This window comes from Somniosus microcephalus, chromosome 11, assembly GCF_052327205.1.
Source record: "Somniosus microcephalus isolate GS21.2 chromosome 11, FLI_Smic_1.0, whole genome shotgun sequence".
In the NCBI taxonomy this organism is placed as follows: domain Eukaryota; kingdom Metazoa; phylum Chordata; class Chondrichthyes; order Squaliformes; family Somniosidae; genus Somniosus; species Somniosus microcephalus.
The window spans coordinates 60,447,247-60,735,604 of NC_140997.1; the positions used below are offsets into that span (position 1 = coordinate 60,447,247).

A 288,358-nucleotide genomic window follows, 5' to 3' on the forward strand; every position below is an offset into this window, starting at 1 on the left:
GATTTAAGGTAGTCATGGAAAAGGACAAGGATGGACCGGAAATAAAGGTTCTAAATTGGGGGAAGGCCGATTTTAATATGATAAGGCAGGATCTGGCCAATGTGGTCTGGGATCAGCTACTTGAAGGAAAATCCACATCGGAGCAATGGGGGTCTTTCAGAAAGGAAATTGAGAGAGTACAATGGCAACATGTTCCCGTAAAGGTCAAGGGTGGGACCAACAAGCCCAGGGAACCTTGGATGTCAAGGGATATACGAGAATGGATTAGGAAAAAAAGGGGGGCTTTTGGCAGATACAAAGGACTAAAGACAGAGGAAGCCCTAGAGGAGTATAAAAAGTGCAAGGGGATACTTAAAAAAGAAATTAGGAGAGCGAGGAGGGGCCATGAAATAACACTGGCGAGCAAAATAAAGGAAAATCCTAAGGTGTTTTATAAGTATATTAAGGGCAAGAGGATAACTAGGGAAAGAGTAGGGCCCATTAGGGACCAAAGTGGCAAGCTGTGTGTAGAGACAGAGGATGTAGGTGGGGTTTTAAATGAATTTTTTGCATCTGTGTTCACTATGGAGAAGGACGATGTGGACATAGAAATCGGGCAGGGGGACTGTGATGTACTTGAACATACTAGCATCGAGAGGGAGGAGGTACTAGCGGTTTTAGCAGGCTTAAAAGTGGATAAATTCCCAGGCCCGGATGAGGTGTATACCAGGCTACTATGTGAGGCAAAGGAGGAGATTGCAGGGGCTCTGACACAAATTTTCAGAACCTCTCTGGCCACAGGGGATGTGCCAGAGGACTGGTGAACAGCTAACGTAGTACCATTATTCAAGAAGGGTAGTAGGGATAAACCAGGGAATTACAGGCCAGTGAGCCTAACATCAGTGGTAGGGAAATTATTGAAAACAATTCTGAGGGAAAGAATTAGTCTCCACTTGGAGAGGCAAGGATTAATTAGGGATAGCCAGCATGGCTTTGTCAAGGGAAGATCATGTCTGACCAATTTGATTAAATTTTTCGAGGGGGTGACTAGGTGTGTGGATGAGGGTAGTGCAGTGGATGTGGTTTACATGGATTTCAGTAAGGCTTTTGATAAAGTCCCACATAGGAGACTGGTCAGGAAGGTAAGAGCCCATCGGATCCAGGGTGCCTTGGCACATTGGATCCAAAACTGGCTTAGTGGCAGAAGGCAGAGGGTGATGGTGGAAGGTTGTTTTTGTGACTGGAAGCCTGTGTCCAGTGGGGTACTGCAGGGATCGGTGCTGGGTCCCTTGCTGTTTGTGGTCTACATTAATGATTTGGATGTGAATGTAAAAGGTATGATCAGTAAGTTCGCAGATGACACGAAAATTGGTGGGGTGGTAAATAGCGAGGAGGGAAGCCTCAGGCTACAGGACGATATAGATGGGTTGGTCAGATGGGCGGAACAGTGGCAAATGGAATTTAACCCTGAAAAGTGTGAGGTGATGCATTTTGGACGGACTAACACGGCAAGGGAATGCACAATGAATGGTAAGACCCTAGGAAAGACAAAGGATCAGAGGGACCTTGGTGTGCATGTACATAGATCCCTGAAGGCAGCAGAACAGGTGGATAAGGTGGTTAAAAAGGCATATGGGATACTTGCCTTCATTAGCCGAGGCATAGAATATAAGAGCAGGGAGGTTATGATGGAGCTGTACAAAACGCTGGTAAGGCCACAGCTGGAGTACTGTGTGCAGTTCTGGTCGCCACACTATAGGAAGGATGTGATTGCTTTGGAGAGGGTGCAGAGGAGATTTACCAGGATGTTACCTGGGCTGGAGCGCTTCAGCTATGAAGAAAGACTGGACAGGCTGGGGTTGTTTTCCTTGGAGCAGAGAAGGCTGAGGGGGGACCTGATTGAGGTATACAAAATTATGAGGGGCATAGATATGGTAGATAGAAAGGAACTTTTCCCCTTAGTAGAGGGGTCAATAACAAGGGGGCATAGTTTCAAGGTAAGGGGCAGGAGGTTTAGAGGGGATTTGAGGAAAAACTTTTTCACCCAGAGGGTGGTTGGAATCTGGAACTCACTGCCTGAAAGGATGGTAGAGGCAGGAACCCTCACAACATTCAAGAAGCATTTGGATGAGCACTTGAAATGCCATAGCATACAAGGCTACGGACCAAATGCTGGAAAATGGGATTAGATTAGACAGGGCTTAATGGCCGGCGCGGACGCGATGGGCCGAATGGCCTCTTTCTGTGCTGTATAACTCTATGGGGGAGAAATTCGGTTGTTAGCGCCACCGATTAATGTCTAAAGAGGCCGAGAAGTGGGGCGCTAGCCAATTTCCGGGCGGGCGCAAGGCGCCTAGCGCCTCGCCCCATATTGAGCATGCATTTAGCGCCGGCGCTAAATCTTAGCGCCCGCTCATGGGCGCAGGCTGATTATGACGTCATTTGAGTGTGCAACACCTTTTAGGCGCCCCGGACCGGAAATTCAGTGGCACCCCCCTCTGTAGTGCCTGGCGCTAATAGTGACAGCTTACCTGGACCTTACCAAGTCACTCTCGGGCTGGAGGAGCGTTATTTAAAGGGGACTGGTGTGGTTTAAAAGCGGCAGCCATTTTTGGAGCACAACTTCCTCGAGAGCTACAAAGAGTTGCTGAGCTGCACACTGAGAGCCATTTGACCACTGAGAGCCATTTGACCACTGAGCCAGCGCAGACAGACGATCTTCAGCCTTCTGACCATCACCTTGCTGTTGGTGAGCCTTGACAACGGGGAACCTTCTGTAAAGTATGTACCTTTAAGGGGAGAACTACTTTTTACAGCTCCTGTATACTGTAGTACCGGCAGTGACCACACCTGTATATAAACCTTGAGTAGGGATCTGTAGTTAGTTCTAGAGTAACCCTCATCCAGTAAACACCTGTTGATTGTTCCCTGCAGTCTCTTGTCTAATTATTGAAGGACACAACATCAAGATACACGGATCTAACATTGGCGACGAGCAGATTCGAACCTACCTGCAACTCTGCATCACCTCCCAGGGATTCGCTCCTGGAGAACAGTGGAAGAAGGCCGAGTCCAGAAGCACGGGCGTCGACCACGGGAAACCCACCAGTCATCCAGCGGAGATTTGAGCATCGCAGGGGAGGCTGTCGAGAGCCAGACTTGACTTTCCAGTCACGGTGGTCCAGCGAAACGGGCTGGCAACAGGTACTGCGCAGACCCTTCCCGGACAGCAGCGGCTAGAGCCGACCGACGGCACAGAAAAAGGGCCGAGCAGCGTCAACGGGAGAGAGAGGCGCGCAGGTAAACGCGCAGAGCGCAGCCGGTGTTCAAGGGCCGAGCAGCGTCAACGGGAGAGAGAGGTGCGCAGGAAAATGCGCAGAGCGCAGCCAGTGTTCAAGGGCCGAGCAGCGTCAGCGGGGAAGAAAGGAAAGCGCGGGAGATGCCATTTTAAGCCGCAGCGGGGAAGAAAGGAAAGCGCGGGAGATGCCATTTTAAACCAGTCTAACCACACCCAAAAATGCCGAAGAGTGGCAGTATCACAGCGTTCGACAATGAAGTCGAAGATTGGGCGACATATGTCGAACGCATAGAAGTATACTGCAAGGCGAATGAAGTGCCAGATGACAAGAAAGCACTGGTATTGTTGAATTCAATGGGTGCAAAAACGTATGGCTTACTACGAAACCTAGTAACCCCAGAGAAGCCAGTAGAAAAGGATTTTGAAAACATAGTGTCAATCCTACAGGACCACTTAAACCCCACACCGCTGCTGATAGCAGAAATTTTAAGTTTCACAAAAGGAACCAGCATAAAGATGAAAGTAATGCTGAGTATTTAACGGAACTGCACAAGCTATCGAAACACTGCCAGTTTGGAACGGGACTAGCAGATACTTTAAGGGACAAGTTTGTGTGTGGGCTTCAAAGTGAAGGTACCCAGAAACGGCTTCTATCAGAAAAGGATCTTACGCTGGACAAGGCTTTCAGCATTGCAGTATCACACGAAGCAGCAGCACGGGGCACGGCAGAGATACAACGAAGACCACAAGAATATGGCACAAAGGAAATGTCATACGGAACAGTGAAGTGCTATCGCTGCGGCAGAACAACACACGACCATAAGGATTGCTGGTTCAAGGACAAAGTGTGCAGACAGTGTGGAAAGGTAGGACACATAGCAAGAGTCTGCAGGTCGGGAAAGAACACCAGCAGCAAGAAATCTCCACAGGAGAAGTACAAGAAGGTACATAAGGTGACGGAGAGTAGTGCAGACGAACAGAAGAGTGATACAGACTCTGGAAGCAAGGAGCTGGGTTGTCTGAAACTACATAATGTGATCAAAACGGAGGATCACCAAACTATCTGGGTCACGCTCAAGATAGCAGGAGTCCAAGTGAAAATGGAATTGAACACAGGATCAGCCCTAACAGTCGTAAATTGAAGGGACTACAAGCGGCTATTCTCACATATACCCTTGAGCGATACAAAGATTGTCTTGAAGACGTACACGGGGCAAAAAGTCTACCCCAAAGGAAAAATAAGGGTGAACGTTATATATAACGGCAAGGAAACACCAAAAATGGACCTATATGTATTGCCAGATGGAGGACCACCACTGCTAGGACGTGAATGGATCCGGAAGATACAGCTAGATTGGCATTCCATACAAGCACTGACTGTAGATGCCAAAAAGGATGATGACGTCACACCTGGACGACTGTCAAAAATGCTAACTGATGCACAAGAAGTGTTCCAGCAGGGACTCGGAACACTAAAAGGCATAACATTGATGATCAAAATAGAGGAAAATGCAAGCCCAAAGTTTTTTAAGGCCAGACCGGTACCTTATGCGATCCGCCCAGCCGTCGAAGCAGAGCTGGAAGGTTTGGAACATTCAGGAGTACTGTCCAAAGTGGACTGGAGCGAGTGGGCTACACCCATCGTTCCTGTAATGAAGACGTCGTTGAGTAATACGCCTGGGGAACCAAAGAAGGTTCGCATCTGTGAGGACTTTAAGGTGACAGTGAACCCAGTCCTTCACACTGTACAATATCCGCTTCTGCGGATTGAAGATATTTTCGCCTCGCTATCTGGATGGAAACGCTTCACTAAGATTGATCTGACCCAGGCGTACCTGCAAATGGAGGTGGAAGAAGCCTCGAAACAGTACCTCACGATCAACACTCATAAAGGTCTCTACCAATACAACTGGCTGGTGTTCGGGGTAACATCAGCTCCGGCTATTTGGCAAAGGGCAATGGATCAAGTCCTGCAAGGGATTCCAGGGACCCAGTGTTATTTGGACGACATCCTGGTCACGGGCGAAAATGACAGTGATCACCTCGCCAACCTGGAGCAGGTGCTCACTAGATTAAAGGAATATGGGCTCCGAGCTAATCGCCACAAATGCGAGTTTTTCCAGAAGCAGATCTCATATTGTGGCCATGTTATTGATAAAGAGGGGTTACCTAAGTCCCCTGAAAAGATTGAGGCGGTAGTCAAGGCTCCAGCACCGGAAAATGTGTCACAACTGAGGTCGTTCCTCGGGCTGGTGAACTACTACCATAAGTTCTTGCCGAATTTGTCTACCGTACTACACCCACTGAACACCCTACTGCAAACGGGGGTACCATGGAAGTGGAGTGACGAATGTAAACGAGCTTTCCAGAAGAGCAAAGCATTGATCACATCAAAAGAGGTGTTGGCTCATTTCAACCCAGCACTACCAATTCGGTTGGCGTGTGATGCATCACCCAATGGCATTGGAGCGGTGCTGTCGCACAAATTCCCGGACGGCTCAGAGAGGCCAGTAGCCTTTGCGTCTCGGTCACTAACCTCAGCCGAGCGTAACTACGCCCAGATTGACAGGGAGGCCCTCAGCCTAGTGTGGGGAGTGAAAAAGTTCAATCACTATCTGCACGGGCAGAAGTTCACCTTGCTGACTGACCACCAACCACTTGTCTCCATCTTTAACCCAAAGAAGGGCGTTCCGGTGATGACTGCGCAACGGCTACAAAGATGGTCCCTTTTTCTAGGGGCACACCAATATGAAATCGAGTATAAGGGCACGAAACAGCATGGAAACGCTGATGGGCTATCACGCCTGCCACTGCCTACTGCGGAGGAAGCACCAGCAGTGGATCCTGTCGAAATATTTCAGTCGACTATAATTGAACGCTTGCCAGTAACTAACGCTGGTATAGAGAAGGAGACCTGAAATGACCCGACACTGTCTCGGGTATATGAGTTGACGGTGAAGGGATGGCCAGCACATGGCGACTCACTGTTGCCAGCATTCTCATCCAGAAGAGAACAGCTGTCAGTATGCCAGGGGACCTTGATGTGTGGATCCCGAGTGGTAATTCCGCCCAAGTTAAGGGAGAGAGTGCTCAATGAGCTTCACGAAGGCCATCTGGGAGGGGTAAAAATGAAAAGCCTTGCTAGGGCTTATGTGTGGTGGCCGGGGATCGATCAGCAAATCGAGGACCTGACAAAGAGCTGCTCAGGATGCCAGAAGGTCCAAAATGCACCACCACATGCCCCTCTACACCCATGGGAGTGGCCCTCATCTCCATGGCAACGGGTGCATATTGATTTTGCTGGTCCATTCATGGACTCAATGTTTTTAATAGCCGTGGATGCGCACTCGAAATGGCCTGAGGTGATCAAAATGTCCTCCACCACCACGGAGAAAACTATTGCAGTCCTACGGACCATTTTTGCCAGGAACGGCTTGCCAGAGCAGATTTGCTCTGATAACGGACCACAGTTTGTGTCCGAAGAGTTTCGAAGATTTATGAAAAGGAATGGGGTAAGGCATTACACATCCGCCCCATATCATCCAGCCACAAATGGATTAGCTGAGAGGTTCGTACAAACCTTTAAAAAAGCAGTAAAGGCCATGTGCAATGATGACATTCCACTGCAGCATAAGGTGGACAATTTCCTGTTAGCCTACAGAAATGCGACACATGCAGTCACCAACCAGGCCCCAGCCATGATGTTCTTTAACCGAAGGTTGAGATCTCGTCTGGATTTGCTCAGACCAAATGTACGAAGAGATGTTGAGAATAAGCAATTCCAGCACATCAATGAGAAGCTGACAAGGAGCTTCAATGTAGGGCAACCAGTCTTGGCCCACGACTACCGAACAGAGAAATGGCAACCAGGAACGATATGCACACGGCAGGGGCCACTGATGTACACAGTGGATGTTGGGGAGAACATTGTGAGACGCCATGTCGACCAGATTCTAGAGTCACAGGAACGAGTCAACCCCATGTCTCGCCCATACGTACCTGGTGATGAACCCGACATACAGGTAGCATCTACCCCAGAAACAGTAGCATCGGAAGTGGATGAACCAACCGACGACAGGGGGCCAGAATCGCCTCCGCACCAAGAGCAAGACACTCGGGAAAGGCGCTATCCAGAAAGGACCAGGAAGCTTCCCCAAAGACTGAATTTATAAATAGACTATTTTCAGTTAATGTTGCATGTTAAAAGTGTTAATTGTAATTAATTTGATATTTAATTGTTAAATGAGTGTTATGGTACTGTTAATCTAAAAGGGGAGGAATTGTAATGTATGTACCTTTAAGGGGAGAACTACTTTTTACAGCTCCTGTATACTGTAGTACCGGCAGTGACCACACCTATATATAAACCCTGAGTAGGGATCTGTACAGTTAGTTCTAGAGTAACCCTCATCCAGTAAACACCTGTTGATTGTTCCCTGCAGTCTCTTGTCTAATTATTGAAGGACACAACATCAAGATACACGGATCTAACACCTTCCTGTGGGCATTTATTATGGGGGCTGCATTGGAGGGGAACGTCCTGCTGCTGAATCATCTGGAAAGGGCACTGAGACGCTGGGAGAGGGGGGCGGGCATGGCCAGACGGAGGAGGGCCAACAGACGTCGCCACAGCAGACATTATGCTGGCAGGGTTTTCCGACAGCAATTTTCCTACATGAACATGCCGGAGGAGCAGTGTGTCAGAAGGCTGCGATTTAGAAAGGAGGTGGTGACTGAGCTGTGCCAGCTGCTTCAGCCAAATCTGCAGCCTCAGATAAGGTGCAGGACATCTCTGTCGGTGGCTGAGAAGATGCCTGCTGGCCTGAACTTCTACGCGAGCGGCTCTTCTCAGGCTGCGCGTCAGAGGCTGATCAGAAGTAGCTTCTAGGCTCCTCTCACGGAATGCTTGCTGCCATTCCAAGAACAGGAATGGAACCGGTCTGATACCCCCAAGCCTGTGAAGGGCAAGATGCATGTAAATAGCAGGCATGGCCATTGTAAATGAAGAAAGTGTTTCATTACACAAAATGTGGTTCCTTCAAACATGAGAAAGCTATGGCAACAGAAAGCAAAACGAATACACTGACACATACCCAACTCTCACACCTGGGAGACTGTCCAAAACATAAATCACATTCCGACCATCTTCCTTGGCCTTGATTCCACTGCGCCAACCAAAGCATCCAATGCCCCATCAGTGAGGCGTTCCGCCCTCTGCCTCACCCTTTCCATGTCTTGCTAGGCTGGTGCGCCACAGGTAGGCTCCCACCGCTTTGAAGGTCTACAAGGCAGTGAGTGTGTCTGGTGATGCCAATTGACCTGCCCCTTTAAGAGCTGGCCGGCGCCAGTGTGTTTCAGGGAAAGTGATTATTGACAGCACCCTCGCTGCGCCCCGCCGCCGCGAAATTGGGTTGCGCCGCCGGGTTAGCGCCTTAGGAGTAGCGTGCAGCACCTGATTTAGCGCCGCAATCACCTTTTCGGGCGCTGCAACCCAATATCGCGCTAGGTGGCGCTAAATTGCGCCTGGCGCTAAACTTTGCGCATCGCCAGGACTAGCGCCCCAAACGCGGCTATACCGAATTTCTAGGCCTATGAGACTAAAAGGATACTTAAACTGAAATGGACAAGACGTAACTTTCTGTGGTGAGTTTAGTTTGCATCAGTGCACAAATACATCAACTTCACGCCACTTAATGCATTTCAATGATGAGGCAGACAGCCGTTTTCGCGAAGGCACATCTCGGACTTTTAGATTTCCTCGTTTAACTACGCATCTGCCCTTGCCTGAAGTTGCTGTAGCATATGCACATGAATAATGGCAAGTGCCATTAGCCTTGTTGTTATTTTGACAGCAAATTATGGCCCAATGTTTGCACTATAATGGAAAAAAATAAGTAATCTCAATTGATTGATGTTTGTAACAAAATGGATGCCAAGCATTTTCGCAGAAACAGTCATCTTGAAACAAAGTTTGCCATTTTTTACTTGGGGTAGTTGTGAAAGAGCCATAAGTTATTTTTGGCATGATGGTGTCACAAGTCATTCATGTGATTTTATGCAATTGTATTGGCCCAGATTTTGTGGTAGGAATAACGATGAGTTGATCAGCACTCACCGTTATTAAGGAGTAAATCGGACTGCAAATTCCGGCGTCCACACGTGAAAATCATAATGTTGCCGTCCAAGTTGCCCTGCTCCTCCAGAAAGAAGCTTCATTACACCAGTATCTCACCGAGAGACTCGGCATTGCACCAGCGTGAAGTTGAGGTACTTACTTGATAGATACCTACTAAACTCACCAGAAAAAGTTAGGGCTTCTTCATTCAAGTGTGTTAAATCCGTGAATCTTGATGTATGGTGTCCTTCAAGAAATAGACAGAGACTGCAGAGGAACAGTCAACAGGTGTTTACTGGATGAGGGTTACTCTAAAACTAACAATACAGATCCCTACTCAGGGTTTTTATACAGGTGTGGTCACTGCCGGTACTACAGTATACAGGAGCTGTAAAAAGTAGTTCTCCCCTTAAAGGTACATACACTACAAAGTGTAAGTGAATTTTTAATGGCAAGATAAGTCTTAATTACTGCCAAACAGTCTCTCTGGTGCTGAAAATTAAATTTTACAAGCATGGAGTCTCATTTCTTCATATTTTAATTACTGTTGGAAATTTTAAAAAAATTAAAAAAGGCAATTTTTTAAATGTTTCTTTCTGTCTTTTTTTTATCTGTCTTAATCCCATCTTTCTTTCTCTCTCTTTATTGTGCTTTTGGTACCTGATTTGACATTGAATTGAATATTCTAACTTACACTTCCTGGCTGAGACTCTGCGTGCCTCAGTAAGGATTCTTCAGTCTGGGTGGTTAAGGAGATACACAGTTCCTTGCCCTGTTCACACAGGTCCCAAAAGCCCTGTAGAGGGCGCTGCGCGATTTTTGATTTCTAATAAACTCAACATCCAGTGCAAAAGCCCAGAGAAAGACTGTGGGCAAGTGTAATAAATGGTTAGCGCCGTTCATTCGCCCCGACCCCAAAATCCAGGCCAATATGTTTTTAAACAAAAAAAAAGTTTACCAGTCCCTTTTTTTCTTGTAGAGTGTCTCTTTCCAATCAGCAGGTTTCCTGGTGAGCTTGGAATAGGATTACATGGTGTCCACCAGTTTGCTTGAAACCTTCTATGTGTACTGAAGGGCATGGCTTGCCTCATCAACAATGAGAATGATGTCACTGTACAATACCCGCATGCAGTTTTGTTTTAGTGATGTCCTCCCCTGGTGTGGGGGTGGGGGGTGAGTGGGGGAGTGACTTGCGGAGACATTTATCCTGATGTCCTCAGGCTAGCCCAATGTCGTTCTATTTGCCCAAGTAAAATAGAGCCAATCAGCAGGTTTAGAAACATAGAAAAATAGGAGCAGGTTTAGAGATAGGAGAAGTAAAAAGGGCGAATAGAACAGATTTAGTAATGGCTTGTAAAAAAAATTAGAAATTTGTTAATGTATCTGCATTAGCAACATACAACTATGGCCTCCTGTGCATCTCATCCTCCTTTCACAACAACATTAACATGCATTTATATAGCACCTTTAATGTTGAAAAACATCCTAGGGCACTTCACGGAGGCGTAATCAGACAAAAATGGATGCCAAGACAAAAAAGGGGATATTAGTAGGGATGACCAAAAGCTTGGTCAAAGAATTGTGGTTTAAGGACGGCTTTAAAGGAGACAGAGCTGGAGAGGCGGATAGGTTTATGGAGAGAATTCCATAGAGTGGGGCCTAGACAACTGAAAGCAGGGCCATCGACGGTGGAGTGAAGGAAGGGGGAGATGCAGAAGATGCCAGAGCTAATGGAACGGAATGTTTCAGGGGGTGGGGGGTGGGGGGAGGTGGAGGTTGGGAGGATTCACTGTTGGATGAGGTTACAAAGATAGGGAGGAGCAAGGTTATGAAGGGATTTACACACGAGGATGAGAATTTTAAATGAGGTGTTGGGGGACCGGGAACCACTGTAGGCCAGCAAGAATAGAGATGATAGGTGAGCAAGACTTGGTGCACAGATGCTGCCTGAGTGTTGGCAGCATTTTCTGTTTTTGTTTCAGATTTCCAGCATCTGCAGTACTTTGTTTCTTGTTTTAACACTTTCATGTACTTTGGAGTACTTTGGCAGTAGAACTATGGGATCAAGTGTGTATGAGCAGGGGGCTGATTTCAATCTTCATGATAAAAATGTCCATGAACTCCTCACATTTGTTGGAGGTGAGAGTGGGAGAGGAGAGTTTAAGGTAACAGTTGATAGTGGAGAAAAGCCAGATCTGGTAATGGATGGTTGAGCCAGTTGTGCGCCAGATATGCTCAACTCTGTGCACCTTGGGCTTGAGGGAGCGAAGAGGGGTGTCATACCAAGGGGATTAACCAGAATAGGAGAGAGTAAATGATTTGTTGGGGACAAGGGCATCAAATGTGGACATGAGAGAATGTTTAAACAGCTCGACGCCTACAGAAGTAATCTGGCGAATGGAGGGCCAAAGGCTAGGCAGTTAGGATTTAGAAAATGCTGTTGTAAGTGGTTGTGAAGTTCTATATTGTTTAATAACCAAGTTGGGGGTTTAAATTCAACAGTGTTTTGCCCGTTTACTTGGGCAAAAAATTAAGATTGTAGAGCCAAATTTCGGGTAGCGGTCTCTCGTGCCCGATCTCTCCTGGAAGTGAAACAGTTGCCAAATTGGAAGTGGGCAACTCCCAGGTGTGCAGGGCATCCACCTGAATCAGCCGTTAGGCGCCCTGCATCTGCAAATCTGGGTCCTAACTCTGGTTCCATGACCCTGATCGAAATTGATCATTAACAGGGCCGAGCTTGTAAAAGGACCATTGTTTCAGGAGCCAAGGAGGAGCAGGAGTGTGAACCCTTGACTCTCTCTAATTTCTTCCGATCTCCCCCCACTTGTCCCACTCCCTCCAAGCAATATCTCATCCACAAAAGCTACCTCTTGCAAAATTTGCTTCCTTGTATAACTTCCTTGCTTTTGTACTTTATGCCTCTGTTTCTAAAGTCAAGGATCCTGTATGCTTTTTTAACAGATTTCTCAACGTGTCCTGTCACCTTCAAAGATTTATGTATGTACATCCCCAGGTCTCTTTGGTCCTGCACCCTCTTTAAAATTGTACCATTTAGTTTCTTTGTCTATCCTCATTCTTCCTACCAAAATGCAGCACTTCACACTTCTCGACATTAAATTGTATCTGCCATGTATCTGCCCATTTCACATGTCCTCCTGAGGAAAAGGATTTTGAATTTAGTGTTTTGAAGAACAGGGAGCTAATGGACTGAGATGATGGGTGAGTGGGATTTAGTACCAAATGGAATATCTTTTTTACCATTGTAAATAAACTTCTGTCCCATCTATTTTACTACTTATTGATATTATATCACAATACTATTACAAGAAAAAGTCAAAGCAGATCAGAGTATGTACAAGCAACAACAGTAAAGAACCGTCTAGTGTAGTTATATATATTTTTAATAGCTCGAAATTTGCAGTCCCGATGACGGCGTACGCTCAGCTTCCGAACTGCCTACACCCCTGGGATCCGTGGGCCTTTACGCAGGCGTATGCCCGCAGGCCCAGGATCCGAGCTCTCCGTAGCTTTGGAGCCAGGAGGTAAGTTTGGAAATATTTTGCGGGTCGGCGGCATACTCCGGAGGTATGCCTCCAACCGCAAATTCAGGGCCAATGAGTTTACAGTGGTATCATAGAAGCAACAACATGAAGTGCCATGTACCGTTCAGATGTGAGTGCCTCTGAGTTCTAATGGTGCCGTATCACACAGTGGGCAAGCACCTCACCAAAAGAAGGGGTGGAAGGCTGGAAGGAGAATCATCCCTAAACCACTCATGTGCCACCTAGTGGCTAGTCTAGAGCAACATTGCCAGAAATTTGGGAGCAAGCCAAACCACCCAGCTGCCATTGCAGTTGCAGTTTAAATTGTATCAACTATATTACACTATTTAAAATGGATGCCAACATCTTTTATGCTGGAATTGGGGAAACACAGAGAATAAGACCCAGTCCAACACACGCTACCTCGTAGATTGTAAATATTAGGAGAATCAAGCAAGTTTTTCCAATTGTGTCAGTTTAAAGAAAAACTTGTGTGAAATGATTTTGATCTGCAATACTCATCTGCCTGCAGTTTGTAATAATTCCGTTTCAAGCATAGCTATTTTAGGCAGACAAGCCTTGAATTAGTCACGATTCAACATTACTGTTGTTCATTAAAACATAACACTGATAAAGTACTACTGCTAGTAGCTAAAGCTTTTTTAATATTTTAATTTCAGTTTAAACAACTATGTGTTGACCACAAGTCATCTTAATAATTCTAGGATACTGTGTTTTATAATTATGACAGAAGGAACAAATGGAGGGGGAAGAGAAGGCGCTTCTCTTTCATTTGCACAGAAAAATGTTTGGTGTACTTTTATTAAAGCTGATTTTATTTAAAATTTGAATTTAAATGTTGACAAAATGTTAATCAAATATTAATGATCACTATTACAAAATGCAAAGTATTGATCACCAGTGATCCAATAAGGTATTAGATCACTTTAATAGAGGAGGAGGCTCCGTGAACGGGATGTTCAATGACGGCGGAGCCCAGCACGTGAGTGCAAAAGACAAGGTTGAAGCGTTCACACCCAGCTTCAGCCAGAAGTGCCGAGTGGATGATCCACCTTGGCCTCCACCTGAGGTCCCCACCATCACAGAAGCCAGTCTTCAGCCAATTCGACTCACTCCACGTGATTTCAAGAAACAGCTGAGCGCACTGGATACAGCAAAGGCTGTGGGCGTCAACAACATCCCGGCTGTCGTGCTGTAGACTTGGGCTCCAGAACTAGCCGCGCCCCTAGCCAAGCTGTTCAAGTAAAGCTACAACACTGGCATTTCCCAGAGAAAGTGGAAAATTGCCCCAGTATGTCCTGTCCACAAAAAGCAGGACAAAGTCAATCCAGCCAATTACCACCCCATCAATCTACACTCAATCATCAGCAAAGTGATAGAAGGTGTCATTGACAGTACTATCAAGCAGCACTTACCAATAACCTGCTCACCAATGCTCTGTTTGGGTTCCATCAGGACCACTCGGCTCCAGAGGTCATTACAGCTTTGGTTGAAACAGGGACAAAAGAGCTGAATTCCAGAGGTGAGGTGAGAGTGACAACCCTTGACATTAAGGAAGCATTTGACTGAGTGTGGCACCAAGAAGCCCTAGTAAAATTGAAGTCAATGGGAATTAGGGGGAAAACTCTCCACTGGCTGGAGTCATACCTAGCACAAAGGAAGGTGGTTGTGGTTGTTGGAGGGCAATCATCTCAGCCCCAGGGTATTGCTGCAGGAGTTCCTCAGGGCAGTGTCCTAGGCCCAACCATCTTCAGCTGCTTCATCAATGACCTTCCCTTCATAAGGTCAGAGTGGGGATGTTTGCTGATGATTGCACAGTTTTCAGTCCCATTTGCAATTCCTCAGAAAATGAAGCAGTCCGTGCTTGCATGTAGCAAGACTTGGACAACGTCCAGGCTTGGGCTGATAAGTTTCCCTCCACACAAGTGGCAAGCAGTGACCATCTCCAACAAGAGAAAGCCTAATCACCTCTCCTTCACAGTCAATGGCATTACCATCGTTGAATCCTCCATCATTAACATCCTGGGGGTCACCATTGACCAGAAACTTAAATGGACCAGCCACATAAATATAGTGGCTACAAGAGCAGGTCAGAGGCTGGGTATTCTGCGGCGAGTGGCTTACCTCGTGACTCCTCAAAGCTTTTCTACCATCTACAAGGCACAAGTCAGGAGTGTGATGGAATACTCTCCACTTGCCTGGATGAGTGCAGCTCCAACAACACTCAAAAAGCTTGAAACCATCCAAGGCAAAGAAGCCAGCTTGATTGGCACCCTATCCACCACCTTAAACATTCACTCCCTCCACCTCTGGCGTACCATGGCTGCAGTGTGTACCATCTACAAGATGCACTGCAGCAACTCACCAAGGGTTCTTCGGCAGCACTTCCCAAACCCGCGACCTCTTCCACCTAGAAGGACAAGAGCAGCAGACGCATGGAAACACTACCACCTCCAAGTTCCTCCCCAAGTCACACACCATCCCGACTTGGAAATATATCGCCATCCCTTCATCATCGCTGGGTCAAAATCCTGGAACTCGCTCCCTAACAGCACTGCGGGAGTACCTTCACCTCACGGACTGCAGCGGTTCAAGAAGGCGGCTCACCACCACCTTCTCAAGGGCAATTAGGGATGTGTAATAAATGCTGGCCTTGCCAACGACACCCACATCCCATGAACAAATTTAAAAAAATTAATGTCTCTTAAAGTTTCCCCACCACCAACATTAGGCTGAATGGCATGTAGATGCCAAGGTTTTCCGCTCCCCTTTTTTGAGCAGTGTGTAACATTTGCAATCTTCCAGTCCTCTGGCACCACTCCCATATCTAAGGAGAATTGGAAGAGTGTGGTCAGAGCCTCCATAATTTTCACCCTTACTTCCCTCAGCAACCTAGGATGCATCCCATCCGGACTGGGTGACTTTTTACTTTGAGCACTGCCAACCTTTTGAGTGCTTCTTTATCAATTTTTATCCTATCCAATTTCTCTACTACCTCCTCTTTACTCTGGCATTGGCAACATCCCCTTCTTTAGTGAAGACAGATGCAAAGTACTTTTGAGTTCCTTTTATGTTATCCGCTAATCGATTTTCACACACTCTCTTTGTCCCTCTTATTTCCTTTTTCATTCTCCCCCCTGTATTTTTTGTATTCAGCTTGGTTCTTTACTGAATTATGAACTTGACATTTATCATAAGCTTCCTTTTTCTATTTAATTTTAATCTCTATATTTTTTGTCATCTAGCTTTGGATGCGCTTCCTTTCCCCCTCGTGGGAATGTGTCTAGTCTGTACCCGAACTACCTCCTCTTTGAAGGCCTCCTATTGCTCATTTACTGTTTTACCTGCCAATCTTTGATTCCAATCCACCGATCTCTTTTCAACTCACTGAAATTAACCCTCCTCCAAATTGACTATTTTCACATTTGATTTTTCCTTGTCCTTTTTCATAACTACTCTAAACCTAATGATATTATGGTCACTGTTTCCCAAATGCTCTCCCACTGAAACATGTTCCACTTGCCCCACTTGACTCCCCAGAGCTAGATCCAGCACTGCTTCCTTCCTCGTTGGGCTGTATACTGATCAGGAAAGTTCTCTCATACACCTTTCAGGATTTCCTCCTTCTCTTTGCCCTTTACACTGTTATTTTCCCAGTCTATATTAGGATAATTGAAGCCCCCCGTTATCACTACTCTAAAGTTCTTGTATCTTTCTGCAATTTGCCTGCAAATTTGTTCCTCTAGCTCCTTCCACTATTTGGTGGTCTATAGTATATACCCAGCAGTGTAATAGCTGCTGTATTGTTCCTTAATTCGAACCAAATAGATTCATTTTGAACCCTCAAGTACATCATCCCTTTCTAGTGTTGTAACAGTATCTTTGATCAATATTGCATCTCCTTTTTTGTCCTTCCCTCTCTTTCCTGAATACATTGTAGCCAGGAATATTAAGCGCCCATTCCTCCACTTGTTTGAGCCAGGTCTCCGTTATTGCCACTATATTATAATATAATGTGGCTACTTATGCTTGCAGCTCACCAACCTATTTACCAAGCTCCGTGCATTAACGCACATGCACTGTAAACCCATCTTAGTCTGTCTCGCATTTCCCTACTGTCTGATCCCTCCTAGTTCTGAACTACTCTTTATTTTAATGCGGTTTGTCTCTCCCACTCCTCTGTGCACCTTGTATCTCCTCGTTAACGCTTCATCCTGGTGCCCCTTCCCATGCCCAATTAGTTTAAACCCTCCTCTACGGCACTAGTTAACCTCGCTGCGAGGGCATTGGTCACAGTTCTGTTGAGGTGCAACCCATCCATTTTGTACAGGTACCTCCTGCCCCAGAAAAATGTCCCAATGCCCCAGGAATCTGAAACCCTCCCTCATGCACCATTTCTCCAGCCACGTATTAACCTGTTTTATCTTACTGCTCCTATACTCACGAACACGTGGCATATTTAAGGTCCTGCCCTTTAACTTCCACCCTAGCTCCTGAAACTCTGTAGGACCTTAACCCTTTTCTTAACTATGTCATTGGTTTCAACATGGGCCACAACTTTTAGCTGTTCCCCTCACCCCCACACCCATTCAGTGATGTCCTTTACTCTGCCACCAGGGAGGCAACACACCATGCAAGACTCATGTTGACTCCTGTCTATCCCCCTGACTATAGAATCCCCTATGACAGCTGCATTTCTACACTTTGCTGTGCCTTCCTGTGCAGTCTTTTGCCCCATGGTGCCGTGGATAAGCTCTAGACTGTGCTCCTCTGAGGTGTCGTCATCCTCACCGGTATTCAGCACTGAAAACTGGTTTGAGAGTACCACACTCCTGGAGGATGCCTGCACTGCCTGCCTCTTCCTACCCTTTCAGATGGCCACTAACTTACTATTCTCCTGAACTCTCTGTAGCTGCAGTGTGACCACTTCCTGAAACATGCGTTCCAGGAAATTCTCATTCTCCCGTATGCCCTGCAATGACTCCAGCCACTCCTCAAGCTCAGAAACTCTGAGCTTGAGTTTGGGCAACTGGAGACATTTTCTGCACATGTGATTATCCAGGACGCATGACGTGCAGGCAACGGGTCTCAGCTGTTCCATCATTTTTCTTAAAAGTCTATCTACTTACATTATGGCCCGTAATTTGCGGTCAGTGGTGAAGCAAAGGTGCTTGCTGCTGACCTCAAAGAAAGCTGCCCATAGAGATCTCTCAATCTCTGTGGCGAAAACCTGAGGTTTCTCAACCTGTAATTGATTGTAGCACTGTGAGTAGGGGATTCCTATGGTGATGCTGCAGTGACATCAACAAGCTGTCTAAGCAACCAATCACATTGAAGAATTCTCACAAACAGCAAACCAGGAAATAAAAAGTAGCCTTTATCCTTGCTTTTTAAAAATGTTACAGAGAGTGAAATAAAGATTGTGACTTTCACATGGGAATAAGGTAGATGCTGAAATATCATGAACAAACTTTAATTCTTTTTTAAATTGTAATTTTGTTCATAATGGAGAAATGTGACATTCCACAAATAAGAAAATTAATTTTACAAGGCCAGAATGGTTGTTTACCAGTCAATATGCTGTTTATACCCCAGTTACACCTATTCCAACAAGGTCTAACATTTAATGGGATATTTAACAGCGATATTAGCACGGAAATGCTCAAGTTTTCGTCAGTTCCACTGATTTCACTGATCGCTGGCTATGGGAGGCTGGGGTGGGGGGAGTCCACAGTGTCGGAGCAGCAAATAATTGACCAGAAATTCAGGATTTGCGTGTTTAGATGTACAGGCGCTTAACCCTGAAGTTACGGTCAGTTTCAGAGGGGTAATGATGGCGAGCGCTGACAGTTTATTGTCATTACTCACCGGGCCTGTATGTTATATAGATGTTTTTAGTTTAGTATCCTGTAACTCCTATTTATTATTTATGTACACCAGATTTTTATTTATTGCAATTTGAATCCCTTTAATGTTGGTATCCTCTACTTTGTTCATTTAAATTTTATCCTCTTAGATCTAATCAATTATTCTGATTATTTATATATTTACTTATTACTTAGCACTTCCCCCTCTGCGCTGAATTCCCTCTCTCGCCAACTTCCCGTTGTTTAACAGCTTCATCCAGCTCTCACATCGCTCTGTGCTTAAAGCCTGCGCATCACTGGGTGAAAAGTGCACCTGGGGGAAGGGAGAAGAGTTTGGTAACCATGGACATCTATTAATGGATCCGTTTGACAATAACTCGGGTTAAGTAAAGCAGTAACCGGTTGGATCAGCTCCACAAAACCACCTGAAGGCGTCTTGCGCCGGGCAGTATCTGCATGACTCGGTTTGGAGCTTAGACACCCGGGTCACCTGTGACTGGACTGTGACCATTAACAAGGAGAGTTCTGACGACCTGAAACGTTGTTAACTCTCTCTCTCGCCACAGATGCCGCCCAGTGTTTCCAGCGAGTCCGCTGTCTTGCTGAAGATCAGAAGATGATGTGGAAAGTTCTGCTCTCCAAAGCCAGGCGTTTTCCCTGGCTCTCCAATGTCGCTCTTTACAGCTGTATATTCGCGGCGGGGGATCTGGCCCAGCAGAACCTTTTAAAGAAAGAAAAAGTCAACTTTAAACAGACGAGAAATGTCGCCGTTCTGGCACTAATTTTTCACGGAAATTTCACCTACCTGTGGTTGAAGGTTATGGAGACCGTGTTCCCCGGGGCAACAGCGGGCACGATCCTGCGGAAGGTGGTGTGTGACCAGCTGGTGGTGTCTCCCACCGGCATCAGTGCCTTTTACATAGGTAGGTGGCATCAGCCCAGGCACCATCAGCAGTGCCTCGGGTATGGGCAGATAGTACCCAGCCTGGGAGAGGGTCCCGGACACAAGCTGTGTGAAAGTGACTAGATGGACACGGCCGTTTTCCACCAGACTTTGAATGGGCCATTTAATCCGGAATGAAGCTAAAATTGAGTACTAAAAAAAACCTGCATTTATATCGCGCGCCTTTCACGACCACCCGACGTCTCAAAGCGCTTTACAGCCAATGAAGCACTTTTGGAGTGTAGTCACTGTTGTAATGTGGAAAACGCTGCAGCCAATTTGCGCACAGCAAGCTCCCACGCACAGCAATGTGATAATGACCAGATCATCTGTTTTTTTGTTACATTGGTTGAGGGATAAATATTGGCCTGGACACCGGGAGAACGCCTCTTCTCTTTGAAATAGTGCCATGGGATCTTTGACATCCACCTGAGAGAGCAAACGGAGCCTCGGTTTAACGTCTCATCCGAAAGATGGGACCTCCTACAGTGCAGCACTCCCTCAGCACTGCCCTGGAGTGTATATGTATCTGTATATGTGTCTGTATCTGTTAACCGGACCATCTAAGTTAGCGTTTGTATTGAAAGTGTAAATGACTGTGGAAAACTTTCTGATAGAAATGGTTCCGCTCAATGTGCTAATGTTCCTTAACTTTCTAACACCGAAATCTCTAAAGTAAAACTGGAGCCTCTAAGCAGCAGATTAGTGAAAGCACATAATCCTTTCGGGGCAGTATGTCTTTCCCCTTCTTGTTCCAAGTACTGTCATAATTTTGGATGAAAACGGCCAGTAAAGCCAATACTTTAACCAATATTTATATTGCAGCATTGGAGTTTGGATATAGTAAGAGGGGAAATGCAAAGGAACCTCCTACTTACTTACTGACTGTAGTGAAGAACCCCAGCATTTAGTTTTTAAAAGAGTTTCACTTTACTCAGCATTTTGTCCCTTTATGAAATAGGAACAGAAAGCTGATCTTGTAAATCATTTAATTGGCTGTTAATATTAATACCAGAGGTAGAGCAGTCAACACAAATACACGCGAGCACAAATGGAGCCAAAGATCACTATGGTAACTGAGGCGAGAGCCAAGGTTAGGTAACTGGGTGCGCCAGTGTAACACAGAACATAATGGGCAACATTTCCAAAGTAATGTAGGAGGATACTACATTCTGTCTGTGGAGTTGTTCTTTATTCTTGTCCAACTACAATTTTGTTTAGGTATGAGTGCACTGGAAGGGAAGCAAGATATTTTTACAGTCTGGAAAGAAAAATTCTGGAACACCTATAAGGTAAGAAAAAAAAACCTGAAGGTTACCCTTGGTATATTTGTCGGTTAAACGGAACCCCACAAGTATCTTTTCCTTACTCTTCAAGTGCTGTTGCTATATAGTTTGGCTGAAAATTGAGGCCACTAGTAAGGCCAGTACGTAAATAAAATTAGAGTACAAGGCCAAAGTGGAGTTGCTTCAAAAAAAAACTGATGTTACTTTGGTTCAATTTGGATATCAAATAAATTTTAGCTTCACGCATCACTTTTATGACATTTTCCTACTTGCCACTTTACTAATTGACTGTACTTTTCCTCTTTCCTGAAGCCTCCCCATGTCACATGCCAGTGCCACCATGTGGGACAATGCATAGGCGACCTGTTTCTAGTCAACTACCAATACCAATTACAATTTTGCAATTCTAACAGGAGTGACTGGTCAATTCCTGTTTCCCTTCCCTCCCTGCAGGGAGTCACAGCTGAGGTTTGGAATTCGCTGTGTGGTGAATCAAAAATGGAAGATGTTTCAATTCATTCGGAAACATATTGTACTGCAGTATGATAAGACTGTCAAATACTGCAAGATAGTTTCTGTCTTATTTATTGCTTTAAATGCCATATTCTTCAGTCTCCGCATTAACATTTCATCAGAAGCAATCTCCTGCGACTCTTTCCCACTGTCTCACCTGGTTTTAAAGTGAGAAATGGTTCCAAAACAACATAGGGCCAATTTTACAAATGCGCGCTACGAATGGGGAACCCAACCTGCTGGTTGCACAATCAGAAAATTGCGGGTGCATTGTCCATGATTTTGCCTCTTTTAATTTTAAAACTGTCCATTCATAAAATCACCCCTTTTGAGTTGAATGGGACTTGGAATTAAGGAATCAGAGGAGGCATAGTCATTTTCAAAAAGGACTGTCTATCAGTTGCCATTAATCCAAGTCTACTGGTAAAATCAGAAAATGGATTCACTACAGATATAAACTGCCATTTATTAATTCATATATCAACCTGTGTTTTGTTTTTAGGCGGCTGTGATATATTGGCCTTTGGTACAGGTACGTTTTTGTTGCAACCAAAGTGTTTGATATTCATTTTCCATTTTTCTCCTAATTTATATAGTTGTGGTGAATTTATGTCTCCTCACAGATAACCAACTATAGACTGGTACCTGTATTCTTCAGGATGGCCTATGTTGGCTGCTGCGGTTTTGTGTGGATCATTTTTGTCTCCCATTTACGGCAGCATGGAGATGGCCCTGCAGGATAGAAATCTGAATTATTTAATATAGACGAGAATCCACAGTCTAAGAATAGTTAGGATAATTCTTAAAAACATTTTTTCCTGAAATAAATGGGCTGATATTCTGCCTCACACCAGTGTTAATGCCGATTTGTTACCATGTGTAAACTGACAGTTTAGGTGTAATCATGCTTTTGGGTGTTAGTTACACCAGTTCACAAGTCCCAACAAGTGTTTAACAGGGAATTAAGGGCTTTACATTGATGGACTAAAACAGCAGCTAACCAATTATTCAAGCACAGATCTAATTAGCTTTAGCCATGCTGGAATTTCTAAATAGTTATGTAACATATTCATTTTATAATCAAAAGTCACACTTGGGCCATACTGGTGGAGTAAAGCATTCCTGACAAGGGAGCAAATATTTGCACTAATCACAGCAACTATTATTATTTCACATGAGGAACAGGATGAAAGGGATGACAGGAGGAATCCTTTGAGAGAGGATCTATGGGACCAAATGTTCTATCTAGACTTAAGAGTGCAGCTTTCTGTGCTGCCTTTGTTGGAGGTATGTGCAATGGTGAAAAATGTTCACCGAGTTCATCTGTGATTCCAATTGCTTTAGCTGCAGTTATACAGATGACATCAGCCATTAACCTTCAGGCTATCGGCTTATTCCAAATATTAGGAGGGGATTTCTGAGGATTAAACAGGATATCACATCTACCTATATTCAAGAGGTGATGGATAGGAACAGAGGAACAGGAGTAGGCCATTCAGCCCCTCAAGCCTGTTCCACCATTCAGTGAGATCATGGCTGATCTTCGATCTAACTCCATATACCCGCCTTTGGCCAATATCCCTTAATACCTTTGGTTAACAAAAAGCTATCAATCTCAGATTTAAAATTAACAATTGATCTAGCATCAATTGCCATTTGTGGAAGAGAGTTCCAAACTTCTACCACCCTTTGTGTGTAGAAGTGTTTCCTAATTTCACTCCTGAAAGGTCTGGCTCTAATTTTTAGACTATACCCCCTAGTCCTAGAATCCCCAACCAGCGGAAATAGTTTCTCTCTATCTACCCTATATGTTCCCCTTAATATCCTGAAAACTTCAATCAGATCACCCCTTAACCTTTTAAGTTGTAGGGAATACAACCCTAATTTGTGTAATCTCTCCTCGTAACTTAACCCTTGAAGTCCGGGTACCATTCTGGTAAACCTACGCTGCACTCCCTCCAAGGCCAATATGTCTTTCCTAAGGTGTGGTGCCCAGAACTGCTCACAGAACGCCAGGTGTGGTCTAACCAGGGTTTTGTACAGCTGCAGCATAACTTCTACCTCCTTGTACTCTAGTTCCCTAGCTATAAAGGCCAGCATTCCATTAGCCTTTTTGATTATTTCCTGCACCTGTTCATTACATTTTAATGATCTATGTACCTGCACCCCCAAGTCTCTTTGGACATCCACTGTTTTTAGCTTTTCACCATTTAGAAAATGCCTTGTTCTGTCCTTTTTAGGTCCAAAGTAGATGAGCTCACATTTGCTTTCATTGAAATCCATTTGCCACAGTTTTGCCCATTCACGTAATCTATCAATATCCCTTTGTAATTTTATGCCTTCATCTACACTGTTTACAATGCCACCTATCTTTGTGTCATTGGCAAATTTGGATATATGACTTTCTATGCCATCATCTAAGTCATTAATAAATATTGTGAATGCAGGACACCACTAGTCACATCCTGTCAATTTGAATACCTACCCATTATCCCTACTCTCTGTCTCCTGTCGCTCAGCCAATTTCCTAACCAGGTACCAAATGCCTTCTGGAAGTCCATATAAATAACCATAGACATTCCCCTGTCCACTACTTTAGTCACCTCTTCAAAAAATTCAATCAGGTTTGTCAGGCATGACCTACCTTTCACAAATCCATGCTTGCTGTCTCTGATCAACTGAAATTTTTTGAGGTGTTTAGTCACCCGATCCTTCATTATAAACTCTAGCAATTTCCTGACAACGGTTGTTAGGCTAACTGGTCTATAATTCCCTGGTTTCCCTTTCTCGCCATTCTTAAATAGCGGAGTGACAGGCGCAATTTTCTTATCTAAAGGGACGGTTCTTGAATCTAGAGAACTTTGGAAGATTATTGTTAGGGCATCTACAATGTGCTCACCTACTTCCTTTAAACCCTGGGATGGAAACCATCTGGTCCTGGGGATTTGTCACTCTTTAGTGCCATTATATTCTTCATTACTGTTGCACTGTTCCAGAAGGGTGAAAGCCGAATACATTTCTGCAAATATGCAAAGAAAGAGTCAGAGAGAGACAGCAATGCATTTATGCCATTGCCAGCCTGAATGTTGTTAATCGTATTCATATAGCAATAAAGTCACTATCACCATGGCCGCGATTTCACCATCAGAGGTGGGATCGCGGTGGGAGAGGTCGTTGGCAGGCCTCAGTCCCGCTCCCAGCTCCAGCTGCTCTGCGAAAAGGATTTTACGTTAATTGGGCTTTTTAAACCCGCCCTGCGCATTACCTGGCTCAATTACAAGGTGCAGGTCTGGTGACGTCACCTGATGACGCATTTGTTGCCGGTATATTTAAAGGGGCCATGTCCCCATTTGCTTTCAATTCTGATTTAATGCTCTTGAGTGCTGGTTCAGGCAACAATGACTGCAGATAGACAAAGGGCTGTGCCACGTTTCAATGATGACTCCCTCCATGTTCTTGTGGAGGGAGTCAGAGGATGCAGGGAGGTTCTATTCCCTGGGGTTGGAAGGAGGAGACCTCCTCAGCAGACAAAGGCAGCTGGCTGCAAATAGCTGAGGAGGTCACTACAAGGTGTGTGTTTGTTTGCACCTGGGTGCAATGTAGAAAGAGGTTTAATGATCTTCTGCGTTCAGGAAAATTGAGTATAAAAGCACACTTACCTTCATTCTGCTGTGCCTGTTATCACATCCCCATCACTCTGCATTGCCAACCCTACTCCTGCACATCCTTACCCCAACATCCCTTGGCACTATGCTACCGTACTTTTAAATAGATGGTCATTGATGGAGGATAGATGGGCATCTATTGAGGAGAGAAACCAAAGGTTCATGGACGTCCTTGTTATGAGGAATGTCAGTATAGACATGGATCCTCATGGCCCCACTGATGTGCAGCAAGGTGCTTTCCATCTACTTGCTAGCAGAGAAATGCGGGTGGCCCATGAGAGGGATGATGGTGGGAGGGGACATGGATGTGGGGGCTCCTCTCCAAGCGATCAAATTTCTCCCCCCTTGCCAACCCCTCAGTCAGAGCCCCAGATGCCTCCCCAGACAGTGATGGCTGAGTCTGCCCCTGCACAGCCACAGGAGGAGCAGACTTTGGCAGGGCCATCACAGACTCCAAAACCCAGAGGACGACCACCAAAGGCATCTAAGCAGGCGCAGTAGGGAAGTGAGCAGGCTGCCTCTACATCTGCTGAAGCCACAGGGGTAGCACCACGTAGAAGCACGCGTAAAAGAAAGATCCGACATAAATAGTCACAAGGGTAGTCACTTGGGTGATTTGCTATAAATGAATGTTAAGTTTCTGTTCTTTTACTTTGTTGTAATAAATTAATTTTTTCTGAATGTTTGCATTCATTGCCATATGTGTGCTCACAATTGCAAGTGGCAGAGTGAAGGGTAAGGACGCTTTTTATGTCCAGCAATGGCGGTGACAGTGCAAGGAATGCACAGTTCATTGTAGAGATGCTCTATGGTGTTGAAGTGGGGTGATGCTAACCTTCATGCGCATGTGGCAGCCACATGTCTGTGCTGCATAAAGTTAGATGAATCTGGCATTGATTCTGGCATCATGGGCAGCAATGTGCTCGCATTCTGATCGCATTGGAACAGCCGCCTCCTCCAGGTGTTCCTCATGCTGAACCTCATTCTGCTCCTCCTCCTCCTCTGAAGAGGCTGTGCGCTCTGTGCCTTGTGCCTCATGCAAAGCTAATCCTCGCGGCAGTGCCATGTTGTGCAGGGCACAGCAGACAACGACGATTCTTGAGACCCTGGCTGGTGCGTACTGAAGGGCTCCACCACATCTGTCCAAGCATCTGAACCGCATTTTGAGCAACCCTATTGTTTGCTCTATGAGACTTCTGGTGGAAATTTGGCTTTGATTATCACGCTCCTCAGACTTGTTTGATGACCTCCTCAAAGGTGCCATTAGCGACGTCTTCAGGAGATAGCCCTTGTCTCCAAGGAGCCAGCCAGAAAGTCCATTTGGTGGTGCGAAGAGCTGAGGGACAGTGGACTGGCGCAGGATGTAAGAGTCATGGCAGCTGCCAGGGAACTTGGCGCACACATGCATGATGCTCTTCCTATGGTTGCACACCAGCTGCATGTTAAGGGAGTGTAAGCCCTTGCGGTTGACAAATACTGCTGGGTTCTGATGGGGTGCCCTGATGGCCACATGTGCAGTTGATGATGCCCTGCACCCGTGGGAAGCCAGCCAGATTGACAAAGCTGAGCGCCCGCTTGGTAACACTGACTTCATCAGTGGAAAAGTGGATGTAATTGGCGGACTTGTCAAAGAAGGCATCGGTGACCTGCGTGATGCACCTGTGGCCGGCCAATTGTGAGATGCTGCTAACGTCTGTTGCAGATCCCTGGAAGGAGCCTGATGCAAAGAAGTTGAGGGCGGTGGTGACTTTGACAGCCACTGGTAAGGAGTGTCCACCCGCTCCTCTGGGCTGCAGGTCTTGATCGAGCATTGTGCAAATGTCTGTGTCTACCTGCCATGATAGTCTCAGCCTCCTTTGGCACTGCTGCTCAGTCATGTTAAGAAAGCTCATTCTCTGCCTGTAAACACGGTGCAGCCCTGCGCTGATGCCCTCTGCCCTGTGTAGCAGTAGGTGGTTGAGGAGAAGGTTGGGGCTCATTGGTGGTGCTGCTGGTGTGCCTGGTTCTGCTGCTGCTGCGGCTGATCGTGATCAGATTCTGAGGACAAGGGTGAGCGAGTATAAATCGTTCCCATTCTGCTGTTATATATGGCAGGTGAGGATGAGGTGTTAGAAGCAATCTGTCAATGGGGAGAGAGGTTATTCCAAGGGGGTGACAGTGGATATAGAGTTTACACCACACACGTACAGCCTCAATAAAGATCAAATGTGTCTTCCAAGTCCTGAAATCAGCAACTTCTGACATTAGAAAGTGAACAGATGTGAAATGTTAGCTTTTATACTACATTTGCAGCCGTGAACTATTCAGCTCGATTGAACTCCCGACCTACTTACCTGACGTGATCTCCGAACGACATGAACCTTGTTAAAAATGTGCTAAAATAGAGATAGGCTGGTAAAATAGTTGTTACCAAGCATTTAACAAGCATTTAACCATCTTAAATGCCTCCCCCGCCGCTTGGTGTCGGGTCTGTTCTGCAATCACAGACCCGACACTTTGGAAATTTACATGGAGGTAGGTTGGGAGTGGGCTCCCAACCCGTTGTCAATCATTTCAATTTTGACAGCGGACCTGCCTCCAAACCCGCCCTCTGAGCTCCGGCAAAATCGCGGCCCATATGTTGGTTACAAGAGCATCTTTTCTCTCAATGTTTATGTGGTCTACAATGCTCAGAAAAAGATCCTACAGTCCAGATGAATGTAAAATTTTCAAGGTTAACAAATGGCTCCTTCATTCTTAGCCAGTCAGGTATATATATCTAAGCTGTCTGAATGGAATAACTGACTGCAATGTTCGCTTTTGGGGTATTACATTCTGAAAGCATAGCCTGTGACTGCAATACACAAGTCAATAACACTAGCAGGACATAGTCATAATCAAGTGCAGTATGATCATACATAGCGCAGACGTTCAGTGTTTTCAACAGCAATTTTGATTGCCTTCATCACTCAAGGAGAACTTTACATTATAAGGCAGCGTATGTCTTCATATTTTTTGCCGTGTGCTGCAATGCTGCACAACCTGGTCATTCATGTGGATATTCACTGATGAACTGACCCGTGCCATGACACTGGAAGAACTCCAGCAGCGTGTGCCAGCAGAGAAAGAAGCAGTTTTGGCACCGGAGATTCCAAGAAACCGTGGGAGAATTTTAACCCCCCACGGGGGTGGGAGAAGGGCAGAGAGAGGTTAAAATTATAAAAATGTGAATAACGACCCCAACCCACCTCCAACTTCCAGTTTTAACGGAGACGGTTTGGGGATGGGCGACTAACCCGCTCTCAAGAGGTGGGTCAGTAATTTAAATATTTTAATGAGGCTGTGTGCCTCAAATTGTACCAGGTTAATTGGCTGCAGGCCGGGTTTTCCAGGGCTCGGGAAACCTGGCAGTTGGAAGGAGGTGAGAACAGCCAGATCCAGCAGGTAAGTGCCTTTCCAGCACTGCTTGTGGACCAAGGGGAGTGGGAGTTCTTCCCCCCAGCCCCTCAAGCTAACCTGCCACCCTCCCCATGAACTACCTCCCTCCCCGTGACCTAAAGCCGCCCCCCAATTGAAGCCTGACTTGCGATCTCTTCCCACCCCACCCTGCCACGATCTCTCCCTCCCTCCTACCCTCCTCTCCACTCCATGGCTGCGGCCTTGTGCCGCAGGCCTACCTGCCCAACAACCTGCCAGGAAACGAAGACAAAAACATTCACATTAGGCCCTGCCATTAAATTCAGCAGGACCTCTATGTTACCCGCATTTCCTGTTTACAACTAAGAGTATCATCAGATTCCAACTCAAGCTGTAATAAGGATCCACCTGTGTACAGATTGGGAAAATGGATGTACTGCACAGATGGAAGGCCTTAATAAATTTCATACTGTGTTGCCTCACTAATAATGGTAAGGCAGAATACATGTATGGTATTCATGCTGAATTCCTAAAAGCTGCTCTGGGCAAGAGGCTGAGAAATGGTCTTGAAGACCACCGTCAGCAATTTGCAACTCATCTTGACTCAGGCGAAACCCACTTACTTTCCTTTTATCAACTTTCATAATACTTATCATTTAGTTCCTCACATGGTCCTCATGAAGAAGCTGAAAGCTATGCGAGTACATGGTTAAATCAACTGCATCACAAAACATTTTTTAAAAATGCTAATCTAAAGCACTTCGAGCAAAGTTACTTTGAAAAAAATAAAAGAACGACTTGCCTTTATATAGCGCCTTTCACGACCACCGGACGTCTCAAAGCGCTTTACAGCCAAAGAAGTATTATTTGGAGTGTAGTCACTGTTGTAATGTGGGAAACACGGCAGCCAATTTGCGCACAGCAAGCTCCCACAAACAGCAATGTGATAATGACAAAATAATCTGTTTTTGTTATGTTGATTGAGGGATAAATATTAGCCAGCACACAGGGGATAACTTCCCTTCTCTAAAATTGTGCCATGGGATCTTTTATGTCCACCTGATAGAGCCTCGGTTTAACATCACATCCGACAGTGCAGCACTCCCTCAGCACTGCACTGAAGTGTCCACCTAGATTTATGTGCTTAAGTCCCTGGAGTGGGATTTGAACCCACAACCATTTCTGACTCAGAGGCAAGAGTGCTACCCACTGAGCCACAGCTGACACTTGAGTAAGAAAACAAGAAAGATCAGCTCTTTTGTATTTTGAATCACTGGATGTTTAAAGAAAATTGCTTTATTACTTGGCGCTTTGCTTGCTGATTTTGTAGGCACCACCTTTAAAAGAACCTTGAACTGACAAATTTCCACATCATGAGAACCTTTGGAGGAGCACATCTATAAAATAAAATCTTTGCACTTTCGACCCCCAAAATCCCCATTCCAAAGAATATGAATGACATGGACATTCCTCTACATAAGCATTAAACATAGAAACATAGAAGATAGGAGCAGGAGTAGGCCATTCGGCCCCTTGAACCTGCTCCGCCATTCAATGCGATCATGGCTGATCATCCAATTTCAGTACCCGGCCCCTGCTTTCTTCCCATGCCCCTTAATCCCTTTAGCCTTAAGAAATATATCCAACTCCTTCTTGAATATATTTAATGAATTGGCCTCTACTGCCTTCTGTGGTAGAGAATTCCACAGGTTCACCACTCTCTGGGTGAAGAAATTCCTCCTCATCTCTGTCCTAAATGGCTTACCCCTTATCCTTAGACTGTGACCCCTGGTTCTGGACTCCCCGACCATCGGGAACATCCTTCCTGCATCTAGTCTGTCCAGTCCTGTCAGAATTTTATAAGTTTCAATGAGATCCCCTCTCATTCTTCTAAACTCCAGCGAGTACAAGTACAACCGTCCCAATGTCTCCTCATACGTCATTCCTGCCATCCCAGGTATCAGCCTGGTGAATCTTCGCTGAACTCCTTCCATGGCAAGAACATCCTTCCTCAGATAAGGCGACCAAAACTGCACACAATACTCAAGATGTGGTGTCACCAAGGCCCTGTACAACTGCAGCAAGACATCCTTGTTCCTGTACTCAAACCCTCTCGCTACGAAGGCCAACATACCATTTGCCTTCTTAACCACCTGCTGCACCTGCATGCTTACCTTCAGCGACTGGGGCACAAGGACACCCAGGTCTCGTTGCACTTCCCCTTCTCCCAATCTATTGCCATTCAGATAATAATCTGCCTTCCTGTTTTAGCCACCAAAGTGGATAACCTCACATTTATCCATGTTATATTGCATCTGCCATGCTTTTGCCCAGTCACCCAACCTGTCCAAATCATCGTGGAGTTTCTCGGCATCCTCCTCACAGCACACACGCCCACCCAGCTTTGTGTCGTCTGCAAATTTGGAGATATTACATCTAGCTCCCTTGTCTAGATCATTAATATACATTGTGAATAGCTGGGGTCCAAGGACCAATCCCTGCGGTACCCCACTAGTCACTGCCTGCCACTCGGAAAAAGACCCGTTTATTCCAACTCTTTGCTTTCTGTCTGCCAACCAGTTCTCTATCCAAGTCAATACCTTGCCCCCAATCCCATGTGCCTTAACTTTACACGCTAATCTCTTATGCGGGACCTTATTGAAAGCCTTCTGAAAGTCCAAATACACCACATCCACTGGTTCTCCCTTATCTATTTTACCAGTTACATCCTCAAAAAATTCCAGTAGATTAGTCAAGCACGATTTACCTTTTGTAAATCCATGTTGACTTTGTCCAATCCTGTCACTGTTTTCCAAGTGCTCTGCTATTACATCTTTTATAATGGACTCTAGCATTTTCCCCACTACCGATGTCAGGCTTACCGGTCTGTAATTCCCCGTTTTCTCTCTACCAGCTTTTTTGAATAGTGGGGTAACATTAGCTACCCTCCAATCCATGGGTACTGTTCCAGATTCCATCGACTGTTGGAAGATGATCAGCAGTGCATCTACTATTTCTAGGGCCACTTCCTTAAGTACCCTAGGATGTAGATTATCAGGCCCTGGGGATTTATTGGCCTTCAATCCCGTCAATTTCCCAACACCATTTCCCTACAAATACTGATTTCATTCAATTCCTCCCTCCCATTAGACCCTATGTTCCCCGACATCTCTGGGAGGTTATTTATGTCCTCCTTTGTGAAGACAGAACGAAAGTATGTATTTAATTGGTCTGCCATTTCTTTGTTCCCCATTATAAATTCCCCTGATTCTGACTGCAAGGGACCTACACTTGACTTCACCAATCTTTTTCTTTTCACATATCTTTAGAAGCTTTTACAGTCAGTTTTTATGTTCCCTGAAAGCTTACTCTTATATTCTATTTCCCCCCTATTAATTAATCCCTTTGTCCTCCTTTGCTGAATCCGAAACTGCTCCCAATCCTCAGGTTTGCTGCTTTTTCTGGCCAATTTATATGTCCTCTCCTTGGATCTTATGCTATCCCTAATTTCCCTTGTTAGCCACGGTTGAGTCACCTTTTTTGTTTTATTTTTATGCCAAACAGGGATGAACAAATTCTGTAGTTCATCCATGCAATCTTTAAATGTTTGCCATTGCCTATCCACCTTCAACCCTTTAAGTAACGCTCCCCAATCCATCCTAGCCAACTCGTGCCTCATACCATCGTAGTTTCCTTTATTTAAATTCAGTATTCTCCTCACTGTTCACAATACTTCCAAGTTTTGTGTCATCTGAAAATTTTGAAATTGTGCCCTGTACTTCCACGTCCAAGTCATTAATATATATCAAGAGAAGCATTGGTCCTAGTACCGACCCCTGGGGCACACCATTGTATACCTTCCTCCAGTCCGAAAAACAACGGTTCACCACTACTCTCTGTTTTCTGTCACTTAGCCAATTTCGTATCCATGCTGCCACTGTCCCTTTTATTCCATGGGCTTCAACTTTGCTGGCAAGCCTATTATGTGGCACTTTATCAAACGCCTTTTGGAAGTCCATAAACAGAGCAACAACCCTCTCTGTTGCCTCATCAAAAAACTCGATCAAGTTAAGTAAACACGATTTGCCTTTAACAAATCCGTGCTGGCTTTCCTTAATGAATCCACACCTATCCAAGTGACTGTTAACTTTGTCCCCGATTATCGTTTCTAAAAGCTTCCCCATTATTGAGGTTAAACTGACTTGCCTGTAGATGCTGGATTTGTCCTTACAACCTTTTTTGAACAAGAGTGTAACATTTGCAATTCTCCACTCCTCTGACACCACCCCCATATCCAAGGAGGATTGGAAGATTATGGCGAGTACCTCCTTAACCTCCTTCAGCATCCTAGGATGCATCCCATCTGGTCCTGGTGACTTGTCTACTTAAGTACAGCCAGCCTTTCTAGTACCTCCTTTTTATCAATTTTTATTTCATCCAGTATCTCCACTACCTCCTCTTTCACTATGACTTTGGCAGTATCTTCTTCCCTGATGAAGACAGATGCAAAGTTCTCATTTAGTACCTCAGCCATGCCCTCTGCCTCCATGCATAGGTCTCCTTTTTGGTCCCTAATCGCCCCCACCACCCCTCTTACTACCCATTTATTATTTATATGCCTATAGAAGACTTTTGAATTCCCTTTTATGTTAGCTGCCAATCTATTCTCATGCCCTCTCTTTGCCCCTCTTATTTTCTTTTTCACTTCCCCTCTTAATTTTCAATATTCAGCCTGATTCTCACTTGTATTCTCAACCTGACATCTGTCATACACGCTCTTTTTCTGCTTCATCTTACTCTATCTCTTTTGTCATTGAGGGAGCTCTAGCTTTAGTTGCCCTACCTTTCCCCGTCGTGGGAATGTACCTCGACTGTACCCGAACTATCTCCTCTTTAAAGGCAGCCCATTGTTCAATTACAGTTTTGCCTGCCAATCTTTGATTCTAATTTACCTGGGCCAGATCTGTTCTCAACTCACTGAAATTTGCCTTCCTACAATTAAGTATTTTTACTGTAGATTGCAACCTGTCCTTTTCCATAGTTAATCTAAACCTTATGATACTATGATCACTGTTTTCTAAATGTTTCCCTACTGACACTTGCTCCACTTGACCTATCTCATTCACGAGAATCAGATCCAGCAATGCCTCCTTCCTTGTTGGGCCGGAAACGTACTGATCAAAAAAGTTTTCCTGAACAAACTTCAGAAATTCTTCTCCCTCTCTGCCCTTTACACTATTACTATCCCAGTTTATATTAAGATAATTGAAGTCCCCCATTATCACTACTCTATAGTTCTTGCACCTCTCTGTAATTTCCCTGCAAATTTGCTCATCTATATCTTTCCCACTAGTTGGTGACCTATAGAATACATTTAGTAGTGTAATGGCACCTCTATTATTTCTTAACTCTAACCAAATAGATTCTGCCCTTGACCCTTCCAGGACATCCTCTCTCTCCAGCACTGTAATATTCTCCTTAATCAATACTGCCACACCACCTCCTTTCTTTCCTTCCTTATCTTTCCTGAACACCTTGGGCTGGATTTTACTTACCGAGACGAGTTGGGGGCGGGAATGCTGCCTTCCGGGTTCTAGTCCCGCCCCTAGCGATGTCTGATGAACAGATGCTATTTTGCCCTGATTGGCCTTGTTAAGCCCACCCTGCAGGCTTGCCGGCCAAATTAAGGGAAAGCCGGTGTCAGATGACGTCAGTTGATGACGCTTCATCTGTCGGTTTTCTTAAAGGCATATGCACCACACTTGTTTGACAGATGAATTGTCAGTGTTTGACAGCATTGAGGTGCTGTCAAACACTGACAATCACTGTACACAGGTGAGCCCTTGCACCAAGGCTCTCCAATTACTCTCACCTTAGGATAAAACAGATGGCAGCTGCAGCTGAGATTGCAGAAGCCATCTGTCACTTCTCCCGATGAGATGAGGCTACACAAAAACTTCACAGCTTGTCACCTGCAGAAACATCTAACCACATTAAAAATTACTTTCACAACAGTTCCTTACCTCTGATACTAACCATTGTCCCATTACATCCTTCACACCACTTCTGCAGCTGTCAGCCAAACACCAACATAACGACAGACCCACAGCATGCCTCACTTACCCCGGCAGGGTTCCCCGATGTCGGGAAGCCCGCAGCAGCAGTCAAAAAATTGGGAAAAGTGGCTGTAATCCTCTTCCCATCGCTAGGAGTCGGGTCCCTGTGCAAATCGGGGACCCGACTCCCAGGAAAATTGGTTGGAGGCAGGTTGGGAGCGGGTTCGGGACCCGCTCCCATTCTTTTTGACTTTCCCAGCTGTCCCGCCTCCAAACCTGCCTCCTCAGGGCTGGTAAAATCCAGCCCCTTATATCCAGGAATATTTAAAACCCAATCCTGCACTTTTTGAGCCAGATCACCATTATTGCCATGACATGATATTCCCATGTGGCTATTTGCACCTGCAGCTCACCAACCTTATTTACCACACTTAGTGCATTTACACACATGCACTATAAACCTGTCTTAGACCTTCTTGTATTCTCTCTTAATCTGACCCCACCTAATACCATACTATTTCTTACTCTAGTCTCTTGTTCCTATTCTTGCACTCCTATGTTCACATTAGAGGCTGGATTCTAGTAACTACACCTGCAAGATTCTGTGCACTAATGACACATCGTGAGCGGGCGTTACCAAGCGCAGCATTTTAGGAACAACTCCTTAAAGCAGCTTCTCTGATTCTGTCAGCGTTCACCTATTGTCAGGCACTCATTCTGACCTCAAACACTTCTAATGAAATAGAGGTGTTTTTGTCTCAGCCCTCTGTGAAAATCATAGGCCGCGATTTCCCCTACCTCGGCGGGTTCGGTGCGGCCGGGGTCGGTGGCAGATTCTGACCCCACTCCAGCCCACTCTGTGAGATGATTTTCCCCTGATTGGGCTTGTTAAGCCGACCCAGCGCGTTTCCCAGCCAACTGAAGGAAGCAGGTCTGATGACGTCATTTGATGATGCGTCATCAGCCGGTTTCCTTAAAGGGACCATGCGCAAATTGATTTTGACATTTGTGTTGTCAGTGCTCTGCAGCATTGAGGTGCTGCAAACACTGACAAGCACTGCACAAAGGTGCATGGCTGCACCCAGGCTCTCCCATGACTCCCTCCATATGCTTATGGAGGGAATCACAGCACGCAGGGAGGTTCTCTTCCCTTCCAATGGGCGGAAGGGACCTCCCCAGGAGACCAACACAGCCTGGTTGCACATTGCTCAGGAGGACACAAGCAGGGATGTCTTCAGGAGGACCAGGCTGCAGTGGCATAAACCTTTCAATGATCTCAGTAGATCACGAAACATAACTGCAAAGCCACCCTCAACCTCATCCTGCTGTGCCACTCATCACATCCCCATCACTCTGCTTTCGCTACCCTACTCCTGCACATCCTTACTGACACCAACTTACCTTGCACCTCCACCCATCCCTCTTTATCTACATTATCACATCCCCATCTCACTAGCCACCCCTCACACTCACCCTCATTCTAGTCTAATCACACCAACTAACAACACACAAGGGCAGGCACTTATGTGTTTTAGCCAATGTTCATGTGAAGTTTCTGTTAATGAGCTGTCAAACATTGAAATCTTTATTTTCCACACTGTGCGTTCTTGGACAGATTTGCGTGAACCTTTGGAAGTGGCTTAGTGAGTTGCAGTGAATGGTGAGACATAACGGTACCTCCTGCAATGGTGATGAGTGTGAAAGGAATGGCTGGGGCATTGTAGGGATGCTTTATGGTGTTGGCTTGAGGTGGTACCAACCTGATGCCTCATGTGGCAGCCAGAGTGTACAGCATCAAGTGAAGTAAATCTGGCCATGGTGAGGTCATTCCTGGCGTCCCAGGCAACAATTTCGTCGGGTGCTGATGCCCTGTGTCCTGTGCAGTATCAGTTGATTGCGGAGAAGGTTGGTGTTGTTGTTGGTGCTGCTGGAGTGCCTGGTGCTGCTGGTGTTGGGGCTGATCGTGGTGGGATTCTGAGGGCCAAGGTGAGATAGTTTCAAGGGCACCGATGCTGATGGAATAGATGGAAGGTGAGGTTGAGATGACAGAAGCGATCTGTCAATGGTGAGAGACGTTGTTCCAATGAGGTGACACTGGATACAGAGTTTGCTCCAAACACTTGCAACCTGCATAAAGCTCAATCTGTCTTCCAAATGCATTAAGCAACAGCTTCTGAGCTTGGAAAGTGGACACCTGTGAGATGGGAGCTTTTATCGCACATTTGCAGCTGTCAAATAAAGAGGTCATTTCATGGTGACACAAATCCCAACCTGCTTATCTGATGTGATCCCCGAGCAGCATGGAATCTGTGGGCGACCTTGTAAAATGTTATGGTGAGCTCAAAATTCTCGTTAACAGGCTGCCTCTCCCCGCCGCTTGATCTCTGGTCTGTTCAGCACTGACAGACCTGATATCTGGGAAACTAGCGTGGCAGTGGGTTCACAGCAGGTTCCCTATCCACTGTCAAAAACATTTTTTCCTACCTGGCCTGCCACCAAACGCGCCTGCTGACCCCCTGAAAAATTCTCCCCTTAGTAACTTCCTCCAGTGACTTTTCTCCAGCACTGCGGTAAGAAGCTAAACATTTTTCAGGCATTTAACCATCAGTCGCTTTCAATAAAAACAGAAAATGCTGGAAATGCTCAGCAGTTCGGACAGCATCTGTGGAGAAAGAAACAGAGTTAACATTTCAGGTCGATGACCTTTCGTCAGAACTGGAAAAAGTTTGAGATGTAACAGATTTTAAACAAGTGCAGGGGCATGGACAGTGGGGTAGGGGAGGAAAGAACAAAAGGGAAGCTCTGCGATAGGATGAAGACAAGAGTGATTAAATGACAAAAATATGATGATACAACGCAAAGGTCTTCTTCAAGGTTTAATACCTCTCCTACAGACTTCCCATTAGAAAGCAAGGTTTTTACCAGCATCTGTTGTGTATGTAACCTGTTCCACCTTAAGAGAGCTTAAGCCTGTTCCACCTTAAGAGATGTACTACTTTCTCAGGCTGCTGTAGACGTAATACCGGGGGTGAACACACCGGTATATAAGCACTGTGCAGTAATCTTGTATTCAGTATAGTCCCTACCTCCAACCAGTAAAGACCTATTTTTATTGTTACTCATTAGTCTGTGTCTTAATTAACTAAATAATTCACAGACTTAACACTGGCGACGAGTCAGGTTCTTACCCTGCGGCAGTTATTCCACGGCGGTTGAAGAGAGGTTTCAAACCTCACCACTCACCACCCCACTGGAAGCGACAGGCATTAGGACCCTGAAGCCTCCATCAGCTTGTGAACCGGAGTAGAAGACAGGGCTGGGATAGACAGAGGTACAGGGTGATAGCGATCTGCAGATAAGGGCCGGGCCGCTTTCAAATCGATCGCATCTGCGATAAGGGCGCGAGAGCCGCTTCGAGCGGGAGGCGTTTCAAGCCAGCGATCGCACTCCAGATAAGGGCCGAGAGCCGCTTCGGTTGGGAGCCGCTTCGCGATCAGCGATCGCATAAAAGATAAGGGCCGCACTCGGGCTTACAGACAGCGTCGGGGGACGGGTGAAGACCGCCAAGCGCGGGAAAACCGCCATTTTGTGGGCGGAGGACGACGGCAAGAGCGGGAAGCCGCCATCTTTGATAACAAGTAAAGAAAATAAAATCTGAGAAATTGCAAATCTACAATGCCTAAACACGGGAATATTAGCACCTTTGATAGTGACCTCGAAGATTGGGCCATATATGTTGAAAGAGTAAAAAATTATTGTAAGGCCAATAAAATTCGTGACCAAGATAAAGCTCTAACATTATTAAATTTAATGGGTGCGAAGACATACGGGCAATTGAAACACCTGTTATCACCAGATGAACCGGCGGATAAGGCGTTCGATGAGATTGTTACTGTCCTGAAAGATCATCTAAACCCCACGCCGCTGATGCTAGCGGAACGATTTAAATTTTACGACAGAAGGCAGCTACAGCATGAAAGCAATGCTGAATATTTGCTGGAATTGCGTAAATTAGCGAAATATTGCCAGTTTGGAACGGGACTGACAGATGCACTACGAGACAAATTTGTGTGTGGTTTATTTAAACAGGATACACAAAAGCGACTGCTCGAGGAGAATGAGCTGACGCTTGAGAAGGCGGTCACTATGGCAGCAGCACACAAAGCCGCAGCGAGAGGCACGGCAGTAATGCAGCTACAGTCACCGGAGCTCAGTGCACACAAATTGGGTGTGAGTTCTGTTAAATGTTATCGTTGTGGAAAGACAACGCATGATCAGAACCAGTGTTGGTTTAAAAACCAAGAATGCAGAACATGTGGTAAGCTTGGACATATAGCTAGAGTATGCAGGTCAGGGAAGAAGACCAGCAACAAGAAGTCACCACAAGGGAAATACGCAAAGGTACACAAGGTGGCCGAACAGGAGTCCGATTCAGACGCTAGCAGTAATGAACTGGCTGGCTTAAGCAGTATTGAACTGGCTAGCTTAAGGGTACTCAACGTTGGTAAGGGTGCAGACCTCCAGACAATTTGGGTTACTCTTCAGATAGAAGGAGTCCAAGTAAAAATGGAATTGGACACTGGATCGGCATTGTCGGTCATGAATAAGAAAGATTACAGAAGGTTATTCCAACATATTCCCCTACAGGATACGGAGATTATATTGACAACCTACACGGGGCAGAGAGTGTACCCCATCGGGACAATAAAGGTTGCAGTGGCCAACAAGGGCGAAGGAAGTCAAATAATGGACTTATATGTGCTACCGGAGGGAGGTCCACCACTACTAGGCCGGGAGTGGTTTAGAAACATAAATATGGACTGGCATTCGCTAAAAGCCATAAAGAGTGAGAACTCGGTGCAGATAATCAGCCCAGACTCTAGAACTGATGATGGTAAGACCAACCCATGTGCAAAAGACAAAGTTTCAGCACAGAATTCCACTGAGCAACAACAACATAGTTTAACAGAGAATTCTGAGTCTGTCAAGTCTACTGATATGCACATTTTTGAGGGACACTGGGCTCGAACTCAACTCCATTTCAAACTACAACAGCAATTAGAACAAATGATTCGCCGTTTTGAGCAAGAGATGAATGAAATAAAAAAGTTCTTTGTTACAGAGTGGGAGAATCTGGAAAGGCAACAGAAGCAACTGATGGAGAAAATGGAGCAGGAGCACACCAACCATCTGCGCGAGGAGGCCGAACGAATCAAAGCTGATTCAGGTTCTGAAGGTGCGTGCCATAATCTGGTGTCAGAAGAGTTAACGGTCAGCCAACCCCTTTATATGCTGAGGGACAAGACTCTGAAATGGGAAAAACTTGAACACGAGCTGCGATCTTCAAAGGAAAAGGGTTCGGAGCTCTCAAAAGTCATTGAGATGGCTGATGTGACGACACAGACTGAAACGACTGCAACAGAGCAGCCATTGGATGCCAAAAGTACGCTGACTCACGTCAATGTAGAACAACAGACCGCTGAAACAGCTGCTCCGGTAGAGGGATTGCATAGTCCGATCAATCAATCTCCAAAGGAAGTTGAAGTATTAAAATCACAAATGAGGTCACCAGTAAACGACTTGCTGAAAGCCCAGAAAAAGCTGGATGCAGAGGTACACATGAAGAAGTCTCTTCAGGAAAGATGTCTGGATTTGGAACAAGAGCTGGCTAACGTCCAGCTGGGTATGGAGGAAATAGACGACCCTCTCACTGGTCTAGCTCAGGACGACACCGAATATTACCATGACCTGGTGGACGACACCGAATATTACGATGTCCTGTCCTGCCCAGCTGGTAACTTCGACTCCCAAAGTGCAGAAATCATGGAGGAGCACCAAAAGTCTACGGAACATCGGGAGAAGCTGGCTCTACGACGGAAACAGGAGGAAGAGAAGGAGGAACTGCGCATGCAGCTGGCAGCTGTGGCAGCTGACAATGGAGCCCAGAGAGTCTCCAAGAAGCAGAAAAGGAAAAGTAAAAACAGAAGATGACCCATCTGAACCATTATCACCTCTACCAGATCACACACGTGGTCCCTCCGAACGGAGCCAAATCAGTTCGGAAGTTCAAGCTGTTAAATCCATGAAAGGACTATTGAATGAGTAACGTGAACCGACTACACCACAGAGATTGAATCTGTGAACTGTTTTCCGCAGAGACTGAATTTGTGATATGTTACGTTAAACATGAAGTTATATATGTATATATGTTATTACGTTATGTTAAATGGGGGGATAACTATAAAGCTAAGAAGGGAGGAGTGTTGTGTATGTAACCTGTTCCACCTTAAGAGAGCTTAAGCCTGTTCCACCTTAAGAGATGTACTACTTTCTCAGGCTGCTGTAGACGTAATACCGGGGGTGAACACACCGGTATATAAGCACTGTGCAGTAGTCTTGTATTCAGTATAGTCCCTACCTCCAACCAGTAAAGACCTGTTTTTATTGTTACTCATTAGTCTGTGTCTTAATTAACTAAATAATTCACAGACTTAACAGCATCTGCTATGAGTGGTTATGCAGAAACTCCCCCCTCCTTGTTCTGCATATAGGAAATATGCGTTTCTTATCCTTTCACCCCACTCCTTTTTTGCAAACTGCATCTTGTGTTTCTTTTCTACTTTATTTTTTAAAAATATGTTCCCTCCTTGTTTTTTTTCTGCTGTAGGATCTCTTCCTGGTTATAGTATAAATTTGGCTGTGCAAATGAAAAAAGAGCCTGGACGGTCGGATCGCAGGAAAGAAACTCACTTTGGGAAATTTACCTCCAGAAAACAAGCGACCGTCCAAAACTCCACTCAACAATCGCTGTGTCCCCCCGCCCCGAAAAAAGTCTCCAGGGATTTCAGCGTTCCATTGCCAGATTGCGAGTGAAGCTTTATTTCACTCCGAAATCGCGTCTCTCGCGTTGACAATACTGTGTTCTTTGGTAAAGTACATACGTTTCCTACACTACAACAGTGACTGCACTTCAAAAGTACATTATTGGCTGTAAAGCACTTTGTACGTCCTGAGGACGTGAAAGACGCTATATAAATGCAAGTCTGTCTTTCTGTCCTACTCTGTCTTTCTTTCAGCTGTCTATGAATTATTGCAAGTACATTAACATTACAAAGTATCTGAACACCAATACTTATGCAGTCTTTATAAAATATACAATAAACTTGTAAGCCAGTCAGAACATGATCAAAATCTAGGGAACTATTTTGCTACAATAGCAAGCTGGAATTCAAGCTTGTGAATATGACAGACAAGGCAGAACACCAAGGGCTAGAAATTCAGTTGGTTGCGCCAGCCGTTAGCGCCTTAGGAGGAGTAGATGTTGAGCGCTAGGCGCTTAGCGCCCGGGCGCAGCGCGATCTGCGCCTCGCCCCAACTTCAGTAGACATTTAGCGCCGGCGCAAAGTCTTTGCGCGCGCTCAGCTGCGCGCGCAGATCATGACATCATTTCCTCATGCAACGCCCTTTGTGCGCCCCCAACCGGAACTTCAGTCGCGCCGGCCCATTGTGCGCCTGGCGGCCCTCGCGACTGTTGAGTGGAACGGTGCTCAGCCGATGCGGGCCGCGGGGAGCGCAAATTAAAGGGCACTTCACCTGCACTATAAAAGGCTGTCATTTTGCAGCACTCATTCTTGTGAGACGGATCTTTGGAGAGAGACCAAGGTAGAGAGCTTACTGCTTTGGCCCAACACTAGGACAGGTACTTCTGGCTTCAGGCCACAGCTTTGCAATTGTCTTTGCCTTCATTCATATCTCATTGTTTGCCAGCATATTATGGGGGCTGCAATAGGTGTCAATGCTGGCTTTCACAATTACATCCAAAGGGCTCACAGACGCCGTGAGAGAGTGGCAGCCCTGGCTAGACGGAGAGGGGGCAACAGGCGTCGCCAAGGGAGGCCTTACCCACGCAGGGTCTACCGCCAGCAGTTCTCCTATCTCAACATGTCTGACGACCAGTGTGTTAGGAGGCTGCGATTCCGAAGGGAGGCTGTCACAGAGATCTGCCAGCTGCTTCGGAGAGATCTGCAGCCACAGCTGAGGTGCAGGACGTCTCTGTCGGTGGCAGTGACGGTGACGGTGGCTCTCAACTTCTATGCCACCGGCTCCTTCCAATCCGCTGCTGGGGACATTGCTAACATCTCCCAGTTCGCCGTGCATTGCTGCATCCGCCAGGTGACCAATGCCCTTTTCAGAAGGAGACGTCAGTTCATCTCCTTCCCCATGACCCTGGACAAGCAGCAACAGCGTGCAATGGGATTTGGAAGAATAGCACACTTCCCCATGGTGCAGGGCGCCATTGACTGCACGCATGTGGCTTTGCGGGCACCTGTGGAGAATGCCGAGGATTACCGCAACCGGAAGGGCTACCATTCCCTCAACGTACAGCTGGTGTGTGACCACAGGCAGCTCATCCTAGCTGTCAATGCCCGCTTTCCAGGCAGCAGCCACGATGCCTTCATCCTGCGGCAGACTACTGTGGCTGACATGTTCCAGGCACAGCCTCAGCCATGAGGATGGCTTATCGGGGACAAAGGCTATCCTTTGTGTACCTGGCTCATGACCCCGCTCCGCGCGCCCAGGACCCCTGCTGAAGAGGCATACAATGAGAGCCATCAAGCGACCAGGAACATCATCGAACAAACAATCGGCGTCCTGAAGCAACGGTTCCGCTGCCTGGATCGTTCCGGCGGAGCCCTGCAGTATTCGCCGGAGCGAGTCTCCCATTTCGTGGTCGTTTGCTGCATGCTGCACAACCTGGCTATCCGCAGGACTCAGGCATTGCCACCACAGATTGGAGCACCACCTCAGGAGGAGGAGCAGGAGGAGGAGGACCAGCACAGGAGGGAGGCACAAGGTCCAAGGGCCGCCCGTCGGCGGCTTATTGAACGTAGGTTCTAGGCCCCCTCTCAGGGAATGGCTTGTGCCAATGAAAGAACATGAATGCAGCCGCTCCGCAAGCCCTCAGCCGGTCAAGGCAACAAAAACTTCAAAGTTCAAACATGGACAATCTGATTAAAGAAAATTGTTTATTCCACAAACTCTGTGCCTTTCCCACATGACAAACAGAAACAGAAAAAAACCCCCAAAAACAGTCAGACACATAACTCGCTCCCACAACCTGGAGAGGATTAACAGAACAGTGAAACAAAAAAGACCGTCATCCTCAGCCTTCATAAAAACAAACACAACATCCTCGGCCTTCATAAAAACAAACACAACATCCTCGGCCTACATAAAAACAAACACAACATCCTCGGCCTTCATAAAAACAAACACAACATCCTCGGCCTTCATAAAAACAAACACAACATCCTCGGCCTTCATAAAAACAACACATTTGCCCACACCTTCTACTTTTTGGCCCGCGAGGGCGATGCCTTGCGCATACTTGTGTGGCCCCTGCCCGCCCTGCTGCTCCTCCTCAATTGGAGCCCAGTGGCTGCAGCAAGGCTGGGGGAAGGCTCCTGAGGGGCACATGGCGAGACGGCAGATGCCCTTGGGGGTCGGCCTGCACGAGCTCTGGCCCTCGAGGGGCCGGCTGGTGACTGCTGCAGCTGTGGCTGGGCGGCATCAGTGTGTCCAGCAGCTGGTGGCAGCTGCACTGGTGGAGTGGCAGTGTCGGCTGCAGGAATGGGGGCAAGCTGGCTGATGGCAGGCGCTCGCTGGTCGCCTGATACAGTGGCAGTCGCCCGGGCTAGCACTGCAGCATGCGCAGCAAACTGCTGAAGGACAGCCCGCTGGGCTGCTGCAGGGCGGCGGGTGCCCTGGCGATGCCTGGCTGATGCAGCCAGTGTGGCACCAGTTAGTGCCCGTGCTGCCCTGGTCTGTGACCGCATAAGACCAGCCAGTGACTGGACGGCACGACTGAGCACTTGGGCATTCGCCGACTGTGCTGCCCCGAATTCCTCCACACTCCCAGCCGGTGACTGGACGGCACGAGTGAGCACTTGGGTACTCGCCGACTGTGCTGCCCCGAATTCCTGGAGACTCCTGGCCTGGGCCTGGACGGCATGAGTGAGCACTTGGGAACTCGCCGACTGTGCTGCCCCGAATTCCTCCACACTCCGAGCCAGTGACTGTATGGAGTCAGGCATCCGTGCCACTACCCCCATGAGCTCCATGTGCCTGCGCTCCGAGTTGACCGCCATTTCCTCTAGGAGGCGCACCTCCTCTGCGCTGACCGTCGCAGGACTGGAGGCCGCACTCACCCTCTGGGGAGAAGGCCGCCGAGCTTCCCCACCCCTCCCGCGTTGCTGCAGGCCGCTGGGCCCAGGAACTTCATTCTCCTGCGACCCTTCCCCCAGGCTCCCCTCCAGGGAAGACGTGTCCCCTACATCGCCATGGGCTGCCGCGGCTGAGGGTGCCACTGATGGGCCGGCTACCTCTTCCTCCTCCTCCTCCTCCTCTTCCGAGGGGCTGTCACTGGCAGCTTCAAGGCCCGCCTCCTCACCTGGCGTCTCACCATCTGAAAGCAGGAAGGCACAAGAGTAGCTTTAGAGTGAGGACAGGGCGTCAGCGAGGGAGGCATGAGTGGTGCCATTCACCGCATTGGTCGGACAGTGGCAAAGGATGTTGATCTGATGCGCAAGTGGAACGAGAGAGGTCCAAAAGGTGATGTCCTTACCATTGGTGCCCAGAACAGGGTCGGCATCTCCAGTGGCAACGGGGCCAATCACACGGACTCCCATAATGCGCTCCACGCACTGGTCTAGGTCGGTGAGCTCTTGGTGCTGAGGTCGGCCTCCACCGGTCACAATCTGGCTACGCCTGTTGTTAGCCAGCTTGGCCTGCAAGAGAAAGGACGGCCTCTAAGTACGGTGTGTAGCCCTGATCTTGTCTGCACTGCCTCCCATGGTCGAATAGCTTGGATAGTGTGTAGCCCTGATCTTGTCTGCACTGCCTCCCATGGTCGAATAGCTTGGACAGTGTGTAAAGTGCAGAATGTGCAATTGATGTTCATGCCAGTCCCATAGCTGCTGGATGAGGGCTGGCCATTAGGGCTTTCAGGTCCCTTTGTCCATAATGTGAGGTGCACATGCAAGGATGAGGAGGACACTGGAAAGGGTACTCACCCTGACAATCCGAGTGAGGTCGTTGAACTTTTTCCTGCATTGTACAGGATTCCTGGCAACCACACTGTTGGACGTCACCCTGTTGGAGACCTCCCTCCAGGCTTTGCGGTAGATGCTGGGCACCGGCTTCTTGCCGCTGTCAGGGAACAAAACATGGCGTCTTCGCTCCACTGCGCTAACCAGCAGCCTCAGGTCACCCTCGCTGAAGCGCAGCGCTCTCTCCCGGGCCTTCTGCACCGTCCTGGGCGGTGAAGAGTTGCAGCAGCAGTGCTCAGGCCTAGGTGGAGGGCTGCAGTGTCCAGGGCGTGGCAGCCAAAAAAATCGACCCTTCCCCCTTTAAGAGCTGGCCGGCGCCAGCGTGTCTGCCGTCAATGAAGAAATCACCGCACCTGCGCTGCGCCCGGCCTCGGTGGTATAGCTCAGCACCGCCGGCTTAGCGCCTAAAGATAGTCGTGCATCGCCAGTTTTAGCGCTGCAGCAACCTCTTAGGGCGATGCTACTGAATATCGGCGAAGTGGCCTCGACTTTGCGCCGGGCGCAAACTTCAGCGGCCGCCCGACTTTACCGCCCCAAAAGTGGCTATACTGAATTTCTAGGCCCAAGTCCCAGAGTTTGTATTTTGTTCAAATCTATCAAAATGAGCAATGCCATGCCATTTGTACTTTGCAATAATGTTGGTAACAGCAATATGTAAATAAAGCCTGTAGAAATGGACTTGTAATACTGTAGATTAACATAACAATATTTGAATCTCCTTATAAAACTTTCATATTGAAGTGCTACTTTTGGAAAATTACATTCATAAAACTGAATGCTCTGAAATTTAATGTGGCTAAACAGAAGTACATTTAATGTAAATAAATGATGTAAATGATGTAAATAATGTAAATAAAGTTGTATACATTTTTGATATGAAATCTTTTGTTAATTATGTTTATATGGTGCAGATTTATCTACATGGAATGTACAGGAGCATAAACCTTTTATATATTTATAAAGGATACACACTTAGATACACTCAACGTCCTGAGAGCATTTACCTTCTTGGGGCTGGAACTTGCTGCCCTCTCCTCATTCTCTACACCCAGTGCCGCTGCAACATTTTTCTTGTTCTGCTGCTCTAGTATTCATAGAATCATAGAACCATAGAAATTTACGCCCATTGTGTCTGTGCCGGCCGAAAGAGAGCTATCCAGCCTAATCCCACTTTCCAGCTCTTGGTCCGTAGCCTTGTAGAGTGCCTCGATTTCAAAATTTTCATCCTTGTTTTCAAATCCCTCCATGGCCTCGCCCCTCCCTGTCTCTGTAATCTCCTTCAGCCCCACAACTCCCTCGAGATATTTGCGCTCCTCTAATTCTACCCTCTTGAGCATCCCTGATTATAATCGCTCAACCATTGGTGGCCATGCCTTCTGTTGCCTAGGCCCTAAGCTCTGGAATTCCCTTCCTAAACCTCTCTGCCTCTCTATCTCTCTTTCCTCCTTTAAGACGCTCCTTAAAACCTACCTCTTTGACCAAGCTTTTGGTCATCTGCCCTAATTTATCCTCATGTGGCTTGGTGTCAAATGATTTGTCTTATAATACTCCTGTGCAGCGCCTTGGGACGTTTTACTACGTTAAAGGTGCTATATAAATACAAGTTGTTCTTGTTGTTGTAGGTTATGGCATTTCAAGTGCATATCCAACTACTTTTTAAATGTGATGAGGGTTTGCGCCTCTACCACCCTTTCAGGCAGTGAGTTCCAGACCCTCACCGTCCTCTGGGTAAAAAAAGTTCTCCTCAACTCCCCCCTAATCCTTCTACCAATTACTTTAAATCTATGCCCCCTGGTTATTGACCTCTCTGCTAAGGGAATTAGGTCCTTCCTATCCACTCTATCTAGGCCCCATATAATTTTATACACCTCAATCAAGACTTCCCTCAGCCTCCTCTATTCCAAAGAAAACAACCCCAGCCTATCCAATCTTTCCTCATAACTAAAATTCTCCAGTCCTGGCGACATCCTGGTAAATCTCCTCTGCCCCCTCTCTAGTGCAATCACATCCTTCCTGTAATGTGGTGACCACAACTGCACGCAGTACTCTAGCTGTGGCCTAACTAGTGTTTTATACAGTTCAAGCATAACCTCCCTGCTCTTATATTCTATGCCTCGGCTAATAAAGGAAAGTATCCCGTATGCCTTCTTAGCCACCTTATCTACCTGTCCTGCCACCTTCAGGGATCTGTGGACATGCACACCAAGGTCCCTCTGTTCCTCTACACTTCTCAGTATCCTACCATTTATTGTGTATTCCTTTGCCTTGTTAGTCCTCCCCAAATGCATTGCCTCACACTTCTCCATATTGAATTCCATTTTCCACTTTTCTGCCCAGCTGACCAGTCCATTGATATCTTCCTGCAGTCTACAGCTTTCTTCCTCACTATCAACCACACGGACAATTTTTGTATCATTTGCAAACTTCTTAATCATGCCCCTGCACTGAAGTCTAAATCATTGATATGTACCACAAAAAGCAAGAGACCCAGCACTGAGTCCTGCGGAACCCCCGTCAACCATTACCCTTTGCTTCCTGCCACTGAGCCAATTTTGGATCCAACCTCCCACTTTCCCTTGGATCCCATGGGCTTTTACTTTTCTGACCAGTCTGCCATGTGGGACCATTCAGATTGAATGTTTCTGCCGCAGGGTAAGATTGAATGGGGTAGATTTTCAACTTGCCTCCCGGATGTAAAATGTGGTGTTGTGGATCGGCTGCCCATTATAGACGCTGCCCAGTTTTCATTTCCATTGATATAAATAAAAATAAAAATCAGGCAGTCCCTATAACAGGTGGCTGATCCACAATGCCAGTTTTACACCCAAGCATCAAGTTAAAGATCTACCCCATGTATCTTACAGCCAATATACAATGAGCTAAAAAATAAACGAGCAAACTGTTTAAACCAGCCCGAGAATAAATATCAGTGTACATTCCTGTGTTGGTCTTTTCCACACCTAGCTTGATCTTGACCTACATCTAAATAAACTGGATAGCAGATACGGCGAATCACATTATTAATTTTGGTTCTCTCTTCGCTACCTGACTTATGTAAATATCTGAACCTTTGAAGCACAAACACATTAGGGCCAATTTCACAAAATCATGGTTCTGGCAGGGAGCCTTGCCTGCTGGGAGTGCACATCAGGAAATCGTGGGTGTGCCATGTGTAGGAAAACTGAAATTAGATATTTATCTAATTAAGTAATAATTTATGGGCACACTTCTGTCATGCCACATTTGCAAAACGATTTTGTTACATTTCCCATTCTAAATATAACGTAAAATATCCAGAATCACTGGCCATGTTTTAATTTGCAATATTCTTCAAATAAACTACAGAATTGTACAAAACCTATTATACCCCTTTGTTTTGGTGCAAAAATACTCAAATGTTTCATTTTCAAGGTTAATTTACAGATGGTAGATTATGGTAATAAGCCACATATAGTCCCATTAAAATCAGAATAATTGTTACGTCTGGGAACTGAGTAGATTTTACTTTTATAGGATAAAGGCTACACTTAACGGAAATCAGATGCATGGTTGATACAGGCTGTCCAGATACATACAGGCCTAGAAGTTCAGTTGGCTTTGCGCCCAGTTTTCGCCCAAAGAGGGCTTTTGCGCCAATAGAGGAGTTCGCGCTGATATTCAGCGCTGCGGTAATGGCGGCGGTAGCCGATAGCGCTGCGCCGGCACCGATGACGTCATCGGTGTGCGCAGTGCCCCGGTTCCGCCCCGATGCCGGCCCGAATCCCATATTCAGTTGCCGCCGCCTCCTCCGTGGCGGCCGCTACTTACATCCGGAGACCAGGGCCTTACTGCAGCCTTAGTAGGGCGCATAAAGGTGGAGGTGCGGCCGGCCGCTTTTTCGGCGGCCGCCTGCCCGCACCTCCTTCCCCGGCCTCCTCCACCACCCCCCCCCGCGGCATTGCCAGCTGCTTTCCGCGAGCCCGGCACTTCTCCGTGGTGCCGGGCTCATTTGCCGGCACAATCCAGCGGCGATCTCCCTGTTGCAGGCACCTCCACCTTAAGAGAAGGAGGAGGCCTGCAGTACCGCAGCCTGCCGCACCGCATCGGGTGGCGCAGCGGCGCCTACAGCGCTGAAATTCAGTTTCAGCGCCCCAAGCGGGGGCGGCCACACCCTGGAATAGCGCCCGGATCCGACTTGGGGCGCAAAAACTGAATTTCTGACGGTCGCAAATGGCTCCCCGCCCAGCGCTAACTTTTGGGCGCAAACCAGCTGGTGGGCCCAAACTGAATTTCTAGGCCACAGTCTTTAAGAAATAGAAGAAAGCTGATGCAAAAATCATCAGATTAGAAATGTACATAAATATTTATTCGCAAGCTGGTTTCACGACACCCAGCTGTACCTCACCACCACCTCTCTCGACCCCTCCACTGCCTCTGATGTGTCACACTGGTTGGCTGACATCCAGTACTGGATGAGCAGAAATTTCCTCCAATTAAATATTGGGGAGACCAAAGCCATTGTCTTCGGTCCCCACCACAAATTCCGTTCCCTAGCCACCAACTCCATCCCTTTCCCTGGCCACTCCCTGAGGCTGAACCAGGCTATTGGCAACCTTGGCGTTCTATTTGACCCCGAATTGAACGTCCGAAACCATATCCTTTCCATCACTAAGACCGCCTATTTCCACCTCCTTAACATCACCTGTCTCTGCCCCTGCCTCATCCATGCCTTTGTTACCTCGAGACTCGACTATTCCAATGCTCTCCTGGCACCCTCCATAAATTTGAGCTTATCTAAAACTCTGCTGCCCGTGTCCTAACTTGCACCAAGTCACATTCATCCCTTCACCCCTGTGCTCGCTGACCTACATTGGCTTCCAGTTAAGCAATACCTCAGTTTTTAAATTCTCATCCTTGTTTTCAAATCCCTCCATGGCCTCGTCCCTCCCTATCTCTGTAACTACCTCCAGCCCTACAAGCCTGGAATTCTCTCCCTAAACCTCTCTGCCTCGCAACCTCTCTCCTCCTTTAAGACGCTCCTTAAAACCTACCTCTTCCCTGTCCTAATCTTTCCATATGTGATTTGGTGTCAAATTTTGTTTGATAACACTCCTGTGAAGAGCCTTGGCATGTTTTACAACATTAATGGCGGTATATAAATACAAGTTGTTGTTGTTTAAACAGTCTGCTCTTTTATTTTTCAGTTTACTGTACATTTTCTGTGCAAGAAATGGGTTTAGAATCATAGAATGGTTACAGCATGGAATGAAGCCATTCGGCCCATCGAGCCCGTGCTGGCTCTCTGCAAGAGCACTTCAGCTAGTCCCACTCCCCCATCCTTTCCCTGTAGCCCTGCAAATTTCCTTCCTTCAGATACTTATCCAATTCCCTTTTGAAAGCTGTGATTGAGTCTGCCTCCATCGTCCTTTCAGGCAGTACATTCCAGATCTTAACCGCTCGCTGTGTAAAAAAGCTTTTTCTTATGTCGCCTTTGGTTCTTTTACCAATCGCCTTAAATCTGTATGCTCTGGTTCTCGACCCTTCTGCCAATGGGAACAGTTTCCCTCTATCTACTCTGTCCAGACCCCTCATGATTTTGAACACCTCTATCAAATCTTTCAATCTTCTTTGCTCCAAGGAGAACTACCCCAGCTTCTCCAGTCTTTCAATGTAACTGAAGTCCCTCATTCCTGGAATCATTCTCGTAAATCTTCTCTGCACCCTCTCTAAGCCCTTCACATCCTTCCTAAAGTGTGGTGCCCAGAATTGGACACAATACTCAAGTTGGGGCCGAACCAGTGTTTCATACAGGTTCATCATAATTTCCACACTTTTGTACTCTATACCTCTATTTATGAAGCCCAGGATCCCGTAAGCCATTTGAACTGCTTTCTCAACCTGCCCTGCCACCTTCAATGATTTGTTTGTGCAGCCCCTTCAGGATTGTACCATTTAGTTTATATGTCCTCTCCCCATTCTTTCTACCAAAATGTATCACTTCACACTTTTCTGCGTTAAATTTCATCTGCCACGTGTCCGCCCATTTCACCAGCCTGTTTATGTCTTCCTGAAGTCTATCACTCTCCTCCTCACTGTTCACTATACTTACAAGTTTTGTGTCATCTACAAATTTTGAAATTGTGCCCTGTACACCCATGGTTTGATGGATCAAAACATCATGTCACCATTCTGGCTTTCTTCTGCATTTATGTTTATAGTTTACTTTTGTTGGAAATGCATAGTAAGAGTCACTTCTCCCACTTGGAAAACAGACATTTCAGAGGGGAAAGGTCTGCAGGATTTTGGTATTTATTCATTCTTGGGATGTGGGCATCACCGGCAAGGTCGGCATTTATTGCGCATCCCTAAATGCCCTTGAGAAGGTGTCAGTGGGCCTTCTTGAACCACTGCAGTACATGTGGTGAAGGTATTCCCACAGTGCACATAGGTAGGGAGTTCCATAAGTGAGTTATCATTCTCGACTATTAAGTATCAATACATCTTCAACTTTGAAACTTCTCAAAATGTCACGTACGGTGTTTGAGACTGAGAGCATGCTATGTGCAATACATACATAATGCTGCTGTTTCAAGCATTAAGATCATGCAAGACCCGCTTCAGTGACTTGAGCTCTTAACCTAGGCAGCCCATTCCCTCAGTGCTGCACTAAAGTGTCAGCCTAAGGTTATGTGCTCATCTTTTGGTAAGCCATTAAACTGAGGCCCTCTCAGGTGGATGTAAAAGCTTCTATGGCAGGCACTATTTGAAAAATAGCTGGGGAGTTCATCCAGTATGTTGGTCAACATAATTAAAAACAGATCATCTGCCAATTTATCTTGTTGCTTGTTGCTGTTTGTGAGACCTTGCTGTGTGCAAATTCCTTCATTAAAACAGTGACTATAGTTCAAAAGCAATGCTTTGGCTGTGAAGTGCTTCAGGGGCTCCTGAGGTAATGAAAGAAGCTATATAAATGCAAGTTCTTTCTTTCTTTCATTCATTGCAGCATAAAAAGATATACATAAAACTTCATTACCATTATCCATACTGTATCCCATTGGTGTGAAGAATTACCAGAAGATTTATGAATTGTAATTGTAACTAGTATAAATCAACACAGTGACAAGCAATGAAAACATACATATTACATTTAAGTTTTTTTTATTTTCAGACATAAATAGAACACATTGTGGTCAGCAGTGGGATGTGAGAGCTGTCTTCACTTGTGAGACCACAAACCTCTTGTGACCTTTTTGCTGTTATCCGGTTACCGGCCTCATAGAGGGACATACTTATATCAGTCTGCTGAGGGTGCCTTATCCCATATTTATATTTGTTCTGTTTTGTGTACCAGTAATTTGTTTTAGTATTCTAGAAGTGCGTAATTGGATGTTTAAAACAATTACAGGATGAGGCGTTAAACCGAGGCCCTGTCTGCTCTCTCAGGTAGATGTAAAAGATCCCATGGGACTATTTCATAAAAGAGCAGGGGAGTTCTCCCCGGTGTCCTGGCCAGCATTTATCCCTCAATCAACATCACTAAAACAGATTATCTGGTCATTATCACATTGCTGTTTGTGGGAGCTTGCTGTGCGCAAATTGGCTGCTGTGTTTCCTACATTACAGCAGTGACTACACACCAAAAGTACTTCATTGGCTGTAAAGCGTTTTGGGACGTCCTGAGGTCGTAAAAAGCACTATATAAATGCAAGTCTTTCTTTTTATATAAATAGAAAGAAAAACTTTTTATATATATATATATGTACTAATAAACTTTAACATTTGCTTATACTTCTCTTTTACATTCCCTCACAACTTGCTTTGTCCTTCAACTGGGGATGAGGACACTGAGTTACATCCTTCTCTGTGGTTATATTCTCAATGCAACTTCCGCTTCAGTCAGCAAAAGATATGCTGTAGAGTCTTAGCACTGGTTCTGTCATTTACCCTCATCTGCCAAGACTGAGTTCTCTAACTCGTAATTCAGTGAGGAGAGATGAATCTGAATATTAACTAAAGTTGGATTTAAAACTCGCAATACCTCTCAAATTGCTTTTGCGTGACTGCAGTACTGTTGACTCCCAACGCAGGGGTCTTGCACAGTAATCTCACTAGCAAATATAAACCTATTGACCTGTGTTCAGCTGACAGCACCAGAGACCCACCGTCTCTCAATCTGTCACTGGAATAAGAACCTTGTTCACTGCCCTTGTAAAACTGCACTGAGTTCAGTGCATCAGTATGTTTGCGTCCGGACACAAAATAGTCACATGAGACCAGTTTAACATTAATTTCTTCCAGCAGCAGGACTGGGGGGAGGGTGTTTCATTCGGACTGCCAAGATGATAAAATTGTATGAACATACAAATTTTGCTGTTCTCATGTGCGTCCTTTGGAGAAGGTTGCTTTGGAACATTCACATTTCTGCACAGATTGCAGAAGAGCGGGTTTCTTCTGTTTTCTGTGGATCTGTTTTTGGATCTAGTACAACGCACTTTTCTGCAAACCGGCATTTAGAGAAATGATGTTGCTAAGTAACGCAGTATGGCCTAGAAATTCAGTTGCATCCGCCAGCCGTTAGCGCCATAAGAGGGGTAGATTTCCAGCGCTAGGCACTTAGCGCCCGGGCGCAGGCCGATCTGCGCCTACGCCCAACTTCAGTTGACATTTAGCGCCGGCACAAAGTGTTTGCGCCCGCTCAGCTGCGCACGCAGCTTATGACATCATTTCGTTGTGCAACGCTGTTTGTGCGCCCCAAACCGGAAATTCAGTGGCGCCCGCCCAATGTGGGCGTGGCGCTGTTAAGAACTGTGAAGTGGAACGCAGCAAAGGCCCTGCGGGCCTCGGGGAGCGCTAATTAAAGGGCACTTAGACTGAACTATAAAGGCCAGCCATTTTGCTGCAATGACTTTAGTGCTTTGGATTTCTGGACAGAGGCCAAGGAACAGACCTTCCTGATTTGGGACAACATAGGAGAGGTATTTTTGGCTTCTGGCCAGAGCTTGGAAATTTCACTCATTGTGATTTCACTGTTTGCAAGTTTATTATGGGGGCTGCATGGGGTTCCAACCCTCAGTTCCAGCATTATGTGCGAAGGGCTCGCAGACGCTGTGTGAGAGGGCCAGCCATGCCTAGACGCAGAGGGGCCATCAGGCGTCGGCAACGTAGGCCTTACCCACTCAGGAAATACCGGCAGCAGGTGTCCTATCTCACCATGACTGCCGCGCATTGTGTTAAGAGGCTGCGCTTCAGAAGGGAGGTGGTTGCAGAGATCTGCCAGCTGCTTCACAGAGATCTGCGTCCACAGCTGATGTGCAGGACGTCTCTGTCGGTGGAAGTGAAGGTCACGGTGGCTCTGAACTTTTATGCAAGCGGCTCATTCCAAGCCGCTGCTGGGGACATAGCGAACATTTCCCAGTTCGCCGTGCATCGCTGCTTCCGGCAGGTCACCGATGCCCTTTTCGCAAGGAGACACCAATTCATCTCCTTCCCCATGACCCTAGAGAGGCAGGAGCAGCGTGCAGTCGGATTTGCCAGGATCGCCAACTTCCCCATGGTGCAGGGCGCCATTGACTGCACGCATGTGGCTATGCGGGCACCTATCGACAATGCCGAGGATTACCGCAACTGGAAGGGCTACCATTCCCTCAATGTACAGCTGGTGTGTGACCACAGGCAGCGCATCCTAGCTGTCAATGTCCGCTTTCCAGGAAGCAGCCACGATGCATTTATCCTGCGCCAGACTACTGTGGCTGACATGTTCGAGGCACAGCCTCCACCAAGGGGATGGCTTATTGGGGACAAGGGCTACCCTTTGTGTACATGGCTCATGACCCCGCTCCGCGCGCCCAGGACCCCTGCGGAGGAGGCATACAACGAAAGCCATCAAGCCACAAGGAACATCATAGAGCAAACGATTGGCGTCCTCAAGCAACGGTTCCGCTGCCTGGATCGATCCGGCGGATCTCTACAGTATTCGCCGGATAGAGTCTCCCAGTTCGTCGTCGTTTGCTGCATGCTGCACAACCTGGCTATCCGCAGGACTCAGGCACTGCCACCTCACGTTGGACCACCACCTCAGGAGGACGAGCAGGAGGACCATGAGGAGGAGGAGGAGGAGGAGGAGTACCAGCCCAGGAGGGAGCCACAAGGTCCAAGGGCCGTCCGCCGGCGGCTTATTGAACGACACTTCTAGGCCCCCTGTCAGGGAATGGCTTGTGGCAATGAACGCACCTGAATGCAGCCGCTCCGCAAGCCCTCAGCCGTTTAACGCAACAACCACTTGAAACATGACACCTGGACAAGCTGAATAAATAAAAAGCTTTATTTAACAAACTCAGGGCCCTTCCCACATGAAACAGAAAAACAGACAACACCCCCAAAAAACAGTCAAAAACATATCTCACTCCCACAACCTGGGGAGGAATAACAAAACTTGTCCATCCAATTGGCCTTCATCCTCGGCCTAACCAAGACAAACCCCCCCATACAGAACACAAACACCCCCATATAAAAAAACAGTTGGCAACACACTCTACTTGGTGTGCCGACAGGGCGAGTCCTTGTGCAGGCTTCTCCGGCCCCTGCCCGACCTGTTGCTCCGCCTCAACCTGGGCCCTGTGGGTGTTGCAAGGCTGGGGGAAGGCTCCTGAGGGGCACAATGCGTGACGGCAGATGCCCTTGGGGGTCGGCCTAGACGAGGTCCGGCCCTGGAGGGGCCGGCTGCTGACTGCTGCAGCTGTGGCTGGGCAGCATCAGTCTCTCCAGCAGCTCGTCGCAGCTTGGCTGGGGAAGTGGCAGTGGCGGCTGCAGCAATGGGGGCAAGCTGGCTGATGCCAGGCGCTCGCTGGTCGCCAGAGACACTGGCACTTGGCCGGGCTGGCACTGCAGCAAGTGCAGCAATCTGGTGAAGGCCAGACCGCTGTGCTGCAGCAGGGCGGCGGGTGCCCTGGCGATGCTTCCGTGACACAGCGAGTGTGGCAGAAGTGAGTGCCCGAACTGCCCTGGTCTGTGCCCGCATCAGATCAGCCAGTGTCTGCATGGCACCACTCATGAACTCTCGACTCGCGTCCTGTGCTGCCGCGAGTTGGTCGACACCCCTGGCCTGTGAGTCCCCGAAATCGGCCACACTATGAGCCAGGGACTCAATGGCCTGAGGCAACTGTCCCACAACCCCCATGAACTCGTTGTGGCGCCGCTCCGAGGCCGCGGACATTTCATCAAGGAGGCGCACCTCCTGGGCGAGGACCGTCTCCGGACTGGAGGCCGGACTCTCCCTCTGGGGAGAAGACCGCCGAGCTGCCCGACCCTTCCCGTGTGCCTGGACGCCACTGGGCCCAGCAACTGCCCTCCCCTGCAACACTTCCCCCCTCTGGGGAGAAGGCCGCCGTGCTGCCCGACCCTTCCCGCGTGCCTGGACGCCACTGGGCCCAGGAGCTACACCCCCCTGCAACACTTCCCCCTGGCTCTCCTCCAGGCAAGACGTGTCCCCTCCATTGCCATCCCCTGGCATGGATGAGGGTTCCCCCGATGTGCCGCCTTCCTCTTGGTCCTCGTCGTCCTCCTCTTCCGAGGGACTGGCACTCTCAGCTTCAGGGACCTCCTCCTCACCAGCTGAAAGCAGGAAAGCACAAGAGTAGCTTTAGAGTGAGGACAGGGCATCAGCGAGGGAGGCATGATTGGTGGCATTATGCGCATTGGTCGGACAGTGGCAAAGGATGTAGATCTGAAGCGCAAGGGGAACGAGAGAGGTGCAAACGGTCATGTCCTTACCATTGGGGCCCAGCACAGGGTCGGCATCTCCAATAGCAACGGGGCCAACCACCCGGGCACGCATGAGTCGAGCCACGCGCTCCTCCAGGTCACTGAGCTCCTGGAACTGGGCACGCCCTCCCCCGGTGACAGTCTGGCTCCTCAGATTCTGCGCCAGCTTGGCCTGCAAGAGAAAGGATGGCCTCTAAGTACAGTGTGGTGCCCTGTTGTTGTGTGCACTGCCTCCCATGGTCGAATAGCTTGGCCAGTGTGGTGCCCTGTTGTTGTGTGCACTGCCTCCCATGGTCGAATAGCTTGGCCAGTGTGTGAAGTGCAGAAAGTGCTACTGATGATCATGCCAGTGCCATAGCTGCGGGAGGAGGGCTGGCCATTAGGCCTTTGAGGTCCCTTTGCCCATAATGTGAGGTGCACATGCAAGGATGAGGAGGACACTGGAAAGGGTACTCACCCTGACCAACCGAGTGAGGTCGTTGTACTTCTTGCGGCATTGGTCACCAGTCCTGGGGACATCGCTGTTGGCTGACACCCTCAGGGCGATTTCCCTCCAGGCTCTCCTGTACTGCCTCCTGGGAGCCTTCTTGCCACTGTCTGGGCACAAGATCTCTCTGTTCTTTTCCAACCCCCTAAGCAGCACCCTCAAAGCATGCTCTGAGAAGCGCTGCGCTCGTTCACGGGCCTTCTGCATGGCTTCAGGCGCTATTTGGGTCCACCAGCAGTGTTCAGGCCTAGCTGCAGGGCGCCACTATCCAGGGCGTGGCAGCAGACAAAGTCGACCCTTCCCCCTTTAAGAGCTGGCCGGTGTCAGGGTGTCTACTGTCAATCAAAACATGACCGCACCTGTGCTGCGCCCGGCCTCGGCGTTATCAGTCCGCACCGCCGGCTTAGCGCCTAAAGATAGGAGTGCAACGCCAGTTTCAGCGCTCGCCCAAACTCCTTGGCCAAAGCTACTGAATTTTGGCGAAGTGGCCTCCACTTTCCGGCGGGCGCTAACTTTACCGCCCGCCCGACTTTACCGCCCCAAAAGTGGCTAGACTGAATTTCTAGGCCTATGTTTCGAAGAAACGCTGCACATTCTGTACGTGGAGGACTTAATTAATGTCAGCAACCTGACAACGGTATCTCACACCTTCTATAAGCAATTCTTTTATTAATCATATATGAAGAGGCATTGCACCACTTCCTGGTGAAGGTAAATGCACCATTGCAAAAAGCGTAGATAAAATAACATTAGTGAGACTAGCTATACCACATTAATACTGCTTTACCAGCCCTTGCTCTTTGCATCGTAGATTAGGAAAGAAACCCCGGGCTACAAAGAATGGAGGGATTAGAATCTAATGCTCTGTTTTCATTCTGTGCGGTACAATTAGCCTGTGGCTTTGTAGCACTAATTCCATTTTACAGCAGTACAATGGTGATACAATCTTGCCTGTTGACACAATAAGCCAACAGTAAATTGGAGCACCAGCGTGCCATGTCACAGAATGGGAGGAGGGAGGATGCCGGTTCAAACCCTTACTCTATTCAGTTCCCGATATGAGCTGCAATTCAAATGGAGGAGGTAAACTAAGAGAGAAGTTTATACTGAGCTGCTGACACACACCCGCAATGCCTCACTATGCCTTACAAAGGGAGCCGTTTCAAAAATTCATAACAATTGATTTCTGAAGTTTCAGAGGTCCAGACCATGATCCTGGCTTGAACCCCCAAGTGGTCCCCACATCTGCCCCGGCTCACTTGGTCTCACCAGATGTACCTGTGGCATTCATACACTGGGTCCCAATTAAGTTTAGACTTTCTGCCTCTGGTTCCACCAATGGCATGTATAGGGTGGATGTCTTTGTTCTAGATTAGCTTTATGCACAAGAACAGACTAGCATTTATATAGCGCCTTTCACCCAAACTGTTTTGCAGCAAATTACTTACTTTTGAAGAGTAGTCACTATTACCGCTAGGCTCGACTATTCCAATGCTCTCCATGCTGGTCTTCCTTCTTGCACCCTCCGTAAATTTGACTTAATCCAAAACTCTGCTGCCCATATCCTAACTTGCACCAAGTCCCGTTCACCCATCGCCCCTGTGCTCGCTGACCTATACTGGCTCCCGGTCTGGCAACGCCTCAATTTTAAAATTCTCATCCTTGTTTTCAAATCCCTCCATAGCCTCCTCCCTGCCTATCTCTGTAACCTCCTCCAGTCCTACGAGTCTTCGAGATCTCTGCGCTCCTCCAATTCTGGCCTCTTGCGCATCCCAGATTTTAATTGCTTCAACATGGTCAAGACTTGGCTGACTAATTGCGTAACATAAACGACAGCTTCAGCAAAAATGACAAATCCATTGTAGGAAGAAAAAGTCTTTAAAATATATAAAAGTCTGGCATTTAGTGTGTGTGTCTGTTACACGTGAGTCATATACAAACCATGCATTACCATTACAACTGATTGGCTGAAGTGTCATATTCATATCACAGCTGAAGGCAGGAACACATCAATGAAGAAGTAGAAAGTGGGAATGAAAAATGTCAATCAAGAAGTCCCAAGGAGGTATGAAAACTACCAATCCAAAATCAGCAGCCAGAAAACAACAATGAGTAAAACAACTGCAAGGAGGTTTGGAGAAACAACGAAATCACTCAAAATAGTTTTTGATATTCTTTTGATGGCTATCTTATCTCTTCAGTAACCTGAACCACATAGTACTAAATGGAAGATTTATAATTTAAGAAACACATAAAAAATTACACAATTCATAACAAAATAATTTTACTTACCCATACAATATTTTTTCTGTGTTTGAAATCTCTACAATAACGTTTCTCTCCGGAAGTCTGCCCCTCTTTCAGGCACCTGGGACTTGAGTTCATGGAGCTTCCTATAGTTTTCAGTCAATTATCAGTTGACGTTCAGTCAGGTTGCAGACTGCAGTTCTCAGTGTTATTCTGCACAAGCACCCTGTAGACATAACTCCCAGAATTCAGATTAATGCTGTCTTCCTTCTGAATCTAAAACAAAGCATCACATTTTGAAAAGGGTGGGGTCACAATACACCAACATTGTACAGTATTTATGATTGACAGCAAGACTGGTAATTCGCAGGCTGTCAGAACTTGCTGTTTGTAAGCCATAGTCCTCCCCAACACCTGTACCTCTCCCCCACACCCACACCATTGCACCCCCCCCCCTTGCAAGAGTAGGACCTTTGACTCACCATGAGCAATACCACTAGTCTTTTGTAATCATGGAAATAATTGAGAAAAAGTAGGAGAGTTGTGGTGAAGAAGGAGGGAAGAATAAATAAATAAGCAACTACCACTGAGGGAGGAAGAGTAAATCATTTTTATAAGCAAGTAGCTTTAGGAAAGAATAAAGCCTTAAGCAAGTTTTGTAAAGCAGTAGGTAAATAGTATTACAAATATTAGGGTGCATTTTCCTCTTTTGAACTTGGGCATCAAATAATTGCCTGGATGGAGCACAGAGGAAATTCAGGTGAGGAAGATTGTATGCCCATAACAGAGCCCACCTGTTATTCCAACTGTTACTGGTGTGAGATCCTCTGCTCAATTTTCCTCTATGTGCTCTGTCTGGCTGATTCCTTAATGCTCAAGTGGAAATTCGAAGAAATTCTGCCCCATTATAACTGTGAGGCCTGTATCTTTCAGTATCTGTAAGATGTATAATATTATAAGATGTATAATATTTTTACCTTGTGTCAGTCATACATTACTTCAGTAAATGTACTGTATTACAATGACGATTGATCGCTTCACAGGGCAATGATAACCTACAGATACCACACTCCTCGTCCTGGACTACCTATGAGCTTGCCATGGAAGATCTACCAGTTTAATTTATAACCATTCAGCTACCAATGGTGCACTACAATCTGTGCTCTATGCTAACAAAACCTAACCTCAAACCCTCAGCATTGTCCTTATTATTCGAAACAGCCTTCAGTTCCTGACGGATGCTATGACAGCAAAACAGAACAAACTAAGGGTGTACTCCTGTTAAACCCACTTTCTTTAGAGAACTTGCAGGATTAATTACTTTATAGAGTCAACTGGAGGGAACTCAGCAAGCGTTAAATTAAGATGACCTTACTGTGCTATTTTTTTAAGCCATAACATTTAGAAGCCGAAAATCCATTATCCCGTAACTATGACAGAGCAGGAATCATGCCCTGATGGTGAACTGTGATTCTGACCCTCTCACAGTTTCCAGAGTCACGGTGTGGGCAGGAAATTTAAATTCAACAGGTGGGTGGCAGTGCCAGTATGGGCAAACCTTGGGAGGAAGAGGAAAGACGTGATGCTTGAAAGCCACGTATGGAAGGAGCCGGCAGGACTAGCTTAATAGTGCATAAAACTTTGGTAATTATTTTTCTTGTGTGTTGAAAGAGAACTTCTTGATCTACAGAGGATTGTATATAATGAACTGGATTTCCATCTTACTTATGTCTTCAGTGCTGTGGAATTTCTAGAAGGTTGAAGTGTTCTTCTGCATGTTGATCGTTTATTTTTGTTAAGGAGTTTGTGATCTATCCAAGTGAATTCTTTTACTAATGCAGATTTTCTTTATAATATGTGGTTTTATTATGGATGCAGATTAATCACTATTTTGCTCTGTACGGCTTTATTTAGTAGTAGTGGCAATTATTACGACTTTATATTTTGTTTATTCATTCACGGGATGTAGACGTCGCTGGCAAGCCCATCCCTAATTGCCCTCGAGAAGGTGGCGGTGAGCCTTGAATACAACTGAGTATTCTTGCATTCTTGAATACAACTGAGTGGTTTGCTAGGCCATTTAAGAGTCAACTACATTGCTGTGGGTCTGGAGTCACGTATAGGTCAGACTGGGTAAGGACGTTAGTGAACCAGATGGGTTTTTACAACAATCCGATAGTTTCATGGTCACCATTACTGACACTAGCTTTTTATTCCAGATTTATTTAATTAATTGAATTTAAATTCCCCAGCTGCCTGTGGTGGAATTTGAACTCACATCTCCAGATCATTAGTCCAGGCCTCTGGATTACTAGCCCAGTAACATAACCCCTATGCTACCCCACCCCTCGTTAAGATACTTTCTTAAGATACCATCACTCATTCAGTTACTGCTGTGTGTTTTTTTGTGAGGATAGTTCAAAGGACTTCCTTTACTTGTATTTCCTTTTATTTCTCAGTTTCTAGGTCTCATTTTTTCGAACTGTATGTTCCTTAGCACACATGGGGAGTTGGAACTTGCAATTGCCAAGCTGGGAATATCACACATAAGTAGCTTGGTGTTGTTCCATCTTAGTATATTTGCCATTACAGCCTAGGCATGGAATTTTGTCAACAGTTATTGCTGTGTTTAAAAGGTGGCACATCTTTGAAATTGCTGTGGGCAACTTGTGGAACATTATTTTAATGGAAATTTCAACGGTCAATGCATTGCAAATTTGTCCTATCCTGCCATAGACGTGTGAATTATTTTAATTTTATTTTTAAATAGAATTGTGCAGTAAAACTTGATTATAGGGCTTCTTACTACTGAGGTTTCATTCTTCATGGGGCGTTGCAATCAAATTGTAATGACTGATCTGTGGTGGTTGAGTTTCCTTATATTATTGCCTGGAGAATGAAATGATCAGTGAAGTAGACCCTCATTTCCTTTTCCTATTCTTGTTAGAATGAAAGAAAATAATAATGACCTTCAGTGCAATGTGTTGTGTCCTTCCTATTAGGACAGAATAACCATAATTCTTCTGTTTGTCTGTGTTTATGTACAAATGGAAGTGGTCACTTTCTCAATTGAGTTAAAGCCCTGCAGAATACCAAATAATGCAGGTGACCCCTCTTCAAATCTAGCAAATCCAGAATTTGTGACAGAGTGAGTGATTATTCCTATTAATCAGTTCCAACGTTTAGTCCTGAGGCTCAAATAAATGAAACTTTTTTTGAACCCTTCATCGTAATATTGTTGCCTGGATAGGAATATTGGAACAGGAGTAGGCCATTCAGCACCTCAAGCCTGTTCCGCCATTCAATTAGATCCTGGCTGAGCTGTATCTCAACTCCATCTACTTGCCTTGGTTCCATATCCCTTAATCCCTAACAAATATCTATCAATCTCAGTTTTGAAATTTCCAATTGACCTTGCTTCAACAGCCTTTTGGGGGAGAGAGTTCCAGGTTTCCACTACCTTTTGTGTGATTAATGTGCTTCCTGACATCACTCCTAGCTCTAATTTTAAGGTTATGCCCCCTTGTTCTGGACTCTCCCAGCAGAGGAAATGGCTTCTTTCTATTTACCTGATCAAATCCTTTAATCATCTTAAGCACCTCAATTAGCTAATCCCTTAATCTTCTATACACAGGGGAATGCAAACTGTCCTCATAATTTACCCCTTTTAGCCCCGGTATCATTCTGCTGAATTTTGCTGCACCCTCTCCAAGGCCAATATGTCCTTCCTGAAGTGCGGTGCCCAGAACTGAACGCAATTCCCCAGATGCAGTCTAACTGGAGCTTTATACAACTGTAGCATATCATCCACCCCTTTGTATTTCAGCCCTCTTGAGATAAAGGCTAACATTCTATTAGCCTTTTTAATTATATTTTGCACCTGTCCACTAGCTTTTCATGGACCCCTAAATCTCTCTGCTCTTCCACAGTTCCTAACTTCTCACCATGTAGAAAATACTCTGATCTATCTTTTTTCAGTCCAAAGTAGATGACCTCACATTTCCCCATGTTGAACTCCATCTGCAACTGTTTTGCCCACACTTAATCTATTAATGACCCTTTGAAACTTTCTGCTCCCATCTACACTACTTACTGTGAGATAGAAACTCATAAGCCTTGACTCCTGAAGATTGTTTGCTGAAAACCATACAAAAATGTGATACATAAGAACATAAGACGTAGGAGCAGGAGTAGGTCATTTGGCCCCTCGAGCCTGCTCCGTCATTCAATAAGATCATGGCTGATCTGATCTTGGCCTCAACTCCACTTCCCTGCTTGCTCCCCATAACCCTTGACTCCTTTACCATTCAAAAATCTGTCTATCTCCACCTTAAATATATTCAATGACTCCGCCTCCACAGCTCTCTGGGGAAGAGAATTCCAAAGATTCACGACCCTCTGAGAGAAGAAATTCCTCCTCATTTCCGTTTTAAATGGGTGCCCCCTTATTCTGAAATTATGCCCACTAGTTCTAGATTTCCCCACGAGGGGAAACATCCTCTCTGCATCTACCCAGTCAAGCCCCTTCAGAATCTTATATGTTTCAATAAAATCCTCTCTCATTCTTCTAAACTCCAATGAGTATAGGCCCAACCTGCTCAACCTTTCTTCATAAGACAACCCCTTCATCTCCGGAATCAACCTCGTGAACTTTCTCTGAACCACCTCTAATGCAAGTATATCCCTCCTTAAATAAGGAGACCAAAACTGTACGCAGTACTCCAGGTGTGGTCTCACCAACGCCCTGTACAGTTGTAACAGGACTTCCCTACTTTTATACTCCATTCCCTTTGCAATAAAGGCCAACACTCCATTTGCTTTCCTAATTACTCGCTGTGCCTGCATGCTAACTTTTTGTGATTCATGTACAAGGACCCCCAGATCCCTCTGTACCTCAGCATTTTGTAATCTCTCCCCATTTAAATAATAATTAACTTTTTTTACTTTTCCTACCAAAGTGGATAACCTCGCATTTTCCCACATTATACTCCATCTGCCAGATTCCTGCCCACTCACTTAACCTATCTATAACCCTTTGGAGATTCTTTGCGTCCTCCACACAATTTGCTTTCCCACCTATCTTTGTATCATCTGCAAATTTGGCTACATTACACTCGGTCCCTTCATCCAAGTCATTAATATAGATTGTAAATAGTTGAGGCCCCAGCACTTATCCCTGTGGCATGCCACTAGTTACAGTTTGCCAACCTGAAAATGACCCATTTATCCTGACTCTCTGTTTTCTGTTAGTTAGCCAATCCTCTATCCATACTAATATATTACCCCCAATCCCGTGAGCTCTTATCTTGTGCAGTAACCTTTTATGTGGCACCTTATCGAATGTCTTCTGGAAATCCAAATACACGACATCTACTGGTTCCCCTTTATCCACCCTGCTCGTTACATCCTCAAAGAATGTTTGTGGGTGTAATATAAATCAATAATTATGATTTTTATTGGAAACAACAAAAAAACAAAATCATCTAGTCTTGGGTGAGAAATACACAGTGCAAGTCTTTTGTGTTGTACTGATGCAATTTTTAGTTTTAGTTGTTCTCAGGACGGGGGAAACACTGGTAAGACTGCATTTATTGCCCGTGCCTAGTTACCCTGAGAAGGTGGTGGTAGGCCTCCTCTTTGAACTGCTGTAGTCCTTGTGCTATTGGTGCTCCCATCAAGATGTTAGGTAGGAAATTCCAGGCTTTTGATCCAGCAATGATGAAGGCACACTTTGCACCCTCTGTAAACTTGAGCTCATCCAAACGTCTGCTGCCTGTATCCTAACACGTACCAAGTCCCATTCACCCATCACACCTGCTTACTGACCGACATTGGTAATGCCTCAATTTTAAAATTCTCATCCTTGTTTTCAAATTTCTCTGAGATCTCTGCGCTCCTCCAGTTCTGGCCTCTTGCACATCCTCGATTATAATCGCTCCACCATTGGCCGCTGTGCCTTCAGCTACCTAGGCCCTAAGCTCTGGAATTCCCTCCCTAAAGCTCTCTACTTCTCTACCTCTCTCCTTTAAGACGCTTCATAAAACTTACCTCTTTGACCAAACTTTTGGTCACTTGTCCTAATATCTCCTTATGTGGCTCGGTGTAAAATTTTGTTTTCTAACGCTCCTGTGAAGCGCCTTGGGACGTTTTACTACATGAAAGGCGCTATATAAATGCAAGTTGTTGTTATTGTTGTTGAGAGCCGCCGGAACTGTGGGAGTTGGGAAATTGGGACTCAGGAGGTAGAAGATTGGGACGGGGGTGGGGGAGGTCGGGAGATAGGGACTGCGTGGGGTGGGGGCATCGGGAGATTGGGGTCAGGAGATTGGTACTGGTGGGGGTCGAGAGATTGGGACTGGCGGGATCGGGAGATTGGGACTGGTGGGGCCGGGAGATTGGGACTGGTGGGGATCGGGAGATTGGGACTGGTGGGGATCGGGAGATTGGGATTGGTGGGGTTGGGAGATTGGGACTGGTGGGTTTGGGAGATTGGGACTGATGGGGAGTGGGAGACTGGGACTGGCGGGGTCAGGAGATTGGGACTGGTGGGAATCGGGAGATTGGGACTGGCTGGGGTTGGGAAATTGGGACTGATGGGGATCGGGAGATTGGGACTGGCGGGTTTGGGAGATTGGGACTGATGGGGATCGGGAGATTGGGACTGGCGGGTTTGGGAGATTGGGACTGGCGAGTTTGGGAGATTGGGACTGGTGGGGATCGGGAGATTGGGACTGGCGGGGATTGGGAAATTGGGACTGGTGGGGATCGGGAGATTGGGACTGGTGGGGATCGGGAGATTGGGACTGACGGGGATCGGGAGATTGGGACTGATGGGGATTGGGACTGGCGGGGATCGGGAGATTGGGACTGGCGAGTTTGGGAGATTGGGACTGGCGGGGTCGGGAGATTGGGACTGGCGGGTTTGGGAGATTGGGACTGGCGAGTTTGGGAGATTGGGACTGGCGGGGTCGGGAGGTTGGGACTGGCGGGTTTGGGAGATTGGGACTGGCGGGGATCGGGAGATTGGGACTGGCGGGGATCGGGAGATTGGGACTGGCGGGGTCGGGAGATTGGGACTGGCGAGTTTGGGAGATTGGGACTGGCGAGTTTGGGAGATTGGGACTGGCGGGGATTGGGAAATTGGGACTGGTGGTGATCGGGAGATTGGGACTGGTGGGGATCGGGAAATTGGGACTGGCGGGGTCGGGAGATTGGGACTGGCGGGATCGGGAGATTGGGACTGGTGGGGATCGGGAGATTGGGACTGATGGGGATCGGGAGATTGGGACTGGCAGGGATCGGGAGATTGGGACTGATGGGGATTGGGACTGGCGGGGATCGGGAGATTGGGACTGGCGAGTTTGGGAGATTGGGACTGGCGGGGTCGGGAGATTGGGACTGGCGGGTTTGGGAGATTGGGACTGGCGGGGATCGGGAGATTGGGACTGGCGGGGATCGGGAGATTGGGACTGGCGGGTTTGGGAGATTGGGACTGGTGGGGATCGGGAGATTGGGACTGGTGGGGATCGGGAGATTGGGACTGGCGGGTTTGGGAGATTGGGACTGATGGGGATCGGGAGATTGGGACTGGCGGGTTTGGGAGATTGGGACTGGCGGGGATCGGGAGATTGGGACTGGCGGGTTTGGGAGATTGGGACTGGCGGGTTTGGGAGATTGGGACTGGCGGGGATCGGGAGATTGGGACTGGCGGGGATTGGGAAATTGGGACTGGTGGTGATCGGGAGATTGGGACTGGCGGGGTCGGGAGATTGGGACTGATGGGGATCGGGAGATTGGGACTGATGGGGATCGGGAGATTGGGACTGGTGGGGATCGGGAAATTGGGACTGGTGGTGATCGGGAGATTGGGACTGGTGGGGATCGGGAAATTGGGACTGGCGGGTTTGGGAGATTGGGACTGGTGTGGATCGGGAGATTGGGACTGATGGGGTCGGGAGATTGGGACTGGCGGGGTCGGGAGATTGGGACTGATGGGGTCGGGAGATTGGGACTGGTGGGGATCGGGAGATTGGGACTGATGGGGTCGGGAGATTGGGACTGGTGGGGATCGGGAGATTGGGACTGATGGGGATCGGGAGATTGGGACTGGTGGTGATCGGGAGATTGGGACTGGTGGGGATCGGGAAATTGGGACTGGTGGTGATCGGGAGATTGGGACTGGCGGGTTTGGGAGATTGGGACTGGTGGGGATCGGGAGATTGGGACTGATGGGGTCGGGAGATTGGGACTCACTGGGGTGGATGGGACATTGCAACTTGGAAGAGAGAGAGGGAGATTGCGATTGGTTCCGGGGGGAGGGGGTCGGGTGATTTGGACTGCGACTGCGGGGTAGCGAGAGATTGGGACTGGCATTGGGGGGGATTGGGATACCGGGGCCTAGAGGTTCGTCTCGGGTGGTGGCACAAGACGGTCGGTATCGGATCGGCCGCCCATTACACGCAGCGCCGGATATTCAGTTATATTGACTGCAAGGGAAGTGAATATCAGGCGCTGCGTGTAACGGGCGGCCGATCCGATACCGACCGCTTTGCACTGCCGCCCGAGACAAATTTCTAGACTGGGACTGGGACTGCGGGGGATCCGGAGAATGAGACTGGGACTGGGCGATCGGGAGATTGGGACTGGGACTGGGTGATCAGGAGATTGGGACTGGAGGGGTGTGGAGATCGGGACTGGAACTTGGGGTGGGCGGTTGGGAGATAGGGACTCAGGGCAAGGGGGAGAGAGGAACACTGGGGACAGGCTTGGGTGGGGAGGGGAGAAGAGAGGAATGGGGTGGCATGGTTGGGCATGTTTTTGCAGAGCATTTCCTGCAGAGCCAGGAGCAGCGGCAGCAACATGGTGAGGGGGAGTGGTAAGTCCGACATCACGGGGCAGGGTCGGACATCGTGGGGGAATCGGACAATGGGGGGGCGGACATGAGTTGGGGGGGGTGTCGGAGAATGGAACTGGGACTGAGGGGTGGGGGTTGAGGGACTGGGACTGCGGTGGGTTTCGGAGAATGGGACTGGGAGTGGGAGATTGGGACTGGAACTCGGGGGGTGGTTGGGCGATTGGGAATCAGAGCAGGAGAAGAAAATTGGGGACAGGCTGGAGTGGGGAGGGGAGAAGAGTGGAATGGGGTGGGCGTGTTTTGCAGAGCATTTCCAGGAGCATCGGCAGCAACGTTGTGATAGGGAGCGGTAAGTCTGACATCACGGGGCAGGGTCGGACATCGTTGGGGTCGAACATTGAGGGGTCAGACATCACGGGGGGTCAGATATTGTCGGGGGGTTGGGTGAATTGGACATTGTAGGAGGGTTGGCCCTCCGACATCACGGGGAACCTCCGAGGGTTGGCGGGCAGGGGGGCGGAGTGGGGGTCGCCTGACTGCGGGGTCTGATGGAGGTAAGCTTGTTGGGCCTAAGGGAAGCAGTCCTGCTCCTCCTGGCCCACAAGCAGTGCAATAAAGGCATTTACCTCATGAATCTGCCCCTTCTTGCCTCCTTTTACCTGCAGGGATTCCAGAGGTTAAAAGTGAATATCCAGTTAAAATGTCTCCTTAAAAGATTTTAGTGACCAACCCGTCTCATGAGAGTGGGTTGGCTGACCCCCGACCCGCCTCCATTAATACTGGTAGTGGTGTGAGTTGGAGGCTGGTTGGGGCTGGGTTTGAGAATATTACAATTTTTACCTTTCCATCTGCCCCCAAACCATCCGTCCTTGGGGGTGAAAATTTCCCCCAGCTCTTTCCTGTTGAGAACACTTGATGAGATTATTAAAAATTGGAAAGGTTTTTCTAAAGCATTTGGAACCAATCAGATTTGCTTTTCATTTATAATTACCTAACTGTTATATATAATCATAAAATCTTTCTGCCCCTATTAATTTAGTTTCTTGCAAAGAAATGCAAAGGTTAATAAACAGCAGAGATATTAATTTATACTGACCCACATTTTGTTCAATATTAATGTCCTAGATGCAGAAATAAGTAGCTTTTTTCATTACAACTGAATGTCTGATACCAACCGTTCATGCAGACAGCATTCTCTCTGGCAAAATACTATACTGCAGGATATCACAGTCAAATTGAGAAATCACTTCTAACAAAAACAGTTACACAAGTATGGACTTTTAGAGTTCAAGAATCTTACAGTGATGGAACCTTTATAACAACATACTGTACGTAATTCATTTCTATTTCAGATCTTTTTTTTATTCGCTTATGGGATCTGGGCATCGCCGGCAAGGCCAGCATTTATTGCCCATCCCTAGTTGCCCTTGAGAAGGTGGTGGTGAGCCGCCTTCTTGAACCGCTGCAGTCCGTGTGGTGAAGGTACTCCCACAATGCTGTTAGGTAGGGAGTTCCAGGATTTTGACCCAGCGACAATGAAGGATCGGCGATATACTTCTAAGTCAGGATGGTGTGTGACTTGGAGGGGAACTTGGAAGTGGTGGTATTCCCATGCACCTGCTGCCCTTGTCCTTCTAGGTGGAAGAGGTCGCGGGTTTGGGAGGTGCTGCCGAAGAAGCCTTGGCGAGTTGCTGCAGTGCACCTTGTAGATGGTACACACTGCAGACACAGTATGCCAGTGGTGGAGGGAGTGAATGTTTAAGGTGGTGGATGGGTTGCCAATCAAACGGGCTGCTTTGTCCTGGATGGTGTCGAGCTTCTTGAGTGTTGTTGGAGCTGCACTCATCCAGGCAAGTGGAGAGTATTCCATCACACTCCTTACTTGTGTCTTGTAGATGGTGGAAAGGCTTTGGGGAGTCAGGAGGTGAGACACTCGCCGCAGAATACCCAGCCTCTGACCTGCTCTTGATGCCACAGTATTTATGTGGCTGGTCCAGTTAAGTTTCTGGTCAACGGTGACCCCCAGGATGTTGATGGTGGGGGATTTGGCGATATGATGCCATGAATTTTAAGGGGAGTTGGTTAGACTCTCGCTTGTTGGAGATAGTCAATCCCTGGCACTTCTGTGGCACGAATGATACCTGCCACTTATCAGCCCAAGCCTGAACGTCATCCAGGTCTTGTTGTATGCGGGCATGGACTGGTTCATTGTCTGAGGAGTTGTGAATGGCGCTGAACACTGTGCAGTCATCAGCGAACAACCCCATTTCTGACCTTATGTTGGAAGGAATTTCATTGATGAAGCAGCTGATGATGGTTGGGCCTAGGACACTGCCCTGAGGAACTCCTGCAGCGATGTCCTGGGGTTGTGATGATTGACCTTCAATCACCACAACCATCTTCCTTTGTGCTAGGTATGACTCCAGCCAGTGGAGCATTTGTCCCCCTGATTCCCATTGACTTCAGTTTTACTAGGGCTCCTTGATGCCACATGTTCAAATGCTGCCTTGATGTCAAGGGCAGTCACTCTCACCTCACCTCTGGAATTCAGCTCCTTTGTCCATGTTTGGAACAAGGCTGTAATGAGGTCGGGAGCTGAGTGGTCTTGGCAGAACCCAAACTGAGCATCAGTGAGCAGGTTATTGGTGAGTAAGTGCCGCTTGATAGCACTGTTGATGACACCTTCCATCACTTTGCTGATGATTGAGAGTAAACGGATTGGGCGGTAATTGGCCGGATTGGATTTGTCCTTCTTTTTGTGGACAGGACATACCTGGGCAGTTTTCCACATTGTCGGATAAACGCCAGTGTTGTAGCTGTACTGGAACAGCTTGGCTAGAGGCGCGTCTAGTTCTGGAGCACAAGTCTTCAGCACGATAGCCGGGATGTTGTCGGGGCCCATAGCCTTTGCTGTATCCAGTGTGCTCAGCCATTTCTCGATATCATGTGGAGTGAATCGAATTGGCTGAAGACTGACTTCTGTGATGGTGGAGACCTCGGGAGTAGGCCGATATGGATCTGTGTTTATAATAATCATCAGATAAATTCAAATGTCAATTTGAAACATTAGAACATTTTATAGGTAAAGGTGCACTCTCTGTTCCTGATGGGTCAGTAGATAAATGTATTAGCGGAGTATTAGATAGAATTTACAGCACAGTAACAGGCCATTTGGCCCAACAGGTCCATGCCAGTGTTTATGCTCCACTCAAACCTCCTACCATCATACTTCATCTAAACCTATTAGTATATCCTTATACCCCTTGCTCCCTCATGTAGTTATCTAGCTTCACCTTAAATCCATCTATGCTATTTACCTCAACTACTCCATGTGATAGCAAATTTCCTCTTATTATACATTAGGAAGACCGAAGTCATTGTCTTTGGTCCCCACCACAAACTCCGTTCCCTAGCCACTGACGCCATCCCTCGACCTGGCAGCTGTCTGAAGCTGACCAGACCATTCGCAACCTTGGTGTCATATTTGACCCCGAGTTGAGCTGCTGACCCTATATCCCCTTCATCACAAAGTCTTCCGCCTCCGTAATATCATCTCTCTCCACCCCTGCCTCAACCCAGCTGCTGCTTACACCCTCATCCGCGCTGTTGATACCTCTAGACTTGACTATTCCAAAGCTCTGCTGGCCGACCTCCCATCTTCCACCCTCCATAAACTTGAGCTCATCCAAACCTCTGCTGCCCGTGTCCTAACTTGCACCAAGTCCCGTTCCCCCATCGCACCTGTGCTTGCTGATCTACATTGACTCACGGTCCACCAAACAGTGCGATTTTATCATTCTCATCCTTGTGTTCAAATCTTTCCATAGCCTTGCCCCTCCCTACATCCTCCAGCCCTACAAACCCTCCAAGAACTCTGCAGTCTTCTGACCTCTTGTGCATCTGTCACTTCCTTCACTTCACCATTGGCGGCCATGCCTTCACCAATCTCAGACCAAAGCTCTGGAATTCCCTCCCTAAATCTCTTCATCTCTCCACCTCTAGCTCCTCCTTTAAGACAATCCTTAAAACCTTCTCTTTGACCAAACTTTTAGTCATGTCCTGATAGCTCTTTCTTTGGCTCTGTGTCAATTTTTTGTCTGAATACGCTCCTGCGAAGCTCCTTGGGACGTTTTACTATGTTAAAGGCGCTATATAAATGTAAGTTGTTGTTGTGAATGTGCACATGTCATACTGTGTGTTTTGTGTAGATGCTCACATTTTGTACTGTACATTTTAATCCCTACTGTGAAGTGTTTTGGGATGTTTTTCTCCGTTAAGGGCACTATGTAAGAGATGAGAGAAGCCGGAACTCTTTTCATTGAACAAAGTAGACTACGAGAAGATCTGATAGATGTGTTCAACATTATGAGGAGCTTTGATAAGGTAAATCAGAAAATATCTATTTCCACTGGTAATTAGCTGACATAAATTTAAGATCATCACCAACAGAACAAAGGGAGAACTTATTGTTCATTAGTTTTATTATGAACTAAAAATTAAACAGATTACATGATAAAATTATTTATTTTTCTTTGAAACTGTCATGGTGTAGGAACTGGGGTCCCTAGCCGAAGAATTGAGATCGACTCAGAAAATCAAAATCAATAAAATTTAATGAACAAACGAAGCTGTACAGGAAACTGTAGGATACAATGCAAATAGGTCTGGTCTGCTTGAAAGCCTCTCTGGAACTGCTAGAAGGTTCCGAGCTCAACTGCTAGCAGGTTCCGAGCTCAACTGCTGGCAGGTTCTGAGCTCAACTGCTAGAAGGTTCCGAGCTCTACTGCTAGAAGGTTCCGAGCTCTGACGTCATGATGTCATCACGTTCTTCCCGTCGTTGAGAGATCACGTGACGGACGGCATGACGTCATCACGCGGAGTACAGGAAAGAAGCCCTAGTACAGTTAACATATACATTAAAGGTGCAGCCCCCAGCTGTACTACATTGCTGTAAAAGGAATTATATACAATTGTCCGTAATCCTCTGGTGGTTCCGCCACATGCGCCCCCCCAGAATTGCTTTTAACAGAGAAGGTAAGGCGAGAAGCGGGTCTGACGAGTCTGTTCGACCGACTGCAATACCCCGGCAGCTGGAACGGAGCACTAGAAGATGAACTGGCCGTTGGCTGTGGTTGGGATGATGCCGCAGGCGGAGGAGAAGAAGAGGCCGGCTGTGGTCGACCCGGGGAGGCGGGCACTGGTGACTCGGCGGATGACTGTGGCTGTACTGGACCGGCAATCGACGGTGGACGACCACGACGAGGCGGCTGAGCGGTGACGACTGGTTCGCTCAGATCCAGATGCGCCGGTTTCAACCAGTCGATGGGGATGTGGTTAGGCTTACCGCCGACGTCGACTGTGAAGGACTTGTCACCTGACGAGATGACGCGGAACGGACCTGTGTAAGGTGGTTTGAGCGGGTTTTTGCGAGCATCCTGCCGAATGAACACGTATTCTGCGCTCTTAAGATCCACCGGGACATGGGAGTGCTGCAGGTCATGATGCGACGTAGGCACTGGGATGAAATTCCTAGCCGCTTCCTGGTGGCTGACGAGCTGCTGAGCTGGGGACCAGGGTTCCATGTGAGGGGGAAGAAAATCGCCAGGCACTCTGAGTGGTTGGCCGTAAACCAGCTCTGCTGAAGAAGAATGCAGGTCGTCCTTAGGCGCCGTGCGAAGACCTAGCAGCACCCAAGGGAGCCTGTCCACCCAACTAGGCCCACGGAGACTAGCACGCAGTGCGGCTTTAAGGGACCTGTGGAATCTTTCACACAGACCGTTCACCTGTGGATGGTAGGCGGTGGTATGATGAAGCTTGGTGCCCAAACCTTGAGCTACGGCGTTCCAAAGCTCAGAGGTAAATTGAGGCCCCCGGTCGGAGGAGATGTCAGCCGATACCCCGAACCGATCTACCCACGACGAGATGAAGGCTCTGGAGACGTCTGCCGCTGTGGCGGCAACCAAAGGAATTGCCTCTGGCCACCTGGTGGTACGGTCTACCATGGTGAGGAGGTGAGTGTACCCGCGAGAGGAAGGGAGAGGACCAACCAGGTCTACATGCACATGGTTGAATCGATGCTCCAGAACCGGAAAAGTGGCGACTGGGGCCTTAACATGGCGTTGTATCTTGGACTTCTGGCAACTCACATAGGTATTGGTCCAGTCATGGACGTCGAGATGCATGCCCTTCCAGATGAATTTCTTTGCCATGAGTCGTTGTGACGCTCTCATGCCAGGGTGTGACAACCCGTGGATAGTGTCGAAAATTCTCCTGCGCCATTTGACTGGAACGATTGGACGTGGGACGCCCATCGAGATGTCACACAGGAGTGTGGTCCCTGCGGCCTGGAAACTGACATCAGCCACTTGTAAGCTGGAAGGTGCGGTCCGGTATGCCTGCACTTCAGGGTCTGCCTTCTGTTCTTTTGCCAAACCAACATAGTCAACTCCTAGGTGTACTGTGTGGAGCTGGGCGCGGGAGGGACAATCCACCACCAGGTTGTCTTTGCCCGAGACATGTTGTATGTCGGTTGTAAATTCAGATATGTACGTAAGATGATGTCGTTGCCGTGCCGACCATGGTTCCGCTGTCTTCGCCATCGCAAAAGTAAGTGGCTTGTGGTCTACAAAAGCCGTGAATGGGCGTCCTTCCAGTAAGAAGCGAAAATGGCGGATGGCCAAAAACAATGCCAACAACTCCCTATCAAAAGTACTATACTTGCGTTCGTTCTTCCGCAATTGGCGGCTGAAGAAAGCCAGTGGTTGCCACGTGCCGTCGACCCACTGCTCCTGTACTGCCCCGATGGCATAATCAGATGCGTCGGTGGTAAGGGCAATGGTTGCGCCCGGAAGGGGATGTGCCAACATGGTCGCAGCAGCCAAAGCGTTCTTAGTGTCGAGGAAAACCTGGTCCATCTGGGGTGTCCAATCGATCGGGTCTTTGCCCGATTTACCTCTGAGGGCCTCGTACAAAGGTTGCATCAACAATGCCGCCTTGGGGACGAACCGATGATAAAAATGGACCATTCCCAGAAATTCCTGGAGGGTCCTGACGGTCTGAGGAAGAGGGAACGAGGTGACTGCTTCCACCTTCGTGGCCAGCGGGACGGTGCCTTCTGAGGTGATTCTGTGTCCCAGGAAATCAATGCTGTGCAACCCAAACTGGCACTTGGCTGGGTTGATAATAAGGCCATGTTGGCTGAGATGAGAAAAAAGGGTACGCAAGTGCATAATGTGTTCTTTCGTGCTGTTACTGACAATAAGGATGTCGTCTAGGTAGATGAAGATGAACGGCAGATCACACAACATGGAATCCATGAGACGTTGGAAGGCTTGTGCTGCATTCTTCAGCCCAAACGGCATACGAAGGAACTCAAAGAGCCCGAAAGGTGTGATGACGGCAGTTTTGGGGACATCCTGAGGATGCACGGGCACTTGATGATAGCCTCGGACGAGGTCTACTTTGGAAAAGATGGAATTCCCTGCCAGATGGGCCGAAAAATCCTGAATGTAAGGAATTGGGTACCGATCCGGTGTGGTAGCCTCATTCAGGCGTCTGTAGTCGCCGCATGGTCGCCATCTGCTGCCCGGCTTAGGAACAATGTGTAATGGCGAGGACCAAGGACTATTCAAACGTCGAATAATACCCAGGTGTTCCATTGTATGGAACTCCGCCTTGGCGGCTGCGAGTTTACCAGGTTCCAGCCTTCGAGCTCTCACATAAACGGGGGATCCTGTCGTGGTAATGTGGTGCGCCACACCGTGCCTCGCGACTGAAGAAGAAAATGTGGGCCTGGTGAGCTCAGGGAACTCACTGAGAAGACGAGAGAACTCATTTGGAGATGGGACTGCACAGGCAACTGACCAAGACATCGCGGTGCTTCGGTGGCAGGGGACTGAGTGAAAAGTGGAGGCACTGATTAGCCAGCAGTGTCAGACGTTGACGAGAAACCCGCTTGCGCAGAAGAAATCTGCCCCCAGGATGGCCTGTGAGACTTTTGCCGTGATGAACTCCCAAACAAAACGTTGGCCGCCAAAACTCAACTGGACCCTACGCTTTCCGAATGTGTGAATGGCCGCACCATTGGCTGCCTCGAGGGGGGGACCTTGACCGCTGGATTGAAGATCTAGCTTTGACACTGGTAGGATACTGCACTGGGAGCCAGTATCACAGAGAAAACGTCGCCCTGACAGGGAGTCTGTAATGTATAGGAGTTTCCCTGCGGACCCGACGGCCATCGCAACTCCGGTGCATCCCTTAGGCCTTATTGATCTGCTCAGAAACCGCTGGTTTGAGGTAGGTTTTTTTTTGGTGAGAAACTGCAGGGCGGACGGTAATTTCTGGCCTTCACGCCGAAACGAGCGTGGTATGCACACCAGCCTGCAGGAGGAGGAGTCGGATTCACTCTTGTGGGGGATGGGCACCTCGTGGCTGCACAACATGGTTGTGTGCAGGAGCATATTTTATCCGCCTCTGCAGCGAGTTCAGCATAGTTTTGGCGCCTTGTGGCTGCACAAGATTGTTGTGAGACCGTGAATATTTTATCCGCTTCCACGGCGAGTTCAGCACAATCCGTGATCGCTGAATTGACCAAGGCCGTCGGTACTGGCTCTGGTAGTTGACAGAGAAACAGCTCGCGGAACAGAAAACATTGTGATTCCGAGCCCAAAAGCATGAGCATTTGGCTCATGAGCTCTGAGGGTTTTGAGTCCCCGAGGCCGGGCATGGAGATAAGTCTGCGAGCGCGTTCCGACTTGGACAGACCGAAAATCTGCAGTAAACGTGCTTTTAAAGCTTCGTACTTGCCATCGTTCGGTGGACTCTCGAGGAGGCTGACGACCCGCGAGGCCGTGGCGCTGTCGAGGGCGGAGACCACGTAATAATAACGGGTCGAATCCGCTGCTACTCCCCGGATTGCAAATTGGGCTTCTGCCTGGAAAAACCATGCGGCCGGTTGTTGCTCCCAAAATTGCGGCAGTTTGAGGGTGACGGCGTTCGTGTCCATGACGTAACTTCAACGAAAATTATTCGAAGAAATCGGGGTCACCAATGTAGGAACTGGGGTTCCTAGCCGAAGAATTGAGATTGACCCAGAAAATCAAAAACAATAAAATTTAATGAACAAATGAAGCTGTACCGGAAACTGTAGGATACAATACAAATAGGTCTGGTCTGTTTGAAAGCCTCTCTGGAACTGCTAGAAGGTTCCGAGCTCAACTGCTAGCAGGTTCCGAGCTCAACTGCTAGCAGGTTCCGAGCTCTGCTGCTAGAAGGTTCCGAGCTCTGACGTCATGACGTCATCACGTTCTTCCCGCCGTTGAGAGATCACGTGATGTACGGCATGACGTCATCACGCGGAGTACAGGAAAGAAGCCCTAGTACAGTTAACAGATACATTAAAGGTGCAGCCCCCAGCTGTACTACATTGCTGTAAAAGGAATTATATACAATTGTCTGTAATCCTCTGGTGGTTCTGCCACAATGGCATGTTTACTTTGATGCATTCAGATATGAAGACTAATAAGTTGAAATGTAAGGTTTGGTTGGGATTGGGAGAGTGGAGCACAATTTAATTTTGTTACAATGCCTTGGGGGCCAATACATTTTTAATACAGGCCGGATGGAGTGAAAGTCTCTGGCTGCTGGCTATACGTCAAGGTCCTGTATCTGGTGGTTGTGAGTTCACACCGCAAAACTGCTCACCTTTTGACTCTAATGTTAACTAAATTAGCAGACTCAGAGAAATCATAAGAATAGCTGATGCGAATAAGTGGGGGAAATGTTGCATTTCCCCAGCAATAAAAAGTCTCAACATTGGATGACCCTCGTGCTTTTTGGTTTATTCTTTATCAATAAGCAGCGATGGATGTTTGGCAGTCAGATGCACTTCTCATGTGGCTGTGTTGAGAACTGGCTGACAAGAGTTGCCTTGATGGATGGACCCAGTTCTGCCGCAAGGAGGCTTCCATTGCCTGGGTTTTCATAAATACTCCAGGAACACACAAACCAAAAAAAATATAAGGGTTTATTTGGTAAACATTAGTCGGTAATCCCTGGTCCGGGCACGGTTTATTTTTAAAGAGCTCTTGCTGCCCTGCCAGCTAGACACATGCGTATTTACTCCGGGATCTCCCCCGCCCACCTCACCCCTCCCTTTGCAAAGCGTTGACATCAGCGAGGAGGTGGACCCCAGCGGGCAGCAGCAGCATGGAGTGAGAGCGGAGCATTGACAGAGAGAGGAGAGGAGCCGCAGACAGCCAGCACAACCATGGAGCTGAAGATATCGCCGGCAGCTTCTCTGGATAGCAAGAGAGCGCTGAAAAGCTACGGGGCAGTGGAGGAGACGGAGTGGAGCAGGCTGGCGGCGGGCAAAGGCAAGTACTCAGGAGTCTGCGCTGGGATCTGCCCGGTCAAAGCTTCCCACTAGCATTTCGGTTGAAGCGTTGCTCACAGCTGTGCATTGGTGTAGAAAGATTGCAGGAAATAGACTCGATACAACACATTGGATGTGGCAGCAGGCTGCGATGGCTGTGTACAAAGAATGCGTGTTTTTGAGTGTTCCAGGAGCCTTTTATCGGTTGGCATCTCTGCGCTGCTCCATGCACAAGCCACCGGCAATGTTTGATCGCACCCGCCGCCCGGACCTGGTTCCCAGGGATAGTTACATTGGGGAAAAAATATACAGATTACAGTCCAGGTCTATCCATGCAACGAACAAAGCGTGGGAATGGGGAGTCTTCGGGATAGCTTTTCTCGAGTAGCAAAATGGGCCTTTAAGAAACAAACATTATCTTAGATGCAAATTTGAAATGGTTTTATTGCAATGTAAAAATGCAATTAAAATGCATTTATTTTAATGGGTTATTTTTTGCAACAACAACGTCTTCTGAGTACACGCCCAATGCTTGGTTTAGCCAAAATGTTTGAATTATTTGTGCCGGCTCTTTATTCATACACACAGATACATTCAAACTATAATAATGACAATAAAAACACTATACGAAGATTGCTAAATGCTCTCTTGCATAAACTACAATTGGGGAAATACGGTTTAGGTATGGAGGTCGGCTGATTACGAGTACATACACACAGTGGGAATCCCCCAAGATAGGTGTTTCAAAGCGGAATAGAAATACAATATTTATTGCATTTAAAATGAAATTAAAAAAAACACAAAAAAATACTGGAACTACACCGCGGGTCCCCCAGCATCTGTAAAAAGAAAACACAGGTTAATGTTTCAGGTTTATTTATTTTGACTGCTCCTAAGAACGAAATATGTTCATGTAAGCATGGAAACTGAATTTATACACACAAAAATTCTAATTGTGGAAACATACAAATGACTTTCCAATATCTTAATCACATAATGTAATAATAAATCGGCCAAAGCAATCAGCAGGGTTGAATGAGGAGGAAGCATATTTGAGTCAACAAATATTAACCATTTAAAATGTTGGCAGGCTTCATGAATAACCCATCTGCACAGTAGAATCCCTGAAGGGAATGGTGTGACCTGCAGCACCATGTACAACACACACACAAAACAAAATATGGAACATATTATTATTCAGTGAAGATGTGCAGTTTTAAATATTCATAGAACAATAACACAGGACTTTACTTTAAGGCTACTGGTTTGTATTTAGTAGAACAATGAATTACTATGCATACAATCAAACATTGCACATTTAAAATGGCCAGCTCGAATAATTCCAGATCCTTTTGGAACAGTGGACTGTAGTAAGGAAATACCTGATAACTCGAGAAGAGATCATTTCACATTTGCCCATTGTGTTTATTTATTATGTTAAATGGAATACTGTGTAAGTTTTAATTTTTCAGCCGTGGTTATGTTTTGCATTGCTTACACATGTTACTGTGTGATTGAGAGTTCTACATTAGGTGTTACCAGGCAACTGATTCCTTTGTAACTTTCTCAAAAATCCATCAGAATAAAATTAAGTGTAAAACCTAAAATATAGATTGCAGTAGATCTCTGATAATGTTTTATATTTGCCTAAGATAATTTTATTTACATGTCCCTAGCTATACAGTTCGATTACAATTTTTTTAAAATGTAGCTTTTAAAAGCAGATGTTTCTCATTATTTAGTTCCTTTAAATAGGCTACAGTGTTAGACAATGCTGAATATTGTGACTGGCAGTGATCAATTGTGTTGTACAATCACTCTGGAACAAATGAAAAATTCTAGTTAAGTATTATTTTGGAAAATGATGTGAAAATGTTTCCACACACCTTGTAGGTTTAATATAGTTTTATCTCAGATGAAAAGCCCCTTTTAATATTTTGATTATCAAATGCACATTTTGCTATCTGAATATTTGAACAGGGGACATTCTCAATACCTAAATAAAATTCAATAATCTTTCACGAAACATTTTTAATGTAAATAAGTTGTATATTTATATATAATTGACAACAAATATTCAGTAACATAGCCAAAGAATATACTTATATCATCTGTTTAAATCATTACATGGCTATAGTGTCAGCCATGGCTCAGTGGGTAGCACACTCGCCTCTGAGTCAGAAAATAGTGGGCTCATAGTCCCACTCCCAAGACTTGAGTACAAAAATCTAAGTTAATACACCAGGGGAGTGCTGCACTGTCAGAGGTGCTGTCTTTCAGACGTTAAACCAAGGCCCTGTCTGCTCTCGCAGGTGGATGTAAAAGGTTCCATGTGACTGCACTTCAAAAGTACTCCATTTTCTGTAAAGCACTTTCAGATGTCCTGAGGTGGTTAAATCATTATTATGCTCAACACTGATAACATTTCTGATTCATCTCCAGCAGTGATAATATATATAAGCAAAACTGGAATGTTGTAGAGAGCCACCTTGTGATTTTAATTTTGTGTTTTGAGTCATGTCTATCTTCTGAAGAATTGTTTTCATTGTTCCTAATATGGTCATCAACTTACATTAGGAGCTTCTGATTTATGCTGCCCAGTAAGAAACCATAGTGGATCACAGTACAGAATCATGTGATGAGTCAGGCAAAGTACCATTATTACTACAAAAAGTAGCTGAATGGTCACTTCCAGTACAGCTGTTAAGAAAATATGTTTTCCTGCCTAGATCCTGAACACACAGCTTGCTGTGGAGAAACATATATGTGAGGTACACACTTCTTACTAAGTCAACACTCACCCTTATCCTAATGCATTCATACCAACTAACAACACACAAGGAGGCCACTTGGCATTGCCACCCCACTCAATCATAGTCTCCCTCTAAAGGTGTAACCCATCCATTCCTTACACTCATTCCATCACTTTCACTCAACCTTCTCTTTTCCTTCTTGGAGAGGGGGAGAACTGGCGGTGGCCCTCCATCATTTGCAAACCTTACAACAGCAGAGGACGCTGCTTTAGAAATATCTGGAGTCGCCGAGCAGCTGGAGGTGGGAGATGGAGAGAGGGGGTCATTTCAGCAATCTGGTGACAGAATTACATATCACCAGTGTTCCAGCACTCTTCCAGCCACCATGTCAAGCTCGCGGCTGGCTGATCGGAGATAAGGGCTATCCGCTCTCCACCTGGCACATGACTCCCCTCCGCAACCCCAACACTCCTGCCCAGCACTCATATAATGACAGCCATGCTGCGACCAGGAATGTCATTGAGCAGACCATCGGGGTACTCAAGTGATGGTTCCGCTGCCTTGACCACTCGGGAGGCGCCCTCCAGTACTTGGCTGAGCGGGTATTCCATTTCGTGGTGGTCTGCTGCATGCTCCACAATTGGCCGTCATGAGGGCCCAGCCCTTGCCACCAGGGATTGCGGGACCACCTCAGGAGGAGGATGAGGGAGAGGAGGATGAGGACAAGGAGGAAGAGGAAGACAAGGAGGAAAAAGTGGAGGAGGAGGAACAGAAGCGAGGGAGCAGGCAGCCACTCAGTTGGCTTTCCAGAAGGACGTTCCGTGATCGCCTCATCAGACTGTGGTTCGAATAAATTAAACCCCAGATCCCTGTTGCTCACCATATTCCCATCATTCCATCCCTGTCGCAGGCCATATCCCAGCGCAAAGCTGAAATGAGACACACTACAAAAGAATGCAAACTGAATTAATAAATTTATCAATAATCAGTGAACATATATTTACAACAATATTAATTATTCACCCTTGTGCAATCCCTTAATGCCTGTCATTACTGTGCCTTTGCCTACTCTAGTGCTCCTATGAAGTGTTGGCCCAGTGGCTTCAGCAGGGCTGGTGGAAGACTGCTGAGTGTCCATGTGGGAGACTTCAGATGGCCTTGCAGGATGCTCTCGACCAGCTCTGGACCTGGAAGGCCTGGCTGTAGACTGCACCACCTCAGCATGGGCGGCAGCAGTCTGGGCTGTCTGGATGACAGGCCGCGACAAGGGCAATGGCGGAGTGCCAGTGGTGGGAACAGGAATGCTGTCATCCTGAGAGAGGACAGCAGGTTCCTGCTCCACTGATCCACTGCCCCTCTCCGGGGCAGTACCTCAGCATCCCTAGCAATCTGCTGGAGCACAGATTGCTGGCCTGCTGCGGCACCATGAAAGCCCTGATCGCAGCAGTCAGAGCTTGCGTGGCATCAAGCTGAAACTACATGAGAGCAGTCTGAGATTGGATGCCACCAAGCATAGACTGCATTACAGCACTAAGACGTTGCATCGCTTCCACCTAAGCTGCAATGGAAACTGCCACATCGCCCATCACACGTGGCATGAGGTCTGGGTCACCACGGTCTCTCTGGGAGTCTATCATCCTTGAAAATGATGGGCTCCATGGTGTGCGCAGAGCCTTGTGCAATGTTGGAGGTGGACTCCTCCACGCTCCTTACCATTGCCCAGAGGCTCTCGGGCACCCTTGCCATTGCACCTATCATCTCTGTGTGCATGCCCATCAACCTTCTTCTAAAGGCCTCCCCATCGAGGGCCTCATCTGAGTCCTGTGCAGCAGAACTTGCACGTGAACTCTCCCTCCAGGGAGCTGGCCCCCGAGTTACCCTTTCCCCCAGGCCTTGCTGCAGCCCACTCATCCCCAGTGCCTCACCCTGTGCAGATCCCGCTACTATACTAGCCTCTAAAGAATGCGTAGTACCAGTATCTGAGCTGGTGCCTGCGGGTGAGAGATGCAGTGACACGATGTGTTCTTCCTCCTCTTCTCCCGCCTCGCTCTCTATGGTGACCTCAGGGACAGGCTGCTCTGGTGCTTTCTCATTATCTGAAAGCATAAAGGCACAAGAGTCGGGTTAAGCTGAGGGGAGGGGCGCAGGAAGTGAGAAATGCATGCATACATCATGATTAGCTGGAAAGTGCAAAAGGCTTGTGGGGTGAGGGGGAAGTGGGATGTGAGATGAAGGAGTAGGGATAAACATACCGTCGTTGTCGCCAAAGGGGGTCAACATTGCCGGTGGTCACGGCGCCCACCACCTGGTGCCCAGTAATCTGAAACACTCTTCTGCAGTGCAGACAGTGGTTGGGTGTTGGCTTGTCCCCCGCCTGTGCGCTCCTGCTCCCTCCTGTTGTGAGCCACCTTGGCCTGCAAGGGAAAGGAAAGTGTGTGAGTGTGTGTAGAGCAATGTGTTTGGGTGACGTGCCTGCCATAGTTAAATAGCTGTCATTGTGTGCAAGGTGTGAGATGTGGGTGTGAGTGTTGGTAGGTAGAGATTGTTGGTGGGTGAATGCTGGGGGTGTGGTGCTTTGGGCAGTGAGGTTCAGATGGTATTATGTAGCATTTGTTGAGGCATTGACTCACCTTGACCACCCGAGTGAGGTTGTTAAATTCTTCCTGCACTGTGTATGGGTCCTGGGAACCACAGTGCTGCCCGAGACCTGATGGGCAACCTCCCTTCACATGGCGCGGAAGACTTGCGGCAAGAGCCTCCTGCCACTTGCCAGGTAGAGCACCACTCTCTGTCTCTCCACAGCAGACACCAACTCCTTCAATGCTTGGTCTGAAAATCTGCGGGCTTTCTCCCTGGGGTGTGGATCTGCCATCATGACACCTGCTTGAGTCGCCCGGCTCCTTAGGCTTGGCCTGCTCATGCTTGCTGACACAGGTTCACAGGCAGCAATGCTGAGAATGAAGTTCTGTAGCATGAATGAACCTCCCGTTTAAGAACTGGAAAGATCCTGTGGCAATGATGACTTGCAATTAGACTGCACCTGATATTGGTCCACCCTTTGAGTGTAACGCCAATGAGCTTGGGCTTTAAGGCTTGAATTAGCGCCCCAATCATTTTATTGAACAGTGAGGATGAATTTTGCGTGCAGTCTAAAGCATTAGCGCCTGGCGCTAATTGTCCAGCTGTTCTAATTTTACCGCCCATTCCTGGGCTATAATGGCCCGTAATTTCCGATAGGAGGCTTCCTGCATGCGGATGCCTCTTATCGGAAAAAAATCTACGAACTTACCTGAGGGCTCCCGAGGTCTGGACACTTCCGCTCCTGGGCCTCTCCAAAGTTGAAACGCGCAGGACCCACATATCCCAGAGACGCAGGCGGTTCGCAAGCGTCCCTGGGATCACGTGGGCCAGGCCAGCCGATAGGAGAAGGGAATCTCCTTTCATACTTTTGACAGATAAACCCGTCAAAAGTATGAATGGAGATCACCCCAAAAACACACTGAAACAATAAATACATTTAAAAAAACCATCACGTTTTTAAAATGAGTTTAAATTACATTAAATTAAATATTTCAAACAAAAATTAAATTTTTTGAAAAAATAATTAAAGTTTTTTACAGGGCTAAAAATAAACTTACCTTTTTTAAAAGTATTTTTAAATTATAAATGAGTGAACATTTAAAAAAAAAAAAACTTTTTTCAACTCTTATGCTGGTAAAAGCAGGCCACCCGCAGAGGCCCTTCTCCAGGGCAGGCATCCGATCAGTCAAAAGCATTCTTGACAGATCGGAAATGCCGGTTTTCAGCACATGCGCTTCGCATGTCTGAAACCGGCATTTCCCATGTCCCTACGGGAGTGTACACAGCGCGTACACACCCGTAGGCATCGGAAAATAAGGGCCAATGAATTTCTAGCCCATGTTGTTTTACCATGGGTTTCTGTGGAGTTACATTTTTGAGAGTGTTGATTGCTCTGGTAGTTTTGTATATTAACAGTAATCGTCAGTACAAATATGGCTAACTCTTTTGGCACCAAATAGCAAATATATAATTAGTTTTATAAATTCTCAATTTTTGTGTGCATGCCAAATTAAGACTTTTCCTGAGATTGCATACATTTACATTATTCTAAATTATAGTGCATGGTACCCCGTTGATTGGATTGCATTGTGATGTCTGTTTTAGGTCATTGTTGTGCAATTGTTTGTATGCAGTACAACTTCTTTTGTTGTTTCAACAAATCATGTTTGCAGACTGTATACTTAATCTTATCCTTTCTTTAGATAATCCTTGTTGGCCTACATGGCTTCATGATAGTTCAAAAGAAGATAGAACGTTTGCAGCAAGATTTTAATTGGAGATTAGCATTCATGTCAATTATAGCGGCATCATTTACTCTTAATCCCAGTGCTTCCACATTGGCATAAAAGGTATTCACACAGGGACGTAGTCTGCGTGTTCTGTGTTTATGAGAAATTAATATAAAGTAGTCCTGCACAGTATAAATGGAGCCCACCTTTCACTAATATGCATACGTCTTTCTGTAGTTTTGATCACTTGTGCCATTTATCTATATATATAAAGCGGCTCTTCTGTCTGTCTGTCCCGATGTCTGTCTGTCTGTTCTCTATACGTTTGAAAGTTACAGAGCGTACCGACGCGCGCATCGCCTCAAAAGAAAGCTTGCGATTCCGGACCGGTCATAGGCGTATTTACGTTTCGGCCGGACAAAAACCGCGCCCGCGGTATCCGAAAAACGTTCAGCCTTCCGCTCATTAGCATCTCATTAGCGACCGTGTGACGTCGAGGTCGACCAATCGGACGGCGGGTTCCTTCCTACAGTTGAGTGTCGAGTGACTCGACGATTGACCAATCCTATGCTTCGGTGACCTGACCGGTCGACCAATCGGTGCGTGTGTGGGCGGGCCTTATCCTTCTGATCTGAGGTGAGTGGCCGCCATCTTGATGTTTCACGATTTTTTCCCCACACTTTCAGTGTGTTAGGGAAGTAAGGTAAATATTTGAATTATGTGTTAGGGAATTAATTAACAATTTATTTGAGTTTTATATTGTGTTTAGCAAGCCCCCCCCCTCCTCCTCACCCTCGCGCAGGGGGGACTCGGGGCCTGAAGCTCAAAAAATTTCTCTCTCACTCTCTCTCTTTCTTCCCTCTCTCTCCTTCTCCTCTTCCCTCTCTCTCCTTCTCCTCTTCCCTCTCTCCTCTTCCCTCTCTCTCCTTCTCCTCTTCCCTCTCTGTCTCTCTCTACTTCCCCCTCTCAGGTTTCACGGTGTCGCGGACGGAGCGCGGGCGGGCCGCTCGAAGTTTCCCGCTCGCTAACGGCCGCCAAGCCGCCCTTGCCTGCTCCCCGCGGGCTGCCTCGCGCCGCCCGCACTGACCGCGCATGCGCCGCCCGCACTGACCACGCATGCGCCGCCCGCCCGCAGCGGCCGTCCATCAGCCGCGCCATACGCGGGGGACCTCAGCTCCGGTCCGTCCCGGCCTCAGAACCGGACCTCAGGCGCTAGGCAGGGGCAGGGGCCGGAGAGAGAGACAGAGGGGAGTGGGGGAGGGGAGGGGGTGGGGGAGGGAGGGAGGGAGACAGGGGAGGGAGGGAGACAGGGGAGGGGAGGGAGGGAGACACGGGAGGGGAGGGAGGGAGAGGAGGGGACGGGAGGGAGAGGAGGGGAGGGAGAGAGGGGAGGGGAGGGAGGGATAGGACAGGGAGAGGACATGACAGGGAGAGGGGGGACACACAGGGGCAGGGAGACCAAGCGCCCCAAAATTGCCCTCGCAACGCGGGGCTCCCCAGCTAGTTTGAATATAAATCACTTGAACTGACTTGCTTGTACTGATACCACACAAAGAATGTTCAACTACATATTAATTGACATACATTTTTTTAATAGTTTGAGTTATTGATCAGCATGGTATTTTTTACCCCACCTGTACTAAAATTTCAGCCTAGATTGTGCGTGCAAGTCCTGGAGTGGGACTTGAACCTTCTGACACAGAGGTGGGTGCTCATAACTCAGACCAGCTGACGCTGAGCTCCTAAGCACAGGAATGCAACTTCTGAAATTCCATAGTTGTGGTTTAGAGCAGTGTTAGAAATGTCCCAATTAGTGAAATTAGTAGTTACTGGCTAAGTTTAAACCCTTGACACCTGGGATGAAAGAAGCCTGGATTTTCCTGCAGTGATGAGATCGGCGAAGTACTGTTGCTAACTTTCGCTAGTTTTCTAATTAGAATATGCCGCAGCGAGCACAACAGGGAATCAGGCTCTCAGCGCCGATCTAAGAGCTGAAGTGACGGCATATTCACCACCCGGAGCCATGGGGGAATTTCAGTGAATCGAAGTTTAACTTCTTAAATAAACTTTAATCTACAATCGAGCTATGTATTAAACACTGAGGTTGTGCTGAAATACCCACACGCCCATGACAGAAAGATTAAGAATAAAACAAAAATAAAAACAGAAAATGCTGGAGATACTCAGCAGGTCAGGCAGCATCTGTGGAGAGAGAAACAGAGTTAACGTTTCAGGTCGATGACCCTTTGTCAGAACTGGAAAAAAGCAGGAAATGGAACAGATTTTAAAGCAAGTTTAGGGGCTGGGAAAAGGGGAGGGGATGAAAGAACAAAAGGGAAGGTCTGTGATAGGATAGAAGGCAGGAGAAGTTAAGAGGCATTAAGAGATATTCAAGGCAAAAGGAGATGGTAATGGGACAGGTTAAGAAACAAAGGATGGCTCTAGATGGAGTGTAAATTGCATTGGCAGAATGAAAGACAGCTGCCATGTGGGAGAGAAGAACACAAGGCACAAACAAAAAGTGTGGATGTATATATTATATATATATATTATTATGATAGGGGCTGAGGTTATGATCTGAAATTGTTGAACTCTATGTTGAATCCAGAAGGCTGTAAAGTGCCTAATCGAAAGATGAGGTGCTGTTCCTCGAGCTTACGCTGAGTTTACGTGGAACAATGCAAGAGGCCGAGGACGGTGAGGTCCGAGTGGGAATGGAGCGGTGAATTAAAGTGACAGGCGACCGGAAGCTCGGGGTCCCCCTTACGGACTGAAGGGAGGTGTTCCGCAAAGCGGTCACCCAATCTGCGTTTGGTCTCCCCGATGTAGAGGAGACCACATCGTGGGTGGCGAATACAGTATACTAAATTGCAAGAAGTACAAGTAAATCACTGTTTCACTTGGAAGGGGTGTTTGGGGCCCTGGACAGTGGGAAGGGGGGAGGTATAAGGGCACGTGTTGCATCTCCTGCGCTTGCATGGGAAGGTGCCGGGAGAAGGGGTGTTGGGGGTGATAGAGGAGTGGACTAGGGTGCCGCGGAGGGAGCGGTCCCTATGGTATGCTGAAAGGGGAGGTGAGGGGAAGATGTGTTTGGTGGTGGGATCACGCTGGAGATGGCGGAGGATGACCCGTTGAATGTGGAGGCTGGTGGGGTGAAAGGTGAGGACAAAGGGAACTCTATCGTGGTTCCGGGAGGGCGGGGCAGGGGTGAGGGCAGAAGTGTGGGAGATAGAACGGACACGGTCAAGGGCCATGTCAACCACTGTAGAGGAGAATCCTCGGTTGAGGAAAAAGGAAGACATATCGGAAGCACTGGTATAGAAGGTGGCATCGTCGAATAAAACAGACTCAGCTAAACTAAATAAATGACTAAATAGAGTAAAAACTATCTTGGTTTCTTTTGTGATTTGAGGCAGATGAAATGTTCCCAGGATAGTCACCATCACCATGTTATAGCAACAAATTTTTCTGAGTAAAGCATAATAACACTGTGGAATGTCATTTAATTTTGCCTCAAAATTTGGCATACTGTTCTTAGAGCAATAAGGCACACCGCTGCTAGGCCATCAGTGCTATTGGCCTGGATTTTGTTGTACTAATAACGGTAAGGCTGTCGGCAGGGTAAAACTGACAGCAACTTCTGTTGTCTGCACATGCGCAGTTAGACGTGGAAATCCAGAAGTTGCTGTCAGAGATACCCTGCTCCTCCACAGGGTGCACTGTTGCAGTCTTCGCTGATGGAATCTACACAGAGATCACAGTAATGGTGTGAACTTAGGCAAATTACCCACTATTCTCACACTAAAGACCTATGAGAAACTTAAGCCTTGTTCAATCAGGCGTAACTGAGTTTTTTAACGGCGTAGTAAGTCACAATTACTGCTGAATGACCTCTCTGGCCCTGAAAAATTAATTTTGCTACATTCTCTCAGAAGAAAATTAATGTTGCAGATTTTTTTTTAAATTAATTTTTTTTAGTATAGTTTTTGTGTTTTGCTCTTTTATGTCTTTCACTTACTCTCGTGTGTGTGCTCCAATCTGTATTTTACTTCCTGTACAATGATCTAAATGTAATTTATATTGCCTGTTTTTTACTTCCTTCTTTGCCGTCTGTGAGGATTCTTCAATCTGATTGTTTGAACAGCTTCCCTGCTGATTGTCCTGCTCACAAACGCCACAGATCCCCTGTAGAGGGTGCCAAATTCAAAGAGACGCCAGAAGGCTGGAAATCTGCACCGACAAGCCCACTGAAAGCCCGAGGGTAGCTGTACATGAGGTGAACGGCAGAAGCTGTTCCTTCGCCATCACAGCAAAATCCGGGCCATTATTTCTAAGTCTAAGTGGCCAAATTCCTGTTCTGAGGCACACTGTATCCTGATAGCACCCTGCTGTGAAAACCTGCTTCTCCCTTGTAGGGAACTAGGATGCTATCGAGCACCTCCTGGATAATCTGCCAAGAGTGGGATAGGTGGCGGTCAGCAAGGAAACCATCTAACCCTCCTCTCTGCAGCAGAAGAGCATGACCTGGAAAGGATCTATGTGAGGACTGAAAGAATGCCCTTCATTCAAGGATAGATCGCCTCAAGAGAAAATAACTTATAAACACTCATGCACGGACCACTTTTCATGCATACAAAGTGGTGTGGAGCTGGTTGACAGCAGTATAACCTAGTGCTGCTGTTCCACTGTAAAGCAGGTATCCACACTATAAAGGCAGCATTATAGACTTCAGGTGAATTCAAGTTACATATGAATTGTAGTATCTTAACCTGGAAATACAGCCTTCATTTATAGATAAATTGAGAACCTAATTTATAATGTAACAAAGCAAGAAAATGACTACCTCGATCTAATAGTGATTTATATTACTCAAAACCATTCAGCACCGATTAACAAAAGAAAATGTACTGTTAGCAGCTTATTATATGCTCATTGGTGAAGCTGTTTTGATTTGGTGTCAGTCAACGTTAGTGAACTGGTGGCTCCTGACAGGCACAGTAAAGATTGTTTTGATTGATGAGAATGGTTAGAGCTTGTCATTTTCCCAAATTATATGCTGTGGCTTCACATTGTCTCCTCACTTGCAGATCAGCTTGACATCATCTCAATGGCTGATTTGACCATGACACCGGATGAAATTGAAGTAGAAATGGTACGAATCCAGCGGCTTCGGGAGGTGTTGGTCAGGAGGGAATCAGAGCTCCGATTTATGTAGGTATCTGGACATCTGATTCACTGTAAAACCATGTGAGTAATATGTGTGTTATTTTTCCAGGTAAAATACAACAGTCAGTGCATGATATTGTCGAAGTTAGGTGCATTAACATTGTTATGCAGCACCATCTTATTCAAACTTTATTATATTTAAAGATTTCACATGCTAGGTGACTCGGTGTGTGGATGAGGGTAGTGCAGTTGATGTAGTCTACATGGACTTCAGTAAGGCTTTTGACAAAGTCCCACATGGGAGACTGGTCAAGAAGGTAAGAGCCCATGGGATCCAGGGCAATTTGGCACATTGGATCCAAAATTGGCTTAGTGGCAGGAGCCAGAGGGTGATGGTCGAAGGTTGTTTTTGTGACTGGAAGCCTGTGTCCAGTGGTGTACCACAGGGATCGGTGCTGGGTCCTTTGCTGTTTGTGGTGTACATTAATGATTTAGATATGAATGTAGGAGGTATGATCAGTAAGTTCGCAGATGACACGAAAATTGGTGGAGTGGTAAATAGCGAGGAGGGAAGCCTCAGGCTACAGGACAATATAGACGGGTTGGTGAGATGGGCAAAACAGTGGCAAATGGAATTTAACCTTGAAAAGTGTGAGGTGATGCATTTTGGGAGGACGAACATGGCAAGGGAATACACAATGAATGGTAGGACCCTAGGAAGGACAGAGGATCAGAGGGACCTTGGTGTGTATGTACATATATCCCTGAAGGCAGCAGGACAGGTAGATAAGGTGGTTAAAAAGGCATATGGGATACTTGCCTTCATTCGCTGAGGCATAGAATATAAGAGCAGGGAGGTTATGATGGAGCTGTACAAAACGCTAGTTAGGCCACAGCTGGAATACTGTGTGCAGTTCTGGTCGCCACACTATAGGAAGGATGTGATTGCATTGGAGAGGGTGCAGAGGAGATTCACCAGGATGTTACCTGGGCTGGAGCGCTTGAGCTATGAAGAGAGACTGGACAGGCTGGGGTTGTTTTCCTTAGAGCAGAGAAGGCTGAGGGGCGACCTGATTGAGGTGTACAAAATTATGAGAGGCATAGATATGGTAGATAGAAAGGAACTTTTCCCCTTAGTAAAGGGGTCAATAACCAGGGGGCATAGTTTCAAGGTAAGGGGCAGGAGGTTTAGAGGGGATTTGAGGAAAAACTTTTTCACCCAGAGGGTGGTTGGAATCTGGAACTCACTGCCTGAAAGGATGGTAGAGGCAGGAACCCTCACAACATTCAAGAAGCATTTAGATGAGCACTTGAAACACCATAGCATACAAGGCTACGGACCAAGTGCTGGAAAATGGGATTAGAATAGACAGGGCTTGATGGCTGGCGCGGACACGATGGTCCGAAGGGCCTCTTTCTGTGCTGTATAACTATGACTCTATGACATGCACGGTGTTTGTTGTTTTATATCCACAAAATAACATTTTAAACAGAAATGTAAAAGATAATACAATGGTGCAGTGCATCGGGCATCAAGTTACTGCACCATGGAATGCTACAATATCTACACAGTGATATATTCAGCACTGAGTGGAGTCCAGGCATTTCCCTACAGGGAACTAAGGAAAATTAAGTTAAGTGCTGAATGTGACAAAATGTTCCATTTCTTCACCTAGATAAGCACAAAAAGTTACTTTAAAAAGAAAATTAAAATGCTCAAACAAATAAACAAATCGGAGGTACATGTACTGTTTTAAACACGGTTACTTTGCTTACTGATGCATGCGTACCTCATGTCAAATAATGGCATTCTTCATTCTGGCTCAGCCTGCAGTAAGTGAAGCAGCTACGTTTAACATCTATATATTTGACCCCATGAATAATGAATATGTCCATATATAGTTGTAAATAAGCTTCTTATGTGGCTATCTAGATATTCAGGCTTCGAAAATGCACAGAATTTTGTAATTATGATTGAAAGAAAAGATCAGAACAGCTATGCTGCAGCAGATTTAATGTGGAACCGATGTCGAATTGGACACATAATTGGATCTTACTGGGAGTGGTGTCATCATAAAAAATAGAAGGCTTAAAGCTTCCGTTAAAATGGAGAGGAATTTAATAAGCATGCGTTAAGCATTCGTACGGTAACTTCACTCTTAGACTACTGTTAGAGTGTTTGCTGCATTTATGAATATTTTATTTATTAAAAATGTTCATTGGCAGAAATAACAGCGAGTTAAAGGATGTGGGTATAAAGATTTATGATCTTTGTCAGCTCACAAAAGTAGACGGTTCAGATATTTGCAACGCACATTTTTACAAGTTTCAGGCTTGCCATAGTTATTCTCTTGGGCTACTCACTCCCAGAAGTGGTCTGACATCTTATATTCAGAAGTGTGCCTCTACTGTACAGTATCTAATTATAATCAATAGCATAACCCGGGGCTGTAACAATAGGACAGCTGCATAGTCTGAACTGGATATTGTGTCTTTCAGACATGCCTTCATGTACGCTTCTCTGTTTTTAAGATATACTGAGAAGCACTTTGTAATATGAAGCCAGATACTAATCATTAATAATAAAACCAGAAAATGCTGGAAATACTCAACAGGTCAAGCAGCATCTGTGGAACGAGAAACAGAGTTAACATTTGGGAAAAGTTAGAGATGTACCAGGTTTTAAGCAAGTACAGAGGCCGGGAAAGGGGGGCGGGGAGGAAAGAACAAAAGGGAAGGCCTGTGATAGGGTAGAAGGCAGGAGTGATTTAATTTAAATAATAAAAGGGATGATGGTGCAAGGCAAAAGGTGGTGGTAATTGGACAATAAAAGAAAAAGATGGGTCTGGAGGAGCTGAAACTGACAAAAGCAGAATCATTACCAACAACTGCTGTCTGAAAAAATGGGAGCAGTGGTTCTAGTCTGAAATTGTTGAACTCAGTGTTGAGTCCAGAAGGCTATAAAGTGTGCAATCGAAAGATGAGGTGCTGTTCCTCGAGCTCCTGTTGAGCTTCATTAGAACAGTGTAGGAGGCCAAGGACAGAGAGGTCAGAGTGGGAGTGGGGCGGAGAATCTACCTGGCTTTAACAGGGAGATTGTTTTGGACAATGAGGACAAGATCCAGTAAGTGAATTAGGATCCTGAATAATCAAAGACTTTATTTAGCAGTTTAGACTTTCATTGACATGAAGGCCTAAAAATTCGGTTGATTTGCGCCTCCTGTTAGCGCCCTAAGAGGGCCCTAACGGGGCGCAAAGCAACTAACGCTTGGGCGCAACGCTGCCAACACTTTCCGCTAAATTCAGCAGGAGGTTAGTGGCGGCGGTAACCGTTAGCACGGCACTGCGCCGCCGGCGATGATGCCATCACCGTGCGAAGCGCCCCGCTCGCGCCCCAGCCGCGATCTTCGGTAGAACCACCTGACTTACCGCTGGACGCTATGTCTGACGGGGTCAGGGGGCCTACCTGCGGCGCAAATTAAAGGGGAGGTGCCGGGTGGCCATTTTTGTTGCTGGCCGCCTGCCAGCACCTACCCCCTCTGCCGTCCCCGGCCTCACCTGCAGCCCCCCGCGGAGTGCTGGCTGTGCTCCGTGAGCCTGGCACTTCTCTTGAGTGCCGGGCTCTTTTGCCGGCACTCCGATCCCTGGTGGCACAGCTGGACCCCGGGTCACACTGCGCTAGGCACCTCCCCTTTAATAAGGGGACGAAGGCCTCCAGTACCGCAGCGCGATGTGCCACAGAGCGTGGCGCTGCGGCACATAGCGCCGCGATATTCACTCGCAGTGCCCCAAGAGGGAGGCGGGGTGCTTCCAGTAGCGCCCCGCCTCCCTCTTGGAGCACTACCGGTGAATTTCGGGTGCAGGGGGCGCTAATTTTTTCGGGGCGCTAAAAGTAGCGCCTGGGCGAAGTTAGCACCCCAAAGGGGGCGTGACCCAATTTTTCCCCCTACGAGTATTACACAGTCTAGCACGTGGATGGCGATGAGAAGTATGTGATCAGATAATTTGAGTTTTCCAGGTGATATACTTTTCCATCTAGTGTAAGATTAGTGGAGAAACAGAAGTATAGGACTCAGACTTTTGAGTGCTTGTTGAACATATGAGAAACATCGATATTTTATGTATAATTACTTAATTGGTCTCAAAGGTTTAGTGCTGTGTATATAACCATATGTTGAAAGTCAGGTACAACAGAAGGTGGTGTTTGAGAAATGTGATTACATTGATACACATTCATGGCAGAGACGTTAAACAAATACTTTGTATCTGTCTTCACGGAAGAAGACACAAAAAACATTCTGGAAATAATGGCCTAGAAATTCAGTTGTTAGCGCCAGCCGCTAGCGCCTTAAGAGGGCGAGAAGTGGGGCGCGAAGCGGCTAACGCCCGGGTGCGGCGCAATCTGCGCCTCTCGCGAACTTCAGTCAAGATTTAGCGGCGGCGCAAAACCGCAGCGCCCGCTCAGCTGCGCGCACAGATCCTGATGTCATTTCATGGTGCAACGCCCTTGGTGCGCCCCGAACCGGAACTTCAGTGGCGCCCCCCTTCTTTGCGCCTGGCGCTCCCAGCGACTGGTAGAGGGGAACGGTTCCCAGTCGCTGCAGGGCGCGGGGGGTGCTTTTTAAAGGGGACTCCTCCTGCATTATAAGTGGCAGCGATTTTGTGCCAATCCTTCTGTTTGAGAGACAGATATTTGGAGAGAGACAAAGGGACTGAGCTTTCTGCTTTGACTCAGCGCTCGCACAGGTACTTCTGGCTTCAGGCCAGAGCTTTGCACTTGGATTTAACTTTCAGTGCCATAGCCTAGAGTCGCCACATATAATGGGGGTTGCAATGGGTGGAAACGTTGGCTTTCTGCATTGCATTCAAAGGGCTCAGAGACGCCGTGAGAGAGTGCCAATCATGGCCAGACGGAGAAGGGCCAACAGGCGTCGGCATAGGAGGCCTTACCCACCCAGGGTATACCGCCAACAGTTCTCATATCTGAATATGTCTGAGGAGCAGTGTGTTCGGAGGCTGCGATTCAGAAGGGAGGTGGTCACTGAGATCTGCCACCTGCTTCGCAGAGATCTGCAGCCACAGCTGAGGAGCAGGACGTCTCTGTCGGTGGCAGTGAAGGTGACGGTGGCTCTCAACTTCTGTGCCACCGGCTCCTTCCAATCCGCTACTGGGGACATTGCCAACATCTCCCAGTTCGCGGTACATTGCTGCATCCGCCAGGTGACCAATGCCTTTTTCAGAAGGAGACATCAGTACATCTCCTTCCCCATGACCCTGGACAAGCAGCAAGAGCGTGCAATGGGATTTGGAAGAATAGCGGGCTTCCCCATGGTCCTGGGCGTTGAACTGTTGAACCAGCAATGGTCAGGCCTTGCTTCAAGGCTGCAGTTTGCAGGGCGTTGCAGCCAAACAAATCGACCCTCCCCCTTTAAGAGCTGACCGGCGCCAGCGTGTCTGCCTTCAATCAGCAACTCGCCGCACCTGCGCTGCGCCCGCCCTCGGTGTTAGCGCCTCGGCTCGCCGGCTTAGCGCCTTATGATAGCCGTGCATCGCCTGCTTTAGCGCAGCAGCAACCTCTTGCGGCAATGCAACTCAATTTCGGCGAAGGTGGCGCTAAGTTGCGCCGGGCGCTAAATTTAGCGAACGCCCGGCTGTAGCGCCCCAAACGTAGCGATACTGAATTTCTAGGCCAATGTCTCTGCCATTTCCTTATTCCCCATTAGAATTTCTCCTGTCTCTCTCTGTAAGAGACCCAAGTTTACTTTCGCTAATCTCTTCCTTTTTACATATCTATAGAAGCTTTTACAACCTGTTTTTATGTCTCTCGCTAGTTTACTCTCATATTTTATTTTCTCTCTATCAATTTTTTGGTCCTCATTTGCTGAATTCTAAAATACTTCCCAATCCTCAGGGATACCAAGTGTCTAGTGAGAATGAGGAACTTAAAGAAATTAGTATTAGTAAAGAATTAGTAATGGAGAAATTAATGGGACTAAAAGCCGACAAATCCCCTGAACCTGATGGCCTACATCCTAGAGTTTTAAAAGAGGTGACTACAGAGATAGTGGATGCATTAGTTTTGATCTTCCAGAGTTCCCTAGATTCTAGAATGATCCCCGCAGATTGGAAGGTAGCAAATGTAACCCCGCTATTCAAGAAAGGAAGGAGAGAGAAAACAGATTAAGTGAGTGGGCAAGAACATGGCAAATGGAACATAATGTGGAGTTATCGAGCTGGATTTTCATTGAGGAGGTGGGTAGGAGGCGGGACTACAATTTTCGGGGTTGTAGTCCCGCCTCCATCGAGTTGTAGCCAACCCGCTCGATTTTGACTTGATTGACCTTGTTGAGCCCGCCCAGCGGGCTCAGCAGGCCAATTAAGGGCCACCCAGCAACAGGTGACGTCACAGATTGATATTTCATCTGTCAAGACCTTTTGACAGATGAAATATCAGTGTTTCACAGCTGTTTGAAGCTGTCAAACACTGACAATCTGTACTCCAAGTTAATTCCTTCCTCTCAGGATGATTTAGAGATCTCTCCGGAACAGAAAGCTGAATGCTGCAATTTTTGACAGATTCTGCTTTCTGTGCCGGTGAGATGAGGGACTCCCGAGACCTGAAGGAAGGAAGGTTGTAAAGGTAAGTAAAACTTCTTTAAACACTTTAAACATACCAAACACACTTACCTCTGCACTCATGCACCCATCACTCACCTGAACACCGGACATCTCGACCCCTCCAAGCCCTTCAGCCCGACGGCCCGCCTCGCTAACTTGGCGTGGTTTGGAGCCGTCGGGAATCCCACACTTCAAGAATGAAAATAGGGATTAGGCTAAAAACTGCCTGTTAACTACCTGTTAACAGGCAGTTAATTGGCACTAATCCCCTTCCCACCTCAGGGAGGCGGGTCCCAGTGCGGGTCGGGTACCCGCCTCCTTTGAAACTGGCATGGAGGCGGGTTGGGGGCGGGATGGGTTCATGCCCCCCAATTTCGGGATTTTAATCCCCCACACGCCTCCAATCCCGCCTCCACCCGGCCTAATGAAAATCCTGCCCATCCATTTTGGTAGGAAAAATAGAAAAGCAGAATATTTTGTAAATGGTGAGAGATTGGGAAATGTTGGTGTTCAGAGGGACCTGGGTGTCCTTGTACACGAATTCCTGAAAGTTAACATGCAGATACAGCAAGCAAATAGGAAGGCAAATGGTATGTTAGCCTTTATTACAAAAGGATTGGAGTATAAGAGTAAAGATGGTCTTACTGCAATTATATAGGGCTCTGGTGAGACCAAAGCTAGGGGGTGAAATTGGGTGCCTTTGTACCTCCCGTTAGTACCCCCGGGGTGCTCTGCTTGAGTCTTTTTCCACCCCGCGTGTCTGTTGTACTCTCTCCGTACACATCAAATGATGACTTAGGGCGACTAACTTGAATCTGATCGCGCGGGATCGAGGCATATTAAATTCTTAAGGGGCTTGACAGTGTAGATGCTGGGAGAATGTTTCCCCTGGCTGGGGAGTCTAGAACCAAGGGTCACAGTCTCAGAATAAGGAGTCAACCATTTAGGACTGAGATGAGGAGACATTTCTTCACTCAGAGGGTGGTGAATCTTTAGAATTCTCTACCCCAGAGGGCTGTGGAGGCTCAGTCGTTGAGTATATTCAAGACAGCGAGCGATAGATCTTTGGATAGTAAGGGAATCGAGGGATATGGGGATAGTGCGGGAAAGTGGAGTTGAGGTAGAAAATCAGCCGTGATCTTATTGAATGGCGGAGCAGGCTCGAAGGGCTGAATGGTCTACTCCTGCTCCTATTTCTTATGTTCTTATGTTTAATGCTGTTCAATTCAGGGGTCATCACTTAACCTTTTTGCGCTTGGGGAACGAGAACACCCAGGAGAGCCAGGTATGCTTGTTGTTGTTGTGATGTTACCTGTGGTGATGTTGCAGTGTTTCTTTCTGCCCCTTTTATTCCTGCCAAGTTTCTCCCCTCCTGAAAATATTGATTCCTTGTTGGGGTACAGGTGCCCGCACTCTCCGGTACCTCACCCAAGTGGCCATTCTTCATGTGTAAGCCTAGACAGTGAATGTTGGCAGGCTATTCAACGTTGGAGACATCACAGCCAACCCTGCACCTGTCTTCACCCAGCATCTGCACAGACTTCCAGCTGAGGTTGCTGGATAGCGATCTAGAACAATCTGATTTTCCTTCTCTAACTCAGGAGAGTTGAGACCAATTGCAACACCCCTCTTATCACCCAGCTGAGACCAGCTAATTCAGCATTGAGCGGATTGAACCAGGGACCTTATTCATCTGTATGATTCAGCTACTCACTATCTTAATCAACCGAGCATTTAGGGGGAGACCAGTGAGGGGTTTCATTGTGGTTTGGATTACTGCCCTGTGTGGTTACTACCAAACGGACATTTATTTTCTTTTGCCGAGGACAGTGCTACTTTAATTACCACATTTATTCTGGTTGTTCCTATTTTAGCTACACCATCTTTAAGAAGAACATAACATAAGAAGAATTAGGAGCAGCAGTAGGCCATTCGGCCTCTCGAGCCTGCTCTGTCATTCAATAAGATCATGGCTGATCTTCGACACTAACTCCACTTTCCTACCCGATCCCCATATCCCTTGATTCCCCATGAGTCCAAAAATCTATCTATCTCAGCCTTGAATATACTCAACGACTCAGCATCCACAGCCCTCTGGGGCAGAGAATTCCAAAGAGTGAAGAACCCTCTAAGTGAAGAAATTCCTCATCTCAGTCTTAAAAGGCCGACCCCTTATCCTGAGACTATGCCCCCTGGTTCTAGACTCTCCAGCCAGGAGAAACAATCTCTCAGTGTCTATCCTGCCAGCCCCCCTCAGAATCTTATGTTTCAATGAGATCACCTCTCATTCTTCTATACTCCAGAGAGTATAGGCCCAATCTACTCAATCTTTCCTCATAGGACAACCCTCTCATCCCAGGAATCAATCTAGTGAACCTTTGTTGTACTGCCTCTAAGGCAAGTATATCCTTCCTTAGAAAAGGAGACCAAAACTGTGCACAGTACTCCAGCTGTGGTCTCACCAAAGCCCTGTATAATTGTAGCAAGACTTCCTTACTCTTGTACTCCAATCCCCCTTGTAATAAAGGCCAACATGCCATTTGCCTTCCTAATTGCTTGCTGTACCTGCATGCTGACTCTCTGGGGGGAATTTTTCGAGGAGTCAGTGGGCGCGTTCAGTGGTGGGTCAGGTGGGAAAATATTTATTTTTGACAGCTGGTCGGGACCCCACTGTCAAACTGCCACCATGTGCCTTTCCCAGCTCATGGGTCTGTTGGCACTGAACAGATCCAACATGCAGCGGCGGGGGAGGCCATTAAGGTCATTATGACCTTGTTAGCAGCCCATTACGAACTATTTTCAGCTCACCTTTACATTTTACGAGGTCGCCCATGGGGTCCACGCTGCTCGGGGATCACGTCAGGTAAGCAGGTCGGGAGTTGTATGACCATGGAATCATCTCATTACATGACAGCTGCAAATGTGCTATAAAAGCTCCCATCTCACATCTGTTCACTTTCCAAGCTCAGAAGCTGTTGCTTACGGCATTTGGAAGACAGATTGAGCTTCATGCAGGAGGCAAGTGTTTGGGGTAAACTCTGTATCCAGTGTCACCTCATTGGAACAACCTCTCTCACCATTGACAGATCGCCTCTGTCATCTCAAGTTCACCTGCCATCTATTACATCAGCATCGGTGCCCTTGAAACTATCTTACCTTGGTCCTCAGAATCTCACCACGATCAGCCCCAGCACCAGCAGCACCAGGCACACCAGCAGCACCAACAACAACAGCAACCTTCTCCGCAATCAACTGATGCTGCACAGGACAGAGGGCATCAGCACCCGACCACATTGCTGCTCAGGATGTCAGGGATGGCCTCACCATGGCCAGATTTACTTCACTTGAGGCTATACATCCTGGCTGCCACATGATGCACCAGGTTGGCACCACCCCATACCAGCACCACAAAACATCCCTACAATGCCCAAGCCATTCATTTCACACTCATGACCATTGCGGGAGGTACCGTTATGTCTCACCATTCATTGCAACTCACTAAACCACTTCCAAAGGTTCACATGAATCTGTCCAAGAACGCAAAGTGTTGAAAATAAAGATTTCAATGTTTGACAACACATTAACATGAAAATTGGCTAAAACATACAAGTGCCTGCCCTTGTTTGTTGTTAGTTGGTATGATTGGACTAGGATGAGGGTGGGTGTTAGGGATGGCTAATGAGATGGGGAAGTGATAATGTAGATAAAGAGGGATGGGTGAAGGTGCAAGGTAAGTTGGTGTGAGTAAGGATGTGCAGGAGTAGGGTAGGGAGGCAGAGTAATGGGAATGTGATGAGTGGCACAGCAGGATGAGGTTGAGTGTGGCTTTGCAGTAACGTTTCGTGATCTATTGAGATCATTGAAATGTTTGCTCCACTGCATCCTCCTGATGACATCCCTGCTTGTGTCCTCCTGTGCAATGTGCAACCAGGCTGTGTTGATCTCCTGAGTAGGTCTATTCTGCCCATTGGAAGGGAAGAGAATCTCCCTGCGTGCTGTGACTCACTCCATAAGCATATGGAGGGAGTCATGGGAGAGTCTGGGTGCAGCCTTGCACCTCTGTGCAGTGCTTGTCAATGTTTGCAGCACCTCAATGCTGTAGAACACTGACAGCACAACTGTTAAAATAAATTTGCGCATGGTCCCTTTAAGGAAACCGGCTGATGACGCATCATCAAATGACGTCACCAGACCCGTTTCCTTCAATTGGCTGGGAAATGCGCTGGGCGGGGCTTAACAAGCCCAATCAGGGGAAAATCATTTTGGATAGCGGGCTAGAGCTGGCAGCGAGGCCGGGACCCGCCACCGACCCGCCGAGGTGGGTAAAACCCAGCCCTCTGTGTTTCTTGTACTAGGACACCTAAATCTCTCTGAACACCAACACTTAATAGTTCCTCACCATTTAAAAATATTATTTAATGGTTAGCTCTAAGAAATTCTGTTTATTGTAATTGGCTAGTGTCAATTTGTTTAGGATGGATGCTCATAACAACGGATTGACTTCAAGATGATTAAAATGCACGACCATACAAGATGCAGGAATACACCATGGTTAATTTACGCAACATGGATTAAAGGATATCAATAGTAAGGCTACATTTAATGGAGCCAAGATTAAATTACTCAAACTCACTGTAATTAACTGGTGTATGTAAAAATATATACGTGGCCAAGAGTGGGTTAAGCAATTGCTGTACTTTATCTATACAGATAATGTGCTTCCTGAGATGAATCATTGGGTACAGAACTATTAGAGGCTGATAGGACTTTCAGTGTCTGGTAATAAAACATGATACATTTCCTGAAATATAGAGACAGAGCTGATCACCGTGATTACAAGACTAGATCCATAGTCAATAGGTAGAAAATCTAGGCCAAATTTAGAGGAGTGAAATTCATTATAGCCCAGGAGTGGGCGCTAACTTTGGAAAAGTTTGAGATTTAGTGCCAAGCGCTAATGAATCTCGCTGCACACAAAATTCAGTGTCATCGCTTAAAGACAGGATTGGAGCACTAAATCAAGCGCTAACGGCCTAGCTCAGTAGCGTTACACTCAAAGCATTAACCAATATCAGGTGCAATCTAATCGCAAGTCATCATTCCCACAGGTTCTTTCCAGTTCTTAAAGGGGAGGTTCATTCATGCTGCAGAACTTCATTCTCAGCATTTCTGCCTGTGAACCTGTGTCAGCAAGCAGGAGCAGGCCAAGTCCAAGGAGCTGGACGACTCAACCAACTGTTCTCATGGCATATCCACGCCCCAGGGAGAGAGCCCGCAGATTTTCGGACCAAACATTGGAGGAGTTGGTGTCCACTGTGGAGAGACACCGTGTCACTGCATATCATACCTGGCAAGTGGCAGGAGGTCCTCGCCGCAAGTCTTCCACGCCATGCGAAGGGAGGTTGCCCATCAGGTCTCGGGCAGCACTGTGGTTCCCAGGACCCATACACAGTGCAGGAAGAAATTTAACGACCTCACTTGGGTGGTCAGGGTGAGTCAATGCCTCAACAAATGCTACATACCACCATCTGAACCATGGTCTGCACACACTGGCCAAAGCACCACACCCCCAGCACTCACCCACCAACAATCTCTACCTACCAACACTCACACCCACATCTCACACCTTGCACACAATGACAGCTATTCAACTATGGTAGGCTCACCACCCAAACACATTGTTCCACACTCACTCACATATTTTCCTTTCTCTTGCAGGCCAAGGTGGCTCACAACAGGAGGGAGCAGGAGCGCACAGGTGGGGGACAAGCCAACACCCAACAACTGTCTGCGCTGGAAAATAGAGTGCTACGGATTATTGGGTGCCAGGTGGTGGGCACCGTGGCCACCGGCGACGTTGACCCCCTTGGGGACAACAACAGTATGTTCATCCCTACTCCTTCTTCTCACATCCCACTTTCCCCTCACCCACAAGCCTTTCGCACTTTCCAGTTAATCATGCTGTTTGCATGCATTTCTCCCTCCCTGCCCCCCTCCCCTCCCCTCAGCTTAACCCGACTCTTGTGCCTTTATGCTCTCAGATAATGAGCAAGCAGCTGAGCAGCCTGTCCCTGAGGGCACCGTAGAGAGCGAGGCGGGAGAAGAGGAGGAGGAAGAACACACCGCGTCACTACATGTCTCACCCGCAGACACCAGCTCAGATACTGGCACTACGCGTTCTTTAGAGGCTAGTATAGTTGTGGGATCTACACAGGGTGATGCACCGGGAACGAGCAGGCTGCAGCAAGGCCAGGGGGAAAGGGTAGCTCGGGGGCCAGCTCCCCAGAGGGTGAGTTCGCACGTGAGTTCTGCTGAACAGGACTCAGATGAGGCCCTCGATGGGGAGGCATTTAGATGAAGGGTCATGGGCATGCACACAGAGATGATGGGTGCAATGGCAAGGGTGCCTGAGAGCCTCTCAGCAATGTTAAGGAGTGTGGAGGAGTCCGCCTCCAACATTGCACAAGGCTCTGCGCACATCATGGAGCCCATCATTTCCAGTCTGGAAAGGATGGTCGACTCCCAGAGAGACCGTGGCGACCCAGACCTGATGCCGTGTGTGATGGGCGATCTGGCAGCTTCCATTGCAGCACAGGCGGAAGCGACGCAACGTCTTATAGCTGTAATGCAGTCTATGGTTGGTAGCATCCAAACTCAGACTGCTCTCATGCAGTCTTAGCTTGATGCCACGCAAGCTCTGACTGCTGCCATTGTGGCTGGATCGATCACCGTCGACCGGGGCTTTCACAGTGTCGCAGCAGGCCAGCAATCTGTGCTGCAACAGATTGCTAGAGATGCTGAAGTGCTGCCCCGGGGAAGTGGCAGTGGGTCAGTGGAACAGGAACCTGCTGTCCTCTCACAATGATAGCATTCCTGCTCCCACCACTGGCACTCCGCCATTGCCCTTGTCACTGCCTGCCATTCAGCCAGCCCAGATTGCTGCCGCCCATGCTGAGGTGGTACAGTCTACAGCCGGGCCTTCCAGGCCCAGAGCTGGTCGAGGGCGTCCTGTAAGGCCATCTGAAGTCTCCCACACGGACATTCAGCAGCCTTCCACCAGCAGCCACTGGGCCAACACTTTGTAGGAGCACTAAAGTAGGCAGAGGCACAGTAATGACAGGCACTAAGGGATTGCACAAAGGTGAATAGTTAATATTTATGTTGTAAAGATGTGTTCACTGATTCTTTATAAATGTATTAATTCACTTCGGATAATTTTGTACTTTCTCTCATTTCAGCCGTGTGGTGTGATATGGCCTGCGACAGGGATGGAACGATGGGGATGTGGTGCACAACGGGGATCTGGAGTTGAATTTATTGGAACCGCAGTCTGATGAGGCAGTCACGGACCGCCCTTCCGGAAGTTTGATTGAGTGGCTGCCTCCTCCCTCACATCTGTTCCTCCTCCTCCTCCTCCTTGCCTTCCTCATGCTCCTCATCGTCCTCCTCCTCCGCCTCTCCCTCTTCCTGAAGTGGTCCCACAATCCCTGCTGCGGGTAGCCCTTGTCTCTGACCAGCCAGCCACGAGCTTGATGTGGTGGCTGGAAGAGTGCTGGAGCACCGGTCTGGAGCAGGATGAAGGCATCGTGGCTGCTGCCAGGATAGCGGACATTCACATTTGGGATTCACTGTCTGTGGTCGCACACCAACTGGACATTAAGTAAGTGATGGCCTTTGCGGTTAGGGAAGATCTCAGGATTGTTATGCGGTGCCCGCAAAGCCATGTGGGTGCAGTCAGTGGCGCCCTGCACCATGGGGAACCCCGCTATCCTGGCAAAGCCACGTGCATGCTCGTCCTGCTTCTCTCTGGTGTGGGGAAGGAAATGTAGTCCCTTCTCCTACTGTAGAGAGCCTCTGTGACCTCCCAGATGCAGTGATGGACGGCGAACTGCGAGATGTTACCTATATCTCCTGTTGTAGACTGGAAGGATCCGCTGGTGAAGAAATTGAGCGTGACGGTGACCTTGACTGCCACTGAGAGAACTGTCTTCGCCCTGATCTGAGGCTCGAGGTCTGGTTGCAGGAAGTGGCAGAGCTCTGTGACCACCTCCTTGGTGAAGCGGAGCCTTCTAATACACTGCTCCTCGCTTAATTGAAGGTAGGAGAATTGCTGTTGGAAGACCCTTGGAGGGTAAAGCCTCCTGTTGGGAGCCCTGATGGCCCTCCTCCTCCCTTTGGTCACATGTTCCAATCTTTCTCGCTGCCTGTGCTCCCTCCGCAGTAGATCCTGGAGGGCGAGGTCAGCTGCCAGTACAGCCCCCATTAATATAAGGAAGTGTAGCACTTTGATATTTTGTGAGAATAAATGTAGCTAATTTTTAGAAGCCACAACCTTTGAATAACTGAATTCAACTCTTGAACTATTTCAAACTGACAAGGAAGCACTGAAACACTACTAACCTGAGAGCTGCGACTCATTACTCATGATCCCTTTAAGTAGCGCCCCTGGAACTGGCATCCGCCTGCTTGATGCCTCCTCTCCCTGTTGCTGTCAGGACCAGGCGCTAAGGCAGGGGCCGATACTCAATTTGACAGATTGGGTGACCAGTGAGCGTTGCACGCTCGCTGACGTCACAATCTGCCTGGCGCTGAAGTCCCCGGTGCTAACCTGTAGCGGTGGCGCTACGGGGTGGGGGGGGGGGGAAATTTGGCGTGCGGCACTGAACTCGCCTCACCGCGGCGCTACTGCCTCAGCATCCCATTAGCGCGCCCGCCAGGCGCTAACTGGAGGTGCTAAAGTACCGAATTTCCCCCCCAGAGTCTTTTGATACAGTTCTGAAACTAAGTACAGTACGTAGGCCAACAAGCAGAAAACATTTGTACTCATGAATAGGAGGCTGTTGAAAGAAAATAATTAATCTTGTAATAGTATAGGAACCAGATGGCTGGGCTTATAAAACATTACATTAATCTTCCAAAATGTACAGAAGAGTGTACAGCAGCAGCTGGGCAGAGTTCTAATGTGCTGACTTAGACTAACTTTCAGAGGAGTATACCAGCTTCGAGCAGAATGCCGGTTCTTGCAGCCTCAGTAATGTACAAGGAAAATTCAAATTTTCTTATGTAATTTATTGCTTTAGCTAATCTGTAATACTTGGACTTACAGCTCTCTTCACTAACACTATAATGAGAGTTTTACTGCTGGTGATAAGAGTACAGGAGCTTCAAGATTAAATCCTTGGACTGGCTTAACATGCTAATTCAACAAAGCATGTGGGAATTGGTAATACTATAGACGGCAACTGAGGAATGGGAAAGCGGTCTTCACAAAGGGGACGGAAACTTGGGACGGGGGTGGGGGGTGGTGAGACACAAGTTAAACCAGGCCCGGAAGAATGTAAGAATGCATGGACTGAGAAAGGACCATTCAACTTATCAAACCAATACTTGCAAGCCATGTACAGTTTGCTCTATCACAGCTTTTAACTGAAGTTGTAGCGGTTCGTGTAGATCGCCACTAAATAAGAGAGTTTGACTTCGACGAACTATAAATAAGTTGTTTATTTACAGGAACAGAATAATTACAGCAGGTAAGAGGGCTGACTGTAGGAGCACCGTGGTGTAGGTCTTGTCCCAGCGGGGACTCCACGAGGACTGAGTTCGCAGTCCTGTGGGGAGCGTGATGACATCATCGCGTTTGTGTTGTGACGTCATCACGTTGTTCGCGTTTCCCACGCTTAGGGCATCACGTGATGCGCGTCGTTGCGTCACTGGCTGTTGAGGCCGAAGTCGGGAGGCCGGGCTGTGCCGGTGCTTGCCGCGAGAGCGGAAGATCGCGTCGCTCCCGTCGGCTGGCCGTTGAGGCCGAAGACGCTAGGCCGGGCTGTGCCAGCGCACGCACATCACGTCGTACGTGACGTGACGTCAGCGCGCTAGGGCGCGCCTTAAAGGGGCAATGGCCCCAACAGGTAAGTTAAAAGGGCAACGGCCCCAAAAGGTAAGTTAAAGGGAATTATGTGTCTCAATGTAAGGGACAACCAGTGGTACCGCCACATAGGCCCCCCCAGAATTCGCTTTAACGAAAGTCCAAGGATGAGATGGTCTGACGAGCTGGTGGTCTCGGCAGTCGTGCTGTCTCGGCTTGGTAGGCGAGGTATGAAGATGCTGCTCGTGAGCGGATCCTTACGCGCGTCGTGGCGAATAAAACGTATCCGTCAGGCGAAGGACCGTGGAGACGTGCGAAACAGCAGGCCTTGTCAGAGTGACGGGCAGGTTGGGCGGACGCGGGCGATGTCTCCGTTGGCTGGTGAGCGAAACCGTCGGGAGGCTGGAACGCACAGAACGGTGCGTGCCATAGTGCTACGACGTGAACACAACGGAGGGTGAAGAGTTGCTGCGTTGATCAGTGATCGGTGAGGCCAGCAACTTTCACGTGGCTGATCGCGGCCGCAGGATGCCCGTTGGACCCGTCCTCGATGTGTGCAGCTTCAGTAGACGTTTGCGTTTGTTAAAGGGAAAACTGGAGAAAGGGCGGCAACGGTCCAGGTTGTTGTTGCTTTCAGGAGGGGTTAACTCTGCCTGGAGGGCGGCAACTCTTGTAACAGTTGTAGATTTAGGAGAAAACAGCCGGGAGGGCGGCACGCTTTTGTTCACGCCGAATCGTGTAGTAGGTAACACAACCAGCAAGCTGAAGGGCTGGTGCGTCGTCGGCGGAGAAGGAGTCGTCGGTGTTCACGAGGGATGGGTTCTCATGGTTCGCGAGGGATGGGTCCTCGTGCGCGAGGAGTGCATCCTCGTGTTTTGCGGGGGCGAGTCCTCGTGGTATCCCCGCGGGGCGCGCTCCGATCTTGTGGGCCCGAACATGCTGTACCCCGCGCTTGGAGAGATGTATACTTGCTGTTGCTTTGGATGTAGAGGCGGACGATCTGTGTGGCGGTAGAAGAGTCGAATACAGAGACCGTGAGCATGTGCGTGGTCTGTGCCGCATTGATGTTCTTGGCGAACAGGACTTCTGTCTTCATAAAGCACGAGGGAGACCGTGGCTCCCTGGATTGCGGTAGCGACAGCAGAACGGCTGATGCTTCCATAGCGTGCTTCGTTTGTGAAAGACGTTCACAAACCCACCAATTGTAGCGTTGGTGGATGACGGTTGCCGTTGGTCGTGCTCTACCTCTGTGAAATCGTTCGTGAAAAACGGGCTCACCTCCAAACTGCGCTTCCATTGCGAAGACGTTCGCAAAGACGGGGTCGCTTGTGGTGGAATCGGTGTTAGGCGGTTGCTGTTCCGTGGTTGTTCGTCGGTTGTGCGTTGGTCGTCTTGAGTGAAGACGAGGTTCAGGCGCGCGTTGCTACCGTGAAAATCGTTCACGGATACGGGTTCACCAATTGTAGCGTTGGAATTGATGAGCTCCCGTACTCACGTCGTGGGGTCACCAATGTAGCGGTTCGTGTAGATCGCCACTAAATAAGAGAGTTTGACTTCGACGAACTATAAATAAGTTGTTTATTTACAGGAACAGAATAATTACAGCAGGTAAGATGGCTGACTGTAGGAGCACCGTGGTGTAGGTCTTGTCCCAGCAGGGACTCCACGAGGACTGAGTTCGCAGTCCTGTGGGGAGCGTGATGACGTCATTGCGTTTGTGTTGTGACGTCATCACGTTGTTCGCGTTTCCCGCGCTTAGGGCATCACGTGATGTGCGTTGCTGGCCGTTGAGGCCGAAGTCGGGAGGCCGGTGCTTGCCGCGAGAGCGGAAGATCGCGTCGCTCCCATCGGCTGGCCGTTGAGGCCGAAGACGCTAGGCCGGGCTGTGCCGGTGCATGCACATCACGTCGTACGTGACGTGATGTCAGCGCGCTAGGGCGCGCCTTAAAGGGGCAATGGCCCCAAAAGGTAAGTTAAAAGGGCAACGGCCCCAAAAGGTAAGTTAAAGGGAATTATGTGTCTCAATGTAAGGGACAACCAGTGGTACTGCCACAAAGTAATCAATTATTAGCCTAACTAATAACTTTAACTAATAAGATACAATAGTCAGCTCTGCCCAGTTCCTCTTCTCAAACGTTTGCCCAGCAACACAGGACCAATCATGTTTCAATGGTGTATTTAATCTGTACTCAATATAGCTAACCTGATAAGCTTCAGTCTTGTTCTTAATTATATGCTAAATATATGCTCTGGGGGAAAGGAAAGTTCCTTCTTATCTTTAGCCTCACTTGCGGCTTCTTAATTTTGTGCTTGTTTCCTATAGTTCTGTGCTCACAGTTCAAGTTAAGTAATCGTTCTAAATCTTGTTTATATCCAATGAGAGCAAGTTTATTTCTTTGAGTTTCTCTTCATAACTTAGAGTCTTAAGTCCTGGAATCCTCCTCATCACTATTCTCTAACCTCTCTCCAGTGCATCAATATTCTTTTGAAGATGGATTGCCAAAAACTGCACGCAATAACCTTATTTATGAGTTATATACAGAGTTAAAATAACTTGTTTCAGTTTATAATGAAGTACATTTAATGACTGTTGTAATTCATTTTGACTGAATACTTTCAAATTGTGGTCAACAATCAGACCCAAATTCTTTTCTCCAACCTTTTCTACCCTTGCATGTCTTATATGAGATAGTTACGGAACAAGTTGCCGACTTACTACAAGACCTAAAAGAGAGGGAGAAAAAGAAATCTCCTATCCCGGGTGTATGTAGGAGGAGGAGGTGGAAAGATAAGTGGATCTTGCTGATCTTGCTTGGTAAATTGAATTACTTGTGGTAGGTGTTCATAGTCAAGAACACTATTGCATGCCATTGTCTTTGAATACAAATATAAATTGCTTCAATTTAATGACTATCCCAGGAAAAGTGCTGCAAGCTGTAAAACTAGAGCTCACAGTGGTTACAGAATAAAAGATTGCTTCTGAATAATGATGTATTTCTCCCATGTTAATAGGGACACAAGTACAAAGGTGAAGACATGTTCCTATACTGCTGTTGACTAAGCTTGTTAGCTCAAATTTAGCATTTCTTAGAAAGAAGAGTCAAACTGCTTTCTGAGTAAGCTATTCTATTGAGAATATAAAAGGGTGCTGATCATCAGTGGATCTTTAAAAAAAAAGTTATCTCAGTACAAAGAGTTCTGATCCACTTTAACATCCCATCATTTTTCTGCCTTTTGGTTCTGGATATTTTGTTTAGTACATTCAGATGATGTTATTCATCAAACAGAATTGGACAAATGACTGATCTAAACAGTGCAAGGGAGCTAAATTAATACAACAGGAATAAAGTTGAGTTACTGACATTGGCCAGAGCCATTCTCTGTGCAGTGAAGTTACTGCATGCTTACATTGAACAGCAGAATGGTTGTTTTGGTGTTAGTGCTACTATTAGTATAATTACCACCACTTCGCATATCACAAAGCATCCACCAAAGTGCGCATGGGGTGTGGGAGACAGCACCGTGCAATTGGTGCTTTTGGCCAAAAAATGGACGCAGCAGGCTCCAATTTCTACCTCATTGTATTTAAATATAGCACTTTTGATGAAAACCTATTTCTAAACTAATGAGAAATAATTTGGGATTTAATATAAAAGAATAATGAAGCGGAAGATGGGCATTGATTTAAACAATAATGTTTCGCTGTGAGGAATATATGACTCAACAAATACTGTCTATGGTGATTAAATAGAAAATTAAAAAAAGAGCTCTATCACAACAGCATCTTAATGTTTTTATGTTATAAGGTACCTCATTTCCAATTAATGGACCAGCTATGGGTAGCTAAAGATCATCACTTGTGCTATTAACAATGGGCAATGTGAGAGGGAAAGTGTTGATAGACCACTGCGGCTGAAAGAGAGATGACCCGGATTGGGATCCTCTAATGTAGAAGAATGAAACATGAATTTATTCTTTGATTCTTGATGTTAAAGTCAAGACTCTTCTTGTCATTGCAATTTTCTTGGAATCATTTTTCTGGGCCAGGGATTTGTCTGGATTGAAAGGATGGAGCGTTCTTGAAGTGACTTGAAAATTGTTGTTATTACCTCCTCACTCCTCCATATACTTGGAAACTGTGGGGTGTCTAAGTAGGCGAAATCATATGGTGAAGTGGCTCTATTCTAAGCCAAATATCTTTATTAAGTTTATAAAGCAGTAAGACAGGTGCATATCTGGGGACAGTTAACCCATCCCTGACAAGTTGTAGTCAAAGTGTGAAGGTGAACTCCAGCTCCTCTTTCGATAAGGTGGCTTTTCACTTACCTATTGGCTACTCATATCTGAGATAATAGAAATCCTGATCTTACATTTCATGATAACTCATTTACCAGGTTTAATTGTATGTACTGCATTTCTACTACTGTATAAATAGCCATGTCATCAGTATTTATATATAGTATAATTTATGTTATTGAGTTTAAGATGGAGTTTCCAATCTAAGTCTGCCCATGTTAGGATCACACTAGATACAAAATCACAACATACAGCTACAGAACTAATGATATCACATATCCCCAAACATGTACACATTCTGTCAAAGCTGTGTGAATCCAATCAGTTTTTTGCTACAATTTCTAGTGAACATTAAGAAGCTGATGTTGCACTCCCATACGTTGATGACACAGGTATGCACTGGCCAATGGAAATCCAGGATCTTGCCCTTGTGTCTGTTATGCGCTATTTGCCCTAGACTGGGTTTTCCTATGGGGCTACACAGGAGGCTTGAATTGCTCCATGGTGCATTCATTTTGGGGTGTTGGAGTGGGTGGTGTCCTTGGTGCCTGGGAAATGTTGATTTGTTGCCCCATTGCTGTGCACCCTTAAAAGTTGGAAGTAGTCTTAAAACAGTCCAGCTGGAACTTTTGATAAGATTAGTCCTCTTTTGGTGCAATATTTGGTTTCTTGTCATTATAGCATTGCTTGCTTTTTGGATTGGATGTTTATTTGCTCCCTTTTATACGGTTTCAAAATACTTAACCTGACTGTCCTTGCTTCCCCCTGGACTTTAGCAGTTTCCTGCCTCATCTCACCATAATACACAACAGAAAACAACTGGCATTGATATAGCACCTTTAACTTAGTAAAACGTCATATGTCGCTTAAAAATGCCCAATTTCAAACTTAGTCAGCAACAGGAAGTCACTTTAAGAAGCAGCATCTGCAGATTTCTGCTCTTGTCCATGAAATTCAATCCGCTACGCTCCCAGTGCGTGATGCAAGTCATGCTGGGAGCACACCAGCTGCATTTACGCGAGAGGGCAGCAGAAAACCCAGGGCAGTCCTTTCTATGCATTGGCAATGTGTAACGTGCCAGGCGAAATGCGCCAGTGCCACTGGTGTACCACAAGTCCCGAGGTAAGCAGAATACCATGTTTTAAAACTGCATTTAAAAAAAAAGGATTTATCCCCATTGTTCTCATTTTAACATGGCCTGATGCACACCCTGGATTCCAGCTGACTGAATGATAGGAGTTACCTCCATCTCACCAACTGCTGTGACCAGGCAGCAGGAAGTGTTGGAATCTAACCCAATCTGCCAAATTCCCTTCCGTCTGCTAAATATCTATTGGAATTTCTCCTCTTCTTGTTGATAAGGCCTTTTTTTATTTTGGCATTTTGCAATAAGCAATGGCCTGGCAAAAGAAAAAAATAGTTGCCAAAAGCCCATAAAATATTGTCAAGCTGTCATTTTCACTTTAACTTCTGAATTTACTATTTGTCGAGAATCCAGGTTTGCTAAACACTCTTTGAATATACTGGACCTCCTGAAATAATTAGTAGCTTATTAATAAGGGATAACAAACCCTTGCAGCACAATCTGTGCTAACATCAGCAGAACATAAAGAAGAACCTTGAGTAGTATGGCCAGTCAGCAGGAAGTAATATAAGTTGGTGGTGAAACAGTAAAGCATTCATCTCTTCCCTTCACCAATGTTGCATTGTTTCACCCCACTTTATAGGAATAGTTCAAACTGCAGTTGTGTGTAATGGGTTTGCAAGCTGTCTACTTAGAACACTTATTAGTGACAATAAAAATAGCTCATTTCTTTTTGTTTTTAGTAATAAATGTTAACGCATACAGACTAGACATTAAGGGCTAGATTTTCCAAGCCCTGAGGAGGCGGGCGTGGAGGCGGGACAGCCGGTAAATTCGGAGAAAGTGGAGGCGGATGGCAAACCCGCCCCCCCCCCCCCCACCTTTGTGTCCTTTTGCCAGGAGGCAGGAAGATGTGCAGCTTCGGGTCCCGTCTCCTGGAGGCGGGAAAGGCATTTAATCCTTAAGAAAAAAGGATTAGTACCATTTTACCTTCACAGGTGAAGGCGTCCCGACCTCGGAGAACCCCGCCAGGTTGGAGGAGACGTGGAGGGGGTCGGAGGCATCTGGAAGTAATGGGTGCAAGTGTGGAGTGGTAAGTATGCAAGGTGAGTGATAAGTTTTAAAAACTGTTCACTTACCTTGTTTTCTTCCTATAGCCTTCAGCTGCGGTGGATTGGGGGAGCCGACATCCTCCTTGTCAATTTCACAGAAAGGCTGTTGGAACCTCCGAACCAACAGCCATGTGAAATTTACAAAGTACTGTAGAAAGGTTTGATGAATCCTGCACACAAGAACTCATCAAACTAAAGAGAATGTCAGTGTTTGACAGCTTCACAGAGCTATCAAACACTGACATTTCTTCTTTCAAGAAGTCTTGACAGATAGCACGTCTGACGTTGACGTGCTCTGTCAGTGACTTCCTCCCTAATTGGCTTGCTGAGCCCGCAGGGTGGGCTTACCAAGCTCTATCAGGGAAAAATCCCTCTGGTTGATCAGGCGAGGATGGAGGCGGGACATTGACACAACAAGCAGCAGTCCTGCCTCCAACTCGCCTCCATTCACAAAATCCAGCCCTAACTGTTTGATATTATTGTACCTCATTTGCAACATGACCAGCCTGGCACAGGCTTTGTTTATCTCAAAGAACATTGGCCCAGAATTTGCTGGAGCGTGCCCTATTTGTTAGAATTTTTCCCATCACTTTTCAGCTCGAATTGTCACATGGAGGGAGTAAGAGAAATGTATAAAAATTGGCTGTTTGTAATGAGAATTTGGATTGGTAAAGGCCTAAGATACTGAGCTCAGAACTGCAACACGTTTGAATCCCCAACCAACCATTATTATGTCTGGTTGTAAGTATATGTTTCAGTACTATTACATATACTGTATGTTTAATAAATTTGTGAAATCTGTTATTCACTGTGTAAGAACCTTATTGATTTGAGGAGTAAATTATAAATAATCTCTAAGAACAATGTGCCTGAGAATCACTTTCTGGAGTGGCAAGGACACATGGTAATTAGGGCAACTAATCATTGTGTGTCCCTGGCTACCAGGTCCTAATGAAAACAATTGTGCAGCACCTTACAAAGTTCATCATATTAATTGGACTTTTTTACTGCTTGTTTAATGAAGCGATCAAATTCAGTGAGAATGACAAACAGTTTTAGATTGGATTGGATTTATTAGCTGAATGTAGTTATCTTTTTGGAACAAAATACTTTCAGGTTAAACAGTTTTATAATTACTAGTAGTAAAGTTAATTATACTGGCAACCATATGAATAGATTAATTCTGGGCTAGTAGTAGTACAGATCAAACTGACTACTTCTGCATTTCTGAAATAGTGCTATCAATTAAACAGAGAATTGATAGCAGTATATATATGTGACAAGCAAAGGTTGAGTGACTAACACAAACAGTAAAGCCATGTGTCATATAACATCAGGTTTAAATGTTGCCTAAAGTATTGTTTACGTGACCCCACTGTGACCTCTGTGTGCACCATGGTGATAGTTTTATTATTTAGTCTTTTTTTATTTAAATTACATTTTGAAAGTTCTGTAGCCGCCTTTAGGCCTACTTTTGGTATTTGCTGCATTACCTCAATGTGGGTTAGAATGGGTTTGGAATTTGGTTTTCTACCCTTGTATCTGTACGGGTAAATGATCGTTGAACACCCAGAGTTAGAACTGAGATGAAGTTGACCTTTGAAAGTACTGCAAATTGCAATTAGGAAAAAAAGCCAGTTTTAGCTGTCTGGAATGCGTGGATCGATAGAAGGGGTTACTTGATCTGCCTAAGTGCGAAGAGGCCAACTGGATACTGATCCTCCTGATAAGGGATGTGGTACTGAGCAAGTGATGTAACAGTTGGGAATAATGGGCAGAACAGGTTGCACCAGCCATCATTCCAGGAGGCAATCTTGATAAGCAGCTTGAACAGATTACTGCAGGGAATTCCAAGTAACTGTGGCTTACTGTGACACGTTGGAATGCGACACGCATAGGGTGTACTTTGTACATACTTTATACAGGTAGGATGGTACTTCTTGATGTAGCATAATCTGTAAAAGTGCCATGTATGCGGAACAAGAAGCAAAGGATTTATATTGGAACACTTTTGCAAACTGCCAAGTAGCCAGTTACAGAGTTGACATTAGCTGAAACCCTGTTGTCTGACCATTGGTGCGCGGCATTAGAGAGAAAATAAGTACATCTGAGTAATGGTGTTGCCATGGCAGCCAATTTACACATCTACAAGCTTTAGAATACAGGACCTGCAGCCAAGGTTCATTTTAATTAAGCATTTCAGAAAGAATTCTGCTGTTTTTCTCCTCTGCTCACATTGTAATGCCTGTATGACTTACCACAGATCATAGAAACATAGAAACATAGAAGATAGGAGCAGGAGTAGGCCATTCGGCCCCTCGAGCCTGCTCCGACATTTAATGAGATCATGGCTGATCATCCAAATTCAGTACCCGGTCCCTGCTTTCTCCCCATATCCCTTGATCCCTTTAGCCTTAAGAACTTCAGTGTGCCAGTGCAGCCTTCGGTCACCTGGGGAAGAGAGTGTTTGAAGACCAGGACCTCAAACCCGGCACTAAGCTCATGGTCTACAGAGTAGCAGTGATACCCGCCCTCCTGTATGATGGACTGAAATAAAGAATAGATTTGCCTTTCTAATCTAGGCTTTATTAACTTTAAAATCCTGTAGCACATCTTTCCACACCCAGTCCCAACCAAAGCTAGAAAGAACTGAATTTAAGATGGCCACCACAAATCACATGACATCAACTACCAATGAGATTACAGCATATATCCCAAGGCAGGAAACAAACAACCAATCACAATACTTCTTACTAACATAAAGAATAATCACCACATTCACCCCTCCTTTTAAAATATACTCCAACCTAAATAACCTTTACAATTTATAATTAATTATTTACAACTAAAACTATGCACAGACAAGAATAAAACTATTCAACATGACACAATACTAAGTGACAACAACAAATAGTAACATTGCACATAAGTATTAAGTATCTCTCAACTAAAACAATATAATATAATATTTCAATAATTTTAAAACACCACTATCAATTTAAAAGTCCATTTTCAATCGGTCGACTGGATATCTTGTTCGTGTCGACCTTCTTAACCTTGGTGAAATTCCTTGCCCTCCCACACCAGGAGACACAGAAGTATCTTCTGCAGGAAGGCTATCCATATCCCGATTCTCAACGGTTTCCGGATTAGAAATCCCATCAGGAGGTAAACTGGGACGGTCATAAACATCCATCGAGGGCTGACTAATAGAAGTATAATTATCTGCAATCGGATTGGAAATATTCATAGTATCTGTAACAGCATCCACATTATCTGAATCATGACTATTGTTAATATCCTCAGAAGAGGGCTGGCCACCACAAGGAGCCAAGTCTTTAATTGAAATGGTACTTTCTTTCCCATCTTGGAATCGAGTATGAGCATATTGGGAATTTGCCTCCAACAGCTCCAAATCCTCCACTAAAGGATCATATTTTGACAATCTAACATGGCGTCGAAGCAGCACAGGTCCCTGCATAGTAAGCCATGAAGGTACCGAATATCCCGTAGTAGATCTCCGCGGATAGTTAAAGAGCCTTTCATGGGGGGTCACATTAGTAGCCGTTGAAAGCAATGATCTAATGGAATGCAGGGCATCAGGCAGTACCATTTCCCACTGTGTATTCTTAAGGTTCCGGGATGTCAAAGCCAACATAACTGCCTTCCAGATCACCCCATTGTATCGTTCGCACTGTCCATTACCCTGGGGATTATACGGGGTAGTTCTACTAGTAGAAATTCCCCCGACTCTGAAGGTATTCCTTCAACTGGGAAGACATAAAAGAACTTCCCTGATCCGAATGGATATACGCAGGCATCCCAAAGATAACAAAAAGTTGAGTCAGACATTTGATAACTGTAGCAGCTGATACATCTGCGCAAGGAAAAGCAAAAGGGAACCTTGAAAACTCATCCACAACAGTAAATATATATCGGTTTTGAGTAGTTGAAGGAAGAGGCCCCTTAAAATCGACGCTCAAACGTTCAAAAGGAGAAGTAGCCTTTATAAGATGAGTTCGTTGAGGCTTAAAGAAATTCGGTTTACACCGAGCACAGATAGAACATGATGAAGTCATCCGCTTGACGTCTTCAACTGAAAAGGGCAAATTCTTACTGCGTACGAAGTGTATCATCCTCGTAACCCCAGGATGGCATAAGGCATTGTGAAGATTAATAAGCGTATCTCCGTGAATCACAGACCAATAAGCCCTCGACAGCGCATCAGCAGCAACATTATCCTTCCCCGGACGATAAACTATATCAAAATGGTAACATGCCAACTCAATCCTCCACCTCATTATTTTATCATTCTTAATCTTTCCAAAATGTTTGACATCAAACATAAAGGACACAGACTTTTGATCAGTTACCAACGTAAAATGTCGCCCCGATAAATAATGTCTCCATTTACGCAGTGCTTCTACTATTGCATACGCCTCTTTCTCTATTGAAGAATGCCTTTTTTCACTATTGTTCAAGGTACGTGAGAAAAAGGCCACAGGTCTTCCATTTTGGTTCAGAGTAGCCCCAATTGCAAAATCAGAAGCGTCCGTCTCAATCACAAAAGGAACCTGCTCATCAATAGAATGCACAACTGCTCCAAGGATATCCTTTTTTAAATTATCAAAACACGTCCTGGCCTCCCATGATAGAGGATATGTCGTAACCCGAATAAGAGGCCGGATCTTCTGTGAAAAATTTGCAATCCAATTAGAATAGTAAGAAAACAGTCCAACAACTCGTTGCAAAGCCTTAGAATTAGTAGGACAAGGTAAATCAATCAATGGTCGCAGACGTTCTGGATCTGGTTTAATCTTGTTTCCCAAGATAATGTACCCCAATAGATTTACCTCAGTGGTTGAAAAGATACACTTCTCTTTATTAAAAGTTAAACCAACTTTTTCCGCAGCTTGAAGGAATCTTTTTAAATTAGAATCATGCTCCACCCTTGATTTGCCACACACTGTGATGTCATCTAAGTATGAAAAGGTGTCAGAGAGAGAATTATCACTTATAAAAGCATCCATTGCCCGTTGAAAACAAGCAACACCATTAGTAACACCAAATGGTATTCGGCAAAACTGATACAGTTTTCCACCAGCCTCAAAGGCCGTATATGGTTGATCCTTCTTAACAATAGGAATCTGATGATAAGCACCCTTTAAGTCAATAGTGCTAAAAACCTTATACTGAGATACTTTGTTGATAAGCTCATCAATCTTAGGCAAGGGGTACACATCTAATTGAGTATACCTATTAATAGTTTGGGAATAGTCTATCACCATTCGTTTCTTATGTCTCTCGTTAGTCGTGACAACTACCTGTGCTCGCCAAGGCGAACAACTAGGTTCAATGATTCCTTCCAATAAGAGACGTTGAACTTCAGAATTAATAAATTCTCTATCCTGACTGCTATACCTTCTTGACTTGGTAGCAATTGGCTTACAATCCGGCATCACATTGGAAAAAAGTGATAATGGAGAAATGGATAAAGAGGTTCATCCACAAATAGATAAAGGTGGCTTAGTCCCTCCAAATGAAAGACTAAGAGACTCGTGTAACTGAAGCACATCATGACCAATCAAAATATCCGCACAGAGATTAGGCAAAACAGATAGGCGTATATCAGTATACGTATTACCTAGAAGAATCAATTTCCACAAGGCAACAACCAGCTACTTGTGAAGTGAGAGTCGTCTGAGCCATACACACCTGATACGTAACAGGCAAAATTTTCAAATGCTTCTCCTTCGCAAACTGAAGACTTATAAAACTCTCGGTACTGCCCGTATCTATAAGGGCCTTCACTTCCAACCCATTAACTTGGGCCGTAACTATAGCTTTATTTAGGCCATGAGCAAATGCAGCAGAAATTGATGCAATAAACGCCCTATCTAAAGGCTGAATAGTTACAGAGGAGGTAATTGAACCTGATGATTTACACACACGTGCGTAATGACCTCTCTTGCTGCATTTACTACACACAGCCTCCTGAGCAGGACGCTTCAGACGAGGGTGCCGGACGTTCCCACAAAAATAACACTTCTGAATCCTAGAGGCAACAGCCGCCGAAGTAGAAACTGTTTCAGAATCTAGTAAACCACTCCTATTAAGTCCACATAATTCCTTTTCATCCGGAACTGCCGAAACCACAGTCACAGGCCGATTAAAAAGAGCATAAGAATCTGAACTTCTCTGAGCCACATCCAATGTAGAAGCTTGCTCAAAAGCACTCTTAAGATCCAAAGTCTTATTTTCTAACAACCGCTGACGAATTGATCTAGACAGTAATCCATTAATAAAAGCATCCCGTACCAATTCTTCCTTATATTCTTCAGCCGTCACGGCCTTATAATTACAGTTAACACTAAGGCACCGAAGTGCTTGTAAATAAGTATCCAAAGATTCTCCCACCTGCTGCCTACGGGCAGATAGAAGGTGACGTGCAAATACCTCATTCTTTGGTTTAACAAAAATCTTTTCCAATGTAGAAATAGCCACTTCGTAAGTTTTACAGTCCAAAATATACTTATACACATCCGGAGCAATGTAGTTGATCAGCATATTCAACTTATTTAGAGACTCTTGATCCAACATGCCCAAAAAGTTTTTAAATGTACAATACCAGTGTTTCTATTTATCATCCACTCCAGCAGAATTAGGGTCAGCATTGAATCGTTCTGGTTGAAGATATCGCTCCATTCTGACATAAAGTTAATAAATTGAAATAAAGAATAGATTTGCCTTTCTAATCTAGGCTTTATTAACTTTAAAATCCTGTAGCACATCTTTCCACACCCAATCCCAACCAAAGCTAGAAAGAACTGAATTTAAGATGGCCACCACAAATCACATGACATCAACTACCAATGAGATTACAGCATATATCCCAAGGCAGGAAACAAACAACCAATCACAATACTTCTTACTAACATAAAGAATAATCACCACATGGACCATGTACAGCAGGCACCTCAAAGCACTGGAGAGGTACCACCAATGCTGCCTCCGCAAGATCCTGCAATCCATTTGAGGGATAGGCGCACCAACGTCCGTGTTCTTGCTCAGGCCAACATCCCCAGCATCGAAGCTCTGACCACGCTCGATCAGCTCCGATGGACGGGCCACATCGTCCGCATGCCCAATTTGAGACTCCCAAAACAAGCGTTCTACTTGGAGCTCCGACACGGCAAGAGAGCCCCAGGTGGGCAGAGGAAACGCTTCAAGGACACCCTCAAAGCCTCCTTGAAAAAGTGCAACATCCCACTGACACCTGGGAATCCCTGGTCCAAGACTGCACAAAGTGGAGGAGAAGCATCTGGGAAGGCGCTGTACACCTCAAGTCTCTTCGCTCGGAGCAAGCGGAAGCCAAGCACAAAGAGCGGAAGGAGCGCACGTCAACCCAAGCACCCCACCCACCAGCCCCTTCAACCACCGTCTGCCCCACCTGTGACAGAGACTGTAGGTCCCACATTGGACTCATCAGTCACCTGAGAACTCATTTTAAGTGTGGAAGCAAGTCATCCTCGGTTCCGAGGGACTGCCTAAGAAGAAGAAGAACATACTGAACCCACTCCCCCAATCCCCCCAACCCCCACCACCTCGGCCAGCACAGACAGTCCTGCAATCAACAAAGCAGCCCTTTCACAGACACCCATTGTTCACATTTAAGTCTTGTCTTACCATTCATCATAAGTGAGAAGGCCACTTGGCAGGCAGCAGGCAAACATGGGAAAGACGGGAAAGTGGTGCAAAGAAATAATATTTACGTGGCTCAAAATTTAAACAGAAACTTAACAATGCAACATTGTGTAACACACCTACGTGCATATTCTTGTGCAACTACAAGTCTTTCATCTTCCTTTTTCTGCTACTCCTACGTGGTGCAATCCCTGTGGTTTCAGCAGAGGTAGAGGCAGGCTGCTCAGATCCCTGCTCTGACTGCTGAGATGCTCTTGTCCGACGTCCTTTGGGCTTTGGAGCCCGTGAGGACCCTGCCAAAGGCTGCTCCACCTGCATCTGTGCAGGGGCAGACTTGGCCATCGGGACATGAGGCAGCATGTGGGGCACTGACTGAGGCTGGGGGTGCGGGGGTGGGGGTGGGGGGGGAGCAATGGGTGAGAAGTGGAAGCGCTTTGAGCAGAGTCCCCACTTCCATGTCGCCTTTCTCCATCTTCCCTCTCATGGGCCACCCGCACTTCTCTGCTAGCAATGAGCTGGAGAGCCAAGGCTAGGGCTTCATCAGCCTTATTTAAGGTGGCATTCAGAGTGTGCAAGCCATTGGTGATGGCAAGCATGCACTCATTTGACTGCTGCATTTGATGCTCCGTGCAGGTGGCCACTCTTTCCATGGACAAAGACATTATCGCAAAGGCCTGCGACATCATGCCAGTCATGCTTGAGATGGACTCCTCCAATCTTCTGCAAGCATGCACAGTGTGGCTGGAAAGCCTGCCAGTACCTCACACATTTTTTGCTGCTGCCCCAGAATTATCCTCTTCGTTGACGGCCCTCAAGTTTCAGCATCTGCGTCCAGCTGAGCAGAGCTTGGAGCATCCTGCGCCCTCCGACGAGGACTCTCCACTGCTGTCCTTGACTCCATCATCTGCTCTTGCTCACTTGTGGTTTGTGACACACCAGGTGAAATCCCAACTATCTGTCTTACTGGACCCACCAAAGAGTGAGTATCTGAGCTGGTGCTTGCTCTGCAGGAGTCCTGTGACGGTGCCCCCTCAGAGTGAGTGACCTCCTCTGAGGAGTCACGTCGTCCTCTTGGATCACCTCCTGCGGGATGCTTGATGGCCCTGTGAGAGATTAAAGACATGCATTAGAACTGTCATGGTAAGAATGTTTTAAGTGAACATTACACATGATCATCTTTCACTGACTGCTGACATCAAATCAACATGACTGAGTGTTGTATGCCGTGTGGCTGTGTGATATTTAGTTCTGTCACCAGGTAGCAGGAGGCCCCCATCTTTCCATCTCCGATGGCCAGGCATGCCGATACTCTGCTTATCTCCAGTGCGTCCTCCTCGGCAGCTGTGAGTATTGAGATGGCTGGAGGGCCACCTCTGGTTCTCTTCCTCTCCCTGGTGTTCTGTGCTCTCTTCTGCAATGGAATGTGTTGAAAAGATGGCTGGACAACACTTCTTGAGGGTGACTGAGGGAGAGATGTGACATTGCATTAAGATGATGGTGAGTGTCAGTGGTGGATGGTCAGATGGGGATGTGAATAGGTGCATAGACAGAGAGAGATGGATGCACCTGCAAGGTAAGTTGGTGTGAGGAGTGATGTGCAGGAGTAGGCTTGGGAAGGCAGAGTGAGGGGGTTGACGTGATGAGCACAGCAGGATGTAGTTGAATGTGCCAGTGTACTCACCTTTCCTGCCCTCATTAGGTCATTAAAGTGCTTCCGGCACTGTGTCCAGGAGCGTGGCACCACACTCCTGCTGCTCAACTCCTGAGCTATCTCCAGCCATGCCTTCTTGGTCTCACTGGCAGGCTTCTTCCTCCAGTCAGCAGGGAACAGTATGTCCCTGTGAGCCCTTACACAACGCGGGATCAGCTGTAGGCAGGCAGCTGAAAAGCACGGCGCAGCTTTGGAACGTTGTGACTTCTTCACTCCAGATCGTTGCTCTGTTTCCCCCACCTCCACAATCCTTCAGCTGTCATCTTTGCAGTGTCCCTTTAAATAGTGCAGTTGAAATCGACTCATGCGAGTCGTCATCACGCCCGCTCACGCTAATTGGTCGGGAAACCCGGAAGTCAGATGCAAATGCAATGGCTGGGCTAAAAAGCCACTGCGAGACACGTTGCACTGACTTCCGGGTTTCCCGCGCGCTACCGTCGACCCCCGCCCTCAACCCCCTCTGCACCCAGTGAGTCAAAATGTTAAAATTCCGGCCTATGTTTCTATCCAGCAGGCCCTGCTGGAAGCACATAACTGGATGTTGAGAAAGGACAGGGTGAGGCTTGGCTGTGATGCTCCTGTGGAGAATAGCCTGCTGATGCTCCCTGTTTCGACTCGCATATCAATAGTGGCTACTTGTGAGGTACTGGACAGTGACCAGCACTTATGGAACCATCTTCGAGCAAAACGTCAGGGCCTTCAGGGGAGAAAGGTGTAATGTATATACCTTTTAAGGGGGGAACTATCTTTTACAGCTCATGTATACTGCAGTACCGGCAGTGACCACACCTGTATAAAACACTGAGTAGTAATCTGTACAGATCAGTTCAGTGTGAGCCACGTTGAGTAAACACCTGTTATACCGTTCTCCTGCAGTCTGTGTCTTATTATACACGGACACAACAAAAGGGGGAAGAAAATTGGCAGAAAAGGAGGAAGAAAGAAACTGAATCTGCAGTAGTCTAATTACTCTAATCTCTGCAACTGATCATGTGTCCACAGGATGGTGTGAATTGGTTGGTTACTGACCTGCCCTGTTTTAGACTGCCCCCTCCCTCGGTTCCTTGAACCTAAACAGTAGGGGGGAGAAATTCCCCGAGAGGGCCGTTTGGGGCGCGAAGTGAAAAATGTTTGGAAAGTTAGCGCCAAGTGCTAACCTTTTCAAACATTTGTTAAATTCCCTCTTTTTGCTCCAAGAGGGAAGTGGAACGCTAAATCAAGCTCTCCTCTTGCCCCTTGGAGCGCAAGAGGTGGGCGATGTGCTCAGTAGATTTCTGGGCCACGGGAGCGGGAATGCTGCGTGATCAGCCCGGCTCTCAAGCAGAGTGCTGGGCTGTGCGATCGCGGCAAAGATGGTGCGACCAGTGGCCAAAAAAAAAATTTTTTTTAATCGGAATTTTTTTTGGGGGCCAGCCAGCCACCGCGCCTTTAAGTTGCCTCCCGCGAGCGGCCGACCTCACTGTTTGCGACCCCTGCGGCAGTCGGTAACATCGCCCGGCGCTGCTGTGGGGCGCGAGTGCGAATTTTTCTCCCGAGGCGCTGTGCCCGGAGATGACGTCATGATCTCCGGGCGCAGAATATCGGGGGCGATACCCGGTAGCTCCACCGCTAACCTCCTGCGGAATTTCGTGGGAAGCGCAGTTATCGCCTGGGGGGGGGGGCAAAAAGCTATTTGGGCCCCGTTAGCGCCTCCCACTGGAGCCATTTATTCCACTGCGAAACTCGTGGGGCTGATGATTTAGACATCCCTGGCGGACGCCTAGCACAGGTGCTAGGCTCCTTGAATATGTAAATGAAGGGCCTAAAGCCTATTGAGGACCCCTTTTAGAAATTTGTCTCCGACGAGTGGGGCAGGCTTGCCCCACTCAGGAACTTTCAGTGGCCCCGGTGGCTGCCAACCAAAGGTAGGCTGCGAAAAAGAATGTATTTAAAAAAAAAAGAGCTGTGCCTGTGGAGCCAGAGGAGAACAATGCTCCCCTGACACCACAGGCTCCTCCTGTAGCCTGCTCCAACCTGCCCCCCTCCTGGGACTTACTGCCAGGCTGCTGGCGGCCTGAAATTGAAGTCTTCGGTCACGTGAGCTGCACTGTTCCCTTTCATTTTCTTTGGATGCGTGGCCCATTCAAAATGTGGCGCACACGCGGTTTTTCCCATTTAAAAGCCGGTGAGCCGGCTGCACGGGAGCTCCAGAGCGCTGCACGGCTGCAAGGCCAGGCAGCTTAAAGGGAACAGTGACGAGCTGCCTATAGAGTTGCGACAAGTGCCAAGTATACTCATAAGCCTCGGGCCTCTTGCTTTGGGCTCCTGCTGGTCGTGCAGCGCCGAGTCTGAACCCAAAAGTGGCCATTTTCCCACCCCTTACCCATTAGTATAGGAATAAAAATTCACATTGCAGTTACTGATTGTCATGACTAATAGGAATGAGTGCATTACTGAGAATGAGCTCAAGTGCCTATAATCAACAGTGATGTCAAGTAAATATTCTCATTGGAAATTCAGACCCTGCTCAAGGGATAAGCAATTTACTCTCTTATACGTCCTCATGCCCGTCAGCTGTGCACTCGATTGTACATCATTCCTCAAAGGAGACCAATTGCTGTACTTTAATTACTACCTTGATCAGCTAATGCTTGATTGAACCTAGGACCTTCTGGCCTGTGTGGCTTCGTACTTCACTGTGCAGTGCCTTTACCAACTAAGCTATCAGGGGAGCTTATGATGTATTTCTGTATCCTTTAATACATGAAATAAAATTGAGCTGAATGCGTAATAAACATTAATTGATATGACACGTAAATAACAGATTGAAGAACTGGGGCGATTACATCATCACTGCTAATGAACTGGAGCAGGAGGCTGCAGGAACTCGGAGCCATGGATACGACACCTCCTAAGCAAAGTGCTGTGATGCACGTCCGGAAATACCGAACCTAATTAACACGACAGGCTCGCTGCTCACCTGCATGGTGACTGGGATAGAAACCCAGGCGCTCAACTAATGGTAGTGATGCTTGTCGTGAATTTGTAACAAACTAGTTAGGCTGGGCGCTTACGGGATTTCTGCCGCGATGGAGTGGGAGCAGCACCGAGGACATTCTCGCCTGTCTAAGTGGAGGGTAAAAGCTTGCTCTCTAACGAAGTGCAGTACCGAAATGATGCGGGCACGCTCTTCGATCACTAAGCTAGAGAGATAATGTTAATCACTTCAGCTGAGAACAAACCCTTGAGGGCAACACCATTTCTCATGTGAAATAAAATGAATCCACTAAAGTTCCCATTGCTCTAGGAGGTGATAAGTGTGGAGATAATAAAGCTGCATCAACTGAGGACTGTAGGTTTAAACCTAGGGTTGTATTCCTTAGAATTTAGAAGGTTAAAGGGTGATCAGCTCAAAATTTTCAAGATATTAAGGGGAACAGATAGGGTAGATGGAAAGAAATTATTTCCGCTGGTTGGGCATTTTAGGACTAGGGGGCATAGTCTAAAAATTAGAGCCAGACCTTTCAGTAGTGAAATTAGGAAACATTTCTATACACGAAGTTTGGAACTCTTCCGTAAACGGCAATTGATGCTAGATCAATTGTTAATTTTAAATCGGAGATTGATAGCTTTCTGATAACCAAAGGTATTAAGGGATATGGGCCAAAGGCGGGTATGTGGAGTTAGGCCACAGATCAGCCATGATCTCATTGAATGGCGGAGCAAGCTTGAGGGGCTGAATGGCCTACTCCTGTTCCTCTATTCCTAAATAGTCGCCAAAACAGGACGAGAATACAACTGAGGTTCCATATAACCAGTTAACCAGTTAATTGGGCAGTTAAAGACATGTATCTGTGTATGCTTATCAGAAACACAATTAGAAATCTAATATGAATCTTAAGTGATTTTAATACTCCCTGGCATTTCATGCAGACATAGTATTCTAGTTTAAGAAGGAAAGAACTTGAATTTATACAGCATCTTTCACGGCCTCAGGAAATCCACAAAGTGCTTTACAGCCAAAGAAGTACTTTTGAAATGTCGACACTGTTATAATGTAGGAAGCGCGGCAACCAATTTGCGCACAGCAAGGTCCCACAAACAGTAATGTGATTAATGACCAGATAATCTGTTTTATTGGTGTTGGTTGAGGGATAAATATTGGCCAGGACACCCGGAGAACTCCCCTGATCTTCTTCGAAATAGCACCATGGGATCTTTTACGTCCACCTGAGGGGGCAGACAGGGCCTCTGTTTAACGTCTCATCCAAAAGACGGCACCTCCGACAGTGCAGCGCTCCCTCAGCGCTGCACTGGAGTGTCAGCCTGGATTTTGTGCTCAAGTCTCTTGAGTGGGACTTGAACCCACATCTTTCTGAGGTGAGAGTGCTACCCACTGAGCCACGGCTGGCAGAGGGGGCACCACCCATTCTTTTGGTTGTTCCAGTATGTAAATGTTATAACAGGCTTTGTTAAACTCTTCATTCAGTAAACATTGCTGCATGAAGATAAAAAGACCAAAAAAACTGAAATTGTGAAAAATATATTAAAGTACTTTTCTTGACATGCTAAATTACTCTTTGATTTACCTGTAAATGACTAATAACACTTCTGTAATGTTGAATTGCAGGATGGATGATATTCAGCTGTGCAAAGATATAATGGATCTGAAGCAGGAGCTCCAGAAATTGGTGTCAGTTCCAGGTAATTCCACCCTTTAAACCTCCAACAATATTTCCTTTAGCACTCTGTTTTCCATTGTGGCTGTTTTTAGTTTTCTTTTAACCACTGTATAATCATAAAGAATTGATAGCTTGGAGATAGTGAGTCAAGTCCTGCTGTAAAGAAATCTCCCTGCGGCTCCGGGATTCCCATGTGTATTCTGAGTTGTTGACAGGTAGATATATTAGACTGGTCACTTGTACTTAAGCTGCAGTATACTATTACAAAATGCAGTAGTGTTTTCAGATTGAGTTGCAGTAGCATTTTCCAGTTGTCATTGGAGGATCATTCATTTGAGGAAATTTGTACGAGCATTATCTGTCCACCTGGAATACGACATCAGTGTCCAGTGAGATTCAAGGTGAGGCAGCGAATGAAGTGATAGTGCAGCGACATGTGAGGTGACAACACCATTGCTGCAGCATACACCCAGAGGAAATAACTCCTGAAGCAAATGGAAAAGGGCTAATTGTGTTTTCTTTTAAAAGTGATGACTTACAAGTGCTTATATTTACAAACTCTTATTACGATAGCAAAATACTGCGGATGCTGGAAATCCGAAATAACAACAGAAAATGCTGGAAAAACTCAGCAGGCCAGGCAATATCTGTGGAGAGAGAAATAGAGTCAACGTTTCAATCTGTTTCATTTCCTGACGAAGGGTTTCGACCTGAAACGTTGACCCTATTTCTCTCTCCACGGATGTTGCCTGGCCTGCAGAGTTTTTCCAGCATTTTCTGTTGTTATGTCAGTGCCAAACTGTCGCGGTGCAGTTATGCAGCAACACCAATAATTTACTCTGTCTCAGTCACTACTGCGCAATTCTGTAATGTATGAGTGGGAGGGATTTATGTTTATCCAACATCATAGAACGGGCCAGTGCAAAATCTCAATCTTTGCATGTGTTTGAAGGAGAAATTCAAAACAAAGTCCATTAAGTTCTGATATACAAGAAAGACTTGCATTTCTATAGCGCCTTTCACGACCACTGGATGTCCCAAAGCGCTTTACAGCCAATGAAGTAATTTTGAACTGGAGTCACTGTTGTAATGTGGGCAACGCGGCAGCCAATTTACACACAGCAAGCACCCATAAACAGCAATGTGATAATGACCAGATAATTTGTTTTTAGTGATGTTGGTTGAAGGATAAATATTGGCCAGGACACTGGGGATAACTCCCCTGCTCTTCTTCGAAATAGTCATAGAGTCATAGACTTATACAGCACGGATAGAGGCCCTTCGGCCCATCGTGTCCGCGCCGGCCATCAAGCCCTGTCTGATCTAATCCCATATTCCAGCATTTGGTCCGTAGCCTTGTATGCTATGGCATTTCAAGTGCTCATCCAAATGCTTCTTAAATGTTGAGGGTTCCTGCCTCCACAACCCTTTCAGGCAGTGAGTTCCAGACTCCAACCACCCTCTGGGTGAAAAAGTTCTTTCTCAAATCCCCTCTAAACCTCCCGCCCTTTACCTTGAATCTATGCCCCCTAGTTATTGACCCCTCTACTAAGGGAAAAAGCTCCTCAGCATCCATCCTATCTATGCCCCTCATAATTTTGTACACCTCAATCATGTCCCCCCTCAGCCTCCTCTGCTCCAAGGAAAACAAACCCAATCTGCCCAGTCTCTCTTCATAGCTGAAGTGCTCCAGCCCCGGTAACATCCTGGTGAACCTCCTCTGCACCCTCTCCAACGCGATCACATCCTTCCTGTAGTGTGGCGACCAGAACTGCACACAGTATTCCAGCTGTGGCCTAACCAGTGTTTTATACAGTTCCATCATAACCTCCTTGCTCTTATATTCAATGCCTCGGCTAATGAAGGCAAGTATCCCATATGCCTTTTTTACCACCTTATCCACCTGTTCCGCCACCTTCAGGGATCTGTGTACTTGCACACCCAGATCCCTCTGACCCTCCGTCTTGCCTAGGGTCTTACCATTCATAGTGTATTCCCTTGCCTTGTTAGTCCCCCCAAAGTGCATCACCTCGCACTTTTCCGGGTTAAATTCCATTTGCCACTGTTCCGCCCATCTGACCAACCCATCTATATCGTCCTGCAGACTGAGGCTACCCTCCTCGCTATTTACCACCCTACCAATTTTTGTATCATCCGCGAACTTACTGATCATACCTTTTACATTCATATCCAAGTCATTAATGTAGACCACAAACAGCAAGGGACCCAGCACCGATCCCTGTGGTACCCCACTGGCCACAGGCTTCCAGTCACAAAAACAACCTTCGACCATCACCCTCTGCCTTCTGTCACTAAGCCAGTTTTGTATCCAATGTGCCAAGGCACCCTGGATTCCATGGGCTCTTACCTTCTTGACCAGTCTCCTGTGCGGGACTTTATCGAAGGCCTTACTGAAATCCATATATGCCACATCCACTGCGTTACCCTCATCCACACACCTAGTCACCCCCTCAAAAAATTCAATCAAATTAGTCAGACATGATCTTCCCTTGACAAAGCCATGTTGACTATCCATGATTAATCCTTGCCTCTCCAAGTGGAGACAAATTTTGTCCCTCAGAATTTTTTCCAATAATTTTCCTACCACTGATGTTAGGCTCACTGGCCTGTAGTTCCCCGGTTTTTCCCTACTTCCCTTCTTGAATAATGGTACTACATTAGCGGTTCTCCAGTCCTCTGGCACATCCCCTGTGGCCAGAGAGGTCCTGAATATATGTGTTAGAGCCCCTGCAATCTCTTCCTTTGCCTCACACAGCAGTCTGGGATACATTTCATCCGGGCCTGGGGATTTATCCATTTTTAGGCCAGCTAAAACCGCCAATACCTCCTCCCTCTCGATGTGAATATGTTCGAGCATATCCCCCCGCCCTATTTCTATGTCTACATCGTCCTTCTCCATAGTGAAAACAGATGCAAAAAATTCATTTAGAACCCCTCCTACATCTTCCAGCTCCACACACAGATTGCCACTTTTGTCCCTAATGGGCCCTATTTTTCCCTAGTTATCCTCTTACCCTTAATATACTTATAAAACATCTTAGGATTTTCCTTTATTTTGCTCGCCCGTGTTATTTCATGGCCCCTCCTTGATCTCCTAATTTCTTTTTTAAGTATCCCCCTGCACTTTTTGTACTCCTCTAGGGCTTCCTCCGTCTTTAGCCTTTTGTATCTGCCAAAAGCCCTCCTTTTTTCCTAATCCATTCTCGTATATCCCCTGACATCCAAGGTTCCCTGTGGTTTTTGGAACCACCCTTGACCTTTACGGGAACATGTTGCCATTGTATGATCCCAATCTCCCTTCTGAAAGCCTCCCATTGCTCTGATGCGGATTTTCCTACAAGTAGCTGATCCCAGTCCATTTTGGCCAGATCCTGCCTTATCCTATTAAAATCGGCCTTCCCCCAATTTAGAACCTTTATTTCCGGCCCATCCCTGTCCTTTTCCATGACCACCTTAAATCTTACCATATTATGGTCACTGTCACCAAAGTGCTCACCTACTAGCACTTTTTCCACTTGGCCGGCCACATTCCCTAGAATTAGGTCCAGTACCGCCCCCTCTCTTGTAGGACTTTCTACATGCTGGCTCAAAAAGCTCTCCTGGATGCACTTTAAGAATTCTACACCCTCTGAGCCTTTCACACTCTGACTATCCCAGTTAATATTGGGGAAGTTGAAATCCCCCATTATTATTACCCTATTATTTGCACATTTCTCTGAGATTTGCCTACATATCTGTTCCTCTATCTCCCCCTGACTGTTTGGAGGCCTATAGTACACTCCCAGCAAAGTGCTTGCCCCCTTTTTGTTTTTAAGCTCCACCCATATGGCCTCATTAGAGGAACCTGCTAATATATCATCCCTCCTTACTGCAGTTATTGACTCCTTAATTAATATTGCGACACCCCCTCCTCTTATACCTCCCCCTCTGTCTCGCCTGAAGATTCTGTACCCTGGAATATTGAGCTGCCAGTCTTGCCCCTCCCTCAACCATGTCTCCGTGATAGCAACAATATCATACTCCCATGTGTTTATCAACACCTTCAGTTCATCCACCTTATTTGCAAGACTCCTTGCATTAAAATAGATGCCATCCAGCCTTCCCCTTATATATTTGCCCTGTCTACCAAGCTGACTTGTTTTTTTCTCTATAATTGGCAGCACATCACCCCCTATTTCAGCTCCCCTCTGTATCCCATCCCCCTGCCAAGTTAGTTTAAACCCCCCCAACAGTGCTAGCAAACCTCCCCGCAAGGATATTTGTCCCGCTCTGGTTCAGGTGCAACCCGTCCGACTTGTACAAGTCCCACCTTTCCCAGAAGCAGGCCCAGTGATCCAGGAAAGTAAAACCCTCCCCCCTACACCAACTCTTTAGCCACGCATTCATCTGCTCTATCCTCCCATTCCTATACTCACTAGCACGTGGCACTGGGAGTAATCCAGAGATTACAACCTTTGAGGTCCTGCTCTTTAATCTGTTACCTAGCTCCCTAAATTCTTGATGCAGGACCTCATCCCCCTTCCTACCTATGTCGTTGGTCCCAATGGTACCATGGGATCTTTTACGCCCACCCGAGAGAGCAGACGGGGCCTCGGTTTAATGTCTTCTCCGAAAGGCGGCACCTCCGCCAGTGCAGCACTCCCTCAGCACTGCACTGGAGTGTCGGCCTAGCTTTATGTGCTCAAGTCCCTGGAGTGGGACTTGAACCTACAACCTTCTGACTCACAGGTGAGTGTGCTACCCACTGAGCCACAGCTGATACTTTGCTGGCAAGTTGCACCAGTGGATAAGTCATCCCTACTATTATATTGTTCTTTTTTTTAAAAGAAGTTCCAGCATTCCTATTCATTATATAGAATTGCTGCCTTGTTCTTTTGTGGGCTTTGGGAATAAATTGTGTTTATTGCCTGCTCTTGTGATTTGTAGCAGTGTTGGTGCTGTGAGCTACATAGAAACAATATAGCCTTGATTTTAACTCGGGCAGTAATCGGGACTGCCGGGGCCAAAGCAGCCAGCGATCCATCCGCCCCCACCCCTCCAGTGGGAGGCCCAGGAGATTTTAACTGCTGGGCTTCATTTGAATGCCCCTACAGTGACTCCCGCCCGAAGTCGGCAGGGATAATTTCATTGTCGGTGGGTGGGAGTTGAAATTTGGGGGTGGGGGTGGGGAGCCTGGGTCAGGGGTTGCACAAGTATCCAATAAAAAGTAAAACAAAGTTAACGTACCTAGGTCTCCTGTGGCCAGGATGCTGCTTGCAAAAGCTGGAGGCTGCAAAACTGTACTGGCCTTAGTTGGGCCCGCAGTTAAAATGGCGTGCACATCCCGATGACATCATTGGGATGAGACTTCACCATTTAAATTAGGCCCCCAGCTCCATTAAAGTGGGCAGCCTTCCCATACCTGAATTCAGGCAAGTTAAGATGGAGGGTGAGAAAGTGTTGGGAATGTGGTGCGAATGCCCCGCCCCCGCCATCATAACTCCATGGCCACATCGTTCCTGTCAGGTGAGAGGGAGGTTAAAATCAGGCCAATAATTTCTAGTGTGTCATTCTATGCCACTGTGTGCTTAGTGTGAGCTGCGGTGTTGAATTTATTCCACGGGCAGCACTGCTTATCCAACCAGATAATACCCATTTTCTGTACCCTTCCCTTAGAGTCCATCCGCCTCTTCGGCCACCATCGCAGGCTAAACCAGGCCCTTTGACCCTTCCAATATTTTTATTTTATATGTGTTTGTCTATTTTCGCAAATTCTGTAACACTTGCTAACTTAATAAAATACACTGGAACCTTAATTATCTGCCATAACGGAGGACATCCCAGGCAGATAATTGAAAGTCGTCAATGTACTGAACGCTGTTGATTGCTCTGCCTTTTCCCAGCATTGAGCTCCGTTCCTCCTGCCAACCGGACTGGCTATCAGTCAGCTGATCATCTGGCTCACATCTTCCCCCACACGCCCACCCATTGCTCCAGCTGGCAGACCAGAGAGAGCAACTAGAACTGTTTCCACAACACTCCCACCACAATGCTGATCTTAAAAGGATTGCCGACTTTAATGTCAATCCTCACCATCATGGGAGCATATTTAAACAGATTGTATTGATTTGCAAGTCAGTGGCCTTGCCGAGATCAGCATGGTTGAGGCTACTGATGAGATTGTTGGAGGTGAGGGTGTAATCCCAATGGTGCTCACTTCAGGTTGACGTTTGACTGGCAATGTTGGGTCTGTGGCAGGTCCGACAGTTGGAGTGGCAGGGAACTGTATGGTTGGGGGGGGGGGGGGGGGAGGAGCGGGGGAGAGCTGTGAGCCAGCAGATCAGTTGATTAATAAGCTGTGTAGAACCAGTTGACCTTGCTGGCACTAAAACAAAAAGAGATGGAAGCCCCAACTCCCACCAGTCTCCCATTATCCATGGAGATTCTTCAATAATAACGATTGCGGATAATGGGGCATGGATAATTAAAGTCCCATTATCAGTCAGTAAGTGATTTCAGGCACGGCTTTGCCAACTGGATACATGGGCTGGTACAAGCTCTTGTACAGAAACTCAAACAGTGATTATAAAACAATTCTCACTCAGCTACCCAGAGAGCCACACATGAACCAGAGACCAGGGGGTAACTTTACACCCCACCCAATATTACTGACTGTTGACTTCAATGGAGAGTAAAATCAGTTTCCCGACAGGCGGATTAGGTTAAAATTGCCCCCCATGAACAGGCAAACACCGGAGAACGTGAGAGGAGGGAAATCTGTAATAAAAAGATGTATATACATGAATGTTAGAATCAGAGGCTGTAGAAGCAGTAAGTAATCACAATGTAGTGGGAATATCATAAACATGGCTAAATCCAGAGAATGGAAATGAATATAATGTTCATGGATATTAAGGGGGAGAAATTCGAGTGGTTTGCACCACACGTTAGCGCCACGAGATGGCGCTAAAAACCGTTGAGGGCTCTAACAACACCTGCTGCTGGTTCCAGCGCTGGACGCCATATCGGTCTTGCCGGTAGCGCTGCCGCTGACCTCGATCGCTGGGGACCTCGGCATCACGGAGATCGTGACATCAGTGAGTGTGCAACATTCACTTGACGCCCGATCTCCCAACTTTGTTGCAGCCAATGAACTTAGCGGCTGGAGAAAACAATGACAGGTTGAGGTGGCGCGCAGCAACAGGAAGCTGGCTCCAGCGATGCTATTTAAAGGGATCATCACCAATCACGCAGACCTGACAGGTTTTTGAAGTTTGAGTGGCTGTGTGCTACTTTCTGCTACTGCAAGAGTTTTATTTAATAATTTCAAGGCTCTTTGGTATCAGGGAATGTTGTGAAAGCTCCATAATTATTTCTGAAAAGCTTCAACCTACAACACTTGCTAAAAGTCATGGGGGCAGTACTGGAGGTGGACCTCGCCCTCCGGGATCTACGGCGGAGGCAGCGAGAAAGACGGGAACATGTGTGTAGAGGGAGGAGGAGGGCCATCAGGGCTCTCAATAGGAGGCCTTACCTTCCTAGGTTATTCTGACATCACTTCTACCTTCAATTAAGCCAGGAACAATGTATCACCCAAGGAGATGGTCACAGAACTATGCCAACTCCTGCAACCAGGGCGACCACGGCTTTTCCAGTGGCAGTCAAGGTCACCGTGACCCTCAATTTCTTTGCCTGCGAATCCTTCCAGTCTGCAGCAGGAGACATATCTAACATCTCGCAGTTCGCTGTTCATCGCTGCATCCGGGAGGTCACTGAGGCTCTCTACAGCAGGAGAAGGGACTACATTGGCTTCCTAATCATCAGAGAGAAGCAGGATGAGCGTACATGTGGCTTTGACAAGAAAGTGGGGTTCCCCGTGGTGCAGGGCGTCATTGAGTGCACCCACGTGGCTTTGCGGGCACTGCATAACAATCCTGAGATCTTCCGTAACTGCAAAGGCTACCACTCACTTAATGTGTAGTTGGTGTGCGACCACACACAGCGAATCCTCAACGTCAATGCCTGCTATCCTGCCTTCATCCTGTGCCAGCACTCTTCCAGCCACCATGTCAAGCTCCGGTGGCTGCTCGGAGACAAGGGCTACCCACTCTCCACCTGGCTCATGACTTCCCTCCGCAACCCCAACACTCGTGCCCAGCACTCATATATAATGAGAGCTATGCTGCCACCAGGAACATCATCGAGCAGACCATCGGACTACTGAAACAACGGTTCCGCTGCCTTTACCGCTCGGGAGGAGCTCTCCAATACTTGCCAGAGCGGATGTCCCAATTTGTGGTGGTCTGCTGCATGCTCCACAACTTGGCCATCATAAGGGCACAGCCCTTCCAGCAGGGATTGCGGGACCACCTCAGGAAGAGGACGAGGAGAAAGAGGACGAGGTGGAGAAGGACGAGGAGGAGGAACAGGAGGGACGGCGGAGGCAGCAAGAAAATCGGCCTTCCGACTGGATTTCCATGACCAGCTCATCAGACTGCAATTCAAATGAATGAAACCCCAGATCCCCGTAGCTCATCACATCCCCGTCATACCATCCCAGTCTCACGCCATATCACAGCGTCCTCCTGCGCGCAAAGGTGAAATGAGAGAGACCACAATGTTCCAAACACAATTAATCTATCTATAAACATATCACACACATCACATGAATTCTAATAATTAATGATCCTTGTGCCTGCCATAGTTGAATCGCTGTCATTGTGTGCAAGGTCTGCGATGTGGGTGTGAGTGTTGCTAGGTAGAGATTGTTGGTGGGTGAGTACTGGGGGTGTGGTGCATTGAGCAGTGTGTGAAGCTTGTACAGATGGTGGTATGTAGCATTTGTTGAAGCCGTCACTCACCCTGACCACCCGTGTGAGGTTGTTAAACTTCTTCCTGCACTGGGTATGGGTCCTGTGGTCCACAGTGCTGCCCATGACGTGGTGTGCCACCTCCCTCCACATGAGGAAAATCTTTTTTATACAGCAAGTGGTTATGATCTGGAATGCATTGCCTGAAAGGGTGGTGGAGGCAGACTCAATCGTGGCTTTCAAAAGGGAATTGGATAAGTACCTGAAGGAAAAAAATTTGCAGGGCTACGAGGAAAGGGCGGGGGAGTGGAACTAGCTGAAGTGCTCTTGCAGAGAGCCGACATTAGCTCGACAGGCCGACTGGCCTCCTTCTGTGCTGTAACCATTCTATGATTCGATGATAGTCTTGCAGACTTGTGGCGAGGTTGTCGGGTACAGGATCGCCCACCTCGCAACTGCTAAAAAGACCTCCAAAACTTCATCGGAAAACCTCCGGGCTCTCTCCCTGGGGTGGTGAGTTGCCATCAGGATCTGTAATTAAGTGCTCCTTCTTCTGCTTCTTACGGTTGTTGAGGCAGCTGCACACCCAATAATGCTGAGAACGAGGTGCTGCAGCATCAATGAACCTCCCCTTTAAGTAGCGAAAAAGCCTGTGGCAATCATTACTTGCGTTTAGACTGCCCCCGATAGTGGTCCAGCTTTTCAGTGTAATGCCAGTGAGCTTGAGCTTTTAGACGAGAATCATGACTGCAATCATTTTAATGAGGAGTGAGGATGAATTTTGCGTGCAGCCTAGACGATTTTTAGGTGGGGCTACTTAACCATTTTTAGTCTAAACACTGCCCATTTCTTGGCCAGAACTAATTTCTAGCCCAGAGTGTTTAGAAAAGACAGTGCACAAATTAAGAAGTTGATCCTGTGGGAGGTAGAAATCTACAAAATGAACTACTTTGGGCAGACATTCACCAAAGCTATAAAATCCAAGCTTACATTAGGACTATGCTGTAGAGCACCAGGTCAGCATAAAAAATGGGGCAATTTGCTCTATGAAGAGATCAAAAAGGTATGTGAGAATAAGAAACTTATTTTGTTGGGAGTCGTTAATCAATTTAATATAACTGGGAAATCAGAGTTGGTATTCTCGTGCATGACTGCTTCTTCACCCAATGTGTCCAGGAAGCCACGAGATGCAATGCTCATCTCTATCTGGTATTCGTTAATGATTCAGAAAATGTACAGGAAATGAAAATCATAGCATTCCTGGGGGACAGCAACCACAAAATGATAAAGCTTAACTTGATCTGTACGGTTTACACTGCTGATGTAATCAAAAAACTGAGAATCAGAAACATGGCTAAATCCAGAGAATGGAAATGAGTATCACTTTCAGGGATATAGTGTGTTTAAAAAAGAGCACAAATTAAGAAGTTGATCCTGTGGGAGGTAGAAAACAACAATACTAATCTCTGGATTTAGCCATGTTTCTGAATATCAGATTTCAGAAACGTTCTCTTCAGATATAACACGGGGTCACAGTCGCAGAATAAGGGGTCGGCCATTTAGGACTGAGATGAGGAAAAATGTCTTCACTCAGGAGGGTGGTGAGTCTTTGGAATTCTCTACCCCAGAGAGCTGTAGATGCTCAGTCGTTGAGGGAATCAAGGGATATGGGGATAGTGCAGGAAGGTGGAGTTGAGGTAGAAGATCAGCCATGATCTTATTGAATGGCGGAGCAGACTCGAAGGGCCAAATGGCCTACTCCAGGCTCGAGAGGCCGAATGGCCTACTCCAGGCTCGAGGGGCTGAATGGCCTACTCCAGGCTCGAGGGGCCGAATGGCCTACTCCAGGCTCGAAGGACCGAATGGCCTACTCCAGGCTCGAGGGCCCGAATGGCCTACTCCAGGCTCGAGGGGCCGAATGGCCTACTCCAGGCTCGAGGGGCTGAATGGCCTACTCCAGGCTCGAGGGGCCGAATGGCCTACTCCAGGCTCGAAGGACCGAATGGCCTACTCCAGGCTCGAGGGCCCGAATGGCCTACTCCAGGCTCGAGGGGCCGAATGGCCTACTCCTGCTCTTATTTCTTATGTTCTTATGTTCTTAAGTGTGATCAACATGTGCAATAAGCTTCCAGATAGAGTAATGGAGGCAGAAACCTTGGAATTATTTAAGAAACAATTGGATGGTACAGTGGACGGACACAAGGATACCTCTGGACGGATGAATTAAGATGGGCTAAATGGCTTCCCTCACCTTTAATTATATTGTGACCTTGTGATCAAAAGACCAATCAGTGGTAATAAAGACTGAAAATGCTGCAAACACTCAGCAGGTCAGGCAGCATCTGTGGAGAGAGAAACAGAGTTAAATAAGCAGTAATGTTAGGGGATTGTAATAGGTTTTGACAGTAGAATCATGCTTTAAGTGGTTACCTTCCGGATGCCTATCACTTTGGAACCTTGAAAAAGATAATTTCCAAATATAATGTTTGCTCTTGAAAGTGGTCATGTTGTATAAGAAACGCATTATGTATTCGTGGTGCTGCAATAATTCATGGAAAATGGATAAATTAATGTACTGGGGAATATAATTTGGGAAATCTATAAATAACAAAATGGCTCTGCAGATTTCCAGAGCTCTGTTAAAAGTTTCCACTTAAGGGATTCAAATACTTTAATCAATGTGCAGTCATGGAAATGTTGTGTTGTTTATGTAAAGAATAAATTCATGTCTAAAAAAAGAATAAAAATAAATTGGAAGCACACCAACGCTGATGCAGTGATACCACAGTAAAAGTAACGGGCCTTTCAACGAGTTTGAATAAAAAAACCTTGTATGAGCTGTGTGCTTTATTTATTCAATTTTTTGTGATATTATTGTGAAATGAGATTGTATTTTGCCCTTGTTCTCTAGTGGGTACTTAAAAAAAAATGTTTGAAGTACATTTTTTAATAGCTAGTCTAGTGGACCATTAACCGAGTTGTTTCCATTTCCATTCAGATGAGTGGGTATGACAGATGTAACAGATTGTCCCAAAATACCGACCTAGCACGCTAGCAAAAACGAACTCACAGTTTCAATAAAACTAACACAGCCCCCAAAAAGCTGACACTTCAAGAACGACTCTGATTATAAATTGATGACGTTGAAACAACTAGTTCCACAGGCTATGTAACTTAAACTATAGGCGTACCGAACAGGGATGATCCCCAATTAGGGGCTCTCAGCGAAGAGCAGCCCTCACAAGGAACACTGTTCGGGAAATTGCAGGGTTTTCCGCCCTTTAATTTAAATGGACAAAAAATGAAAGCCTGTAGGCACCTGGGGGGAAAAATTCAGTATCGCCCCGTTTGGGGTGCCATTATTGGCCGTGTGCAAAGTTTAGCACCTGGCGCTAATTATCACCTCCGACATCAAACTTGGCTTTTATCGCCCCTGGAGGTGATTGGAGCGCTAAATCAGGCGCTTCACACCTGTCTTAAGGCGCAAAGGCCACGGAGCAAGGCGCTACCTCAGAGCGCTGGCGAAGCTCATGTGATGTCAGTCAGCAATGGAACACAGACACACTGGCGGTGACCAGTTCTTAAAGGAGAGTTCTGACGAAAGGTCATCGACCTGAAACGTTAACTCTGTTTCTCTCTTCACAGATGCTGCTTGACCTGCTGAGTTTCTTCAGCATTTTCTGTTATCTTAAAGGGGAGGGTTGATTTTGCTCTCCATCCACATCCTGCTCATTGCAGCCTTGAATCTTGGCCTGGAGAGACCTGTACATCAAATCTGCTGGAAAGAACAATGGAGAATTCCAGGGAAAGAGCTCAGAGTGCAACCCCCACATTCTCTTCTAAATCGATACAAGGGCAAATCAAAATGAACCTGCAAAGTGCTGCTCAATACCCAAAACTCCTTCACACAGCGTTGAATCTCTCCAGAAGTCTCCCTCTCTCTCTCAGAATGTGTGGTGCAAAAATGTCACCAACAAAAAAAGGCAGGAAGTGGTCGCCTTTAAATAGCGCTCCCCCAGTCCCTTCCTGATTGCAAAACGTTCCCCTCAACCTGTCGTTGTTAGCGGCAGGCGGTAAGGCAGGGGGCGCCACTCAATATCCGGTCTGGGGCGCTACCGGGGCGTTGCGCACTCGACTGACGTCACGATCTGCCGGCGCAGGAGATCGTGGCGGTAGTGTTTAGCGCCGCAGCAAAATGTCTGGTCAATTTCACGAGCGGCACAAACATCGCCGCGCCTGGGCGCTAGTTGCTTTGCGCCCCATTAGCACCCTCTTAAGGCGCTAACAGGAGGCGCAAACAACTGAATTTTTCCCCCCTGATTTCCTGCTCAGCAGTCCCGGTGAGTGCTGCTCCTCACCAGGAGCGCCAGTTCAGATCATCCCTAACAATCCTTCATTTGTAATGGAGGGGGAAAAAAATCATGTGCGTGAAAGCCTGAAGGGAGAAATCCAAATGTTACGTAGCATTAACAGCACAAAAAAAGGCCATTCGGCCCAACAGGTCTGTGCTGCTGTTTATGTTCCATACGAGCCTCCTCCTACCTTATTTGATCTCACCCTATTGCCATATCCTTCTATTCCTTTCTCCCTCATGTACTTTTCTAGTGTTGTAGGAGTCGCTGGAAATAAACAGACTGTGAGACTTTCATAACAGCAAAGAAAAACACGTGTTAGCTTTATTAACTCTCCGCATGGACTGAGGGACTCGGCCTCGTCGCAGGGCTATGATGTCATCACACAATCGGCAACTCTTAAAGGGACCCTGCCCCGATAACCCAACCAAGTTCCGTACATAACGTGGAGCGATAACAACATTGGCTATACATAGTGAATTGTGTTACTGTCCCTATGTGGTCTCCGCCACAGTGTCCCCTTAAATGCATCTATGCTACTCATCTCAACCACTCCATGTGGTAGTGAGTTCCACATTCTCACCACTCGCTGAGCAAAGATGTTTCTCCTGAAATCCGTAATGGATTTATTAGTGACTATCTTATATTTATGGCCACTAGTTTTGGTCTCCCCCACAAGTGGAAACATCTTTGCTATATCTACCCTATCGAACCCCTTCATATATTTCCTATAAGTAATTAGGAAGGCATAAGCTCTAGGAATAATTCAATCAACCTCTATCACATATATCAAAGCTGCCCTGCTGCTGTTTATCCAATACATTTTTATTCATTACCTGATGTAGGAAGGTTACCATCTAATCACCAGACTCTGCTGTGAAGGTGGGAGATAGCAGCGGTTTGCGTTTGTATGAGGCAATAGAGCGAAATGCTTTTACTAAACCTTTAGTTACTGTTAATAAAAATACAAACCTTTAATAATTCAAGTGTCATTTGTTATGGAGGCACAGTTTTTGGAAAAGCTGTTTGCTGAACCTCTTTTTGAGGCAGGAGGGGAAAATGAGTCAGAAGAGTTCTACATTATTTTCATTGCAATGGCATATTGCACAAATAACACGATGATGATGTTTTAATTCAGTTGACATCATTGCGTTATATGTTTGTAAACAAATGAAACAAGGATTGACAAATGCATTTCCAAGAGGACAGTGGCCCTTTAAGACTGAGGCCTTTCACGGCAGCAAATCTCAGACATCTTATAGTCTAGAACTTGTTCTGTGGATGTACGGTGGTGTTGATGGATTTCACTCCAGTTGGTAGGTGGCATTTTAGCCAGCTCATAATACAGTGCCAGTGTTCACCAGCCATGGGAGCTGGCTATTATTATGGAGGGGTAGGAGGTCTTTATGGTAAGTCGGTGTGGGCTAAACCACTCCAAGCCCTACATTACAACAATGACTATACTTTATACTTTAAAAGTACTTAATTGGCTGTAAGCACTTTGGGACGTCCTGAGGTCTAATGGGGAGTCGCTCGCTTGAGCCAGCCTTTAATCAGAACAGCTACATTCTTGAGGCCATTACATCAACTGCCTAAGGACTGAACTTTGTATTGAAGAAATCATATGGAAGGAATGAATTTCCTGTTTATATAGATGCAAGTTCTTTCCTTCTATCTATGTTGTCATTGGTTACAATGCTATAGGTGACTTCCCTTCCCCATGAATGATAGTACTGTAGAAACGTGGGTTCCTAGCTAAAAGACTGAGTTCGATTCAGGCAATCAAACAAAACGAACTTTAATGAAACAAACAGGTTTTAACAAGAAACTGCAGGATAACATCAAATGTAGGTCAGCTCTCTTCAGAGGCTCCACGAGGACTGCCTAGGGCGGTCCCGGGCTGACGTCATGACGTCATCACGTTCTTCCCGCCAGTGGGGGATCACGTGATGAACGGCGTGATGTCATCACGCTTTAACTGCGCTGTTAAAGTAACCACGCTCTGTAGAGTTAAACAGTATAAATATAGATACAGACTCAGGCTGTAGCTAACATGTTGTTAAAGGAATTATATACAAACGACCTGAGTCCTTTGGTGGCTCCGCCACATGTGCCCCCCAGAATTGTCTTTAACAACCCAAGTGAGACGTCGAGGAGGCCTGACAATTCTGAGGGACAAAATTAGTCTCCACTTGGAGAGGCAAGGATTAATCAGGGATAGTCAACATGGCTTTGTCAAGGGAAGATCATGTCTGACTAATTTGATTGAATTTTTTGAGGGGGTGACTAGGTGTGTGGATGAGGGTAACGCAGTGGATGTGGTATACATGGATTTCAGTAAGGCCTTCGATAAAGTCCCGCACAGGAGACTGGTCAAGAAGGTAAGAGCCCATGGAATCCAGGGTGCCTTGGCACATTGGATACAAAACTGGCTTAGTGGCAGAAGGCAGAGGGTGATGGTCGAAGGTTGTTTTTGTGACTGGAAGCCTGTGGCCAGTGGGGTACCACAGGGATCGGTGCTGGGTCCCTTGCTGTTTGTGGTCTACATTAATGACTTGGATATGAATGTAAAAGGTATGATCAGTAAGTTCGCGGATGATACAAAAATTGGTAGGGTGGTAAATAGCAAGGAGGGTAGCCTCAGTCTGCAGGACGATATAGATGGGTTGGTCAGATGGGCGGAACAGTGGCAAATGGAATTTAACCCGGAAAAGTGCGAGGTGATGCACTTTGGGGGGACTAACAAGGCAAGGGAATACACTATGAATGGTAAGACCCTAGGCAAGACGGAGGGTCAGAGGGACCTGGGTGTGCAAGTACACAGATCCCTGAAGGCGGCGGAACAGGTGGATAAGGTGGTAAAAAAGGTATATGGGATACTTGCCTTCATTAGCCGAGGCATAGAATATAAGAGCAAGGAGGTTATGATGGAGCTGTATAAAACACTGGTTAGGCCACAGCTGGAATACTGTGTGCAGTTCTGGTCGCCACACTACAGGAAGGATGTGAATGCTTTGGAGAGGGTGCAGAGGAGATTCACCAGGATGTTACCAGGGCTGGAGCGCTTCAGCTATGAAGAGAGACTGTGCAGATTGGGTTTGTTTTCCTTGGAGCAGAGGAGGCTGAGGGGGGACATGATTGAGGTGTACAAAATTATGAGGGGCATAGATAGGCTGGATACTGAGGAGCTTTTTCCCTTAGTAGAAGGGTCAATAACTAGGGGGCATAGATTCAAGGTAAAGGGCAGGAGGTTTAGAGGGGATTTGAGAAAGAACTTTTTCACCCAGAGGGTGGTTGGAGTCTGGAACTCACTGCCTGAAAGGGTTGTGGAGGCAGGAACCCTCACAACATTTAAGAAGCATTTGGATGAGCACTTGAAATGCCATAGCATACAAGGCTACGGACCAAATGCTGGAATATGGGATTAGATTAGACAGGGCTTGATGGCCGGCGCGGACACGATGGGCCGAAGGGCCTCTATCCGTGCTGTATAACTCTATGACTCTATGACTCTATACCCTTCCAGACGAATTTCACCGACATGAGCCGTTGTGAAGCCTTCATACCAGGGTGCGACAACCCGTGTATGGCGTCGAACACTTTCCGGCGCCATGCGACTGGCACGATAGGTCGGGGAACGCCCATGGAGACGTCGCAAAGGAGCGTGGTGCCTGTGGCCTGGAAACTGACATCGGCCGCTTGGAAACTAGAGGGGACGGTTCTGTATGATTGGACCTCTGGGTCCGAGGCCTGATCCGCAGCCATGAGGGCGTAGTCAATCCCAAGGTGAACCGCATGGACCGTCGCGCGAGAGAGGCAATCCGCTACCAGGTTGTCTTTACCAGACACATGTTGAATGTCCGTGGTGAATTCAGAAATAAACGTCAGGTAACGTTGTTGACGAGCTGACCACGGTTCGGCGGTCTTGGCCATGGCGAACGTTAGTGGCTTGTGGTCGATAAAAGCCGTGAATGGACGTCCTTCTAATAAGAATCGGAAATGGCGGACGGCTAGGAAAAGGGCCAGCAACTCTCGATCGAAAGTGCTGTATTTTCGTTCATTTTTTCTTTGTTGACGGCTGAAAAACGCCAGCGGTTGCCACGTGCCGTTCACCCACTGCTCCTGTACTGCGCCGATAGCGTAGTCTGACGCGTCGGTGGTAAGGGCGATGGTGGCACCTGGAAGCGGGTGCGCCAGCATGGTGGCATTGGCCAAGGCGCTCTTGGTGTTGACGAACGCCTGGTCCATCTCGGCCGTCCAGATGATTGGATCCTTCCCGGACTTGCCCTTGAGGGCCTCATACAAAGGCTGCATAAGCAGAGCCGCCTTAGGGACGAATCGGTGATAGAAATTGACCATCCCGAGGAACTCTTGCAGAGCCTTGATGGTTGGCGAGCGTGGGAAGGAGGTAACAGCCTCCACCTTCGTCAGTAAGGGGACGGCGCCGTCTGAAGTAATGCGGTGGCCCAAGAAGTCGATCCGCTGCAGGCCGAACTGGCACTTGGCCGGGTTGATGATCAACCCATGCTGACTAAGGCGTGTAAAGAGTGTTCGCAAATGGCCGATGTGCTCTTCCTTGCTAGCACTGGCGACGAGGATGTCGTCGAGGTAGACGAAGATGAAGTGAAGGTCTCGAAGCATGGAATCCATTAAGCGCTGGAAAACCTGTGCCGCGTTCTTCAAACCAAAAGGCATCCGCAGGAACTCAAAAAGACCGAACGGGGTGATGACTGCGGTCTTCGGGACATCTTGCGGTTGCACGGGAACCTGGTGATACCCACGGACGAGGTCGACTTTAGAAAAGATGGAATTTCCCGCCAAGTGGGCCGAGAAATCCTGGATATGCGGGATCGGGTACCGTAGTGGCGTCGTTCAGGCATCGGTAGTCGCCGCAGGGCCACCAGTCGCCGCCCGGTTTCGGAACAATGTGGAGAGGCGAAGACCAGCGACTATTCGACCGGCAAATAATCCCCAGCCGCTCCATCGTGTCGAACTCCGCTTTCGCAGCCGCGAGCTTGCCGGGTTCAAGCCTTCGAGCCCGTGCATAAACCGGAGAGCCAGTGGTGGCGATATGATGTTCCACACCATGCTTGGTGGCCGAGGAGGAGAAAGTGGGCCTGGTCAGCTCCGGAAACTCTCCGAGGAGTCGAGTGAAGTCGTCCGGAGAAAGGAAAGCGCAGGCGCTAGCGCGCGCCACGGTGGTACCGTGGTGGCACGGGATCGAGTGGAAGGTGGCCGCGTTGCTCAACCAGCGGTGCCGGACATCGACGAGGAGGCCGTTGGCACACAGAAAATCCGCCCCCAGGATGGCCTGCGATACTTTGGCCGTGACGAAGTCCCAATGGAAACGCTGACCGCCGAAGCACATTTGAATCCGCTGCTTTCCGAAAGTTCGAATGGCTGTGCCATTAGCCGCCTCGAGGGAAAGGCCGTGTCCCCCAGCTTGAATGTCAAGCTTCGACGCAGGTAGGATGCTGCACTGCGCCCTGGTGTTGCAAAGGAAACGTCATCCCGAGAGGGAGTTGGTGATGAAAAGTAGTTTCCCTGAGGACCCGATGGCCATCGCAGCCGCGGAGCGCCCGTTAGACCCGGTCCTCCTTCGCCAGGAATGCTACAGGAGCTTTGTTTTTTTTTGGGGCGAAAAACTGCAGGGAGAGTGGCAGCGTCGTGCTTTCGCGTCAAAACGGGCGTGGTAGGAGCACCAGCCCGCTGCAAAAGGACCTGGAGCCGCGTCTGCGGGGGATGGGCGTCTCGTGGCGGCGCAGCACTGCTGGGTTACAGTGAAAATCTTATCTGCGTCGGCAGCAAGCTCTGCACAGTCTGTAACCTCGGACATGGCTAGGGCAGCCTGTACCTGCTCCGGCAGCTGGCAGAGGAATAGCTCTTGGAAGAGGAAGCATTCCGGTTTGGCACCCAAGAGCGTGAGCCTTTGGCTCATGAGCTCGGACGGTTTGGAGTCCCCGAGGCCGGGCATAGCGAGGAGCCGGCTAGCGTGTTCTGACTTCGAGAGGCCGAAGACCTGTAGCAACCGCGCCTTTAACGTATCATACTTGGGGTCAGTAGGCGGACTACTGAGAAGGCTGACGATCTGCGAGGCAGTGGCGCTATCGAGGGCGGAGACCACATAGTAATAACGGGTCTGATCCGCAATGATGTTCCGGATGGCGAACTGGGCTTCAGCCTGGATGAACCATGCGGCTGGTTGTTGCTCCCAGAACTGTGGCAGTTTCAGAGTCATGGCGTTCGTATCCATGCTGAAGATCTTCCGCGAAAACCGTTCACGAAAGTCGGGGTCACCAATGTAGGAACGTGGGTTCCTAGCTAAAAGACTGAGTTCGACTCAGGCAATCAAACAAAACGAACATTAATGAAACAAACAGGTTTTAACAAGAAACTGCAGGATAACATCGAATGTAGGTCTGCTCTCTTCAGAGGCTCCACGAGGACTGCCTAGGGCGGTCCTGGGCTGACGTCATCACGTTCTTCCCGCCAGTGGGGGATCACGTGATGAACGGCGTGACATCATCACGTTTTAACCGCGCTGTTAAAGTAACCACACTCTGTACAGTTAAACAGTATAAATACAGATACAGACTCAGGCTGCAGCTTACATGTTGTGAAAGGAATTATATACAAACGATCTGAGTCCTTTGGTGGCTCCGCCACAGTACTGTCCTTTCATTTTAACAGAGAAAGACCAGTAGGTTGTAGATACAACTGCTGCCATTTCTTTCCATAATTAAGCAAGATTGTTTTGGCTGTAATCTTGTTGTTTAATATCCAAAAGCTAAGTAAAACAACATTCTGATGAAGGGTCCCAGACCTGAAACGCTAACTCTGTTTCTCTCTCCACGGATGCTGCCTGGCCTGCTGAGTATTTCCAGCATTTTCTGTTGTTATTTTAAGTAAAACAGCACTTATCTTGTGGTATCTGCTATTGTTGCACTTGGAACAATTGATAGCTCTCATAAGGAAATAAAATGTATTTAATTTAGTCAATTTTATCTGAATAAGCTGGTTTTGTAATTTTTCAAATGTGGTATCACACAGTGCAAATAACTGTTCCAGGAAAGTTGCAGATAGCCATCAGCCCAGCAGAATTGAGGCAGGTAGGACAGTGTCATTGCAACTAATTCCACGCAGGCAAAAATATCAGTACAGGGGCTGAGTAGAAAAAAGTGGCAATCAAATGCTATTTACATTTATTTACGCTTAGTTTCCCAATCGTTTTTCCTTGTATTGCTCTCTGGGGCCCACCCCTTAACACAGAACAATATTGGGGGTGGCTGCTTCCAAACGTCAGGCATCAATGCTTCTCAGCATCTGCCGGGTTAAAGACATTTGATACTATGGGTGTGAAATTGGTCTTAGGCAGTAGCGCACAACGGGCGATAGCGAATCAGCAGCCTGTTTTGCACGCACCCAATTTTTTATGTTGAAGTTAATGCAAAAGAAAACCGAACGGGGTGTGACATGCACTGCTGATTCGCTATCGCGTGCTTTGCAGTAATTCACTTTCTTCTATTTAGGTGGGTAACTCAGTGAGAGACTCTGCAACTCGTCACATGTAGCTCTCGATGACTACTGGAAAAATACATGTTGCCATTAGCGCTTAAGTGTGATTTTAACCCTACCCGCCCAGTGGAAACCGAGCAGGTGGCCACCTAAGATCACTGAGGTTACTCACCTCCAGGATCCCACTGTTCCTTGCTTTAACCTGCTCCACCGAGCAGACGACAAGGATACCTGCCCAAAGCCAACGGGATCCTTCTTTACATATGCATCTCGTGTCCTGATGAGATCATCAGGGTCCAACTGCAATTTTAACTGAGGCCTGAGCGGGGAAACCACCAATGCTTTCTCACCAGGTGAAAGCCAGTCAGGACCCGCCAGGAAGAAGAAGAGGCAGAAAAGGTAAGTGGTTTTTCTATCCTTTGTGGGGCCAGGAGGAGCAGGCGTCCTCCTCCGGGCTCCACAACAAAAGCTTAGGTTTCCTCGACTCCCCCTTCCCGATGCCCCCCCCCCCACCTTCTTCAATGTGAGACCACCGTGAGATGGTCCTGGAAGCCGATTCCGCCACCTACCTTGTGTAGGCAAGGTGTCCTCCGGGCCATGCAATTTTTCGCCACTTTCCGCTTGTTCCGGGCAGGAAGTTGGCCGGCGGGATTTAAATGAGGCCTGTGAGTTAAAATAGCCCAGGCCTAATTTCTGGAGCAGCGGATGAGTCTCTAACTCACACCACCCAAAACCCGCCCAGAGTTAAAATCAGTTAAGTCTGTGACATACCAGTTGTGTGGGCAGTAAAATTAGCAATCATGGCCATAGAAGAAGGTGAATTACTGCATCAGGTTAGAGCAGTCAATTTTAGATTTATATTAATTCCCATCGCAGTAAATTGAAGTCAGCATTAAAGTATAGCATTGAAATGGTCTTAACTTCACTTTGCAATCAATATCCATTACAGAAAAGGAAAAATACAAAGACGACAAGCAAAAAGAGGATGTACTGATCCACAAAATCCAGAAATTAGTAGAGAAAAGGGACTTTCTGGTGGAAGATGCAGAGGTGGAGAGATTAAGGTAAAAATTGGATGTTGCTAACGTCCTTCGTTTATTTATTAAAAAAATTCTATCTGTTTGCTTTCATCCCCTCTTGTGGGACATAGGTTCTGAACTAGTAAAGGAGAGAAAGGAGGTTCAATTCTACTCAACAACATTGTTGATGACATCACTCATTTAATAGTTCAAGAGCATTGGCTAATGGGATCCGCGACTTCAATTGCATAGTACTGGCCATTTTTTGTTGCCAAGTTTAGATGGATTACCAGCATCAGTTGATGTGAAAAGAAAAGCGCTTCTTTGCGATATGAACCATGTTATTCATGTGTACACAGTTCAGGCCACACGCCTTTGCACACCATGCTGGATCATATCACTATGGGAGTTTTATGGTTTTAAGTTCTATTAATCAAATATGTATCACTCATTAAAAAAATGCCTAGTTTGAACATTTCTATCCAAAACAAATATTTGAAGTTTTTCTAGATGTGGTCTAATAAGTACTTTATCTACAACTCGTGTAGGGTTCAGGTGAGGGGAAATGTATAAATCTAAAGAGAAAAGTCAAGGCCATCAAGCAGTGTAGCAATTTGGGTAAAGATAAGCAGAGTGTGACAGGAAGGGACAGAGAGTTTAACGGTAATACTGCATCAGTGAATAAGGTCAAATCAGGGAAAAATTGTAAAAATTTAAAATTAAAGGTGCTTTATCTGAATGCACAAAACATTCGTAACAAGATAGACAAATTAATGGCACAAATAGAGATAAATGGGTTTGATCTAATAGCCATTACAGAGACGTGGGCCTAGAAATTGAGTTGACGCCGCGCCAGGGCTTTAGCGCCGGAAATTTAGCGCCGGCGCTAATTCCCTTGCGCGCGCCAAAAATTCAGTAGCGCCGCGCCCAGACGGCTGCCGGCGCTACTGGCGGGCGTGAGTGCCTCCCAATGGGCGCTGAGTGCCGCATTGCGGCGCTAATCCGGCACTGCGGCACCCGATGCGGTGCGGCAGGCTGGGGAAGTGCAGGCCTCCTCCTCCCGTTAAGGAGGCGCTGCCTTCACCCGATCGCTGGCCGTTTGATTTTTTCAAAAATGAGCCCGGCACCTCGGACAAGTGCCGGGCTTGCAGGCCAGACGCATCTGTTCCGCGGGGGGGGGGTGGAGGAGTCCGGGGAGGGAGGTGCGGGCAGGCGGCCGGCGGGAAAGCGGCCGGCCGCCGCGCGACCTTAATGCGCCGGCGCTAACTTGTGTAAGACTCGGTTGCCAGAGTCTTAGTTGCGGCTGCCACGGGCGAGGCGGCCGCAACTGAATTTCGGCGTTCGGGCGCGTTGCCACGGCAACCAGGACGCTGCGCACACCGATGACGTCATCGGTGCCGGCGCAGCGCAACCGGCTAACGCCGATGGCAGCGCCGAAGTGAATTTCAGAAACGGCTATCATTGCAGCGCTAGGCCCTCTAGCGCCGCAAAATGGGCGCTAACCCTACTGAATTTTCAGCCCGTGGTTGCATGGTGACCAAGGTTGGGAACTAAATATTCCAGGGTACTTGAGGTTTTGAAAAGACAGACAAAATAGAAAAGGAGGGGAGGTGACGAGGGTAGCCCTGATAAGAGAGGATGACATAAAGACAGTAGTAAGGAAGGATCTTGGCTCAGAAGAGCAGGAAGTAGAATCAGTATGGTTTGAGATAGGAAATAACAAGGGGCAGAAAACACTGGTGGGAGTAGTATATAGGTCTCCTAACAGTAACTATACTGTTGGAAAGTATTAATCAAGAAATAAGAGAAGCTTGTAACAAAGATAATACAATAATTGTGGGGGACTTTAATCTTCATATAGGCTGGACAAATCAAATTGGCAAAAGTAGTTTGGAGGACGAATTCAGGCAATGCATTCGAGACAGTTTCCTAGAACAATACGTCATGGTAGCAACTAGATAAGCGGCTATTTTAGATATTGTCTTGTATAATGAGACTGGGTTAATTAGTAATCTCATGCTAAGGGATGCTCTGGGGAAGAGCGAACATATGATAGAATTTCACATGGAGTTTGAGAGTGACGTACTTAAGCACGAAACTAGAGTATTAAACTTAAATAAAGCCAATTACAAAGGTATGAGGGGCGAGTTGGTAGTTTGAGAAATTAGATTAAGAGGTATGATGGTAGATAAGCAATGACAAACATTTTAAAAAATCATAATTCTCAATAAATATACATTCCATTAAGAAATAAAAACTCCAAGGGGAAAGTGATCCATCCGTGGTTAACTAAAGAGGTTAAGGATAGTATTAGATTTAAAGAGGCTTATAATGTTGCCAAGAAGAGTAGTAAGACTGAGGATTGGGAGGGTTTTAGAAACAGCAAAGGATAACCAAAAAATTGATAGAGGGAGCAAATTGAATATGAGAGAGAGACTAGCAAGAAATATAAAAACAGATTGTAAGAGCTTCTACAAGTATATAAAAAGGAAGAGTTAGCGAAAGTAAACATGGGTTGCTTAGAGGCTAAGACAGGAGAAATTATAATGGGGAATAAGGAAATGGCAGAGACGTTAAACAAATATTTTCTATTTGTCTTTACAGTACGCAGCAAACATACCAGAAATAATGGGGAGCCAAGGGTCTAATGGGAGTGAGGAACTTAAAGTAATTAATATTAGTAAAGAAAAAGTACTGGAGAAATTAATGGGACCAAAAGCTGACAAATCCCGTGGACTTGATGCCCAACATCCTAGGGTTCTAAAAGAGGTGGCTGCAGAGATAGTGGATGCATTGGTTGTGATCTTCCAAAATTCCCTAGATTCTAGAACAGGCACAGTAGATTAGAAGGAACTACAGGCCAGTTAGCCTGACATCAGTTGTTGGGAAAATGCTAGAATCCATTATAAAGGAAGTGGTAACAGGGCACTTAGAAAATCATAATATTATTAGACAGAGTCAACATGGTTGTGTGGCGGATCGCCACCTAAACGGGCGCAATCCACTTTTCCGTCCGTGGACAATAAATCGGGCACCTTGCCTTTAAGAAGCATGCTGCCTTTAAGGCATGACAAAGGAGCGGGCGTCACCCTCAGTGTGTACACAAAAGCGCGGGCGTCGCCCTCATTCTGGTTTCGGTTTTAGCAGAGAGAAGAGCTGGGGCAGCCATCTCTCAAGAGAATGTAATAAAAAGCCATGTGTTCCTCAGATCGGTTCGGCCTCCATTCGTGTTCCGCGGCAGCCTCAACATTGGTGACCCCGACGCTCAGAACGTATTCCGAACACTGCAATGGCGGACACGAACGCAGTTTCCGTGAAACTGCCGGAGTTTTGGGAAAACCAGCCCGAAGCCTGGTTCCTCCAAGCTGAGTCCCGATTCCGGCTGCGACACATCACCACAGATGGGACGAAGTATGACTACCTCGTCGCATCACTCGGTAGCTCCACAGTCACGAAGGTCTGGATAGCGCTGCAGAACTCACCAGAGGAGGGCAAGTATGCACATCTTAAGGCCGCGCTCCTTAAAAAATTTACGACCTCGACATACCAGCGAAACTGCCGCCTCCTCGACCTTCCAGGCCTCGGTGACGCCTCACCATCAGACCTCCTCTCCCACATGCTCTCACTCACCGACGAGAGCCCACCCGGGTCCCTCTTCCGCACGCTGTTCATCCGCCAGCTACCTCCCAGCATCCGCCCAGCGATCGTGGCGTCCGGCCTCACGGACCTAGTAGCCCTGGCCGACGAGGCCGACAAGCTGCTGTCCGCTCACTCCAGCCGCGACGTCGCTCCGGACCTGGCAGCCACAGCCTGGGTGCACCCCTCACCGGCCACCACGCGGCCACAAGGCCCAGCCACGGGGCCCACGGGGCCTTCGCACCCCACAAGCCCGGGCTACTGTTACTACCACGCACGGTTCGGCGCCAGGGCACAACAGTGCAGACCTCCCTGCTCCTTCAAGTCCGCCCCCGTACCAGCCCCCGCGATGGCCGTGGGCCACGCGGGCTCCCTGCTGTACGTCACGGATGACAAAACCGGCCGCCGGTTCCTTTGCGACACTGGAGCTCAGCACAGCATCATCCCGGCCTCTGCCCTCGACATCCAAAAGGGCGAACGAGGACAGGCGCTGGCTGCCACTAACGGCTCGGACATCCGGACGTACGGCACCCGCACAGTCACCCTCGACCTCGCTGGTCGCCGCTACCGATGGGAGTTCATCACTGCCAAGGTACTCTCCCCTCTCATCGGCGCAGATTTCCTGTGCACCCACGGCCTACTGGTAGGCATCCCTCGACACCGCCTCGTGGACATGAACACCATGTCCCCCATCCTGGGCGCCATGGCCCCCCGTCAACCCGCCGACATGGCGTCACAGTGCCACGCCCGGGCCACGGATGACTACTCGGCACTCCTGGCCGAATTCCTGGCCCTCACCAACCCGACCTTCTCTGCGGAGGTCGCCAAACACGGGGTGGAACACTTCATCCCCACCACAGGCCCCCCAGTGTACGCCCACGCCCGCAGGCTGGACCCGGCCAAACTGGAGATCGCGCGGACCGAGTTTGCCACTATGGAACAGCTCGGCATCATCCGCCGCTCCAACAGTCCCTGGGCCTCCCCACTCCACATCGCCCCCAAACCAGGCGGGGGTTGGCGCCCCTGTGGAGATTACCGCCGCCTCAACGACGCCACCACCCCTGATCGGTACCCCGTGCCGCACATGCAGGACTTCTCGGCTAGACTGGCCGGCCGCTCAGTCTTTTCCAAAGTTGACCTGGTGCGCGGCTACCACCAAGTCCCCGTCCACCCTGCGGACGTCCCCAAGACGGCCGTAATCACCCCCTTCGGGCTTTTTGAGTTCCTGCGGATGCCCTTCGGCCTCAAAAACGCGGCCCAGGCATTCCAACGGCTCATGGACTCGGTCCTTCGGGACCTGAAGTTCCTGTTCGTCTACCTGGACGACATCCTGGTAGCCAGTTCCTCCAAGCAGGAACACCTCGAACACCTTCGCATCCTGTTCGGGCGCCTCAGCGACCACGGGCTCATCCTCAGCCCAGCCAAGTGCCAGTTCGGCCTGGACAAGATCGACTTCCTCGGCCACCACATCACCCATGCTGGGGCCATTCCCCTGCCCACCAAGGTGCAGGCCGTCCAGCAATTTCCCCACCCCACCACCATCAAAGGACTCCAGGAGTTCCTTGGGATGGTGAATTTCTACAACCACTTCATCCCCAAAGCGGCATCCCTCATGAGGCCCCTGTATGAAGCCCTCCGGGGCAGGAGCGGCAAGATGGCAGTCGAATGGACGGCAGACATATCAGCCGCCTTCAACTCCACCAAGACCACGCTCGCCGACGCCACCCTGCTCGCGCACCCACGGCCCAATGCCAGAGTAGCGCTCACCACGGACGCCTCCGACCACGCGGTCGGCGCCGTGTACGAGCAGTGGGTCGACGGCGCCTGGCAACCACTTGCCTTCTTCAGCCGCCAACTAGGCCCCCGGAGGTCAAGTACAGCACCTTCGACCGCGAGCTTCTCGCGCTGTACCTGGCGGTCCGCCATTTTCGGTTTTTGCTGGAGGGCCACCCCTTCACTGCGTTTGTTGACCACAAACCCCTGACATTCGCAATGGCAAAGACAACCGACCCCTGGTCCGCCAGGCAGCAGCGCCAGCTCGCGGCAGTGTCCGAGTTCACCACGGACATCCAACACGTCTCCGGCCGAGACAACGTGGTAGCCGACTGCCTCTCCCGCCCCGCCATCCACGCCGCACACCTGGCAGTCGACTACGCTCAACTCGCAGCAGACCAGCTCACGGACCCTGATCTGCTCTCCGCACCTACCAACCTACCAGGGCTACGCCTGGCCGACGTCGCCTGCGGCTCGACCGCAGTCACGGTCAAGTGCGACATATCCCTATCTCAACCTCGGCCCGTCGTCCCAGCGTCCTGGCGCCGCCGGGTATTCGAGATTCTCCACAACCTCTCCCACCCCAGCGCCCGCGCATCCATCAAATTGGTAGCCAACTGCTTTGTCTGGCGCGGCCTTCGCAAGGATGTGCGTACTTGGGCCAACTCCTGCCTAGCCTGCCAACGGGCCAAGGTGCAGCAACACACGAAAGCACCCCTCGAGGAGTTCACCGTCCCTTCACGTAGATTCGACCACATCCACGTGGACATCGTCGGGCCCCTGCCGCCGTCGCAAGGCCACACGCACTTGCTGACGATCGTCGACCGCACCACGCGCTGGCCCGAGGCAATTCCACTGACCTCTACCACCACCGCCGACATCGCCAGAGCCTTCGTCAGCACCTGGGTCGCACGGTTCGGCATCCCCTCCGCAATTTACCTCTGAACTCTGGACCGCCATCGCACGCAATCTCGGGGTGACCATTCACCGCACCACAGCGTACCACCCCCAAGCCAACGGACTGTGAGTGGTTCCACAGATCCTTGAAGGCATCTCTTCGAGCCAGCCTCCAGGACGGCGCCTGGACCGACCGACTCCCGTGGGTCCTCCTCAGCCTGCGCTCCGCGGTTAAAGAAGACCTCCACGCATCGGCAGCAGAGCTCGTGTACGGCCAGCCGCTGAGCGTACCCGGCGAGTTCCTGCCCACCGCCACGACACCCTGGTCAGCCGACCAGCAACGCCACGACTTCGCCTCACCGGCGCTACAGTTTGTCCCGGTGCCCATTGCCCGGCACGGCGAATCCACCTCACACATCCCGCTAAGCCTGCACCAGGCACGGTTCATTTTCGTCCGGCACGACGCCCACCGCGGACCCCTTCAACCCCCGTACGACGGGCCCTACAAAGTGCTACAGGCTGGGGACAAATTTTTCGCCCTACAAGTGGGCGACAGGACTGAAAAAGTGTCGGTTGACCGACTCAAGCCAGCACACTCGGAGCCCGGTGAGCAGGTCCCAGTAGCTCGTCCACCGCCACGCGGCCGACCTGCCCTCAAGCCAGTACACCCGGCTGCTCCACGCCCGGCCGTTCCACGTCCACCGGCGTCCTACAAGAGCCGCTCCGGCCGGCCCATCAGACCGCCGCACCGTCTCGTCCACACCTCCTAAGCGGATTCTGGGGGGAGCTGTGTGGTGGATCGCCACCTAAACGGGCGCAATCCACTTTTCCGTCCGTGAACAATAAATCGGGCACCTTGCCTTTAAGAAGCATGCTGCCTTTAAGGCATGACAAAGGAGCGGGCGTCGCCCTCAGTGTGTACACAAAAGCGCGGGTGTCGCCCTCATTCTGGTTTCGGTTTTAGCAGAGAGAAGAGCTGGGGCAGCCATCTCGCAAGAGAATGTAATAAAAAGCCATGTGTTCCTCAGATCGGTTCGGCCTCCATTCGTGTTCCGCGGCAGCCTCAACAGTTTTATGAAAGGGAAATCATGTTTGACAAATCTATTAGAGTTTTTTGAGGATGTAACTAGCAGGGTAGATAAAGGGAAATGAATGGATGTAGTATATTTGGATTTGCAAAAGGCATTCGATAAGATGCCACATGAAAGGTTGTTGCACAAGATAAGGGTTCAGGGGGTTGAGGGTAATATATTAGCATGGATAGAGGATTGGCTAAAGGACAGAATACAGAGAGTAGGGTATTTTCAGGTTCGCAGGCTGTTACTAGTGGCATGCTGCAAGGATCAATGTTGAGGCCTCAGCTATTTACAATCTATATTAATGACGTAGATGAAGGGACTGAGTGTAATGTATTCAAGTTTGCTGATGATACAAAGCTAGGTGGGAATGTAAGCTGTGAGGAGAACACAAAGGCCGGAATTTTCTGGGGTCCATGCTGGCGCGATTGGAGGCGGGTCGGGTGAAAAATTTGAATTAAATTGCAGCGGGTCAGGAACCCGACGCCATCCCGCTCCCACATGCCTTTCCCTTGGGTGTGTTTGCCGGCGCAGCAGCAACCCGAACAGCAGAGGCGGGCGACCTAATTCAAATCATTAACAGGTAGTTGTCAGACCCTTAAGAACCTTTTTCAGCCAACCTTTTGAATTTCCCTGGCTGCCCACGGGATTCACGCAGCTCGGGAACCACATTTGTCAGCCTGAGGTGGGAGTTGAGTGGCCATTGCTCCAGCTAATTAGATGACAGCATGAAATGTATTATAAAACCTTCCATCTCGCAGCTGATCACCCTCCTCAGGCAGAAGCTGCTGCTGACTACATTCTCAGCACACATTTAGCTCTCTACAGGCTGCAAGTGCTTCCAGCAAAGTCGCCATCTTGTCTCACCTCATTGTTACAACCTATCACACCATTGACAGCTTACTCCTCTGATCTCCACTTGACCTGCCATCTATTCCATCAGCATGGGTGCTGTCTATACTGTGTCACCTTAGTCCTCGGAATTGGACCACGATGAGCCCCAAACCCAGCAGCACCAGGCACACCAGCAGCACCAACAACAACACCACCAACCTTCTCCTCAACCACATGATGCTCCACAGGACAGAAGACATCAGCACAGGGCTGCACTGCGCTGGAGGCGATATCCCTAACACAGGGTATACAGGCAGAGGATGAGCTTCCGCAACATGACTGAGCAGCAGTGCCAAAGGAGGCTTAGGCTATTGCGCCAGGTTGTCGTAGATATTTGTACATTGCGGGTGGACATGCCTTATCAATGGCTGTCAAAGTCACCAATGCCCTCAACTTCTTCGCCTCAGGCACCTTCCAGGAGTCTGCAGCAGACATTTATGGCATCTCGCAGTCGGCCACCCACAGATGCATCACACAGGCCACTGATGCTCCTCATTGACAAGTCAGCCAATTATATCAACTTTGCCACTGATGAAACCAGTGTTATTGAGCGGGCGCTTGACTTTGCCACTCTGGCTGGCTTCCCACGTGTGCAGAGCGTCATCGATTGCGCACGAGGCCATCAGGGCACCCCATCATAACCCACGAGTCTTTGTCAACCACAAGGGCTTCCATTCCCTCAAAGTTCAACTGGTCTACAACCATAGGAAGATCATCATGCATGTGTGCGCCAAATTCCCTGGCAGCTGCCATGACTCTTTCATCCTTCACCAGTCCACCCTCCCTAAGCTCTTCATTCTTCCAAACAGACTCAATGGCTGGCTGCTTGGAGACAAGGGCTATCCCCTGAAAGCATGGCTCATGACACCCTTGAGGAGGCCAAGTACTGAGGCCCAGGAGAGATACAATGAAAGCCACATTTCCACCAGATGTGTCATAGAGCATACAATAGGCATGCTCAAAATGTGCTTCAGATCTCTTCAGTACGCACCAGCAAGGGACTCCAGAATCATCATGGTCTGCTGCGCCCTGCACAACATAGCGCAGCCGTGAGGATTAGCGTTGCATGAGGAGCATCGCATCTAGCACACAGCCTCTTCAGAGGAGGAGGAGCAGGAGGAGGAGCATCAGCTGGAAGACGAGGAGGAGCAGGAGCTGGAGGAACCTGCAGTCCAGATCCCACCAGCACCGGAGCACATTGCTGCCTGGGAGGCCAGGGATGGCCTCATCATGGCCAGATTTACTTAACTTTACACAGTACACCCATATGGCTGCCACATGCTGCACCAGGTTAGCACCACCCCACAGCAACAACATAAAGCATCCCTACAAAGACCAGGCCATTCCTTTCACACTGACCACCATTGCTGGAGGTTCCGTTATGTCTCACCTTTCACTGCAACTCACTAAGCCACTTCCAAAGGTGCACGCAAATGTGTCCATGATGGGAAAGTGGTGAAAATAAAGATTTTTATGGTTGATAATACATTAACGGAAACTTGACATTAACGTTGACTAAAACACACAAGTGGCTACCCTTGTGAATCCCTACTTGTGTGTTATCTTTCTCTTACGCATGCTTCTATGAGGTGCTACCCTAGTGGCTTCAGCAGAGGTAGAGGCAGGCTGCTCACTTCTCTGCTGCAACTGCTTAGACACTCTTGGCGGACGTCCTCTGGGTTTTGGAGCCTGTGATGGCCTCGCCAAAGTCTGCTCTTCCTGTGACTGTGCAGGGGCAGACTCGGCCATCGCTGTCCAAGCAGGCATCTGGGGCTCTGACTGAGGGGGTGGCAACAGGGGAGAAGTGTGAGCGCTTTGAGAGGAGCCCACACTTCCCTCTCACCATCATCTCTCTCATGGGCCACCCGCACTTCCCTGCTAGCAAGGAGCTGGAGAGCACAGCAGTGGGGCCATGAGGACCCACGTCTACGTTGACATCCCTCCTAGAGTGGAGGACTATGAGCCTCTGCCATCTATTCTCCATAGAGACCATGTGCTCCTGTGAGTGGCGCATTAGCTGCTCCATGCAGGTGGCCATCCTTTCTATGGAAGAGCCTACAGTCACCATCACCTGCAACTCGGAGGTGCTCATGTTGGAGATGGACTCCTCCATTCTCTGAACATTTGCAGACATCGCACTTGCGAAACCTGTCAGAGCCTCCTGCACTTCTTGCTGCACCTCCAGGATCGCCCTCTTTCTGGATGGCTCCCGAGGCTCAGCGTCTGCATGCAGCTGAGCAGAGCTGGGAGCGGCCTGCGCCCTCCGGCGAGAAGTCTCCACTGCTGTCCCTGTCTCCACCATCTGCTGTTGCTCACTTGTGACTGTGACGGACCCGGTGACAACACTACTCTATCTCGCGTTGGACCCACCGAGGTGTGGGTCTCTGCGCTGATGCTGGGTGCACTCATGTATGGTGACACTGCACCCTCAGAGGCTGGAGGCTCCTCTGAGGAGTCGTCTTCCTCTTCCTCCTGGACAGTAGGGGGGCTCTTGATGGACCTGTGGGAGAGTAAAGCAATGAGTTAGATATGCCATATGAAGAATGGGTACAGATACTATTAGGCACATGATGACCATTCAGTGGCTGCTGACATCAGTCCCCATATGGGTGACTGATGTATGTCATGTAGCTGTACGATATGTAATTCTGTCACCAGGTTGCCGAGATGCCCCCTCTCTCCGTCTCCCATCTCCAGCTGCTCAGCCACTCCCGAGACTTCCAGCGCAGCTTCCTCTGCTGTTGTGAGGATGGTAAATGATGGAGGCCCACCTCCAGTTCTCTCCCTCTCCTTATTGTGCTTTCTTCTGCAAGGAGGGAAAGAAGAGAAGGTTGAGTGAGAGTGATGGAATGAGTGTAAGGAATGGATGGGTTACATCTTTAGAGGGTGACTATGTTAGAGTGGGGTGCCAATGCCAAATGGCCTCCTTGCGTGTTGTTAGTTGGTATGATTGCATTAGGATGAGGGTGAGTGTGGGGGTGGCTCGTAAGATGGGGATGTGATAATGTAGATAGAGAGGATGGGTGGATGTGCAAGGTATGTTGGTGTAAGGATGTGCAGGTGTCGGGTAGGGAAGGCAGAGTGATGGGGATGTGATGAGAGGCACAGCAGGATGAAGTTGAGTGTGGCTTTGTACTAACCTTTCGTGATCTAATGAGATCATTGAAACGTTAGTGGCACTGCACCCAGGTCTTCCTGAACATATCACTGCTGTTGACCTTCACTGCAATTTGGAGCCAGGCTCTTTTTGTCTCCTGGGGAGGTCTCTTCCACCCATCGGAAGGGAAGAAGACCTCCCTGTGTGCTCTGACTCCCTCCACAAGCATATGGAGGGAATCATCGGAGAACCTGGGTGCAGCCCTCAGTCTCTGTGCAGCTATCTCTCCAACTGTTTGGAGCAATGAAAACCTCCAGTGTGCTGCCTGCACACTCCTAGGTGAACCTTCAAATGCAATGTGGCCTTGGCTCCTTTAAATATCCCGGCTGAAAACGCGTCATGGATGACGTCATCAGATCCACTCCATTTAATAGGGCCGGATAACGCGCAGGGCTTAATAGGCTCCATTAGCGCAAAGCCGATTTCTGCAGCGGGATGGAAGCAACAACGGGGTTGTGACCCGCCATGCCGACCACCCACACCTGACCCGTCAGGTACAGAAAATTCTGGCCAAAGAGCCTGCAAGGGGCTATAAGAGAGGGTAAGAGTATAATGTGGGCAAATGTGAAGTTATTCACTTTAGTAGGAAGAATAGAAAAACAGAACATTTTTTAAATGGTGAGAAACTCTTAAATATTGATGTTCAGAGGGATTTGGGAGCCCTTGTACATGAAACACAGAAAGTTAACATACAGATACAGGAAGCAATTAGTAAAGCAAATGGTATGTTGGCCTTTATTGCAATGGCGTTGGAGTACAAGAGTAAGGAAGTCTTGCTGCAATTGTACAGGGCTTTGGTGAGTCCACACCTGGAGTACCGTGCACAGTTTTGGTCTCTTTACCTAAGGAAGGATAGACTTGCCTTAGAGGGGGTGCAATGAAGGTTCGTTAGATTGATTCCTGAGATGAGAGGGTTGTCCAATTGAGGAGAATGGGCTATATTCTCTGGTGTTTAGAAGACTGAGAGGTGATCTCATTGAAGCATATAATATTCTGAGAGGGCTTGACAGGGTAGATGCTTAGAGGTTGTTTCCCCTGGCTGTAGAGTCTAGAACTAGGGGACATAGTATCAGGATAAGGGGCCGGCCATTTAGGACTGAGATGAGGAGAAATTTCTTCACTCAGAGGGTTATGAATCTTTGGAATTCTCTACCCCAGAGTTCTGTGGATGCTCAGTCCTTGAGTATATTCAAGGCTGAGAGAGATAGCTGCTTGGACTCGAGGAATCAAGGGATATGGGGATTGGGCCGGAAAGTGGAGTTGAGGTCGAAGATCAGCCATGATCTTATTGAATGGCAGAGCAGACTCGAGGGGGCCTATGGCCGACTCCTGCTCCTATTTCTTATGTTCTTAAGTTGGTGTACAATTGAAAGACTTTAGACATACCCCAGATCTCCATTAATCGATTGGACACCATGAAAACATTTGCAATAGTGTTAATTCCTGTAGCTCTCCACGCTCGTTGCTGAATACAATGGCAGTAGCTTTGGAGAATACTGGTTATATGGGTAATCGATGAGTTGTTAAGTTGAATTTTTTTGAATCATCTTTCTTTAAAATTGGGAAACCTGGTTGAACGGCTAAACCCCATGTTACAGACTAACATTTTTGGATTGTTACACTGGATATGTTCCTTGGGCTCAGCGTCACAGACCACTCTGTAAGTGAGCTCTCACTCCTTGCAGCCTGGAATGTGCCGAGACAATACCTAGATAAATGTAGCAAAAGGTCAAACAGAGAACCCATGTCGCTGTACTTAGGCTGAACCAGTATCTCATGTGCCACCACAGTTTCCTCATCTTCAGTCAGTGGAACAATTAACATGCTCAGAAAATGGCTTAGGTTATAAACCACTAGACAGATTTATTGACCTTTTAGTAAAAATATAAATTTAAACAGGAGATTTACAGTAAAAGTAGACTATTATTTCTACTTGGAATATCGAAAATAACAAGGTGCTTCTCCTGCACTAACCTTCACTGTAAACTTGGATGGAGGCACGGCCCCTGACCTATGACTAAACTTATGTGGTGGTTCATTGCTGACTGACCTATGGAATCTCTGGTCTGCCTCAGCCTACAGTGTGATCAGAATGACTGCTGACTGGGACAAAATCAACTTCAAATCTACCCTTCAAAAAATGCATCTCTCAAACTCAGTCAAAGCAGTAAATCAAACATAGCTTAAAAGATACAAAGGATGCTTATGTTTGAACTGAGTGGCTTGACCCATATCTAGGACCACATTAACCTACCCCAAAACACTTGGAATGACCTGTGAGACAACAGTCACATATTAAGGCCCTTCTGAACTACATTTTTGCCCTGTCCTGATGTACGTATATATCAGCCAGACTGCGTTATTGCTGTAAGCGAATCTAATTTTAACCCTGTGTGTACTGTGACTGATAAGAGAAAAGCCAGTAAAATAATACATCATAGACAAAAAATCATAGGCCTAGCAATTCATGAACTGTCAGCAGGAAGGATCCCTGCGCCTGAACAGGTAGGCCCAAGGCACAGCCAAAATTGGGCCTCGGCCCTCATTTAAATGGTGTCCCAGGCAGCTCGCCAACGAAGAGACTTTGAATTTTGGGGCATTGCATCGGCAGCAGCGACCCTCGGGTAGATTGTTAATAGGTAACGGGCTGTGATTGGGATGGGGGCAACTGGGAAAGGAAGGATAATCAGGAGGGGGGCGACCAGGATAGCGTCAATCAAACATTCAAGACGGGGGTGGGGTGGGGGGGCAATCGGCATATCGGGACGGGGCAATCCGGACATTGGGCTGGGGATGGGGAGGGGAACGATCAGGACATTGGGACAGGAATCGATACAGCAATTGGGCAGGAATCAAGGCAGCATTCAGGAAGAGGGTGGGGGTTGAGAGGTAGCCAGCAGTGGCCTGCGGTTTATAAGCGGGGTCGGGAGGAGCACTCCCTCTTTAAGGGCCGCCAGTTAGGCCGCATGTAGACCTGGTTTTCCTGAACGCAGGCGGCCCGCCACTGGCTGCGTTCAGGGAAACCCAATTTTGCATACAGGGCCTCAAAAAGGTGTTAGGCCTCTTATTTGCATATGCAAAGGGTCCAAGCCATGTTTCAGGTGCAGGCCCTGGGTGCTTATTGTTTTGCCTATACCAATATGGCAGACGGCGCACTTCCAGCTCATAGTGAGCAAGCGTTTCCTGCCTTCCATACTGGAGGCTTAGATGCCTGGTTAGCGCCTGATAAAGGGCTCGGCGCCATCAAATTTCTAGGCCATAGGATCAGATAAATCAAAAAATGCTGGTTGGGAAAAGCAAAGCTTGGATGATAAAAGCCTGTGGATTACTAGAAAGACTGAGGAAAGTAAGGAGTTCCATAGTGCACTCCTCAAAGAATGAATTATGATGCGAGAGGATGCAATTAATCTTGATTTGAATATAGTTAAGATATAGGAGCAGGATGACAGTGTATTTGGAACTCATCATGTATAAAGGGAAAGTTCGGAAAAAGAGATATTGAGGAAAATAGAGATGAAAGTTAAAAAGTAATCATTTACTTTGCTATGTATTAAAGGGTTAGGAGGGCAAGTTACTACAACAAATTTCTGAATATGCAGTGTGCTGAACTCAGTGTCTAGTATTATCACACCATCTGTGTCATTTTAGAGGGCTGCAGCCTTCCAAATATGAGTGGAGAACTGAGAGAATGTTTATTATTCCCAAGCAATGCATGACAACTGTTTGGAAACTGAAATATAAAATGGCTGGTAAGTTCTAAATTAATCTTTTAATTACAATCTACCAGATTGTAGAAATGGTAAAAGTGGTACTCTTCTAAGATCGGGGTTAAAACACAAGTGCAGGTTGATGTCTTGCCCTGCATTGAAACCATGCAGTAGCTGGCTGAGGATGCTGATACAGGGGGAAATAGTAACATTTGTTCCTTTCACGATCACTGACATTCCTCATCTTAATGAACATAGAAATTCACCAGAAAGGCACACACAAAAAAAATATTCTTTTCATCTATATTTTGTGAGAGTGATAAAAATGACTTGCTTTCTGCAGGGAAAGAGAAGAGGACAAGGAAATGGAAGAATTTCTGCAATCTAAGTTAAGACCACTAAAAAATGTAACTAAAGCACCTACAGGTAAGTCATGACAAGCACTATACTAGTTCTGAAAACCAATTAACATTTTGATAGTGAGAACATTAGAAAACATGGAAGGAAAATAACTCATATAGCCTATCAGGCCTGGTCCTGATACAGGCCAGGTCCAGTCTACACTGTACGATAGCAAAATACTGCAGATGCTGGAAATCTGAAATAACAACAAAAAATGCTGGAAAAACTCAGCAGGCCAGGCAACATCCGTGGAGAGAAATTAGAGTTGATGTTTCGGGTCGAAACCCTTTTTCAAAAGTGGAAAGGAAATAAAATAGATCGAAGGCAGGGTTGCGACAGAACAAAAGAAGTAAAAGAGACATTAAGAGGTATTCAAAACCAGACGAGATGGTAATAGGACACGTGGAGACAAAAGACGGCTGAGATTAGGTGTGAAGTGTACTGGCAGGATGAGACAGAGCTGCCATGTGGGAGAGAGAAAAAAAAGGAAAGGGGCGGGCGGGAAGGGAAGACCCAAAACAAAGGGGTGGAAAAAAATATAAGTAAAAATGTAATAGGGGCCGAGGTTATGATCTGAAATTGTTGAACTCGATATTGAGTCCGGAAGGCTGCAAAGTGCCTAATCGGAAGATGAGGTGCTGTTCCTCGAGTTTACGTTGAGCTTCCGTGGAACAATGCAAGAGGCCAAGGACGGTGAGGTCCGAGTGGGAATGGAGCGGTGAATTAAAATGACAGGCGACCGGAAGCTCGGGGTCACCCTTACAGACTGAACGGAGGTATTCCGCAAAGCGGTCACCCAATCTGCGTTTAGTCTCCCCAATGTAGAGGAGACTGCATCGTGAGCAGCGAATACAATATACTAGATTGCAAGAAGCACAAGTAAATCGCTGTTTCACTTCTGCCCTCACCCCTGCCCCTCCCTCCTGCCCCTCCCTCCCAGAACCATGATAGGGTTCCCCTTGTCCTCACCTTTCACCCCACCAGCCTCCACATTCAATGGATCATCCTCCGCCATTTCCGCTACCTCCAAAGTGATCCCACCACCAAACGCATCTTCCCCTCCCCTCCCCTTTCAGCATTCCGTAGGGACCGCTCCCTCCGAGACACCCTAGTCCACTCCTCTATCACCCCCAACAGCCCTTCCCCTTCGCCTGGCATCTTCCCGTGCAAGCGCAGGAGATGTAACACCTGCCCCTATACCTCCCCCCTTCCCACTGTCCAGGGCCCCAAACACCCCTTCCAGGTGAAACAGCAATTTACTTGTACTTCTTGCAATCTAGTATATTGTATTCGCTGCTCACGATGCGGTCTCCTCTACATTGGGGAGACCAAACGCAGATTGGGTGACCGCTTTGCAGAACACCTCCGTTCAGTCCGTAAGGGTGACCCCGAGCTTCCGGTCGCCTGTCATTTTAATTCACCACTCCATTCCCACTCGGACCTCACCGTCCTTGGCTTCTTGCATTGTTCCACGGAAGCTCAACGTAAACTCGAGGAACAGCACCTCATCTTCCGATTAGGCACTTTGCAGCCTTCCGGACTCAATATCGAGTTCAACAATTTCAGATCATAACCTCGGCCCCTATTACATTTTTACTTATATTTTTTTCCACCCCTTTGCTTTGGGTCTTCCCTTCCCGCCCGCCCCTTTCCTTTTTTTTCTTTCTCCCACATGGCAGCTCTGTCTCATCCTGCCAGTACACTTCACACCTAATCTCAGCCGTCTTTTGTCTCCACGTGTCCTATTACCATCTCGTCTGGTTTTGAATACCTCTTAATGTCTCTTTTACTTCTTTTGTTCTGTCGCAGCCCTGCCTTCGATCTATTTTATTTCCTTTCCACTTTTGAAAAAGGGTTTCGACCCGAAACGTCAACTCTAATTTCTCTCCACGGATGTTGCCTGGCCTGCTGAGTTTTTCCAGCATTTTCTGTTGTTATTCCAGTCTACACTGTCTTGGACTCCAACCCACTCATTTCATCTCCTGAGGGACAGTTCTACATATACATACTCCCTGATCCTCAAAAATAATCAAGCAAAACTCTAGAACATTCATCCATCCTCGCACTACAACCGTGGCCTGCTGGCCTCCAAATACAACATCCTCCACATCCTGGTCCAACAGCACAAGAAACAACATCTCCTCTGGAATATTTGGCTATCTGAGTCTGTGACCTCTAACCCTATAACCTCCAATTCCATTGACAACCATAGATTTATCCAACTTATTATTGAAGAAGTTGATCAACGCAACACTAACCACTTTTACAGGGAGTCTGTTGCATGCACCTACTACTCTGTAGGGGGGGGCGGATAGGCTGTACATTGAACCTGCAATTGGAATATACAAAATGTTACGAGTAAGCAGGGCTTTGGAAGGATTTAAGTTGTCAGCTTGAAAATAACAGCATTAAATCTGTTTTTAAGGTAAGGCTATATTAGTCCTCCGGATTACCAGCTGAAAAACTTACTTGCAATTGCAGCCATTTGGGAATCTTATAGACTTGATTTTTGTCACTATACGAATTAGCAGTTTCGCTGAAATACCAAACTATGAAAGATACATATTTTAAAAAATCACTGTTGTGGTAACGGGTGTTCTTTTGGGGTTGAGGTTGAGGTTGGGGTTGAGGTTAAGTATTATTGGGGTTGAATAGATGGAGTTTTACTCTGTATTTGCCCTCTGCTATTTGAGGAGGTCATCGGTTGACTGAAGTAGAAAACTATTCCCTACCGCAGTGCTGGCATCCCTGAACTTCATGAAAAGAAAAATTCAACAAAAGCTATAAATATACCAACTGTAACTGTCACTTGTAGTACCATTTATATGTGTTGTGTAGTTTTATAACATATATAACACTGGCTATAATTTCTTGGTAAACAGGTGTTGATTGTCACTTGAATATACTTATCACAATTATTGCTCCTTCATGCACCATTGTGCATTGATGACATTGTAAGGGGTCGTTTTAACGAGCTTGTGGTGTGCGAGATCGGTTTTTGATTTCACACTGCTCGTGAGCGGTTCCGAAGCGCTCCCCCCTCACTGGTTCTAGACACTGGGCTTATTGCCAGACCACCTTGATGTGTTGGCCCAACTTGTGACTCGGAAGACAAATGGATCAGGTGAGACAAGGTAAGTTTTAAATCAAAGGTATCTTTATTTTTAAGGAGAATAAAACATAGAGAATGAAGAAACAATGCAGACAAAAACCATGAACACGCCTCTCAATGGGAACTAAAATTTAACACACGAGTTACTTTGACTATCATAATACATCAATTCTAGATCAGCGATATAATAAAACGGGGGTGGAGAAAGCGCACAGCACAACGAAGGATGAATAACACTCCCGAATTACAAAGCCCTTAATATTAAAAACCCTCCCGTCTAAAGTATACCTCAACTAGATCAGCTAGGTGGAGTTGGGCCTCTATGCTCACCAGGGTTTAAAAAAAACTGTCCTTGACCTTGGTGCTCCTGTATCGTCCGGGATCTCCAATCTTCCTTATGGGACCGGCTCCTGAACCTGCTCTCCTGCTCGAACTTGTAGGCCCTCCGTGCTCCTCGAACCTCACCAGGGTTTTAAAACTGTCCTTGACCTTGGTGCTTCTGTATCGTCCGGGATCTCCAATCTTCCTTATGGGACCGGCTCCTGAACCTGCTCTCCTGCTCGAACTTGTAGGCCCTCTGTGCTCCTCGAACCTCACCAGGGTTTTTAAAACTGTCCTTGACCTTGGTGCTCCTGTATGAAACTGTTTTTTTTCTCTTTTCCCCCAACAGTTATACTGTTTTCTTGCCCTTATCTTGGCGCCAAATCAGGGGTTTTCTTTTGTTAAAGTAATGGGCAGGCTGCTTTGACAAAAGCGGGTACTTTATTTTAATGTCTTGTAAATGAAACTAATGGGATCTGTCCTGTGTCCCTCTGAGTTTGGTACAGATAATAGGTTTTGTCTGTGCTCTGCGATTTCAGAGATGGGTTTGCGTTTTGCTAGCATTTAACACACCTTGAGGTGTAAATACTTTTGTTTTGACTTCGTTACTGCTGTAACCATTTTACCATATCAATTGCAGTCAGTTCTGGAATCTTCTAATCGGTGGCGACTCAGGTTTCTTTAAGATACTGCAGTGGTATGTCCTTCTGAAATGAGTCATGTGATCTGCCAACTCCATCTTGTGTTCATAAAATGTGGCCATTTCAGGGGTTTTACAATGTAGACTGTATTTTCCTGGATTTTTACCAGCTGAAAAACTTACTTGCAATTGCAGCCATTTGGGAATCTTATAGACTTGATTTTTGTCACTATACGAATTAGCAGTTTCACTGAAATACCAAACTATGAAAGATACATATTTTAAAAAATCACTGTTGTGGTAACGGGTGTTCTTTTGGGGTTGAGGTTGAGGTTAAGTATTATTGGGGTTGAATAGATGGAGTTTTACTCTGTATTTGGCCTCTGCTATTTGAGGAGGTCATCGGTTGACTGAAGTAGAAAACTATTCTCTACCACAGTGCTGGCATCCCTGAACTTCATGAAAAGAAAAATTCAACAAAAACTATAAATATACCAACTGTAACGGTCACTTGTAGTACCATTTATGTGTGTTGTGTAGTTTTATAACATATATAACACTGGCTATAATTTCTTGGTAAACAGGTGTTGATTGTCACTTGAATATACTTATCACAATTATTGCTCCTTCATGCGCCATTGTGCATTGATGACATGGAGAACAACATTGCCATCCACCATAATAGCTACAGGCGACAAAAGGTCAGACCCAAAATTAAATGAAATTACCTATGAAGCTCACTGTATTATTAAAATAATGGATACCTTGGAGTTATTTCAAGGCTGTAATCTAATTGTGGGTCTCAGATGAAGATTATTATGGTTAATCACTCATCTGAAACCCAAGATGAGATAGCTACCTTGTAATCACTTCCAGCTATCTCTTATTCTCCATATAATACATGTAAGATACTGAGTTATTCAAAATCAAAGTCTAAATAATGGTTTGTAATAGTCTAGGATGAGTCAATGACATAATACGGTTAGGTTGTCATGAAACTGGGATGATCAATCCATTCCCAGATTTTCTGTTTGGACAATTACCAACTCTTGGTTCTCCTGGTTTCAATAGACATTGAATGAATGATCACATAATGTAATACACACAAAGCAAACGCCCATTTTACACCCCGCCTGATTTTCTTTTAATTGATTTCACTGTAAAACTGGTGGCCGATTTGCTGTTGCCTGTTTTTTGCCTGGTGAGGACGGCGAACTGGCAGCATTCGCCGTCATTCCACCTTTGAAACTGACCGCAACTTTGGGATTTGGCGCATGCCGAAATTCTGAAGTTGTGGTCTGTCATTCACTGCTCCGTCACAGGTTGCGCTGTGCATCCCCCCACCCCACAGAACCGGCAATCAGTGTAATCACTCAAATCAGGGAAATTGACGATAACTTCGGCTCTTCTGCAGTAATTACACTGTTAAATTCGTCAGTTAGACCCAAAGGGATTAGGTGTAACTGGGGTTTTAACAGCATATTGACTGCTAAACAAAGGTTATGGGCCTGTAAAACTATTTTAAATTTTATCCAGTGTCAAATTTATCCATTTTAATAAAAATTAAAATTTGAGAAACTTTTAAAAAAAAAAAGTTTTTTTTAAAAGTTTGTTCATATTTATTTCAGGTTTGCTTTTCCCCATGTGAGAGCCCCAAACTTTGTTTTGCTTTCTCTAACATTTTTAAAAAGTTAGAATTTTAAGAGCTTACTCGCTTTCTGGTTCGCTCGCTGTCTCTGAGAATTCTATGTTTTGATTGGTTGCTTAGACAGCTTATTGACGTCACAGCAGCTTGCACTATGGGATCCCCACTATACTCCGTTGGTTTGAATTACACATCGGAAAACCCAAATTTCTTGACACAGGGATCGCGAGATCTTTGTGCAAAGCTTACTTTGGGACAGCAAACCCCGGGCCTACGGGGTCAAGAGAGGTGGTGGTGAGGTGGAGCTCTGTCTCGTCAGCGTACATATGGAAACTTGCGCTGTGTTTTTGGATGATGTCAGCGAGGGGCAGCATGTAGATGAGAAATAGGAGGGGGCCAAGGATAGATCCTTGGGGGACACCAGAGGCAACGGTGCAGGAGCAGGAAGAGAAGCTGTTGCAGCTGATTCTCTGGCTACGATTAGATAGATAAGAATGGAACCAGGCCAGTGCAGTCCCACCCAACTGGATGATGGTGGCGAGGAGTTGGAGGAGGATGGAGTGGTCACCTGTGTCAAAGGCTGCAGACAGATGGAGAAGGACGAGGAGGGATAGTTTACCTTTGTCACAGTCACAAAGGATGTCATTTGTGACCTTGATAAGAGCCGTTTCAGGGCTTTGATAAGTGCTGTGGCAGGGGCGGCAACCTGATTGGAGGGATTCAAACATGGAGTTGCAGGAAAGATGGGCGCGGATTCGGGAGGCGACAACACGTTCAAGGGCGTTGGAGAGGAAAGGGGGGTTGGAGATGGGCAGTAGTTTGCAGTATCCTAAGAACTGTACACAGCATTCTAAGTGCAGTCGCACCAATGATTTATAAAATGGCAAGGGTTGTTGTGATAGCTTCAAATTATTGTCAATCAGGACCCCCCCCGAGCTCTTGAATCTTCATTTAAGTAATAGTCCCTTCCTGGATTTTTTTATCCCCATGTGAAGCACTTTGCATTTCTCTACATTCAATTTCATCTGCCACCTGTCTGCAGAATTCCCAAATATATTTAAACCTCCTGTAGCCTATCCTGTTCAGCTTGTCAGTCTATCACCTTCATTAGATTTGTATCATCTGCAAATTTAGCCAGTGTGCCTATGACTCCGAGATCTAGATCATTTATGTAGATATTAAACAAAGGAGCTCCCATAACAGAGCTTCAATACAGCCCACTGGGAACATTCTCCCAGGCTGATGACAGTCCCTGTACCACCACACTCTGGGTTCAATTGATCAATCCAGTACATATCCATTGTAAAAAATTTCCCGATTCTCGCTTTTTAATTTTCTGTACCAGCCTTTTTAGAGGAACTGTATCAAAGGCCTTACTGAAATCGAAGTGCACCACATCCACTGCCTTAACCATATCAAGTTCCTTTGTTACACCCTCAAAGAAAACCAGTAAATTAGATCGGCAAGACTTCCCCTTCATGAACCCATACTGGTTATCTTTTATGATTTTATTTCATTCCTGATTCTATCCTGATGCTCCATGATTTTTCTAAGAAGGGTTTCCATAACTTTGCCCAAAATAGATGTTAAACTCACAGGTCTGCAGTTTCTTGGGTCATTTGTGCTACCTTTTTTATAAATAGTAATAGCGCCTACCTTTCTCGAGTCCCCAGGCACCCCTCCAGTACTCAGTGATTTCTGGAAAGTTTGTGCCAGAGTTTCTGCAGTTTCTTCCCTTGGTTCCTTAAGGATCCTTGGAAGCATCTTATCGGGCCCCTGAGATTTGTTTGCCTTACTTTTGCACAGCTGTTCAACAACCATGGTGGTAGTCATGTGAAAGGTGTTACAACTTATCTCTGCAACACCCTCTCGCTCCCTTTCTAGATTAAATAAGTTACCTGTCTCCTCTTTGGTAAAGACTGCAGCAAAAAATGTATTTAGCACTTTTGCAGTCTGTAGTATCAGCTGTCATGTCCTCATCTGATTCCATTTTCTGTGGTCCAACTCTATCATTTGTTTTTCTTTTAATATAAATGTTTTATTATTATCCTTCACTTCTCTTGCCATATTAAATTCAAATTTTTTTTTGCCATTTTGATGCCATTTTTACACTCCTGGCATGCTTTTTGGTATTGAATCCATCTTAATTCTGTGCCATTTTCCTTTGTGGCCTTAAATGCCTTTTTTTCCTTCTTTGAGTTGCTTGGTAGTCCCATTCAACCAGGCAGGAATGCCATTAAACTTGGTACCTTTGCTTTGCATGGGTGCACATTGGTCCATTGCATTCAGAATCACCTTCTTGAAGGAACTCCATAGTTCCTCCACTGCCCTAGTCATATTGGGGCACGGTGGCATAGTGGTTATATTACTGGAGTAGTAATCCTGAGGCCTAGACTAATGATCCAGTGAAACATGAGTTCAAATCCCAACATGGCTACTGGGGAATTTAAATTCAAATAATTAAATAAATCTGACGTAAAAGAAAGCTAGTATCAGTAATGGTGACCATAAAACTACCGGATTGTCATAAAAACCCATCTGGTTCATTACCTATATGTGACTCCAGACCCACAGCAATGTGGTTGACTCTTAACTGCCCTCTGAACTGACCTAGCAAGCCACTAAATTGTAGCCAAGGCGGCAGCTCACCACCACCTTCTCAAGGTCAATTACGGATGGGCAATAAATGCTGGCCTTGCTGGCGACAACCACATTGTTAGATCTGTGATTCTGAGAGTATGATGTTTTCAATAACCACACGGATGCTGTAACTTAACAATCAACAGGTATTTACTGGAGTAGGGTAGTCTCAAGACTGGGGGTACAGAGGCATGCTCAAGGCTTATATACAGGTGTGGTCACTGCCGGTACTACAGTATACAGGAGCAGTAAAAGTAGTTCTCTCTTAAAGGTACATACACTACAATTCCTCCCCTTTTAGATTAGCAGTACCCATAATATTCAAATAACAATTAACACTTTAACATGTACATTAAACAACAATAGTCCATTTATAGATTCAGTCTTTGGGGCGGCTTCCTGATCCTTTCGGGATAGCGCCTTTCCTGAGGTTCTTGTTCTTGGTGCGGAGGCGATTCTGGCCCCTTTTCGTCGGTTAGTTCATCGGGTTCCACTGCTACTGGTTCGGAGGTAGATGCTACCGGTATGTCGGGTTCATCCCCAGGTACGCGAGACATGGGGTTGACTCGTTCCTGTGACGCTAAGATCTGATCGACGTGGCGTCTCACAATGTTCTCCCCGACATCCACTGTGTACATTAATGGCCCCTGCCATGTGCATATCATTCCGGGTTGCCATTTCTCTGTTCGGTAGTCACGGGCCAAGACTGGTTGTCCTACGTTGAAGCTCCTTGTCGGCTTTTCATTGATGTGCTGGAATTGTTTATCCTCAACATTTCTTCGCACATTTGGTCTGAGCAAGTCCAGACGAGATCTCAACCTTCGGTTAAAGAACATCATGGCCGGGGTCTGGTTGGTAACTGCATGTGTCGCATTTTGTTAGGCTAATAAGAAATTGTCCACCTTATGCTGTAGTGGAATTTCATCGTCGCACATGGCCTTTATCGCCTTCTTAAAGGTTTGTACGAACCTCTCAGCCAATCCATTTGTGGCTAGATGATACGGGGCGGATGTGTAATGCCTTACCCCATTCCTTCTCATGAATTTTCAAAACTCTTCGGACACAAACTGTGGTCCATTATCAGAGCAAATCTGCTCTGGCAAGCCGTTCCTGGCAAATATGGTCCGTAGGACTGCAATCGTTTTCTCTGTAGTGGTTGAGGACATTTTTATCACCTCAGGCCATTTCGAATGAGCATCCACTGCTATTAAGAACATTGAGTCCATGAATGGACCAGCGAAATCAATATGCACCCGTTGCCATGGAGAGGAGGGCCACTCCCATGGGTGTAGAGGGGCATGTGGTGGTGCATTTTGGACCTTCTGGCATCCTGAGCAGCTCTTGGTTAGGTCTTCGATTTGTTGATCGTAAGGTATTGTTTCGAGGCTTCTTCTACCTCCATTTGCAAATACGCCTGGGCTAGATCAATTTTGGTGAAGCGTTTACCTCCAGATAGCGAGGCGAAAATATCCTCAATTCGTGGAAGCGGATATTGTACCGTGTGAAGGACTGGGTTCACTGTCACCTTAAAATCCCCACAGATGCGGACCTTCTTTGGTTCCTCAGGCGTATTACTCAACGACCTCTTCATTACAGGAACGATGGGTGTAGCCCACTCACTCCAGCCTACTTTGGACAGTACTCCTGAACGTTCCAACCCTTCCAGCTCTGCTTCGACAGCTGGTCTGATCGCATAAGGCACTGGTCTGGCCTTAAGAAACTTTGGGCTTGCATTTTCCTCTATTTTAATCGTTGCTGTTATGCCTTTTAGTGTTCCGAGTCCCTCCTGGAACACTTCTTTTGCGTCAGTTAGCATTTTTGACAGTCGTCCAGGTGTGACGTCGTCATCCTTTTTGGCCTCAACCTTCAGTGCCTGTATGGAATGCCAATCTAATTGTATCTTCCGGATCCATTCACGTCCTAGCAGTGGTGGTCCTCCATCTGGCAATACATATTTGTCCATTTTAGGTATTTCCTGGCCTTTGTATATCACTTTCACCCTTATTTTTCCTTTGGGGTAGACTTTTTGCCCCGTTTACGTCTTCAAGACAATCTCTGTAGCTTTCAAGGGTATATGTGAAAATAGCCGCTTGCAGTCCCTTTGGTTTATGACTGTTAGGGCTGATCCTATGTCCAATTCCATTTTCACTTGGACTCCGTCTATCTTGAGTGTAACCCAGATAGTCTGGTGATCCTCCATTTTGGTTACCTTATGTAGTTTCAGACAACCCAGCTCCTTGCTGTGTCTGTGTCACTTTTCTGTTCATCTGAACTACTGTCCATCACCTTGTGTACCTTTTTGTACTTCTCCTGTGGAGATTTCTTACTGTTGGTTTTCTTCCCAGACCTGCAGACTCTTGCTATGTGTCCTGCTTTTCCACACTGTCTGCACACTTGGTCCTTGAACCAACAATCCTTCTGGTCGTGTGTTGTTCTGCCGCAGCGATAGCACTTCCCTGTTCCATAGGACATTTCATTGGTGCCATATTCTTGCGGTCTCCGTTGTATCTCTGCAGCGCCCCTTGCGGCTGCTTCGTGTGATACTGCCATACTGAAAGCCTTGTCCAGCGTAAGATCCTTTTCTGATAGAAGCCGTTTCTGGGTTCCTTCACTTTGCAGCCCACACACAAACTTGTCCCTTAACGTATCTGCTAGTCCCACTCCAAACTGGCAGTGTTTCGATAGCTTGCGCAGTTCCGTTAAGTACTCAGCATTGCTTTCGTCTTTGTGTTGGTTCCTTTTATGGAACTTAAATCGTTCTGCTATCAGCAGCAGTGTGGGGTTTAAGTGGTCCTGTAGGATTTCTACTATGCTTTCGAAATTCTTGTTCACAGGCTTCTCTGGGGTTATTAGGTTTCGCAGTAACCCATAAGTTTTTGCACCCATGGAATTTAACAAAACCAGTGCTTTCCTAGCATCTGGCACTTCATTCGCCCTGCAATACACCTCAATACGTTCCACATATGTCGCCCAATCTTCGACTTCATTGTCGAACGTAGAGATACTGCCACTCTTCGGCATCCCTGGGTGTGATTTAACTGTCAAAAATGGCGTCTCCCGCGCTTCCCCTTCTTCTCCGCTGGCACAAAATGGCGTCTCCCGCGCTTTCCTTCCTTCCCGCGCTCGCCTTTCTTCTCCGCTGCGGTTTCTAAAAATGGCGTCTCCCGCGCTCTTCCTTCTTCTCCGCGGCTCAATGGCGTCTCCCGCGCTCTCCCTTCTTCTCCCCGTGGACACTGTTCAGCCCTTGAGCCCTGGCTGTGCTCTGCGCGCCTTTCCCGTTTCCGCCGCTCAGTCCTGAACCCGGCTGCTGCTTTACCCTCTCTCTCTCTGTTTTGTTTTTCCTCGACGCCGCTCGGTTTTCAACCCCCGGCTGCGCCCTGTGCGCTACACCCTCTATCTTACCCCGTCGACGCTGCTCGGCTTTTTCTCCACCGTCGGTCGGCTCCAGCCGCCGCTGTCCGGGAAGGGTCTGTGCTGTACCTGTCGTCAGTCTGTTGCTGATCGTCGTGGCTGGGGAACCAAGCCCGGCTCTCCACAGCCTCCCCTGCGATGTTCACTCTCTGCCGGACGACTGGGCAGTTGCTCGTGGTCGACGCCCGTGCTTCTGGTCTCGACTTTCTTCCACGCCCTCCCGGAGTGAATCCTCGAAGGGAAATGCAGAGTTGCAGGTAGATTCGAATCGACACTCGTCGCCACTGTTAGATCCGTGATTCTGAGAGTATGATGTTTTCAATAACCACACGGATGCTGTAACTTAACAATCAACAGGTATTTACTGGAGTAGGGTAGTCTCAAGACTGGGGGTACAGAGGCATGCTCAAGGCTTATATACAAGTGTGGTCACTGCCGGTACTACAGTATACAGGAGCTGTAAAAGTAGTTCTCTCTTAAAGGTACATACACTACACACATCTTGTGAATGAATACAAACCTGCCAGGCCCACTCTAACAAGGCTTCTCAAGTGCAGAAAGTTGATCCTGGAGGAAGTGTATACTGTGGTTCGGACTGGAGGGTGGTGTTCCCCAGGGGTCGGTACTAGGACCACTGCTTTTCTTGATATATATTAATGACTTAGACTTGGGTGTACAGGGCACAATTTCAAAATTTGCAGATGACACAAAACTTGAAAGTATAGTGAACAGTGAGGAGGATAGTGATAGACTTCAAGGAGACATAGGCTGGTGGAATGGGCGGACACGTGGCAGATGAAATTTAACACAGAAAAGTGCGAAGTGATACATTTTGGTAGGAAGAACGAGGCAATATAAACTATTATATTCTAAAGGGGGTGCATGAACAGAGAGACCTGGGGGCATATGTGCACAAATCATTGAAGGTGGCAGGGCAGGTTGAGAAAGCGGTTAAGAAAGCATACTGGATCCTGGGCTTCATAAATAGAGGCATAGATTACAAAAGCAAGGAAGTTATGATGAACCTTTATAAAACACTGGCTTGGCCTCAACTGGAGTATTGTGTCCAATTCTGGGCACCGCACTTTAGGAAGGATGTGCAGGCCTTAGAGAGGATGCAGCAAAGATTTACAAGAATGGTCCCAGAGATGAGGGACTTCAGTTATGTAGATAGACTGGAGAAGCTGGGGTTTTCTCCTTAGAGCAGAGAAGGTTGAGGGGAGATTTGATAGAGGTGTTCAAAATCATAAGGGGTCTAGGCAGAGTAGAAACATTGAAACATAGGAAAATAGGAGCAGGAGTTTATCTATCTCCTTCTTAAATATATTCAGTGACTTGGCCTCCACAGCCTTCTGTGGTAGAGAATTCCACAAGTTCACCACCCTCTGAGTGAAGAAATTTCTCCTCATCTCAGTCCTAAATGTCCTACCCCGTATCCTGAGACCCCTCGTTCTAGAGCCCTCAGCCAGAGGAAACATCCTCCCTGCATCCAGTCTGTCTAGCCCTGTCAGAATTTTATACGTTTCAATGAGATTCCCTCTCATTCTTCTAAAATCTAGTGAATACAGGCCTAGTTGACCCAATCTCTCCTCATACGAAAGTCCTGCCATCCCAGGAATCAGTCTGGTGAACCTTTGCTGCACTTCCTCTATGGCAAGTATATCCTTTCTTAGGTAAGGAGACCAAAACTGCACACAGTACTCCAGGTGTGGTCTCACCAAGGCCCTGTATAACTGTAGTAAGACATCCTTGCTCCTATACTCAAATCCTAGTAGATAGCTAGAGAGAAACTGTCCCATTGGCAGAAGGATCGAGAACCAGAGGACACAGATTTAAGGTGATTGGCAGAAGAACCAAAGGCGACATGAGGAAAATCTTTTTTACGTAGCGAGTGGTTAGGATCTGGAATGCACTGCCTGAAAGGGTGGTGGAGGCAGATTCAATTGTGGTTTTCAAAAGGGAATTGGATAAGTACCTGAAGGAAAAACATTTGCAGGGCTACGGGGAAAGGGCGTGGGAGTGGGACTAGCTGAAGTGCTCTTGCAGAGAGCTGGCACGGGCTCGACGGGCCGAATGGCCTCCATCTGTGTTGTAACCATTCTATGATCCGCCGGCCCGGGGGGGTCTATAGCACCCCTCCCAGTAATAGTTTATTTCTGTTACCATCTACTAATTCTACCCAAAATGATCCTGTCTGCCTTTCCTTTTTTCACAGAATCACAGAATCACAGAAACCCCACAGTGCAGATAGAGGCCATTTCGGCCCATCGAGCCTGCACCGACACATATCCCACCCGATCCCCGTAACCCCTACACCAACACATATCCCACCCTATCCCCGTAACCCCACGTATTTAATCCCCCTAACACTAAGGGTCAATTTATCATAGCCAATCAACCTAACCCGCACATCTTTGGACTGTGGGAGGAAACCGGAGCACCCGGAGAAAACCCACGCAAACACGGGGAGAACATGCAAACTCCACACAGACAGTCACCCGAGGCCGGATTCGAACCCGGGTCCCTGGCGCTGTGAGGCAACAGTGCTAACCACTATGCCACCTTTTTATATCCTCTCTGTTTATGATTGTTGACAGGAAGCTGTTCGAAGAGTTTAGGTATCTGAAAGAATTCACCTACTAGGTAGAGGCTGTAGTATTTCTGTTTTAATAGCTGTTAGAGGCCAACAGCCACTGATGCTACAAACCTAGGGTTACACTAGGGGTATGCTACTCTCTGAGGCTGGGGGTGGGGTACTCCTGACATAGAGAGTTCCCATTGCATCAATGGCCTTACTTGGGGTCGATGAAGACTCCAGCCCTGCAAGGCCAGACAGAAATCCTCAACCTAATTTGTGGCCTTTCCACAACACTTCCACCAGAATTATTGTGGGAATATGGCGGAAGGACCGTGGATTTTGGCCCCCTGGTTTTTATACACGATAACTGATTGTGTGCTTGAAACATAAACCCACTGATTTATTTTCATCATTTTAATGTTGCAGAGACTCCAAAAGAGAAGTCAACAGTTACTGAACCTCCTCCAAACAAACCATCAGTTACCAAAGCTGGAATGGCATTAATAAAGGATTGCTGTGGAACAACACAGTGCAGCATTATGTAGTTCTCACCATTCAAGTCTGACTCTTGTCTGTAATGTGTCTGTGAAAGAGAACTGTACCCAAGATGGGTCAGAAACATTGGAACAGTAACCATGCTCAAACAAACTATGACCTACCGTATTCAGAGTTGCGATAAAACACTTCGTGTTGAACTGAGTCTGTCCTTCATGCATGGATCACAAACTCCGCATGCTGAAAAGGAAAATGCATCACGTTTCCACTGGTAGAATGAGAAGTTTTTATACCTGGCATGTGTGATAACAAAGTAGTTTTATGAAAGTGTTCCAGAGGTAATGATAGAATACAACATACCACTTTTAAAATCTCCTACCTGCACTGAAAGGATTTTGCAGGGTTTTTCATGGAACAACTCTCCCAGGGTTATTTAATGTGATGCTCCAGACTCTGCAAGGCATTTCAACTGAGGCCTCGCAAACAGTCACAACACTTTGCTGTAGAAGAGCGCATTCATCTACGCAAAGGCAGGTAACAAACTTTACAAATTTAAACTCAGCGACTTTAACAGGGGTGGCGTCAAGTTCTGTCCCGTAGAAAAAATATACAGAGAATTAGTAGAGATTAATGTATGATTGTCATGTAACATAGTTTAAAATATGTTCTAATTCTTTGTGTCGCAATCAAGTGTTTCCTTATTGATGAATAGGATAATGTTACTAATGTGCTATAAAAGTAAAACAAAGTTTGTCAGTAATCATGTGGAGCAGAGATGTTGGTAGAATCTAGCAAGTTCAGTTCACAGACTAAAGGGGTCTGTAAGAAGCTCAAGGGGGTGAAATTCAACTTTGGCGGGGCACAATCTGGGCGACAGCGGATCAGCTGCCCGTTATACACCCTGCCAAAGTTGAACTTCACCCCCTAGTCCCTTAAAGCACATATAAATAGTTTTTAAAGTGTTCATAATTCATTAACTTTGTTTCTCATTCTTTATGGTGGTATATTGTTCCATCCCTTCTCTTGCCTGTCACGCACCACCTTCTACCCCCTCAGCACAGAAGCTGTCAGAAGTTACTTTTGGAGCAACACGTCAAGTAGCACTAACCCAGCTATACAAACCATCAGAAGGTGGTGTAAGCTGCTGATGGTTTAATGAAAGGTGATGAATAGAGGGCTAGCTAGTGCTGAAATTAATCACTGAAGGAGTTTAAAGCACAGTTGCACGCATCTATAGAACCTGTAAAGGAAAGTAAACTTTGTCTCTCTCCTGACTCATAGCAGTCTCATATTGAAGATCCTGTTCACTAATCTAATATTTTGTCCTCATTTAATGCTGAATCTTTCAACCATTTGGCAGCTCTATTTTAATTATATGTACAATTATTGAAATGTTGCTAATTAAACAGTTGGTGTTTAGGTCTTGAACACAATAAAGTTATTTGCTTGGGAATAAGTGTTTCTTTACTATACAGTGCTAACTGCAGTATTCACTTTAGTTATCCAGTATGTAGTAGCATACACAGTTCTGTTTAGGAGGTTGGAGAAAGAAGAACCAACTTGACACTAAAAGACTTAGAAACGGAGTGACTTTATTGAGTAACTACTGAGCAACCAGAAGCTGATCCAGAATAGTTTCAACATAAAGACTCCAAAAACTCTCAAACATGCTTTGTTATTCTGCCCTGGGCTGATTATACCAGGATTTATTTATGTATTTTGGCTAGGAAGGAACTTTCTAATATCTAGCCATCAAATTTGTAGATTCAAGAAAATCTTAATGATTTATCAGGACACTCAGCTAAGATTGAGATGTTCTGGAACTAAAGAAAATAATTAACCGGAACAGCACTAATATTCTCCTGCCCAGCTGCAACAAAAAACCTGCTACAATTTAGCTGTCGATGGTGCAAGGTGTTGTAGTGGCCCTTCTTCTTCTGCTTCTCCCTCACCTTCCTCCAACTCTTCATCAGAAAATGACTTCCTGTTGCTCTGCCTCCTCCAACTGCAATCCACCCACTATTGCCAGGTTGTGCAACATGCAATGACATACAACATACACATTACCATGATGCAACAGACTTTGGGTGGGTCATATTGTAGTGAGCCCCTAGTCCTATCCAATAGCGTGCTCATTAATGTTTCTGGAGATCCCATAGCTGTGACTGTACCCGAGATGTAAAAAGCCCAACAAGGGAAGATTTGCTATTGGATCAATAATAGGGAATGAAACAGAGCAGATAAGAGAAGTAAAAGTAGGGGAACATCTAGGCAACAGTGACCATAATATAATACGCTTTAAGATGATAGTTGAGAAGGATATAAGTATGAAGAAAACCAGGTTAATAGATTGGAGAAAAGCTGATTTTGAGGGGCTGAGAATAGAACTTGGGAAAATAAAATGGGCAACGATATTGGCAAACAATGATGTAGAACAGCAATGGGAAACATTTAAAACAGTGTTCAACAGAGTGCCGGGGACAATATATTCTGCTAAAAGGAAAGAACAAACTAAACACTAATGAGACTCAATGGATGAATAAAGCTATAAGGGAACAATTGAGGGTAAGGAAAGAGGCATACATTAAGTACATGGACAGCAGGGGAGTGCATGATAAGGGAGAATATGAAGAGATTAGGAGAAAAGTCAAAAACAATTAGGAAGGCAAAGAGGAAATATGAAATTAAATTATCAAGGAACATAAAACAAAATAGTAAAATATTTTATAGGCACATCAATAAAAAAGGTTGGGATGGGAATAGGGCCATTAAGGGATAGACAGGATGATTCCACAGGTAACTGTTAGAAATTAGGGTATCCAAAATATATGAGGTTACGCAAATAAGACTGTGTTTACATGACTGTGTTAGAACTTGAGACAAAAAGTTTCTTCAGACTAGTATTAGAATAACTAGATAGATGCTTAGAATCTGCTTGTGTTTTGGTTCTCTGCGGATGTTATAGCATTCCGCACTGTGACGGATATATATAATTTTGTTTCCAAGCTAGCTATCTGCTGTTTGTAAGTTAGGATTTTGACTTTATTTAACAAAACTGCTTTAAAATGTGTAAGTTAACCAGCGTGTGAGAATAGAATAGAGGATATCTTTGGGAATTTAATTCCATGGTACAATGGTTTGATAATGGAATGACAGTTAGTTTTGCAGTGCTAAAATTACATGAACATCTTGAACATAAATAGCTGATAACAAGCAGCTACGAACATCAAAACATCTGAAGGCCAAGAATGGCATGTCTGACTCCAAACTTGGGGAGGGTTTTCCTCTGAGAGTTGAGATAAAGAACTCGACGAGCCATTGGGCACCTTGGTTAAGAAATAACCCTTACAGGTCAGATAGTCCTGTCCATATTGTACATCAGGACCACCCCTAAAAAGGGAATAAAAGTTCTTAGCACAGATGTTAGAGAGGAGAGCTATACAAGAGTGAGACTGGCCTAACACTCTTCGGGAGCGGACTCAACCCATGCTTGGAGGTTCTAGATGAGAGGGAGAAAGGCCGCAAGCCGGAGAACTGTTCGCGCATGCCAGTCATCGGATTGGGACCGGTACCAGCTGCTTGTTACGGTCGTATGTTTTTGCTGTATAACTAGTGTGTTATATTGCGTTTTAAACACCGATTAAACACAATATTCCCACCATATTGGTTTGCAGTCAATCCGAATTATTTGAAAGACTAGAGATAAGCTAATAACAAATTGGCTAATCTCACAAACGATGAGAGCTGGCAGAAATATTAAATAATTATTTTACTTCAGTGTTTACCAGGGAGATAGAAAAGGTGGACATGACATTGGATGATGAGATGAGTAATGAGATAAGCACATTTAAAATAAAAAGGGGATATATTAAATAAACGAATCAAACTCAAAGAGGATGAAACCCCTGGTCTGGATGGATTGCATCCATGCATTTTAAAAGAATCTAGGGAAGAGATAGCAGAGGCATTACTACACGTATTTAATAATTCATTAGAAAAAGATGTAGTGCCAGAAGACTGGCAGATAGCTAATGTAATACCTATATTCAAGAAGGGGGATAGAACATGTCCAGGGAATTATAGACCAGTCAGCTTAACATCGGTGGTAGGAAAAATAATGGAATCCCTACTAAAAGGAGAAAATAGAAGAACATCTAGAAACCAAAAATATAATAAGGAATAGTCAGCATGGATTTCAAAAGGGAAAGTCTTGCTTGACCAACCTCATTGAATTTTTTGAAGAGGCAACAGTGTACTCTCTCTGTGACAATGGTAATGCAGTAGATGTAATTTATCTAGATTTTTAAAAGGCCTTCGATAAGGTACCCCATAATATACTGATGAACAAGGTCAGAGAATGCAGAGTCAGGGACAAGTAGCAGAATGGATAGCTAGCTGGCTTCAAGACAGAAAGTAGAGAGTAGGGGTAATGGATAGCTATTCACAGTGGCAGAAGGTGGGTAGTGGTGTTCCACAAGGATCAGTGCTGGGACCACTGTTGTTCACAATTTACATTAACGATTTAGACTTTGGAATCAAAAGCACAATTTCTAAATTTGCGGATGACACCAAATGGGGGGGCGGGGGATAGTCAATACTGAGGAGGACTGCAACACATTACAGGATGGCATTAATAAACTTGTAGAATGGGCATATAATTGGCAAATGAAGCTCAACACAGATAATTGTGAGGTCTTACATTTTGGTAGGAAGAATAGGGAGGTCATGTCTCTTGGAGGGTGCAAGTCTGGGTGGGGTAGAGGAACAAACGGATCTTGGAGTACAAATACACAAATCACTAAAAGTTGCAACATATGTTAACAAGGCCATAAAAAAGCAAACCAAGCACTAGGTATTATTTCTAGAGGTATAGAATTGAAAAGTAAGGAAGTTATGCTAAACCTGTATCGAACCTTGGTTAGACCACACTGAGTACTGCATACAGTTCTGGTCGCCATATTATAAAAAGGATAGAGGCACTGGAGAGGGTACAGAGAAGATTTATAAGGATGATACCAGAAATGCGAGGGTATACATATCAGGAAAGGATGAACAAGCTGGGTCTCTTTTTTCCTGACAAAAAGGCTGAGGGGTGACCTAATAGGGGTCTTTAAAATTATGAAAGGTTTTGATAGGGTGGATAGAGAATGTTTCCACTTGTAGGGAAGAGCATAACTAGAGGCCATCAATATAAGATAATCACCAAGAAATCCAATAGGGAATTCAGAAGAAACTTCTTTACCCAAAGAGTGGTGAGAATGTGGAACTCGCTACCACAGGGAGTAGTTGAAGTGAATAGTATAGATGCATTTAAGGGGAGGTTAGACAAGCACATGAGGGAGAAGGGAATAGAGGGTTATGCTGATAGATTTAGATGAGGAAAAATGGGAGGAGACTCGAGTGGAGCATAAACGCTGGCATGGACTGGTTGGGCCGAATGGCCTGTTTTTGTGCCATAAATCCTATGTAATCCTATGAAATCTTCAGGGGTAGCGGAATTGTAGAGAGGAGTGTAGGGGGCTGCCCGTGCGCACAAGGAGCCATCCACTTACTTAATTGGCAGGGTTAAATAGTGGGAAGAGTAGCTAAATGTCCCAGGATGAAGGTGTCATGACGGCTCCCTGCGAAACTGGCACAGACTTGCATGATTCTTCTGTAGTGATCACACACCAGCTCGACATGAATTGAGTGACAGCCCTTCCTGTTAACAGAAGCTGCTGGCTCATCTTCTGGTGGCTTGATGGCTACATGAGTGCAGTCTGTAGGCGAGGGAAGCGAGCCACTGCTGCACACCCCAGAGCTCTCTCATTTCGAGTGTTAACGTCCATGGGAAAGGTGATGTATAGGTTGGCACTGGCAAATAGGGCATTGGTGACCTGCTTGGTGCAGCTGTAGCTTGCAGGTTAGGAGATGCAGGCGATGTCCCATGTAGCAGCCTGGAAGGAGCCTGAAGCAAAAAAGTTAAGAACATTGATGACTTTAACAGTCAATGGAAAAATGTCGCCACTTGGGCCAGCAGGCCCTGTTGGAGGAGGCTGCATGGATCAGCAACAGCCTATCTGGTGAAGTGCAGCTTTCTGATGCAGTGCTTCTCAGCCATATCCAAGAAAGTGACTTGGCCTATAAACCCTGTGGTTCCCCCCACTCCCCTCCCTATTGTCTTCTAATAGGCTCATCTGCTGGTTGTTGAGACTGCTGCTGCTGCTCTTTATCCAACTGTTCCTCCACCTAAACAATGAGGCAAAAATGGCACCCACGATAAGCTTATAGGCAAAAATAAAACCAGAAACAAGCAATCTCCAAGCTGGAAAATCCACTAAGCACAGCAGCACACGGATCCCAGGCCAGGCAACATCCATGGAGAGAGAAATAGAGTAAACGTTTCAGATCAAAACCCTTCGTGAGGACTGAAAAAACACAGGAAATGAAACAGATTAAAAGGCCAGTTTGGGGGCTGGGAAATGGGGATGAAAGAACAAAAGAGAAGTGAAGAGACATAACCTCGGACCCCATTATATTTTTACATATATTTTTTATCCACACCTTTTTGTGCCCTTCCCCCTTTTTCTCTCCCACATGGCAGCGGTCTCTCATTCTGCCAGCGCATTTCACACCTAATCTAGAGCCGTCTTTCATCTCTTTACTAGTCCTATCACCATCTCGTCTCGTTTTGAATACCTCTTAATGTCTCTTCACTTCTCTTTTGTTCTTTCATCCCCATTTCCCAGCCCTCAAACTGGCCTTTTAATGTTTAATTTTTTGTGTTTTTTCAGTCCTGACGAAGGGTTTCGACCTGAAACGTTGACTCTATTTCTCTCTCCCCGGATGCTGCCTGGCCTGCTGAGTTTTTCCAGCTTTTTCTGTTGTTATTTCAGATTTCCAGCATCCGCAGTATTTTGTTATAGCACACAGATCCCTATGATCTGAGTGCCCCTTTAAATAGCAAGCCAGGGCCTGATACCAATCCTGCGAGGTTTTACTCAGTGGCTTGGCCGCTCGGCAGGGCTTCAGTTAAAGTCACATTGGGGTCCTAATGGCATCGCAGGATCCTGATTTTCATACATTCACGAGGCACCCGCCTGCTTACAATGGGCTCCTCAGCCACCGAAATGAAGTCAGCAGTTAAAATAGCGGCCAGCACGATGAGAGTGGGAATGGAGGGGCAAGGCGAATTGATCGATTTTAATGGTCCCCCTGCTCAGTTACTAGCGGGTAGGGTGCGTTTAAATCGACCGCAAGTGTTTAGCTTGTCCATTTTTTATTCCTCCTTAGATTTTCCCTGCACTTCACATCATACCTTTTTTTTAAATTCATTGATGGGATGTGGGCGTCGCTGGCTGGCTAGGCCTGCATTTAGTGCCCATCCCTAATTGCCCTTGAGAAGATGGTGGTGAGCCGCCTTCTTGAACCGCTGCAGTCCATATGGTGTAGGTACACCCACAATGCTGTTAGGAAGGGAGTTCCAGGATTTTGGCCCAACGACAGTGAAGGAACAGCGATACCGGTCAAAGTCAGGATGGTGTGTGGCTTGGAGGGGAACTTGTAGGTGGTGATGTTCCCATGCGTCTGCTGCCCTTGTCCTAAGTGGCAGAGGTCGCGGGTTTGGAAGGTGCTTTTGAAGGAGCTTTGGCGAGTTGCTGCAGTGCATCTTGTAGATGGTACACACTGCAGCCACAGTACGCCGGTGGTGGAGGGAATGAATGTTGAAGGTGGTGGATGGAGTGCCAATCAAGCGGGCTGCTATCTCCTGAATGGTGTCGAGCTTCTTGAGTGTTGTTGGAGCTGCACTCATCCAGGCAAGTGGAGAGTATTCCATCACACTCCTGACTTGTGCCTTGTAGATGGTGGAAAGGCTTTGGGGAGTCAGGAGGTGAGACACTCGCCGCAGAATTCCCAGCCTCTGGCCTGCTCTTGTAGCCACAGTATTTATATGGCTGGTGCAGTTCAGTTTCTGATCAATGGTAACCCCCAGGATGTTGATAGTGGGGGGTTCAGCGATGGTAATGCCATTGAATGTCAAGGGGAGATGGTTAGAGTCTCGCTTGTTGGAGATGGTCATTGCCTGGCACTTCTGTGGCACCTGATCCAGCTGCTCTGACTCACTATCTTATTTTACTGCCTCTCATAGACACATAGAAGATAGGAGCAGCAATAGGCCATTCGGCCCCTCGAGCCTGCTCCGCCATTCAATGAGATCATGGCTGATCATCCAAACTCAATACCCTGTCCCTGCCTTCTCCCCATATCCCTTGATCCCTTTAGCCTTAAGAAATATATCCAACTCCTTCTTGAATATATTTAATGAATTGGCCTCAACTGCCTTCTGTGGTAGAGAATTCCATAGGTTCACCACTCTCTGGGTGAAGAAATTCCTCCTCATCTCTGTCCTAAATGGCTTACCCCTTATCTTTAGACTGTGATCCCTGGTTCTGGACTCCCCCGCCATCAGAAACATCCTTCCTGCATCTAGTCTGTCCAGTCCTGTTAGAATTTTAAAAGTTTCAATGAGATCCCTGCTCATTCTTCTAAACTTCAGCGAGTATAAGCCCAATCGACCCAATCTCTCCTCATATGTCATTCCCGCCATCCCAGGTATCAGTCTGATGAATCTTCGCTGCACTCCCTCCATGGCAAGAACATCCTTCCTCAGATAAGGCGACCAAAACTGCACACAATACTCAAGGTGTGGTCTCACCAAGGCCCTGTACAACTGCAGCAAGACATCCTTGCTCCTGTACTCAAATCCTCTCGCTACAAAGGCCAACATACCATTTGCCTTCTTAACCACCTGCTGCACCTGCATGCTTACCTTCAGCGACTGGTGCACAAGGACACCCAGGTCACGTTGCACTTCCCCTTCTCCCAATCTATTGCCATTCAGATAATAATCTGCCTTCCTGTTTTTGCCACCAAAGTAGATAACCTTTGGGGAATTTTTTCCAATCTGCAACACCTCTGCTCAGGAGGAAAATGCATCTTATTTTTGTATTAAGAGTTAACACTCAGATGGAACATCTCTTTTACAGTGAAAGTCTGTTGCAGACACTGCTGTACTGTTCTATAGGGAGGAGCAAAGACATCAACAATATACATTTGCAATTCAATATACTGTAGATCAGAGGTTCCCCAAACGTTACGTATTGCCTACCTGCTTCCTGATCTATATTTTGCTTCATATTTTATTAATGGCATGATTTACAAAATAAGCTGTTGCAAACAAATTTATCTTGAATTCATGAAAATAAATCTATATTGTTAAACATAGCCTATTATGAAAATATTATTTTTCTAAACTAAAACAGTCCTTTCAACTGGTGCTACGAGATTTAATGCAGCTCCCGCTGATGGAAGTATCTGCCAGCTACAATGGTTCTAACTAAGAGCAAGTCCACAGAACAAAACCAGCCCTAATGAATATCTAATTGGGTTTGTGTTGATAGTCTCATTTGCAGATCACAATGATGGCTGATGTGGAAAATTGACACTGATGCAGTAATTGCTATTGAGGTGGGATTAAAGCACATGAAAAGAAACATTGGGAAAGCTTTACTCAGCAGAAGGAAATGTGATGGTTGCTGAAGTGTAAACTAGATGATTTAAAAAAAAACTTTCATGATTATGAAACCTTCCAAGTTACTTGTGTGAATATGGGAGATATATAAAAGCTGCAACATGCAGCAACAGACCCTCCCTACTTAGTCCACTTAATAGGATTACATTCATCGTCAGCAAAATCCATCAAAAATCAACAGTAATCAATTTTAAGATGCGAGTTTTCTCCATTTGCACAAATTTTCGTTTCAAGTTACACATTGTTCTACTAAAGTGCAAGATAACTGTTCACATTGCCTCGGCTCAATTCCTTTTTCCTAGCTTTCTTTGCCATTCCAAAGCTCTGATTCCATCCCTAAAACCTGGAGTTCACAAGAGTGATTGAGAGTCTGGTTTACATCAGGAAGGGAACATCACTAAAAAGGTGAAAGATGCAAAGAGAAAATGATCAATCTGAACACAAAATAACCACATCCTGGATCAAGACTGGGCCAGATATACTACAGTACCAAATTCTAAGGAATGAATAGTTAATCTAGTAAAGCAAAAATAAATAGAAGATAAATATTTTATTCTTGCTTCAGAGTACAGGAAACTTTCTGGTATCCGGCACGGACGGGACCGCCGTGGTGCCGGTTCATCAAAAAGTCCGGATAACCGAACGCTAAACGATACGGAGCTCAGAGCTCCGCATAAAAGCAACAAACCCTGTTGCTTCAGAACAACGTCCACAAGTTGCAAGCGTCTCTGTAGCTTAGCAAAAGCTGCAGCCACATGCTTGCACAGCAACAAATGGACTAATAAAAGTTACCTGAACCTACTCCTGAATTTTGCCGGTTAACCGACATTTCCGGTTATTTAGGGGCCGGTTAATCAAAAGTTTCCTGTAGTTTGCAACCACAATATAAATCCAAATTTAGTTAAATTTTATTCAGAACCCTGCAGCAAAAATACATTTAAACAGTTTGATTTACCGAGAAACATCATTTACTGACATCCAGCCAAATAACCCACAGCCGAAAGACAAGGGATTTATTCAAACAACTTGTCCGATCGCAGCCCTGCCTCCGATCTATCTTTTCTTTCCAGTTTTGAAGAAGGGTCAAACCCGAAACGTCAACTCAAATTTCTCTCCACGGATGTTGCCTGACTTGCTGAGTTTTTCCAGCATTTTCTGTTGTTATTTTTACTTCCCATTAAATCTGATTAATGATTCTAACTAAAAGAACTGGGCTTAAATGCACATACTGCTTTTTTGTAATATGTTGTACATCTCTCTACACATGGGTTGAGAATATAGTGCACAGTGCCAATTATATGCAATATTTCATTGTTGGATTCATTCTAAATGGTGTTAATGTTTGAAAATACATAATCAATGGGGACCAATATGATCTTAAGTTAATAAAAGCTGTGCATTTGTTTTGCAGAGGTAACGTTCATAATAAAAGTGCTTTATGTAAGACAATAAGCTGCAATATTCGTATTGTGCCTACTGAGCTGCACACATATCTGACTAATTTGTCCCATCCAGTTGTTGGAATGAGATGCTTAGGATTTTCCTCAGTGGCAGTTGCTGAAATCTAAATTCACGTTTGTGTAGATTTCCTGTAGTTTTCTCTGCCCCTCAAAATTTCTCAAAAGATTGTCCAAAGAATGGAAAACATTTCAAATGCATACAGATTGCTGAACCAGAATCTTATGTGCATCTTCTGTATGCATTTGGTTGAAAAATAACATGTTTCAGTTCCATTACCACATTTGCAGGATTTGATGTCCATAACATGCACTCATCGTCCAGAATGTTTGCATCACTTTGTAGTGCAGAGCTGGATTCAAAATTAGATACACAAATTAGGCAGGTAAGCTTGTTTTCACTAAATCAGAGGACTGAAGTTCACATTGCTAGTTATCTCTCCCCTCCCCATCTGTACTTCCCTTTACGCTAAAACATTTAAATCCACTACAAGCATATACTCGTGACTTGGAACTCTGATCACTGCCATTATCAAAACTACAACACATAAAGCTTCCTCTCTCCTCCCTTGGACACGCCCATAATTTCTGCAAGTTGAGTGCAAGTGTGATTTCTCTCCGTTCTTTAAACAGAAACACAATGGTCTGGATTTTACTCTCAGCGGCGAAGGAATGGCTTTCGCCGTTCACATCGCCGACAGTTGCCCAGAATCTTTTTGCAGGCTGGTCAGCGGAGATCTCTAATAACAACAGAAAATGCTGGAAAAACTCAGGTCAGGCAACATCTGTGGACAGAAATTTGAGTTGACGTTTCGGGTCGAACCCTTCTTCAAAACTGGAAAGAAAAGATAGATCGGAGGCAGGGCTGCGATCGGACAAAAGAATAAAAGAAACAAAAGAAGTAAAAAAGAGACAATAAAAGGTGTTAGAAGCTAGACGAGATGGTAATAGGCTGAGATTGGGTGTAAAGTGTACTGGCAGGGCAAGGCATAGCTGCCAGGTGAGAGCGAAACAAAAGGAAAGGGGGGGGGGGGGGGGAAAAGGAGTGGAAAAATTACAAGAAAAAATGAAATGGGGCCGAGGTTATGATCTGAAATTGTTGAACTCGATATTGAGTCCGGAAGGCTACAGAGTGCCTAATCGGAAGATGAGGTGCTGTTCCTCGAGTTTACGTTGAGCTTCCGTGGAACAATACAAGAGGCCGAGGACGGTGAGGTCCGAGTGGGAATGGAGCGGTGAATTAAAATGACAGGCGACCGGAAGCTCGGGGTCACCCTTACGGACTGAACGGAGGTGTTCCGCAAAGCGGTCACCCAATCTGCGTTTGGTCTCCCCAATGTAGAGGAGACCGCATCGTGAGCAGCGAATACAGTATACTAGATTGCGAGAAGTACAAGTAAATCGCTGTTTCACCTGGAAGGGGTGTTTGGGGCCCTGGACAGTGGGAAGGGGGGAGGTATTACATCTCCTCCGCTTGCACGGGAAGGTGCCAGGTGAAGGGGAAGGACTGTTTGGGGTGATAGAGGAGTGGACTAGGGTGTCTCAGAGGGAGCGGTCCCTGCGGAATGCTGAAAGGGGAGGGGAGGGGAAGATGCGTTTGGTGGTGGGATCACTTTGGAGGTAGGGGAAATGCCAGAGGATGATCCGTTGAATGTGGAGGCTGGTGGGGTGAAAGGTGAGGACAAGGGGAACCCTATCGTGGTTCCGGGAGGGAGGGGCAGGGGTGAGGGCAGAAGTGCGGGAGATAGAACCGACACGGTCGAGGGCAGTGTCAATCACGGTAGAGGGGAATCCTCGGTTGCGGAAAAAGGAAGACATGTCTAAAGCACTGGTGTGGAAGGTGGCATCGTCGGAGCAGATACGGCGGAGACGGAGAAACTGGGAGAATGGAATAGAGTCCTTACAGGAAGTGGGGTGGGAGGAAGTGTAGTCCAGGTAGCTGTGGGAGTCAGTGGGCTTGTAGTGAATATTGGTCGATAACCTATCCCCAGAGATGGAGACTACTAATTCAGCGTCCGATCCAGTGTAGCACCCTCTCTACAGGGGATCTGTGCCGTGTGTGAACAGGGCAAGCAACAATCCTCACAGACACGCAGAGTCTACACCAGGAATAGAAAACAGGAAATATAAATTACATTTAAAACATATACAGGAAGTGAAAAATATTGGGGGAGATATGGGATTAAGGGGGGGGGGGGGGGAAGAGATAAAAGAGAAACAGAAAATCTAAAAAAAAATCAGCAACATTAATTTTCTTCTGATGGAATGAGACTCCAGCCGGAATTTTCAGCAGGGAGGGGAAACCCCGCAGGCCCTGCCGACTTTAACGGCAGGGCCCGATTTGAATGTGAGGCCTTGGATTCCCGCCCGCAGCCAAACAGATTGAGGGGCTGGCTGGCTGCGGACGGGCCTCAGAAGTGAGGGATCGTGAGAGGAGGGGGAGAAGAAAGCATCGGCGGGGATCGGGGGAGGGAAGAGAGTGAGAGTCGGCAGTGGTAGGGGATTGGGAGGCTGAAGAGACCATCGGCAGGGGTCGGGGATCAGGAGGCTGGAGAGAGCATCGGCGGGGTCGGCCAGGGATCGGGAGAAAATGAGAGTATCATAGCCGGCCTCATCATCGTTTTGGCTGTGAGGGGTGGGGGGGGGGCGGAGGTTGGAGAGGGATAGGGCAGAAGGCCCAGGAAGGTGATCGGAGGTCCGGGGGTATGGTCGGGACCCTGGATTCAGGAGGTAGGTATAAAGCCACTGTCCCCGCCTCTTTAACTGCCAGATTTCACTATGTGGAAAAAAGGCTTCCAGCCTCATTACAATATTTAAATTGAGGTAACGCCCCCTCGGAGCGGGTTGGTCCGCACCCCCCCCCCCGGTAAAATGAGCGCGCGTTGGAGGCGGGATCAGGTTGGGAAGCCCATTTTCAACACTAACTGCCCCAACGTTCCAAACCCACCCCTTTTTTTTTAATAAAAGGGGAAAATTCCTGTCTCCATACTTGTAAAATTAATTTTACAGGGCCAGAGAGGTTGTTCAGCAGTAATTATCACTTAATATGCCGTTGAATACTCACTAGCCCTAACATTTTCAGCCGTTTTTAAATGCGGAACTAGTGACCAAGCAATGTTTTTTTAAGCTGCGCGACTGCACAGCGCTCTGCAACTCGCGCGCAGCCAGTTCACTGGCTTTTAAATGGGAAAAACCGCACATGCGCAGTATTTTGAATGGGCCACAAGGGGTAGCGCACCCAACAAAGGTTTAACGGGAACATTGTGGGTAAGTATCCCAACTTCACGCCATTACAGTGATTTCAGTGCCGAATCTGCGAGGACTACAAAAGTGCACCCTGTGGAGCAGGATATCTTTGACAGTAACTTCTGGATTTCTGCCTTTAACTGCACTTATGCAGACGCCAGAAGTTGACAGATTTACACTGACAGCAGCGAGCGCCGATAGTCTTGCCATTATTGTTGCACCAAAATCTGGGCCAATTTGTCTTCCAATGTTTCCCCTCCTTGTAGGGAAGTGCCTAGTCTTCATACTGTACTGCACTGCAGCCGCCAGCTAAGAATAAGTCTGTATGAGAAATCATGGATGTAACCCTTCTATATATTCATGGCTTTGCACATTTGGCCATTACACCATTTCTTCCATCCACTTTTACCAATCCCACCTCTACCTTCATTTATTGCTTTTGATCATTCTCTAGCTGTACTTTGGCTTCTCTTCAAATTCTTACCACATCACATCTATTTTACACATATTTCTATTAAAAAATATCACATTTGTCAATGTAGTTAATGATTTATTTTAAAAAGTGTCAAGTTTAAAATACAGAATGCATTATAAATTTAATGAACTAGAAATTTAGTTGCCTTCATGCAGATAAGAGACTGCAGCCAAATGTGTCTCATTTACCAACTCCACCACCCACCCCCCCACCCCACTAATAAGCTAAAAAACATTTAACCAAAATGAAGGACAATCCAAACAGGAAATATGCTTGCTGTAAAATTTTTATTCATGGCAAAATAAATTTGGTCCCAAACAAAAGCAGCCAGCATTTGATAAGCCATTTTTCTGGTTCTATTTTTGTTGGACATTCATAGAAAGGAAACAAAGCAGGAGCCCTTGTCATATTTTCAGAAATATCCAATACTTAGTCAACATAATAATGTTTGAAGACCTCAAACAAATGTGTCTCTACCAGTTTACATCAGTTGTACAAAGTATGTTATTCAAATCAGTCTAGAGATTACCAACACAAATTTATGCAGCTCTGCATATATAAGCCACCATTTCAGAACAATTACTATAACAAACATACTGTGGGTTTTAGACATCACAAAACCAGAAACCGACTATACTGTGACTTGAGTGGCTTGTAATAATAATAAATCAGAATATTTCTGTTCCTCTTTGCTGATATTCCAAGCAGGAACTGTTAAAAGGTGTTCAGCAATAGTTACTGCACATTGACTTCTTTAGCATCTAATCTGCTGCCATTCAATAAGATTTTAAAAAATCTACTTAAGTACTAATGCACAGACATTAAACACCTTATCCAAATTTATCTTCAGCATGAGTTCCAGTTTTAACTTGAAACAGATGTTTCCATACAATTGTTCAATTTATTCCAGTTTTGCTACTTTCCAACATTGCTGAAGCTAATATTTCAATGTTTATGCACATTATAAATTTGCATTACGTCACAGGTGCAAGTCTGTAGAGAAAGTTTGTTTCAGTAATTACACTAAACATAAACTCAGAATCTCTGGCACCAGTGGAGAACCTTTTTTTAAAAAAAAAAATAGGTTACCTGTAATCTAGAAAATCTGTGTCCTGGCAAATACAACCCATTGTAAAAGCCAGATTCTGTCCAGAAGGCCCTAATGGGCCTACTGCCACAGTATCAAATCTTTCTAACCTTGTCCAAGGTCATCACACTGGCACTGCTGTCACCAACTCTGACACTTAATAGACTTAAAACTTCCCAACAGCAACTACTCAAAAACACAATGGAATAAAAGCAGTCCACATTAAAAAGACAACCTTCTGTGACTGTTACTTTATACACAGCTCCCCAATGAAAAATGGCTTTAAAAATAAACACAAGGTTTAACAGCAAAACCTTGACATTTCCACACTTTCAGGGGGCGATTCAGCTCCTTTAACTGTCAAGTGGAAATGATAACTTTTAAACAGTTTTCCTTACCTGACCCATGACCTGTGATTTATGCAATAAATGCATATTTCACATTTCTGCACCAGTGCCACCAGCATCAGACTGGAGACACACCATAAGTGTAGCAGATTGCTAAGGCAATGGTGAATTCAGCTTCTAGATGTAATTCATGAAGTCAGGATTGGAGAGAACTGATTAAACCAACTTGCAGTAAAAACTCACAACCTAAACCTTATGGGAAGCCATCACATCCCAACATAATTTGCACTACTAGGAGGTTCTTTTTAGTTCCATTCTTCAACTACAGGACATTATGAACAAAACCACTGAACACAATCTATTCTTTCTACAGACAGGTAAACAAAACTGGAGCCTAGATTATAATTACAAGCCATTCAAGCGACATTCTAAACATTTCAACTACACTTGTACAGTTAGATTATACAAGACTGTAGGTATCAGATCAAAAAACCTCAACTATCAGATTTTGAGATATCATGCATTTTACTAAAAACCTTGGAAGTTGGAGATATAATATGAACAGGCTTTTTAGTGCAAGAAAAACACTGCTTTCTTTGACCTTAAAAACAAAAACCTTGGTCAAACATCACAAATATCTAAATTATAACAAACTATACACAAATCTTGGAATCTTAATTGCAGCCAAGAAAGATCATGGACTACAGCAAATTCAACAAAAGTTTTGGGTTAAGCTCCAAATACAGACCAAGTTTTCTTCCTATATGTTTTGTGGCTCTTTTTAAATAGTTTAAATACAGAAGTAGAAGGCGGAGATAAAAAGGTGTGTAATTCTTTGGATTTAGCACTTTGGAATCAATTTTAGTGCTTTAAATAGTAAAATTCTTCAGTACACAAGCCACTTCTTTTCCCCTTAAATTCATTTAAAGATTAATGGGGGATGCCAGTGAGAAATTTGCTGCCAACTTCACTTTATTTCTGGGCTTCTTAACAGGGCTGTCAGTCACTTCCAGGTGCAGTGACTTGGTTTCATGCATATCCTGGGGTTGAGACACAGTGGGAACATTTTCTTTAATCTGGTTGATAACACTGCCACTGGTAAAAGCCTCTTCAGTCATAGCTGCAGGAAGGACAGTTTTCTCCTCCTCTGTCAAGCTCAACATGTCTGTTTAGAAAATTATACAGCATTATAATACATTTTGAAACCTTGATCATTCCATGTTAAAAGTTGCATACTACTTTCCCCCTCCCCACACTCAATTACCGTGACATTCTAACTTCAGGTGTCAATTGATTTAGACGTTTCTATTCCAAGACATCTTTGCAATTGACATTAATTGGCCCCAGCTACCTATATAACTGGGTTATTCATCCAACAGCTTCATCACTTAATTGACTTGGATTGTATTTTAAAAGCTGCAAAATACACAACTTTAGGATTGAAAAGTGTAAAAAAAATCATTTGAAGGTCATTACCAAGACAAATAACTCATCAGCTCTTCCCCCATGCACAAGGTTAAAGTTATGGTCCCTTGCATTTAGCCCAAGTCACAATTATCTGATCCATAAGTCATCAAAATGTTGTGTGTCTAATAAAGCATCACTATAGGAGTAGTCTATCCAGCATTGCTGATTGGCAATTACATGATCATCTGCTTGGTATGGACCAATCAATTCCACAACATACAAGGCAGCCTTTATTTTCAATCTTTGCTCATATTCCCCATTTTTAAAGCCCTAATTATTTTGGTTTTAAAAAACAATTTCATCCTGCACTTGCTTGGATTCTCTGCTCTGCCAAACCTAAATCTTCCATCCCCTCAGTGCACAGCTGCTTGTGCTACTCAGCCCATATTTCTCAGACTCAGAAAGGAAAAGAGAGGGAACAGCAAAAAGTGAGGGTAATGCAAATGTTTTCTTTTGTCCACTCGAGACTTGAGCACAAAATCTAGGCTGACACTCTAGTGCAGTACTGAGGGAGTGCTGCACTGTCGGAGGTGCCGTGTTTTGGATGAGATGTTAAACCGAGACCCCATCTGCCCTCTCAGGTGGACGCAAAAGATCCCATGGCACTATTTTAAAGAGTAGCGGAGTTCTCCCTGGTGTCCTGGCCAATATTTATCCCTCAACTAACAGATTATCTGGTCGTGTCGCTTTGCTGTTTGTGGGACCTTGCTGTGTGCAATTTGGCCGCTGTGTTTCCCCACATTACAACAGTGACTACACTTCAAAAAGTACTTAATTGGCTGTAAAACGCTTTGGGATGTCCAGGGGTCATGAAAAGCACTATATAAATGCAAGTCTTTTTTATAAGCAGTGCGACAGCAGCCAGTATTAAATAGTTTTTACTGCTCCTTTAATGAACTATACTTCTTTCCCCACACCACAAGTGATTATATTAATGTATCCCTAATATTGTGGAATATACAGTTCTAATCCATTATATAGCAGAAACTTTATTGACAGTATCTGAAAGGGAAAAATTAAAATTTGTTCTCAACCTGCAACATTAGGTGGCCGTTCCTCAAACTGAATAAGATCAGCATTTTCAAGAATAACCGGGTCTGGTCTGAGCTGAGGGGATGGCAAGCAGGATGGGACGGGTCCACACAGCAAGTCAATGGGAGATGGGTTACTAAGGCAGAGAAGCTCTTGTTCAGTCTGGTATGAACCTATGAAAAGTGATGCACGTTACAAGTTGTGCACATTACAGAACATATTTAGTAGTCAATGCCCTCTATACCATACATTGCATTCCCATAAAATCTTGTACATCAACACACATTTTGGAACAAAAAGGAACTACACAGCATTTGAAAAATTTTAAATGAAAATTTACATTACTATCTGCCTTACTTTGCTGATAATCAGTTCACAATATGAACAGTAAGATACCACTACATTATAAAATATGTAGTTTAATAATCATCCAGTTTAAACATTGACTTTTTTGTGGTCACTGCTCTGTGGAAATTTGTTAATTTTGTCAGTCTTTGCAGGATTCAGAATTGAATTTAGATGCATCTAGTGGTTTCTCTGAATCGTGAGACTTGCTTTTGAGGTTACGATTATCAAGAACAAACTACCCAATTTCATATTTCAGCTTCCAAAGCCCCTCATTCTGCCACCTGCAGAGAAGCCGTGCAGGTATTCCAATATCCAAGTCTCTCCACAGCTTTCCAACAGCAACTCTGGCCCATTAGTCACTACATCGAGCAGCTTGGTCAGGACTGCACATATTAGAACTAGTGTTATTCTTGATCATCACCCAGTTTGCAAACAATAGCCGTACTGTGTGTTTACAAAAAGATACCAATGCTAAGAGAACTCATGGGGTTAAATATCCTTCCTTTGCACAATTGCCAGACCTACTCACCCCCATCAGTTTTTAAAAAAATATTTATTCCCGGGATGTGGGCGTTGCTGGCAAGGCTGGAATTTATTGCCCATCCAGAGTTGCCTTAAAAAAGGTGGTGGGCCGTCTTCTTGGAACTGCTGCAGTCCAGCTGCTCCCAGAATGCTGTTAGGTAGGGAGTTCCAGGATGTTGACCCAGCGACAATGAAGGAACGGCGATATATGTTCAAGTCAGAATGGAGAGAGACTTGGAGGTGATAGTGTTCCCCATGCACCTGCTGCCCTTGTCCTTCTAGGTGGTGGAGGTCACTGGCTTGAGGGGTGCTGCCAAATAATTTCTTACATATCCTATTCCAGAGCTAGAGGGGACCGATTGTTGCAACACATTGACTTATGAAATCCATTACTTACAGGAGCTGGAAGTTTCAAACTCCTTTGTCTCAATGTCACTGGAATTCTCTACAGCCAAGGTCACTGGTCGTTTTGGGCCTTCTTGTATCTGCTCGTGTTCTTCAACCATACAAGCAGGAGAACAACTGGCAGAGCTGTTACGAACTGGAGGGGGGGGGGGGGAAGCAGGAGAAAAAAAAAAGTAGAATAAAAGGCCATGCAACTGCAGTTAGTTTGGAAGGACATTTTTTTTTTTTTTTTTTTATAAAAAGGTTAATTCATGGCCAGAAAGGACCATTTAAATGTACAGCAATAGCAGCATTTATTTTTAATTTTATTTGCTTGGCCAATTACTTTGCTTTCGTGGTCTCTACAGAGAGTTAGTAATTTTCAGCTAGGGCAACTATAAAGGATAATGAAGTTCAATTCAGCATCCCTAAACGAAGAAGGAAGGGAGGGGGAAGATTAATAATCAGAGCTCTTGCTTCTCATGGTCCCTCTGCTTTTTTCTTCCTCTCTAACCAGTCTAAAAATGCAGAAAGTTTATACAAATCTTACTGGATCACCAAGTCATTGTTGCAGTTTTCCTTGCTGATGTGGTGGTTTGGGGCACAAGCATAAATCTTTTCAGTAAACATTTCTGTAATTTCCCCTTTCAACAACTGCTTTATTAGCAAAGAAAATGGCACTTAAAAATCAGAACGTTTTGTTCAGTTTAAAACAAACTTTACCTTTCATATCATTTTTTAAAACTACTATTCTTTTGTGTCCATGTCCTTTTATCCAGATGACCTGTTCAAAATGGAGAATATTAAAAAAAAATTAAAAGTTTAAAACCCCACACGTACTAAAAAGTAACAAGTTTATCTGAAAAGCTTTCCTTCAAATACTGGCTGACATTTAGTGGCTTGGGACAATCCAACTTGTGCCGGTCAAGCTTCTTGTGCTTATGTTCTTTCACATGGTTGTCACTCTAACCCAGAATGAAAGCACAAAAAAGTGGCAGAATTTGCCACAATCTGCTCCAAATTCTTTAAGTTCTCTAGTTTAAGACGAAACGTGTCTCCTGGGACAAAAGAATGGCTCACACACCACTGTGCAAAGTTTAGCTTAAAACTGCACAAAGTCACTTCACAGCGAGAGAGGAGACTTTCATTCGATTAAATTACAGGAAACTTTGTGCTATCCGCCACCCACGGGACCGAGCTGCTGCCGTTGCCTCAAAACTGCCGTACTCTCCAGAGTTAATGTTGAGAGATACGGAGATTCTTATCTCCGTATTTGACAACAAACACTGTTGCTTAGCAACAGCTTCTAAACACTCGGGTGTGGCCCTAAAGCTCTGTAGCTGAAGCTGTTGCTATAGCTACAGACCTTGCACAGCTTGACTGTTCAAACAAAGCAAAAAAAACAAAAAGAATAAAAAACGGCTGCTGATTTTTGCCAGTGGTTCCAGATTGCCGGATAGCACAAAGTTTCCTGTAGCTAGTTTTGAGCCAATGTCCCAGAGCAGTGTGTTCTAACCCACCATAGCAACCCATCTTCTCCTAGGATGGGAGAGGTTACCAGCTTTGTACAGGCGATGCACATGATCAGAACAACCAGCAACATCGTGGCTTCATAATCTATATATATATAAAAAAGGATCGTGGTGTCGGTCTGTCTGTGTGGATGTCCGGGCATCACTCAAAAGTTAGAGCGTACCTACACATATGTTATATCAAAAAAAAGCTTATGATTAGGGGAGTGTCATAGGTGTGGGTGGAGGCGGAGCTGAGCGGCAGAGCGACTACAAGAGGCCCCAAAGGCTCAGGTAGGCCCCAGTGCGGCATCGGCAGTGGGTGGAAGCGGAGCCGAGCGGCAGAGCGACTACAAGAGGCCCCAGAGGCGTACCAATCTCCAATCTCAGGGAAGGAGAGAGGTAAAAAGTATTCAAGGTGTAACGTCACCACAAAGCGGGTAAGTGATTGGTTGGTAAGTATTTCTCCCTTTTTAAGCTTAAATCTCCTTGGTTTATAGTTTCTAAGGTGTGATATTCACCATCTAGAATCGAGGCAGAGGGTATTTAAGAATAATATTAATAAATTTAATTAATTACATAGAATGGGAGATCAGGCAATGTGTTGCTGCTGCAATATGTGGGAGCTGGTGGACACCATTGATGCTCACGGTGATCACATTTGCAGTAAGTGTTGGCTGCTCGAGGAATTCCGGCTCCGTGTTGAAGAGCTGGAGACCGAGCTTCAAACACTGAGACACATCAGGGAGGGGGAGAGTTACCTGGACTCTGTATCAGGAGGTAGTCACACCAATTAGATTAATTAATTCAGATGTAGTCCGTGGCCAGGGTCAGGATGGCGTGACTAGAAGTGAGGCAGGTACGGGGATCCAGGAGGTAGTGTTGGAGGAGCCGCAGCCCTTGCACTTGTCCAACAGGTTCGAGGCTCTTACTCCCCGTGAGGATGGGAACAGGGACTGCAGGGAGGATGAGCAACCTGGCCACAGCACCGTGGAGCGGGGGGCCATTCAAGTGGGGGGAGTTAAAAGAAATGTTGTAGTGGTAGGGGATAGTATCGTTAGGGGGATAGATAGAGTTCTCTGCAGCCGAGAGCGAGAGTCCCGAAGGCTGTGTTGCCTGCCCGGTGCCAGGGTTAAGGACATCTCCTCTGGACTGGAGAGAAACTTGGAGGGGGAGGATCCAGTTGTCGTGGTCCATGTTGGTACCAATGACATAGATAGGACAAGGAAGGAGGTTCTGCTGAGGGAGTTTGAGCAGCTAGGGGCCAAATTAAAAAGCAGAACCACAAGGGTAATAATCTCTGGATTATTACCTGAGCCACGAGCGAATTTGGCTAGGACAAATAAAATTAGAGAGTTAAATGCGTGGCTCAAAGACTGGTGTGGGAGAAATGTGTTTTGCTTCCTGGGACACTGGCACCAGTACTGGCGCAGGAGGGAGCTGTTCCGTTGGGACGGGCTTCACTTGGCCAGTGCTGGGACTAGAGTCCTGGCGGATCATATAACTAGGGCTGTAGAGAGGGCTTTAAACTAGCTAGTGGGGGGGGAGGTTCCTAGAGAGCAAATAATACAAATGACAACAGAGAAGGTCATAGACTTAGGTAGCAGTGGGGAAATTAAAAACCAGAGCATGTCAGGAAGGGGCAGAAGGTATGGAGTAAAAGGTAAAGTAATAAAAAGGGCAAAAGCAGGAACTAAGTGTCACAAAACATCTTTGAAAGTTCTCTATCTGAATGCACATAGCATTCGTAACAAAATAGATGAGTTAATGGCACAAATAACTACATATGGGTATGATGATCTTGTGGCCATTACAGAAACATGGCTGCAGGGTGACAATGCCTGGGAATTAAACATACCAGGTTATTTAACGATCAGGAAGGACAGGCAGGAAGGAAGGGGAGGTGGGGTGGCTATGTTAATAAAGGAAGGAATCACTGTAATACAGAGAAATGATATTGGGTCAAAAGATCAGGATAATGAAACAGTTTGGGTGGAGGTAAGGAATAAGGGGGGAAAAAACACTAGTGGGCGTAGTCTATAGGCCTCCGAACTGTGGCAACTCTGTTGGACGGAGTATCAATCAGGAAATAGTTGAGGCTTGTAATAAGGGAACATCTATAATTATGGGGGATTTTAACTATCATATTAATTGGACAAATCAAATTGGGCAGGGCTGTCTTGAGGATGAGTTCATTGAGTATATTAGGGATGGGTTTCTTGAGCAGTATGTAACTGAACCGACCAGGGGGCAGGCAACCTTAGATCTGGTCCTGTGTAACGAGACAGGATTAATTAAAAATGTCCTAGTAAAGGATCCCCTTGGAATGAGTGACCATAACATGGTTGAATTCCATATTCAATTAGAGGGTGAGAAGGTTGGATCTCAAACAAGCGTGCTAAGCTTGAATAAAGGAGACTATGAAGGTATGAGAGTGGAATTGAGTAGAGTGGATTGGGAAAATAGATTAAAGGGTAAGACGATACATGATCAGTGGTGTACATTTAAGGAGTTATTTTACAACTTCCAAAAAATATATATTCCACTGAGAAGAAAAGGGTGTAAAAGAAAAGACAGCCATCCGTGGCTAAGTAAAGAAATTAAGGATAGTATTCGACTAAAAACAAGGGCATATAAGGTAGCCAAATCTAGTGGGAGGACAAAGGATTGGGAAAACTTTAAAAGACAGCAAAAAGTAACAAAAAGATTAAGAAAGGGAAGATAGATTATGAAAGTAAATTAGCAAAAAATATAAAAACAGATAGTAAGAGTTGTTAGTTTTATATAAAAAGAAAAAGGGTGGCTAAAGTAAATGTTGGTCCCTTAGAGGATGAGACCGGGAAATTAATGGTGGGAAATATGGAGATGGCAAAAACACTGAATGAATATGTTGTATCAGTCGTTACAGTAGAGGACACTAAGAATATCCCAACACTGGACAAACAGGGGGCTAAAGGGGGGGGGGGGGGGAGAAGAGGAGCTAAACACGATCAAAATCACTAAGGAAGTGGTACTCGGTAAAATAATGGGACTCAAGGCGGATAAATCACCTGGACCTGATGGCTTACATCCTAGGGTCTTGAGGGAAGTGGCGGTAGGGATTGTGGATGCATTGGTAATAATTTTCCAAAACTCCCTGGACTCGGCAATGGTCCCGGCAGACTGGAAAACTGCTAATGTAACACCCTTATTTAAAAAGGGCAGTAGACAGAAGGCTGGAAACTATAGACCGGTTAGCCTAACATCTGTGGTAGGTAAAATTTTGGAGTCCATTATTAAGGAGACAGTAACAGGACATTTGGATAATCATAATTTAATAGGACAAAGTCAGCATGGTTTTATGAAGGGTAAGTCATGTTTGACAAATTTGCTGGAGTTCTTTGAGGAAGTAACATACAGGGTGGATAAAGGGGAACCAGTGGACATAGTGTATTTAGACTTCCAAAAGGCATTTGACAAGGTGCCACACAAAAAATTATTGCTTAAGATAAAAAATTACGGGATTGGGGATAATATTCTGGCATGGATAGAGGATTGGCTATCTAACAGAAGGCAGAGAGTTGGGATAAATGGTTCATTCTCAGACTGGCAATCATTAACTAGTGGTGTTCCACAGGGGTCAGTGCTGGGGTCCCCAACTCTTTACAATCTATATTAACGATTTGGAGGAGGGGACCGAGTGTAACATATCAAAGTTTGCAGATGATACTAAGATGGGGGGGAAAGTATTGAGTGAGGACATAAAAAACCTTCAAGGGGACATAGACAGGCTAAGTAAGTGGGCAGAGATTTGGCAGATGGAATACAATACTGGAAAGTGTGAGGTTATGCACTTTGGCAGGAAAAATTGTAGAGCAAGTTATTATCTTAATGGCAAGAAACTGGAAAGTACTGAAGTACAAAGGGATCTGGCGGTCCTGGTGCACGAAACTCAAAAGGTTAGTATGCAGGTGCAGCAAGTGATTAAGAAGGCCAATGGAATGTTGGCTTTCATTGCTAGGGGGATAGAATATAAAAATAGGGAGGTATTGCTTCAGTTGTACAAGGTATTGGTGAGGCCGCACCTGGAATACTGCATACAGTTTTGGTGTCCATACTTAAGAAAAGACATACTTGCTCTCGAGTCAGTACAAAGGTGGTTCACTCGGTTAATCCCGGGGATGAGGGGATGGACATATGAGGAGAGGTTGAGTCGATTGGGACTCTACTCATTGGAGTTCAGAAGAATGAGAGGCGATCTTATTGAAACATATAAGATTGTGAAGGGGTTGGATCGGGTGGATGCAGGGAAGATGTTCCCGATGATGGGTGAAACTAGAACTAGGGGGCACAGTCTTAGAATAAGGGGCTGCTCTTTCAAAACTGAGATGAGGAGGAGCTACTTCACTCAGAGGGTGGTAGGTCCATGGAATATGCTGCCCCAAAAAGCTGTAGAAGCTACATCATTACATAAATTTAAAACAGAAATAGACAGTTTCCTAGAAGTAAAGGGAATTAAGGGTTACGGGGAGCGGGCAGGAATTTGGACATGAGTCTAGGTTCGGATCGGACATGGCCCTGTGGGTAGCGGAGCGGGCCCAGGGGCCGTGTAGCCTGATCCTGCTCCTATTTCGTGTGTCTAATTCTGTTAGATGCAGGAGATGGTTCTGTGATAGTGGATTGGCAGTTAGGACCACATCAGCCATGATCTTATTGAATGGCGGAGCAGGCTCGAGGGGCCGATTGGCCTACTCCTGCTCCTATTTCTTATGTTCTTATGTTGTGTGTATTTACTTTAAAAAAACGTTCAAAAAACGTACAAAATAACCGCACGTCCAGAGAGAGAGGGAAGCGAGCAGGTGAGCGGCGGCGCACCGGGGGCTCCGGGTCACCAAGTCGGGATTTTAATTCTCTCTCTCTCTGGTACTCCAGCTAGTATATCATATTTGCCATTCCTCAATGGCCTGGATTTTCCAGTGAGCAACAAAGGAACAGCTTTCCAAAAAAAAGGTACGGATAACAAGGCATTAAATTTAACATTGCAGCAGTCACTCTTACACAGAATTAGCCACAATCTGCTCAAAATTCTTTAAGTTCTCTAGTTTAAGACAAAACGTGTCTCCTGGGACAAAAGAATGGTTCACGCACCACTGTGCAAAATTTAGCTTAAAACTGTGCAGTCACTTCACAGTGAGGAGTGTGTTTAGGGTTCATATTATAGTAATACAGCTAATCTACTACTGCAAGTTTGTTGCACAATCACAGTATGCTGAAACAACCAGCTGGCCCAGGCAGACTAACTGCTAGCAGGTCCACAGAAATAACTACGGGTTAAATGGCAAGACTACAACAGAAAAAGTCACACATTTTGGCATTGCACAGTTTAAAAGTAAACAAACTTATACTTAATGATCTCACTTTACCTGTGGTATCGCAACAAGGAGATCCTCTATGCTTGCATAGCCGTATATTTTAGGCTGTAGCACTTCACCTGTGTACTTGTGGTAAGTGGAGGGAAATTCGGTCAGAAAGATTTGCTGGTAGTGGTAGGTGTGCAGCAAGGCTCGCACATTCTTAGCAAACTGGTACACTTTAGTAAGTTTCACATATTCTTCTCCTGTTTCATTAGTGAATACCTGTCACAAATTGACCCAAAAAGATAAAGTTTAATAAGCAGCATTCCTCTCCACCATCTAAATCCTGATGCAAGTTACTACAACAGGCAATTAAGGAAACAGGGCAAATTACCACAAAGTAGCAGAGACAAATTACCACAAAGTAAAAGAGACAATGTCAAAAACCATGAATGAAGTTTAACCCCAAATATATGCCGTTATATCCTTGAGGCAGACTCCACCCGTGTTAAGAATATAAACTTTCCTTTTTAAATTCAGCTGAAGATTTCTTGTCACACAACAGGCCCTACAATATAAGCGAAAATTTATCTTCTACACAGAGTTGTAGTAAAAAATGGTTTATTTCACTACATGTTACAATAGGACAGCATTCCCCATGTAAAACTGTAATGTAACTAAACATTTGGGCAAAGAAATGGTTGGTTTTGAACATCCCCCTCAAAACAAGGCATAGTGCAAGCAACCCTGGCATTGCAATTGCCAGGGGATTAACAGCACTTCCACTAGGATTTCCCAGTCTGGTACCCTGATTATATCACCATCACCTACCGAAACTTTGGCCGGTTGTGTAGGTGAAGATATCATTAAATGGGCACATCCTGACAGTTCAATCCTAGAGGAAGTTACAAGACCTATAAAACACCCCCTATTGTGCAAGCTGAAAGAATATGGTTGAGGTAATGCATCTTTAATACATAGCCTTGTAAAGAAACAAAAATCTTATTACTCATGTCCAGTACTCTCCATGTGATCTGGAGAGAAGGGTTTGAGGGATGCTTCACTGCACCCGATGCAGGGGCCTTCCTGTTCTGGGATGAGTTAAGTTTGTATATTGTGGAGACGAGGGATTCCTTTCAAAGTTTGCATCAAGGTCTTGTGCGCAGTTTGGAATAGATTTCATGAGGCGATAATTGAAGGCAACAAATCAGGCAGTGTGAACCTATTGCTTTTGATATAAACTTCAGCATCCGGGAGCCTTAAAAGACCCAAATAGGCCTCAATGCTAAAAAAAACTGGTTGAATGGTTCGATAACTAATACTTTTGTTAACAAAAACAACTTGCTAAGACTCGAGAGAAAGAAACCTTCCCCATATATCCTTAGGAACTGAAGAGATTTGAAAACTAAAAGCAACAAAATCAAAACAAGTAGAAACTTCTGTAGCGCAGGAAAGGACACAACTGCTCCTCAAAATAAGACAAATAGCAGAAAGGTGTGCATCAGATCATGATTATGCTACAGCAATAAAGGAAGTGAATTTCCAGAAAAGGAGGACAGCATCATAGGTGAACATGCAGCAATTGCTACTTTGATGTGGAGATTGCACAATATGGAATAAAAGCAGCTTTCATACATTACCAGAAGCAATTTTGTAACAATGCTAGTTATTAGAGAATTCATACCTCAACCAGGTAAGGCAAACTCTTCAACAGTTCTGCCAAAGACATGAAACCATATTCAGAAGGGACAAGAGGATTTCCATAAGAAGAATCAAAATGGTTTTTAAGTTCGTCGATTGTGAGGAGTGAGATACCATCCAGAGACATCAACAACACAAGAAGTTGAGCAGTTAGAGTGCGAAGAGACTTCCTGTTTATCAGCTGGAGCTGCTTACCTGCTGGTGTGCTAGCAATCTTTTGGGGGGGGGGGGGGAAAAAAAAGTTATACTTAATTCGAAGACACTCAAATAAAACTCCCAATGGGGAAGTCATAACAAAGTAACTAAACAACATACCTTTGCAACATGGCAGAGTTTCTGCATAAGCTCTGGAACAGAGTTGACATCATAGTCTTGGAGGCGCAGGGTATATCCATAAGTATTGTTATACTCTGGAAGGAAATCCGATAGTATCATACAATTGTCCTTCTGTGACCTAAGCAATTTAACAAGCTGGGACGTCAGTGCTTTAATTTGCTCATTTTCTGTTAAAACAAGGATTTTTTCCTCTCCACACTCCAGGACCTGTGGACAATATTATCATTTGCATCATAGTTCTTTAAACACTTCATAGAATTCACAAATGCAGTGTGCTGTCTGAAAGAACCATCTCAGGTACACAACTGCTCACAGTAGTCTCTAAACTGTGGCAAAACCAACATTTTGTATACTACTACTAAAATGTCCCAAGGCACTTCACAGGAGCATTATAAAAGAAAATTTGACAAGAGCCACATAAGGAGATATTAGGGCAGGTGACCAAAAGGTAGGTTTTAAGAAGCATCTTAAGAGGGAAAAGAGGTAGAGAGGTTCAGAGAGGGAATTCCACAGCTCAGGGCCTTGGCAGCGGAAGACATGGCCACCAATGGTGGAGCGATTAAAATTGGGACACGCAAGTGGCCAGAATTAGGAGTGCAAATATCTCATTTTATTGGGGCAGTTAAAGGTAAGGAGGCTGAAGGCGAGAATAGCTTCAGTGCCCCCAGGTTCTTCCTCAGGTCACTGTAGGCTATGGTTTGCTGTTAATACTTGGTATGAGATAGTGATTTGGAGACATAACAGTTGTTAAGAGAAGTTCATGATGGGTAGCTGCTTTCGATGGAGAATGAGGATCAAAATCAGCAAGGGCATGTTGTGGAGGGAGCTGCAAGTGGGCAGCAGAGAAGGGAGCAGTGGGGAAGAGCTTGCAGCAGCCCTACCCACCTAACAGGGTCTATAGACAGAGGCTCAGCTTCCTTGACCTGACGGAGGGGCAGAGCTAACAAAGGCTCAGAATGTGATGTCAGTAGATTGCAGACCTCTGCAGCCTCCAAGTGTGAAAGACACCACCGTACTCAATTTCTTTTCTCTGGAGATGGTGAGGGTGTTGCAGTCAGCTACACATAAATGCATCAGGCATGTGACAGATTATGTAAGGGCAAGCAGGAGGTGGTGGTACTAAAACTACTTATATAGCACCTTTAATGTCGTAAAATGTCTCAAGGCGCTTCACAGGAGCGCAAACAAAATCTGACACCAAGCCACATAAGGATATATTAGGCCAGGTGACCAAAAGCTTGGTCAAAGAGTTAGGTTTTAAGGAGCACCTTAAAAAGGAGGAAAGTGAGGCAGAGAGGTAATTCCAGAGCTTAGGGCCTTGGCACGGCCACCAATGGTGGAGTGATTAAAATCAGGGATGCTCAAGAGGGCAGAATTGGAAGAGCGCAGATATCTGAGGGTTATGGGGCTGGAGGAGATTACAGAGATAGGGAGGGCCATGGAGCAACTTGAAAACAAGGATAAGAATTCTTTTTTTTTTAAAAAAAGGCATTCCTTAACTGGGAGCCAATGTAGGTCAGTGAGCACAGGTGTGATGGGTGAACTGGACTCGGTGCAAGTTAGGACACAGGCAGCAGAGTTTTGAATGACCTCAAGATTATGGAGGGTAGAATATGGGAAGCTGGCCAGGAGTGCGTTGGAATACTCAAGTTTAGAGGTAGCAATAAGCATGGATGAGGGTTTTAGCAGATGAGCTGAGGCAGGGGCGAAGTCGGGCAATATTCCAGAGGTGGAAATAGGCGATTTTAGTGAGGTAGAAGTTTCAATGAGGATAGATGAAACAAACTGCTTGCCTTAAATACAGCATCAAGAATAGTCTTAGTTTTGCATCCCATCGCATCTAAAATCAACTGTATGTGGTTCTTGAGCACAGTAAAATCCACATGTAAGCAAGATATGGGCTAATCTACTTTAACATTTAACTACACATTGTGATACAGTATTTGTATACCATTTAAAAGACATATTAATGAAAATATCACAGCAAATGTAGCCTTGTTACACTGTACATTGAATGCATGTCAAATTCAAGGCTTCAAAGAGCTGGGATTGAGTTAAAGTGGAACATTTAAGAGTTGCATACACAACTCTTGCAAGAATGAATTTAACAATAAGGCCGATTTTTTTAGCTTGTACATTTTACTGGCTGGTCAAAACAAATATTTGTACTCATTCTAATTAGTTTACAGCATTATATTTAGTCTCCTGTTATTGCTAGGTATCATCTTCAGCTTAAATTTCAACACCACACCAACTTTTCAGGAATACTGCAATGATAAAAGTGACTACCACCACACCAACTTTTCAGGAATACTGCAATGATAAAGGTGACTACCAAGTTTTAATAATACTGTACTAGATATGCATAAATAACAAGCCAGGATGACTGAAAAGGAGTAGCCTCAATTTTAGTTTAATAGCAATGAGAACACATGGTTTGAATTTCCAGAAACTGTTCAACTTTTGTTTGAATGTCACCACATTCCTGGCTTACTGAAGTCAGCTATCTAGTTCACATGCCCTTATGCTCACCTGCAACACATCAGGTATAGCTTCAAACAGTTCCATGAGTTTGTTAAATCCATAGTAAGTGAGTTTGCACTGGCGTCCAAAGTGGTGGTGGTATGTCGGTATAAATTTGCTAAAGGGCATACGACAATGAGACTGATGTCGCAGCAAGTCCACTACCTCTTTTGCAAACTGCTTTGTCCTCTCTATTTCCTCTGGAGTACGTTCTAAATTAAAATGCAATATCTTTTTAAAAGATTGAACACGGTTTACAGCTTTCAAAAACATTTATCATAAAAAGTTACTCAATAATAATGCTAAATCCAACAGCATATTAAAGTGAAACCATAAATGGTAGATGTACAATCTGGAATAGTTCTAGAAATATTAGTAAACTACCTGTGGCATTACCCTTGGTCAGTTGATGAATGGAAGTGTATTTTTAATTATTTTTTAGATACATATACACAACATATATATTTTAATAACATGTACACACATGCACATACAAATGCATACACAAGATGGAGAAATTGAAGGGAATTTCAGAAACGAGCTCCTCAGCACCATCTACTGGACTGAGCCCGCAACTACATTGTTACAGACAACTGCTTACATACAGGATTTCCATTCTAAATGTTTATATAAGCAGCTTCTATGTTAAATGTATGGGCATGGTAGTTTAGTAGTTAGGATACTGGACTAGCAATCCAGAGGTTGCAATTTCAAATCCCATCCTGGCAAGTTGTGAAACTGAAATCAATGAACCAGTAATTTGTGGGCACTGGAAAATGATCATGAAAGTTGCTGGATGGTCGTAAAACCCACACAGTTCACAAATTTCCTTCGGAAAATGGAACCTACCACCCTTACCCGGTCTGGTCCACATGAGGCTCTAGTCTCACACTATGTGGTTGACTCTTCATGCTTCAGAGCAACTAGGCATGGTAATAAACCCCAAGAACAAATAAAAACAAGAGGAAGTTGGACAGGAAGTTTGTGCATACACAAGGTACATTATGTAGACTGGAACCTCATCAGGTCTTTAAAAGCGCTGTGGGGGGTGTGGGAGGGTTTGCTTTTTCCTCATACCAAAACAATTTCCATTATAGATCAAAATCATCTTTCTCCCTTTTCTTCCCTCCCCTGCATCCAGAAGTCCACAAGCACAAGTACTAGAATTTTCTTTGCAGAGGTGAGGGGGGGGGGGGGGGTAGAAAGAAAAAACCCCACAGAAAACATTGACAGTGAGCTGGAGTGAGCACCCTACCAATGTTTCCACCCCTCTCTAGCCCAGGGATACCACCTTCCCTTGAAGAAGACTGCGGCCTCCAAGCACCGCCTTTCAAAAGGATACAGTTAAGTTGGGAAAAACAACCATGTCGCACCATCTATTAGTACTCCAAATTACTGTTCCGCTGATCTTTATTTTACATTTCAGGAAAGTTAACAAATCTATCCACCCAGCATGCACCACAGTTGGAAGTCCATCTTCATGGCTTACCCAACCACTAAGAAAATAAATCTCAGGAGGAGGAATCAAAATGCCCAGAGACTTGGCACTACATGCATGACAAAGCTGTTGGTGCAGCTGAATTTTTAATTTTTTAAATAGGAACTCAATCTCATTTAAATTAAAACAGCACTACATTATAATGCCAAGCATAATTGCTTACTGCAACATAGATCAGTTTTGTTTTTAATCACCTCGCTTTGGGATAGAAATCACAGTATCATCATCTTGTTGTGAAACACAGATTGTAGTATCTGGTATTTCTGAAAGCAGATCAGCCAGTTCACACACACCATAGTCCGTGACATCCCAGTCCTTCGAAAAACACCTAACAGAATCAAAACATGTAGAAAAATCAAATAATATAGTTTTGTGGTCCACACGGTACAAATCTTATTTCACTGTTACTTGCATTACGTACTGTAATTTAGGAATAGTCCCATGCAAGATTGTTCAGAGTTACCAACTGCCACACAAAAGTCATTTAGGAAAATGTCATTCTAATATTTGAAGAATCATACAATATACCAGGAGGTGCGAGATCAGGTGTGCCAACTTATCTGCTGGTTTCTCTTGAATACCAAGCGAGTGCTCCACGCGTGCACCTCAGTCCTAATAATGACGCTTCATGATAATGTGTAGATGTCAGCTGTGGCTCAGTTGGTAGCACACTCGCCTCCGAGTCAGAAAGTTGTGGGTTCAAGTCCCACTCCAGGGATTTGAGCACATAAAGCTAGGCTGACACTCCAGTGCAATGCCGAGGGAGTGCTGCACTGGCGGAGGTGCCGCCTTTCGGAGGAGATGTTAAACCGAGGCCCCATCTGCTCTCTCAGGTGGACGTAAAAGATCCCATGGCACTATTTCGAAGAAAAGTAGTAGGGGAGTTATCCCCGGTGTCCTGGCCAATATTTCTCCCTCAACCAACATAACAAAAAGAGATTATCTGGTCATTATCACATTGCTGTTTCTGGGAGCTTGCTGTGCGCAAATTGTCTGCCGCGTTTCCCACATTACAACAGTGACTACACTCCAAAAGTACTTCACTGACTGTAAAGCGCTTTGAGACGTCTGGTGGTCGTGAAAGGTGCTATATAAATGAAAAGCTTTCTTTCTTCAGGCATCACGACTGGGTGGGGCAGGCCTGATAGGACCAGATAGTCTCTTCTGTATGTTCAGAACTGTCATGCTCTTCCTATGAATACCCTAGCCAACAAAGTCTAGGCTCACGGTCTATGGAGAACTGTCAATTGAACAAAGTACAGGAGGATACTTACGCCCCAGCATGAGCCAACATCGAGAAAATTAAAAGGTATATTGAGAGGGACTGAAATTTTAGCCATCATTGCTAGTCAATGACAGATTGTACAGTGAAAAAAACTGTTTGTATTTTCTACCTAGCTGAAAATAGGCATGGGCCCACAACACTGAACTGCCCAGACTTGGCACACTCCCTCAGAGGTCAGCAGAATGGCTATGGGAAGAAATAATTCATTATTGTGCAGTGGAAGATTATCTTGTTAGGCTGGGGAAGACAGAGGCTACTTGATGATGACACTAGGTGCCAAAAATGGAAAATTCCATTCCTCATTTAAGAAATGATCACAGAAAAATAACCAATGCCTAAATGACTAAGCTGAATTGTGGTACTTTAAGATCACACTTACCAATGGTACGCTTGTCCAAATTCTCTTATGAAGACCTGTTTGCTGGCCTGAGATTTGAGAAGTTTAAGTAGATCTTGGGTAAAGCGCTTTACTTGTGCTCGATGAGTTAACATAAGTAGGCGTTTAGTGCCCAAGCCAAGGATCTGTAACAAATCATATGGAGAAATGATGGAGACAGATTGCAGTGAAGTGGTCAGTATCCCAGAGGACAGACCAGAAAGCACATGACTTCTTCATTGACAAGTTATGGTCGGTACTATTCCAGGAACATACGTCACATCACATGGGTTTTTGTAATATTTTATTTATGCAATTACCCAACTCCATCAAAATTAGCTTAACAAAAGGAGTCTAATGATATCACTTTTCAATCTCCTTTCAGTTTAATCAGATTATGTGGCGTGGCCTTGGAGTCTTCAAAGCACAAGTACTTTCTTCAAAACAAATTTTCAAAGGAAAAAAAACCCAATTATTAAGAGTGTGACCTCACCTTCTTGTAATATGAAAAACATTTTACAGAAACTCCAATTGTGGGGAGATTTATTTCATCTGGTAGAACATTGGTTAATGTGTTTGTACAAAACTCATTGCAGTGTTATTTTAATGCAGTTTAAGTCTGTTAACAGCTGCTTAACATGTGAAAGGCAGCTTTAGAAACAGGTTGGCCAGTTGCAGTATCAGTGGAAATTAAACCATGAAGATTAAAACCCTATTAAAACAATGGACTTTAGGTAGCATAACATAGTTTTATTAGAAAATTTACCCAAGCTAAATACAGGAAGCTTTGGTTTATCCGGAGGTTAACTGTCCGGAATGCTCGAGTCACCGGCAAAATTCAGGAGTCGGTTCAGTAAGTTTTTTTTCTTTTCGTTGCGTTTTTTTCACCAGTCAGTCTCTGCAAGGTCTAGCTAAAGCTGTTGCTTAGCTAGAGACACTTGCAAGCCACGGCCGACTGTTTAGAAGCTGTTGCAACAGGGTTTGTTGCTAGATACGGAGCTCAAAAGCTTCCGTATGTTTTAACATTAGCGCTGGTTTGTCCGGCAGTTTTGATGGGACGGCAACAGCTCGGTCCCGTCGGTGCCGGATTTCACAAAGTTTTCTGTATGATTAGACATGGCTTGTGTGCCCTAGTTAGTGACTGTGTCCCATGTCTCCCTCGTCAAGTCTTTGGAACAATTTGGTTCACTGTCTGGTAGTGATTTCTCTTGTCCCCTCCCCCAATTAATTTCTTCTCCCTGTTTTGTATTTGAATATCTTAGCTATAAATTCTAGGCTTGACCAGAATCAGCTCAATAATTATGTATGTCCTAGGATGGTTCAGGCTGTAAAAGGATGTGGGGGATTGGACAGAAAAAAAGTTAAATGGCTGTTACAACCAGGGGAAAAAAGTGACCAGTGGCAGGCAGGAGCAGGGTTGTGCCAAGGTCAGTGGAAAGAAATTTCAGGAAAAAGTACAAAGGCTGGCAGAGCAGAAAAGGGTCACAGAGACACCAAGGCAGTAGTACCGGGATAGCAGAAATAAAGGCTGGGAAAAGCTGTTACAGCCAGTAGGAATGAAGAGGCTTTCAGAGCGCCAGAACAAGACAGGAGCTCCATCACGACAAACACTGCAGCAGTTCCATGGAAAAGGCCAACCACCACCTCCTCAGGGTAGGTAGAGATGGACAATAGATAAGGCCTTACCAGCACCACCCACATCCTACGACAGGGACACAGGAAGAAAGGGTAATGTGAACAGGAAGCGTGGGCATTCACAAGACTTAATAGATAGAAACTTAATCCAAGTTCACGATCATCCCAATAATAGTCATAAAGCAGTTCGATTCCCTTCCAAATATAAAACTGTCTAAAATTTGTTCAAAATATCTTTTTTGGATACTTGTAATTTTTTTCGCCTTCCCCAAATTGAGATTTAAAAGCTCAAATTACAAAATGCAACTTTTGCCTGTACATCTTAAGAATCTAGTTCTTTGAATTGTAGAATGGCGTTTGTTTAGAAACACGAAATAGTAATGCACTCTTAATTGTTAAAGACAAATCATTGCTTTCATTAAAACACTAAGAAGCTAGTAGGCATTTGCAAAACTGTACCTACTGGTAGAAAAAGCCTAGTACTGTGGTTCATGGCGAAAAATGATTTTCTTTCCACAACTCACCTGCAAAACATGAGGCACTGCTTCCAGCAGCTCCATTAGTTTGGAATAGCCATAGTCTGAAACTCTGCACTGCTTCCCAAAATGGTGATGGTAGGTTGGTATAAATTTGTGTTGAGATATGAAGCAGCGAATCTGGTTCTTCAGAAGATCGATTACTTCTCTACTAAACTGAATAAGCTGAGGATTTCCTACGGGGCTCTTACAGCGTAGCAACCAGGGATCTATAGAATAGAATACAGGTGAACACTGATTTAGCACTTCAGGTTAGTGAGCAGGAAAAAGGACTGTAAGCAAATCATTACTCGTTTTGATGAACTGTTCCTTAGTAATACCTCAATATTTGGGCTATAAATACGAGGAGTTACCAGAATCAGCTCAATCATTTTCATTATGAAACTAGTAGCAGCATTTCACTAATCCAGACCTGGTCAACATGCATTAATTTTTATGTGAGATGCTTGACATTTTATATAGAATTTAAAACACATAGCAGCTAATAAATTCTGCAGTTGTAACAAAAATTATACCATAAAAAGCTAAGAGACACCCTAGTACCCAAAATGATGTCATGATCCAGCCAATTCGAGCAAAAAAATGCTTCATCCAACACTGCATCTAACCACAGCTTGAATGATTCCATAGTTTGTCGCCATTACCCTACCCAGGTATTAATCATTCTGTATGAAGTTCATCCTAGCAGTCATGAACTTGCCTTTCACCAGTATTCCTATCTTCCCTTGCCTTGCACAAGTGCTCTTGATTAACCACTTTTTATCTTACATGTTTCTACAAGGCCCTCTCTCTATTTGCTTTCAAGGGTGAAGAGTCAGAGCTTTTCTCATCTTTTCCCACATAACTCAAGTCTCCTGCCACTTGGGATAAACTTTATAGTATTTTGCTGAACCATTTTCTTGGTCATGAAATATTTTCCTTGTGTTTTGAGGACTAGAACAGAATGCAGCATTCAAGGTGTTGACTGGTCAAGGTGCTATATATACAGCTTCAGCATGATGGTCGTAAAGCCTGATTTTGATAATTGAACACTGTTTGCTTTGGTGATTGCTGCTTTGCAATGACAGGATATGGAAACTCAAATCATAACCATTTAATTGTACAATAAAGGCTTCACACTTTAAATATATGCTGGAAGTCAGGAACAAGGGAATATTTGTCATAGCAATCCAACGTTGGTGTGCCAAATACAGTAGCTTTTACTGGGAAGGTGGTAACTGTAATTATTCATAATAGATAAAAGTTGTTCCATGGTGGACAAGCACCACTGTTCTTTTCTCCACTTTACCTCACAAAAACCCCTTCTAAATGTAGGTTTGTTGCATGGAGATTATGCCACATGCTGCCAGTGTTTTTAAATTAAACATCCATTAGTTTATTTCTGATTCAATTCAATGTCAGCTAACTATATATCTATACATTAAATGACATCTATCTGCTTATCTTCCATTATAAATTACTATATGTCCACACATATAATGAAAACTTAACATGCTGCAATTGCACTCTCCTTGTCATGGGATATTGCAGTGCCACCACTGGCAGAAGAGTGCAATTATAATGCAACAAGTTTCCATAGCAAATTTCTGTTATAAATGTGGGACATGAAAACTTATATTGGAAATATAAAGATAATATACATGACTAAGATGGGGATTGAATTATGTCTGTCCGCCTTCTTCCAATTAGCTTCCATGCTCTAACCCAGCTTTACCTAAAAGACCACTCTTGGTTTCGACTTCCTGTGTGCAATGCACAGCAGATTGACTAGCCTTTAAAAGATTTGATAAGGTTACGATTTCACTTAGATACAAGACAATAATAATGCATTAAAACAGTTGCACAATTTGTAGAAGTACTTACTAGACTGAAAATTACAACTTTATTTCAAATAAATCAGAATAACCATAGCAATTATGTTCACACTTTGATAGGTTACAGATTAATCCAGGTTTTTCCCCATTGCTTGCTTTAAGTGGAAAATTTGTGTCAGCTTACCAGCATTAGGTGGTGGTGGCTTGTTATGTACCCATTTGACAACTTTAATGCCATTCTGTGCAGTAACAATGTTAACACCAGGGACACAGGTTATGAGGTGCTCCAAAGGAACACCACCTTCTCCCTCCTCCACTATCCTCAGAACAGTGAACTCTGCAGCATAACAGTCGAGAAAGCTACAGAAAAGAAAGTCAGAATTTAATTTTTTAAAGATAAAAATAATCACATTGAAAATAGTATTTATATATGGTAATAAGGATACAACCAAAACAAAATCAAAAGTACATTAATTAAATGAATTACTTATATACAACAAAGGAGGCTTAAAAAGCTCATGTGAATACTGGAACACAGGCCGTGATCGGAGGAGAACAAAAAAAAAGGATCTTTTATCATAATGCGAGTTAATTTTCATTTACACTATGAAAATTACCCTACAAGAGATAGGTATCCTTTTATGTAAGTCAGGGCCAATATGATCTCCTGGACTAGTTTTGATCACCTATGGGCAAAGAGGGGTTTTCCATTCTTTTGACCCCACTGGCCTGGGTTTTCACCTCTCCTAGGCGATTACATAACTGCGGTCAAGTGGGGTGTATAAGTATTGTGATGCACAAGGCATCACAACTGTGTGGGATAGGCTGAATAGACCAGCAAGTCTTTTTCTGCCCATCATTTTTACATATTTGTAATTCAACTCCCCCCGCCCTGAACAGCTCAGCGTGTAACTGAGTTGGGGAGTCAGTGATGGGAGGTCAACTACAAAATCACCACCGAGGAGATGGATTAGGAGAAATTTCTTTACGTAGGTCTGGTGGAGCATGGAATGGTTAAGGGAGAGAGACCACTGCATCTTCTAAGGAAAAAATTAGATAAACATTTGAAGCAAAGGAAGATAAAAGGCTATAGGGAGAAACTGGGGCAGTGGAGTGAGTCTTGGACGGCTCCAGCACACACATGATGGGCCAAGTGGCCTCCTGTGCTATAAACTTCTACGGTTGTATGAAAGGTACAGTTCAGGAAATTCAGGTTAGGGAAGATTCCTGGGATAGGGAAGGCTGTGGGAAAAAGTCAGCAAGCTTCCAGTTCCTGAAAAAGTGATCCAGTGATTCCCCCGTTGAAATAAAATATACGTGCATGAATAGTGGATGATGACATGACTGGGCTGAGCAACAATGCCCAATTATTTTGGCACCGTGGTGGTATTAAATATATTGTTGTCCACTTTCTATACAGGAAAACAGTAGTTTACTTCATTCAGCACATTTTCTGTTTTATTTAACAAAGTGATCTGCTGACACTACTGGTCAGTCAGGGAACTGCAGCAGAAAGTTTAAACACCAGTTCATCAAGGTTGAAGCAATGACAATCTCAAAAATACATTTATTGGAGAAATAAGAATTGAGGCAAAGAATTGCAGGCAGCTTTTTAAATACTTAGAGCAAGTTTGAACATGTTTGAGTTTCAGATAATTAAGATATTGGGTTATTTCAATTGCCTGCTATGCCATTTTGTCAATGCTAGGGTTTCAAACAATTTAAAATGGAATGCACTCTGCACACTAACATTACTCCCATACCCCATTAAGAACTGCAATTAATTTATTTTATTACTTTCACAAAAAAACTGCAAGTGCTGGAAATCTGTATAGATGCAAAATGTTAACTTGTCTTTTCTCTTTATAGATGTTGATGGACCTGCTGTATATTTCTAGCATTTTTTAAAATTTCAGCTTCTCTAACTTAGTAACTTCATAACTCAGTCCTTTGTTTGTTCAAAATTTAGCTAGTGCCTACATGTAGCTTCAACATTAAAAACTCACAGAGAACCTAATAAGTTGCTGCCCATTTTAATATGTATGTATGTAATATTCCAGTACCAACTAGGATTGCAAACCCTCCTGGATTGGGCCATGATTCTCCTGGGTGCTGCAGTTAGTCATCGGGAGATCTTTGTGCTTTAAATTTCCCACCGCAGCAGCCCCACCCTCTCGCGCTGTGACATCATGGGCTGCCACTACAGAGAAGGCTCCGGCTCAGTGACATCACCTCCACACAACAGCAGAGAGCCGGGACCAAGCAGGAGAAAGCGAGAGAGACTGGGAATGAGGGCTTAGGCGGAGGGAGACTGCAATGGGGACCAGCATTTTCTGCAGGGCTGGGAGCAGGAGGCGCAGCAGCAATGTGATGAGTGGAAGCAGTGTCGAGGGGGCAGCCAGTAAAAAATAAGGGGGGGGTGGAGAGGAGCAGGGAAACCAGGGGACGAATATAGAGGATTTTCACTGGAAGAACCAATGGGCAAGTGAGAAGGAAGTTTCTTGGAATGGAGGGCTATTAGACCAGGGAATGCTGCACAAGTAGCTCTTGATGTAGAGACTAGATCATTTAAAGAGGATGGGATAAATATTTGTAAAGGAGGAATATCAAAGGATCTGGGGAAATGGGGTTACAGGAAAGAGCGCCAGTATCAGCAGACACTGGGGGACAAACGGCCTCCTCCTGTACTGTATTTTCTATCATTCTATGAAAACTCTCCTTTATTGAGTTCGAGCCCAGGGAGTGGTTTAGAAATATTGATGCTGAGCTAAGTTCAGAACAATGTGCCCCGTGAGAGGTGCCCCAAACGCCGATCCCGCTGCCCCTGATGTAATCTCGGTTTGGTTCAGGTTGGCCTGTGCCAGGCTGTTTTGATGTGTGAAGTCCAAGTACAGATCGGCTCTGACTGAGGCTCCCAGTTTAGAGTTGTCACCTTCATACAGAGCCAGAGTCCAAGGAGATAAGAGAGCTTGGGCCTATTGAAAGTGGCATCGACCAGGGAGCCAGACCACAACTTGTGCAGGGTGATTTCAGCTGTCATTTGAGGAGAAACTCAGTGGGCTATAGGATTACTACTAGTTACTACAGGTAGGATATTTGGATGTTATGCCTATTACTTCCAGTTACATATAGACGATATGAGTTATTATATTACTGTTGGTTATGAAGGGAATCTGTGTGTTACCAGCATTAGTAGTTATTGATTCAATTTCAATTAGTTACTATTAGCTACTGGTGGAATTTAAAGCTAAAAAAAAGGGTGGGTTTGGAGTGTGGGGGTAGTTAAATTGTTAAAAATCAGCTTTCTGACCCGAACCCGCCCACTTCTGGTTTTAACGGCGGTGGGACGGGGGTGCAGGCAGCCAACCCGCTCCCAGGAGGCGGGATGTCAATTTAATTATGAGACTGTTAGCCTCTTCTTCAACCTCCAATTTATTTTTAACTGCATCTGGTCAGGTTTCACACACTTCGTAAAACCCGGCACTCACAGCAAGGCGGGGACTGCTGCATCCAAGAGGTAAGTGCCTTTACACTTAGCTCCTGGATCCAGGGTCCTTACCTAAGCCACCCCCTCACGAGGCCTATGATCGCCTTCCTGGACATAACACCACCGCCCCCCACCCCCGCCCTGAGCGATGATCCGTAGGCCGGCCCCAACCTCATGCCTCCACACCCCCTCCCCATCATCCCCGGTCCCTCGATGGCCCCGATCACTTGCTTCCTCCCCCACTCCATCCCAAAACTACCCCGATCTCTTGCCCCAACCCCCCTGCCACCGGCCCGATCTCTTGCTCTCTTCCCCCCCAACCGTCCCATGGCGGCCCCAATCTCTTGCCTCCCACACCACGACAGCCCCGATCTCTTGCCTCCCTCTGCACCCCTCCAATCTTTCACCTCCCCACCCCCCCCCCCGAACCGCATCCCACGACAGCCCCGATCTCTTGCAGCCACCCCCCCCCCCCCACCCCGCAACACCCTCGATGGCCCTGATCTCTTGTCCCCATTTCTCCCCCGCCCCCCGGTGGCCCCGATCTCTTGCCTCCCCCTCCTGGTCCCTTGACGGCCCCAATTTCTTGCCTCCCCACCAACGATCCTCTGGAGCCCGACATCGGCCCCCACCCGATCCCTCCCTCCTCTGTGCGGCCTAGTGGCACAGGCCTACCCGCCCGCAGCCAGCCAGCCTCTCCATCTGGCGGCTGCTGGCAGGAAACGGAGGCTTCAGATGCAAATCAGGCCCTGCCGTTAAAAGTCGGCAGGGCCTGCGAAAACCTTTTCTCCTACCCGCATCGGAGCCCCCCCCCCCCCCCCCCCAACTAAAATCCAGCCCACAGTTCCTAATACCTCTTTCCCACCCTCGGTTCCCCTTCCTCGCCTGTTCCCGGATGGCCTCCTAGTTATCAGTCAGAACTTCTCGTACAACAGCTGCTGGCGCGCAACCATGAGCAAAGATACTCAGCTACAGGGGGCCCAATCTTTATATGGTAAATGCAACATTTGCAGACATCGCATGATCAGAACGTCACGTGGTCAACCTACAGTAATGCCTCCAAACCAGAGTTGGCAACCCTAGTACAGGAAACTTTGGTATCCGGCACTGATGGGACCGAGCTGGTGCCGTACCATCAAAACTGCCGTAGAAACCAGCGCTAATGTTAAAACATACGGAGCTTTTGAGCTCCGTGTGAATCAACAAACCCTGTTGCTTAGCAACAGCTTCAAAACAGTTGGCCGCAGCTTAAAGGCGTCTCTGTAGCTAAGCAACAGCTTCAGCTAGACCTTGCAGAGCCTGACTGGAAAAAAAAAAAGCAACGAGAAGTAAAAAAACTTATAGGAAACAGCTCCTGAATTTTGCCGGTAGATAGAGCTTTCCAGACATTTAACCTCCGGTTAAACAAAAGTTTCCTGTACCTAGAAAGATGGGATTTTACTAGCCCACATCAAACAGCCTTTTCAGTGCATTTCTGCAACTGAATGAAGGATTATATAGTGATATAACCACACAATGAATAAATACAAAATTGTGGTAATAAAGCTAACAAAGTAGATTTTCACTTGAATTGTTTCTGTATTGTAGCATGACTTTGTACAGTGGTCCAGCAGACCAGGGCTATTAGAGTACAGGGCCAATAGAGTACAGGAGTTCTGAACAGTTTATGCACATCACAAGGCAGACCTTGGAAACGCTGTCGCTTTTCTCCTCAATCCCACCAATAAATTACATAATGCAAAGAAAAGAATAGAGTACTATTTAAAAGGCAAGCACTCACCTGAGGAGGGGCACAGTACCCTCATGTGTATGTAACAGGCTATGAACCTGTGGTGCAAATGTTTTTAGGGACAATATTATGAATGGTATTTTATAAGAATCTGGATCAAATTCATTTTCACTGCAACAGAAAAAGGAAACAAAATGTTATTCCAAGGAACGCACCTTCTGCATTCATCTACCTCAAATCAGGTACTGAAACAATTGCCCTCGTTAGCACATTAACACATCTCTTAACTACTTTTTGAAGTGCAGTGACTTGGGCAAATGTGTCATATTATAGGCACGAAAATAGATAATATTCATTATTTTCAGGCAATTGTTACAGGCAGCAAAAGCTGTCTTGATGCTTATTCTTAACAGTTTAACATAAAATAGACCATCTATCGACAGGATGTGGACAACTACCAACAGAAACACGATTCCTACCTACAGCCATTATCGGAGCAGTGCTGTTTGCAGATTGGTTCATGGTATTCTAGTTCTTCAAATATCACTGGGCTGCAGTTGGCTGATGAACCATCATATGACAATACAGAACCCAATGGGCTCTGCCTAGCCTGACTGGACAGGAGACAAACCATTCGTCCATTTACTTGGTCACGAATAGCCACCGTGTCCGTTAATTTGTATAAGTCAGACACAATCAATTTGTGTCCAAATCTGGAGGGAGGTTAAAAAAAGTTACTAAACAGTTATGACATTTTCTGAAGAGCTTTAACCAGTTTCTGTGCTATAATCTATTTATGTATAAAAATACACGTGCACTTAGTACCTGGAATATAAATAGACCTGAACCGAGCAATATAATTTTACTAAAAGTAAATACGTAACAAAGGTAAGAAACTTTCCATTTTGCCAAACACAATTTGATACATTTCATATAAACCGTCAGTGTGAATCACCACAACTTCAACCAATTCTCTACTTTAGAACTGCTGTATTTAGACACTTCACACTAGTACCATCTACATCCAGTATCACAGAACTGAAGAGGTGAGAACATTCCTTTGTGTGCAACAGCAGCTGGCAAATTCAGTGTATAAATGTACCTTTCTACAATAGAATAGCTAAAAGATAGTCATAATATCTCTATAACCAATTTAACAGCTAATTTTCACTTTCCTCAGAATCCCAACTCCTTTATACTATGGCATACAGTCCAGTGGGAGAAGGGGGTACCCGACTCCAAAACCAGTAGAGGGATAAAGCAAGTATCAACTGCTTAATTTGTTCCCCCTTCCCTCACATACTTCTCAAATCAAAGGGGTGAACACATTGCCACAGAATAATTGGTATAATAAATGAAGATAATGTGCGAACAGCCCACAGAACTACAATCTCTACCTTTTCTCATAAATCTCGGTGAATTTGAACAGTGGCAAGCAACATGCTGGGGCATCCTGCAGGATGGACATGGCCTCAGAGCTGTAATCAAAAGTAAAGAAATCATAGAGCAAGGCATTCATTCATGACGTTTCTGAATCATATACAAGTCATCAATACCAAGTAGTTTTGTAAGATTTCTTTTTGAACTATGATGTAATACTTAGAGGCACAACTAGCAAGCCAAGATCAGGTGAAGGGACCAATCCTTTCTTCTGATATTTTATTTAAATTAACAAAACTCCAAATTTCACAGGGCTTAATCTTTCTTCCAGTGTACAGATTACTGGCGTTTTTGTTACTACTCCATACCATCAGATGCTTTTCTCATAGAAACACTCAAATTAAAAAGAAATTGTCTTAATTTGCTTATCTATAAATAGCAAATTGTGGTCTTCTCACGTAATAAATTACAACACTTGCTTTTGTTAGATTAGGTCAATGTTGCAATGAAAAAGGAATAGTTTTTGAATTGGTTGAAAAAAAACATGCAAGTGTGGCCATGTCATCGAGTCCCAAGCACATTTTATAGTGGTTGCAACTCCATTGATTCAACACCACAAAATGTGTGTTCACCAAGGTGAAGAATGTTTTGGTCACACAAGAATGCAATATATAGCATTTATTTATGGGTATTTTGTGCTGTATACTTGTGCCCAAAAGAACTACTTGCAGCATCTTTAAAAAAAAAAAAACTACAATTTCATGCAGGACCTTTACAGCTAGCAGAGATTTATCAGATTAGTATGCAACGGGTTCAGGCCCAAAAAGTGAACGATACTGAGCCATTCATTTACCCCTAGAATTCAGGTTTGAAATAGACACAAAATTCACGAGTAGGGGGAAGAGGGTGGGGTATAGTGGCTGCATCAATGTGCAAGTGACATTACGGCAAGAATAAAAAGGTTGTACAAATGCATTAAGTAGCACCTCCACCAGCCCCCCATCCACCAGCAGTACACAAAGCTGTGAAGATGTGACTTGAGTACTTGTGTTTTATGGTAGCACCTCAGTGGGTACCAGTATTTTTTGGACTTGTGCAAATAGTTACACTGATTATTCACATTACACTTGAGGCGCTGGGGCCGACGAGCTCAGTCAGTAGATTATAAAACTCTTAATGTTAGGATCATGGGTTCGAGCCCAACGTTGGGCGGCTTGTATTCAAATATTTATTCATCTGCCGTCCGGACACGCCTTGGCGTGCCAGCTTGCTGTCCGGCGGAGGTCCCCAATGGAGGGCTCTACGTGGGAGTCCTCCCTTTTTCTATTGGGGACTTGGCCTGGAGGGTGTTGCATGGAACAGTCCTGTGCAATATGGTTTTAAATAGGTTCACGGACTCCCAGGCCACCTGCCTTTTCTTTGGCCTGCAGGAGTCCGTGTTTCATGTTTATACAGAGTGAGAGAGGTTGCAGCCCCTCTTTCACTACTTCCTCAATTTTTGGCTGCACTTCAGTCCCACGCTCCTGATCTTTGATCACCCGGTGTAGAGGGGAGCGGGCAGATCGGAGGACCTCCTCGTAGGACTGCTCCTGGGCCTGGCCAAAATAGCCATTAACTGGTCCAGGCAGCGGGCAGTCGAGGGGGTCGTTCAGCCCGATTGCCTGCCTCTCTTACGCAGCCATGTTCGCACCCGGTGGCCCTGGAGCATGCGGTGTCCGCCGGCACGCTTACGGCCTTCCGCGACCGGTGGGCGCCGCGGGGACTGGAGTGCATCATCACCCCGGCCAATGAAATTTTAATTTAATTTGTTAAGGTTCTTTTAAAGTTTTATTAGTTAGTCCATTTGTTTAATCACCCAAAACCAGAAGAGTACACTTGAATCAGACAGCAGGGCTTTGTGTACACTCACCTCAGTCACATGCACAGCTCTGCTTTCTAACCTTCAACTGCCAATTAAGTTTTTAAAGTTAGAAAGCTGACAATCATTAGTTCTTCACTAATCATTAAAAACTAAAAGGTTAAAAAGGACATTAAATAAGTTTTAATCTTCACTTCAAATATAGCATGACACCATCTCCTCCTCCACCCCCAAATATTCAAAATTTGGCAAATATGGTTGTAAAGATTGTTATAAATCTCATCATGAAGAAACGACTCATGAAACAACACTGGACGGCCAGCTGGTGGCGCTGTCCAAGGAGTATAAATACTCGGGCGTGGCCCAGCTTGCCCAGGGACATTTTGTAAGACAGGAACTAGTGAAGTACAACTAGACCTCCATGTTTTGAAACAAGTTGATTAAAGCCTTGCTTTATACTCGAACCAAGTGCATAGTGAGTTTTATTACATCAATGATCATGGAAAGTACAAGCCAGTAAAGCGAGCAATTTTAAACATGTGGTAGCTAGAGGCACAAACAACCTTACCCAAGTAAAGCCAGAGATTTATTGGTGCTTCCGGTAGCTAATGACACTTGGACTCTCTTGCTTCCTATTTTGTATCTGTGTAAACTATTGACAGCCGAGATCGCTTCCTGGAGACTCCCCATCTGAACTGTTGCCTTCAGCTGATAATCAGTATGAGGACTTAGTTCCACATTCTTCACCTACATATCCAGGAGTGGAGACAAAAAAACCTTCCAGTTATGGCTCACTTTTGGGTGATTATAAAGTTTTTTTTTTTAAATTCAGAAATCTGTTCTGTTTTAAGTTAGTCAAGCAAGAAGTCTATTGATAATTCATGAGAAAAATACATCTAATTGCAGACTATTCATAAACTAATAAATTGCAGAAACTGCAAGAAACAGCCACACCTGCTCCCCTCATGGCTCAGTGGCTAGCTGCACCAGGTGTGGTACCGAGTCATACAGATTATGTAGGGTCTACATTTGGTTCTTGATCTGAGCTAAATGAGCAGATCTCAACCAGTGTGGTAAATAAAAATTAGAGGTTCTAGTCATCAGTCCAATTAGTCCCACTCAGGATTAGCAACCTTGGAAGAAAATTATATTTTAGACCCAACTCACTCTCCGCACGTCGCCCCCCCAACCCCCCACCCCAAAGGTTCTAAGAAAGGCTTCTGTCTAGCACTCCAATTGGGTTAACTTGTTCAAATGAGGCAGATCAACCAAAACAGAATTAAATCCATAATCTGACTGGAAATCATATGCTTAAAAAGATCAGTGAGCTAAACTATCAAGGAAACCGGATTACAAAATCAATGGCCTGGAAATTGCATTTGGAGGCTTGCCGCCCGCCCGCCCACACCTCCAAGCCGCAAGAAAAATATGTACTTACCTGCTGTCTCCAGAACTTCGGACTCTTGTTGTCCTGGGCCTGCAGGCATACGCCTGCATAAAGGCCCACGCATCCCAGGGGCGCATGCGGTTCGCAAGCTTCCCTGGGATCACGTGGGTCGGCCCAACCAATGACAAAGGAGAATTCCTATGACGCTTATGGGGATTTCATTTACGTATGGAATCCCCATAAGCAGAATAGAAATCACCTAATAAATACAATTTCACAACAAATAAAAATGATGACAGGATCAAAATTTATTTAAAAATACCATTTAATTAAACATTTAAAATAAAAATTACATTTTTTGAAAAATAAATGTAAACATTTTTAACTAGGACAAATTGACCTAAACTTATTTTAAATGTAAGTGAATGTTTAAATAATTTTTTTTAAATTAATTTTAACATTTATTTAAACCCTTACACTAGTAAAAGGCCTTATGCCTGCTTTTACCAGATATAAAGGTTTGGTGGGTATTCGCTGGGCAGTAGTTGGGCAAACAGCCCAACCCTGCACCAGCGAAAATGAATTTACAGCGGATGCATAAGATCTGGCAAGACGAACCTTGACAGATCGCAAGTTCCGGGTTCACACGCATGCACATCGCCCGTGGAAACCTGGAACTTGTAGGGCACTCATGACGTCATACGCTGTGCATACGCCGTCATAGGCCCCGGAAAATCCAGGCCAATGTATGTAAACAGATCCTTTTATTCTGTCAATGCACGAAGTTAGTAACCATAAAGGTGCAGATTAACTACAGTAAAATGGCGATTTCCACCTCTGCACACTTCAGTAAACTCCCTCTTCCAGTGAACTCCCTCCTCCAGCCCCCAAGTGAGAGTGTAACAAACATCACTGGAAGTTTAGCTCATCTTTAAGTGACAGATTGGGTAGTACTGTATCATTTTTACAAGCCGTTAGCCTTACAGGATATTTTAAGTGAATGTTTGAATATAACTGAAAAATGCAGGAAACATGTTCAAAACCTCAACCTGAATAACGGTAAATCGCTTAGCCACAGATGAACTAACTACAAGATGCCACAGCCCAAATACCTTCAACAGGAATGAGATAATCCATTGCCAATTTAAGGAATCTTTTTAAAAAGCACCCCAAAAATACAACTTATCACAGCAAGGCAGGATTACTATATTAAGTATGCTCACAGTACAGAAGCAGACATTAAATGTGAACATTTTAACAAGCATTGGGCAAAGATGAAAGAATGAAGCACAATCAAAAATGTAAATTCTAAAACTTGAAATTGAGTGTATGGTCACTATCTTCTCCAGGTCTAACCGAAACATAGGCCAAAAACAGTTACGTGGTATAAAAGTGCAATTGATGTGCTTTCAGGGCTTTTCTCCAACATACTCAGTATAGCCTGTGGCCAAGTCAGAAGTTTACATTCCCATTAAATTTCTAACCCGATACAAATCTTTCAGAGAAAGTTGGGCTCCAACTAAGAATCCAATTAAAAAAACTGAAAACACAATGAAAGCTTCACAACTACTACTAGTCTTGTTATTTACAGTGTTGCAATATTGCTATACTGGAGTGCAGCTATAAAACAGTATTCAGCATTACTCTTTATTTAAGCATTCAGCCAGTTTACCTTGCCATGCCTGAAGAAAATCTCACGCAATATTTGTTGTAGTTCTTTTCTGGACATCCTGTAATCCAAGTTGCTGACCTGTATGTCTGCTCCATTTGCAAACGGGTCAGTCTGGGAGTCAGAATAATGAGGTTGGTTTGCACTTATAGGAGAGGAGCGGTTTGAAAGGCTTGGGGATAGGCTCCTAGGATAATTAGCAAGAGAGTCAAACATTGTACACTCTAAAGGTAACACATTAAAACTTCACCAGAGCCAAGTATCAAAAGTTCAACAGTGAAATTGCACTTCGAAGCTCCTATTACAACTCAACTAGTTTGGATTTCCTATTCCTTACTAGTGGCTAATTTCAAGGTTTGTCTCCAAATAACTGTTGGAAAATGTAATTTTTTAAATCTTAAAAAAGTAGATAGATGTTAGAAAAATTAAGTTACCTCGCAGACCAAGAACCATGGCACATAATAGGAGGCGTGTTATGTCTTGAAATCGACAGCTTAGAAAAAGCAGAAGGGGAACTGACATGGAAGTCAACTTTCTTCTCAATTTTGTCTATGGGGGATTCCAGGAAACTTCTAAAAGTTGGAGTTTCTCTCCTGTTTAAGAAAAATGTAGATTTTAAGCAACGTGTATATGTTTTGCATTTATACAAAGTTTGTTATACGTGAGCACATTAACATTAGAAGTCTACTTCTTGTGTTTCAATTGAATTTTTTGCATGCAAGAGTGACATTAGATAACGGAGTTCTACAGAAACATTTCTTCTCCCTCTTGGCACTAGAACAACTTCCCTATTTTGACATCTTTGCTGAGAAGATATAGATAGAAGGTGCAGAAGTGCAGTTTGAGAGAGGGGGAGGGAGGCTAATTTACCTCTACCCAACATTTCCCATGACTGTAAATTCACAGGCCAATCAAGCGGATATTTAGCTAAAACTAAATTAGTCTTCACCTCTCTCTTTCAGATGCAAAATTCAGTTAGGATCAGAAACTTTGTATGGGGAATTTTCTGGTACTATACCCTATCCCACTGAGTACTTCACCCATTGCATTTATTGCTCCAGCAGTACTTCACACTCCTGTGTTAAAAGTTCATACTGTGCTACATTAACAGTTTGTGGCACCCTAGATCACTCCTATTTGAACAGATGAAGTGTGCTAATGCATCAAGAATTCAGTTGTAATTAAGTATTGTACCTAAAATTTTAACTTGCCTTTCAGAAGCCAAATCACCTATGAATTTCCAGCACTGTTTTTTATTTTAAAAATTGACAAAAATCTGAAGGAAACATTTTTAACACTCCTTCAGTTTAAGGAATTATATAATAGGTTGATCAGTCCTTAACCAACCCCACTTACATTTAATTTATTTGAAGAGATTCATCAAAAAATACATTTGTGCCTATTCCTTACCTCAATAATTTGATTACAATAGTCAGTACAGTTACGCTCAAACAAATAATTCAAAAAAGCACAAGGAACTAAAAGTACATAAAGTTTAAAGAGTGTTATTGGAAGCCCGTCAAAAAAAATCAATTAAAAGTCAGCCAGTTTATAGATAATAAATAGAAACTTACTTAATGTTTTCACTGAAAGAATCTCCGTTTCCTACACTTTTAGGAGAGGCTGGGGAATAAATGGGAGTGCAATGGCTTATTGGTGGAGATTCAGTTCCTTGCTTTTTGATCTGCTGCGTACGTACACTTTGCTTGGTTTTAGATTCCATACCACAGAGCTCCTTATAAAACAAGTAATAAATAATTAACCACTTACAACTTAATGCACAAAATGGTTTCAACAACCTAAATCAGTGCAAGCTCTAAATCAGAACAGGGAAGAAAACCAGCTTTTAATTAAAGAGTTGCGAATAAACTAACTCATTTTCAAAACCCTAAGTAGGAGTTAAGTTTAAATAAGACTGAGGAGCCAAACTTTGTTCTCCGAGTCACAGCTGGGAGGTACAAGTGGTAGCAGAGATCTTTGAAGGGATTAAGCAATGTATTGATAAAGCCCAGCTCGACAACAGGAACAGAAACGACGTTTGGTTTTCTAGACCAAGGTTACAGTAATTAAAATTATAGGAGGTAAACACAATCAGGTCATTCTCCTTAAACTTCAAGGATTACAACATGATCTTTTAAGGTTGCAATAGCCATCAAGCTCACTTTTGCTGTTAACGCCCGGTTTCAGAAACCCTAACCGACCAAATTTTCCTTTACCTCCTACGACATTTACCTTCACTCGCTGCCAAGTAAACAACTTCAGGAAATAACTATACTCAGTTTCAGAGAACATTCAAATGCATTTTGTTTAGTTTTCATGAAACTACATGTCCCCACTAAACTACTCAAGTGAAAACTTGTTAAGACCACGGATTTATACATTTATAAATCAATATTGTGGGTGCACTGCAGTTTATTTCAGAAGTCTAACATTGATATTTGCATTACTCCATATTATTTGGCTCAATTCTGCAGTGTAAGATGCCGACACAAGTACTTACTATTTTAAACTCCTATTACTTCAAAGCCATGGATTGAGATGATGAGAAATGAGACATTAAAAGTTACTTTGCTAAAAGAATTCTATTTGTGATTACTGAAATGTGATAAGCTATAGTAAACTAGTAGAGACATTGATAAGACTCAATATTCACATGCAGAAAAGCTGCTTAACTGCAGCCCCTGGTATGTATGGCATAATGGCAGGTCTACCACAGAGGACTAAAAGCTTCCAAATTGAATTGTTAAGCACACAGCTAAAACACTACATTGGACCCTAAACTTCCATACTATAGGGCAAACAGCCACCATGTAAGTAGCTTAACACCAGGGACTATATGAAACAAGACCAGTTCTTCAGTCAGCCTCCTTTTTTTTGGGGGGGAGGGAAAGTGGGGGGGGGGGGTGAGGTGAGGTGGGGGAATTGCACATATTTTCTGCCTCTTCATGCAAGACACCTGTAGCACCTGAATCCATTATTAACTAATCAATCAATTACTTGTGCAGGACGTGCTGCATTAACTGTCTTGTAGGAAATTGTCTTCTCTCTCTTTTCATTGGACCCAATAAAAAAGAAACAATTTCACAAATAAGGTGACAACAACCCAATTACCCTTTTAAATAACCCTCCACCAATCAAATTAAAATTTGGTTGTCCCGATTAACAATGCACTCCAGTCCCCGCGGCGCCCACCGGTCACGAAAGAGCTCGAGCGTGCCGGCGGACACCGCGTGCTCCATCTCTAGGGCCACCCGGGCGCGAACATGGCCACGGAAGAGGGGGAGGATGGAAATTGTCTTCTGTGGTTAAGGATTGATTGATCTGGACTGCCTGCCTGCTGGTTAATTTGCATATGAAAATGTATGCAGATGTCAAGAACATAAGAAATAAGAGTAGGCATTTTGAGCCTACTACACCATTCAATAAGTTCATAGCTGATCTTCCACTTTCCTGCACTATCCCCATAATATTCAAAAATCTATCGATCTCTGTCTTGAATATACTCAACAATTGAGCCTCCACAGCCCTCTGGGGTAGAAAATTCCAAAAATTCACCCCCCTCAGTGAAGACATTTCTCCTCATCTCAATCCTAAATTGCCAACTCCTTAATCTGAGACAGTGACCCCTGGTTCTAGACTCTCCAGCCAGGGGAAACATCCTCCCTGCATCTACCCTGTCAAGTCGTGTAAGGATTTTGTATGACTAATTCGCACTATAGTGACCAAATCAGTACATTTGATTGTCCAAAATGCTGAACTGTATTCTCTCGAGATACTGTATACAAGATGACCAACAATGTTACATTTGTGATCCATGACAAAAGAAAGTTCCAATTACAATTTTAAACAATCCAGTGTCTGATGGAGAAGTTACTCATACCTTTGATTGAAAATCAAACAAGACCTTTAAGGGTACGTAAGCAACAATAAATGATAGTCATGGATGAAGAATCTGCACTTATATTGTGCCTTATCATCTATCAAGATATCTTCATATACATTTAATTATGCTGATGTGCAGTCATGTAGACAAATATGGCCACCATTTAAATACAGCAATGTCCTACAAACACCAAGAACTAAATGATCAGTTAATCTGCTTTTTGGTGGTATTGTTTGAAGGGGGAATGTTGTCAAGATACTGGGAGAATGCTAAATAGTTATCTTTAACATTCAACTGCATAGGCAGACAGAGGCTTGGTTTAATGTCTCATATGAAAGACCATTTATAAAATGAAGATAGTGTCAGTCTTGCACTGAAATGTTAACCAGGATTATGATCAAGAACAGGCTTGAACTCAATAACTTAATGGGTTTGAGTAATATTAAAAACTAAAATGGGTTGGAATGTTACAGCTTGAATACTCACAAATATCATTTTTATATAATATATATATTTAGCCCAGCTTGGTATTTTTTTGGAACCAGTAAACCACATCTTTGGTTCCTATAATAAGTCTTTCCATTTGGCTCCACAGCATGTGATTGAGGGTGCTGGGGATTATTATAATTGTAGCCCACCATTTTAGTAGTTGTTGGACAGCAAGTGGGGAGGGTGTACTGATGTTGGAAATTCCTGTGTGCATTACATTATAAATTGCTAACTGTGCTACATCACTTTGCTAAACAAAATTACACAAATTGATATGCAACCAATCAGGCCAATTTAACAGAGTTCAGAGTCCAATTAAGGATACCTGTCCCCTTATCTTTATCTTTTGAAGATGGTGAGTTGTAGCCCTTTAATATCTTGCCCCAGTAACATGTGATCCTAGCCAGCAAGTGTCAAGTAGGCTCTTGGACCAGAGGAAGGGGCCATCGCAAGTTCGCACATGAACAGTGCCAGTAGGGTCAATGGATACCAATCAGGAATTGGAAAATTTGCTGATTTATTTTTCCCATTCCTAAGCTCAAAGCACTGATGCGAACTGTAACATCCCAACAACTGTCCCAGTTAAAATCAGGTAACTCAGCAGAGACCATGCATTGAATTTGGGACTAGATCTGTGTGGCTCACTGTCACATTACATGATGCCTTTACCCAACAAACTGTGAAAAGAGTGGGAAGGATAGCACTTGTAAAATTTGTTTCAGGCAAAGCATTTTGGAGTACCAGATGGTAAGAACATAAATGCCCTCCATCAGCATTCCAGTTGAAATACTATGGGGTCAAGGCAACAATTCAAAGGCAACTCGCTTAAAAAAATGCATTTCTCTCAAACAAATGCAGTAAAAGCAATTGGTACTTGGCCAATCATCTCCTTTAAAAGGAACTGGCTAAATATCTAATTTGGTATAAGATTATTGGGTTAAGTATTAAGAGAGACAGTCAAATGCTCCATGGACATAATAACTGGAGTTCGGGAAGGAGGTGGTGTTATCTGAGGAGGGCAGGACCCCAAGGTTGAATAGTAAAGGTGTGAGGGTGGACATATATTTCACAGCTCACGATTACTTTTGGGAATTAAGAGTGTATTTATACACATTTGACAGAAAATTGATTAGATTACATATGCTTGTGAAAAGATCAGTCTTGACGAGCTGAACAAGCCTTTTTCATTCCACTTTCTTGTATTTCTTCCTTTCTTTGCCAGTTTTTTCTGCGCCCTGCTCCTTTCCTGACAGCAATAACTACTTATTAGGATTGCTCTCCAGTACTTCACTTCCAACAGGTTTACTGGATAGCAATGAAGAGTGGGAAGTGGGGATTGAACCTGGGACCTTCCTAGTCTGTATGTGTCAGCTACTCACCAGATACTCGTTGAGTCAGATTCCTCAACTTTTAACCTTAATTCCATTTCACAGAATCACAGAAACCCCACAGTGCAGATAGAGGCCATTTCGGCCCATCGAGCCTGCACCGACACATATCCCACCTGATCCCCGTAGCCCCTACACCAACACATATCCCACCCTATCCCCCTAACACTAAGGGTCAATTTATCATAGCCAATCAACCTAACCCGCACATCACTGACAATGTATCACCACAAGCCCAATTTGAATCACACTCAATGGGACATTGGCATTGTGTTAGATGCCGATAATAGTTTTGTCTACCCTCATTACATAAGGATTTTCTGTTCTTTATCCATTTGTACAAAGAGATAGGTCACAGTAATATCTTATTGTCCCTCCTATGGTTCCATATGTAATTTGAGATGTATTAAATGAACAGATTACCTGTAAACTTCTGACACTGAAGTTTTTAACTGCTGATCCTTCGGTTGTCTGCGAGTTCTTTACTGCAGAATTTTTACCATTCTGTAATTGCTCATCAAGGTCTTTGTTCAGCTGACAGTGTTTTGTAAGCTTGCTTGCCTTTTTAGGGGATTTTGTCTTTTCAACTGTAAAGCAGTTATTTTTGCTCTCATAAAGATCTTTATTTTTTGGTGTAAAAGATACTAGGATCTTATTGCCAAAGACATCTTCATTCTCCATACGCTTCTGTGCACGCTCAGCACTTTCCTGGCTTGTAAAACGAAGGATTGCACTGCTGCCGGTAATGCTTAAAACTTTTCCACCACAATTATCAGACAAACGGCGCAGTCTGTTGCTTACTTGCTTGCTGTCTCTGTTGAGTGGCAAATTGTACGCATACAGAAGAGTATGGCATTGCTGGAGAGCGAGTAAGAAAGTGAGTGAGCAAGAGATTGAGAAAATAAGAGGAAGAATGAGCAATTGAGAGAGAGAGAAAAGGCAAGAAACAAAATCAAAACAAATGTTTTATTATAGTCTAAAAAGATGAAAACAAATCGTTAAATTTATTCTGATAAACAATATTCTGTTTGTTCATCCATGGGCAAATTTGCTTTTTTGTTAAAAATAAAATGTACTGAAATCTTTTATTGAGAACACTTTTTAAACAGCTGGTAACTGAGACATCGCAACTTCTGAGTACCAGGGCTACCTTTCACTCCAGTATGAAAAACCAAGTCACTGTTCAGGTACAAGTGCTGCAGGAGAAAGGCAGCCTTGCACATGGGAAAAACAAAACAACAGACTGTACAAGTCGGTAAAGGACCCAGAGTTCTCATGAGAAACTAACCAAATATTGTCTTTTAGGTAATTAATTTAATATGAAACATTTTGTACTAGGGTAAAGAGGACTCCAGCTTGTGAGACACAACTGAAGTGCTGCTTAGAGAAAAGATAGGGCCAAATTTCCTAATGAACAATGCTTGAACTCTCAAATGATCCATTAATACTTCAGATTTAGTCATTTGTTAATTTTAATTTAGATGATTATTTTAGAAGACACTTACTGGTGTTTTCTCTGGTAACCTTGGCGGTAAGTTAGAAACAAATTCCTCAAATTTGATATGCTTATGTGCATGTTGTAAAAGTGATTCTGAAACTTGATTCTTGTGTACCAAAATAACCTGAAAACCATGTCGATGCCGAAGGTCACTCAGTTCTGAGGCAAAGTTAACATCAGCTGCAAAATGACAAAACCACAATTATCAGAAAGAACAAATTCCGACCGAAATCAAACTCTCACCCTTTTATTTCAAACTACAAAAGGCTGGAAAAGGTTTCCTCAATGTTCACTCATTGCTCAGTACTTTATTAAGAAATGTATGTAAGGGATGACACAAAGTTCAACAGCTGAACAATGAACACTTTCACAAAATTTGCCTTGATCTCCAACTAAAGAATATATGCTGCTACTGTTATACAAGACATCAATTTTCATCACTCCATTCATTGCAAATCTCCAAAACCTAAAATTGCAGATGTTTAACAGTGCCCATCCCAATCCCAATGAATTTATATTTTTCATTGTGGCGACAACACCACTGAGCTGCTATTCTTGATCCTGTTCCTTTCCTGTGATAAATGTTTCAAATGAAAATAAATGAAGTTTTGTAGCACTGATTACTTACAGGACACCAAAATAACAGTGGACGGAGCAGTGTGAGTGTCAGCAAATCGCCTCAAACTCTGTCTAAGCTTGTCATCTGCAGCATTTTTTGCTGTTGCATTGATATGTGCAACTGTCACCTGCAACACAGAAGTGATATAAAAAAATACTAATTTTCAATCACAACCTCAGAGCTAGAAAGTACAAGTACTGTCTTACACACACAACAAAGGAGGATGAATCAAGAACTAAATGGGTAATGTTAACCTAACCTGCCCGACAGGGAACTGACATGATCAGATCGGCTGCCTGTTTTACACCCCGCCTAATTTGAAAGTCAATGTAAAATCAGGAAGAGTCTATTTGAATGCACAGGACATCACCATACACTTACTTGCCTCCCAAAAGTTTAACATACAAGAAACATTCTTCACTCTTACACTTTTAAAAACTTCTCATGGCAAAGTGCCTGTCTCTTTTTTTTAAATTAATAGCACATTATATCCTTTAGATTCAGGGGAATTACAGTAACTGGTATTGTCAGGTTATACAGCTGCCTTACCTGGCAATTGTTAAGTTCCTGGATAACTTCCTTGTTTTCCTTGCTAATATCACACACACACATGAATTCTGCCTCTCTGTGGCCTTGAAAAAATCGTTGACGGATTCGCTGTACTATTGCCATGGCTGATCGTCCTGTTGGGACGGAGCAATTTTCTATATCCCAAAACACCCCAATAGGAGGTAGATTCTCCTGCTGTCCTAGTACACCAATATCAGGTGATCCTGTAAAAAAGAATCCCAGAATTAGAACCACTTTTTTCAGTAACTGTTGCTGCTAACAATTAAAGCTGCATTCTCCTATAATTTTATTTTTAATTCAAAGGTGCCAATTAAAATAACACAAAAAATAGAACTGCTCATTAAAACATAACTGACACCCACTAATCAGGACATCAGAAAGCATTTTGATATAGACAAGTGCAAAAATAATCAAAACATTATTGGTACAGTATACTAAGAAATGGAATCTTTCTAGAAGATATTTTAAAACCAGTTTTACTTACACAACTGAAGTTCTTCAACTGGCTTTCAGGTATCAATGTGAAAGAAATACTGTATCTTATCCATTTAAAGGAATAATAAAAGGGATTTGACAGTTTTAATAGTTTGGGGATTGTCAGTTTCCATTCTTTCAGCACCACAATCAGACTCCTGGAATTAAATCAACTTACACCCACGTGAATGTAACAGCAATTAGTTGTTGACTCTAAATTGCTTTAACAATGAGCAAAATAGGCAGGGCTCATTGACATGTGGAAATTAAATCCACTGATGGATGGCTCAATAATTTATTCAAAGAAGTGACTGATTTGGTCGAATTCTGGAGGAACACATCTTAAAAAAAAATTCATAAATATGACAATGAATTACTAATCAATAAACGGATCTTTAAAATGGCAGTTTGTATATTTAAACAGGATATATTTTTAATTTAGAAACCTTAGTTAGTCAAAACTAACACTGGTTTAAGATAGAACATACTGAAATTTCAAAACAGAATGATCTGGTAGTTAACAGCAAATGCCTAGTCTTCCATCAGTTTTGATTGATATTCCAACTTACTTATTTTGATTAGGCGTGTTTATAATTCTCAGTTCGGCTTAGAAGGAACACTATGCAGCAACACAGCACTTCAACTCAGATAAGAAAAATGGCTGGGTCAATACAACCCCTAAAAGCACACCTCTTGCTAGCACTCATGGACATTATTAACATTGTCCCCGCCACAAGTCTTATACAGCCCGCTCCCATGATGGCTCAATTGATATCGGCACTTCCCAGTGTGGGACTCAAGGTCTCACGTTTGATCCCAGTCTATGCTGAGTTAGCTAAGCTCAGACAGGGTGGCAATAGGGGCGGTAAAATTTCCCTGCGCAATTCTAAGCTGAGGAAAGGTGAGGGGAGTGGAAATGGGGGGGCTGGGGGAAGTCAGTCACGGTTCCTGCTCCTAATCACAATTCAGTGACTCCCCCTAAAAACTGCACATATGTGGACATCAGTTGAAGAGAGGATTGGGTTTAGTTGCGATGCTTCCTTCATGTTTGTGTTCCTTGTTTGCAAATGAAGAATCATCACTCAGTAACCACAGGATTTTTCTTGTTTTTGAATAGTTTGGTTTCCTTGATGTAACTGACAATTAAAGGTCTCTCCATATATACACACACACACACAATAAATAATCCACTTCCAGTTGTTGTTTTATCTTTGTAGTCAGCTTGTAAATGATTCAATAATTTGAGCTTACCGATCATACGCAATGTAGCAGAGTCCACTAAAACTTGAAGTACTTTATCTGACTACCCCTCCCCAAGAAATAAAATTATACAATTTTGGGGGTGGGGGGGCTTCTCACTATAGATGTAAATAACAATTTACAACGAATTCTCATTTTTTATTAAAAGCAGAAGTTAACATTAACGGGAAAGACTATTAAAGCATAAACTAGGATAATACTGCAATCACACATACCATACTTCTGTGGCTGGAGGCCCAAGTTTCCTGCTGTTAATATTGGTGTCTCTGCAGTTTGACCTTCAATTTGAACACCATTGCACATAGATATGGGTGCTGGACCAGATGGAACAGGAGGGGGAATATTTGGCCAAATCTTTGTAGCATCTAGAACAGGACGTCTGGGTGGCTGCAAGAAAGATTTAAAAAAGACAAACTAGGGCAACTCTTCAGATTACATGCAAAGCAACCTACTTTAAATTTTGAGAAATTCATGCAAAAACAGTATCTCAGCAACTAAATTAACATGCAATAGATATTTCAGATTTCCAGCATCTGCAGTATTTTGCTTTTGCAATAGATATTCTTTGTGGCACAGACAATCCTGATTACATGATACTATGCAGATTTTCTACTTTTACAATACCCATAAAGTTGTCAATCATACTTTCAGTAACAACTTAGTCCATATTTGAATATCAACTGCAAATTTGTCTGTTTGCATTAACACACAATATCCTAAAATTATGTAGTGCATTTTTTTTATTTCAACAAAATTATTTACCCAGTAATATGGTAATGTATTAAAACACAATAGCCTAGACTTTGCTGTCATTATCCTTCTGAAACGGGCCGTAACTTCAGGATTTAGCGCATGCGCAGATAAACGCATAAATCCTGAAGTTGCGGTCGGCCATTAACTGCTCCGCCACAGGCTGCACTGTGGCACTCCCCATAGCCGGCAATCAGTGGAACTGACGAAAACTTAAGCCTTTCCGATCTAATTAGGCTGTGGAACACCCCATTAAATGTTAAGCCGTGTTGGAATAGGTGTAACTGGGGTTTTAATGGCATATTGACTGCTGAACAACCGTTCTGGCCCTGAAAAACTAATTTTATTTGTGGAATGTCAAATTTCTCCATTATGATAGAAAATTACTAGATTTTTAAAATAATTTATAAAATTTTTAAGTTTATTTATGATCTCTCAGCTTCTACCGTAACCCCCATGTGTATGCCCCAATCTTTATTTCACTCTCTCTAAAATTTTTAAACAGTGAATTTAATCAATGCTTTTTATTTCTTGGTTTGCTGTCTGAGAATGTGTCAATGTGATTGGCTGCTTACACAGCTTGATGACATCACTGCTGCTCTGCGCTGGGATACCCTTTTGATGGTGCTACAATCAATTTCACGTCAAGAAACTTAAAAGTTTTCACCAGAGATCGCAAGATCTTTGTGGGTAGCTTTCTTCGAGGTCAGCGGCGATTGTTGGAGTGATAAATGGTCAAAAGTGGTTTTTACCTGGCTGCTGGGCATAGTGAATAGTGACCAAAAGGGGAAAAAAAATTAATGTCTTTAAAAAAAGACACTCCAGGATGGTGCAGTGGGTAAATGTGTGCTGTCGTATTGAGCCATACAGAAGAGCTCTCTTAGCTGATTTCAATCTGCCAGCAGTGGAGTCACTAAAATTAGCCCTAGTATTCCTGGACTACGAAGATTTTTTTTTTTTTTTTTTAAATCAACCTGCGTTCCTACTTCTGATCTCTGCCCTATGATCCCTCCTTTAAAATGCACACGTGGACATTATGAGGACAGGCTCAAGCTTACGCCCAATACCGCCCCATGGTTGAACAGCTTGCCATTACTACTCATCTGGGATAGTTACTGGAGGGCTGTCAGCATCAGTGGAATTGTATGCTGACATCCACTTTAGAATCGAAAGGAATAACATTGGTGTGGGGGAGGTTTCACAAGGGTCACTTAATAGAGTGCACACATTGGAGAAGGTAAGGGAAATGCTCCATTTATATGGCAAGCCAGTGCTCCATTTATATGGTATTACAATTTTAATTATATTTATTTACAGATAGATAAGAATTATGTTTTGGTCCACACTTAACATTCAGGCAGTGGCTCCTGTGGAATGCCAGATGATGTTAATGTTTTCTCAGTGACAACTGAGGCTGGAGCTTGGAGGGTGAGGTTGTGCAGAAGAGCAACAAGAGAAAATTGGGATTTGATTGGTTGTGGGGTTTTTTGCACAATAATATTGTTGGTGTGACTATACATAGATACATAGAAGATAGGAGCAGGAGTAGGCCATTCGGCCCTTCGTGCCTGCTCCGCCATTTAATGAGATCATGGCTGATCCTTTAATTCAGTATCCCGTCCCCGCCTTCTCTCCGTAACCCTTAACCCCTTTTGCCCGTAGAAATATATCTAATTCCCTCTTAAATATATTTAATGAGCTGGCGTACACTGCCCTCTGTGGCAATGAGTTCCACAGGTTCACCACTCTCTGAGTGAAGAAATTCCCCCTCATCTCTGTCCTAAATGGTTTAGCCCTTATCCTTAAATTATGTCCTCTAGTTCTGTTTTCACCCGCCAAGGGAAACATTCCTTCTGCATCCAGTCTGTCTAGACCTGTCAGAATTTTATACACTTCTATGAGGTCCCCTCTCAATCTTCTAAACTCCAGTGTGTACATCCCTAAACTACATAGTCTCTCCTCATAGGTCATTCCCGCCATTCCTGGTATCAGCCTGGTGAATCGCCGCTGCACCCCCTCCATGGCAAGAACATCCTTCCTCAGATGAGGCGACCAAAACTGTACACAGTACTCGAGGTGTGGTCTCACCAGTGCCCTGTACAGCTGCAGCAAGGTATCCCTGTTCCTGTATTCTAACCCTTTTGCTATGAAGGCCAGCATACCGTTTGCCTTCTTGACCGCCTGTTGCACCTGCATGCTCGCCTTCAGTGACTGGTGTACAAGAACACCCAGGTCTCTCTGTACTTCCCCCTCTCCCAATCTATTGCCATTTAAATAATAATTTGCCCTCCCGTTCCTGCACCCAAGGTGGATAACTTCGCACTTGTCCACATTATAGTGCATCTGCCATTTATCCGCCCAATCGCCCAGTCTGTCCAAATCGCTCTGGAGCTTCCTGGTCTCTTCCTCTGAGCCCACCCCACCTCCTAGTTTAGTGTCGTCTGCAAATTTGGAAATGCTGCATCCGACTCCCTGATCCAGGTCATTAATGTAAATTGTGAACAGCTGGGGGCCCAGGACAGATCCCTGTGGTACCCCACTTGTTACTGCCTGCCATTCAGAAAATGAGCCGTTTATTCCAACTCTCTGTTTTCTATCTGACAGCCAGTTCCCTATCCACGCCAAAACTTTCCCCTTTATCCCATGAGCCTCAATTTTCCATGCTAATCTTTTATGTGGGACCTTATCGAAGGCCTTTTGGAAGTCCAGGTACACCACATCTACTGGCTCTCCCCCATCTATTCTACCAGTTACTCCCTCAAAAAATTCCAATAGATTAGTCAAGCACGATTTACCCTTTGTAAATCCATGTTGACTCTGTCCTATCCTGTCCCCATTTGCTAAGTGCTCCGCTATTTCATCCTTAATGATGGACTCCAGCATTTTGCCCACAACTGATGTAAGGCTTACAGGTCTGTAATTACCTGCTTTTTCCCTACCCCCCTTTTTGAATAGTGGGGTAACGTTAGCTACCCTCCAATCCATCGGCACTGTTCCCGAGTCTAATGAATTCTGAAAAATCATCCTTAGTGCATCCGCTATCTCTAGGGCCACCTCCTTCAGTACCCTAGGATGCATGTTATCAGGCCCTGGGGATTTGTCCACCTTCAATCCCTTTAGCTTCCTTAACACCATATCCTTAGAGATATTGATTTGCGTCAGTTCCTCCTTTGCCAATGTCCCTGTGAACATTTTCTGTACCATCACATTTTTCACATTTGCAACATATTTTCTGACACAGTTGAGATACAAATGCATCACAAAAAACATTTCACTAGTTATCTGTAGATTGCACAAATAAATTCTAGAAGCCACACATATGATATAAAGATATACATCATATAAGCTGAACAATATACTCAAGTGCAAACTCATCAACAATTTTAAATTGAATTCAAGTTTGAAAGCTAAAGAATGGAAACTATTTTTTTAAATCCACTTGTTAACCTTTTTTATCTTAATGTAAAATTATACTAACCTTGTTCAAACAATCATCACAGTAATGTGAACCCTTCAGAAACACAGGTGCCATGTGCAAATGTAAAGAACTGGTACAAACACGTTTAGGTAGCTCAACTCGATTCACACGATCTTCCAAGTGCCCACTAACCCCACCTGTGAGCTCCGTGCAGGAAAAAAAACTGGATGCATTATAGCTCTGATGCATAGGAATTTGATGCAGCTTGTGGACACTGCCATGGAAAGGCTGCAGCTGTTTGAAGAGGCTTCCACAACAGGACAGGTGCTGGGAAAGAGGTGGTTGAAGCTGACAACCAGAGACAGCATTCTCTACATAGGGACCAGGCAAGTGGCATGGAGTCCCATCTAAACGGTTGTTAGCTATAGCCACCTTACATGACTTGGACGAGTGGAAAGTAGGCCTCGAGCCTATTTGACATGTGACTGTTCCAGCGCTTGTGTGTTCTAAAGCTCCACTATTTACAGAGTGAATGCAACCACCACCATTGTGAATTTGGAGGGAGCAAGAAGCCTCATTACCACAACGAGGGCAGCAGCTTACTTTAGTGCCAGTTGACTGCTGCTTTTGAAAGACCTGAATGTCAGAAGGCAGGGCACTTGCAAAGAAATTCGAATTAGCAGGATGAGGGGGAGGTGGAAAATCCTTCAACTCTAACACAGGTTTGTTGCTCTCCATGTAATTTTTCTAGAAGAAGAAAGGACAAAACACTCAGGATTAGTATCTAAACTTCTGGCACTATGCTATGGTACACAACTACTCCCTATTACAAAATATAGCCAAACTTCTAAAATTTTTCAAACATCAGTTTTAGATTCTGCATTTAAAAAATAATCATTTTCTTTCGCACGAGCAAAGATTATTACAAAGGAACTCACACACACGAAGAGGAAAAGTATTGAGGCTTACAATATTACAGAAATTATTGTGCAATTTTATATATCCATAAACAGTGAAGAACATTAAACAATACTTCACCGTTGAAAGTAACATTTATGAAGCAGTATTTGCATGAATATAATGAAACAAAGATGAGATTAGGTTTTCAAAGGATTTTTTTCTGTTTGCTTTCAAGTTAGGCCAATTAAAGACCAATTTTACTGAAAACAATTTAAAAGTGCCTACTTCCTCCCCCCGCCCCCCCATTCACAGCAATTATTTGAGCTCTGAGGACTTCAACTTAACAGAGTTCCGAATTCCTAATTTTTTCACACTGCAGAAGCCCTGATTATGTAAAATAATTACATTCATCACAATTGTTATATACAAATCACCTTGTGTACAGACATCGGTTTCCATGTTTGCACAGTAGTGCAGAGCCACTCAATAACTTATGTAGGAATGCATTCCAAATAAAAGCACCAGTTTCAAATTTCAGCTATTGTTCTAACTAGCAGATAATGCTACGCGACAAGTAATATTTCCAACTTCTATCACAACGCCACCTACAGGTATTACACAGAATTCAGTGACCCACTGACTTGAAATTAAGTCGACATCAGAAAATAAAAATAATTAAATAGTAGTCTCTAATTTCCTTGAAATTAGTCTATTGTGGTGAAGGATTCAATTATATTAAGCTCATTACAAGTGGCAAGTTTTCTAAACAGAAACGTTACACGGTGACAAGAAACTGTCCATAATTGGACAATGTCTCTGCTTCCATGAAGGAGAAAAATTACAATGACAAAACTTGCTATTCACCTCTGGAAAACATTTTTTTTAAGTTACTGAATAACTGGATGAACTATGTTCAATTCACACATGCTGACATTAAGCATACTCAGCAGATTTTTTTAAAAACTTCAATGAAACAAAATGAAAATTATACTACTCAATGTTACATCCATTACATGAAATAAAATCAATCATTTGCCATTTTCATACAGGTAGACTATCCTTTATCCGAACTTCCGAAAACCTCTAAAAACCGAAAGTTTTTTCGTTCAGCGTAAGTCGTGCGCACGACATGACCAGAGTGGCGCACGACTTACGCTGAGCAGGGCAGAGGGTCACAGAGTTCCCTCCTGGGTAGGAGATTGCAGGCCGAGCCAGGCAGTGTGAAGGAGGTACCGGGTGAGTGAACCCAACAATACAGCGGCCGGTCCGATAGCTGCAGCGGCCCGTCCGATATTCTTTTCTCCCCCCGAGCCGAAACAAACCGCGGCCCGTCCGATATTCTTTTCTCCCCCCGGACCACCCCCCCCCCCCCCCACCGGACCCCGACCCGCCCCGGACCCCGACCTGAACCGCGGCCCGTCCGATATTCTTTTCTCCCCCCCCACCCGACCTGATTTGCGGGCCAGCTTAGTAGGAGTCAGCCGATATCCGGCTTTCCAGAGAAGCAGGAAGGGGAATGAGACACGGAACAGTCGCAAGAGGTAGCCTGAACTTTTAAAATTTATATTAAATACAAATTTCCCAGTCTTCTAATAATACCTTCTGAAATCCAAAAAATTCCGAAAACCGAAACTCAGCTGGTCCCAAGGCTATTGGATAAGGGATAGTGTACCTGTACTAGAGTGCTCAGCTTCAAAACACAATACCACGTGTAGAAAGCAGAAAAATGTTACTTGTAAACTGAGTATGAAATTTTATTTACACCACTGCTATACTTCATAAGCAAATGTGGTTGTTACAATATACGGTAATGTAGTAAATGTAATAGGTTGCAATGAGAACTTACTGTTTTTCTACTAGGCGGCAATATCTGTTCAACTGTTGAAAAGCAATTGGAGATTTTCCAGAGCCACGGTTTAGAAATGTCACCATCATCATCTGGTTGATTCAGCCATCCAACAGGCCTACTGCAGAAGGAATTCTCCTTTCTGTTGCCATCCATCATACAGCCTTACATACTTCCTCAGCATCCTTCCATCTGTCCTTCCTTTCATTCTTCCCTCCTATACTTAAAAAAATGTAAGCAAATTTTGTTCAGAAAGTGAAGCAGCTGCATCAGTTTTTTTTTGCATTTAGCTTTCCCCAGCCACGCACCACTTTCATCGACATAACACAAGTTTAGGAACTGCAATAGCAAAGCCAGCACTATATGGTTAACTTCTTTACATGACTATTAGTACCATAAAACAAACTGGTACTTGAACACTACATACACACACTCACACAGGAGCAGTGGTACAAATCAGATCCTCCCACAGTCAGCAATACTGGGACTTGAGATAGTTCTGTCAACAATACGATAAAGCTTTACATGCAGGTGTTAAGTAACTGCACAAATAAAGTTAGTGAGACAGGGTGTAATTAATATCAGGTTTGAGACTCTGCACTCCACAGCATATGGTCATTTTGTGAGCTTTATTCAATAGACATGAACAGATCATACATTACTGTAGCCTGAGAGACACCAGTAGTCTTCCAATTTAGATCAATTCTATCTTGCACACTCCTGGGGGTGTACTCACTGGAGCTGCTCATATCATCACTATTTAAGCACTAAAATCACAAGTACACATGAGTACTGGCACATTTTCTCTTAACTGCATCATATCAAGGAAAAGGGAGGCAAAACTAAAACTAACAAATATAGCTCTGTCCAGAGTACACTTATTAAATCAGAGGCTGCTCTTGGTCTCCGTTATCTCGACCCTGACATCACATTCTGCAGCAGCTGATCCTTCAGTTCGGAGTTCCTTCAAGGTTTTATTTGAAACTAAACCAGTGACCTGTTGACCTTTACACAGATACTGGTAAGCAAAGGATTCAATCACTCAAATTCATCTTTGTCTACTGTCAGTAACGAGCAGAAGTACCCAAGTTTTTGAGCAACTTTAAAAATAATATACTTTTAACTTTTAATTAACTGCAGATGTGATGCATTTTACAGAGATAAAGTAGGTTGTACAATTAAAACCTCCAGATGTATTGGTGCAGTTTTAATTAAAATTCTACACTTTGTGGTGAGTGACTGTTTGCTCAGACTACCTGATGTAATGATGCTTTCATCCTGGCAAGTAAATGTAGCCGGAACTCCGGGGGGGGGGGGGGGGGGGGCAGGGAGGGGGAAATAACTTGTAGTTTTAAAAGATGATAGAAGGACTTTGAAAGGTTTGGATAAATTATAAGTGTAGAACAGAGTCTATGCAAGTTAACTTCATACTATAAGTTTGCAGATGCATAAAAGATAACAGTATAAATATGTGCATGATATTATTAGAAGAGAGACAGTTAATGAACCAGGAAAGTTTAAAGATGACTCGTCAAAGATGTAACCCAGAGAAGAACCAGTGCACCATGAAGAAGAATTGAACTATTTTGATACATTAGTTAAGCTTCTGCCTCATCAAAAAGGTCATATGCACTTTTACTATCAATTAAGTTAAAGACTTAGACAGCAAATGATTAGGACCTGTTACATTGCTGTAAAAATTACAAAATGGCTAACTATACTGCAATCCTTGAAATTGACTGCTTTAGGGTGAAACCGCTAAGACTGTGATACTCTAATACTGGGTCATGCTATGTTAAATTGAAGCCAACTAATGCTGCACTGTTGTAATTCTGAAACTAGACTACTGTAAGGTTTGTGATAACTATGTTACCAATTGTATTATCTTTGCCTACGTAGAAGTTACAAAAGAAAGCAGTTATTAAAATGTCAAACCAATGTTGTATTCTTGCCAATGTTCGAACTATAGCTGGATCTTTTTAATACAGTGTTTGATGCAGAACAATTCAAGAGCAAAATTAGGCATCACAAATAAAACTGTAGCTACAAATATAAATCCTGAGCAATTCAGATCCCATATCAGCAAAAGTCTCCTCCCCTAGCGTAACACAGTCTAACCAGTGCAATAGAGGTCGGATGAATTAATCACAATTGTGACAGGTGGAACAAACAGCTATGATTATCCAACAGCTCACACTGCTTGGTCTTCTCCTCAACCAAATTTCACACTCCTTACTGACCTTTGATCTTAAGCTACTCAAATCCAAGATTAAAGTGCATTTTTTAAACATATAAAGCTCAAGTAAAATCTACTAAAAATTGGTCTCCACAGATGCTTCCTCGCCTGCTGAGTATTTCCAGCATTTTCGGTTTATACTTCAAACACAAAGGGATCTGGATAGGTTGGGAAGGTGGGTTGATGAGTGGTATATGGCATTTAATGTGAACAAATGCAAGGTAATAAGACTAGGGAAGGAAACTAATTTGGGGGGGTGGGGGGTGATATAAAGTGTCCATTTGGCTCAGTTGGTTACACTCTCACTTGTCAAAAGATTGTAGTTTCAAGCACGGTGGCATAGTGGTTAGCACTGTTGCCTCACAGCGCCAGGGACCCGGGTTCAGAATCCGGCCTCGGGCGACTGTCTGTGTGGAGTTTGCACATTCTCCCCGTGTTTGCGTGGGTTTCCTCCGGGTGCTCCGGTTTCCTCCCACAGTCCAAAGATGTGCGGGTTAGGTTGATTGGCTATGATAAATTGACCCTTAGTGTTAGGGGGATTAAATACGTGGGGTTGTGGGGATAGGGTGGGATATGTGTTGGTGTAGGGGTTACGGGGATCGGGTGGGATATGTGTCGGTGCAGGCTCGATGGGCCGAAATGGCCTCTATCTGCACTGTGGGGTTTCTGTGATTTCTGTGAAGCCGCACTCCAGACTTAAGCATATAATTTGTCCAGTTGAGGGAGCATTACATTGTCAGAGGTGGCATCTTTTGGATGAGTCATTAAACTGTGAGCTCAGATTGAAAAACAAAACATGATTTGAAGAAGAGCAGACAGTACTCCCAGTGTCCTGGCCAACATTTCTCCCTCAACTAACACCACCAAAACAAATTATCTAACAATTCCTTAATTTGCTGCTTGTGAGACCTTGGTTGTGCACAAATTGTATGTCGTGATTGGCTGCTACATTTGCCCTCATAGCAATAGTTGCACTTCAAAAGTAATGGCCCGTATTTTCCGATCGCAGGCCTCCCTGGAAAAATCTATGCCCTTACCTGAGGACTCCCGGGACACACACGCTTCCGATCCTGGACCTCTCCAAACTCCAAGTGTGCAGGGCCCACATATCCCAGAGACGCAGGCAGTTCGCAAGCGTCCCTGGGATCACGTGGGCCATGGGGAGCCAATAGAAGGGAATCTCCCTTCATACACTTGACAGATAGACCTGTCAAATATATGAATGGAGATCATCCCAAAAACATAGTAAAACTTTAAATAATTTTTTTTTTTAATCACATTTTTAAAATGACTTGAAATTACAATAAATTAAGTATTTTAAAACAATAAAAATTACATTTTTTGAAAAAAATTTGTTTTTTACAGGGCTAAAAATAAACTTACCTTTTTAAAAGTATTTTTAAATGATAAATCAGTGAAATTTTTTTTTAAACCTTTTTTCAAACTCTTATCCTGGTAAAAGCAGGTCTTACTCCTGTTTTTACCAGGCGTAAGAATTGTCAGGGTTTTCTGTGGGCGGAGGTTCTCCAAAAAGCGGAACTATCCGCCCGCAGAGGCCCTTCTCCAGGGCAGGCGGAGGATCTCTCAAGACCATTCTTGACAGATCGGAAATGCCGGTTTTCAGCGCATGCACTGTGCATGCCTGAAACCGGCATTTCCAATGTCCCTACGGGTGTGTACACAGCACGTACCCACCCGTAGGGATCGGAATATCTGGGCCATAGTGTTGGATGTTAAGTGCTTTGGGATGTCCTCTGGCATGATAGGGCACTGGATAAATACGAGTTATTTCTTTGTATGCTACAAGAGAAAACACTGGAGCGGGATTGGGTGGTACTGGTGGATAGCTCACTGAAACCAATACAGGTGTGGTAGCAGTAAAGAAATCTAACTGGATGCAGGGATCATTTGCCAAAGGGATCCCCGGATGGTAATAGTGAATCTGTACAAGCACTGCTACAGCCACAGTAAGGTTATCCAGGCATTGGAAGCAGTACAGTACTGATACCTATCTTAAGGCATCTGAGTTATGAGGAGAGATTGAAGACCTTGGGATTGTTTACTCTGAATGAGAAGATTCAGGGAGGCATTATGCAAGATTTTTAAAATAATATATTCAAAATTGTCACAAATTCTAGAACCAGGGGACAAAACTCAAGCTTAGAAGAGTGAAGGTGCACAGACTAATTTATGCAGCAGGTGGTGAATGTGTGGAGTGAACTGCCCAAAGAATTAGTGATGGCAGATAGCTGAGGGAAATATTTAAGAAAAAATTGGTTAGATATTTGAGGGAGTGGGCGATCCTGATCCACTACTTTCCTATGTTTCCAATGAAATTAAACTTACAGTTCTCTTGCGAAGCCAGGCAAACCAGTGATTCTAACACGCCACAAGGACTTTTACACTGGAACTCAAGCTATAATAGAGTGGCACTCAAACAGAGAGCTGCAGTCTCTTCTGCCATTTGTGGTTCACCCTTCGTTGGAGGAACAAGATGCACTTCCGTTGTCAAGAATCATGAAAAACTGAGCTACCAATGCTACTACTGGCTTTATGAAAGTTTGGTTGTATATTTTATAGTGTGCACGCTATCAATGTAAATGGGCCTATTCATTGTATATAACATTTTCTAGGATTATTGAGAAATCAAAAAATGTACTGTATATATATTTCTGAGTCACAACTCACATGCATAGAAAACTACTGCTCTTGATTAAATTACAGATCCAGGCAATATAATCCAAGCAAAAAGTATAGATTTTTTTGTGGTTGCATGGATTCTTTTTAAACTTTTTAAAATTTCATACTGTATTTTTTTGGAGAGGGAGATTTCCTACCTTCTACTGTGCATTCTTTTTACTTTTTTATTTCCTACTCGTGTTGATTCTGGCTGCAATTTTTAGATAAACATTCTGAGTAGATTTTCCTTCCTAGTCAGAATCTTAGTTTATAAATTAACCAGGTTCATCAAACCAATGAAGAATAAAGAAACCATGTCACTAACATGATTGTTCTGGTTCTAGACCTCAGAACAATGGACTTTTTTGACAAAAGGTTTAATTGATCCTGCCACAGGAGGTGATTTAGCTAGGAACATTTGTCAAAACTCAGTTATATGTAATGACTCTGTATCACAACAGCAAAAATGTTCTTAGTTCAATGGCCATTTGCTCACAAGACAGGCTTATACGCAAAGACTCTCAGTAACTCCTGTAATACTGTCAACCTGTAATGTGAAATATCACCATCAAAGGAAGGCTGATACAGCAAACATTTGTGCAACACTGTAAAATAACTGCTAGCTTTATACATTGCATATATAATTGCAGCAAGTCTATGACAACCTTCCCTTTCACAGTTTTGGATATCAGAACCTCCTGATTGTAAGTAACACAGTTTTGGAACATACTCAACCCATTAACCCACAATGTTAGCTGTGGCTCAGTGGCAGCATTCTCGCCTCTGATTCAGAAAGTTGTGGGTTCAAGTCCCGCTCCAGAAACTGGAACACAAAATCTAGGCTGATACTCCAATACAGTGCTGAGGGAGTGTTGGACTGTTGAAGGTGCCACCTTTCGGATGAGACATTAAATCAAGGTAGATGTAAAAGATCCCATGGTACTATTTTGAAGAAGAGTGTAGAGATTAGATTATCTCTGGTCTTTCAAATAATCAGGATCGAGTGTAAACCAATATGGTGGGTAAATTGCATTTAATCGGAATTTAAGACGGAATATAACACACTAGTTATACAGCAAAAACATACGACCCTGACAAGTAGCTGGCACCAGCCCCGGTCGGACAGACGGCTGGCGTGCGCGAACAGCTCTTCGGCTTACAGCCTTTCTCCCTCTCTTTCTCTCTTCTAGAACCGCCAAGAGTGTTAGACTAAGGTGGGTTCACTCTCGGAAGAGTGTTAGGCTATCGATCCATTCTCGGAAGCTCTTCACTCCACCGTCTGTGCTAGGGACTTTTCAAGTCCTTTTATAGTATTTTTAGGAGTGTATCTGGGGTAGAATATTGACAAGACCATTTAACCTATAGGAGGTTCCCCTTAAAACAAGGTGCCCCATGGCATGTTGAGTTCTTTGTCTAAATTTATGGATGAAAACCCTCATTTAAAAAGGGTCTTATGCTTTTCCTCGTGTCTTTCTTGTTTTCACATTTTGGCGGTCAATCCATTTGAATTCCTCTTATCTTGTCCGTCCTTGTCCTCCCTGGTGCAGCCAGTGTGTACCAGGCACAGCCTTGGGCCTTTTAATCAGAGGCCCATGCTAGAGCTGTTTACTCAGCCAGCCACTATTCAAGTTATTTCCCCCTAATCTAACAGACTATTCCATCCTGAGATGATACATTAACTCCCATAAATTCCTTCTATTTTATGTTCTTATACTAATTAATTTCTACATATCTTTGCAAGCAGTTCTATTAAACGAGCTCCAATTCCTAATTTAGCATTATAATATGGTCATTAGCAGTAATGGGAGAAACATAGGAGTTGGACCTTAGTTGGCCAAATTAAAGATACAGTCAGCGGCCTTCCTAGCACACAAACAGCAGACAGCTAGCCTGGGAAGCAAGGCCATATGACTGCCACTGTTGGAATGCTATAACATCCGCAGGGCACTGAAAACATGGGCAAATTTTAAGCATCTATCCATCTAATCTAATACTAGTCTGAAGACACTTTATCTCAAGCTCTAATACAAGTTTCCAGGAAAACAAAACTTAAGCAGTTCCAGTAAAACACAACTTATACATTAACCCCTTAATTGTCTCGAGCTCTAATACAATCATTTAAACACAATATTATTTGCGTCACAATTTCATTCACATAACCATATACATTTTATATACCCCTAATTTCTAACAAGAGCAAGGGAGTTCTCCTCAGTGTCCTGGCCAATATTTATCCCTCAACCAACATCACTAAAACATACTGAAAATGATTATCTGGTCATTATCACATTGCTGTGTGCAAATATGTTGCCGTGCTTCCTACAACAGTGACTACACGTCAAAAGTTCCTCACTGGGACGTCCTGAGGGCGGGAAAGGCACTATATAAATGCAAGTCTTTCTTCTTTTATTCCATATATACAAAATACATATACAAACACGTTTCCCTGTATTAAATTATTAAAAAATCAAGCTTGATATTGCTTTAGTTCAGGGCAACATATAAATACACTAGGTATTAATCTCATTCATGTGGCAAATTGTGCTTGCAGCCATCTATTACCACTCACTCAATTTACTTCCTTCACATACAAATTTGAATTTTGGTAGGTCTCTAATATATAATAATTTGCATGTAAACAAAAGTCACATTTAGTTGGTATACTTTAAGGCAGTAACCCATCTATTAGCTTAGATTATGTTAATAGAACATCATGGTTCACTCCAATTATGACACAATGTGACACCCATTCAGACATTATAGCCACCTTGATGCCTAATGTCAAATAGGAATACACAGTTCTGCCAACTTTGAGGTACTTTCCTGATCACCAACTAGGGAGAAAGAGAGAAGGGAACTGCATGTGATTTTTCTGTCAACGACATCAAATACAAGCCACATGACATCCTTATATTTACTTTTTGGCAATCTTCTCCCCTCCTTTCCCAAAGGAGTCGGTTCTTTGGAAGTATAGTTCCAAAGGGAACCCGTTACCCTGAAACTTTGACCATTATTATTCATACATAAGCCATGACAGTATGTGTTGGTAGGCTATGCAACTACATAAGGCATCACAGTTGAGCCTGATCATGTCCTCGTTAGAGGTCCACATACACTTCCAGCACAGGTTACTGGATAGCGATCAGGAGTGATAACCCTGGCCAATTTTGCTTCCCTAACCCAGGGTAAAATCAGCAAATTCAGCAGACATTAGTGATCAAACCGAGGATGTTCTCGATCTGTATTGCTTGACAACTCATCAGTTGGACTTACCGACTAATCGAAAGCCCACCACGGCACTCGACAAAACAAAAATCGTTTGCCAAAACACTTTGCAATAAGACTGAATTTACTTCAGTGAAGTTGCTCTACAAATCAAACTTTGTAAGTATATCACGAAAAGCAAAACTCGACCGTACAGTTTTCTTTAAAAAAAAATCTCCCGACTAATGCAATTCATTTCACAAGGGCAGAAAGGAGGAACTGGCAAGATTTATTCCTGAGATCCAAGTTTAAAAAAAATCATCGCCAATGAAAGCAAGATGCCGTTTAAAAAGAAACAGCATCTTTTCAGTTACTGCAGTAAACAAAGCAACACACGAGCTCTGATCGGCACCAATCCCAATGGGCGAGGGAGGGAGGGAAGAGTAAGAGAAACGAGACCTTGAGCAACAGCCAGCCTTCGCTGGATCTACATTATTAAAATTAAAAGACTAGAGATAGGCCATCGCCTATTAAAACGGGCCTCTCGCTTCCAACCAGCACAGTCGCCATCAATCAAAACGAAAGCAAAAGCTTTGACGCAGAAACATTTCGTTTCCCATAAAACAAAACCAACCATCCCCCGAACTGGAGGCCCAGCTCGGCTCGCACACGCCTCGGTATTCGAACTGTTTCGGCCTGGTGCCGGGGGAAGTGGCTCTACCTGTTTCAGCCGCCTGACATTCTCTGGGCCGCGCACTCGCTCCCCGGGGCCGGGCCAAGCCGGTCCGCTCCTCGCTCTCCCCTGGTTACTGCTTTTTACACACTGCCACAAAGCGATCTGCGGCCCTCCTCCTTCCCGGGTCGTAAAAAGGTGCTTCCGTCTCGCTGGGGTTTCTCAGGCCGGCTGGCAGGGACACTGGTGGCGGTTAGTGAGTGAGTGGAGCTGTCCTGTGGTTAGTGAGTGGAGCTGTTCTAGGGTTAGTTAGTGGAGCTGTCCTGTGGTTAGTGAGTGAAGCTGTTCTAGGGTTAGTGAGTGGAGCTGTTCTAGGGTTAGTGAGTGAAGCTGTCCTGTGGTTAGTGAGTGAAGCTGTCCTGTGGTTAGTGAGTGAAGCTGTCCTATGGTTAGTGAGTGGAGCTGTTCTATGGTTAGTGAGTGAAGCTGTCCTGTGGTTAGTGAGTGAAGCTGTCCTATGGTTAGTGAGTGAGTGGAGCTGTTCTAGGGTTAGTGAGTGGAGCTGTTCTATGGTTAGTGAGTGAGTGGAGCTGTTCTATGGTTAGTGAGTGAAGCTGTTCTAGGGTTAGTGAGTGAGTGAAGCTGTCCTATGGTTAGTGAGTGAGTGGAGCTGTTCTATGGTTAGTGAGTGAGTGAGTGGAGCTGTTCTATGGTTAGTGAGTGAGTGGAGCTGTCCTATGGTTAGTGAGTGGAGCTGTTCTATGGTTAGTGAGTGGAGCTGTCCTATGGTTAGTGAGTGGAGCTGTTCTATGGTTAGTGAGTGGAGCTGTTCTATGGTTAGTGAGTGGAGCTGTTCTAGGGTTAGTTAGTTAGTGAGTGAGTGGAGCTGTTCTATGGTTAGTGAGTGGAGCTGTCCTATGGTTAGTGAGTGGAGCTGTTCTAGGGTTAGTTAGTTAGTGAGTGAGTGGCGCTGTTCTATGGTTAGTGAGTGAGTGGCGCTGTCCTGTGGTTAGTGAGTGAAGCTGTTCTATGGTTAGTGAGTGGAGCTGTTCTATGGTTAGTGAGTGAGTGGAGCTGTCCTATGGTTAGTGAGTGGAGCTGTTCTAGGGTTAGTTAGTTAGTGAGTGAGTGGAGCTGTTCTATGGTTAGTGAGTGGAGCTGTCCTATGGTTAGTGAGTGGAGCTGTTCTAGGGTTAGTTAGTTAGTGAGTGAGTGGCGCTGTTCTATGGTTAGTGAGTGAGTGAGTGAGTGGCGCTGTCCTGTGGTTAGTGAGTGAAGCTGTTCTATGGTTAGTGAGTGGAGCTGTTCTATGGTTAGTGAGTGAGTGGAGCTGTCCTGTGGTTAGTGAGTGAAGCTGTCCTATGGTTAGTTAGTGGAGCTGTCCTATGGTTAGTGAGTGGAGCTGTCCTATGGTTAGTTAGTGGAGCTGTTCTATGGTTAGTGAGTGGAGCTGTCCTGTGGTTAGTGAGTGAGTGGAGCTGTCCTATGGTTAGTGAGTGGAGCTGTTCTAGGGTTAGTTAGTGAGTGAGTGGAGCTGTCCTGTGGTTAGTGAGTGAGTGGAGCTGTTCTATGGTTAGTGAGTGAAGCTGTCCTATGGTTAGTGAGTGGAGCTGTCCTATGGTTAGTTAGTGGAGCTGTCCTATGGTTAGTGAGTGGAGCTGTCCTGTGGTTAGTGAGTGAGTGGAGCTGTCCTGTGGTTAGTGAGTGGAGCTGTTCTAGGGTTAGTTAGTTAGTGAGTGGAGCTGTCCTGTGGTTAGTGAGTGAGTGGAGCTGTCCTATGGTTAGTGAGTGGAGCTGTTCTATGGTTAGTTAGTGAGTGAGTGGAGCTGTCCTGTGGTTAGTGAGTGGAGCTGTCCTATGGTTAGTGAGTGGAGCTGTCCTATGGTTAGTGAGTGGAGCTGTCCTATGGTTAGTGAGTGAGTGGAGCTGTCCTGTGGTTAGTGAGTGAGTGGAGCTGTTCTGTGGTTAGTGAGTGAGTGGAGCTGTTCTGTGGAGCTGTTCTGTAGTTTTTAAAAAATATTCATTTATGGGATCTGGACGTCACTGGCAATGCCAGCATTTATTATCCATCCCTAATTGCCCTTGAGAAGGTAGTGGTGAGCTGCCGCCTTGAACCGCTGCAGTCCATGTGTTAGGGAGGGAGTTCCAGGATTTTGACCCAGCGACGATGAAGGATCGGCGATATACTTCTAAGTCAGGATGGTGTGTGACTTGGAGAGGAACTTGAAGGTGGTGTTTTCATGCACCTGCTGCCCTTGTCCTTCTAGGTGGAAGAGGTTGCGGGTTTGGGAGGTGTTGCCAAAGAAGCCTCATTAGAAGGGTAACAAAATAACTGACAAGTTTGGCAGAAACACTGACATTTACAGCTCTATGTTTGAAACAAAGAATTATGAGCCAGAATGGCCTAAAAAGTTTGTAACTTTATGACTTGCATTAAACTGGTATGAAAAGAAATAGTGCAAAAAGTGGGCAAATCAATCACCCTTAGGCAGGGTGAACTGGGTACATCTTCCCTGCTTAACTAGAAATAGGGAAATTGAGAGTGCATTTCCTTGATTGTTTATACAAAGGCAAAAATACATGTTTGTGGCTGCTCATGGTAAGAGGAAGTGTTTTGTAAAGATAGGAACATCCTATTTACCAAGTGGAATGTAGGGGTCTGCCCTTTTAAGGTGAGAAGTGGAATTGCTTTCATCCAATGTTGATGGTTTCTGGGGTGTATTTCAGCTCAGGCTGCAGATCTGAACCATAATTCTGGTTAACAAGTCAAATAGGTTGGGAGACATTGTGGAACTAGAATGGTCTTTTGAGGAAGGCAGCTGATTCATTAAGGATGTTTTGCATCTATAAAACAGCTGACGCAGGAGGGAGAAAGTGTACATTTTAATTGAAAAAAACCTCATTGTTTAAAAAAATTCCAATTCTAATTTGGAGTAGTTTCATTGTCTTGTTTTAATTTCGCTGGTCTTCTGCAGCTGTTGAGAAAGTGGAAGTCCGAGCTGGGAATCGAATATTAGAGAAAAATGACTTGGTGTATTAGAATAAAATTTGCATAAATAAGTGTTGGAGAAGAAATTTAGGATATATCATCTGTATGCAAGACACTTCCCGTAACATTTTTCTGTCACACTTAATCATAGTCACATTTATTATAATTAGCCCAAATTTATTCTCCCAACCCTGACTTCCACTTTCTCAACCGTTGCGGCAGACGTCAAAGAAATAAGTTCAAAGAAACAATTCTGGAGCTCCAAGCTAACTATAATGTAGAAAAGTTCAAACCTTTCAAACAATGATTGTTACATTTAAGATAATTACTTGTTCTGTATCCTGCTGTTGATTGTTTTATAAAACAGTATCAAAATGTTGTTAAAGCTTCCTGCCCAGAACAGACCAGTTCTACAATACAAAAGCAAAATACTGCAGATGCTGGAATTCTGAAATAAAAACAGAAAATGCTGGAAATACTCAGCAGGTCAGGCAGCATCTGCGGAGAGAGAAACCGAGTTAACGTTTCAGGTCAATGACCCTTCATCAGAACTGGAAAAAGTTGGAGATGTAACAGGTTTTTAAGCAAGTGTAGGGGCAGGGAGAGGGGGGAGGGGAGGAAAGAACAAAAGGGAAGGTCTGTGATCGGATGGAAGGCAGGAGAGATTGAGAGAAAAGGGATGATGGTGTAAGGCAAAAGGAGATGGTAATGTCTGATTAAGTTAATTGGCCTTTCAAGCAAACACAGCCAGGGTTAACTGTTAACTGGACCTGCCAATCATTTCAAGCCTTGAGATACATGCCTCCATTTTATTTTACAAGGTGTCATGTCTAGTCTTTATAAAACAGTGCACCCTCTGACTTGTGGTAAGCAGTACTATGGGAAATTCAGCAGTGTTTGTATACTCCTAAAACTGTACAATGATGCTGCTCAAATGTTATATTTGAAAAATCACACCCCAACTAAGAAATGTAACTAAATATATGCTTACAGCAATGCAGAACCTGGACCAATTAAATTATTCCCCCCAAAAAATCTAAATTTTGGCTGAAACCACATACTGCAATTCTACATACCAATAAAAAAAACTGAACGAATCAAATTATTAAAAGTACTTTTACATTTTTTTCTGCTATATTATACCTAGGTAATTGTATTTTTATCTAACATTACAAATGTAAATATAGTATAAATGGATTTTGTGTTTAAAAACTGGCTTTAAGCAGATTGGAAGTACAGGTTGGTGGTGGGCCATACTTCCCCATAAAATTATCTAACTCCTGTTAGAAAGGCATCTATTTAAATTTTGCTCCCTGCGGCCTATCCTCTATCGGGGTTTATGACCTATTCTGAGCTGTCCCAGCCAATTTCTGCACAATACACCCCATTCTAGGGTTGCGAAGGGGTGGAAAGTTTCCGGTAAATTTCCAGTAAGTTTAGCTTGGGAATTTTGCCCAAAAAAGCACATGCTAGCATAATATTGTTTTTTTTTTTTTTGTATTTCTTTCATTTTTTTCCACAGGTCCTCTCTTAAAATTACTAACAGAGATGGAATCTTAATTATTAAGGAATTTCTTAATCAATATATGTTTATCTTATTTGGTTTGTTTTAATAATTACAAGTTTTGTATGTGACTGTGAACAAATGCGGTTGGATGAGTGGATGAGCAATTAGCGCCCTCTATTGGTGATGTAACGTTGCGTGTGCACAGGTCATGCTTCCATCACATGCAGCATCAGGAAAAATTTACTCACCCTGTTGCAATCGTGCTGATCAACCGCAGTTCGACACAGACGAATGCCCTTTATTTCTCTGCATGGAACAATGCCACATTTACCGTCGGATCTGTGGAAGTATTTTACCCCAGGCATTAAAGATGGAAAGACTGTGTACATGTGCAAACACTGTACAAAGCCATATGTAAAGAATGCCACAAAGATGCAGCAGCATTTATCCAAATGCAACAACTTCACTCAAAGCTCACAGCAGTCAGCCCAGAGTTCCTCTGCTTCCATTCAAGAAGATGATGGTTCACATTCAGCATTAGGCTTCTTATCAGCAACTCCTGACCCATTTGGAAGATTCTTTGATACAATGGATAACCATAGCCAGAAGAATGCAGATGAGTGCCTTGCTTGAGCTGTATATGCGACAGGCTCACTCCTCATGCTCACAGCCAATGTGTACTGGAAGAGATTTTTCAATGTTATTCGCCCTGCATACTGTCTTCCCACCAGACATGCTTTGTCTACCTATTTGCTGGAGGCTGAGTATAACAGAGTCGAAGGAAAGCTCAAAGAAACGATAGAGATGGCAGACTGTTGCAGTTATCTCAGATGGGTGGTCAAATGTACGAGGGGAGGGCATCATAAACTACATCATCTCCACTCCTCTCCCAGTGTTCTTCAAGAGCACAGACACGAAGGACAACAGACACACAGGCACATACATTGCTGATGAGCTGAAAGCGGTCATCAACGATCTTGGATCACAAAAGGTCTTTGCAGTAGTTACTGACAATGCTGCGAATATGAAGGCTGCTTGGGCTCAAGTGGAGGAGGCCTACCCTCATATTATGTCTATTGGGTGCGCAGCTCATGGGCTCAACCTGCTCCTCAAGGACATCATGGGTTTGAGAACCATGGAAACACTGCACAAGAGAGCCAAGCAAGTTGTTAAGTATGTCAGGGGAAAACAGGTAGTTGCAGCAACCTACAACTCCAAGCAAATGACAAAGAACAAGAACACCACACTGAAGCTGCCCAGCAACACTAGGTGGGGTGGCAAAGTTCTGGGAAGTCTGGCAAAGTTCTCCACTGAGCAAGGTCTTTGGAATGGGGACGGGATATGGGAATCATGCAAGCATATCAGTGCACATACCTGGTGGAAGGGACTTTGTGCATCTGAGGCCCTGTCACCCATTGCATCGGTGATACTCCAAATCCCACCTTCAGCGGCCTCTGAACGAAACTGGTCACTTTTTGGGAATACGCATACAAAGCTGCGCAACAGGCTGACTAACAAGAGAGTGGAGAAACTGGTGGCTATCCGGGCGAACCTACAACTTATTGAGCCAGATACAGAAGTGTCCACCACACAGCTAGACAGTGACACAGAGGAGGAAATGGACACGCCAGAGTCAGAGAATCAGGAGGAGCAATGATGAGTAGAAGACTCAAAGGGACAAAATAAGGACAAATTACAGGCTAAATAAGCTGACGCTCATTTTATTTTAGATGGGTCTTTTTTGTGGGGTTCAATAAAGTTCAAAATTATAACCTAAATAAAGTTTTGAAAGCCTGTTTTTATTTGTATGGGACAGTATGTCTATTTTGATGACAAAGATAATATACGGGTCAGAGACAAAAACCATCAGTGTGCAAAAAAACTCAAAATTCCCATAAATTCCTGAAAATTCCCATGGAAAGTTTCCTCTTTTAAAAATTCCCAGAATTTTGCAACCCTACCCCATTCACATGGATCTGTTCCAATCCTCCCCGATACTGACATGCATCCAACCCACCTCCAACATGTACTCCACCCCCTCGGCTCTGTTTTGACCATTTTCCCTTCTCTCCCACCTGTTCATGGGCTCCTTGTCAGTTTTAGGTACATTTAGTGCAGAAAACTGGCTTTAGGCCAGTCATTGGGCCAAGGATGGAGCATGACTGCAGCATGGGTGCTGGTTGGTCCTGCCTGTTTCTGCTCCTGCTCCTACCCCTCCCCTCCCCGATACACCCTGGGATCTTACGCCACAGTATCGGCATTCTCTGACATATATTTCTGTGTGCAGCCTGACCCCTGACCTTGGGACTCCTCTTGCCCTCCCTCTCTCCTGATGCCCTCCCTCTGGTATCTCCATGCATTCCAGTCAAACTCAGGAGTCATTTCTCCCCCCGCCCCCCCCCACGAATTTGTACCCGGCCTCCCCTGCATTGCTGGCAGGCACTGGAGCACCTTCCCTACTGCTGCTGGAAGCAGGAACACCCCCTGCCAGGGCTGTTGCATTCTGGGATCCACATTCTCAGAACTGCCACAGATCAGGTACCACTCCCCAATACCACCAGACTCTGGGGGCCTTACTCCACCGTTTTGCCATTTCCTCGGACTTGTTGGGTGTCCAGACTCTGATGTCCTTACAAATTACGATCAGACTATGGCATTTGTGCCTCTTGCCCATGGTTACCACCGCCCCCTGCCTCCCATCCCACCTACAGTGCTGTAAAACCTCAAGGCTCCATGTCTCTATTTTCTACAGCCAGGGATACCTTGCAACTGTTGCCATAACCTGGAACCCTACCCCATGCTCCCAAACCCAAGGAATGCCTCAGTGAGTCAAACCCTGCATTCCACTCTCCTCCGTTAAAGTAAATTCCAATTTCTCCCTCTTCAAACCGCAGGATCACTCCTTTAGAGCTGCCAAACCCCAGGACCATCCCCTCACTGCTACTAATCCCGAGGGCAAAACCTTCCTGCCTAACTCCAAAACTCCCACCTCAGTTCTGAAGCCAGAACCAACCTTCAGTGCGACAAAAGTCCAGTTAAACTCCACATTCTGCCCCCCTCCTTCAGTGCTGGTAACCGACAAGTACCTACCTTAAATCTGGTGTAGGGTAGGATACAGGCAGCAGAGTTTCGATGAGCTGATGTTTATGGGAGGCCAGTCAACAGAGTTTGGCAGTGACAGAAATATGGATAAGAGTTTCAGTGGCTGAGGCAGAGGTGGCAATATTATGGAAGCAGAAGTGTTTGTGATGGGAGAGGATATGGTGTCGTAAGCTCAACCTGGAGTAAAGTAGGGTTGCAACAAGTCTGGTTCAGCTTAAGACGATGACCAGGAATGGACAGTGGTTTCAATTTTTTCAACATTTAGCTGAAGGGAATTGCTGCTCCTCCAAGAGTAGATGTCAGGCAAGCAGTATGATAGCACAGAGGCGGGTGAGGGGTTGAGAAAGATTGTCGAAAATTAGAGCTGGGTGTCATCAGCTTGTATGTGGAAACTGACCCTATGAGGATGATTTCACCAAGGAGCAGCATGTAGATTAGGAAGAGGAGGGGGCCAAGGATGGACCCTTGGCGGACTCTGGAGGTAACTGTATGCGGGCTGGAAGAGGAGCCATTGTTGGAGATGCTTCGGCTACGATCAGACAGGTAAGAGTGGGGAAGAAAGCAAGGTGGTCTCCCTGAGCTGGACAGGGGAGGAGAGGCATTGAAAGAGGATGGTATGGTCAAAGGTGTGAAAGGCTCCAGAGAGGTCAAGGAGCGACACTGCATCTATCGCTGCTGGAACCTAGAACACAGGAGTTTGGCAGGAGAGAGTGAAGCCTGGCAGAGCTTGATATGGTCCAGCCAGATCTGTTAATGGATACCTAAGACAGTTGTGCACCAGATACACTTAAGTTTGTACCCCTTGGACTTGAGGGAGTGAAGATGGGAGCTATTCCAGAGGGAAAAACCAGGAGTGGAGACAGTGAATGTCTTGCTGAGGACAGTGACATCAAAGGTGAGGACGAGGAAATGAAAAATGAAGGGGCGAAGGCCAAGCAGTTGGCAGTTTGAAAGTGCAGTTAAGAACAAAGGCCCTGAAATTAGATCGGGGGCTTGCCGCGCGTGCAAGCCCCCGATCTGCACTCACACTGCGCGCCGACATCTGAAGCCCGGGCCTGCTTGCATTTCCTGTCACAGGCCCGGTTCAGCTGTCGGCGTGCTGTGCTAACCTGATCCAGCGGCGTAGTTAGTGCGATGTGCCGGCTGGGATCAGGTGAGCACTGTGCAGCCAATCAGGGGAGGGGAAACTCATTCATGAGTTTGACAGTAAGAGCTGTCAAACTCATGAAAAGTATGGGCTGCCAAAACACTACTTTAACTTTAAATAAAATTTTTAAAAACATCCCACTGATTATAATAACTATAAATAAGTTTTAAAAAATGTTTTAAACAATTAATCAATTTTTTGAAAAAATAATTTTTTTTAAATAGGGTCTAAAACTAAACTTACCATCCTGTAAATTGTTTAAAAATAACAAACCTGTGGAAAAAAAAATTCTACATTGTACTAAAAGCCCACTTACCTGAAAAACTAAATACTTACGTCTTGTTTTTCCACGCGTAAAGACCGGAGGCCTTTACACGCGCGCAACTTTGGAAAAAAAAAGGAATTTTACTGCGCACGCGCTGCCTGTGCAGTCGCGTGCGTTCTGCCTCTGAACCCCTTCGTTCAGAGGGCAGGAAATGCCGGTTTTCCCCGCATGCGCTGTGCATGCTGAAAACCGGCATTTCCTTCGGCCAGACGCGTGAGTACCCCGACCGTACTCACGCGTTGGGACAGGAATTACTGGCCCAAAATGAAGAAGCAAAGAAGCTCTGAATTAAAAACAGAAAATGCTGGAAATACTCAGCAGGTCAGGCAGCATCTGTGGAGAGAGAAACAGAGTTAACGTTTCAGGTCAATGACCCTTCATCAGAACTGGAAAAAGTTGGAGATGTAACAGGTTTTTAAGCAAGTGTGGGGGGAGGGGAGGAAAGAACTAAAGGGAAGGTCTGTGATAGGATGGAAGGCAGGAGAGATTAAAAGACAAAAGGGATGATGGTGCAGGGCAAAAGGAGATGGTAATGGGACAAGTTAAGAAACAAAAGATGACTCTATTTGAAATGGAAATGGTAGAATCATCAACAGCAAGCAAAGGAGCTCTCCAGGAACACAAAACAATGGAGCCAGCCAGTTTACAGCCTTTTAATTGACTTCTTTAACAACAATTAGACTTTGCAGGCTCAAAGGGCTACATACCTACTGTCATGTTTCCATATCTTTTTGATCATTTTTCAACAGAAAGGATTTAGGACTGAGCTATTTTCAAGTGTTGTGTTTTAAAATGAAATGAGGTCACATGTTTAAAATCTTCCTTCCAGGGACTGAGAGGGGATTGATGTTCTATTGAGCTCTTTTGTTGTGTGTTTATAGTGGCCAGGTCACTTTTTTTTTACAACAACTTGCATTTATATAGCGCCTTTAATGTAGCAAAACATCCCAAGATGCTTAACAATAGCGTTATCAATAAAAATGTTGACACCGAGCCACAGAAGAAGATATCAAAACTGATGACCAAAAGCTTGGTCAAAGTCGAAGGTTTAAAGGAGGAGAGAGAGAGGTGGAGAGACTTAGGGAGGGAATTCCAGAGCTTAGGGGCAAGGCAGCTGAAAGCATAGCCGCCAATGGTGAAGCGATTAAAATCAGTGTAAGAGCCATAAAAGCTTAAGAAAATACTTTAAAATATTGGTTAAATAGCATAATACAGTTAATTTACCTGATTGACTTATTGTATTAAGAAACCCCCTATTTTCTTGCTCCAGTAGTATAGTCCGAGACACCCCCTTCATTCTTGCCACAATGATACAGTCCCTAAGCCACACATGGTATGCAGCCATTTTACAGTTTAAACTCCACGTGGCTGAAGGAGGCAGAAGTTGTGAGGTTTGGAGCAATACAGTTTTTGAACGTGTTCGTTTATACGTGTTTGCTTTGTAATTCCGTTTGTGAAGTGTTATAGTAAACAGTTTAAAAGACAAAGCTACGTTTGGGAACGTTTTATTTCGACACGCGTCTACTCATTGTTAAAAGCCCCACAGCTCAGTGGCTGCCTGTTTGGAAACTAAGAAGCGCCACTACATTAGTCAAAAACTTGCTCCCTAAGAAGGAAAGGACGGAATCGTCGGCGAACGTATACATGAATGGTCACGGAGCCAGACGACAATATAAGAAAGCGAAGGTACAGTGACTGTTACTTGCCTTGTTCATTCTATTGAGAAGCTAAATAAGAGCTGCGGGTAAAATGGCCGAGGCCTTACGGAGCCAGGAGCTTCCCCCAGCCAGAAGGATTGCTGGCCAAAAGAGGGAAATAAAGCTCCCCCCAAAGGCAATGGAAGAGAAGTTACATAGAAGCATAGGTGCAAGGAAGGCTAAATTAGCTCAGATAACTGGAAAAATGAAGATAATTGATCGTCTCATGGAAGATAATGCTAATATTAAGAAAGCTGAAGACATAATGTATTACGATTTCTCCAAGCTGCATGAAGAATTTAATGTACTCAATGAAGATGTATTAGCACTTCTGTCTGAAGAAGAGGGAAACGCTGATCAGCACAACTGGTTTGATCTTAAATCAACCAGCATTAAGGACTATATCAAGGCCACAGAACAGTGGATGTTAAAGATTCGTCAAGATGCTGATACAGCAGAGAAAGATAAAGTTGACGATGAAGTCGGACCAGACGATAGCATTTCAGAGACTTCCGCCAGACCGAGCAGAAATCGAAAAGAAGGTAGCTCTGTTTCTGGACGCAGGTCAGTCGCTTCTACCACAAGCTCGTCGCGACGCATGAAAGAGGAAGTTGAACGGGCGGCGTTGATGGCGCGCGCAGCATCTTTAGCGGAGAAGCAAGCTCTTGAACGGGAAGAGGCCCAACTGCAGGTCCAAGAGGCCCAACAACAGGCCCAACTGCAGGCCCAAGTGCAGGCCCAACTGCAGGCCCAACAGGCCCAGGTGCAGGCAAAGAAAGAACAGCTGGAGATAAAAACAGCTATCGCGGTCTCAGACGCCAGGTTGAGTGCGTATGAAGATTATGAAGGCTCACGGGACGGCGGGAGAGAATACTGCCAGTCAATGTTGTCACATAGAGTTGGATCCAGGGCACCTTCAAGAGTTACAAGAGAGTCCGAAGGCAATCCCCTGGCATTACAGCGTGGAAGAGTGGCCTCTCCACTAACAGGAGCACGTGATGCTACCCCAGACGTCAGATGGTCTAGACTAGACCCTGCTGATGACCACCAGAGGCCTGAAGACACAGGGAGAAGCCTATACCGAGTGATGCAACGTCAGAACGAAATTACAGAGATGCTTGTAAAACAACAGAATCTGTTTCGACTCCCTCAAAGAGACATACCAGTGTTCCAAGGCGACCCACTCAAGTATAAGCCCTTCATCAGATCCTTTGAACAAGCCATTGACTCCAAAACAGAGAGCAGCAGTGATAAGTTGTACTACCTGGGACAGTACACCAGTGGTAAACCACAAGACCTGGTCAGAAGCTGTGAACACATGAAACCGGACCGGGGATACATAGAAGCCAGGAAGTTGCTGCAGGAGCACTATGGTAACGAGCTGAAGATAGCCACTGCATATATTGAAAAGGCTACCAAGTGGCCACAGATCAGATCGGAGGACGGAGAGGCATTGAACGCATATGTTCTTTTCCTCATAGGATGTCGCAACACCATGGAGGATGTTGAATTCATGGAAGAGATGGACAATCCTACGACTATGAGAATCATCATCTCTAAGCTTCCTTACAGGATGAGAGAACAATGGAGAAGAACAGCCTTTGAGATAATGGAGAGACGGAAAAGTAGAGCCAGGTTTGCAGACTTAGTGAATTTCATAGACAAACAGGCTAAAATTGCTAGGGACCCATTGTTTGGAAACATCCAGGATGCCAGCCCGACCACCGATGGAAGAGTGAAAGCCAAGCCTGTTGAATCAAAGACTCTCAGAAAAGGTGGTTCCAGGGGAAGCAGCTTTGCAACTATCGTCACTCAGGCCGAGGAAGAAAGGCCCCAGAACTCATCTCCCAAAAAGAGCAGCACAGTGACGCCTGCTAATGCCTTTCAGAAGCCATGCTTATTCTGCCAGAAGAATCATACATTGGATTTCTGCAGCGACATCAAAGCACAGCCACATAAGGACAGAATCGAATTCCTGAAGTACAACGGCCTATGTTTTGGATGTCTCTCTCAGGGGCACCTGAGTAGAAACTGTAAGCAAAGAACAACATGCAGAGAGTGCACTCGGAAACATCCCAGTCTGCTGCATATCCATAAAGAAGAACAAGTCTCTAAGAAGAGTGAAGAAAACAATACCGACGAGAAGGTTGTTTCAAGTGCTCTGGTGTCGCTAGAACCAGAGACTTGTGGACTCACTGGGGCCGGTGACAGTGATTGTATTCTTGCCATCGTACCAGTAAAGATCAAGTCTAAGAGGAGCGAGAAGCTTGTGGAGACTTACGCCTTCATGGATCCAGGTAGTTCAGCAACGTTCTGCACAGAATCACTCATGCGACAGCTGAACGTTAGAGGCAGAAGAACAGAAATCCTATTACGCACCATGGGTCATGAGAAGTCAATGCAAAGTTATATCCTGTCAGACTTAGAAGTGTGTGGACTTGAAGAGAAGGACTTCATAGACCTGCCTAATGTTTTCACACACAGGGAGATTCCTGTTAGAATAGGGAACTTAGCCCTGCAGAAGGATGTGGATAGATGGCCTTACCTAGAAAAGGTGCGTCTCCCATACATTGAAGCAGAAATTGGCCTATTAATTGGAACCAATGCCTAAAGAACTATGGAGCCATGGCAGGTGATAAACAGCAAGGATGACGGACCCTACGCCGTCAGGACAGCCCTTGGATGGGTAGTCAATGGACCGGTAAGGAGAGATGATGGCAACAAGTCGAACAAGGAGGAACGACAAAATGTCACAGTTAATCGCATCTCTATCGCAAGCATTGAAGAGCTGTTGATACAGCAGTTCAACGCAGACTTTTCAGAACGCAGCTGTGAGGAAAAGACAGAGATGTCACAAGAAGACCATCAGTTCATGGATTTGATGACAAGGTCTACACAGTTCATTGATGGCCACTATCACATTGGTTTGCCACTGAGAAGACAGACCGCGAAGATGCCGAACAATCGCTGCATAGCAGAGCAACGCGCCATCAGTCTAAAGAGAAAGCTGAACAAGAACCCTGACTTTCACGAAGACTACAAAGGCTTCATGAGAAACATCATAGCGAAAGGCTATGCTGTAAAAGTGCCCGAGGAACAGTTGAACAGAGACGATGGAAGGGTCTGGTACATTCCTCATCACGGTGTGTATCACCCAAAGAAGAAAAAGATCCGTGTAGTGTTTGACTGCACTGCCTCATTCAGAGGAACTTCACTGAATGACCAGCTGCTTCAAGGTCCTGATCTTACTAATACCCTCATTGGCGTCTTGACTAGGTTTAGACAAGAGCTCGTTGCCATGATGGCAGACATAGAATCAATGTTCTACCAAGTCAGAATCCCTGATGAAGATGCTGATCTTCTGCGTTTCCTTTGGTGGCCAGATGGCGACGTTAGTCAAGCGATGGTGGAATGTAGAATGGCCGTACACTTGTTCGGAGCCACATCATCTCCCAGCTGTGCAAGCTACGCTCTCAGAAAAACTGCAGAAGATGGCAAAGGCAAAGCACCATCAGAGGCTGTGGAGACAATCTTCAGAAACTTTTATGTCGATGACTGTCTGAAGTCCGTGTCAACAGAAGACGATGCCATCGCACTGTCAAGAGACCTTAGAACTCTGTGTTCGAATGGAGGATTCCATCTGACTAAGTGGATAAGCAACAGCAGAGCAGTTCTAGCTTCTATCCCAGAAAAGGAAAGAGCCACTGAAGTCAAAGATCTGGACCTGAGCCACGATGTCCTTCCTATCGAGAGAGCTCTTGGTGTACAATGGTGCATTGAGTCAGACACGTTCAACTTCAGGATAATGGTGAACGAAAGACCATCCACAAGACGAGGGATTCTCTCCGTGGTCAGTTCCATCTACGACCCTCTTGGATTCCTGGCACCACTCATTCTGCCGGTGAAGCTGATGCTACGAGAGCTGTGTAGAGACAAGAGAGGATGGGATGAAGATATCCCAGAAGGTCGAGCTCAGAGATGGCACAGGTGGTTGACAGATTTGCAACAACTTTCTAGCTTCAACGTCAGTAGATGCATCAAGCCCGTGAGTTTTGGAGTTACAAAGACGGCTCAACTACATCATTTCTCAGACGCCAGTGAGGACGGCTATGGCACGGCTACTTACCTCTTGCTGACAAATCAACAGGGCCAGAAACATTGTGCCTTCCTCATGGGGAAATCCAGGGTGGCTCCGCTGAAGCAGGTCACCATCCCAAGACTGGAGTTGACGGCAGCGGTTGTTGCAGTCAAAGTTGACCAGGCGATGCAGAAAGAGTTACAGCTCCCACTAGAAGAATCTGTCTTCTGGACGGATAGCACGACGGTGCTGAAGTATATAGAGAATGAGAAGATACGCTTCAAGACCTTCGTAGCAAACAGAATCTCATCCATTAGAGAAGCTACACAACTATCTCAATGGAGGTATGTAAACACCTCATTAAACCCAGCAGATCAAGCCTCACGGGGATTGAAGGCTGAAAACTTCATGAGGAGTGAAACTTGGATACAAGGCCCAAGTTATCTGCTGGAAACAGAGAGATCATGGCCAGAAAGATCAGATATGCCAAGTCAGATTGCTGAAGACGACGTCGAAGTCAAGAGATCAGTCACAGTAAATCTCATAACTACGAAAGAGAACTTTGACACAGTGAACAAGCTTGTTAACCATTTCTCAGGATGGCACCAGTTGAGGAAAGCAGTTGCATGGTTTTTAAGGTTGAAAGAGTTGCTGCTACACCTGAGCGGTAAGAGAAAAGAGTAACGAGCCACTATCAGTCAGTCTGAAAGTAACCCCGATAAGCAGAGAATGCTTCTACAGCAGTATATGCATCAGCACAAGACCACATTGGGTAAGAATTCATTGACCGTGGAGGATTTGGCCAAGGCTGAGATGGAGATAGTTTGCTTCAGTCAAAGACAAAGATACCCAGAAGAAATCGAAGCTTTACAGCGAAATACTCCAATCAAGAAAGGTAGTCATATCTACAAGCTGGACCCTACACTGCAAGATGGAGTACTGAGGGTGGGAGGGAGACTAAACAAATCTGCTATGCCAGAGGAGGCCAAGCATCCTGCTATCCTTTCTAAGGACCTCCGGGTTGCTACTCTCATTCTTCAGCATATACACCAGAGTATTGGACACAGTGGGAGGAATCACGTGCTTGCGAAGCTAAGACAAAGATACTGGATTCCAGGAGCTAATTCTGTAATAAGAAAAATACTCTCTGAATGCATTGTTTGCAGACGGTTACACGCTAGAGCTGGGGAGCAGAAAATGGCAGACCTGCCTGAAGACCGTTTGTTACCAGACAAGCCCCCATTTACAAACGTAGGGGTGGACTATTTCGGGCCTTTCGAGGTAAAGCGAGGACGGAGCCTTGTCAAGAGATATGGTGTGCTTTTCACTTGTTTGACCATCAGAGCAGTTCAAATTGAGGTGGCACACACGCTTGACACTGATTCCTGTATTAACGCCTTGCGGCGCTTTGTCTGTAGAAGAGGTCAGGTGTCCATTATGCGTTCTGATAATGGCACTAATTTCGTCGGAGCGGAGAGAGAACTACGGGAAGCTATTGAAGGTTGGAATCGGCTTAAAATACAGTAAGCCATGATGCAAACAGGAATTAAGTGGATCTTCAATCCTCCGGCTGCATCCCACCATGGAGGTGTCTGGGAAAGACAGATACGCACCGTAAGAAAACTACTCAGTTCTGTACTGAAGCAGCAAGCGCTCGACGACGAGGGACTCCAAACCGTTCTGTGCGAGGTCGAAGCCATCATTAATGACCGACCGATAACTAAGACATCAGATGATCCCAATGACCTCGAAGCCCTGACTCCGAACCACCTGTTGTTGTTGAAAACACAGCCAGCCATGCCCCCGGGAGTCTTCAAAAAGGAAGATCTGTATGCCCGTCGGAAGTGGAGGCAAGTTCAGTATATGTCAGACCTTTTCTGGACCAGATGGACAAGAGAATACTTACCTCTGCTACAGGAGCGTCAAAAATGGTCCAAAATAAAGGGGAACTTCATTGTCGGAGACATTGTCTTAATCGTGGATGATTCAGCCCCTAGAAATTCTTGGTTGATGGGAAAAATAATTAAGACCATGCCAGACTCCAGAGGCGTCGTTCGTCGCGTTTGTTTGCAAACCAAGACCAGTACCCTGGAAAGACCGATCACAAAGCTCTGCCTGCTACAAGAAGCAGCGTGAAAAGTTCCTGAACGAAAAGAGTGGACACATATTGTAAATATGTTGAACTCATTAGTTTATGACTCTTAATGTTTGAGTAATTGATACGCTTCATGTGCCTAGTCAATTAGGGGCCGGAATGTAAGAGCCATAAAAGCTTAAGAAAATACATTAAAATATTGGTTAAATAGCATAATACAGTTAATTTACCTGATTGACTTATTGTATTAAGAAACCCCCTATTTTCTTGCTCCAGTAGTATAGTCCGAGACACCCCCTTCATTCTTGCCACAATGGTACAGTCCCTAAGCCACACATGGTATGCAGCCATTTTACAGTTTAAACTCCACGTGGCTGAAGGAGGCAGAAGTTGTGAGGTTTGGAGCAATACAGTTTTTGAACGTGTTCGTTTATACGTGTTTGCTTTGTAATTCCGTTTGTGAAGTGTTATAGTAAACAGTTTAAAAGACAAAGCTACGTTTGGGAACGTTTTATTTCGACACGCGTCTACTCGTTGTTAAAAGCCCCACAGCTCAGTGGCTGCCTGTTTGGAAACTAAGAAGCGCCACTACAATCAGGGTGTGCAAGATGCCAGAATTGGAGGAGTGCAGAGATCTCGAAGGCTTGTAGGACTGGAGGAAATTACAGAGATGGGGAGGGGTGAGGATATGGAGGGATTTGAAAACCAGGATGAGGATTTTAAAATTGAGGTGTTGTCGGACTGGGAGCCAGTGTAGGCCAGCGAGCACAGGGGTGATGGGGGAACTGGACTTGGTGCAAGTTAAGACAGGGCAATATTGGGAAGAATGAGTTCAAGAAAAGGAGCTGGCTTTGCCAAAGTGATTATTCGCTTTCTCACCTCCCATCTGTTTATCGGTTCTCCCTTCCCCTTTTTTTGGATGTTGCATTCTTCTTGTAATGAAAGATCACTATCGACAAGAAAATAAAACGTATGCACAAAAGACATGTTGCCATGGTAACAAGCTGGCTTGGGTAGGCATGTACAGCATATGCCTCGCCTGTCAAAAAGGTCATCTGCCACCACTGTACCTTTTTTAGGCTTGGGTTGTGACCTTGCTTCCCTTCTGCTTGAAATCCTGGAATTGTCCCTGATGTCCCATCCATTGTTTTATGAATGTGTATACAGGGAAGGTGGCACATGTTACAGAAATAATAGTACAGAATTCTGGGATCACATTATGTTACAGATATACAGAGATGAAAGGTTAGAGCTTGATGGCTAGAAACTCTTTGCCTTGAAACTCATTTTGAACTAAAAGCTTACAATACTGATGTGCAGCCAGTAGATGCTACTGTATCAATTTACAAACTGAGTGCACAGCATCCTCTTGCATAGTCATAGAGTTATCCTAACTTTCTTTGATTTAGTAATACAGTAGAAACTTGATTGACCTGGGAATAGACATTGAATGTTGTCAACAGCCAGTTGATTTCTTCTGTCTTTCCTCACCTGTGAAGCGCCTTGGGATGTTTTAATTACGTTAAAGGCGCTATATAAATATATGTTGCTGCTGTCGATTGTGCCGGTGACATGGGTGATCACAGCTCCATTTTTCTTGGACTTGGCCTTAGAAAATTTAGTGTTATGTACCTTGCTCTAAGGCAAGTAGCCATGTATTTTTTAATGTGTTGGCCAAACCATGTATGACTAGGAACAACCGTAACAAGGACAGCTGCCTTACAGATTTGAGCCTCAAGGTTGCTGAGAGTACAGTGACACCTGGAAAAATTTTACAAGGATGTCAACAGGCAAGTCACAGATTTTCCCACAGCTTACTGTATGCTCTAGCAACCCAAGTTCAGTAAGGAATGATTAACTCTGCATTTAAACTTTTGTATTATTAGAGCCTGAATTTCAGATTCCTATTAGGGAGAGTGCTTCATGTAACACTACTGACGTCAGCAACATCATTATGTTTGTTACTGTTTTGTTTCTCTTGCTGTGAACTGGGTTTCTCACTGGAAGAAGGAAAATGGATAATGTGGAGCTTTCAAATATGGACTGATTTATGCAAGATTGCTTTGACTGAGCTGGGAAAATGGGTCTGGCTGTGCTTTGTGTACAGCTTGTGCATAGAAAACGTACATGCTGCATTGTGTGACACCACTCCTCGTGGCAGTTTATTATTGTAAAAATGTTAAGCTTTTCCATCGTTCACAGAGAAGAGGGAGAATCCACGTGAGAAAAAGGAAAGGCAGTTAAAGGAGCAGCATGATGTGTTTGTAATTAACTGCAGAAGTCTTCCAGAAGAAGAATGCTGAATCTTTGCTGGTTATCTTTATACAGCTAGACTCCAGTTATATGCCTCTCGTTTCCTGTTTATTTTACAAATCTTACTTTCAAGCTAATAAAAATGATTCCATGTTAAACTTTAAAATTTGTTTTTGACATCTTATCAGCTGCTGAACAGTGATTGAGCATTTATCTACTTATGCACCTCTTCCTAGTTATTTTTTATAGCATAGTTAGTGTTTTGATACAAACTATTCCCTTGCATGATGATGGGAAATTAGGGTCTGAATTAAAACCACTAAACACTACAAAAAAGGAGCCTAGTGGGGACTCCATTTGCATTTGAATTTGCTATTTGTGGTGATCAATAGATTCCTTTGTAAAATGAGCCTATTGTAAATGGGTGGTGAGAAAAGGAGTTGTTTGCAGAAAATGCTGAAAGATTTCTTTGCCTGAACCCAGTAACAATTTCTCACGGAAACAGTGGGGTTCTGAGAGTTGACCATGCATTAAAGGGAAACTTGTAATTTAGGAAATGTTGACATTTATGCCATCTTATTCATAACAGGAGGAAGAATGTGAGTGTTGTGAACAAGTACAATAAAGATCAACTCAGTGTTCACTTTAAAGTTTCTGAAAGCATATTTAAACACTTGAAAGTACTTTTCATGTAGCTGTTCCCTACATCTAATTTGAGAATAACATTTCATAATGTTTCCAATCTTTGCAAGCCTTTCAAATTCAAAGTGCAGCTGCTGAGATCCCCCAGATCATCAGGGAACCAAAACATTTACTTAAAGGTCTGCTGCTGTGTTAATTTTCCTGTTGCTAATTACATTTCATTACATGCACACCACAATCCAGATTGTTTAGATCGTGTGTCACTTTAATACCTTTATAATATGACAGACTGTGACTTGAGTGACATTCTATTTATGGTTCCTGGATTTAGGTTTACACCAAGCTGTTACTTAAAGACAAATTTTGATTTCAGTACTTATTTCAATAACATTGATAACATACAGAAAATAAGGGCAAAAGGTAAACTCAGCTATTTGTTTGCCTTGTATATCTATATTTTGTGTATTTATTTGTCACCATGCCTTCTTTACAATATTTTACTTACCTCCACAGAGATATGGAGGAGAGTGTTTGTTCCATCTATTAAATAATACAATTAGAGATGAAACAACAATGCTCTAACTTGTTTTCTGTACCATTTTTACTTTTTTTAAACAGTAGAGAAAGGAACCATCAAGCAAATCCAAATTTAGTACAAATGAGATAAAAAATGCTAAAATGAGCTTGAAAATCATAAAAAATAATCAAGGAAAACTATAAATTCCTATTATAGATAAAGGGGCATCATTTTCAACTTTGCTGCCTGGGCAGTAATGTGGTGGAGCAGATCATCTGCCCATTATAGAACTCGTCTAATTTTCATCCCATAATTGGACAAATTCTAGAACAGGCAGGCAATCCTTTCCACCACATTACTGCCCAGGTGGCAAAGTTGCAAATTACTCCAACATCTTCCAATGTGACCTGAAATGCAATATATACAAATTGTTCAATATTTATAATTTACCCTAACCTGAAGGGGACCTCTTTGGCTCATCAAATTTCTGCATTGAATAGCTGAACCATACACACTGGGAAGGTTCCAAGTACAATCTCTGGTCTATGTTGGATGTGAGCCACTCGCCACAGAATACTCAGCCTCTGCATTGCTCTAGTTAGCATGGCATTTATGTGACTGGTGCAATTGAAAAAATAAGTCTGGTCAATGGTGACTACCAGGTTGTTGATGGTGGGGGATTCAATTATGCTAATGCCATTGAATGGCAAGGGTTGTTGGACTCTTTCTTGTTGGCAATGGCCAATGCCTGCCACTTGTGTGGTGCAAATGATATTTGCCACTTATCAGCCCAAGCCTGGATGTTGTCCAGGTCTTGCTGCATGCGGGCATGGATTACTTCATTATCTGAGGAATTGCAAATAGAATTGAACACTGTGCAATCATCAGCGAATAGCCCCACTTCTGACCTTATGATGGAGCGAAGGTCATCGATTAAAACAGCTGAAGATAATTGGACTGAGGATGCTGCCCTGAGAAATTCCTGCAGTGATGTCCTGGGGCTGAGATGATTGGCCTCCAACAACCACAAACATACTTTGTGCCAAGTATGATTCCAGCCACTGGAGACTTTTCCAACTGATCTCTATTGACTTTAATTTGACTAGGGCTCCTTGGTGTCTCACTCACTCTTGATGTCCAAGTCAATCACTCACCTCACCTCTGGAATTCAGCTCTTGTGTCCATGTTTGGATGAAGGCTGTATTGAGATTTGGAAGTGAGTGGTCATGACAGAACCCAAACTTGTGAGGGTGCCAGTCAGTTCCTTCTGTAGCCTCTAGATGGCACCTTCACTTGTTTGGTTCTAGCCCTTTGTTAATTGTTCCTAGCCTCCTGTGTTAATTCTTAACGGCCTGTTAGCTGTTCATGGGTTTCACCTGGTTTTCTTGGTATATAAGTTCTGTGGTTGCTTCCCTCCTTGCTCAGTCCTAACCAGGGAACCAGGGACTAGCCTTCGTTCTGTGGCTCCTGGCTTTGACTAGCTGGTTGCCATGGTTCTCTCGAGCTCTGTATTTAAGATGTAACTAAGTCTGTGTTCTTGTTGTTCTTAGTCTTGATAAGGTGCTGGGCTGGACTAGCGTGTTGCCATGCTGGTGCTTGTCTTGAGCTCTGTATTGATAAGCCTGTTACCCCTGCGGCAGCCCCTCGTGATAGCTTATCTCGAGTCTCGTCTCGGCAAGCTGGTTGCGCTTGTGGTAAGCTTATCCCAGCTCAGTATGGACAAGTAGGTTGCCTCATGGAAGCTGTCCTGAGTTCCTATTCTTGACTAGCCATTTTGTAACTTGTCTCGAGTTCTATGTATATTGTTGTGTTCCTTGTATGAATCTAGTTATGTGTGAATCTAGTAAAGTACCTTAAAGATTGTATACCTGCCTCTAGCCTGGTTTCTGCACTTGGGTCCAGAACCTACCTTGCCCGGAGAGCATGGCCCCATATCTACATGGCCCCGTGGCTCCCACACCCGTGACAGTAGGACTGAGCCATACATGGACCCAGTAGAAACCAACCGGCTAAGGTTTGAAACTCTCGAGTTAATTTTCGAGTTCTCTTGGGCAAATACTCAGTTCTCCTAGGAAGGAGACCCCCACTGTGTTAAGTTTTCAAGTGTACTTTCAAGTCTTGTGTTAAATTTTCGAGTGAATTTTCGAGCCTCCTGTGTTAAATTTTCGAGTGAATTTTCAAGTCTCTTGTGTTAAATGTTTGTGTTAACTCTCAAGTCTCCTGGGCCTCTATTGTGTTAGAACCCCAGGTGAACCCTCAAGTCTCCTGGGCCTTCATTGTGTTAAAATTTCGAGTAAACTTTCAAGTCTCCTGGGCCTTCGTTGTGTTAAATTTTCAAGTCTACACCTCAAGCTTCTTGGGCCTCTACTGTTAGACCCCCAAGTCAACTCTCAAGTTTCTTGGGCCTCTACTGTTAGATCCCCAAGTAGATTCTCAAGCTTCCTGGGCCTCTACTGTGTTAAACCCCAAGCAAATTCTCAAGCTTCCTGGGTCTCTACTGTGTTAAACCCCAAGTAAATTCTCAAGCTTCCTGGGCCTCTACTGTGTTAAACCCCAAGTAATTTCTCAAGCTTCCTGGGCCTCCCGTTGTGTTAAACTTTCAAGTCAACTTTCAAGTTTCCTGGGCCTTCATAGAGTGAAATTTTCGAGTGAACTCTCAAGTCTCCTGGGCAAATTAAGCTTTCAAGTTCTCCTAGGAAAGTTAGGTTTTCAAGTTCTCCTGGGCAAATTAAGTTTTCAAGTTCTCCTGGGCAAGTTAAGTTTTCAAGTTCCCCTGGACAAGTTAAACTTTCGAGTTCTCCTGGGCAAGGTAAACTCTCAAGTTCTTCTGGACAAGTTAAATTTTTGAGCTCTCCTGGATAAGATACTTTTGAGCTCTCCTGGATAGGAATATTTTCGAGTTCTTCTGGACAAATGAAACTTTCGAGCTCTACTGGATAAAACATTCTTGAGTTCTCCTGGACAATTAAATTCTCAAGCTCTCCTGGACAAGTTAAATTCTCGAGTCTTCGCCCTTCTTGCATCCCTTCGGAATATAATCCATTGAGCGTGCTAACTCTGGAGAAACGATGGCTCCGTTGCTTACCAAGATTTTGGTCATATGATCGCCATGACATGTCTCTGCCACTAGTGGATGAAGAGGATGATTCTGTCTTGAGATTTCTGAACATCTGCAGTTTGTGAACAGTTGGAATGGGGAATATCATTGCTTGAAAAGCTAAGAAGATGCGCCCTGTGTATTAGCGCCCTGTGTATTAGCGCCCGGTGTATTAGCGCCCTGTGTATTAGCGCCCTGTGTATTTCGAGCCCTGTGTATTAGCGCCCTGTGTATTAGCGCCCTGTGTATTTCGAGCCCTGTGTATTTCGAGCCCAGTGTATTTCGAGCCCAGTGTTTTTCGAGCCCAGTGTTTTTCGAGCCCAGTGTATTTCGAGCCCAGTGCATCTCGAGCCCAGTGCATCTCGAGCCCAGTGCATCTCGAGCCCAGTGCCTCTCGAGCCCTGTGCCTCTCGAGCCCTGTGCCTCTCGAGCCCTGTGCCTCTCGAGCCCAGTGCCTCTCGCGCCCTGTGCCTCTCGAGCCCTGTGCCTCTCGAGCCCTGTGCCTCCCGAGCCCTGTGCCTCCCGAGCCCTGTGTCTCCCGAGCCCTGTGTCTCCCGAGCCCTGTGTCTCTCGAGCCCTGTGCCTCTCGAGCCCTGTGCCTCTCGAGCCCTGTGTTTTTTCGAGCCCTGTGTTTTTTCGAGCCCTGTGTTTTTTCGAGCCCTGTGTTTTTTCGAGCCCTGTGTAGGGAACGTCAGGAGCCGTTCCTAGGGGGGATGGTCCTGTGAGGGTGCCAGTCAGTTCCTTCTGTAGCCTCTAGATGGCACCTTCACTTGTTTGGTTCTAGCCCTTTGTTAATTGTTCCTAGCCTCCTGTGTTAATTCTTAACGGCCTGTTAGCTGTTCATGGGTTTCACCTGGTTTTCTTGGTATATAAGTTCTGTGGTTGCTTCCCTCCTTGCTCAGTCCTAACCGGGGAACCGGGGACTAGCCTTCGTTCTGTGGCTCCTGGCTTTGACTAGCTGGTTGCCATGGTTCTCTCAAGCTCTGTATTTAAGATGTAACTAAGTCTGTGTTCTTGTTGTTCTTAGTCTTGATAAGGTGCTGGGCTGGACTAGCGTGTTGCCATGCTGGCGCTTGTCTTGAGCTCTGTATTGATAAGCCTATTACCCCTGCGGCAGCCCCTCGTGATAGCTTGTCTCGAGTCTCGTCTCGGCAAGCTGGTTGCGCTTGTGGTAAGCTTATCCCAGCTCAGTATGGACAAGTAGGTTGCCTCATGGAAGCTGTCCTGAGTTCCTATTCTTGACTAGCCGTTTTGTAACTTGTCTCGAGTTCTATGTATATTGTTGTGTTCCTTGTATGAATCTAGTTATGTGTGAATCTAGTAAAGTACCTTAAAGATTGTATACCTGCCTCTAGCCTGGTTTCTGCACTTGCGTCCAGAACCTACCTTGCCCGGAGAGCACGGCCCCGTATCTACATGGCCCCGTGGCTCCCACACCCGTGACAAAACTGAGCATCATTGAGTAGGTTATTGGTGAGTAAGTGCTGTGGTAAACCACTGTTTGTATTCCACTGTGTACATGCCTGGACATGCCTCGGCTGACTCCTCCCACAAGTCCTAGTATAAAGGTGACTGCTCCCCAGCCCTTTGTATTCTGGACCGGTCGACCACTCGAGGCAGACCTTCATTCTTTTGTTAATAAAAGCCTTTAGTTACTCTCTTAACTCTCAGTCTTTTATGAGTAATTGATAGCGCATCAAGTGCCACTTAGAGTAGGCTTATAGGGTGGTAATTGGCTGAGTTGGATGTGTCCTGCTCGTTGTGGTTAGGACATACCTTACCTCTCACTCGCTCCTCCCTATTGCTGGAATCTCTTCCAGCCCTACAACACTGCGTTCCTCCAACTCTGGCCTCGTTAAACCCCCTTGCATTCACCCCACCATTGGCAGTTGTGCCATCAGACATCTAGGTTAGGCTCTGGAATTCCCTGCCTAAACCTCTCTGTCTCTCCATCTCTCTCCTTTTAACCCATCTCTCTCCTCCTTATAACCCACCACTGACCAAGTTTTTTTGTCACCCCTCCTAATATCTCTTTATTTAGCTCGATGTCTGTTTTTGTCTGATTATGCCTCTGTGAAACACTTATGTTTTTTCTATATTAAAGGTGCTATATAAATACAAGTCGTCATTGTATCTCTATTGCACTAAAATTGATGTCCCTGAAATCGCGGTGTCTGTGATGGCGTACATAGTTGTATTCCCTTTGAAATGCCCTGCAAGTTCCGGATTTCCACATGTGGAACTTGCGATCTGTCAAAGTACGCCTTGAAAGATCATCCAAACTGCCTGAAAACTGAATGGTGCAGAGTTGGGCTATTTGCCCAGTGGCTGGCTAGGTAAGTCTTATGGTTGATGCAAGCAGGCATGGGCCTGCTTGCATCAGCGTAAGGGTATATCCAAGTCTTAAATTAAACATTTACATATGCAAAATTATGCACATTTTATTAAATGAGTTTATGCAAATATTTGCCCGGATTACAGTTTTAATGATAGGTGAAATTATCAAAAAAATTTATTTTTTAGTTTGGTGGAATGAAGGTAATTATGATTAAAATTTTAATTCTGCTAATTGTATAATTTTTGCATTTCGGGATTCCATTGCATATCATTAGGGGATTACTTTCGTAAATGATTGCAATGGAATTCTCCTGTGTCATTGGAGGACTGGGCCCACATGATTCCAGGTACACTTCCGAACCACCTGCATGCATGGGATCTGTGGGCTATTACGCTGCCATTCGCCTCGAGGCCTGAGACTGCAACTCTTCACAGCCTGGGCGCCAGCAGATAATTTCATAAATGTTTCGGGGGTCGGAGGTACGCCTTCGACCGCAATTTCTAGGCCGATATGTAGGGCTCCCCTGTGGACCCTATAATTGCAATTTTTAAATGATATTGGTTGTTTATATGCAATTCACCTGTGTCCTAAACATAAGTTATTTCATGCACGTAGCCACAGTAGAAATTACTTAGTAATGGAGTGCTGCATCACCATCTTTTAATCAACAAAACAGCTGTGGTCAATAATGGCACAGCCGCCAATTCATATACATGGATGGAAGTCAACCGTCCCACATATATGCCACAGCAACAGTAGAAACCAGTGGAAATATTCAAACAACTCCAATAATTTAAAATGCCCATTGCATCTAGGTAATAAAAAAGCAAGCAAATAAAAATCCTAATTTTCCCCATAATGATTTGTAATGCCTGTTGTTATCTGCTCAGAGGGGCAATTGTGTTTCTGAATATATCATGTTCACCTGTGGAATTAATGTGAATGGCAGTAGTCTACAACTCCTGGGTATTTCAGTTGAACCACATGCAATTTTATATTTTTGTTCTGTTATGTTGGTCTGTTTTGATTACATTACTATCATGAGCCATTAGCATGGTTTCTCACAGTCTGGCTTTTTAAAATATAAAATAGGTCACTTTTTATTTACACACATAAAACAACAATGCTGAAATGAATGCAACATATGCCAATTGCTAGAGGCACTGGGTGGAGAGTGTAATGATCAATAACATGTCATTCTATAGTGAACACTAGGTGGAGCCGTAGAGCTGTGTAGAGCTGTATGTATATAAGACTACACTACCCAGCTGTATGTATATTAAGACTACATTACCCATGAGGCACTAGGCTACCCACAAGGCAGCAGTCAAGATGGCAGCCTCTACAGATACTGTACCTAATCCACATTTGCGCAATAAAAGTGTCTAGCAAAAGCTAGCTGTGTTCATAATAAGAATGTCTATTTATTAATGAACATAAGATGGTACCAGGATGGTGAAGATCTGCTGAAAATTGTGAAAAGCGACATGGAGAATTTGAAGCCACCAGAGCGTTTGAAACTCACAGGAAATATCGACTACAATTGGCAGACTCTTAAACAACAATTCGAACTCTACATTGCAGCCATCGGACTCGGTACGAAGCCAGACGCAAGGAAGATAGCGTTGCTGCTTACAGTTGCAGGCCCACAGGCGATAGAGGTATTTAATACATTTGTATTTAATCCAGAGGAGAACAGAGAAAAATTAGAAGATGTGCTAAAAAAATTTGATGCACATTGCTCTCCCAAAAAGAATGAGACCTATGAAAGATACATGTTCTGTTCAAGGACACAGCAGCAAAATGAGACTTTTGATAGCTTTATAACTGATCTGAAACTGAAAGCACAGACATGTAATTTCTCTGAGCTGAAATCATCCATGATTCGTGACCAGATTGTGTTTGGTATGCATGATAAAAAAAAGTCAGGGAACGTCTGTTGAGAGAAACCAAACTAAATTTGGAAAATGCTGTGAAAATATGCCAAGCCAGCGAGCTAGCTCGAAAGCACGCGAAGACTTTCAGTAAAATCAATAATGATGCGATTGTAATGAGTGATAATGCTGCTGTCGGTGCTGTGTCCTACAAGGGGAAGAAACGTGGGCAGAACAGAAATGAAAAGCAACCGGAGGATGAAATTTTTAATTGTAAACGCTGTGGTTACAAACACCAGTTAAGACAATGCCCAGCGTTTGGAAAAATGTGCACAAAGTGTAATGGAAAGAATCACTTTGCCAAACAATGCTTTTCAAAAGTACAAACTAAGAAAGGGCAACGAGTTAATGTAATTGAGGACACTGATTTAAGTGAGACATTTTTTGTAGGAATGGTGTCGTGTGACAATATCAAAAAGGATACAGAAAATGTGCAGCCCTCAGAAATGGACAATGCTGAACATAAAGTTAATGCAGTAAAAGAGGACAAATGGATGATCCCACTGCAGGTAAATGGAGCATTAGTTACCTTGAAACTAGACACTGGGGCAAAAGCAAACTTAATCAGTATGAGTGACATTAACAATATGAAAGAAAAGCCCAAAATACAGAAAAAGTCAGTACTACTGAAGGACTATAATGGACAGAAAATAGATAGCTTAGGTGTATGCAGACTTAAAGTGACAGTCAAAGACAAAGTGCATCATCTCATGTTTTCTGTTGTGGCTGAAAGACTTGATTCACTACTGGGTGACAAAGCTTGTGAGGACTTAGAACTGGTCAAGAGAGTCTACCATATAAACTGTGCCATAGGCAGACCAGATGACTCGGTGGATTCTGTAGTGAATAATTTCCAGGATGTGTTCAAAGGATTTGGAGTTCTACCATTCACTTACAAGATCCAGCTAAAGGAGAATGCTCAGCCAGTGGTACATGCTCCACGAAGAGTTCCAGCACCCCTGCGTGACCGGCTCAAGAATGAACTGGACAGAATGACCACACTAGGAGTCATCAGGAAAGTCGAAGAGCCAACAGACTGGGTTAACTCCATGGTATGTGTAAAGAAAAAGAACAATGATCTAAGAATATGCATGGATCCAAAGGACTTAAATGCAAACATAAAACGTGAACACTACCAGATTCCCAAGCAAGAAGAAATCACCAGTGAAATGTCAGGTGCCAGATACTTTACAAAGCTCGATGCCTAACAAGGATTTTGGCAACTAAAACTGGATGAAGAGAGCACCAAATACTGTACCTTCAACACACCATTTTGCAGGTATTGTTTCCTCAGAATGCCTTTCGGGATAATATCTGCATCTGAAATCTTTCATAGAGCGATGGAACACATAATTGAAGGTCTGGAAGGAGTTCGGGTCTATGTTGATGACATCATCATCTGGGGCTCCACACTGAAAGAACACAATGAGAGACTGACTAAAGTGCTACAGAGCATTCGCCGGAATGGACTGAAGCTCAACAAAGCCAAGTGTCAGTTTGGTGTCCAGGAAGTCACTTTCCTAGGAGATAATCTATCTGGTAAAGGAATAGAGCCAGATATGGAAAAAGTAAACGCCATACTCAAAATGCCCCGACCCACTGACAAAAAAGGAGTGCTACGCATCATGGGGATGATAAACTTCATTGGAAAGTTCATTCCTAACTTGTCAGCCAAGACAGCCTGTCTGCGAGACCTGCTACATAAAACAAATGAGTTCGCATGGACAGAAAGACATGAACAAGAGTGGGTAAACCTCAAAACAGTGCTGACAACCACACCTGTACTCACCTTCTTTGACCCAACAAAAAGAATCAAAGTGTCAACGGATGCATCAAAAGATGGCCTAGGTGCGGTCTTGCTACAAGCAGAGGGTGAAGATTGGAAGCCTGTTGCCTATGCCTCCAGGTCTATGACTGATACTGAGTGTCGATACGCTCAGATTGAAAAGGAATGTCTAGGCTTGGTAGTTGGACTAGAAAAGTTTCATGGCTACATATATGGACTTCCCACCTTCACAGTTGAGACAGACCACAGCCCTCTGATTGCCATCATAAAAAAAAAACCTGAATGAGATGTCTCCAAGGATTCAACGACTCATGATGAAGCTGCAAAGATATGACTTTGAACTGATCTACACACCAGGCAAATACATAGTGTTAGCAGATGCACTATCCCGAGCACCCACAATGAGTCATGTGAGCTCTACTGAAGAAGACGTGGATGTTCATGTGAGTATGGTCACTGCTGCGCTGCCCGTGTCAGACACAAAATCAAAGCAAATAGCAGAGGAAACAGTAAAAGATACAGTGTTACAAACAGTAATAGAGAACATTCATCATGGTTGGCCAAAAGGTTCCTGTCCAAAATATTTTCACATAAGGTCAGAATTGAGTGTCGCAAGTGGACTATTACTAAAACAGAACAGAATAGTCATTCCAGAGGCTTTATGTCAAGACATGCTCAAAAGGCTTCATGAGGGACACCTCGGAATTGAAAAATGCAAAAGGAGAGCAAGAGACACTGTTTATTGGCCTGGCATAAAGAAGGACATTGAGAACATGATAGGCGAATGTGAGACATGTCAGAAACACCAAAACAAACAAGCAAAGGAACCAATGATAGTAGCTGACATACCAACAGCACCATGGCAAAAGGTTGGTATGGGCCTTTTTCATTTAAATGGTAAAGACTATTCAAGACCAGATTGATGACAATGCCGCAACTGCATCTTGTCATTCACCGCCAGAACAATCTCATGAAGACACATCAGACTTATCCGTGTTGAGAAGATCCACACGTGAAGTAAAAAAGCCTGATAGACTTAATCTTTGAGTACAATGTAAAGCTTTGAAAATGTGTTGACTGTTTTGAAAATGTTTATGTTTATAGAGCACTAACAAAAGTGTTACTGATATTATCTTTATTGTTTTCTTGAAAGTTGATTGATATTGATTTTGTTAAACCTCAAAGAAAGGGGGATGTAATGATCAATAACATGTCATTCTATAGTGGACACTAGGTGGAGCCGTAGAGCTGTGTAGAGCTGTATGTATATAAGACTACACTACCCAGCTGTATGTATATTAAGACTACATTACCCATGAGGCACTAGGCTACCCACAAGGCAGCAGTCAAGATGGCAGCCTCTACAGATACTGTACCTAGTCCACATGTGCTCAATAAAAGTGTCTAGCAAAAGCTAGCTGTGTTCATAATAAGAATTGTCTATTTATTAATGAACATAAGAGAGAGTGTTATTAACTTACAATGTGTGCTCCATGGGGTGTGGCTTACACGCTGGCTTCTTGTTAATCCCCATTACATTCACCCACCATTGGCGGTTGAGCTGTTGGACATCCAGATTAGGCTCTGTTAGTGCAATAGTCATACAATAACAACTTGCATTTATATAGCACTTTTAATGGAGAAAAACATAACAAAGTTTTTCGCAGAGGCGTAATCAGACAAAAATAGATGAAATAAAGAGATATTAGGAGGGGTAAGAAAAAATTTGGCCTCACCCCTCCCTATCTCTGTAATTTCCTCCAGCCCCATAACCTCCCGAGATATCTGTGCTCCTCTAATTCTGCCCTTGAGAGCATCCCTGATTTTAATCGCTCAGCCATTGGTGGACGTGCCTTCAGTTGCCAAGGCCCTAAGCTCTGGAATACCCTCCCTAAATCTCTCTGCCTCTCTTTCCTCCTTTAAGACGCTCCTTAAAACCTACCTCTTTCATCTGCCCTAATTTTTCCTTGTGTGGCTCGGTGTCAAATTTTGTTTTATAACACTCCTGTGCAGCACCTTGGGATGTTTTACTATGTTAAAGGCGTTATATAAATACAAGTTGTTGTTGGTCAAAGAGGTGGATTATAAGGAGGGGAGAGATGGAGAGACAGAGAGGTTTAGG

General features: G+C 45.3%; 2 protein-coding genes across 9 annotated transcripts; one reads left to right on the top strand and one right to left on the bottom strand.

Annotated features, from left to right (window-relative positions):
• Positions 1 to 19,136: 19,136 nt before the first annotated feature.
• On the top strand, positions 19,137 to 182,304 carry mpv17l (MPV17 mitochondrial membrane protein like). Of its 4 annotated transcripts, none has more exons than XM_086000792.1 (6): positions 19,141 to 19,745; positions 91,639 to 91,762; positions 128,717 to 128,790; positions 150,395 to 150,509; positions 165,948 to 166,030; positions 180,780 to 182,304. In XM_086000792.1, the coding sequence occupies exons 1-6, from the start codon at positions 19,439 to 19,441 to the stop codon at positions 180,896 to 180,898; spliced, it is 822 nt and encodes a 273-aa protein (XP_085856918.1). In that variant the 5' UTR covers positions 19,141 to 19,438; the 3' UTR covers positions 180,899 to 182,304. The 4 variants fall into 4 exon arrangements, with proteins under 4 accessions (XP_085856915.1, XP_085856918.1, XP_085856914.1 ...); XM_086000788.1 differs by lacking the exon at positions 19,141 to 19,745 and adding an exon at positions 79,116 to 79,489; XM_086000791.1 differs by lacking the exon at positions 19,141 to 19,745 and adding an exon at positions 105,574 to 105,995 and having other exon boundaries at positions 91,696 to 91,762.
• Positions 182,305 to 195,865: 13,561 nt separating this feature from the next.
• marf1 (meiosis regulator and mRNA stability factor 1) lies at positions 195,866 to 256,898 on the bottom strand. 5 transcript variants are annotated; one of them, XM_086000797.1, is made up of 27 exons: positions 256,778 to 256,897; positions 247,938 to 248,154; positions 245,795 to 245,938; positions 241,239 to 241,410; positions 239,269 to 239,492; positions 238,729 to 238,846; positions 238,108 to 238,280; positions 237,026 to 237,460; positions 232,417 to 232,577; positions 231,277 to 231,435; positions 230,846 to 231,029; positions 228,355 to 228,533; positions 225,946 to 226,026; positions 225,028 to 225,261; positions 224,600 to 224,719; positions 219,517 to 219,692; positions 217,507 to 217,727; positions 215,351 to 215,493; positions 213,881 to 214,014; positions 212,198 to 212,400; positions 209,645 to 209,872; positions 209,313 to 209,543; positions 207,698 to 207,910; positions 201,508 to 201,568; positions 200,798 to 200,941; positions 199,533 to 199,703; positions 195,866 to 198,196 (listed from the first exon to the last, which is right to left on the bottom strand). In XM_086000797.1, the coding sequence occupies exons 2-27, from the start codon at positions 248,094 to 248,096 to the stop codon at positions 197,955 to 197,957; spliced, it is 4,710 nt and encodes a 1,569-aa protein (XP_085856923.1). In that variant the 5' UTR covers positions 248,097 to 248,154; positions 256,778 to 256,897; the 3' UTR covers positions 195,866 to 197,954. The 5 variants fall into 5 exon arrangements, with proteins under 5 accessions (XP_085856923.1, XP_085856919.1, XP_085856920.1 ...); XM_086000793.1 differs by having other exon boundaries at positions 245,252 to 245,938; XM_086000794.1 differs by having other exon boundaries at positions 245,252 to 245,938; positions 247,938 to 248,159; positions 256,778 to 256,885.
• Between the last annotated feature and the right edge of the window lie 31,460 nt (positions 256,899 to 288,358).

Coding starts and splice junctions, on each gene's coding strand:
- mpv17l (XM_086000792.1), top strand. CDS start 19,439: ATGATGTGGAAAGTTCTGCTCTCCAAAGCCAGGCGTTTTCCCTGGCTC. Junction 150,510..165,947: donor GCAGAGGTGGAGAGATTAAG/GTAAAAATTGGA, acceptor TGCTTTCTGCAG/GGAAAGAGAAGAGGACAAGG. Junction 166,031..180,779: donor TGTAACTAAAGCACCTACAG/GTAAGTCATGAC, acceptor TTAATGTTGCAG/AGACTCCAAAAGAGAAGTCA.
- marf1 (XM_086000793.1), bottom strand. CDS start 248,096: ATGATGGATGGCAACAGAAAGGAGAATTCCTTCTGCAGTAGGCCTGTT. Junction 226,027..228,354: donor AAATCTCTGGCTTTACTTGG/GTAAGGTTGTTT, acceptor TTTTGATTACAG/CTCTGAGGCCATGTCCATCC. Junction 215,494..217,506: donor CAGTGCCTCATGTTTTGCAG/GTGAGTTGTGGA, acceptor GATTTGTTACAG/ATCCTTGGCTTGGGCACTAA.